The 288,358-nt window shown below is 36.7% G+C and overlaps 15 protein-coding genes and 1 long non-coding RNA gene across 22 annotated transcripts in view; 5 read left to right on the top strand and 11 right to left on the bottom strand.

Annotated features, from left to right (window-relative positions):
• Positions 1-7,176, bottom strand: part of nemp1 (nuclear envelope integral membrane protein 1) — an 8,992-nt gene extending 1,816 nt beyond the window's left edge. The window contains exons 1-8 of the mRNA XM_028011055.1: positions 7,026-7,176; positions 5,813-5,934; positions 5,410-5,626; positions 4,334-4,406; positions 4,152-4,245; positions 3,946-4,060; positions 3,087-3,312; positions 1,098-1,274 (exon numbers count right to left, since the gene is read on the bottom strand). Of these exons, the coding sequence (XP_027866856.1) occupies positions 1,098-1,274; positions 3,087-3,312; positions 3,946-4,060; positions 4,152-4,245; positions 4,334-4,406; positions 5,410-5,626; positions 5,813-5,934; positions 7,026-7,134 (1,133 nt within the window). The 5' untranslated portion in view covers positions 7,135-7,176. The remainder of the gene's footprint in view (positions 1-1,097; positions 1,275-3,086; positions 3,313-3,945; positions 4,061-4,151; positions 4,246-4,333; positions 4,407-5,409; positions 5,627-5,812; positions 5,935-7,025) is intronic.
• A 5,143-nt stretch (positions 7,177-12,319) lies between these two features.
• cd63 (CD63 molecule) lies at positions 12,320-21,923 on the top strand. Its single transcript, XM_028011120.1, has 8 exons — positions 12,320-12,479; positions 13,197-13,282; positions 17,068-17,256; positions 18,516-18,590; positions 18,675-18,773; positions 18,952-19,095; positions 20,317-20,400; positions 21,481-21,923. The coding sequence occupies exons 2-8, from the start codon at positions 13,217-13,219 to the stop codon at positions 21,544-21,546; spliced, it is 723 nt and encodes a 240-aa protein (XP_027866921.1). The 5' UTR covers positions 12,320-12,479; positions 13,197-13,216; the 3' UTR covers positions 21,547-21,923.
• A 1-nt stretch (position 21,924) lies between these two features.
• Positions 21,925-28,257, bottom strand: letmd1 (LETM1 domain containing 1). Of its 2 annotated transcripts, XM_028011118.1 has the most exons (9): positions 28,109-28,257; positions 27,668-27,822; positions 26,839-26,954; positions 25,865-25,947; positions 25,550-25,736; positions 24,532-24,633; positions 24,303-24,455; positions 24,131-24,227; positions 21,925-23,374 (listed from the first exon to the last, which is right to left on the bottom strand). In XM_028011118.1, exons 1-9 carry the CDS (start codon positions 28,222-28,224, stop codon positions 23,298-23,300), a joined length of 1,086 nt encoding a protein of 361 aa, XP_027866919.1. In that variant the 5' UTR covers positions 28,225-28,257; the 3' UTR covers positions 21,925-23,297. The 2 variants fall into 2 exon arrangements, with proteins under 2 accessions (XP_027866919.1, XP_027866920.1); XM_028011119.1 differs by lacking the exon at positions 28,109-28,257 and having other exon boundaries at positions 27,672-27,803.
• A 239-nt stretch (positions 28,258-28,496) lies between these two features.
• On the top strand, positions 28,497-33,211 carry gtsf1 (gametocyte specific factor 1). Of its 4 annotated transcripts, none has more exons than XM_028011121.1 (8): positions 28,497-28,519; positions 28,980-29,017; positions 29,809-29,922; positions 30,009-30,115; positions 31,023-31,149; positions 31,237-31,320; positions 32,415-32,472; positions 32,560-33,211. In XM_028011121.1, exons 1-8 carry the CDS (start codon positions 28,512-28,514, stop codon positions 32,639-32,641), a joined length of 618 nt encoding a protein of 205 aa, XP_027866922.1. In that variant the 5' UTR covers positions 28,497-28,511; the 3' UTR covers positions 32,642-33,211. The 4 variants fall into 4 exon arrangements, with proteins under 4 accessions (XP_027866922.1, XP_027866925.1, XP_027866924.1 ...); XM_028011124.1 differs by having other exon boundaries at positions 31,237-31,333; XM_028011123.1 differs by lacking the exons at positions 28,497-28,519; positions 28,980-29,017 and adding an exon at positions 29,124-29,406.
• Positions 33,212-37,798: 4,587 nt separating this feature from the next.
• Positions 37,799-45,513, bottom strand: nr4a1 (nuclear receptor subfamily 4, group A, member 1). 2 transcript variants are annotated; one of them, XR_003594575.1, is made up of 8 exons: positions 45,388-45,513; positions 43,083-43,863; positions 42,288-42,417; positions 41,183-41,346; positions 40,891-41,093; positions 40,600-40,778; positions 38,301-38,771; positions 37,799-38,261 (listed from the first exon to the last, which is right to left on the bottom strand). XR_003594575.1 is itself a non-coding variant. In XM_028010222.1 (7 exons), the coding sequence occupies exons 2-7, from the start codon at positions 43,851-43,853 to the stop codon at positions 38,515-38,517; spliced, it is 1,704 nt and encodes a 567-aa protein (XP_027866023.1). In that variant the 5' UTR covers positions 43,854-43,863; positions 45,388-45,513; the 3' UTR covers positions 37,799-38,514. The 2 variants fall into 2 exon arrangements, 1 of the variants encoding a protein (XP_027866023.1); XM_028010222.1 differs by having other exon boundaries at positions 37,799-38,771.
• Positions 45,514-72,137: 26,624 nt separating this feature from the next.
• On the bottom strand, positions 72,138-87,420 carry tamalin (trafficking regulator and scaffold protein tamalin). Its single transcript, XM_028010223.1, has 8 exons — positions 87,024-87,420; positions 83,269-83,321; positions 82,280-82,334; positions 79,747-79,849; positions 77,359-77,452; positions 74,387-74,453; positions 73,889-73,955; positions 72,138-73,038 (listed from the first exon to the last, which is right to left on the bottom strand). Exons 1-8 carry the CDS (start codon positions 87,219-87,221, stop codon positions 72,545-72,547), a joined length of 1,131 nt encoding a protein of 376 aa, XP_027866024.1. The 5' UTR covers positions 87,222-87,420; the 3' UTR covers positions 72,138-72,544.
• Positions 87,421-88,692: 1,272 nt separating this feature from the next.
• On the bottom strand, positions 88,693-123,374 carry dgkaa (diacylglycerol kinase, alpha a). Its single transcript, XM_028010221.1, has 24 exons — positions 123,163-123,374; positions 108,779-108,882; positions 108,393-108,469; positions 106,386-106,512; positions 106,132-106,206; positions 106,008-106,057; positions 105,247-105,321; positions 102,539-102,655; positions 100,634-100,751; positions 100,404-100,492; positions 100,208-100,327; positions 98,993-99,091; positions 98,727-98,813; positions 97,503-97,576; positions 97,023-97,097; positions 96,352-96,437; positions 96,169-96,258; positions 95,919-96,079; positions 94,236-94,300; positions 93,870-93,960; positions 93,569-93,755; positions 91,689-91,806; positions 91,448-91,508; positions 88,693-90,051 (listed from the first exon to the last, which is right to left on the bottom strand). The coding sequence occupies exons 2-24, from the start codon at positions 108,852-108,854 to the stop codon at positions 89,977-89,979; spliced, it is 2,193 nt and encodes a 730-aa protein (XP_027866022.1). The 5' UTR covers positions 108,855-108,882; positions 123,163-123,374; the 3' UTR covers positions 88,693-89,976.
• Positions 123,375-129,897: 6,523 nt separating this feature from the next.
• Positions 129,898-139,113, bottom strand: rnf41 (ring finger protein 41). Its single transcript, XM_028011459.1, has 7 exons — positions 138,974-139,113; positions 136,946-137,051; positions 135,658-135,767; positions 133,188-133,459; positions 132,962-133,097; positions 131,366-131,469; positions 129,898-131,289 (listed from the first exon to the last, which is right to left on the bottom strand). The coding sequence occupies exons 3-7, from the start codon at positions 135,745-135,747 to the stop codon at positions 130,935-130,937; spliced, it is 957 nt and encodes a 318-aa protein (XP_027867260.1). The 5' UTR covers positions 135,748-135,767; positions 136,946-137,051; positions 138,974-139,113; the 3' UTR covers positions 129,898-130,934.
• A 7,405-nt stretch (positions 139,114-146,518) lies between these two features.
• On the bottom strand, positions 146,519-151,990 carry LOC114140991 (uncharacterized). Its single transcript, XR_003594740.1, has 2 exons — positions 148,170-151,990; positions 146,519-147,910 (listed from the first exon to the last, which is right to left on the bottom strand). It is a non-coding gene; the product is annotated as an uncharacterized LOC114140991 (long non-coding RNA).
• A 617-nt stretch (positions 151,991-152,607) lies between these two features.
• On the bottom strand, positions 152,608-173,288 carry ankrd52a (ankyrin repeat domain 52a). The gene is made up of 28 exons (XM_028011374.1): positions 173,077-173,288; positions 172,329-172,412; positions 172,155-172,233; positions 171,860-171,930; positions 170,515-170,715; positions 170,329-170,416; positions 169,375-169,517; positions 168,419-168,631; positions 167,416-167,494; positions 167,209-167,323; positions 167,033-167,115; positions 166,828-166,945; positions 166,681-166,749; positions 166,437-166,577; positions 166,199-166,261; positions 165,991-166,102; positions 164,943-165,014; positions 164,666-164,867; positions 164,495-164,582; positions 163,719-163,836; positions 162,562-162,781; positions 162,393-162,480; positions 161,704-161,787; positions 161,389-161,534; positions 160,517-160,599; positions 160,258-160,340; positions 159,405-159,496; positions 152,608-158,474 (listed from the first exon to the last, which is right to left on the bottom strand). Exons 1-28 carry the CDS (start codon positions 173,101-173,103, stop codon positions 158,203-158,205), a joined length of 3,234 nt encoding a protein of 1,077 aa, XP_027867175.1. The 5' UTR covers positions 173,104-173,288; the 3' UTR covers positions 152,608-158,202.
• A 2,418-nt stretch (positions 173,289-175,706) lies between these two features.
• On the top strand, positions 175,707-181,003 carry coq10a (coenzyme Q10A). The gene is made up of 5 exons (XM_028011586.1): positions 175,707-175,843; positions 177,284-177,433; positions 178,140-178,332; positions 178,495-178,596; positions 179,624-181,003. The coding sequence occupies exons 1-5, from the start codon at positions 175,707-175,709 to the stop codon at positions 179,789-179,791; spliced, it is 750 nt and encodes a 249-aa protein (XP_027867387.1). The 3' UTR covers positions 179,792-181,003.
• Positions 181,004-185,444: 4,441 nt separating this feature from the next.
• On the bottom strand, positions 185,445-200,296 carry cs (citrate synthase). Its single transcript, XM_028010403.1, has 11 exons — positions 200,121-200,296; positions 197,229-197,279; positions 196,907-197,014; positions 196,295-196,360; positions 195,252-195,383; positions 194,019-194,207; positions 193,628-193,827; positions 190,583-190,712; positions 188,827-188,928; positions 188,476-188,685; positions 185,445-187,431 (listed from the first exon to the last, which is right to left on the bottom strand). The coding sequence occupies exons 1-11, from the start codon at positions 200,169-200,171 to the stop codon at positions 187,261-187,263; spliced, it is 1,410 nt and encodes a 469-aa protein (XP_027866204.1). The 5' UTR covers positions 200,172-200,296; the 3' UTR covers positions 185,445-187,260.
• A 1,754-nt stretch (positions 200,297-202,050) lies between these two features.
• On the bottom strand, positions 202,051-250,986 carry LOC114141046 (inactive dipeptidyl peptidase 10). Its single transcript, XM_028011451.1, has 25 exons — positions 250,800-250,986; positions 237,982-238,096; positions 236,256-236,351; positions 234,709-234,803; positions 230,989-231,060; positions 224,739-224,791; positions 224,089-224,170; positions 222,242-222,362; positions 221,472-221,626; positions 219,152-219,249; positions 218,873-218,996; positions 217,536-217,577; positions 217,334-217,438; positions 215,141-215,232; positions 212,366-212,413; positions 211,142-211,260; positions 209,802-209,849; positions 209,475-209,573; positions 209,179-209,245; positions 208,885-209,079; positions 208,754-208,808; positions 208,567-208,666; positions 208,145-208,203; positions 205,432-205,504; positions 202,051-205,351 (listed from the first exon to the last, which is right to left on the bottom strand). The coding sequence occupies exons 1-25, from the start codon at positions 250,836-250,838 to the stop codon at positions 205,134-205,136; spliced, it is 2,370 nt and encodes a 789-aa protein (XP_027867252.1). The 5' UTR covers positions 250,839-250,986; the 3' UTR covers positions 202,051-205,133.
• Positions 250,987-256,259: 5,273 nt separating this feature from the next.
• racgap1 (Rac GTPase activating protein 1) lies at positions 256,260-268,712 on the top strand. Of its 2 annotated transcripts, none has more exons than XM_028011314.1 (17): positions 256,260-256,421; positions 256,802-256,907; positions 256,984-257,186; positions 257,276-257,415; positions 258,311-258,380; positions 258,481-258,534; positions 258,630-258,707; positions 258,870-258,987; positions 260,010-260,152; positions 260,320-260,484; positions 260,567-260,662; positions 262,105-262,303; positions 262,659-262,764; positions 263,028-263,160; positions 266,323-266,449; positions 267,656-267,755; positions 267,886-268,712. In XM_028011314.1, the coding sequence occupies exons 2-17, from the start codon at positions 256,823-256,825 to the stop codon at positions 267,959-267,961; spliced, it is 1,893 nt and encodes a 630-aa protein (XP_027867115.1). In that variant the 5' UTR covers positions 256,260-256,421; positions 256,802-256,822; the 3' UTR covers positions 267,962-268,712. The 2 variants fall into 2 exon arrangements, with proteins under 2 accessions (XP_027867115.1, XP_027867117.1); XM_028011316.1 differs by having other exon boundaries at positions 256,260-256,431.
• A 1,590-nt stretch (positions 268,713-270,302) lies between these two features.
• On the bottom strand, positions 270,303-279,989 carry LOC114140970 (uncharacterized). Its single transcript, XM_028011318.1, has 5 exons — positions 279,809-279,989; positions 277,816-277,921; positions 277,520-277,626; positions 275,804-275,976; positions 270,303-271,123 (listed from the first exon to the last, which is right to left on the bottom strand). Exons 1-5 carry the CDS (start codon positions 279,963-279,965, stop codon positions 270,845-270,847), a joined length of 822 nt encoding a protein of 273 aa, XP_027867119.1. The 5' UTR covers positions 279,966-279,989; the 3' UTR covers positions 270,303-270,844.
• On the top strand, positions 277,932-286,666 carry bin2a (bridging integrator 2a). The gene is made up of 13 exons (XM_028011317.1): positions 277,932-278,152; positions 281,126-281,233; positions 281,319-281,399; positions 282,096-282,150; positions 282,236-282,330; positions 283,295-283,390; positions 283,481-283,588; positions 283,671-283,756; positions 283,842-283,917; positions 283,996-284,078; positions 285,129-285,720; positions 285,809-285,880; positions 285,977-286,666. The coding sequence occupies exons 2-12, from the start codon at positions 281,150-281,152 to the stop codon at positions 285,851-285,853; spliced, it is 1,401 nt and encodes a 466-aa protein (XP_027867118.1). The 5' UTR covers positions 277,932-278,152; positions 281,126-281,149; the 3' UTR covers positions 285,854-285,880; positions 285,977-286,666.
• The last annotated feature ends 1,692 nt before the right edge of the window (positions 286,667-288,358 follow it).

Below are 288,358 nucleotides of genomic sequence, written 5' to 3'. Positions count from 1 at the left end.
TTAACATGTCTTTGAAATTCCAAGCAAAAATACTGTATTTATTTGCAGAAAATGAAAAATGGTCAAAATAACCAAAAAAAAATGTTGTGCTTTCAGACCCCAAATAATGCAAAGAAAACAAATTCATATTCATTTAGAAACAACAAAACTAATGTTTTAACTCAGGAAGAGTTCAGGAATCACTACTTGATGGAATAACTGCGAAATAATTTTCCTGCTGGGATGAATAAAGTAATTCTATTCTATTCTATAACCAGAAGGTTTTCAATGGGGTTCAGTGCTGTGGTTTATTAATTTTTTCAGAGCTGTATTTTCCTTGACCGTATTTTGAGGTGACATTTCTTCGTGCTTTAGAAATAAGTTGAATTAAATGCATCACCAATTTACAAGAAAACTATTTACAAACTGAGAATATTTTAAAGAAAAAGTGCAACATTTAGGACATGATTTTCTACAATTTTAATATTTACACAGGCGGCCTCCTGCAAATCAGAGATGATGTCAAACAGCCATTTTTCTCACTAATCAGTCAGAACCCAACTTCGGCATTGGGATGTTTTATGATTTGTGGAGCAGGAGGAAAAGAAATGTCTATTATAAAATAACTGTTCTATACTTGCATGTCCACAGTGTTAAAAAAACTGAAAAAATGTAAAGAGGAAAATATGCAGAAGCCAGGAATGAACAAACTTAATCAGAAATCAAGCTGTGAGGTAATCCGGGGCTGACCGAGCTGAGTTATCTAATTATCATTGTTCCTATTTTGACTTTTGATTATGAATAATGAAGCTCTAAAAATACACTGAATCATCTTTTATCTGAACAGTGACCTCACTAGGTAAATAAATCAACTCTGTAAACTCAGGAAGTTCAAAGGATTAGTTCATTGTTCAACCTGTAATGTATCCAAAATGTCCGACCTGTGAGTCAGTGAAAAACAAAGCAGCAGACGCATATTTTCATCTGGGTTTTTTTGTATTCTAATATTTTTTTAATTACTGCTGGCCTCTCGCCGCTTTTATTCTGAAGTAAAATGCAACAACGGTCTTTCTTCAAAAACGTTTTGCACAGATAAGTCTAAAAATCCAAACAGGCACCTTTTTGGGGACTGAAGCCTGGACACGGCCTTCCAGGGACTGAACTCTGGGCTGTTGCAGTATTTACGCAGCTCCTCCAGCGCACGGCGGGTTTCTTCTTCTGCTTCTTTCTGATACTCCTCCTCAGTGAGCAGGCGGCGCGGCTGGGGCTTCCAGTAAATGTAACCTCTGACTTTCCTGCAAACCAAAATGATGTGATGGGAATAAAAAATAAAAACACATCCGCATCACCCGGTTAAAATGCAAAGTAAAGATCCTGAGAAATAATTTCTAAAGTTTGTTCAGTTAACTGAAAAACCAACATATTAGAGGGAGAAAAGCTAAATACTGCAGATTGTACCCCTAAAACTGATACTGTTTTAAACTTCTATATCTTTTGTAATATTTGTAATTGTAAATATTTTATATAATAATACATCATATAAAATATATTTTATATTACATAAAATATTTTCATATTTTATTTTCATAAATAAAATGAAAATAAAATATTCTTATATTTTATTTTATAATTACATCACATATTATGTAGTAAAATATTTTATTACATAAAAGAATATGTGAAAATATTACATTCACATTTATGTAATAAAATATATTTATAGTAATATTTGAATATTACTTAAAATATAAGTTATATATATACACATTACTAATACATTACTAACATTAGGAATACATTACTAATATATCTAAGTAATGTATTACTTAATGTCTTTATTATGTCTATTATGATAGACATAATAAAGACATATTATTATGATCTGTCTCTTTCATGTTATGAGAAAATGCACTAAATCTATTTTCTAAATTAGTTATATGTAAAGGGTCATTTCCCTTATTTTTTGGCATCTATAAGAACATAGGTAGTTAAAATGTTTAATCTTTGATAAATGCGGACCAGATCATCCAAGTTTAGGTATTGAGCCTTTGAATAATAATTTATAATTAGTAACTTTTTAATTTTACATCATAAAAAAGGAATTTTGCATCAAAATAAAAGTCAAATCAAGAATTTTATTTTTAGAATCCACAGACCAAACTGTGAAAATCATTTTATTCTTGTATGAATGTGTTTTACTGTTAGTAAATAGAAGAACACAAATAATTAGGTGGACAAAAACTAAAGTTAGAATCTAACAAATTAAAAATACATGCCATCAAAAACAAAAAACCCCAAAAGAAAATCATATTTTTATCTTTCAAATAATGAAATAAGATGAAGTCTGGAACATATTTCCATACGTTTCCAGCCTTCGAAAAATTATAAATTTCCAAACATTTCAAGGCTGAACAAAGAAAACTGTAATAAATCTCTGAAAACGCTGAATCTGCAGATGAAATTCAGATGACCTGTGAGGGGTTTTCTAACATTTACTCATTTGCATCCTATAGCTAAAGCCACAGATTACAGAAAGGTTATAAACAATCAAACTGATCTTATGGCACAAACTTATGAGTCAGTGGCAGTGAAAGAAAGTCAGGCTTATGTAAATAAAATATGGAAACCGTGACCTTACTAAAAAAACAAGTTACGGTCTAATGAAACCAAGCACAAACTTTTAACTATGATTCTAAAAGGTGGAGGTGGCAGTATTATGCAATGGGGTTCATTTTTTTTATTGGGACTAAAGTTTTGATGAAAAAGTATTTTTTTGACTCAAAACTAAGCCTGTCCCAATAAACAATAAATCAATTAATTGAACGAAAATGAGAAAAGTTTAATTTCCATTTGCGTAACAATCATTAAAGAGATGCTCCCTTAAATATCACTGAAAAGCCGCCATTTTGAGAAACGCTGCAAACATTTGACACCCAGTATGATGTATTTAGTCTTTTGCCTGTTTTCCCTGTCTAAGCTGGACGACTATTATTTTTTATTTAAATACAACTTTGGTTTCAGTTTCCCTACATACAGTTGCTACAGTAGATTCTCATTCCTTGCTGTACTCTTGCGCCCTCTTCTGTCAGCATTTGAGTGTTGCATACCTCCACACCGTCAATGCCAGAATGACTGGGTACTCCAGATTTTTGGAGAGCAAAGACGCCAGGATGATAGCAAAGGCAACTTGCTGGATCTGAATTCCCAGATAAATTAGAAGCAGTCCAAACAGTTGCAGCGTCCATGACAGGATATTGATGCTCTTCTCATCCACCAGGGGGCCGTAGCGGTAACACACAGCAAAACTGATGAATCCCACCACCGTCACGTAACCTGACAGAAAAAACCAAGGAAGAAGAATTTATGCAGTGTTTTTTGCAACCTAAAATATGACTTTTCTGTCTGTTTTCAACTTGAAGCGCTTGATGTGACAAACACACAGCATGGTTATTATTATGATGTGGATGAAATCATTCAAATGTTTTTGCAAAATAACAATATGAAAAGGTTTACTGTCTATTAAAAGAGTGTCCCTCTGATTAATTTGACTTCCTGCTACGATGGGTGTTAAATTACCGTAATAACCCGATACTGGCTTCAAAGCGCAATGTCTCCCCTTTCAGAAACTGCTGGAATTTTTCAGAAAGCGCAAAGTGTGGCGGAATTACAATACTGCAAATTTGGTTGTGTCGTCGCTGACACGTTCCGTCTGGAAGGGTTAAAGCTTTCAGACAAACTATAATATTGTCACACTTCTCAGATCTTTACTTTAATTTAACAGAGAATCACGGAACATTTTCCTTCCACTTCACGATTATGCACTGCTGTGTGTTGGTCTATCCAAGTTTCTGGTTGTAACACAAAAATTAAAAAAGTTCAACGACTAATGAATATTTTTTCAAGGTTCTGTAACTCTTCCCCTTTGTTATTTTCTGCCTGAAGTCTGTGTTTTTGGCGAGTGTATACCTAATGCAGCATGCCAGTGCTCTCGCAGAATTACCCCCAGGTTTCTGCAGACCAGCTGGATGGCATACAGAGAGAAAGACCACCCGCCCACAATAAGCATGTAAAAGGGGCTTTTCTGTGGAAAACAGCAGGGGTACAATTAACCACTGGATCAGCAAGACTTTAATTCTGAAAAAAAAATATTTAAAGGCAATTAAATATCTTACCTTTGGTAAAAAGCGAGACAAAATGAAAAAGAGGATGATCAGAGAGGCGATCATGCCTGTGCTCATTCCAGCAGAGTAGAAGAAGATTTGACTCCTTCAGGAAAGAATCAAAACACAAAGAAAACTGTAATAAATCCTGTTAAAACTTAAAATGTAAGACTGGGTTTTGGACAGATAAATACCTGCTCAGAGATTCTGCAAAAACAAACAGCAGCGCCCCAGAGAGGAAGACCAAAAACAGATAGATGTCAAACTCTGAAAGGAAAGGAAAGTTGGCTGGTAATTATCTTTGAAGCTTGTAGCAACCCTGCTTAGACTTTGACCTTTCCTTTCCAAAGAGACTTTGCACTTAAAATAACATTTATTGTCTTAGTAAATTCCTACTTCAGTCTGTTTCTTATATTAGTGACATTTTACTGGTAAGTTTTTTGTTTCACGTAAACTTACAAAAGCTTGTTCATAGTTACAAAGGTTTTAATATGAAACTTCCTTTATTCTTGTGTTGAATCTGTAATGTGTCGATATTAACGTGAAAAAATGTGTTTTATTTGGAAAAGATTACAAAGGAAGAGCTCTGAATGGCTCACTCCTGCCTGATGAGTTCTCCATATGAAAGTTTTTTTTAAATCTTAAGCAAAGAAGAAAAATCAAACAAGTTTTTGAACTATGAGACTTACGAACCCTACTGTTTTAGCTGATCACAACTGCTTGTCATTTGCTTTGTCTTTGCTTATTTTTGAGTCAAACTCCATTATTTTTTATTTAAGAACGCTGAGGGAACTTTAACAGGGATACAACCAAAACCTACTCAACTCCAGGTAAAGATCATTTGTGTCCATCTTTATTACGGTAGATGTGGAAGGTTTGAAGCTTGCTCCATCTTTCTCTTATTAATTTATTTCCATCAAATTAGTTGAAAATGAGTCAAAAGTATCTTTTGTCATTACACCAACTAGATCCTCTTCCAATCTGAATTGTTTTTATACCCTGAATTAGTGAGCTGTTCACAATTATTTGTTGCCTTTGCTTAGTATTCCTTTTGTATAACTAAGTTTATTTTCTAAAGGAGAAGATAAACATCTGGGCAGTATATTAAAAGTGACATTTCTTCCTGTAATCTTTAGCAAACCGTTTAATTTTCAGGTTAATAATAATAATTTTATAATGTACTCTTCTTTTTAACTCTACCACTTATTGTGAAGGTGCTACATCTGTCACTAACCAGTCAGAACGTGATCTGCACTGGTCTCCTACTTACTGCGGATTGGTTTGACGGTGTAGTGAGCGCCTGCTGTAGGATCCACCTTGAAGCATGTCTTTTTGCAGAACAAGTTGATGTTAATGACAGTTTCATTTTGCTGTTCACGTAGAAAAAATCGAAACCAGCTCCAGACACTGAAGCGTTCCAGCTCCTGCAGCTCTTCTTCACCTTCCACAGTTTCCACCTTAAAGACCTTTGAACTCCACACTTTCACCTGTGAGAAAAAGGCATTTAATTTACTGTTTAACAATCACAATCATGCACAGAGGATTTTCCTACAATACATTTTTAAGCTAACAGAGCAACTTCCAAGTTTCAACATGTTAAAATTTTGATTTTTTAAAATCTTTTATAGAATAATAGGTTTTAAACTTAAGTCAGTGTAATTTGTGGTACTTGCATGAATTCTTGTCCACGTTTGCCTCCAGGTTGGAACAACTGTGTTTTTGTAGCAGAACCGGTTGGGCCCAAATGTAAGGTACTGCTCGCCATCATGAAGATCAACTATCGGACGGATGTCACCTAGATTGAACAAGCAGATACATGTGTGACTGTATCACAAAATAAAAAAACAAACAAACAAACTTGAAAGTCAAAGCAAATAAGACTTTTCTCCTTTTATGTTTTCCAGTAGCCTGTTTGTGTAGAAAGTTTTGTGATGCCGATAATATTAGTAGATATTGTAATGATATCGGTTGCAATATATGACTATTTTTGTCTTTTCTCTCTTTCTCATCGGTGTTTTCGCCACTTTGTGACCTTTAGCAGTTTGGGGCAACGCCATTTTTGTCCAGTATGAACATGTGCTACCATGAGACTGTCCAACTGGCTAAACATGATGTTATTAGGAACAATTTAAGTTAACACTTAGCCAACAATTATTAAACTTTAAACAGTCTTTGACATATAAATATTGCACAAACTGACGATGACATATTAGCTATATACTGTGCAGCCTTAAGTCTTTATTTTAATGTTTACATTATGATATACATATGTATAAATAAAAAATAAATACTAACTTATTTTGCGATAAGAACTCAAACGAAAATGCAAAAAACTAGCATTTACCTGCTTCAAACCTCTAAAAAGTTGCCACAAATATGCAAATACCTAAAAATGTGTTTTCAGCCAACTCTGTAAAACACTTTCTCAGCTTTTCTCAGTACAAATACTGACTATGATTCACTGAGGCAATATATTATGACCTATCTATCATTCATTACGTTTTCTACAAGCAAAACAACTCGGATTAGTGAGGGCCTCAATGAAAACAACCTGGGCGTGTTCTGGGATGTCAAGCTAACGCCTACAAAAATGACAGGGTGCAAATTTCCAAACGGAACAATGGATGGTAGCCACAAGCTTCCACGAAGGAACAAGACACGAAGGAAATTATTAATTGCATTAACTTCTATTGCTGTCTGATGAAGCTAAACAATCGTTAAAACTACTGCTAGTCTTTCAAAAACCCATAAATGTTACACTGACTCGCTCAAAGTCCAAATGTAAATGAGACAAACAGTAGCTAATGTGTATTAGCCGTAGCTTGTAAAATATATTTTAAATACCAGCAAAGGTCATTCTACCTGCTTTATAACACAGCTTCTTACCTGTGTATTGGTGTGACGTTTGAGGTAGACACATAAAAAGCACTGTAAAAACCATTAACTTCAAACTTGCCGAGATGTAACCATTTATAGTTTTCATGCATCCCGCCATTATGATTTTGCTAACTCCCGCCTCCTCTAACGTCTCTTCCTGCTTCCTCCGCCTAGCAACCGTTCGATGAGTTACAGGCGGGACAGCCAATCAGAAAACAAGTCAAGATGACGTCATCGTCAGGGTTTGACGTTTTAGTTTCGGATATTGTTAATTTGCCATTTTCCTTTCTTTGCGAGATTATTGGGAGAATATGTACTACTGAAACAGATATTTAGACATTTATTGTCAAGTTTAAACTGTGGAATTGTCTCAAATTCCGTTGTAAGCAACATCAAATTAAGGTGAATGAGTCAAACGTTTTTTCTCTCTTTGAATGACAAACTTAGTTTTTGTTTGTTTATTTGTTTAATGACAATACCTTGTTAAGCCATAATACATAAGAGGCCAGAACTATATCTCCTTACTGGAGAATTCATTCTAAGTCATGTGAGTGGTTGATTGACTGGTTGATTCATTGATTTTATTTCAAACACAAATAAAAAATGGCCAACAAAAACAAAACAAAGTGTCCAAAAAAGAAAAGGTTTTTGAATGTTACCTGGAAGTAATTCGTTTCTTGCTTTGTACTTAAGAGCTGTCACAGATACAGTAATAGAAGACATAAATACTGAAGCAGCTGAGCCTTGTAATTAAGCATGTTGCATGTTTTACACAATACAGGATTATTTTTTTTACCCATTTTTACCTAACGCCACCCATTTTGTAAAATGATACACCTCAATAAATAAGAAAAGCTCTTTTTTCTCATTAATTCAACATCAAACACATATTATTTAGATTTATATTTATGTTTGTTTCACTCAATTGAAACCCAAAATGTAATTTCTAAATAAAAAAAATAACTACTCAAAACCAACAAAAATAGAATTCTTAACTCAGAAATCATATGTGTTTTGCCCTATTTAATGGGGAAGTCCAACACAGTCATTGTCACACCCTCTAAAAGGAGGAAAATGACATTGCTTAAGAAGTTGACTGTTTATGTGGTAGAAAAAGTTGCACAAGCAAATCCACCAATGCAGATGAGCTGAAGGCCATTTTCAAAGTAACCTTCCTCTCTCCTCCTCGGTGCCACAGGCTGATCTCCTCCAGCAAACCATGCAAAAGAAACCACGACCAAATACTGAACATTTTTAAAGATTTTCTGTGAAGCTGAATTTTGGGGTTTCAGTAACAAGATGCCATTACCGTTACAATTAAGAGAGATAAATGTATGAAATCTATTGTGTAATATATCTATGTAAAAATATGTTTCACATTTTTAATCAAATTACTGAAATAGATTCAGAATTCAGAAAAAAAATATTCGGAAACTTGCAAACAAACATCAAAGACTGGCAACTAAACCTTTAGAGCAGGTCAAAAATCTCAATATTACAATTGATTCAGTGTTCACAAAGTATGAGAAATGTTACAAATGTCTGATTGATTGATACGTTAAAAACAAATGTTACTTTAGACATATTAGGCATGTTTAAAGTTTGATGTGACAGAGGTGTCACAACCATTTATTACCTAATGTAAATCTGTTACATTAGGTACGTTTAACTATGAATAAATTAAGCATAAACCAGGACTTGTTATTGGATTAAATTAGTGACCTTGGTGATGAAAAAGCCCTGTCTTTTTAAAATGAGCTGGTTCTGTCAGAGATGAGGAGAAGATGTCATAAAAACCCATATTCACATGACTACAAAGACAGGCTGCGAATACGTCAATTTGGGTTATCAAACTGATGATTAAGCTAAATGAGGAATTGCCAAAGAATCATATGTTGCATCTGAGTCACAGCAGTTGGCATGACACATGACATGACACATTCTTGTGTCTACTCCATGTGTCTACATGACACATTTGAGTTTGTTTTTTTTCTTGCATTTTTTTTAAGTAATGCAATATAAAGGAGATATGTCAGAAGCCTGGGTTGTACCATTAACCTTTAACTGAGATAAAATACAAAGAATATGAGTGTTATTTTTGATTAATTTCAACGATAATATCAAACACAGAACATAAATCCACTCAAAATTTAAAATACACCAAACCAAAACCCCAAACTTTACATTATTATCCCAAGATTTATTGCTTCAGTTCACTTTGGTCAAGTAAACAGATTGTACTACAGGAATCAATAATCTGCAGTTAAAGTCCTACTGTGTGAAAAGTCACATTTACGTCCCAATATCCAGGAATAAGTCTTCTAAACTACACTATGCAGACTTTGTTATTAACTTTATGACATTTATTTATACTATGCCAAAAGTCTGCCTTCTCATTAGAGAAAATTTGGTTTGATATTTTTGTAAAGACGTAAATGTTAAAAATGATTTATTTCTCTTGATAATTAAGAACCTTTTTTAGTCTGTTAAACTACTTTACAATTCAGGTTATTTATGTAACCCACAATCCACAATAGAAATTACTTCATGACATTTAACAAAACAAACAAGTTCAGTTTATTTACAGTTTTAGAAAAATATTTAATGAAAATTCATACCAATAATTAATCCTTCATCTATCTATCTATCTATCTATCTATCTATCTATCTATCTATCTATCTATCTATCTATCTATCTATCTATCTATCTATCTATCTATCTATCTATCTATCTATCTATCTATCTATCTATCTATCTATCTCTTAGCTTCCTCTAGTGGACAGATGGAGAAACAACAATGACGTTTCACTTGGCAGCACAAAACCTGCTGAAATAATCTAAAAACTTATTATTTTTAGTAATACAGTTTTCTGTTTGGCTTTTTAAGTCAGATTTTTTGCAATATAAATTTTTACAGTAATTGCGTTAGGCAACGTTTACCATTTCCCCCCCCTGTGTTTTAAAATATAACTTTTCCAGACTTGCTGTGTCACTGGGCATACACAGAATACCCAATCTGCTGCATTGCCTGCATCCGAGTTAACAGCAATTAATGTTTCAGTCAGAAATGAGGAAATCCTGCAAAAACCTTCATCACCATCAGCCTACGCCTGATGATGTTTTTACATTAAAACATTTAACAACAATCGATTACTTTAGAAACTTTGAAAGCAGTATGGTAATTTTGGAGCGTCTTGATTAAACTAGCGATTTGCTTAGATAGTAGAGGAACCACATGAATCTGCAGTTAAGTTGTGGTATCATTGCTGTAGTGGTGCAACAGTTCTGAAGCTGTTTTTCCGCTTAATGCAAGAATGATTAGCTGAACCTTCTTTCCACATACATAAACAAGCCCAGAAAAGCTCAGCAGCTGCATCTGTATCTTCTCTGTGCGCTTTAGAGACACGCAGCAATGTCAGAATCAACACCCACCAATGGTATTGCTTGAAGGATTGTTTGATGGAGTGTTGTCCTCCTGAACTCCACCCAACATCTGAGCTCCAGAGACTGCAAACAGAGTCGACTCTCACACTAACTCTTTGTTCATTGCAGCTTTATACTGCTTATTGCAGTAGAAGACAGATACTTCTGAGTTAAAGTGAAATTTATCATCATCTAAGTATGCCACTGCTATTACCTTTTATCTACTGCAAACACTTTATGATCATAAATTAAAATATCTATGTTTTTCATTGTAGGCTATTCATAATCCAGCATGAGCTGCTCAGGCATGTCATTGACTCAACTGTTTGTTTTTTAAATACTTTATTGCAAAGTAAACATGTATTTGGTGACAGCTGGTGATAAGCTCCCATAACAGCTGAAGCGTAAAGTAGTTCAGACAGCAAACAGCTTTCCACAGTTATTTTAAAGAAAGTAAACGTTTAAAAAGAAGTGTGCACACCATCCAAATAATTTTCTGGCATTCATTTTAAAATTTGACTTTTGTCACGTTTATCAAATGTATTTCGCAAAGCCTTAGATGCATCTTCAAGTTGCAGTTTATTGATGCAAGACTGGGCGGCCAATGACATCGGGTTTATTTCACAAGGAGGATGAGTAATTCAACTGACTTTTCTGTACTTAGTAGGTCAAAGAGGAAATGTTTAAAGAGTTTTATGATTTTACTATTGTTGCACGTAGAATGCCACATGATCAGAGTATTCTTAAATGTGTAGAAGATAGAGGAATGAGTATTAAATATAATTTTAAGTGTGTTAATATTTGAAACATTCACAATATTAATGAGCAGTACTCATGAGACGTGGGAGACTAGTAGCATATTGCATAAGATTGATTTCAGTTAACTACACTGTGCTTAGATGCTATTAACAGACTTTTATTGCAATGAACAATTTCTATAATGAATATAAAGTGACTTAAAGGCAGGGATTTTTTAAGAGGGGTTACCTGAATATCTACAGTGTGGTAGAATACTACTTCTATTGTTTTTTATTTTTATTTAGATGAAACAAAACTCAAAGCAACACTGAAAGAAATAACTAAACATTTAAACTGCGTACACATTTGCATTATTTACATAGAAATGTTTAGTAACTAATGTTAAAAAAGGATCTGTAAGAATAATTTTTTCACAGGAAACCCGCTAGAAAACATAATATCTTTTAGACTGTATTTTCGTAGTAATTTGAGGAACTGCAGAAAATGAAGAAAATATCCATTTAAACAATTTCAACACATATTTCTAAGAAGCATTACTTTTATTAAAAAGGGTAATTATGTGGATATGCTTAAACACTTTACATTTTGCAATAGCTGTTTCACAATTATTGCAAAATGTAACAGGGAATGCGAACCAACTCAGTCATTATCAGAATAAATAATAGCAGTCCTCAGTGTAAACACAAGAAAAGTAACATTAAACTCTTAAATATAAGCAATAATAAGATATTATCACATCACAATGAAATAGCAAAGTCAAAATTATATGTTACTAACTCGTATGAGATTAAAAAATATAATTATGAGACATAATTATACTATTTTATTATTGTAAATTAGATTAATCAGTAATAAGGCAAACTGTTAATATTTACATAACTACGTAGAAATCATGAAATACGATAATACTTTAGAAATGCTAACTTTTCCCACCTGTTCTACCATAACACATAAACACGACCCTCTAAAAATACATCGTTCTAACTTATACTTTCAATTTTTAAAAACGTATCGTATTTTTTTCTCAAAACAAACTATAACTTTACCAAATTTCTTTCTCCACCCATTAACCTTCACGTTACACCCTGGTTCCAATGTAGAGTAGTGTAATTAACGGACAGTCCCTGAAGGCAGCATAAGTAGGGGAGGTTGCTGTGTGTGGAGACTGAGTAGAAAGCAGAGGACGGAGAAAGGAGTGTGATCTCATAAACCTGGTCCAAAGCTTCGACACACTGCCGATTTTTGACCCTAAAAGGACTCAAATCAATTTTCTCTCAACGGTAAGTAAAAATATATCACGAAATATTAAATTATACCTTTGCTTCGGCATCTTCCTTTTGGGTGTTTCTGTTTTTTTTTTTTTTTTTGAAGTGACCGTTTAACCGTTTCAAAGTGTGCAGTAATAAACGGGTTTTGTGGCCTTTTTTGATTGAAACTAACATAAAAGGGGTAACTACGCGTTTTTATGTAAGTTTAATTAATTCACACTAAACCTGAGTGATTTAATGGTTGTTTATTTAATCGATTGCTGTAATTTGGTCAGATGATGACAAAGCTGGTTTTGTTGTCGGTGGTAATTAACGGGTCGTTACGGAGGTACGCGGTTACAAGTGACTTTAAAAAGCAAACTTTGAAACATTTTAATTTAATAAAGGAAAATTTATCACTTTGTTTTGAGTTTTTGTCACATTTTCTTTACATTGCGCATTTTTCTGCTCCCGCTGTTCACGGTTTTTTACGGCTGCTTTGTACTTTCTGAGATACCCAATATAAAAAGAAAAGTTTAAATAAGTCAGAGGAACATTTTGGAAACTCTTTCCTCTGCTTTTTGAGACGTTGTGATGTGTCAGTAGCTCAACCCAGGGGCGTTTTACTTTTTGGTACTCGCTTCCTCCTAAAAATGAGTCAGATCTTCCACTTTTTTAATTACATCTTATGTAATCCTTAATATATCTCTTAATTTATCTCTGATTTGGCTTCCTTTCTGTTAAAATCAGGATCCTGCTCATCATCTGCCATGGCTGTGGAAGGTGGAATGAAATGTGTCAAATATGTACTTTTCTGCTTCAACTTCATTTCGTTGGTAAGTTACAACCAAATTCCCCTTCTCCTGATACGTTTATTGTTAAAAAGTTAGCAGACTGGGTGTGGAAATCGACTAAGAACTTCACTAACAGGCTTCAAAGCATGAAAATACCACAATTTCACGTTATCAAAGATTTAAACCTAACTTAAAACCTTTACCTGTGGAGCCAGAAGTTAAACAGGACAAAGAGTTTTGTGTCTCTTCTTGAACAGGCCTGTGACTTAAAATTGAACCAAACCTTTGTTAAGTCAGCTGATGAACACTCACATTGATCACACATCAACTTCCTCTTCTTCCGGCATCCATATGCAGGACTTGTTTACTTTTGACATCTATGAAATCCTGGATGAGATTAAACTTTTCCGGCTTATTGCCTGTTTGCAGTCTGGGAGTTTTAGAGGTGGCGATTGTGGAATGTGAATCTTTTGACCAGATTATCAGAGTCATGTGATTCTTTCAAATCAGTATGTATTCAGTTTTTATTTATTTGTGCTATACTTAGCGATGTATTGTGCAAACCCTGTACTGGGTTGCAACTTCACTTCAACTTGCACATGAGGAAGCCAAAATGACTAAGCAATATATGGTTTCAACGTTAGCTTTCTTTTCGACTTTAAGAGTTAGAAGTTTCATGCAGGTGTTACAGCGTGTAAATAAACACTCTGGCTATGCCTGATTTTTCATCTTACTACATCATAGAAAATGTGCTGGATGTTACTCAGTAACTAATGCATTTTGTGTCTGTTTTTGTGCAGAGAGGATTAAATTTAGGTTTGACTAACCATTCTTCTTCAGGATCAGTGCTTTTATTTTACCACTTTGTGTCAGATTTATATATTTAGGTTTTAGCAACTCAGAAAATAGCAAATATAGTTGAATTAAGCTCTGTTTTATTACATAATATATTCCAGGATTTATTTGACATTATTGGCTCAATTCACCTGCTGTCTTCACTCCTTTTTTGTTCCCCAGTGTCAGCTACCAGCTACCCAATTGACCCGGGCTCAAATATTTACATTGTCAACAAGAAAAGGTTTTCATTTCAAGCCAGTGCTTAGCACGGGTTACAGGGAAACCAATGGATGGTGTGCATTAGTTGGAGATGTTCACAAGCTGAAGAGTTTATGTAAGACTCAATGCATGAAACTATTGGTGCAATGATTGAAAGGAGTTTATTAAACAACAATTTTCTATGATTGTGAAGAAAAAAAAAAAATTTTGGCAGCAAAAATCTCTTACTGCTTTATAGATTAAACATCAAGGTGAGAAATTGCTGGACTTGTTTAACGAGCAGACCACAGTAATTGTCAAAAGCGGCATTATTTACAAATATATGATATTCAAAATCCAACCAATCACGTTTGAACACGCTCCAGCTGTTAAAAGTATACATTTGCAGAAGTAAAAATGAAAATCAGAAGTTATTAGTTGATGATAATTTGGATATTCTTCCCTTTGCATAGACAGAAAAACAATAGAAACGCAAAACGTTTGTAACCTTTATGACTTTCACCATAAAAGTCAAAGATGAGAAATAGTTACCATTGATAGTTTGGCATATTTTTTATTCTCGTTGGCTATATTCAAGTAGTAGTCTGCTGTTGGTGTGTTTATCAGCGGGTTATGATTGATGTTAAACTTCAGTAAAGTTGTAAACAGTACAGTGATAGTTATGTCTGGGAGTAAGAAGGTAAAATAAAAAGTAAATACTTAGAAATACAAACACAAGAATACTGATTCTTGTGTTAGGCTATATTAGCCCTTTTGAATGCAAGAAATGTTTTCTTAGAAGATATGTAGAATAATTAGAAATATCTTTTTACACATTCCCCATGCTTCATTCTGCGAGTTTTCTTCATCCTGTCCTCAAACTTTCAATCCAAACATTCTCACTGATGTTCTGTGATAAAGGAGTCAATTTTAAAATTTGCATCAGTTTTCCGGATAATGTATTATAAATATTTACAGTAATGTTGAAAGGTAGAAAACTAATAATACATTTAAGTCTTTATGGATTATTCAAAGTTTGTTTTTCTAACATTTTTATAAAATATTCTAACATAGAATTAAAGCAGCTTTGCTGTTTTTTGGGCTGTTTTTTTCTGTTTTAATGTCATCACAGCCATGTATCAGTTTGCAAAAGCAGAATATTTTTAACTAAACTGAGATAACAGAACATTTCCAAGTCTCTATTTCTAGAGAAGCCATTTTCTTTAAAAAAAAAAAAAAAAGTTTTAGCCATGCTTCTCTAATAAACACATTCACAGTTCACTGAATGTACTTCCCTGTTTGCTTAAGAGCTGCTTGGTGTGAGCTGATCATAGCCAAATAGATTACACACACACACACACACCCGCGCACGCCCACACACACACTGTTTGTTAAAGGTCCGGACTGCTACCATCACCCCACCCAGAAGATTGACAAAGTATCATCTGATAATTTTCCACATTCAGGAACTGAAGTATGTTGTAACTTCCCATCAGTTTAGTTGTTTAGGTGCAACAGTAAGTCATCTAGATTGAGAGAATTCAGTTTGTTCTTTGTTCACATTTAGCAGGTCTTACTTCTGTAGTTTTGGCATTTTTGTACACGACTATTTGGGGTTCTAAAAAAATCCACTTCTTCTGACCCTGGGTCAGTTCATATCTGCTTAGAAAACACATGACTCAAGGTTATTTTGTCACAATTTTCTTAAACATTTTGGTTTGATCAGGAGTGAGAATCTGTCATATTTCATAGTAGTTGAACAGCCACAATGAGTGGCAGTGTAAAAGCTTTAAATAATAAAATTCAATTTCTAATCCCTGAGGTGGGATATTTAGGAAACACTAACACACCATTTGTAAAACCTAAATTATTAAAATTAGTTGACATAGTGAAAGAACAGACAGCTGAACAATAATTGACTGTAATATTATACATCGTATCCAACAATAATTACTTGTTGTTTTTGGTAATTTGAACAGTTTTCTGTTTGGACACCGTCTAAGTTCAATATTCAAATTATTTCACAGTTTGACTGATGCACAAAAGTTTTTTTTCTGAATTTGTATATTAATTTGCTCCTTAGTCTTAACCAATTTTTGAATGTTTTCTTGTAACTGTTTTGGTAATTTTCTTATTGATCGTCCGCTGTAATTAAAGTTAAAAAGATACTGTAGTTATGGGTTAACTATTAAATACCAGTTTATTTGTTTAATGTCTGGGATGTACAAGTAATACATGTATATTCCATACATTTATTGCTTGTGGAAAGGAGAGGACATTTTGGTAGGTTTATACTTCCAAAGTTTTGACATTATGTTCATACTGTATTTTTGTACATATTCAAAAATTAAACAAACAATTAATCTGAAATACACACAGATTTAAGCTTTTTTTGATTTTATTTCTTTTTACTTCTATGGCACATCAAATTATTTAACTAAAGCAAATTAAACTAAAATGCAAAGTTTCATAACATGAGTACAAAACGATTTGTTTACGGGTATGAAATGGAAATAGGTTTGTCCAAAATAACTGTGTATAAAACAGATGTGCAAAGTAATCAAACCTCACATAATCTCTTTAGAACGAAGAATAACTTTAATTCTTTTTAGAGCTAAAATCAAAATATTTCTAGATGGGTACATTAAAGATTAGACCTGAGTTTTATCACAGTTAAAAACTCATTAATCACTATATTTTGCTTTGTATATTTAAACAACAAGCAGATAGTTTAATTTTCAACAAGATATAGCTGGCATGAAAACTAAACTAATCTCCTGTTGTTCTTACAGTTTTGTGGACTTGCACTGATTGTCGTGGGAGTCGTCGTGCAGGTTTCTATGCACAAAACCTTTCGGATCATGGACGTCAACGCCTCTGCAGGCCCCATTATCCTCATCGTGGTGGGTCTTTTGACTTTCTTCGTCGCATTCTTCGGCTGCTGCGGAGCCTGGAAAGAGAACCACTGCATGGTCGCCACGGTAATCCGCTGATCCACAGCATCCTTTACAGTCATAAGTAAAGCTATAGCAGAGCAGAGTATACACAGATTTCTTTAAAATCAATTAAACATGGGTATAATAGTAACACAAACTGCATCAACAGCTAATGTATTAGTTTTGTCTATTTTCCCCATTTTTTTTTATTTCTTTAAAACTGTATTATAATTATTTTCCACCATTATTTATTTTTTAGTTTTGTTTTTGTTCTTGTTGATCTATCAGTGTTTTTAAAGCATAACTTCCTATGGGTTTAATCCTGTAATAACCAGGAAGACTGTTTGTAATGCATCTTGTGATTGGAAATGTCAGCTGAGTTGCTGACATTTCCAATCACTTCCACTTTGTTACTGTAACACTATCAGTTCCCTGTAGAATATTTATCTAATAGTGTCTTAATGTTTATTATAGTTCAAAATGAATGCTTGTCTGCCATCACAAATATATGTGATGAAGAGCTTCAACTTTTCTGTAAAGAGTTTTCAAAATTTTTAGGAATGTGTTTATTTTTCCAGAATGAAAATAGGGAGTGTTTATTTATGAACTAGCCTAGAGGTAATTAATTATGAATAGCTTTTCGCGTATTGAGAGTGAATATAGTTGTTATTTTCTTATTAAGAAAATCAGCTAAGGCAACTCCTAATCTCTACACTACTGTAGAGAGTGTAGAGATTTGGTGCTTTATTTATATATGTGCCACATATGTAAATAAAACACATAATTCTCACTCAGTTGATGATTAGTCCTGTATAGAAAACATTAATTCTCCTCGCTTTACACAGCAAAACTTCAATAATCGTGATAGAGCTGAACTTTGTCTCAGTTTCATCAACAAATCCTTTCTTATGGCCTGTTCTTTGTTGTATTCTTGGCAAATCCCAGCAATTTAATTTGCAATTCTCCTCAGAATTTTTCTTTAGAAAAAGTCCTTATTGAAAATGGATGTTTAATTATTCCTTAGACCAAATCAATTTCTCCTTCTCCATCAACTGTTAATGTGTAAAATAAAAATAAATGAATACATATCAATGCTTTGCCAGCAAAACTTTGGGGTGATAAATTCACTTTGAATCTATCATCCAATCAGAGGGCAGAACACTTCTGACATCACTGACAGACTCAGAAAGTCTGTGGACTATGTGCCTCAGTATCCGCTAAGCCTATCACTTTGTGGCTGAGTTAATAATTTTTACCAATAATTTTTACATTTACCTCCCTCCCTTTTCTTAATTTTTCTGCAGTTTTCCTTCTTTCTCTCGTTGGTCGTCATTGCTGAGATTGTTGCAGTAGTGCTTGGATACATATACAGAGACAAGGTATGTGTACACTTCACTCTTTGTTATGTTGTGCAACTCCCTACAGGAGGGGTGTTTTAATTTTCTTTCGCGTCTTCCGTGTAGGTCAAAACCATGATAGATAAAAATCTCTCTGATATGATCACGAACTACAAGGTGGGCTCTGCAGAACTCAGAGAAACTTTGGATAAATTACAGGAGACTGTAAGTTCAGCGTCGACTGTCCTCGTCACTGTTTACATTGCTCAGCAACACCTTTGCATAACAGATCTGCATCCTGTTTGTCCTTCAGCATGTGACATTATTACTCTTTGCGCCGTCTGTTGGCCCAGGTCACAGCTGGCTCTTCTGTTATCAAGGTTTTGTGTTGGCTCATTTGCAGTGGAAGTGCTGTGGCGCGCAGAACACCAGCGATTGGAAGGATTACGGCAGCGATGGAAAATCGGTGCCAGACTCATGTTGCTTAGAGGTCAAACCAGGCTGTGGAAACGGAACCATGACAGATACCGCCAAAGTGCACCAGCAGGTAAAATATATTTATTTTGTTTTAGCTGTTGGAGTTTCAGGAACAGTAGGTAACAGGATGTCACCAGTCATCATGACCGGATAAGGTCCTGGTAGCTCGAGATATTAAGTTTGCCGAAACTAAACACAGACTACATTCCATGTAGATGGAATGTAAATATTAGGGAGAAGCATAATTCCACTTAGATAAAATTGTTTCTGTGAGACAAATAAATGTAGACTTAAGACTTAGTCATGATGCTTGGATTTAGAGAGGAGTTTATTAGGCCTGATGGCTAGCTGTGCCTTTAAAGTTTATTAAAACAACCGACTTTTATGTATACATAGTTCTCGTGTGACATCACACTTCTGGGAACTTTGCTGCTTACAGCCATCTTGGTAGGTCTCGAAACTGTCATTACAGTTGCTGTGGAGTTGCTATAACAACAATAAACAGACGTAGAACTTTCTCTTGCTTCCTTCCTATCTAACCTATAAACAATATTAGTAATTCTTTCCCCTATACTCTCTTTTTGTTGATCTTGAAGCTATGGTTCATCTATGCTCTGTGCTGCACTTGCCTACCAACATGGCGGATCAGTGGCAAAGATCTGTTCCGGCTCAGACTTGTGGGAACTATGTATTATCAATGCGATAGATCAATATAAACTAGCAAGTAATTATAAAGTGTAAAGGAAACTATGCAGTTTTCTTTTACTTTATTTTTTTATTCTTTTCCTCATTAGTAGAAACAAGACACAATCAACATTCGTTAGCCACAATACAATCAACCCAATAAAGAAAATTGGAAGAGCAAAAGATCAGTTGTCTCCATTTTGTGCTTTACTCCTTATTAACATGTAAATTATTTTCTAGTGAAAAATAATCGGCTGTGTGGGGTAAATAATTGTCTTTGCCTAATTCTCTGGAGGCGACATGCGCTGTACGGTGGGTGCTGACGCAGCATTACATCTGCTGTTAATGCCTCTGTAAATCAAAAGCAAGGTGATACAAACCGGATTACGAAAGCCAACACAATGTTAATCCTTCCCCAGTTGTGCAAGGAAATATGCTGCTCCAAGCGTTCCCTATAAATGACTGTGAGTAAGTTAGAAAGCAGTCCACCATGGATAAACTATGTTAGGAACTTTTGCAATTTGATCAGGAGCCAAAGATTTCAGTCCCTCTTACAGATCACATGCTAGGAAGTTAATGTCTGCTCACTTTTTGTTTTGTATTTTAGGGTTGCAGTGAAGTCATGTCGATCTTTCTAAAGAGAGACGCTCAGTGGGTGATAATTGCAGCTATCGTTGTTGCTGTCCTCCAGGTACGTACTGGCTGTAATTCAAAGCACATCATCAGACGATTCACCTGTCGATATTTCTTTGACCAATATCATTTTTTTATTCTTAAGATCTTGATGTAAAAGAGAGAAACATGCTCCTAATTGAGGCAGCAATTAAGAAACAAACAGAAAAATAAAGAAATTACAAGATTATCCCCCAAGATGATCCATTTGGGATGCATGATAACATACATCCCAAATCTTTATCTAAATTTTATTAAAGACAGAACACGATATAAAATTTTTGGTCAATATCCAAAAATTGACCAATTGTTTGAGCAGAAACAAATATATTGTTTGTGTCCTCCTACATAGAACAGGATGGGAGTTCTTCCTAGTGATGCATGATATTGTCTGCATGGTATCGGTATCGGCCGATGTTAGCTTCAAGATTTAATATCGGCCATTCTGTCAAAATAACTCACCGATATAAAAGCCGTTGTTTCATAGGACAAACCAGTGGCACTGGAACCTGCAGCACAGCACTTCAAGTTTGCACTTTTTGAGTGTCTCCATTGTCTAAGAGAGACTAGATGTCATGAATAAATCTGTCATTAAACATATTGCAAGTTGAAAGTGTTACATCATTTCCAGTCTCCTTTTTGCATTTAGATAAATTGACAAAGATAATTCAGTATTTTAATTCCTCAGTAGAGAAATCAATATAGTTTTAGTAAGTAGGTATAGGAAAGAAATATTGGTATTTGTATCGGTTATCGGTTATTGGCCAAATGAGTTTTGGTATATTGGCTTATTGGATATTGACCAAAAATCCAATATCGTGCATCACTAGTTCTTAGTTTTGATGAGTTTGATAATTTGAAGGGGAAAAAAAGACGTGTGTGACCTGCCAATCAGCTTTTATACTTATTCTACATCTTTTAAGAAAACAAAAGGGCTAATTTAGTCTAATCAGCATTCTTGTGTTTTTATTTGCAAGTATACTTTTATTTTACCCTCTTTCTCCCAGACATAACGACATATGTTTAAAATGTTATATTTTAAATGTAGCATCATGTGGGGTTTCATGTTGATATTAATTCTTTCATTTCTTTCTTTCAGCTTCTGGGCATCGTGTTTGCTTGCTTGTTGATGAGAGCCATCCGCGGCGGCTATGAAGTCATGTGATTGGCATGAGGTTTTTAAATGCTGGGTGGTCAGGACCTACTTATTAGGAGCTTCATTTCAAAACATTTAATATTCAAGTTGAAGTTCCCATTTTATTTACAGGATTTTAAGTTTCTCCTTTATAGCAAAATCTGAGTTTTTAGTTTCACGTTGGATCATTAATCCTGCTTTTATACTGTAAATACATAGAGAAAGATAAACATTCAGAGGAAAGCTGATGATTGTCTTGGGGTTAAGAGAAAGCCTGGAGGTTTGTAAAGCGTACGGTTGAACCTTTGGAGAGTATTTTTGAGTTACGTTTTTATGTTATGGTTTAATTTGTAATAAAGTCTCCTGAAATTACATGGGTTTTCAATAAAAACAATTAAGAAATAAAAGCAGCATCAAGATATTTATTGCAAAAACAAAAAATGTCATGCAATATTGGCACAAAAAAAAACACTCAAAACTTGAGTAAATAGTATATAATTACAAAAAGATTCATGTTTCAGATGCTGAGTGCCAAAACTTACAAAAGGTACAGAAGGAATAATGATGGACTTTACAACTCCAGTTATGTTGTACTCCTTTGTACTTTCAGTAGGTATTTGAAAAGATTGGATGAAACTTTATGCTAAAATACATGAATTTAAATCTCCACATGAACAAAATGATGGGTTCAAAAAGTAAAAAGTAAAGCATAAAATGAGGTAACAGCAAGAGAAAATACAGCATGTCTGATGACATATCCATAAATTCTGAATAAAGTTCTCCTTACATTTATTACTTCTGATTTACATCTGAATTTTTCATTAATTTTTTTTTCTCAAGTAGAATTATCTTTGTTTCCCCAACTTGCATTTTGTCCGAATGTAGGTGCAAACTCAGACAAAAGCAGAAGCTCAGCATGTGTTAAAGCAGTAATAACCTGAAAAACAGAAACAATAAACATTTTACCACAAGTTTTTATACAAGCATTTGAAAAAGTATTCACACCCCTTGAACCTTTTTGTACTCAATGATATACCAGCACAAAGCCATGCGTAATTATGAAGTTGGAGTAAAATGATACCAAGTTCAAAATACAAAGTTCTTTTAACAATCTGAAAAGTGAACATGGCATACATGTTTTTAGCCTTTTTACTGTGATTCCCCTAAATAAAATCCAGTTCAAGCCAGAGCCCTAACCCTAACATGCAAAATATGAACACACCAAGGACAGGATGAAACATAATGGCAGCAACATGCTGTGGGGGTCGCTTTACTCAGCTGGGTCAGAATTAGACTGGGGTCTGGACTCGCCTTCCAGTCGGATAATGACCCAACAAAATCACCTAGTTAAAGTCCCAATTCTGTTCGATCTTGAAAGATTTTAGTTTTAAGAAATAAAAACAGTCTGTCCCATTTTGTGTTGGTCTTTCACATGAAATTGTGGTTTTAAAGTGAAGAAACGTAGAAAAATGAAAGAGTGTGAATACTTTTGCATGGCACAGCAGATAAGCGCTTCATAGGAAATTAAACTTCTCCACCAAGGATCAGAACTGCAAATAGAAACACCCGTTGTCTCTGATAAAGACACTGACGTCATGTTTCCATATTAAATTGTCACAGAGCAAATTAGCATCACTGTCCAGGGTGGGTTTTTCTTTTGAACCCAATCTCGCCAGGAAATGTTCTACATTTCTTTTTTTTCCTTTGCAGTAAGAAGATGTTGACACTCTTGTGTGCATTGCAACACAAAAGTAACTATAATCACAGAAGCAGGCTTCCTGTCAGTGACGGCTCGCAGCGCTGGGGTAGTTTGCAGACATGAGCACCATGCAGTGCAACAGAAGTGACAGCTCTGACTCTGCAAATTTTAAAAAAAGACAAAGATACAAATGTATAATGTTAGGCTAAAGACACATTCCTTTAAATTTAAAATGAGGAAATAATCTTGAAAAAGAAAATGATATGAAATGAGTCTATGAAAGACTTTGTTGTCTATCAGTGATAGAAAATTAATTTAGGACTTGTGTTTTTATTGAGTTTCTGTTAAAGGAGCATCACAGCAGTGGTGTCTACTTCTACTGACTGCAGAAGGTATAAAATTTATGTGGCTAAAGATAAAAGTACACATTATTTTACATTGGTCAACCCATTTAATCAGATATGATCTACTTACATGATCTTGTGTACAATAATCTACAAATATATAATCCAATAGAAAATGAGAAACTTACTTACTGAAAGTATTTTTTTATTTTTCTACCAAATATTAATTTCTGAACTCTTCCTGAGTTAAAACATTAGTAAACAAGTTCATATTAGTTAAAACAAATATGAACTTGTTTTATTTGTATTATTTGAGGTCAGAAAGCAAAGCATTTCTTTGGTTATTTTGACTATTTCTAATTTTCTGTAAATAAATACTAAACTTTTGCTTGGAATTTCAGAGACACGTTGTCAGTAATTCGTAGAGTAAAAGACCAATGTTCATTTTCCTCAAACATAAACCTATAAAGAGTAAAATCTGAGAAAATTATCATTTTAAATGGTTTCTTAATTTTTTTCCAGAGCTGTCTATTCAGTGAAGTACAAAACACAGCTTCTTAAATCCAAGTACCTTTTAAAGCAGATGACACCTGAAGCCACTGGGACAACCACTCACGAGACTGACTGGTACCAAGACTGTCAGTGTTCATCCCTCTCACATAACAAGCCTGCAACAAGAAAGTCTTACATCAGCCTGAGAAACCGCTTCAGCTTGGGGAAATAAAACCCGCATAGTGACACACCTGTTTGAGTTCCCACTCACTGAGCTGGTGAGGGCCCATTTGGCTCAGGGCTCGATCCAGCTGGAACAGCTCCACGGCGTGGCTGTTCAGACGTCGACCAATCAGGAAGCCCGGGAGACGGGCCGTCAGGAAGAGGAGGGGGCTGATGTGTCTCTGCTCGGCCATAAACACAGATGAGCTCAAACAGATGCAGCAGAGAGGAGGTGGATGAGAAGAAGGTTTTACTCACTATCTGATTGTTGCTCATTGTGTTCATGGCCAGAGGAGCTTTGGAGAACAGACTTCTGACAGCCAGGATTTCAGAGACATTCGGGTTTCCGCCGCGTTGCACCTGGATGCAAACAGAAAGTAATCCTGTTAAAGCTGAACAGATGCAATCTCTTCCAGAAATCACAGGCCACTTTAACAAGTTTGATCTCATTTTTAAGCAAGATGGGCCCAACGCAGACATTAGCATGTCTAAACACGGCTGTGGCTCAGATTAAGGAGTTACAGCGAAATAAAACAGAAACGAAATGCCATTTTCTCAAATAATAACAATCTTTTCTTGAAATCATTAAATATTCTGTATATTCAAACCAACCACATTTATTGCCACCCATGAGATGTGAAATTTATTTTTAGATTATTTTAGTAATACTCAACTAATTTAGCAAATGGTTAATGTACTGCAGTGTAATGACTCAAAAAACAACATACTCAGAGAAGTAAGCAAGCCAAATATATATACAAATTTTGGATTTACGATAAAAAAAATTATTATGTTGCACCCAGAGCTCAATGTAAAAGTTTTAGCATAATCCTGTTCAAATTCTTTTGATTAAAACCCCCCCTAAAACATTAAATCTCCTATTAAGCATATTTTGTTATCCTTCTATTGATTGGTGAATAATAATAATTATAATAAAAAGTTAACCCTAAAGTTTCTTGATGTTAAGTCAAGCAGACAGGCCTGAGGTTTTCACATGTTGATATTATTTATTAAATATTATTTTAGTTGCAGATGTATCCTTTACTACAAATGATCAAGCATTCACTAAAGGAATTAAATTAGACAATAAAATGTTTATTTTCTTATTTAAAAAGGAACAGAATAGTTTGTTTTAATTCATTTTCATCACATAAAAAAGGCTTCAATGTAAAACCAGCAGAAAGTGTCAATTTGATAAAATTTGATTAATCGTCAGCATAATCAGTAACTAAAATAATCATTAGCTGCAGCCCTAATTTCTGATACATTTCCTTACCTTAGTGCAGAGGTTCTTCAGAAGACCTTGCAGGTGACTGTTTTTGACCTGCTGGCTCACATCCTCCAGCTCTTTGAGAACCGGTTGGTGGTGCCGAGTCCTGTGGGAATGATACACTTTCCGAAACTCCAGCTGCTGCCGGGGAGTCCAGAAGTGAGGAATCAGCAGCTGACGAGGGAAAAAGTACCTGAAAGCCACACGGAGACATTGGTGTTAGCGACTGCAGTGGTATAATCGGGCACAAACATTAATCTTTTTAAAATGTTCTGCTGAATATAAAATAAATTTTAAAAAACATGCAAACGTGAAACTCACATTAGGAAGAAAATCAGGTAGTTTGCAAAAGGAGGAATGGTAATAATCACAAGTGGGATGGCCTTTATTAGGTCTCTGCGAAACTGACAAGCATAGATTACATTACTATGCAACAACATCACAGAGAAATCAATAAAATGAGAAAAACTCAAGCTCAGCAAAAACACAAAATCACAAGTATTTTTTTTTCTAGTTTCTAGTGCAAATATCTTAGCACACTTGGAGTAAGACAAAACTAACTTGCAAGTAACTTTTCAGCTTGTTTTAAGTCAAACATTTCTTAATATTTATGGAAAAGTAAAGATTATTTCACATATAACATGGGAAAATGTCTTTTTATTAGTGAAATAATCCTCCAAGGGAACTCGTACTTTTCATCAATGTTAAGGAATCTTGATTAAACGTTACCTGTAAGTTAGTACATTTGAAATAAGACAAAGCTAAGATATCTGCACTAGAAACTTGATTAAAAATACTTGGTGAGGGTATTTGCAGTGAGATCTTAAATGTTAGCTACTACGTGTAGCTTTTGTAAAACAGCATAAATGAGTAATCTGTAAGAAGATTAAGTTCTAAGATTATATGATGGGAATCTCTCAGAGATCCCATGTTTGGTCGTGATAGGACATCCAGTTGTCTTTCTGTAATTCTTGTTAAAGGACATAGTCTTGTTATTGTACAATGACATAAAAATACATTGTTCATCTGTTTTCTATACTTTCTTGTTTATGAAAGCGCCAGTTTTAGCATTCTAGGTTTAGCCACCAAACATAAATACACATGTCAGCTACATTTAAAAAATGTATTTTTAACATTCATTCTATGGACCTAGATCGACTGAAATCAGATTTACAATGTGTAGATGCAGTATTGATCAAAGGCATCTTCTCAGCGCACCATAGACAATGAAAGGCAGCTGCCACCAGGGGGAGACATTGTTACTCAGAAAATGTTCACTTCTTTAAGACACTGACCTGTCTGAGTTTTTCCATCTCCCTGTAGTGTAAATCGTGGAACTTCACTCCTTCCGCCAGCATTTTGGTTTTTATCCTCTTCACATCTCTGGCATCCTGGAACAGCATCCTGAATCCTTGAACAAGATTCAAGGAAACATTCATAAAGACAGAGGAATTCAAGGAGAGCAAGAGGAAACCGTCACTGTGTATTATTTGTAATAATACACACTGTAGTTAGTCTGTAAGCCGGTTTTTCTTTATTATATGCACAGATTTTGGCTTTACTCTTGTTTAGGTGTCAGATTTCCAGTGTAACTAGATAACACAAATAGCCAAACACTATTTCTAGATCACTATTTCTTTTAAAAGCAGAGTCAGGAAAGGCAGCTGTGGTGAGGAATGAACCCATCTCAGTCTTGTTCAGGGTGCTGAGGGCATCAGCTAGAATCCGTAATACAATATTATAAACGTTTTTCACATGAAAACTGGGAAATCTTTCAGAAATTCTCCATTGGATTTAGGTCTGGACTTTAACTGAGCCATTTTAACACATAAATTGATTTCATCTACCCCAGTGGTTTTCAATTGTGGTTTACTCTTCCTTCTATTTTAAATGCATCTTTGCACCAACATACCTGATTCAAATGACTGATTTCCTTTCACTTCAAGTCAAGTTTATTTGCATAGCACATTTTAGCAACAAGGCATCATAGAAACATCCCAGTCACCCATTGTGAAACCAGTGAAAAACATTACATTTTGCTGAGTGCCATCATTAAGTATGTTGGTCAATGCTCCAGTAATACATACATCAGTAGTGTTGCAGGTGAGTGAATTTTGCTCTTACCTACTTTAAAGGTGTGATAAAGCAGGAAAAATCGAGGAAATCGTCTTTTAAGAAAGTCTTCATATTTGGCATTTGCCCACTGGATTCTGGAGGAAACATATCGTCCAATACCTCGTCTGACTTTAGAAGAAGTAAAATGTCTGCACAAAACTAACCTGTGGCGTAAAAAAACATATAACGTTACATAAAATACACAAAGGTCCTATCACAATGAGTTAGAAGTACAAGAACACTGCATAATATGTCACGGAACATGTATAAGTGACACCTTTTGTAAACATCTCCGATAAACATTTTTCAAATAATGAGCAGGTTATCGACTGTCTGCATTGAGATTTAAATGTACTTAACGTTTGATTATTTAGCAGGTGTGTAGCTAGCTTATCAAACCATGATAAAACAAGGTGAAAAAAGGCAAAGGTTCACCCTGGAAAGACAGACATGGACTGGCAGGATACGTCTTGAAGATGAAGGCCATGTGTTATCCTGTTTGTGCTCAGACCACTTAGTCGGGTCAAAGACAACCGGCTGCACAGACTCGAGCAGGAAAGCGCCATGTTTGACAGGAAGAGCAGTTACCGTGACGACGCTAATATACGGGAAGGCTGAGAGTTGATCATTTACCGTAATACACAGAAAACGAAACGCACATTATTTTACGTTTTTGCTGAATATGGGGCTTTATTAACCCTATATGTTTAGTTGTTAGATCATATGTATGACTACTTAAAATAAAAATAATAAATTATTTTCTTAGAATGTTCACCGGGACAGTGGCGGTTATAGACCAGGGTTGAATGGTGTGGCCAGTGTTAGGCGCACAGAACTAAAGAATGAATCAGAAATGACATGGTAATATTTGATCGTTTATTATATGAGGTGAGCCAGATAGTCACTTGCATCTTCAGTTTTCAGACTCCTGATTTAGCAGACGAAAACTGGGATTCCATTGAATTATGACTGAAGCTACAATACCTTAATTTTTAATTCATTGTTGAAATAAAAGTATGAAGGTTAAACAATTTAATTGGCCCCATTAGTTATTGTTTCTGTGCCTGGCTTTCTAACTTTATGGCCAGACAGAGATAAAGGGGTGTGGCAATAACAAATGAGATAATTGGTTGTTTAATAACTGATGGAGTCATCCAGGACATGTTTCTGCTGAATATCGTCTCTGCTCCATAGAAAATGAGCTAGCATGTTAGCATGTCATGATAGTCTTAAGATTGTCATACAGCAACAGTCTTCAGTCAGAGGACCCTCCAGATTCGTTGGAGGACTAATTGCTACCAAGGATTCTTTCTGCCCACAGCATCACCCTCTACAACGAATCTTTGAAGATTAGATTGCGTGAGTTACAACATTTAAATTTCCCAAATGCTAGCCCGTTTTAACGTCCCTTTGACGCTGAGACGTTTAAAACGTACCGTTGACGTTTAAACGGTCCAAAGTTCCGACTTCCGAGCTAAATGGAACGCGGCATTATTTTTCGAAATATTGCAAACTAACCGGTCTTTAAACATAATTGGTTGTTTAAAGTTGTACCGGCGTTTGTATATGTTTCAGAAATTAAAAACATTGGGAGTTAGTGAGTGAATTTTAACTTAAATTCACATTTGTTGCTCGCGCAGGCTGATAGTCACGTGAGTAACCAACACTATAAAGCCGGAGGAGGTCACTCTGCCCGTTAATCTTCGTTTGAGAGAAAGGCGAAGACTATCTTCTTCAGCGGTCTAAAGGTTCCTTTTGTGTGGTAAAGTTAAACATTTTTACTTATTTTTGCTTAATATTACTTGATATAAACTACATAAATGCGATTTAACTTCGTTTATTTGTAAAATAAGAATAATGAATAAGCTAGGTCAGTCACTGGCGAAGCTAGCTTAATGTTAGCAAATTTGGGTACGAGCTAACTTTTTCTTTCTATTTTTTTTGGTCTTGTGTTGCTAAATCTGCGTACGTATTAGAAATGAATTTGTGACTGGTTGAGCTAGAGTGAAAGGAATTAAGTGAAACTTTTGGTATACGTCGCCTTGTGTATCTCCGTAAAAAGAAATGTTTTAGGAAATTGCGTCTGTTTTTATTTGAAATCTACGTTGGCTTTTTACATTTCATGCTAATAGCATTTTATTTAATCACAGGTTGGCCCGTCCAAAGTAAATTTGTTTTCCACATGGCCTTCATAAAATTTGGAACCAGTACTAGTCCATGCAAGGTGGCCTCTGAAGAGGGGGTAAAAGAGGTTGAAAATTATGGTAAAGCTTAGGATTTGTAACTATTTGTAACCTGCAAAATCTGCCAGTTTTCCATCTGAATCCATTTTCCATTCACTCCACTTTAGATAGCAGGGGAAACTGTGATCCAGACAAACTTCTACAGTGTCCTTTTGACAAAAACCACCAAATCCGCTCCTGCCGCTTCCCATATCACCTGATTAAGTGCAGGAAGGTGAGTTGGTAAAGGGCTGGGAAATATCTGCGCTCATGGAAACGCTTTAGTAGTGTTTGGTGGGTTTAAAATTGTTTTCTACCAGAAATAAAATATTATATTTTAGATTTACCAGATTAATGGATTTGAATTGAATTCAGTGAATTTATACCCACTATACCAGACTACATTTGTTCCTCCTTGGTATATTGGCACCCTAGAGGATTATATCATAGAAGTTGCTCCTTAATACTATTTATGACCTTTTTTTTTAAAAGAAAATTTTAATTTGATTAGTTTGTCATGTCATAGACTATATTATTGGGCACTCTGTGAATACAATTGCAGGAAAAGTGCAAAACATTGCTTTTTGTAGTTTTGGAGCTGACTTTCTTCTGTCATTCCTTCTTAGCATCAAGGTATACAACATACAAATATCATACTATTGGATTACATGGTGTTAATAATTTAACTTCCCCTTTTGGGATCAATAAAGTACTTTTGAATTTGATTAAAAACCTAACTAGCAACTGTTTGCCATACATTCAGATCCAGATCAGTCAATGATGGAGTTGAGCATGTAGGTTTTAGCCTGCAGCAGAATATGGCTGCAATTTTTAAAAATTACTAGCAGTTGGCTTAACTCCGCACTTGGAGTAATAATTTTAAGATGTAACGATGATAATGGAAGTACTGGTGATTTTCCTGAGGTTTGGAGTACTGATAAAAGGTGAACCAGAATAATAATTGTAAAGGTTACTTGCAGTGAACATGTGATCACCTGCTTGTATTACTAATTCAGCAAACTTAAAGATCCTCCCCACTTCTGGTGTCTTAAAGAAATTCTTTCTTGGATTGTAGAAGTGGGTAAGTTAAATGACTGTCCTGCTGCAATTGATTGGTAAATTAAATAAATCTCTCGCCAAAGAATCACCCAAAACTGGCCAGCGAACTGAAAACCTGTCCATTTAATGCTCGCCACCTGGTTCCCAAGCATGAGCTTGCTCGCCACACAGAGACCTGCGAGGACAGAATATCTGTGGACACTGAAGATGGTGAGATTATTTTATTTTCTATCCACCTAACAGAGCTGTTGCGGTTTGTTTTCTTTTAAATGGTGTAATGTACATGTGTCTTTACAGTTGGAAGCAGAAATGGACATGTTGGCTGGGATGTTCCAGTCAACACTTGGGTCAATCCAAACATGACTGAGGACTGGGATAAGGGTATGGTTAAAATGTAAAGGTTTAGAAGAGATCACATTAAATGTGTCTGGAGGAAATGTATTCAGATCAGTGTTTATCACACTTTTTCAGACTGAGGACTACTTACCCCATTTAATAACTCACGAGCCACCTAACTTGAAATGACATCTTAATATCAAACCTAGAATTAAAATATTACTCTCATCTCTCTTATTGTTGTCTTTATCCATCCTAATGAGAAAGATGATTCTGTTTTGGGGCTGCCCAGTGGTGCAGTTGGTAACAATGTTGCCTTGAAAGACGGTCTTTCTGCAAGGAGTTTGCATGTACTCCCTGTTCATGCGTGGGTTCTCCCCTGGTACTCCGGCTTCCTCCCACAGTCCAAAAACGTGATTGTTGGGTTAATTTATTTCTCTAAATCCTTCTTAGGTGTGGGTGTGCATGATTGTTTGTCCCGTTTGTCTTTGTTACCCTGCGATGAACTGGCAGTCTGTTCAGGGTGTACCTTGCCTGTTGACCTCTGGAGATGGGCACCAGTACCTCTCATCACCCCATTTATGGTTAAGTGTGCATCATAATGGATGGATGAGTGCTGTTTTAAATGTGACTGGTCACAACAAAACCATGAACTATTGCTCAGGCTATTTTGAGTTATTTACGGATTCTGAAAGGGTGGATTCTAAGCTTTCCAATAATGTCAAAGACGTTAGTTGCAAATAACTTAACAGTTCTCGCTAAAACACTCGTTCACATTATAAAGCAGTTCAAAAGACTCTAATCACTCGTGGATGTTATCAATACACTCAGCAGTTATAACTTGGCTTCCTCTGATCATTTAAGGAATCCTTCAATTTTCTTTCCACTGGCATCTTCAGCTTTTCTCTTGAGTAAATTATTCTTATTTTTTATGCAAATCTTTGGGAAGTTAATTGTATTCAACACATTTTAAGCTCAAAGTACCTTGCATACCACTATTGGGCGTCTGTGGTCTGCAGACCACAGTTTGAGAAAGGTTTGGTTAGATGAAACTTCTCCCATATTGTCATGTATTTTATAATTCTCTGGATAAATAATTACACTCATATATAATGGTAGCAAATTGTCTTGTTTTGCAGAGGCAGATAACGTTCAAACTCCATTTGTGTGGGGTGTAAGCTCCAAGTTGAACCAAATGTAAGTGGTGGTCTTGACCTCAATATTTTCTGTGCATATATTCCTTCACATTGACTTGTTTTTTTATTTTTCTTATTCTTTCTACAGACTGGCCACCAGACCCAGTAACAACCTTAGTCCAAACTTCAGAGCTCCCAGTACCCTGCCATGGCCCAATTACGAGCTCTAAGGTCTTCCGAAGCTGTTCCTATGGATGGGTGTTCTTTGCATGTTTTGATCAGTTTGAATGTGGATAAACTATTTGAAACTTCACATGGCTTGTAGTTGCATGAATCTTATTTAGTCACTAAGTGCAGAGGATATTTTACAACAAATATAACCTGTAGTTGAGCAATCTTTTTTTTATTATTTATTTTGCAAGTTTTATTGTTTTTAAGGTTGTGACATTGCTGTGTTAGATTTTTTTTTAGTAAAAGTTTCCTTTGTTGAAGAATTGTGTGGTTTAGTTATCTTTAAATGTGCTAACTTTTTTTGTAAGCACTAAAAACGTTGCACTGCATGTAAACTCTTTTCATAGAAGTTCCCATAATCCAGACATAATCTTGTCTGGAACACAGTAGTTAAGGATTGTTACTTGAATATGGTAATTTAAGCAGCAGTTTAACCCCATCCCCCAATTATGGGTTAAGATGTGGCTAGTTTGAGATGTAGGCTTTGAGGTTTACTTTAAGATTGCAGTATAGGCTCAGTAGTTATTTTTTCCCTCACTGATAATTGAATAAATTTCTGAGCATTTGAAGTTCGTGCTAAAGTGTCTTTATTGACGCAAACATACATGTCATGTCTATTTAAAAGTTCAACATAATCTTGGTGCTATTAACGCAATCTTTCCTGTAGGAAACACTTTTCTCCATTAAATAAAAGGTGATGCACTCAATTGTTGACTTCCTACAACTTCCAAAGTGAAGTTTGATTACTTTCTTAGTGTTAAATAGTTTTGGATGGAAGTGACTACAGTAAGCAGGATCTGACACTTGAGTCTGCTTCAGTTGCTTAAACTAAAAATTAAGGTAACAATAGGTAGAAACCAGTTTTCATTTTTAATATAAATTCTAGCCTTCCTTCAGCATATTGTTGGCGAAGGATGGTACTGTTGTAACATCTAGGGGGGAAAAAATAAATTTAAGACCATTAAATCACCCTGAAACAGCAAACTTTAGAAGTGCCAGAGAGACTGAGACTTCTGTAGTTTGAAAACTGAATTTTTCTTTGTTTTTTAAGTTTAAAAGCATGACCTTTCCCAATATATAATGGGTACATTGTGTAGCTTTTCATGAGGAATAATATTGGTTTAAATTGGTCAAAAACAAAGTTTGTCACACAAACTGAACTTCTGTATTAATATGTTCAGAGTAACATTTGATTTGAATGATAAAAAAAATGGGTAAAATAAACAGGAATATGGAAGCTGATCTACAGAATTTAAAAATATTGCAGGAATATCAAAATATTTCACTTCAGAAAATCCAAATTTGGAAACCAAAAACTGGCCACTAGATGGCCCATGTAGTGAATAAACATGTAGCTGTAAAGCCCTCAGTGAGGACAGCTGACTATAAATGACCTCAGGATAACAAGTGTGTGGGCTGCCAGCCAGCTCCTCCCAGTCATATTTAAGTGGCATTATTGATTTCATTTTATGGCTGTTTTAGTTGTACTTATAAATAGAAGTGTTGAGAACGCTGCTGCCTAAGAGATCAGTACACATAACTCATTTTGGTTTTTTTAGTGTTCAGAGTTTATTGTACTGTATTTCCTGTCTCAATCCTGATGCAAAGTGTTCTCTGACGTCACTGAGGAGTAATGAAGCATTGTTGATTTAAAAAGCCATCTCCCTTTGGTTGGAAATCTAAAGTCATATCCATATTCATTCTCCAAACAATCTGAACTCTAAAAGCCTTTTTTATCCTGTCCCAGATTAACAGCCTGCTAAAAGACAGATGTAACCAAAAATCCCAACTTAACACTTGCAGTCATAGGAGTGAGTTAAAGGGAGAAGTATGATGTAAAGTCGACTTTTTTGACCTTATTGTGTTATGATGTTGTCGCTTATTATACCAACAATGCTCCTCAAACCGTTGTAAACTGCATAATGGAGTAGCATTATGATAACGTGCTGAAGGGGGAATGTCAAAAAGAGCAGGAGCTTCTTAAAGAGACAGAGACCAATTTCAAGGCTTTGAATTTCTCTCGTTATGTTTAACATATGCAGCAGCATTTATATAACAACTGAAGGTAACAGTTATTTGTGTTATAAAATGGCACTGTGTTGGGAAAATACATTATACCGCCCCTTTAAATGCTTTACATTATAACTCAAAATTAAAGTAAAAACATCAGTCACCAATTTGACAACTGAATACAAAATAAAATAGAGTGCCACTATCAAAATCATCAATAAACATCATATATGTTGATCAATGTTCCAGTGATTATGTGTTGAAAGCAACTCTAAACAAGTGGGATTTTTAGCCTTGATTTAAAGGAATTCAGTGTTTCAGCTGTTTTGCAGTTTTCTTGAAGTTTGTTCCAGATTATCCATCTTAACTTTACTGTCACAACAAGGCGACAGTTGTAACAAATATGGAGAAAAAAACCCATTTTTGTTAGCTCTAAGACATGTTTCTAGACTGTGGAACGAAGCAGGAGTACCTGGAGAGAACATAGGTATGCATTAGGAGACTCCATGCAGAGAGTGATCCGAACCCAGAACCTTCTTTTTGCAAGGCAACAGCACTGCTAATGGCACCACTGTGCACAACAGACTCTGGCACACATTTGAATCAGGTCAGAGTGTGTGCTTACACATTCGGAATTGGGGTCATTTTTGACATGGTGATTTGACTGAGCCACCGGCCTCACTGGATCAAATGACGCGGTCCACCCTGTTCAAATCACATTGCTGGATCGACTTGGCTGTGAAACCTGCCTCTTGGCCTTTATAAGAGCCTTTCAGGCATGTTTTTGAAATGCATATCTTTCCAACGACCTATCTTTGTGAATTGACACTCGCTCAGTTCTTTTCATCTGAGAGTCCAGCGCAATGTGCGAGGAACAGTAATGTTCTTGGACACTTGCTGCCCTGTGAGTCTGCCCAAAGCTTGTGATCTTCTATTATTGTCTGCGTTCCTAACGAGGCACGTTCACGTTGCTCTTGCTTTACAGAGTTACAGCAGAGGCATGGTGCTGCTGGCCCTATCACGAGGGAGCTGCTGTCCGCGCTATCTTTATCAGTGTACCATCACACGGGGAGGCTGTGTAATCACGGTGATGCTTACTATCCAGTTTCTCTTGTTGCATAAGCTCTGCATGGTTGCAAGGTTATGAAAGCATCCAAGTTTTATATTACGTTACTGCACCTGACTGGATTTGGGAGACTTTAGCCTGGAAAAACCTTGAGATTAGTGCATGACAGAACATCAGTTTATGATACAGTAGCTGCGTTTCCATTACAAATGTGTGTGAGACTTTGTTGATATTCCGCTAATGTAAAAAATAAAAAAAATAAATACAAAATTGCAATTGCGGTATTTCCATTCAATAAGAAATACGGTTAAAAGTCACGTGAATAAGTTTGTTCTTGCAATAAATCATTCAAAACATCCTCCTCCTACCACTTCCTGTTGTCTTTTTCGTCAGTTGTAACATCCAGTTGTTCGTCACATCACTTGTGTGATGCGAAAAGTGTTTCCATTGAAATACACTTAGTTAGAGCCCAAAACCCACCTCACGAGTGCAAAAACGCATCTTTCCTTTTTCCAAAGTTGTCGTGTTTCCATTAAGCAAACTTAACTTTGCGAAATTTTAAGGTAATTGGAAATGCAGCTGTTGTCACTGTAGATCGGAATGGGTATCAGGACTGGTTTCAGACCTCTGGCCTAACTGGCTTCCCCCCTTTTGAAGTGAATTTCTCTAGTAGAATTTCAACTGGACCAATCAGCAAACAGAAGAAAGAGTTGTGTATGATGATTTTCTGCACCCTTTTAAAATTTTACTCTGCCTATAGCTTCACTTCCTCCGCTGCCATTGCAGGAAGTGAAGCTGCTGCGGAGGAAGTGAGCTAAGCCATTCAGACTGTGGTGGTCATGCTTCCAAATATTGAATTAACATTAACAGCCATCTTGTTTGGCTCAGTAATGGGGGATGTTTGTTGTGCACGTACTTTCCGGTCAGCTTTATAGAGTTGAATTGTCACATTACATACGTCACGGCCAAAAGTTTGCAATTTGGTCAAATTTAAACCTTAACAGGATTCACGTCTCCAGGAAGCAATTGTTTTTCAGTAGCCGAGGATCCGGACCGTCTGTGAAGCGAAGCATACAACAGAACAGCTGGACTGTAACTGTATTTCCACTGATCATAAAATTGAGCAAATAAACCACAAAAATAAATATGCTTAATGGAAATACACCAGATCTTAAAAAACTGTTTATTTTTTTGTGTAGGATGCAGTGGTTTTTCAAAATTTGTTTTTACTTCGCAAAACGATAATAGAGAACAAATTTTCACACCACACGATCCCGCACTTTATTTAAAGTGGGGTGCATAAGATGACACTGTCATAAACGTTACAACTGTCATGAACATTGAGCCTTCATGAATGCTTATGACTGTTATGAAGTGTCATTTGGTAAATGACTCTTTTACAGCAAAGCTCCATTAAAATCTTCATTAAAAGTCCACTTTGCAAAAAAAGTGTCTTTATTTACTGACTAACACTAATGGTAAATAACACCCCTTCTAATAGAGTTACCAATAATGTGAGGGATATTTGTGTGAATACCTATTAAAGGATTCCTCAGTTAGGCATGAAAAAACAACACCCAGGTATGTTATCAATGATGGAATAACATTATAAAAAGCTAAAAAAACCCAGCTGATTTTGCATAATGCCTCTCCCCCTCTTTAAGCTGTACTCCATGTCCTCTGTTTTATTTTCCTTCTTTGCTCCAATCTGACTAGCTTGGCTCATTACTGCTAATCACTGATGATCCAATTCTTCCCGTTTAAAAGAGCCGTCGTTTCCTTTAAGGACCTGCTACAACAACCACTGAGAGGTGTGCATTTTGTGGTGCTACACGTTTTCTTATAAAATAATTGCGTAACGTAATGATGAAGCAGTCTGGGTTATTTGAGACAAGACATTGAGGTCCATTGCTTTCTAAAAGGAGACCAGTACATACTGTAACTGGGTGGGGGTGCATTGAGGTCGTCCTCAAGGAGCTAAAAGGAGTCTGTACTTGACCAGGTCGACAATCTGCTTTGTCAGCTGCAAAAACTCACATCTTCAAACCTCATGATATGTAGTGAAGATGACAATTTAATGTAAGATGTGATATTTTGCATTTATTTAAATTTTAGCAATGAAGTTTCACAGTTACAGGTAAAAAAACACAACAAAATCTCTGTACACTGGGACATTATTTCTATGTCAAAACAGCTGCATGTTTAATACAGATTCAAAAACACAAAGAAAACCAGTGTGTCAGACTGTATTTAAAAAAATACACAGTATATTAGCTGCTCAATGCTGATTCATGATACATGAATGATACCACTGAATAGCTTTGTAAATTTAAGCTACAAAAAATATCACCAAAACATTGTGGTGGCATTAAATATAAAGTGTAATGGGGTTTTAAGAGGCTTCTTTTTCAAATGTTGAGAATTATAAAGTCTGTCTGGATCAGAAGCTGGTTTTGTAAAATAATTTTAATGTTTAAACAGAAGTTTAGTAACTTATTTCCAAGCTTCAGACCTTCTGCTGCATAGAGAATGTTTATAGATGACTGGGCATGTTTGCCATTGTTGTCTCATTCAGAAGAGACTCCATTCATGGATGCAAACAATCACCGTTTGGTCTGAATGGACCTTTATAATTCCACCTTCAATCTAAAACCATGATACCCATATTGTTCTTGATCCAGATCCTACGTATACAAGCACTAAGAAGTAGCACCAAACTGTAACACCTCTTCGTTTCTTGCCATTTCACCTGAAGAGTGTGAACAAGTTGAAGATGTCTTTTTCCCCCAAAACATTTTAAAACAATAGCGTGTCCATAAAGATCTTTTCCACAATCGGAGGTTGGGGAACAAGATCTGACAGTTTCAGGTAAAATATACGTTGGCGGCCTTGGGTGCTCAAAGTCCTGAGGTCAGGCAGCTTCCCAAGAAGTCGGGACAAATAATTGGACGGCAAGGACTCGGAGCCACAGCTAGACATGTGGGTTTTAAGACAGCTGATGAGCTGGTTCTGAAAATCCTCCACACGTTTGGGCTCCTTTAGACCAAAACGATCTGCAATTAGAAACAGATAAACATGCTGAGATTCGTCTTTCACACTTTTACAAACACAACATAACAGCACAATTTCTAGTGACTTTTGAGAGTATCTAAAACCCTTGAACTTTTTCACATTTTGTCATGCTACAGCCACTAGCTTCAGTATATTTAAATAGGAGCTTAGGTGGATGTGTTTTTGTTCTGATTCAGTATTATAGAGAACCACATTTTGTTGCAATTACAACCTGTTAGGAATGTTTCTACAGGCTTTACACACTGAAAATCAGGCTCAGTCAGATTGGATAAAGAGTGTCTGTGCATCAGTTTTAATGTCTTACTTCAGGTTCTCAATCAGATTTAGAGAACCTATAGCCATAATCCACTGGGTCTTGGATTTAGGGTGATTTCACACCTAATAGTCCGGTAGACTTGGTTCGATTGGGGCAAAAATGGCAACATTTGTGACCTTTTCACCTGGTGTATTTGCTTTCACACTGCACTGTCAAAGGAACCAAACTGAAAAAACTAATCACTCCCTCACTTTTGGTAGCAATGTACCAAGAACTACTGAAGGAAACAATGCAAAGACCTCTGAAGAAAACACTGAACACAACTTTCTTCTTCACAAAAATGTAAACAAAAGGGGAGTAGCACCAGATTTTAGCGGTTGTTGGATTTCTCTTGTCTCTGGAAAAAGACCTTGAGCCACTTCTCCCTCTAGTTGCCAGACTATCGTGCTTAGGTTGTCCTACAGTTTGTTTCCTGCGTTTGGAGCAGTTTCCAGTCTGCTTGGCATGCACATATGCATCCGAACCTCGTCAGAGTTCACTTCAACCAAACCAAGAGCTAACTTTGTTGGTGGACTAGAATTCACATTTTGGTCCTCACTGGAGATTGATTGTGCGTTCCCCAAACGAACCAAGCCTTGATGGCATGAATGTCGCTGTAGCTCTGGCTGTATCTTTAGGGCTATTGTCCTGTTTGAAGGTAAACATTCACCTTTTAAGTCTTTTGCAGCCTCTAACAGTTGTTTTTCCAGAGTTGTCATATATTAATCTTCATCTATTCATAATGTCTAGATTTCATTGTCAATGCTGAAGAAAACCACCACCACATTTCACCGTGGGATGGACTGACGTGGTCATGATGAAGTGCTACGCAAATTTTCCACCCCACACAGTATTCAGTTAACTTGTAAGACCAGAACAACTTCTTCCACATGTTTAATATGACGCTCTAAACAAGACTTGTTATGGCTTATTTTCAAAAATCACCGAAGATTTGCAGTTGTGCCATACTCTACAGTGTTTCAGAGATACTGTTTTATAACCAAACTCTGCTTTAAACATCTCCACACCTTCCTCCCTGACTTGTCTGCTGTGTTTCTTGGTATAGGTGAAAATATTTGTCCTCTTATGTCCTCCAACAAACTCCAAAACTGTATTTACAAGGTGAGATTGGTAAATGATGAATTGATGGATGTAAAAATGTAGAAAATATTGCATAATGTTTCTTCCGCTTCACAACAACATAAAATCCCACACAAATTAGTGACTGTAACCTGATAAAGCGCACAAAAAGTTAAGTGAGTGTGTGAACTTTTGCAGGACACTGTGTTGCACAGCTCATTGAGTCTACATGTTACCCTTCACTCCGATAGGCTGACATATGACATTTTGTCATAAAGGAGCTTGTGTTACTCTTCCCTACACACCTGTTCTTCCAGTCTTATGTTGCATGAATACAATAAAACCTAATGGAGATTTGCTGTGTGTATTCTTGCCTCGGCTGTCAAGGCTCAGTGGTATTTAAACTGAAATGGAGATCTGGATGTTAATCTTACCAGTGATTATGACCAAGGCTGTGAGGCAGGCGAAGGACTCCTCATCTAACTTCATGCAGTGAAGACTTTGAGAAAACTCCAGGATGGAATCGATCCATTCCCCGAAGCTTCGAACACACTGGGTTTTGTGAAGTACGGTGCCGTCGCAGAAGATGAGTTCACCCGTTTCAGGGTTTGACCTTCAAAAAAATAAAAAACACCAACGTTTAGCTTGAAGTCTTTCTTTTAATGTCTTAAAGTAAATTTAATGTCTAAATGTTCCAAACACAAAGGATTGAAAGTTGTAGCTACCGATGAGCAAGACGCAGAATGAAGAGTTCAATGAAAGCACATTCCAGCAGAAGTTCCTGATCCTCAAGACAGAAATTGGAGAAACCAGGGATGTCCTTCACCCATTTCCTGATGGCCTCGAAAGACGCTGTGAGGAGGTCGTAAAAGTGCTTGACATTACTGACGTCTTCCTTCTGGTTCATGCTGAATTTCTGCTCAACATACTAAAAGAGAAATACAAAAAAACAGATGTTAGGTCACAGGCTTTAGTCAAACTGCAACTCAAAAGTGTGGAAAGACTGTATTTATTCACCTTAGAGTAATCTAGAGCACTGATGCTGGGGTTTGACTCCGTTTGGGCTCGAACTAGGGAAGCAATCATGTTTATTGGGGATACTGGGACAGGCGTGTCCTGAACCACTTTAGGTTTTGAAGGTAGACGACCTCTGCGGCCTTTCAGGCTGTCTGTTCTCACAACTGTAAGGAAGAAAAAACATTCAAGTTCAATTTGTTTCTACAGTACAAAGCTGACAACATGCAAAATAAAGTTTTTGTTATGCTTTAGGATAATTATTTGTAATTATGGCACTTGCGGACGCATTAAAGATTAACATGCTTTTACCTAAAGGTTGAAGAACACTTCTTAAAATGTTGCAAAGCTTTTTTATGTAACATGTAGTGACAGTATTGTAAAAAGTGGCAAAATATCCCTGAAATCTAATTTGAGGAATTAAAATAACCAACATATCTTTAAATATTTGAAAGCATGTTGCAAATGCACTAAACAAATCTTTTTATTACATAAAGTTTTTGCTTTAATGCAGCAGAGGGATTTATTTCAACAGAGAATGAGTCAGAATGAAATCAGACTGCAACAGGGGTACCCCTTATAACCAATTAATTTGGATATAATAATGAGCCACTGCAGATTGGTAAGTAAAATACTATTAACACTGCAAAAGCACAAAATCTTACCAAGTCTTTTGGTCTAATTTCTAGTGTAAATATGGCAGTAGTAGTACAACAATAAAAAGTTATAGTACGAGGAAGTTTTTGGCAAGAAATAAGAGTTTGTTTTAAGTCAGGAATCAGGAATATTTCACCTATAACAAGAAATTAAGTACCAGTGGAACTAGTACTTTCTTATCAATATTAAGGTATTCTTTGTATTTGTAAGTTAGTTTTGTCAGTGCAGTTGCAGGTTTAACTTGGTGATTATTAGAATAATTAATTTGAGCCCCCAGAGTGAGCAACGATGTTTTTAAACAACAGGGAGAAACTCATGGTAAGAGTTAAGAGAACTCAGACACTTTCACGGTAATACAAAGAGAAAATCTTTATATGCAACATCTGGCAGCAGTTTCCTCTTCAGAGAAATAGTAAATAATTGATCTGCAGTCAGGTCCGGGTTGACTCACCTTCCTTCACCATCCCCACAGTGAGGCACTTCTGGAAGCGGCAGAACTGGCACCGATTGCGCCTCCTCTTGTCCACAGGACAGTCTTTGTTGGCATTGCAAACGTATCTGGAGTTTTTCTGCACTGTTCGCTGCAAAACAAAGCACAGAAGGGTTATTATAGTTAACTAAAACCAACAAAATAACAAAAACTAAAATAAATAAAAATGGTAATTAATGAGGACAAACTACAACTAAATGAACTACAAAACTGACTAGAACATACAGAAGACATAAATTTGATATCCTTCATTTTTGTGTTTATTAATCTATTTGTTAGCCCTTTGAGCTGTTGTGAAATAGTTTTTTATTCCCTACAGAAGCAGTTTAAGTCAGCTGTTGGCAAATTATGGTACTCCATAATCCACTGGGAGGGATTTATGCTAGTCTGCAAAATGGCAACTAAAAAGTCTGTTGGTTGTTCAACACCAGTTGAATAAATTTAATTTGAAAATGGTGTCTTGTGTTGAATAATCATTACCCAATTGATGCACACATAATCACATCATTTTGAATCCTGCAGCTAAAAATTAACCAAAGTATGAAAAACATGGAACTACTACTATAATGAATAAAAACTCTAAGTAGTATAAAGCTTGCAAAGCCTGAGTTAAACCAACACAACACAACAACAAAATACAATAAACTATAATGAAAAACCCAGAACTATTATAACCCTAGTGTGAACTTCACAGCGGCACAGAAATGTTTTTTTCTTTATAAGAACAGTTTCTACATGTATTTATCAGCTGTTTACCTTGAAAAAGCCTTTACATCCTTCACAGGTGCGAACGCCGTAGTGCTGACAGGAAGCATGGTCTCCACACACAGCGCAGTCGCCCTCATTTCCACGTTTCAGTTTGGGCGATAAAGTGGCGTCCAGCTGTTCGTTGCCATGGAGGCCGAACCCCGACTCCCTCACCGCAGTCGGGAAGGTCAGTCCGGATTGAAGAGGGTGAGCCAAAGTAAAAAGTTCCTGCTCTTGCAAAAGCGACGTCCCAAAATGAGGCACATCCTCCACGGGCCCGGAGCCAAATGGAAATAAAGTGGATGCGTTTGGTCCTGAGATGTCCTTGGCCATCCAACATTCAGGACTGGCCGAATATGTCCCAAAAACTGAATCCCAGTTGGACGCAGGCTGGCTCTGAAATCCGGGCGTCGAAGGGGACGAAGCTGCGGCAGGGCTGCCGTAATAATCCGATCCACTAGGAGACATGGCCTCCCCTGGATAGTTCAGCATAAGTGGCCCTGGGTAGCAGCCGTAGATTTGTAGATCCTCCATGTTGTACTGTCCCTCCTGGTGCGAGGGAGACGTGACTGCTGGGGCTGTAGTGAACTGGCAGGAGTAGGCTTCGTAGTCCTCAGCGGGCGCAAGCAGCACATGAGCGGCACTCGGCAGGGAAGAGGCGGAAAGGTGCTGCGGGCTGCTCATGTCCAGCCAAGAGGTGATGTCTGCGCCCTGAGACTCCAAGCTGCTCATGCTGTTCTCATAGAGCTGCGATCCGTGCTGGGGATGTATGCAAGTCATGGCTGAAAAACTGTAAAATATTTTTAAAACTGTTAATGAAGTTAAAAATATTCACACCCCTTAAACTTAGGGTTGGGTAATAAATCAATAACAATATATATCAGATAGACGCGTGATCAATATCAATAGATAAGACCTCTGATAGAATATTCACTGAATTACAGAACCACAAAGCATTCTGGGGAATGTAGGCAGAGGAAAGACCTCTCACAGTCAGCTAAGCTAGGTAGGTGGAATCAACTAACTCACTCGCTCTTTGGTTACCTAGCAACAACATGTTGAGTAACTTGCGCAGCAGCAGTTTAAGGTTTGGCAGCAGCATTTCAGATATTTAAAACAAAAAGACATTAATCAATAATAATGATCTAAGATCACATTTACAAGAGAATCTTCTTTTGATAAAGCAAACAAACAAAAATTAAAAACATCAAAATAAGTATTTAAGAAAGTTGACTGTATTAAATAAGCTACACTGTAAGAACACAAAATCTTACTAAGTATTTAAGTACAAGTAAGATATTTGTACCAGTTTCTAGTGCAAATATCTTACAAGTAATTTTTTATCAAGATTTAAGAGCTTTTTTTAAGTAAATAATTTCTTAATATTGATGATAAAGTGTTAGTTCCACTGGCAGATTATTTTACTGATAAAAGAAAAATATCTTGTTATAAGTGAAATAATCTGTCATTGTCATTTTTCCAATCAAAGACAGGTAATAGTTGATTGGAAATTCAACCCTCTCTGGTACGACTAAGAAATTAAAGTTTCCAGATGCTCTTCATACAATTTGGTTGTGCATTTTTGCAAAAAATAAAGCAATATAATTATAGTCTCTAACTCTTTAAAGCTGGCAGAGGAATAAAACAACAGACTTCCCAGTGTAGTAGAAGTAAACAGCTGGTACTATGAAGTACTGACTATAATCAATTGATTAAAACATTTTGAAAACCAGGCACATTTTATTTAATCTTTAAAATTATGCATTATCCCAACAAAAAGTAGTAGCAATGTGAGAAAATGTTCATAAATACTGAAATAATATATTTTTCCAATTTGTGCTAAAAATGTGTTTTTTCCAATTTTTCAGAGTTTATGCACACGAACCAAAGTTAACACAGTAATCAAAGGGAAACCTTACGCCAAATATAACTTTAAACTCATTCAATAACCTTCCTTCTTAAACTAAACACATTGTCTGCTTTGTGACCCTCTGAGTTTGTTGGCATAAATCATAAAGTTTAGAGCTGCTCACATTATCATTTATTCCTTCGTAGTAAATTTAGAAACCGCTGCGAAGTTGCAGAGAGATTCCGTTTAAAGACTGAGCCAACACATAAACACGCCAACACAAACATTATTCTATGGATATTTAACGCAAATGAAACGATATATATCTCAATAAAACTATAAAACAAGCTGCTTTCCGTCCTGAGTTGACAGAACCCACCGAAACAAAAGAGAAAGAAAAGCTTATTCCTTACGTATGAATGTTTTTATTATTATTATTATTATAAATTTGAAGCCGTTTCTTACCTGTCTGGTCAGAACGAGGGTTCAAAACCGTCTACAAGCGACCATGTATCATCTCCAGCGTCTCCCAGCTGAGCGGCAGTCCCTGCGCACCGCTCCGCGCCGCGCTCTTATACTTTACTTCAATGTCTCCATGACGCCACTGAGAGGTTTCCACGCGAGTGTGCGCGGTGGGCGGGGAGGTTTCCAACCCGCAGCCAATCACGAGAGTCCGCCCAACAGACTGGCTGTCTGATGACGCACTACGGGATTCCGTTGACGCGCATGCAGCGAAGAACCGCAGCATTGTCCTCCGGAGTGAGACCCAGACACAGATAAAGCCCATTAAATCCGAATTAAAGCGTTTCCCGCAGCAGGTAGATCCTGGCAGCCGCAACACACCCAGATAAACTTTACTTTTTCTTTCATTTTTTTAACGTTATGGTACTCCTGGATAGGAAACAAAAGAGAGAGAAATGATTGCGTCATTTAGAAACAGGAAGTATCCGGTATTTTTAGGCCGTTCTTAGAGGGTTTTCAGGAAGAAATACTTTGAAAAAAGGATGCGCATGTGCTCAAATTGAAAATATTTCCTATTTCTCTGTGGTTATAAATGTATCACTGCTTTTACTTTTTTTTTTTCTTTTGTTGCTGCGATGGAATAGTTCCCCAAATGAGATTACACACCGCAAAAACATGAAAGTTTTACCAAATAAGTAAAATTTATAGTGTACAAATATCTCAGTACACTACAAATAAGTCAAAACTAACTTAGTAACTTTTCAGCAATTTACTTAATAGCTTGTTTTAAGTAAACAATTCCTCAGTATTGATGAAATACTGAGATTTCTGGCAGATTATTCCACTTATAACATGGGAAAGATGTCTTGCTATAAGAGAAATAATTGCTAATTTACGAGTATCTATTCAGTAAGATATAATAGCTTGTTTTGAGTAATTAATTTCTTAATATTGATGAAAAAGTCCTAGCTCCGCTGTCAGATTATTTCCTTTATAATAAGGCATTTTTCCTGTTTTATAAATAAAATAATCTGTTGGTGGAACTTGTACTTTCTCATAAATTTTAAGGAATTATTGGCTTAAAACAACCTAGTATAACTTGCTGAATAAAGTTAGTTTTGTCTTAATTCAAGTATAGTACAATATTTGCTCTAGAAACTAGAATAAAATTGTATGTTTTTGCAGTCCATGTTCTAGTTGTAAAATGTTTCCACTTTTGGCAAAAATATACTTGTTAAATAAGCAAATTTTTACTCATTATTGATGAAGAAAAGTAAATTGTTTTATGACTTGTCTGCTAGTTTGTAGTCGGGTTTGTTTGGTTTTGCTGAGATTTGGATTATGATGCTTGTTTACACCAACCAGGTGAAAATGTGCATTTTTTTTACTATAATCTGGTACCGTGCATCTTTCCTTTTTAAAGGTTAATGAAACGGTGTTCATTGTGTTTGTGTAAATAAATAAAAAGCATAAACAGAACTCAATAATATTCACTGAAAAATGCACCAAAGTTAAAAGTTAGAATTAAAAAATAAAATCAGCTGGTAGTCCCACGAAGTGCTGAGCTTGTTTCTGTAATTTAAGATGCAATTCATCTTATTATTTATTACTCACATGTGTATTTTTAGCTTTGCAAATAGCAATAGACTTGAGTTTCAGACAGGGTACAATGCCATGTGCCCAGGTTGCCACATGGCATGGCAACAGCTGGGGTTGTAACATTTCAATTAAATGCACCGAATTACACTTTATTCTATATTAAATATATTAAATAAGACAAATTCTGACATGTGGTTTGGTCTTCAAATCAAACGGTGCCCATTTTCTGCTTGAATTGTTGTTAACAATTAATTAAACTTATATTACGTTTGGAGTTAAAAGCTGAGGAGCAACTTTGAAATCTGAATCCATTCTGAACAGGTGATTAAATGATGAGGTGTGTCAGGACAAGTTAGAAAAGTACAAAATTACTAATTATTTTAACAGATAATTGTAAATAAACTGCAAGAAATACCAAATAGATTGTTCCAAATACATGTGTTGATGGTGACGAGTAGTTTCTTTAAATGTAGTTATTTTGATTCTGATAAAGCATTAACTGAAAACAAATATAACTTTTTTTATATTTGTAAAAATTTGAAAACCATGTGTAATTTTCCACAATTTTGCACTGCTTTGCATTATCCTGTCAGATAAAACCACAATAGAATATATGTTTACGGTTGAAAAAGTTATGCAAAACATGGTACAAACACATGGACACAAATATTTAATTCATAAAATATGACCCCAAAAAAGGACACTATGATAATAAAATTATTTTTCTGTCAGTTTAATTTAAAATTCACCAAAAGTGAATCCACCATCAGTTTCCAAAACAAATTTTTAATGTAGATTTTTTTTTCTTTTTTTGCCACTTTGAACTGGAAACTGATCCTCAAACACTTGATCTGTTTTTATTTCTGTTTTTATTCTCCTAAGAGCACAATAAATTATTTTACTTGTCTTGTAATCTGGATTATCAGACTGTTCCTGTTGTTTATGACAGTTTATTAGATCCTTTCTTCAATTTCAACCATTATTTTCAAATTGACTCCAGTAATTTGAATTTCTGCCAGTCTTTTCTGAGAAGTTTTAGACTTACGTAATGGCCCAATCATTAATCTCATTATGTTTTGCCACAAATACAGTGCCATCTCTCTGTGCACCACCTTTTTCTGTTCTAAAACTTCAACTAAGCTTCTGTAAAGGCTTTAAGTTTGATTAAAATATTTCCAAACTATGAGAACAGCAGTGAGGGGATCCACAAAGAAGATTTCCTTTGTAATGTATATCGTATGAGATGAAAATAGTTTTAAAAGCAGCATTTATCAAATCTTGTAAACTCCTCTAGATGAAAAATAGAGCAACAGCTGATGTCAAATCCTTGGTACTTTGCATGCAGATGTAAATGAAGCAGAAAAGATGCTATCTGCTGCTCTTTGCATGTTTTTCTTTTTCCAGAATTCCACTTCCTATTTATACTTATGATTATCATATATTAATTTAGATGTTTGCAATGCCTGGAGAACATTCTAATTCCATTTGTAGCCTTTATTTGGTCATTTTTAGAAAACACAAACTTGTGTTTTTCCAGAGCAGAGCTGAGGCTTTAATAGTCCACCACAGGCTTGAATAGCACATGTACAGTGTTGACAGATTTCTTGTGATGTTTAGTTTTAACCCACTTATATGTTTCGAGTTATAAAACAGATTTTAATATCAGACAAACATAGCCTAAGTTAATAAAAACAAATAATTTTCAGCTATGGAGAATTTATTAAGGGAAAGAAAGTTATCTAAACCAACTTGACCGTTTTTTGTCGCTAACTGGTGAACAGGAAGATCTGAGGTCAAACTCTTTACAGAATTTTTTAAATTCTGCAAAATGAGTTTTATGGAACAAGCTTTGAATTTCACTTTCAGAGGAGCCTCATACAACTCAAATGTGTTTAAGCTAAAGGTGACAAACTGATGGCTTGGTATTCTCCCTCAAGCTTTTCTGCTAGACAACTGAGTTAATGTTTTCATTTTCTGGTGAAGCAACTCAGACTATCACTGTACCTCCACCATGCTTGACTGGTACAATATTCAGGTATTTAGGCCTCTTCTTTACGTTTTGGTCACCAATTGTTTTGGTTTTACAGCTCTCCCATGGAGGCCATTTCTGTCCTCCTTATTGCTCAATCATAACCTTTGACCTTGTCAGAGGAAAGCGAGACCTGCAGTGGTTTTTCTGGGTTCTTCCAAGGCATCATTGATGAATCTGAATTGAAAAGGCTTTCAAGAAAATACCTTATTTGTGCCAACTGGATCTTAAATGTTGTTGTAACTCATATTATCCAATCATCTTCAAACATCATGGACAGTGATGCTGACGGCAGGAAGGATTTCCAGTAGCAGTCAGTAATGCAATGAATCTGAAGAGAGCTTCTGACTGAAGACTGTCTGAAAGTTACAAAAAATAGTGAAAATCCTTCAAACAAAATTATAAATGAAGGTCTACGAAAAGAAAAATAAGAACTAGCTTAACATGCTAATGCCACAATCCTAGAAGATTGTAAGCTTTTCTAGATTGATGGATCAAACTTCTTTCTTTCTCACCTCTTTTTGAATTTTATTTGGGTTGAAGGATGAGGTGTTGTGTTTTGAGATCTTTAAGCCTACTTCATGTCATCAGTAAGGTTTGTACTTTATTTTCATTTGATTTTACTTGATTCTACAGGTTTGGTTTGGGCATCCTTAAAAAGTCTTTGTTTAATTTATCTAAAATTAAAACCTTAAAATGTCTTAAATTCAATTAAAAATAAGTTGGCTTTTAATATGTTATTCCCAGTTGGTAAATTTGATCTTATTATTATATTTACCGAATGTCTGTGGTTGAGGCTACTGCTAATTAGCTGCTAATATATGCTTTGCTAGCTAGCATTGTTTGCATCTATCATAAGCAAATGCAAATTTTGTACAAAGTTTGTACATTTCTGTGGAGATATAGGTCTTAAATTCCATTTAAAATTGAAATTTGTTTTTAAATGAACAAAATAAAATTTCTGTTATTTTGGTTCTTGAAATTGTTTCTTCAGACGTGTGAAAAACATCTAGAGTATTTGATTTTTAGAAATTGAAAAGCTAGTAACCATATTGAAATCAAGTTCTAACTTATTAATAAAACATTAGGAATGATTTTTATTTTAATCAGTGAGAATAGATCTGTAGAGATCACTTCTAAATGTGAACAAGTCTTAGCTTTGTGTATTTGATGTGATGAATGTGATTTGTTAGTCATTTTTTAAGCTATACTTTTCCTCATAGGGCCTGTTTTTTAAAAAATATTTCTTTAAAAAACGACATTGTGATGAACTAATTGTAGGAAACAAAGGAAAAACAGAAAATATCTTTTTCTCAGCACAAATTAAAATCCTTAAAGTAAATTGCGTCTCTCATTCAGTCCTGTTTGAATGTAATCAGGGTAAAAATTGCTACCAGCATAATTTTCTTACACAGGAAAATGTAATTTATTGTACAAAGTATTTGTGTTCTTATAACCAAGTTTTAACAAGAGGTAAAACCAAATTCATCCAGAGACTTTTACTGAAAAGGAAACTTTGGTACACCCAAATCAGCTTTTATTATTTCTTAAACTTGGCTACGTATATTCTTGAAAATAAATTCATTCAATCGAGTCTAAAAGAAACTAAAAACTAGATGTCTTTCTTTTCACACAGCAAACTTGCAAAATTAAAGTAGTTGTAAGTAGTAAGTTTATGCCACAAACACTAAAAAAGTGCAAATTTTGAGAATAATCTCAGAAATTTTCTAGAAAAACACTTGGAAATTTCAGAATTTTAAATGTTGAAAAATTTCTCTAGAAAATTTTTCTAGAACAGTAGAAATTTACTCCTGTTTTTCTTCCTACAACGGCCATAATACACTGTCGTAAAAACCGCTTTCACGTTTTGGATCTACAATAAACTTCGGGCTACTTTATTTGCCTGATTTTATGTTCGGGTTTTTTCTTTGAGTCCACAATTTTGGCCCATGTGGTAAAACGTTTGTACCCCCTTGGCGAATGTAAACCTAAGCCCTGCATATAATTAAGTCATTAACGTCACCATCTTACAACAAACCAAGCAACAGCAGCCTCTTTTCTTGCCCACTCTATCAGGAGCTAAAGTTACATCTGATGCATCTTACATTCTGGACTTAAAATATCTACATCTCCGAGTGGAGAGGAAACCTGGAAGGTCATAACAAGTCAATCATATTCAGATGTAACTTTGCTCCCGTCGGCTTCTCCTTTGCAAGAGGTTATGTGTATTCTTAAACGGGATCTGCAACATGTGCACTGCTTGCTAGCAACCGCGTTTGTTGTGGGAATCTCTAAGTATGTTTAACATGTTTCCAGTCTGAGTACATACTGGGTTAACCGGAAGCATGCAAAAACAGATGAGAATAATTCAGGAACAGATGGAAAATGGCACAAGAGTCCACAACAACCTCAAATTTAAATATGTTTTGTTGATGCTGAACATGGTAAACCAATAAATAAAAATCTGAAAATTCGGGCAGTTATTTGCCTCCAGTTCGCCTAAAAAAAATAAAAAATCCAACAAAATTGATTACTGTAGGAACAGTCTTCAGTCAGAAGCCTCTTCATATATGTTGTAGCACTGACTGCTATCAGAGATTCTTCCTGCCCAAAGCATCACCAAAATTTTTTAAAATATCACAAAACAAACAAAGAAAAAGAAGCAGAAAGTGTTTTAAAGAGTATTATTAACAGTGTGTGCGTGTGAATAAATTAAAATTAATTTAACTGAATTGAAGTTTTGCAGTGTTGTGTATTTGGTGTGATGAGGTATTCTGACTTTTTGTTTGTATTTCTCTCTCGAAAGAGTTTTTCCATTAGCACGAAAATTGAGCTATATTTAAACTGTTGTACCAAAAGCAGAAGATAATTAGAATAAAACTCGGGACATCCTCAGTGCATATTTATCTGCTGTAGTGAGAGACGTGGTGTGAAATAGCAGAAATGCTGTTTTGTGCCACGTACATATTTGGAGATCCTACAGTCTGAAGCCATGACGAAAACATAAAGCTGTGACTTCCCTTTTTTATCAACCAGAGTTTGAGTTTTTTTTAAATCTCACTCCCACATTCCTCCTCAAGGCTAAAGTCGCCACTGTCCTTATCGAGTTCCACTTTCCAGTTTCAAATGTGAAATGATCAGACTTCCACATCTCATCCACGTATCATGTTTTACAAACATATCTCATGAATTATGACCTTCTTCTTTCCACACCTCTAATTCTGTTGCGGTTCTGTTTGTACTGGAGTTTATTTTATAAAGTGTTACGTAATAATTGAGTCGCAATATTTTTTTAAGAATCTGTAAGACAATCGATCATAAGATGCTTCAGTTCAACAGCAGACGTCATCTGTGGTCACTTTAAATGTCTTTAGTTTGCCTACATTTGCAGCAGACGGCGTTTGTTTCATAAAAATACTGTTATGGCGCCATCTGGTGGCAGCTGCTTGCTTAAGAAATCATTCCAGAGCAGGAGCAAAAAGAACAACATCGACAGAAAATGATGGAGGTTAAACTGTTTTATATTACAACCCGTCTCAGATTCATTCTCAAGATTTAAATTGTGCAAAAATATATTTTTTTCCTAAAGAGAAACAGGTCTGTTTGACTGGAGGAAAGAGTGGTTGAGTTGTGAGTTTGTTATTGAAAAAACCCCCCAAAAAACATTGGTCTGTTCATTTACGGTGTATGTGGGCCATAAAAATAAAGTAAAATAAAATTATGAGAATAAAATTGTATAAGAATAAAACTGAAATAATAATAATAGAGAATAATATTTTTCTGGTAATATTATGACTATATATTATCGTAATATTGTGACTTTCCTTGAAATATTGACTTTTTCCCTCATATTACTATGTATTTATTGTATTATTTTAACTTTATTCTCATATTATTTTACTTTATTCTTGTGCGACTTTATTCTCATAATGTTATGATTTTATTCTTGTAAAACTATGTCATTATTCTCGCATTATTTTTGACTTTATTCTCGTATGAATTTATTCTTAAAACGTTGACTTTTTTCTCGAATTATTTCGACTTTATTCTTGTAATATTTTCAGACCTTTTCAGGTTTTGAGATGAGTCTAATTCTTTCTTTCTTTCTTTCTTTCTTTCTTTCTTTCTTTCTTTCTTTCTTTCTGTATTTCTGTATTTCTCATATTTCTTTCTTTCTGTATTTCTGTATTTCTCATATTTTTTCTCCATGAATGTCAACTGGGAACAGCAAGTTTTTATATCTATTTTTAGAAACAAAATTAATAATATTTATATTTCAAAATAAAATTAAACTAAAATACAGAGGAATACACATACTGTATTGCAAAGCCCCGATAGTTCAGCTGAGTTACCACTAGAGGGCAGCATCCTAACATTTGTTATGCAGATTACACTGTGAATTTTTAACAGACACAATAAATACATTTTATTTGGTCTGGACTCATGTAAATGCATATGTCTTCATACTTGTGTTTGTTTTTTTTTCATTTTATTTATTTTATATTTAGGTCATATTTAAATTACTTGTAATTTCACAATTGTGTCATAAATGTGATGCCACTTATATTTATAAATATGGATATTTAAGTGTTTGAATGAGAGTAGCTTCTCAGTAACATAAACAAGCTTACTCTGATTCTGCTTCTCCTTTCTACTAAAGGTAATGTTTCTCAGAAATATCCTGACAGATTGGTGTGAAAGTTTAGCAAATTTGCCTTCAGAAGTAAAAAAAAAACAACAGATTCTGCTCTTTATTCGGATGTTTTTTTTTTTGCTTTCTACGGGTAGGATGATGCAAAGATTTAATATGCTAAAGGGCTCAAGAATGACTGAATCCACTGAATTATAGAATTTAATTGGTCTTCAGAATGTAAAAAATAACAGTTAAATATTGTAGATTATTGGTTTCTAATTGATGTCTGGACGAAATTAGAAATATTTGTGTGGAGAAGAGGAAGACGACCACAACACAAATGTCAGACGGTTAGAAACTCACATCAGTAAAATCTTCCTGTGGATCTTTGTCGCCGCAGAGGGGGACAAACTGGACTCTGTTGTCCGTTTGTAGGTCACAGGAATGCCCACCGCCCCTTTAAACGTCCCCACTCACATTCCTCCCTCATCAGCTGCCCACAGAGCAGCAGAACCGGGTCTAATCTCTGAGGCACGTCTGTCTGGTCTAGAAAGAACGAGCCGACAAATTTAAATACACAAAATAATTTAGCTTTTTTTTTTTTTTTTACGTCGATGGTTCTGACTCACAGCAGATTGAGTCAGAACCAAACATGGAGAAAAGCAGCATTCATCCTCTGTGCACCACAAATCTGAATCTTTTTGTGTTTTTCTTTTGTCAAATAATAAAACTTTATTTTAAAAAAGAATAACTTCCAAATACTCTAACCTACTGAAAATAGAAGCACACAGCATATTTCCAGTGTCCTATTTTATCAGAAAAGAATCACTTTTTGATATTGTGGACACATTGATATAGTGTAAATGGGCTGTGGTCATTATGTGATCCAGAAATGCTACGTTTCTTGCTATACGGTTCACCACAATCTGCTTAAAGCGGAGGATATATTCAGCTCTGGTAAAAACTAAGAGCCCACAGCACTGAACCCCATTGAAAACCTCCTGGTTATTCCTCCAAATATTGATTTCTGAACTCTTCCTGAGCTAAAACATGAGTATTGTTGTTTCTAAATGAATATCAACTTGTTTTCTTTGCATTATTTGAGGTCTGAAAGTTCTGCATCTTTTTTGTTATTTTGACCGTTTCTCATTTTCTGCAAATGAAAACAAAATTTTTGCTTGGAATTTCAGAGACGTGCTGGTAGTTTATAGGATAAAAGAACAATGTTCATTTTACTCAAACATATAGGCTACCTATAAAAGGTGAAATCAGAAAAACTGATCATTTTAAGTGATCTCTTAATATTTTCCAGAGCTGTATGCTGAACAAAAGTGGCACCAGAATGGAGCCTTGAGGAACGCCAGGCCTGATCTTTGTTTACTTAGATTCCTAATTTTAAAATTAAACAAATTGGACCCATTCTGCCTCGTAAAACCTGTAGCAAAAGAAAGTAAAAAACCCAGTTTGACAATATGAGTGTGTGGATTTAACTGAGTGTTTTCATGTGGGTCTTGTTGGTAAGTTAACATCTGAACTCTCTAGGAAAAACAGTGGGAGGTTGAGGGCAGTAAAAGGAAATCACTGGTTAATACCTTTTCCATTTGTTAAGGAGATACATTGTGTTCTTTTTTAAAACTCTTATTTACAGCTTACATTAATTTAGCTAAATTAAATTTGTGATTTAGTTAAAACGTGTCTAGAAATGACCACTGTTTGAATGAATACTTTGTCACATTGTTGGGGAGAACAACAATGAGGTCAGAGCCTTGGGCAGGAAGCGCCTCGAGTTCACACCTCGTTTTGTCTCTTCGTGGTTTGCAGGGCGGTGAGGTCTGGTGTTACCATCTTTTGGCAGAGGCGTGAACGAGGGTGGGGAATGTTTTCACAGGAAAACAGTCAGGAGGGCCTGAAAGGGGACGTATTATGCAAATTCTCATTTTGCACATTTTTGTATTTGCATTTGGGTTTCTACTGCTTCTACAAACAACCCAGCACTGCAAAAACACAAAATTTCAACCAGAAATTTTGGTCTAGTTTCTAATTATATTGGCAGATAATTTCACTTGTATTTAGACATTTTCCAAATGTTATAAGTGAAATAATTTGACAATGGCACTAATACTTTTTCCATCAATATTAAGGAGTTTTTGACTTACAACAAGCTCCTATATCCTGCTTAAAAGCTAATTGTAAGTTAGTTTTGTCCTATTTAATATCTGAACATATATTAGCACAAGAAACTAGACAAAAGTACTTTGTAAGATTTTGTGTTTTTGCGGTGAAAGACTTTAAAAGGTTTTGACAATAGGTTCATGTTTTTGGTGTCTGGAAAACGATCCTTTTCAAAAACCTCCGGAATGTAACGTCACAAATCAGCCGGCAGTGTGTCGTTACCTAGTACTACCCCAGTGAAGCTCAGTCCATTATCTAGCAACTCAAGCTGAGCTCCAGCACATTTGGTCAGCTGGTATGCTCTGTACAATGGCTGCTGGAAAAGAGAAATATTTTGTTGTTGATTTACCGCCAAGAAACTGCATGCTGCATTCTTGTTGGTTGTGCAGGGGGCTCTACTAATACTTTTCAAAAATGTATGGTTGTCTAATTGTGCATTTTCATGTGCGAGTGTAAATGTTGAGTTGGGGGGCGTATCCAGTGGCAACTCATTAAGATTTAAAGTGTCAAGTTGCCCTAAAACAACTCATTCTGAAAGGAGCTCAGAACAGATTAAAATCTCATTATCTAAGATTGATTTTGAGCTAAAATGTAGTAAATATGTTTATTTTTACAGTTCATAGACCTATCCTAACCTGTTTAAGGAAGCATGACAGGTCATCTTTAAATGCCCAGTCCAGATTGAGGAGCAGCGTTTGACCCCCGCTCAGGAACGCCCCCACACCCAGCAGCTCCTCACAGACCTTCACTGCTGCTGTTTTTGTTTCGGCTCCTCTGCAGGGCTGGGACTCCCGCCACCACTGACTCACTAACACTGGCTCTTGGCTGACTTTGCCTTCTCCTAATTTCTTTTCCCTTTCCAATGAATTTCCTCATGTTTTTCCAAGTTCAGTTGCTGGATGTAGTGGCGGTGTTATTGTCTCAAAGTTTCCTGGATCTGTTCAAGGCCTGGACCTGCTTGTTTTACAGTGAATAGAGAGGCTCTGTAAGGAGTGTGCTGTGCCTGGTGTGCAGGTGAAATCCCCAAGTAATACAAGACCTCGTTTCTTAGTATTGGGCCGAGACTGAAACGACTGCAGTGGAAGGAGGGGGAGAAATGTCAGCACCACTGCCATCCAGGGTAACTTTTCCCCATCGTGTACATTTGATCTATTTTCAAATTCCAGTGAATTCCCCCGGCTTCATCAGCACAGAAAGTAAGAACAATCTAAAAATGAACAGCAATGAATGGCTCCTACAGAGTGTGAAACAAATACCTACCCCCTCCCCTTTTATGTCACAAGATAATCTGTTAATCTTCCTTGAACAAGTTAGAATATCTAAAACATATTCATCACATTTTTTTGCACAAAATCTTAGATAATGAGATTTTAATCTGTTCTCCTTCCAGAATGAGCTGTTTTAGGGAATCCTGTCACTTTAAATCCAAATAAGCTGCTGGATCTTGCTTGGGTTGCTAGGTAACGGACTGGCTTTTGCTTGGGTTGCTAGGTAACGGCGCAGTACCTCCTGATATGTGACGTTACATTCCAGAGGGTTTTGAAACGGCTCATTTTCCGGAGACTAATAAAAGCGTTAATTTATTAATCTGACAGGGGGAAAAAACTATTTCACTTATAAGACGGAAAAAGACTTCCCCTGGCAGATTATTTAACTTATAACTAATATTTTTTCATCAATATTAAGGAATTATTTACTTAGAAAAAGCTCTTATATCTTGCTGAAAGTAAATTTAGTCTTATTTAAAGTGCACTAAGAAATTTGCACTAGAAACTACTAGACCAACAATACTTGGTAAGATTTTGTCTTTTGCAGTGAAGCTGCAGGTTTAACTTAGTAATTATTAGCAGAATAATTAACTTGAGATTCCATGTTGTTCGATGTTTTTGTGTTTTTGCAATGTTCTGCTCTCTAGCAGAAAATCTTGCAGGAAAATGTGTGACCTTCATTCATGGCCTGAAGCTCGGTAGACCCCTGCGGTTGTGCAACAAGGTAAAGATGGGAAGAACTTCTAACTGGCTCAAAAACAAAATAAAATGGGTTTTATTTCAGGTGGGATGCAGTTGTACGCCGCTAAACATACCGTTCATGTTTCAAAACTTTATTTAAATGTGACAAAAGTGTACCAAAGTGTATTCCTTTTAGATGGAAGGACTTAATACATCTGTTTCTCAAATTTGTAACTCTAAAAGCAACAAAGGAAGAACACGAGGACGTTGACATCAAAACCGCAGTGACGAAGAAAGCAAACTTCCTCTTTCACCAGGACAAAAAAAACCAAACCGTGTTAATCTGTTGTAATTCTGAGCGTCACGATAATCTTACAACAAGTAGAGTATCTCCTTTCACAGTCGTCATCCGGTTCTCACATCCCCCTCATCATAAAACGTATGTGTCATCACCACAGATGAGTTATTTCTACCGTCTTGGATCGAGCAGAAAGAAGTCTGAGGTGAAGCATCAGAGAAATAGAAAGAGTGTAAAAGGAAAGCCCCTTTGTGTACAGTATCAACCCACATGCTGTGTAAAAATGAAATATTGCAGAGCTCCAAGTTTGCTTAGGGTAAACCTCTGATGATTTTAACACTCATCTGGAGAGCGTTGCATCTCCTTGTTTACAGTACCATCAAATGATAAGTCTCTTCCCCCCAAAAACAGGGATTGTTGCCGTTCTGGGCTCGAGAACACAATACAGTCTCTCTGGGCTCCCTATTTTCCAGATTAGTTCTTGGAAAATAAAAAGTGAGTCAACATCCTTTCTCCTGTCACACAAACACTTCCAGCTTCCAGAGTTTCTGCTCCGCTCCAACGTCTGGGCTCCTGAACATCGACACTCGGCAGAATCGGAGCTGTGGCTCTTCAATCTGCAAAGATCGGACGTCCAGAACCGACACTTCCTTTATTCGCTCACAGGAAGACATTAAAGCGTCTCAGTCAAAATATGGAAGTCTGTAGGTATGAAATGTACAAACTTATAGTTGTTGGATAAAACAGGTGATGATTTGGGGAAATAAGTCAAATGAAAACGTTTATTTCCGTTTGTGAGATGTGACCTGGCATTTGTTTAAAGATAAAACCGCCATGACACTTCCTGCTATTGTATTTCAGGATTTCTCCGTCCTTGTTTGCACGCACACACTGTTGCTTTATGTAACACACACTTGATGCGTGAAAAAAAATGAAAGCCTGCTTTAGCAATTACGTTGTGGTCTGCAGTGCCTTGCAGCAACATTCATGCTCCTTAAATGCTCCACAATTAATCACACTACAATAGAAAAATTCAACTGATTTTTAAAATAATTTTATGTTATATAAAAAGTCAATGTTGTGCGTCAATGAACTAAGTTTCTTGTATTATTTCTCATCTAAAAACTGATATTTTTGCCTATTCCTCATAAAATACATCAACAAATATCACTAAAGATTAATTTTAAAGTTTTGCTAGAAATTCTCTATTAGATTCAGATCTGGACTTTGACTGGGCCATTTCGACACATGAATTTGCTTCACTCATTGTATCTCTAGTTGTATGTAAATTGGAAGGTGAATAGCAGGACAGCACTTATAAAACATACTACGCCCACTGGCAGATTATTTTACTTAAAACAGGAAAAATGTCTTGCTGTAAGTGAAAAAAATCAAAAAATAATTTAAAAAAAAACAATATTCAAGAATTATTGACTTAAACAGGCTCCTATACATTGCAGAAAAGCTACTTTTGAGTTAGCTTTGTCTTATTTTAAGTGTATTACAGATATTCATACTAGAAACTAGACAAAGATATTTGGTAAGACTTTGTGTTTTAGCAGTGTAATAACACAATGCACTTTCACCACTGCAAAAACACAAAATCTTACCAAGTATTTGTTTAAATTTGAGTGCTAATATGTTGAAATACATTTGAACTACAGCAAAGCTAACTTACTAGTAACTTTTCAGCAAAATATAGGAGCTTATTTTAAGCCAATTATACCTTGATATTGATTAAAAAGTTCTAGTTCCACTGGCAGATTATTTCACTTATAACAAAACATTTTCTCATGTTGTAAGTAAATAATCTGGCAGTGAAACCATTACTTTTTAATCACTATTAATGTAATATTTACTGAAAACAAGCTTCATCTTGCTGAAAAGTTATTTATAAGTAAATTGGTAAGTGTACTAAGATATTTGCCCTGGAAGCTAGACCTAAAGTAAGATTTAGTTTCTGTAGTGTAATCTTCCCTTAAACTTGATTTAAGATGCTTTTCTGTGGTTTGAGTTAGTGACAAACCAAACATAAGACTCAATTAATATTTGGAAAAACACATTTTATCATCATTATGGGAACTGACTGGTTGTAGTAACTATATTAGAGTTACTTCCCTCACAGCAGAGTGAATGCCTGCTGTTACTGACCTTTCAGTCATTTATGTCTGTCTTTGTGTGGGTGGAAGCAATAAAACATTAACAGGTGGTTCCTTATCTGCCTTTTTGTTGTCAAACACCATAAAACCATCATGGAAACGAGGAACCGGCTTAACGGCTGAATATTCGATCATCCTGAACCATCTGGACGAGTCAAAGAATCAATTTGTTCCATGTTTTGATGCTCTGCTGTGATGAAACTCCTCACCGGTTTCTAATACGTGTGAAACTTCAGGCTAATGATCCATGTGAAGATCTGCTTCGAGAGGCGTTGGCTTCATGCAGCTGCTGTTTCCTGTGCTGGCTGTGACGCTGAATGGTCATGACTGTTTGATACTTTAGACGCACGAAGACGTAGAGTTTCACACCTGTCATCCATTTGAGCAGGAAATAAGATTATGGAGTAAAATATCAGTTTGTGAGCAAAGATGGAGGCTTTGGAAATCACCAATGACGCAGTCACTGAACCTTAATTATAACCTGTTTCCCCATTTGTCATCATCTTATTTCTTTAAACCTTCTCCTTCACATTAACACACTTCTACCTCTGTGCTTTATTCTTTTGGCAATATACTATATATATTTTTACCCTTTGGAAAATGAATAATTTGTGAAGAAAACACTGCAAAAACAAAGAATGTATTGTATTTTTTTGTCTAGTTTTTAGTGAAAATGTCTTGTAAGACAAAACTAACTTACAAGCATCTTTGCAGAAAGATATAAGAGCTTGGGTTGAATTAATACTTCCTTAATAATGATGGAAAATTATTAGCTCCACTTTTTGATTATTTCACTTATAACATGGGAAAAATATCTTGTTATAAGTGAAATAATCAAAAAGTGCAATTAGGACTTTTTACTCAATATTAAGGAATTATTGACTTAAAAGAAACTTTTATTTCTTGCTAAAAACTAGCTTAATTCTAAGCTAGTTTGGTGTTATTTCAGCTGTACTAAGATATTTGCAATAGAAACTATTAAAAAATCCTCTGTAAGATTTTGGGTTTTCTTTGCTTTGTTCTTTAACGTTGCGGAAAGCAGCTGAAATCTACTGTTTTCAAGCAACAAATTACATTATTGGAAACTTTTAACTTCCAATAAAATTTTCTCAATTTTTTCTGAGTTGCTGAAATTGGACTTTTATGTCTAGACTTTTATTTTTAGAGATTAGACACAATAACTTGGTAATATTTTATGTATTTGCAGCATATCCAGTGACTATAATGGATTGTAAATTATGTGGTGCTAATTAATATAAAGTTGTGTATTATCAACATACGTGTTTATCGAGCAATCCAAAATCTGTACAGGATTCATGTAGAGTTAATGTGGCCCAAGAAAGAAGCCTTGATGAACCACACATTATATTCACCAAATAACAGAAAGTACGACTGCAGCTTAATTTATTACATTTAAATTAAATATTTTAATGATTAACAAACATGGTCCCGAAGAGTCTCATAGGTTAGGCCTCCGCTAAGTCTAAATATTTTTCCAACTGATTAAATTCAATTCTAAACTCAGTGCGATTTATTTTGCCACCGGCCCAGAGCTAATTCAGAATTTGCAGCAGGTCGTTGATGCGAGTGCAGTCTTAGTTAAATAATCTTTTAGTCCAAAGTAAAATAAGAAAAAAATGTTTTGTGCAGAAACGCAAAAGTGAGAATTATAATGATTCATGTGGTGTGCAAACAGTGAATCATCCTGATTCAGTCAGAGCGCAGATAAACTTCACATCTGAGGAGGGGGAGTTTAATTAAAAAAACAAAAAACAAACGCAGCTCATAAAGTCACATTTCAGCCTCTTACATTACTTTGTCAATTATCTGTGTATTTTCTGAGCAGCGCTATGAAACAAGAGTGGTAAAAAAGATGGGAACCTTGAAAAATTGCATGTTATCAGGAAATTAAACCCCACTGAGAACCAGAAACAGAAACCAACAAATTTGTTCAACCTAGAGCACATGTGTCAAACTCAAGGCCCGGGGGCCAAATCTGGCCCACTGTAGCTTTTTATGTGGCCCTCTAGACTCTAAATTACATCAATAAGCCTCCAGTTTTTCACAATTTCACAAAATTCACATAAAATCAGCAAATCTCCATATTTTATTCTGATTTTACTGCAAATATTTCTCAAAATTGGTCAAAAAAATTGGGTTTAAGTGACTGTTGCCTCAGCCTGACTTGATGTCCAGCTATAGATCGATACAGCGATTAATAAAAAGTCACATTTAGCATCATGCATTATGCAAATATTGCAAAAAAATCCTTACAAATATTTTTAAATCACGCCACAAAATCTGTAATTTTGAAAGCAAAAAACACAAAACAATCACAAAATCCTGGTAGTGATGATTTAATTTTAAGAAACACTTACTGAATGCTGAAAAACAACTATTTTTTTAACAGTTTAATGGGTTTTATCAACACATTATTTTGTTTTCTATTGTTTTACACTTGTGCATATGTATTAATTAGATTTATTTTGTAACCAGGTTGCTGTGTAATGCAGACTTCTGCCCAGCTCCGTCTTGAAAATGAGATCTAGATCTCAACGGGGTTTACCTGGTTAAATAAAGGAAATAAATAAAAATTCTGACACATTTGGAACATTCAGATTTTTGATTTGACCCAAAATGAAAATGAGTTTGACATCAATGGCTTTGAGTTTGAGACAATAATGGGTCATTATGGGTCAGACAGAGTGACAAAATAAAGGTATAAAAAGGAAAAGTGAAGCCTGGATACTGACTCTTTACATAAATGCAACATTTTTGAGATTGAAACAGAAGCAATTTTGTGACACAATGAACATTTGGGCTCGATTATCCAAGTTGTGCTCGGTCCATCGCAGCTCTGACTGGTGTTATGATCTGTTATGACTCCAAATAAACGGTGCGACTGTGTCTCATATTCAGTTGATTTCTGGTCAGCCTGTGAGTTTTCATCTTCATCATGACCGAGAATTGTGCTTTAATTGTTTCTCTGACATGTAAAGATCGATTTTATTAATATTTTGGATCAATCCGCCCACGTCTAGTACTGATCTTCCTTCTGTCCAGGACTTTTACAGGCCACAAGTCAGGAAAAATCTCTGCAGACTCCACACATCCTGGATCCTTTCTTTCTAAACATTTTTCTTCAGGCAGGAGCTGCAGAGAGCCATGTGCAATATATATACAGTATATATATGCAGTACAGACCAAATGTTTGGACACACAGTTGTGTCCAAACATTTAGTCTGTACTGTATATATACTGTATATATATATATATATATATCCATCCATCCATCCATCCATTTTCTGTTCACCCTTGTCCCTAATGGGGTCGGGAGGGTTGCTGGTGCCTATCTCCAGCTACGTTCCGGGCGAGAGGCGGGGTTCACCCTGGACAGGTCGCCAGTCTGTCGCAGGGCAACACAAAGACATACAGGACAAACAACCATTCACACACACACCTAGGGAGAATTTAGAGAAACCAATTGACCTGACAATCATGTTTTTGGACTATGGGAGGAAGCCGGAGTACCCGGAGAGAACCCACGCATGCACAGGGAGAACATGCAAACTCCATGCAGAAAGACCCCGGCCGGGAATCGAACCCAGGACCTTCTTGCTGCAAGGCAACAGTGCTACCAACTGCGCCCTATATATATATATATATATATATATATATATATATATATATATATAATAAAAAATTTAAAAAATCATCCGCCACAAAGGCAGTTTCTACCCCCAGGCTGAACACTTAACAACCAGAGCACACAGAAACTCTGCTGGGAAACAATAACATGCACATAACCTGTTAACTTTGGAAAACACAACATTTTACAAAGTATTTTTGGTCAAGTTTCTGAAGTAAATATCTTACTACACTTGAAATGAGACAAAACTAACTTACAAGTGACTTTTCAGGAAGATACAGGAGCTTGTTGTAAGCCAATAATTTCTTATAATTGATCTAATTCAGATTATTTCATTTATAACAAGACATTTTTTCCACATTATAAGTGTAATAATCTGCCAGTGGATCTACTTTTACATCAATATTAAGAAACTCCTGACTTAAAACATCTTGCTGAAAAGTTAATTGTGTTATTTAAAGTGGTGCAAAAATATTTGCAGAGAAATTTGACAAAAATACTTTTTTGCGTTTTTACAGTGTAGCCGGACAGACAGAAAAAACAGATACCAAAGTCAAAATCCTTCAGATTTTAATATTGTCTTCCCTCTTGAACAAAAATATTGTTGCAGATTTCTTCTCATGCAGAGAAGGAAGCTGAGGTTGGACCTGTTTTTAGTCATTTGTAATAATGTTTGGACGCATCGCATTAACAAATCAATAACTTAAGATAATTATAGCAGAGATATTAACTTTAGTCAGATTCCACCTTCAGAAATGATTCATGCTTAATTCAAGAACTCTTCAGATATTTTTCACCAATAAAATCGGACAGATCACATAACAGTCCTCTCTTTTGCAAATGAGTTCATGTTAAAACTCAGTTAATCTGCTTCATCAGGACAGTGTGGGTGTGTGTGTGTTGTTTGATCAGATTTCACTGACAGCTGCATGAGCAAACAACTGCCCAACTGCCATCAGACTTACATTTCACACGTTGCTTTACATTTACCAGCAGAACAAATGTCACTGTGCAGGGCTTGTTCTCTTCAAAACTACAGACTAAGCAGCAAAAAAAAAACTTATTTCAGAAGGTAAAAAAGGAAGGTAACTTTATTATACTGTCATTAACATGACACAACACCTGCTGTGAACATGAAGAAGTCTTCATGAATGTTTATGATGTTGTCATGAAATGTGATTTGGTAAATAATGACACTTTTAATTAAAATTTGCAATATAAGTTGCATCAAAAGTGCAATAAATGTGCCAACTTATGGTAAATAATTACATTTTTTGCAAAGATCCATTAAAACCTACATTAAAAGTCAATTAAAAGAGTCAACTTAGCATTAAAAGTGTCATTATTTACAAAATGACACTTCATGACAAGCGTAATAACCATTCATGAAGACTCCTTCATGTTTATAACAGGTGTTATATCATGTTTATGACATACTGTCAGTCTTATGCACACTCCTTCAAATAAATGTTACCAAAAACAATAAATAAATACCTGGGAGTGTTTCTGCACAGAAAAACATGTGTGTATTTAGAAACCAGCTGGGAAAATTGATGTTTTACATAATACGATGTTCCTATTAGATTCAATATCCTTATTTAAATAGGTTCTGTATTAACATGACCTGAAAGGTCGCTCAGTGATGAAGAAGCCATCATTCGGAAAAGTACCAAACAAAAGCTGATTAAAGTTTGCTGATGGAGATAAATGTCATATGATGCGACAAAACTAAAACTCTTTGGCCATAATGATCATCAGTACATTTAGTTTCTAGTGCAAATGTCGTAGTAAACCTGAAATAAAACAAAACTACATTATATGAAACTTTTCAGCAAGAAATATGAGCTTGTTTTAAGTCAAGAATTCCTTAATATAGATTTTTTTAAGTGCTAGTTCTCGTCGCAGATTATTTCAATTATTATATGGAAAAATGTCTTTCTATACATGAAATAATCTGCCTGTATAAATCAGAAACATGAAGAAACAGATAAAACTGTGACTGGAATAGAAGCATGGAGGTAGTAGCGGCTGAAAGCTGAGCTTAAATGCTGACAATTTATTGCTGGAGGAACAGGTGAGTCCAATTAATCAAATGTGAAACAACTGAAGGGAATTAATAAATGAAAGGCTGTGGGGTCAAATTAACAAACTATGTAAACACCACGGGGAATATAAGAACATAGAAAATACTAACAATCAACCTACATTAAAAAAACAAAGTGAAAACAAAACTCACTCTCCATGAAATCAATACTGGAAGATTTTCAACTTCATCTCCAAACTACAAAAATGGTGGAAATCTGGACAAAAATTGACCAACAGTCCAAAAAATAAATAAAGTACAGTCAGTAAAGTATTTTATTTAAAATTGAAAATAAAAATCAAACCTGATTTTGCAGTGGATTAAGCAGACTAAACATTTCTTCAACTCTGCTGAATAGTTTTACAGATTTCTGTCCAGATTGGAGGTCAAATATTCAGTCAAGATGAATGTCCATCTTCAAGGACATTTTAATCAAAAATTCATTAAATACTGATGGGCTGAATGCATATACTTGAACCTGGATGCTTGATTTAGAGGAAATAAAAAAAAGTCACATTTGCGCACTTTATTTATTCTATTATATAATAATATTTGTTTGGAGCAGAATAAATAGCATTCAGAAAGAGTCTAAACTTAGCATGAACTTCAGAGCCATCGTGAACACAACCGTGTGAGAATCTATACGGCTGTCTTTTTTTAAGACTCGTCATCCGTTGGATTGTTTTATCTTTATGGTGGATTTCCTGCACATTTCTCAACCACATCCTGGGTCTTGACAGCCCACACAAACTCTTATCCATGTGTGAGACACAGCAGCGCCTCACTACACCCACCCATGCTTTGCGGCAGCGCAGCTTTACACTTTTTTTTTTTTTGTGACATTTTGTGCCCATTTTTTTTTTGCTTGACAACATCATATGTAGCGTTGACTGGATGTCTGTTCTTCGCACGCAAGCAGCTGGCTGTGTATGTCTTGAACCGAGCATCATACTGCTTTCTTATTTCAAAGCTGCAAGAACGAACTAAACCATGCATTGATCCAGAGACGCAGTCGCGGTGTGTGACGCAGAAACTGCATGAAGAAGGACCGTTACACCACAAAGGCTCAGTTCTGCCTAATAGGCGGACTTACTTCCACTTTTTAGAGCTTGGTTCTCATCGCTGGTAACCAGTAAGAGGACCGGGTCAGTATACATGTCTCGTTTTCTAACTGGACTGCAAAACCACAAAATCTTACCCAGTATTTTTGGTCTAGTTTCTAGATCAAATCTCTTAGTATACTTGAAATAAGACAAAACTAACTTACAAATAATGTTTCGGCAAGAAATAGGAGTTTGTTTTAAGTCAACAATTCCATAAATTGAAAAAGTGCTTATAAGTGAAATAATCAGTTGTTGAACAAGATGTTTATTCCATAAATTAAAATGTCTTGTTCCACTGGCACTTTTTCATCAGTATTATTGAATTATTGATTTAAAACAGGCTACTATATCTTGCTAAAAAGTTACAAGCTAGTTTTGCCTTATTTCATGAATCCAAAAATACTTTTGTGTTTTTGTAGCACAAAGCTTTGGATGTTTTCTTTAATCGTTAAAATCCAGCGGATAGACGGTTTGCAGATTAGTTGAGTTTCTGGGAGAAAAGTTTCACGAGGAAAAAGTTTACACAATCTTGTTCCTGATCTGTTTCTGTTGATCATCAGCCTACTCATTGAGGAACAAAAATGTCTAAAATTAGTGTGAGGTTGCATGCGAGCAGACACACCACAACACTAAGGAAGTTGCAGATGCATGGGTTTATCAGCAAAGTCAAGCAATCATCAGCTGGAGGAGGCTTCTTCTCTGATAATCTCAAGCCTTGGGCTGTGTTCACACAGCAGGCAAGTAATACCCAAAACAACTTGTTTTACCCATATGTGATCTATATCTGGATTGTTTCACCGAAGCCTAAAAGGCGCCAATAACAATCGTTTCACCTCTAAATAAATTAGATTTGAGCCTCTTCCATATTGACGCCCTCCTAAATAAAACTTTTGGCAAAAAAAAATTGTCTCAGGCCATTATTCATTATTTTAGGAAGGTGAGAAATGTGGTACTAATTCAAGTGTGTATCTGATTGTTCTCTGTAGTGTAAACAGTCTAAACAACTTTTTGGCAACATATGAGCTTGTTTTAAGTCAATAATTTCTTAATATTGATGAAAAAGCACCAGTACAGTCAGCAGAATATTTAACTTAGATTAAGGCATTTTATTTTCCCCACGTTATAAGGGAAATAATCTACCAGATGAACTTGTATTTTTCATCAAGATTAAGAAATTATTAACTTAAAACAAGCTCATATTTCTTGCTGAAAAGTTACCTATGAATTAGTTTTGTCTTATTTCAATACTAAGATATTTAATTAGACCAAAAATATTTGGTTTAGTTGTTTTTGCTGTGTTGATGTGAGACATGCGTCATAATTCTGAATCAGGCTGAAAATTATAATTATGAAAAAAATGAAAGAAATCGGTGTGAAGCGCATACCATAATAATCCCACCACTTCTGGCTCAGATATCCAGACATGAACATGCTAACATGCTAACAGACTCCGTCACGAATAACTGGAAAGATAAAGATCTCTGTGTTTTCACTTTGGTTTATGCCCATAAGTGTAAAGATTTGCCAGATATCAACATTCAATTGATAAAATTTAAACGAGACAACTGCATTAAGCAACATCAACCAGAAAATGGCTGACATATTATGAGGTTTTTATTTTTAGGAAGGCACAAATCAATTGGTAAACAGCTGGTCAACCTATTTAAGGTTTGTTAAAAATCCCAACAAACAGTGTGCTTTGAAAATCAGATTAGCATTTTGTAATTTTATTTAATCAGATTTAAAGCTACTACAGTAACGCTCAGAATTATTCATACCCCTATCAAATAGTTAATGTACATTTTCAACCAGGAAGTTCTTTCTGACAGGAGACAAAAATGTCTTAAAAGTTACCAAAATAACATGAACTAAATGTACATTTTTGTAAGAGACTGCACCTTGAAACATTTTTATTCCTGCATAAAAATTATTTTTGGCATTACAGCAACCTAACTCTAATTGTTGACCAATGATTTTGATATTTCCACCGGCATTTCTGGTGCAATCTCTGAGTTTGGAAGATCTGCTTTCCATTTCTCTAATCTTTAGCTTCCTATCAGATCGGTTGGAAGTATGGCTGGGCAATTCCTGAATGTTTATGCTGCTTCCTGTCAGAGGGGGCATGTTGATAAAATTGAAAGATTACTTCACACCCAACACTGCCAGGTTTCTGACTCATTTCAAGGTGAAGTGTACATCTGTAAACATTTCTTTACTTGTTTATCATCAATTTTTGCTACTATGATTTGAAACATTCTAATTGAGTTTATAAAAATCTGTTTGTATGTTTTAGTCCTTTAAAACAAGCTTCTACATCATGATTAAAGTTACTTGTAAGTTAGTTTTGTCTTTTTTTCCCCCAAGTGTACTAAGAAATTTGCACAAAAAAACTAGACCAAAAATACTTACGATTTTGTGTTTTTGCAGTATGGAGATTGTTGTTCATGAGGAGTGTGAGATGTCTTGTTAAAGGGGAGTTTTTCCTCTCTGCTGTTGCTATGTGCATGATCAGAATGAGGAATTGCTGTAAAGTCAACAGCCAGGACAAGTGAGCGCTACAATGTGCTACTTTGCCTTTTTTTGCAAAAAACAAATGAACAAAAACATCAACAACCAGAGTCTGCTTTGTGGAAATAAGAATATTTTGGAGCAATCATCTCTTGTTAGATGCTGAAGATAACTTTCCAAAGCAGTATCTGCAGGTTTTGTTTCAAAATTTGCACAGACAAAATCAAATGGAGGCTATAAGAACTCTGGTCATTTATGTACACAGACTGCGTACTTGAAAGTACACTAACACAGAGGAGTCAACCAAATCCTGCAAAGAATCACGAAAACACTGAAAAACTCACTTCAGTGTCATCTGAGTTGTTTTAGAAAGTTGGCGTTTGCCGCAGTAACCACACACCCTGCTGATCTCCTGCTGGGCAAACAGCTTAACAGCAGCTGCTTGTTGGGCCTTTTAACACATTGCTTTAGTTTTATGATCATCTCTGCTAATCATCCCCTCGTTATGGACTCAGCATATTCATTCTAAACTAATGTTTTAGGCACCAGCAAGCATGCATAAACACTTCTTCATATCAGTGACCAACTCCTCGCCTCTTCTTTACAAGTCTACACTCCAGAAACACAAAGTATTACTAAGTGTTTTTAGTCTAGTTTCTAGTGCAAATATCTTAGTAGATTTGAAACAAGACGAACCTAACCTACAAGTAGCTTTTCAGCAAGATATAGGAGCTTGTTCTATTAATACTTATTAATAAAAAAGTATTTGTTCTACTGGTATATTTTTTCCACTTATGACAAAACATTTTTCCCACAATAATCTGCAAGTGGAACTAGTAGATTTTTTAAATCAATATTAAGGAATCATTGACTTAAAACAAGCTCATATATCTTGCCAAAAAGTTTCTTTTTCTTATTTCAAATTCACTAAAATATTTGCTCTAAAATCTAGACACAAATACTTGGTAAGATTTTGTATTTTTGCAGCACACTTCAAAACTAAAACAAACACATATGGATCTCTGACCAGCTATGAACAAGATACATAAATAAAACTCAGCACATTCCCAGCTGAAAGAGAAAGTCTAACCAAGTATTTTTGGTCTAGCAACCAGTGCAAGTATTTTAGTACACTTGAAAAAACACAAAACTACAAATAACTCTTCAGAAAGATATAGGAGCTTGTTTTAAGTCAATAATTCATTAATATTTGTGAAAAAACTACTAGTTCAACAGGCCGATTATTTCACTTAGAACAAGATATTTTTCCTACACTACAAGTCAAATGATCTGCCACTGGAAATAATACTTTTCATCAAATGTCTTATTCCAAGTGTACAAGTGTACTAAGGTACTTGTTCTAGACCAAAAATACTTAGTAAGAATTTGCATTTTTGCAGTGCAGCACACGGCTGCATACCATCGCTCACCATCATCGTCATCCGCTGATGCATCTGTGAATGAGCAGCCGAGGACAAAGGGGATCAGGGCCGCGAAGCCAACGCAGAGAGTGACCACCGTGACCTCACGGGTCAGCTGGGAGCCAGGGAGTGAAAAGACTCCCTGCAACCCCCAACCCAGCAAACACGCATGCATGCCCGCAACCCCAGAGCCAGCAAGCTCCTGGACAACTGAGTCCGCCGTGGGAATACGGCAGAGAGGAAGAAGAGGAATCGGCATTTGCCCCACAGGAGCTGAAAGAAAGCGGCTGTGTTGGGAATTTTGGGTCATGCTTTTCTCCGCACATTCCTCGCTGGTTTCCCCAACAATAAACCGTGTCAGAGGCGATACAACAGCCTGCATTCTGGATACCTTACACCATTAAATGCCTTAAAGCTTCACGGCCACACATTGGCCTCCAAATGTACGAGGGGACGGCCTTCTGAAGTGGTGGAAAAGTTGTGAAGGCTTGCTATATTTAAGAATCACATGGAAGAGGATGCACATTCAGCTGGAGGTCATTCGGCTGCTGCAAGCATGAGACGCTTCTTACAAAATAAAGAGCATGTAATCTGGAAATGCCACATTTTATTTTTAGGAACCAAAACAGGCTTTGAGTCATTATAAATCGCTGCACAATTTAAAGTTGTCAAAGGTTTGTCAACACTGCAAAAGCACAACAACTTACCAAGTATTTTTGGTTTAATTTCTAGTGTAAATATTTTAGACAAAATTAACTTACAAGAACCTGTCAGGAATAAATAGGGGCTTGTTTTATGTCAGTAATTCCTTAATATTGGTGGAAAAATTACTATTTTCACTGAGATTATTTCACTTATAACATGGGGAAAATGTCTTGCTATTAGTGGAATAATCTGCCAGTGGAACTAGCACTTTTTCCATCAATACTAAGGAATTATTTAAGCTTTTCAAGAAGATTTAGAGGCTTGTTTTAAGTAAATAATTCATTAATATTGATTTTTTTTCTTCCACTAGAATTTTATTTCACTTATGACAGTTTTTTCTATGTTACAAATTCAAATTCAAAAATGCTTTATTAATCCCAACGTGAAATTAAATAAAAATGACAAGTGAAATAATCTGCTAGAACATTTTAAAATCAATATTATAGAATTACTCACTTAAAAGAACCTCCTGTTCCCTTTTGAAAAGTTACTTGTAAGTTAGTTTTGTCTTATTTTAAGTGCACTAAGATATTTGCACTAGACAGTAGGCCAAATATACTTGCTAAGATTTTGTGGTTTTGAAGTGAAAATAAAAAAAATGTCCATGCAGTAAAAAAAAATGAAACATCCTTCATTCTGCATGACAAAACCATGTAAAAATAAATAAATAACTTAGAAGTCGAGACAGACCGAAGCAAAAGTTATGTACACCTGTGAAATAAAAGTCCACCGGTCTTCCCAGCAACGCAGCCACTTAGCTTTGGCTTCACTCTTTGGAGGCTGTTTGCTGTTTTCTTTGGCACTTCAGTATGAAAGTCATTGTTGTTTTTAGTCTTTATTTCTGTCCGTTGCTCACAGTTTGCTCTCTTCTTCCTCCAGCGGCCGATTCAAACCTGGAATGAACTTGAGGAGACGCCTGCGGAAGCTCTTCTGTTTGGGTTTTCTCTGCAGCGAGCTGAATCCTCCCTGTTTCTCCGCCGAGCCCACGGACGACGGGGATGACGAAGATCCCCTCAAGTAGCTGCGCGTGCTGGCGCTGCGGGTCAGGTGGGTCTTGGTCACGGTGAGGAGTTCGCTGGTCGGTCGGACGCGCTGCTGCCTCTGGGAAGGTTGCTGCTCGTTGATTTTGTCGGAGCTGTTCGAGTCCACGTAGCCGTCCGAGTGGTACAGGCAGGTCTGGTAGAGCGGGTCGTCCTCGGTGGCCGTGCTGAGGAGGCTGGCACTGCTGCTGGTGCTGCCGGTGGAGTGGAGGGCTCTCTGGGCCGCGGGGCTGGGCGCACCGAGGCTGCCGTAGATTCCTGCAGACTCCAGGGACTCGTACAGAGAAGCGTCGCTCATTACGATACCTGCAGGAGACGAGAGAAACGTCAGCACAGCAGGCAACAACATCTGGATTTAAATATAGCATATAAAAGGAATTTATTGACAAAAAGGTTAAATTACGCAAATCGCTGACTTATTTTACTGCTGACGGAAACAGATATAAAAGTCAGCTCGGAAAATCCAGTTAACATTTCCAGTTTTATTGGAAATTAAAAGCTTATGCAATTTGTTGCCTGAAAACAGTAAATCTAGCAACTTTCCTCAATGCCAAAGAACGAACAAACAAAGCAAAAAAAAACAAACAATATCTTAAAGTAATTTTGGTCTAGTTTCTAGAGAAATATCATAGTACACTTGAAATAAGACAAAACTAACTTAAAAGTAACTTTCTAGCAAGAAATAGGTACTTGATTTAAACATTTGTATATTTAAATGATTTAAAATAATTTATTAATATTGATGAGAAAGAACAGTATAGACAAGACTTTTCCCCATGTTATAAGGGAAACAATTTATAATATTGATCTAAACAAAATTACCATTTCCACCAGCAGATTAGAACAATAAATTTTTCCATGATATAAGTGAAATAATCTGCCTGTGGAACAAGTACTTTTTCTAAATATTAGTGAATTATTGACTTTAAACAAGCTCCTATCTCTTTGCTGAAAAGTTACTTGAAAGTTAGTTTTGTTTTATTTCCAGTGTGCTGAGATACGTGTAGCAGAAACTGGACCAAAAATGCTTTTTTTTTTTGGTCTAATTGTGAGTTTTTGCAGTGTTTCAGATCTAAATATGAACATTTATTCATCTGTTTATGAGAAAAATGAAAGCTGACATCAGTAAAGCCAGTGAATTGTAATGATTACTTACCATGGACAAGCCTCTGCTCCTGCACCATCAACGAACGATATTCATCCCACTTCTCATGAAGCGTTTGCTGCAGAGAAAAGCGAAAGATTTGTTACTTTACAAACAAAGCAAGTAGCTACTTCACACATTGAAAAAAATAAAATAAAATATCAGCAACCAAAATAGGTTGATGTTTAAATTGCTGGCTTGGCATCTATAATAGCGGCTGTATTGCATTGGATTAGAGCAGAACAGCTGCTGTAATCTTTAGGGAAAGCTTGTTCACTTGAGCCACTTCACAAGCTGCTTGAGTTGAGCCTGCAGCAATCCCTGCGTCTGCTGCTCAGACCGCTTCGTGCAACAGGCCGACCTGCTGTGGAGACAGGTGTGGAGCGAGGGGGAAGGCGTCCCAATGTGTAGCATTTAACATAACCTAAATGTGTGTGTGTGGGTGTGAAAGGCTACTGGACACATAATCGGCCTGACTCACAAACAAAACGCTTAAGGGAAACTACTCACCTTTAAATATTGCAGCCGGGCCTCGAGCTCAGCTTTTCGGATTGAGTCACTGTAAACCGTCTCCAGCCTTAAAGTGAAATGCCGAAAGACCACAGTGTTATTAAGCTCAACAGGAAGCACTTATAAAACCTACAAGGGCAGAAAAAAGTTATTAAAGAAACTCTATGAGAGGCTTTATTCACAAGTCTACAACAGTACTGGTGTTTACAAGCAGCGTGGAAGGATAAACATGAACCATTTCCACTTTGACGGTATAAACGCTCTTTAATCAAGAGCAGTGGAACAAAGTAAAAAACCCGTTTACACACTAACACTTTAAATAAGTGAAGCTGAGGGTGTAAGTTGATGACGTCCGACTATGAAACCCTTAAAGCTCACAGCCTGTCCGCACTAATTGTCCCTTCGACTTTAACAAGCCTCAACGAGGGGTTAAGAGCAGAGCGTGGTTCAAATTAAACACCCAAAAAACAAGAAAGAGAGCAACATCTAAGGGACTCAACACACAACATAGAAACTATTCGAACAAGTTAGGAAATTTCATCAGAAAATGCTGAGTCATTGGTTGCTACAGTGATTTTTGTCCCTTCTGAAAAAAAAAACCCCAACAGAAATTCAATCTCAAACAAACAGGGGCTGTGCGAAAACGATACATTGTATCAAAATGTTGTTTAACAGTGAGTGGCAGAAGCCTCTGGTGGCCCCATGTGTGAGTTTTTATAAGTCTACAGTGTTTTATGGAAGCGATACGACGAGTTAAAGAGACCCTTAAAAAGAGGTTTGAGAAAAAAATTCATTTGAAATATAATGGAAGTGAATGGGAGTTTTGGTGTGTCAAATCTACACTTTGGGTGGATTTGACAGAAAACCCCATGTCCTACAACATTAGGAGACACACTGGGTGAAAGTAGACAAAAATGCCTACGTTTTGATGTGTTACGAACTGCGTAAGAGATAAAAACTAAACCCATCACAGCATTTTAAATAGACAGTTTTTCAGATCAAAACCTAGAGTGCTTGACATCATCACTCTCTTAAAAAGACAACCAAACAAAACATTTTATGAAACTTAAACTCCTATTATGTACAAAACAAACGGTATCAAAACAAAATTTTGATACCAAAGCTCAACTTTCCATGAGAAGTTTAAACTTTGAACCGTTTTTCTACTGTAAAATATGACTGGGGTCAGGAACTCCAAACGGCTGAATTTTGACCCTAATTTGGCTCAAATTCCCATCATGTTTAGCATTTTTCTGCGACTTTCGTAATGAGTGTTCAGTAGATCGTAACCAAAAGTCACGAAAGGTTTTTAAATACTGTCGGTGGGGAATCAAGCTTATAAAAGTGATGGAAACAGAAGGATAATATCTAAAAGTGTTGCCACTTTTAAAAAACAGGTACAAAAGTGCTGCATTGGCATTTTTAATCATTTGGTATAAGAGAAATAAATATGAATATCCCACTTTGAAAAACCTCTTTTGCATCACAAATTTTCTGTGTGAACAAAATACTTGAACTTAACTCAGTTGTATTTTAATTTGATGAGTTACACTTTAAATAAAACCTGTCACAGTTTTGAGAAACGTCCATCATGTCAGATTCAATGCCACTAGACTTTGTAAGTCAGATTTTTGTTTTCATAAATCTGGTTTAATTTACTTGGAGCTAAAAAAAAAAAAAAAACTGAGGGGAACAAAAACAGGAATTTCATGTCAGTTAGTGAAGATGAATGAAAACATTCATGTTTTACTTTTGTGAGCAGTAGGAAATGAAACTTCAGGACCAGAAAACGTCAACTATTTGTGTTTTTTTTTTCCCCCTCTCCACTGACTCAGCTCTTAGCTCTTCTGGCAAAGAACCTCATCGGGCTGAACTGCAGAAACTGCACGTTCCGTTTGGTGACGTAACTGAGGAGCGGCTCAGCGGGTTTCCAGCATTGACACAGCTGAGAACATCCTGAGGACATGGAGGACGGATATCAGATAACAGTCGTCTGCCCTCATGTAACTCGGTATGAAACTCAGAACCGTCTGCACAGGAAGTTACAGAAGATACTCGTCCAATCATCACCAGCAGGAGTTTAGTACACAATATTCTCAACTTCTGTTTGAGTTTCTCCACTGGTCTGATGGTATACAGCTAAAAATTTGCTTTACAAACTTTAACTTAAAAGCTTAAACGGTGGTTTAAGCTTCAAAGCAGCCTTTAACCGTTCACCTGAGTGTAGGGCTGAAACGATTCATCAGATTAATCGTGGTTAATTGATTATTGAACTGTCAACTAATAATGTAATCAATTAACTGCTAACTGGAAAATGCAGACTCACAAAAGACCATTTGATGAAAGTTTAAGCTGAGGTTTAAAGTATAAAAACAGTCTTAAACTGTTCACCTGAGTGTAGGGCTGAAACGATTTATCAGATTAATCGTGATTAATTAATTATTGGAATAATTGTCAATTAATTTTTGTAATTAACTGGAAAATACAGACTCAAAAAACAACATTTTCAGATTAGAAACCAGACCAAACCTGTACAAAAAATATATACATTTTGCATTCAAGATAATAATAATAAAAAAACTTCTCTATAAATATGTATTCCAGCCAGAACTCCTCAAGTGGCTTCACTTGGTTCAAATTGTTTAAAAAATATCTCCTATTAAGCATATTTTGCTGCGCAATTATTTAAAAAATAGTCAGCAGATCAGCCCTGCACTGTATCGGTGTTAAGTCGAGCAGAAATGGCTGAACTTCTTTTTTTTTTAACAAATGGTCAAGCGTACACTAAATTAATGCTGTTATTGCATTTTAGACAATAGAATATTTATGTTCCTTTTTAAAAATGGCTTATTTGTTTAATTGCATCTGCTCATGTATTTCTAGTAATTTATATTACAGAATGAGTAATTTTTTTATTCGATTAATCGCTAGAACAATCGATTTGTAAAAATAATCTTTAGCTGCAGCCGTACCTCAGTGTGTTGCCGCATGACCTGATGAGCTGAACGATGTCCTTGTGCAGAAATCCCTCCACGGTGGTCTCGTTCACACTTGCGATGGTGTCCCCTGCACACACACACACAACATATTAGGGCTGAAACGATTCCTCGAATGATTCGAGTATCTTGATTATTAAAATTCCTCGAGGAAAATGTATCTGCCTCGAAGCTTCGTTAAATTATGTTTTATTATGTAGTGCCGCGTTCCGGCCGGATCGTTATTTGTGGTGGGCAGCGCTCTTACTTCCGCCTGTAAGTTGTTGCGAAGTGCTGGCAGCATGGCGTTGAATTGTGCGCCGTTTTATCAGGGATTGTTGAACTTTGTGGTGCGATTGTTGGACTATGACAGCTTTTGTGGCGCCGTCACGGTTTTGGAGCAAACGGTAGGAATATGTGAGAGAAAGAGAGAGAGATCCGATTCCTCGGATAATCGTAAAAATATTCTATAGAGTACTTGATTACTAAAATATTCTTTAACAGCCCTACAACATATGTGTCAGCCATGAGGTCACAATGCTCCCAGTCAATATGGATTTAATTTCTTGAAGATGCAGCCAACCAAGGGAGGAAACCTCTGCACATGTGAAGCGCACATGTGCAGCCGTGGCGTTTCAGGTTGTGACTGCACTCCAAGTCTCCTTATATCGGAAAGAACCCAAATATTTCATGTGTGTGGTGTTAAGCAGCTGAAGCTGTTTCATCTTCTTTGTGAGTGGCATGGAGTAATTAGATGTGGTTTGGACTCGACGGGCTTTGTGTTCAGACAGGACAGCCTGCGAGAAGTGGAACTGACACATCCAGTTTGGATTTAGAAGAGATAAACACCTTCTCTCTTTCCTCGCTGACCGGCGGAGACGTAGCGCTCGGCGAGTCGTGACTGAGCCGTGACGACTTTCAAAAGCAGAGACGATTTACTGAAGCTCTCTGGTGTCAGCTCACATTTATTTATTTCCTCTCCTTCCCTGAACCTCTTCTGCTTCAAACTCAACTATCACTCTGGTTTTTTACTCACTGCTTCAGTCTGTTTTGGGGGAAATTATGCGACAAACCAAAAGAAAATAGTCTTTTGGTTAACTGCTAAGTTGAAGAAAAATAATACTTTTTTCCCCTTTCTTTTTTCTGAAAAGTGTGGCATGCATTTGTCTTCAGCCTCCCCTGAGTCGATACTTTGTAGAACATTTAATGGCAGGAGGTCCTTTAGTGTTATTATCTTATTATCTATAATCTTTTGTACATTTACAAACTCAATACTTTTGCTGAATGATAAATTGTTTCAGAAGTTATTGCGATAAACGATAATATTGTTTTGACACCATTTTTAAGTAATATATTGGTAATAATGCCACTTTTTTAAGTTCTAAAGAAGCCTATTTGAAACTTTAAAACAATATTTGCCTGGCGTTATAAAAGCTGTGCCATGCTGTCTCAGTCATACAGTTACCTAAAAGAAGAAGCAATAAATAGTTTTTTTAATCATAATTTTTGCTATCCTAATAGCAAAAGTCCACATCGCTCACCTCTACTCAAAACTAAAAGCATCTCAACTTTATAAGACTTGAACATTTCTGTTAAGAAGTGTTTTTGCTTGATATATTTTTGCAAAGATGACTGGGCAGAAATCTCACGCTATAGATTTAAGAAGTAAAACCGTCATGATAACAAATTTTGCTGGACGATAAATCATCCCAGATGAACAATAATATTGTTGTTTTGAAACCATTTTTGAGTAATATAATGGTAAAAAAATGCAAGTTCACCCTCTCAAAGATGAATAAACGTTCATTTCTAGCAAATATTTAACTCTGGAACTGGAAGACATTTCAAATGTCCAGGATAAATAAACAAAGCAACCAAAAGAATAAATAAAATGGATTATGAAGTGTCTGTAAAAACCTAATGCACGTGAATGAAGCCTTTAGTTTCGGTAGAAAGAGAAAAACAAACATGCAAATAGAAATTATTGGGCTCGCTTTAATTGAGATTAAATTACACACAGGTGGAATTTATTTAACTTCTGGCAGCAATTTGAGGCTCCTTTGAGTTTTTTTTGTGAAAAGGTTTAAGGGGTGCTAACACATTTAAAGGCCCTGCATTCGTCCGCTGAAATAGTTGTTTGTTAGCAGGAAAAATGTCAAATTAAGCAGCCACATTTTGACTTCCCATAACAACCAAGCAGCAGGTTGGTTTGTGCTGATGTAATGTGTACAATGTCAGCTGATAGAAACACAAAGGAAACTCTTGTCATGCTCTCTTCCCTTTTGTTTATTTCAAGCATTTTCTCAGGTTATTTCAGGTCTCATCCAAAAAAAGTAAACCATGGAGATAAAATCAGAAATAATAATAAAAAAAAGGTTCACTCACCAACTTTAAGTCCTGCTAGGTGGGCCGGGCTGCCGTCGTGCACCCTGCACACGAACGTGCACATCTCCACTGAGTTTTGTTCTTGGTGGTGAAGGCCGTAAGTCTGGGAAAGAGACAGCAGAGAACATGAAGATGAAACAAGTCTTCCTCTTCTTAGATGGCTTTCAAAACAGACGTATGTCTGATGTTCTGAAATATTGTGGTAACAGTGCAACATCAGAGACAGAAACCCACTGAACCGCATGCAGAGGAAGTCGTGACGGACAATAGCGGAAAGACCATTTTATCACAGAGGACGCACAAGTGTGACGCACGCAAGCAAATAAGAGCCGCTTCCTCTCGCCTCCCAAAACAAACCGCAAGAAGAACTTAACGAACGTCCAAAATGTATCTTTGTCCTTTTCACTAACCCTGAAAATAAAGGATGCAATCATTTTGTTAATTTGTTTGCCTTCAAATATGAAAAGACTATTTTTTCCACAACTGATTTAATCCCATAGAATAGAAAAAACAACCAGAGAAAATACAATTCAACCATATAGAAAAAAAGATAAAATTATGTCTGTGCATTAACTACAGGGATGAATGGACTCATCATGGCTTGAATGTAAGAGTAATATTTAATGATGCATTTGAAAAAGGGCTGCAACTAACAATTATTTTTGTAATGGGTTATTTTGACAAATAAAATTTAAAAAGTTGTGCAATATCAAAAGTACATTTAAAGATGCAAATCTTAATGGAAAAAAAATTTAACTTGTGAAGTCAATTGTTGTTTATAAGAATCATTCAAGTTGTTGGCTGAAATAAAAACATTTCAAATGCATTTTTTAAAACCCTAAATTAAAATGATGTTCATGCCCATAATGGCTATAAATAAACATTTCAGCAGCCTTTCTGTAAAGGCTTTCTGTAGTTCCACAGTTTGGCTTAACATGCCAACATGTTTCCTCATTTTCGCTGTTTTAATTTATCTAAACTATTTGCGTACTTCCATGCCAGCGTTAACGTTTATATTTTGTCGTCCTGGAAACTCTGACTTGTTACTTCCACATGCATTTCAATGAACGAACTTGTTTCGGTGACCATAGTGCCTCTGCACAAAGGTCAGAGAGGACAAAAATACACTTCCCCATACCAGACACCTTTTAGACAGTTAACGTGCTGCTGCTAAAGAAGCCATTATCAGTTAAAAAAGGACAATAAAACTAGACAAACGTTGAAAATGTTTGTATCTGCCTTGCACAGGTCCTGCTCCAGTTAAAGCATGCATCCAGGTTGCATGAGAGTGCCAGTGGAAATTTGAAATGATTCTGATCTGGCTTGCATTTACAGCTACTGGCTTCCTTCTCAGCAACCAGCAGGGTAAACATGTTGGCATGCAAATATCACTGAAAGGCAAATTTCACATTTGCATGCTGCATTCCCAGCTCAGTGTCCACAGTACCGACTCGGAGGGAGGAAAAGCACCAGGAAACGTGAGACTCCACATTCATGGCGGTCTCTGCTGGCCATCAAACTGCTCCTCATGGCCTCACTTCCTTCTGGCCGCAGCCGGGCAGGAAGGGCGGGAACGCCTAACGAAAGCGTAAATAGAACACCGTGTCTTTTCCTAGAAGAAGCCCTTCACTCCCCAAGACTTTATACGAGCAGCAGCACATTATAATACCCATGTTGTGCTCACACTTTTTGATCATTTCTGTAAACTATTCAAAGAATGAGTATGAAAAACAGAGTGAGGCGTGGCGCTGCAAGGGGACTGGAGATTTGTGAGTAAAGTTCCTGCTGGCATGGTGGGAGAGAGTAGAGCAGGTTTTACATCGACAGCGTGTGAGTAAACCTAAGCGCTTAAAATAAAGATGCTGCAGGGGACAAAAAGGCTTCAGTCATGGGATGAACATGAACAAGTTATTCGACTGATGCATGACCTTTTTACTCCCGCAGGCGCAAAGAAACAACTCAATTTAGAGACGCAGGAAATCATTAGGAATCCACTTTTCTCAGATACCTGATATCTGAGGTTCAGTATCAGTCGATACCGGTCCGATACAGAAAAACTCCTCTGAAATACAAATTTATATAATAACTCTGCATCAGTATAGCACACTTTAATGCATCGATAGCTTCAAAACCAGTAAAATATGTAAAAACAACACAATTTGTTCTGTCAGTGCAATTATGAGAAGAACAGCCAATGTAATACAATAGGTTGACTAACGTGGTCAAATGTGAAAATAAAATACAACAAACCTTCTTTCAATGGTTCAGAAAGTGCAATTAGGAAATATAAATATAACGTAAAAGAAATAATAAAGCATGACGTCACTCAGAGCAAAAAGCAGAGAATTAGACCGGATAGATCTGCGCTTATGGATCTGGCACATAGATTTTTTCCAATAGTGAGACGGATACAGATATTAATATCGGTTCGGTGAATCTGTAGAAATTATTTGATTGTTTCTGACACTTTAAATCATGAGAATCAAACGGCATTTTCCAAAACCAAGAAACCTTCATTAATCATGTGATTTACCTGAATCTCAAAACCAAAGGCCTCCTCTTCATTTTTCTCCAAGTCCACCACTTTCCTAAAGAGAGAGAAAGAAAGACAGACAGAAAGAAAGAAAGGAAAAAAAAAAAAGATTTAAAACCAGGACAGTCAAAATTATTTATCTATTCATGAACCAAAAGAAAGTCAGTTATTATTTGCAAGCTGTTCTGATATAGCAACCTTTATTGACTGAAGGAAGGCACCTCTATCATAAACCAACAAAGCAGCAGACAGATGTAAAATGTAAAACTCTGACACCCATAAATAAGAACCAATACAATCTTCTGCATTCAGAAATCACTTAATCAGTAGATAGTCCGTCTATGAGTTATTTGACCTTGATGTTAATTAATACTACCAACAACCAGTTGAGTAACTTATGTAGCAGAAGTTTAACTGCTTAAAAATAGAAAACAAAAGCAAGAAGTGACAACTGGATTAAATAAGGTCACGTAACCAGTTTCAGATATTTAAAACAAAGAACTGATCAATAATTATCGATTGACTGATACAAAACACTAATATCATGATATGTTTTTCACAAAAATAATTACAGTCTTCTCATTTTTATTTACATAATGCCTTATTTTCTGTTGGTGAATCACAAAAAGTACCAAAATAACACAGTGATGTTTGTCGTTGCAATGGGACAAACGGTGGAAAAGTTCAAGAGTCTTTCAGGCCAAGTGGATTTATTAGTACAGTGTCTGAAAAGCATGAGAGGACATGTTGCTGCTGCACAGGACGTCCTCTGTGTCCGGCTGCATGTGGACGTCACAGAGACACAGGACAATGAAATGCCACCAGCAGCAGACATAAAAATTCATGAAGATGCTTTACAGATCTCACGAAAACCTAAATCTACAAAAGCTCTCTGTTTGGACTCTGCGATGACGCAGTCATGGCGTCAGAGTGAGAGAAGAAGAAGAAAGCTGTGACTGATGTTGACGAAGGAACTGAGGAGATTGTACCTTTGTGGTTCTGGGGGCAGCGTTAGGGGTTTCCACTTCTGCGAGCCTCCACCCTGTGAGGAGAAAACGAAAGCGAGAGATGAAACATCTTAGACACCTGCGTGAGGTTACTGCCAGATTACTCACAAGGGATTCCCCACCCCAAAGTGTCCAACATGTGAAGGATGTATTGTACACATCACTGCTTCAACCGGTCTGTCAGGTCTATCAATAGCAAGCGCGTGGCAAGTTGTGTGTTTGTGTCTTTAAACCACTGATCCACTATGCTTGAAAACAATAAGACTGAAACTAGACATGCATGTCTGGGATGCTTTTTGTTTACTTTCAACTGGAAATTGAAGTTGAACTATCAGGTGTGAAACTAACAGGTTTCACACCTGAAAGTTCGGGAGACTCAGTTTGATTATGGACCAAAACTGCGCAAAATTAGACCTAAAGCTAAGTTTAGCCTGAATTTCACAGTAGGTCAGCTGCCCCCGAAGCACACAAACTGTTGATTTATTTATTTTTTCATTATTTAGAGCCATTCACACAAACTCCAGGCTGTAAACAGAAACACACAAGGCACTGTGGTAAACACTGGGCTACAATAAGCGCATTGAGAGATAAACCAAAGTCAGCAGCAGGTCAGGCTCCAGTTCTATCTGACTGTGTAAAAATGACATGCAAGCATCCAGATACTTTGGCTGAAAATCACCTAAATCATTTTCAAATGTTGCTCCCATGAAAGCCTGCTTTGTGCCAGAGGCTCTCTGCCCAGTAAAATGTTGCTTTCTTTATGTCCCAGAATTGTCCAGCACTTGTCTCAATGAGTGCATTTATTCCCAAGTACCCACACGGAGCAGCCGGGGCGGACCTGACAAGGTCTCCGTCCCTGAGCGCGCACAATGCAGTGTTGTTGGCCCCACTGCAGGCTGCGAGTGGGTGGGGTTCCTAATAACTGCGCCTCACTGTATGACACATTGTGGAGACAGGATTCTCTAGAGCTGTTTTCGGGAGACTCGGTTTGATTATGGACCAAAACTGCAACATTTGTTACATTTTCGATTTCACGCTGCATTGTGACCAAAGATCCAAGCAAACTGAAAAACCTGTTCCCCTCCGCGCCTGTGGTGGCGCTGCACCAAGAACTACTGAAGGAAACGACACAAAATCCTCCAAAACATCAGCTACAAGCAACTGATGTTTTCCAACAGAACAAAACTCTTCAGTGTAAATGATGTAAATAAGTCATAACTATCAGTTTAATTTATGAAGTTTGAGTTGGAATAAATGAGTGTACCTATTAATATCACATCTCTTGTTTGTGGAAAAACACTTTAGTCTTTCCTGGTTTATAATGACCACTTTGTTCTAGATATCCACCTAGAATATCTTTAGTATGTACTGAACTTTAGTATTTACTTTAGTATTAAACAGTGCTGAAGCATCAATCGTACTTTCACAGAAAACGAGCTGCCACAGGAGCAGCCATGATCTGGAGGTGGAGACAATAAGTGCAACTTCTATCTTTCCAAAATGTAAACAAAAATGAAACTTTAGCACTTCAATTTGCCTTGTTGCTGAAAATGTGTTAAGCGGTTGTAGAATTTGTCTTTTGTTTGGGTAAAAGTCCACGAGCCATTTCTCTCGCTAGCGCTAGACTAGCACGCCTGTTTTGGTTGTATTTACCCACAAAGCCCTGCACCATAGTCCGCTTCATGATTTTGGAGCTTTCTTTGGTCCGATTGGCGTTCACGGGTGTGTTCATACCCCGCCAGAGTTCACGTCAACCCAGCCGAGACCCAGATTATTAGGCTGACAAAAGTTCGATTTTTTGCGCAATCACGCTTCCCCAAGCAAATCAGACTTTCTAGGCAAACAAACTATAGAGATCGATTAAAGCAGGAAGTGAACTGTAGCACAAGGCATTCTGGGTAAATACAACCAAAACAAATGCGAGAGGCTAACGCTAGCAGGAGAAATGGGTCATGGTCTTTTACTAATGTCAAAAGAGAAACTGCTAACATTTGACATTACTCCATTTTTGTTTAGATTCTTTGAAGAAGGAAGTAGCAAATTTCTTCTTCTGAAGTTTTCATGTCGTTTCCTTGAAGGTGCAGCACCCCCGCAGGTGGGGAGGGAACAATTAGTTTGGATTGTTTAACACAGTGAAAATGTAACAAATGTTGCAATTTTGATTCCCGATCAAACCGAGTCTACTGGACTATCGGTTGTGAAACACCCGAAATGTCTGTCTTTAGCCCAAAGTTAATGTTGAACAACTGGAGAAAACCCAGAGCAGGAAAATGCTGAGTGACCAGAATTAGACAGAAAAGTGATCTCATTCTTGGACAGAGTAGAAGAAGAAATGTCAGTCACTTAAAAATCAATGACTTAATCTTCAAGTAGAGGCAAAATGAAGAGATCAGGCCGTTTTCGGGGAGACGAGCTCAGCAATTTTTTTAAAACCACAACAAGTACAAAAATCATCTAAAGATAAGATCTGAAAGAGATTTTAGATTTCTCATATTTTATGCTTATGACTGTGATCTACTCCAAGATCTAGATCAAGTACAAGAAACTGTCCTACATCAGACCCTGAACCACAGCAGACAGGGCAGCTCACTTTGATGCATCATGGGTAAAACCTGTCCTAAATATCTGATCGTTTATTGTAAATTACACTGTGGCTGAAAAACATTGCTTTCCTGAGTAAAACATATTGTTATTGATTGGCTTTCCATTAGAGCTGCATAATTTGTGTAATGCTGAAATTACAAAGTATTGCTTGGATACAATATTTTGGTATTTGAATACATTTCAGTTCAATGTATTAAAACTTTGTGTTTAAATTACATATTTACCCAGCTGAATGTTTATCGTCAACAATAATTAGATGTTTTCTTGTTACCGTAAAGACCTGGTCAGCAAAATAAGGGCAAACTACTTAAAATTATTAGCAAATGCCATTAAGATGTGGATTAATGTTAATTTCTAAAATGGAGCAACAAACAATTTGTTGTAAAGTCAATTAATTTCTTTATGGTATGTCGATGATATTAGTCTCTGGTTTCCATTTCATCCCAGCTTACGCCTGTTTCACATTCAGAAACAAACCATTCAGTCTTTAGTAATGTACTTTATCAGTTTTGTTATTGGTGGTTTAATATTTTAATGACTTATGTAAGAAAAATAGGAAAAGACTGATCAATTTTTAAATTTAATTTAACTGTTCTGATAAGCATCTATTGATTGCCGAATAAATTTCATAGCCAAAATCCATATTATATATATATATTTGTATTATTGTAAATGTGATTGAGTTTTATACTGTTATGACACTAAACTATAAACTACAGCAGGTAACAAACAAAAAACTGGTTTTATGAACTGATGCAATGTTGGTATGAGACATGACAGAACAGGAGAACAATAAAGAAAAACTGGGAGAAAAAACTCAACTATAAGAAAGGACAAAAGTGAAAAATAGTGACTGAATGTGGTTGGAAGCTCTTGGGCCCCCATTACGATTCCGATAAGGGCCCCATGTGGGGATGAACCGCCCCTGTTTTGTCCCAAATGTGGGCTAATGGACTGAACATGCTGCTTTTAGTGATGACTGAGGATAATGTTAACTATTTATGAGTTAATTTTTTTAAAAGTGTAAATAGAAACAAAAATAAGAAAGAAAACAAGATTTTTAAAATTAGTTTTACGTCTGCAAATGATAAATTTGACGGTGTGAAAATAATCAAACAATTTTTGAGCCCTACCTTCTTGAAGTTTCTGGGCAGCGTGCCCCCAGAATAAGCCAGAGTCTTGTAGTTATAAACCTCCGAGGAGTTGGCCGGCAGGTCCACCGTCCTGCAGCTGTCCGACTTTGACGACGGGAAATAAATGTCGTTGTCCTGGGATGCGGGTCCTCCGTCCACCCCGCTGGAGTTCACCTTCTTCAGCCTCCTGAACGTCATCGCTGCTGGGACGTAAAAGTGAAGACAGTCCGGTACGAGACGACGGAGAGAGATGCCGAAAGTTTGAGCCTCAACGTGAAGCTCACCAGAACTTCACTGCGGCTCCTGGGAGTGAAGTGTCGCCGCTCAACAGGCGGTGGAGGCGGGGACTCATTAGCTCCGAGCGACGTAAATGAGTGCCAACAGCCATGACTGTGGTGCTTTCAAGAGCGCCTCGGGCGTTTGCCCTTCACATTTCACACTGAAGGGAATCAGACTAGGAGACGGTGTTGGGTAGTAACTAGCTACATTTACTCAATTACATTTACTTGAATTGAAAAAGAAATACTTTTAGGAGTATTTTTACTGCGCTGTACTTTTTTGTCTTAGTTGAGGAATTTTATTATGAAGTATTGCTGCTCTTATTTGAGTGTATATTGAATGAAAAACAAACATGTTTTAACCAAAAATTCACTACACACAGACACCTGAAGTTTTTGTTAAAGTTTCATGAAAGAAAATGATTTGGAATTTTTTGTTTGTTTGCCTGATTTTGTTATTTTTTGTTATTGACATGAATTATTGCCATTTTAGTTTTTAAAACACCAAAATGACCATTTAACTTTAGATTTTGGTCTGTCTGATGATACAATTTTACAATATTAAATTACTGACTATTTGATCAGTTATTACCAAATACTTTTTACTATTAAATAACTTCTTGGATGGCTACTTTTTTCTTTAACCTGAGTAAAAATATGTTGAATAATACTTTTGGGGTACTCTGCCAACCTTTGCTAGGAGGCAATGACTGTCACAGTGTAATGTAGACAGATAAAATGTGAAAAGATCACATTTTACCTCCTCTACTATTGCAGTTTGAAAAGATTCACTGCTCCCTCCTCCTCAAAGCCAGGAGGAGGGTCTTAGCGCTGTCAGTCAACCTCATGTATACACTGTTAAACGGTGGGAAAACAACTTACAGTTCCAGGAAAACTGTTTATCTGTTGTCTTAGAATTCATGACAGTTTCTGTAATCAGGAAGAAGTAATAGAGAGTAGAGAGGTGAAGGTGGGGAGCGATGAGTAGCGCTCACACAAGAATGATTGACAGCGCTAAGACCCTTCTCCTGGCTCTGATTGGTTGTTTCTAGTTAGCACTGGGAGAAGATGGAGTTCAATTGTTTTCATAGATGATCTGTCTCATGCTAAACTGTCACAACAGTGTGACAGTTTCACCAAATATTAAAAAAATTAATCTCATTTTTGTTGCTGAGCATCTTCTAACATTAAAACATTTTCTAGCCCAACAAAAATATTTAATATTTGCAGCTCTTAATGAGTTAAAATGAAATATTAAATTACACACAAGTGTAATCTGAGTATCTACATGTTACGTTTCACTGCATTTTATTCAAGGACAAATGTGAATGGAGGTGAATACAGATGCACATTTTTCACATTTTTATTTGCAAAAACACGTGAAAGCCATGTATTTTTAATATACATTTTAATTCAACAATCCTTTCTTTACACTTTACAATGATTGTTCTTGCATGTGTTGGTCAAAAGCATAAAAACCAAATAACTAATTAACTGAAGTTTGTGATTTTAACCAACAGTGGAAAAGTTCAAGGGATATAAATGATTTTTCAAGGCACCAATTCTGTATCGATCTTTGTGTTTTACTGGGAATCGAATCACAAAAGAAATCAATGCACACAACAAATCAGCAGCTTATTAGCACATGCATATATATATTTTATATTAAACATGGAGTTAATAAAAGTTTTGGAAGATAAATTCTGCCCCCTTGAGGTAAAATTAATCAATTACATGATGTTCTGTTAAATGTGTTTTAAATGAGCACAACACAAACTGAATCCTAGACAATTTATTAAAATTTTTACATGAAGTTATTACTTTTACATTCTCTGGCTATACTGAAATGATACAGCTGATAAAGCATTGAAATACATATACTGTAATAAATAGCCCCAATCAATTGTCTAACTCATAACACATTCAGAGAATATGTATTGATAATATGATCACTAAGGAGTAGCTCTCTGATTTAATCAAACCCAGAAAAACTAAGTTTGGTCCACATAAGGGTAAAAAAAAAACTTGGAAAACACAGAGGGGAACAGCAGCCCGCTTGTTTTCCGTTCCCTTAAACAGTTTTCAAGTATATTTTTGAAAATAATAATAAAAAAAAAAAGCTAAAATATCAGCCTAAATTTGAAATAAAGGTGCTTCTTTCTCCACCTTTGTTTCTAAACATACATTTAGCTTTCAGAGCAATATTTACAGCCACAACAAAACAAGAATACTACATGGTCAGTCCTCCAAGTGCAAACATACAGAAAACCTCAGTCTTCTGTCTAATCAGAACCAAAGAGAAATGATTATAAAGGCACATAAAGCCAAATAGTTCTCCTATTTAAGATCACAGCCACTTTAATCTTACCTAAAGTTTCTAAAGAGCAGCACTCCCACCTGCTGTCAAGCTTCGAAACAGCAGGATCAGAGAGTTTTACTAACACTGAGATAATTTGGTCAAAATCCTTTTGGCCACAATGCAAACATAGTTTAACATTCGGTCTGTTTTCATATGATGCCATGCTTGAAATGTGTGTTACAGACACAAGATGTCTGGAAAAAAACATCCTATTTTCTTTGTTACAATGCAAATATTAAACTACCTCATACACTGATTCTATATCAAAAAGTGTCAGTCCTGAATACACAGTAAACATGCGTTAAGACGGTCAGTTTTATTTGAAGAAGCCTGATGGTTTAGATGGAGGAGCCACCAACATACACGCTTGATTCTTGTGTGTGATATGAATCTGAAAAACAAGAGGAGCGCAAAATGTCCGGCGGTTAAAAACGTTACCAAATCAAACATTGTACTGAAGCTAATGCGACGGTTAAAAATGTTTCTAATACAGGGTTTCTGCAAAATCCAGTAAAGCATGTTTAATTTTAGATTATGTTAGTCAGACAACAAAATCTAACTTTACGACTTCTACACAATTTCAAGGGAGAAGAGCAAGTTGTAAATATGCATTTTTAGATTTTATTTCCATAAAAAAACAACAGTTGGTCATTTTTATGTTTTTCATGTTTTTTACTATAGCTGGCTTTATATTAGTAAAAGCGTCATAATAAGAAAAGTACAGAACATTAAACAAATAAATGCCAAAGTATTCTTCAATATTTAAAGTAAAAAGTAAATGAAAGACATAATGAAGCTACAGATTTGCACATTTAAAACCTAAATAATGGTATTTTTTAGCAAAAATATGGGTTTTTATTAAATAAAATTGAGACAATGAAACTTTTTACTTTTTAATACTTTCTAAAAACTTGCAGAAATCTTTTCATTGCATCCCTAGGAACTGCGCCGGAGTATTACAATCATTACTCTTTAAAGAAAAAGAACTATATAGTCACAGAAGAGTAAATTTCCATCAACAAATGTTGTAATGTCATAACTTGTAAGAAAAAGTAGAATTATTTTCAGTTATTAAAGGCAGTTAATAGAAAATTTAAAATACATTTTTAGGATTTTTTTTTTTTAATTAATCAGAATTTTTTTTTTAATGTTTTCTGAGATTGTAAAGTCAGACATTTGCAAAAATGTTCAACAAAAAATGTTCTTTAAGGTTTAAGTATTTAAACTTTAAAGCACATTTTGTAAATGTACCATTTTAATCATTTGTGGTACAAATAATTTGTGACAGAAATACTAATATTTGACTTTATAACCTCTGTAAACTTTTGAATTCTTTTCATGGAAATATATGACTTTACAACGGCAGAGAAAGTTCTAGTTTTAACATAAATTTATTCCTTTGCTAAAGAAACTTTTTTTCTTGCAGATGTCGGACTTTTTATATCCACGTTTCTTTTTAATTTTTCTAAATTTCTGAGGTTTTTTCGTCGATATTTGGCTCCCAGCTGCCACATGTTTTCTTTTATCTACAACGGCTCAAATGCTACGTTGTACTCAAACTGTCATTTCTCAAAAATAAAAAAAATACAGTGGAAGAAAAAAGGAATGAAAAAAACATTAAAAGTTTAACATCAAAGTAATTAAAGTTAATACATTCTGTTGGTATTCTGGACATTTTTAAGGAGTGAAATTGAGATGACAAAATGTAAGAATTTAAATACTTTTTAAAGACCTTGCAGAAATCCTGCTGTACTCCAGCTTTATTGATATTTCCAGGTTTTATTTACCGTGCAGGGGGATTGCATCCATGGCTCTCCATCTATTTGCATCGGCAACGGTTTCTTTGTCCTGAGTATGAAACACAAACAAAATGTCAAGTTGCATGGAGTTTTTTGATTAAGAAACTAAAATATGTTATTGTAAATGTGAATTTGTACACCAAACATTTGCTTTTAGCTGTAATTAACACAAGCAGAAGTGGTTATCTCATTTGGCGAATGAAAACTTGTCTTAGAGACTCATTCCTACCTGATGGTGATCTGGGAAGTTTTAGCGAGCCTCACAGCGCTTTTAAGACCCGTGTATATCTGTCCCATTTCCATGGCTCCTTCCAGGCCAACCACCTCCAGCCTGCGGTCACTGAGGTCTGAAAAACACCAGCAGGGAACACAAACAGCTCAGTTTGATCAGAAAGACTCAAGGTATGGACTCCAGTTTGGTGTGGTATCTAACACCAACATGGTGGCAGAAGATCCCAGGAAGGTGGTTTGTGTCCCAGTTATATCCACAGGGATGGTGGAACTCAGGTCCAATCTTCTATCAGAACTAGCATTAGTTTCTTCTTCAATTTGGGCTACAGTAACTCTCCTGTTGGATCAAACGAAATACCGAAAACCTGCCTTAACTCCGCGTTAGCATCAGTGAGCCTTGGTTTCTCTCTGTCACCAGTTCACCACTGTTCCTTCTTTAGACAGTTTAACATACACTGTAAAATATTTGAGCCACATTTAGTTGTGTCTAGGGCTGCGCAGTTGGTAGCACTGTTGCCTTGCAGCAAGAAGGTCCTGGGTTTGATTCCCGGCCCGGGGTCTTTCTGCATGGAGTTTGCATGTTCTCCCTGTGTATGCGTGGGTTCTCCCCGGGTACTCCGGCTTCCTGCCACAGTCCAAACACATGACTGTCAGGTTAATTGGTCTCTAAATTCTCCCTAGGCGTGAGTGTGTGTGTATGGTTGTTTGTCTCTGTGTTGACCTGCGACAGACTGGCGACCTGTCCAGGGTGACCCCGTCTCTCGCCTGGAACGTTAGCTGGAGATCGGCACCAGCACCTCCCGACCCCACTAGGGACGAGGGTGTAAGAAAATGGATGGATAGTTGTGTCTACTATCTTCTACTCTTTAAGTCAAATAAATTTAGTGAGGTTTAGATTTTGAACCTAAATGTGAGTTTGTGAAAGATAAACTTACAGCGGTAAGTTGAGTTAACTTTTTATTAATTTTGTCAATTATTGAAAAACCGTGTGGCTCTGTCGCCTTCCCTTCTCTCTGCTGTCTATCCTTTGTTAACGCTCCAGCGCAGCACACCTCATTTGCATAAATTGCAAAATGGCCAATTAAGCTATAAAACATACAAACTTAAAATAAAACACTTATTCGCAATAAAACATTATGAAATTAGCTACATGCAATATAATAATGCTACCTAAACCTCAACAAATGCACTTACTAAATTACTAATTAAACAAATAAGTTTTAACAGTAACTGAATATTTTATACATTAACTTGGCCTCCACAAATATATTTTGTATAACCTATAGACCTATCCTAACCTATCTAATCACCTTTAAATCATAGAATAGCACAAACTGCCAGTGTTACACCTGCTCACAAAGGGTTTCTAGTAAATTACAACAAAAATAAAATATCCTGAACCCTCACTGTGCTACTCAGTGAGGGATTCTCCATTAAAATGCTTCTCGTGACTGAAAATAATCTGACAGGCTGGGCAGAGGCAGGATATGTATGATTCACAAGCTGCAATTATGAGATGTGGGTTGAAGCTCCACACTGTTGACTGTGAGGAATAATATGTATACCCATTCTAGCCACAGAAAATGAACACAATGTCCAACAGAAAAGAGCATCCCAGTAAATTATGTGTTTATCCATTTGATTATTTTATTTTCACATGCAGCCAATCGAATGCAGGTCTGATTCCGTCACTGTGCGGTTTGTTGCTGTGGACATGAGCTTTTTAACTGATAACAGCTGCAACAGGAAATCTGGATTTGGAATCGCTTAAAAACAATTAGCTAATGGGTTCTGCAGAGCAAAGAGGAACTTCGATATTGCGCAAGTCACATGATGTGCTGAGGTTTTACTTTCATCACTCAGCGGAGGAGAAAATACCTTGGGAAGTCACTTTCAGGATGTCCGGATTGACAATCACTTCCGACTCTTCCTGACTTGCTTGTCCCTTAATATCTGCTTTTTTGGTCTCGCCCCACAGGTTGGAGCCACCGTGCATGCTGGGAATGTTCAGGACAGCAATCCCCTCCAAAGATAGATTACTGAGATCCAGAGGAGTGCCACAGCACTGAGAGAAAGAGAGATAAAACAATTAGCGTGCAGTCTGCGACCTTGTTTGTTGCTTATTTCAAAATTTAAATGCACATCTGCAGGTGTGTTGCTTCGGGTGAGACGCGCTCACCTCTATCGTTAAACTTTCGCTGAGTTTCTTGCAGGAAGCAGAGATGGTTTCTGAAGTGGCGAATTCGAAATACCACAGCTTGTTCTTCATTCTGCAGATTTGAAAAATGTGTCTTTTAGGTTTAACTGTTGCTTCACGTTCAGACAGCGTTTTGTCTTTCAGGAAGAGAAGCCGTGCGGTGACGCAGACACACATCTGTTGGCACCACCTGTGTTGCTCAGAACTGAAGACAACTGTTTCCCAACATTGCCTTGTTTTAATCTTTTAGCAATTTTCTTGTGAATGTGAGTGGGATACTGCTTTTTCTTACCCTGTGCTGGATAAATAAGGGAATAAAATGAGCACAGTCCAATAAAGCACACCTACCTGCTGTTAAATTTCTGAGGATGCTTCTCCCTCATTGTATGAAATCTGTGTGCAATGGAGGCATCCTGCCAATGCAACAGAAAACAGCAATGAGCAATGCAGAATATCTATTTAAAAATGAGACATAATAATCAGCATTTACATGTAAACACGTGAGATTATGGCAAAGGGACTATCTATCTCTAGTCCCATTGGCAGGTTGATGTGTATTCACACTACGGCACATAAAAAACTTTTTATAAAGGAGAAAAGGGGGTAATAAGACAGTTGTTTTCAAGTCTTTGATGGTTCAATAATTTTGACTTTAAGTTCATAAATAAGTTGAATAGATTAGCACAGCAGCACTACAAAATAAGAGTTGTATATAGTTAAGCTGCACTAATTTTTCTAGTCAAAAAATTAGCCTGTGCCACTTTTATTGTTTTTCAACTATCATACATTTTTTTGTTGATTGTTTGAAGTTTGGTTCAGTAATTTTGACTTTAAGTTGGCAGAACTAAAAAATAAGAGTTGTGTACAGTTAAGCTACGCTAAGCTTAGGAGGCTAATATATATTAACATTTACATTTCAATATGTGAGATTATAGCCAGGTGACTAATTTTTATCTATATTCCCATGAGCAGGATTATTTTTTTATTATGTTTAATAATAAAGAAAAGCAGTCTCAGACTAATGCACAAAAAACTCTTCAGAAAGGAAAAAAATGGGGTAATTAAACAGTTATTTAGAATTTGTAGCCTATAATGGTTCAATAATTTTGACTTTAAGCTGGACAGAGTTAGCATAATGGCACTAAAAAATAAGAGCTGTAAACAGTTTAGCTAAACTAAGCTAAACAGGCTAATCGTTTCACTACAAAAATTAGCCTCTGCCCTTTTGTTGTTTTTCAACTGCCATTAATATATATATTTTTTGATTGTTTCAAGTTTGGTTAAGTAATTTTGACTTTAAAGTTGACAAGTAAGTTGAACAGAGTTAGCATAACAAAATAATAGTTGCGTACAGTAAAGCTACGCTAAGCTAAACAGGCTAATTGTGTCACTAGAAAAATTAGCCTCTGCCCTTTTGTTGCTCTTCAACTGCCATTAATAATTTTTTGTTTATTTTTTCAAATAAGTTTGACTTTAAGATGATACATAAGTTGAATACAGCAAGCAAAACGACACTAAAAAAATAATAGTTGTATACACTTAAGCTATGTTAAGCTAAACAGGCTAATTGTTTGACTAGCAAAATTAGCCTTTGCCTTTTTGTTGTTCCATAACTGCCACTAATATATAATTTTGATTTTTTCAAGTTTATTTAGATTTCAAAAATGGGACATTTTATATTAATTAATATTTAAATGTAAATACAGGAGACTAATTTCCATCTCTTTTCCCATTGGCAGGTTAAGATGATAAGTTGAACATAGTTAGCATAATGACACTAAAAAAAGAGTTTTATACAGTAAACTACGCTAAGCTAAACAGGCTAACTGATTAGCTAGAAGAATTATCCTGAATCCTAAGACACAAACAAATCTACTGCATAGTTTTTGCATGCTAAACAGATTCATGTGTTTTGTTTTGTAAATGAATAATTTGGGGTAAATAAATAATTTTGTTACTCAAAAATTCAGTGCTCAATGCTATTTTAGCATCCCATCCTAGCACCTAAAAAAATCTAGACAATTTACTCACAACTCCAATTGAGAAGTAATTGTTGATGATTTCATATGGCACTGGATCCCCCTTCTCCTGAACCTCGTCCGGTATAACTTGCACACTCCAGCGGTCCATCTGAACCAGGGAGCTGTTCTCAATGTCTCTAAGAATACGACCCAGATCTTCGCCGTCGTACCCTACCAAAACAGAGGAAGAGGTAGACACCGATCGCTACATAACGAGAACAAACGTTACATCTTTTTGTGAAGTACAAACTCGTTCTCACCTCCACCCCAACGTAGACATCGCGCAAGGTCATTTCCTGTGCCCAGAGGAAGCACTGCAACAGGAGGCCGCATCAGCAGATTGGCTTTGTCTGGTTGCAAGAATTTAACAAGAAAAGCTGAATATAGAAAGTGCATGAAGACAGTCTTTATGAGTGTTTCTTTTTTTGCAAAGATTGACTCACCTATCGCATCTAAAATCCATCCGACTGTGCCGTCTCCACCACAAACCAGGATTCTGTAATCCTGCAGGTTTCTGAAGAAACTCAATCTGAAATCCAGATGATAATGTGAATTATCAGAGTCCAGCAGAGAAGCAAAGAATTGTACTAAAGTAGGAGGAGCAATACTTCAACATATTTAGTCAAGTAAAAGTAAAAAGTGGAGAAATTACTCAAGTAAGAGTAAAAAAGTATTTGGCAAAAAGGGTATGGAAATACTGATTAACTAATTAAAATTACATCATCAGATGGATCAAAAGTGAAGTTATGTGGAAATGACCAAAATGACAATAATTCACAAAAATAACTAAATCCAGCCAAGGAGAAATTTCTCCAAATAATTTTCTGTTAATACAAAACTTATGAAACCTTAACAAGAACTGCAGGTGTGTCTTTATTATTTGTTAAAACACGTTTTTCATTCAATGAAGTTACTCAAATTGGGTAAAGTATCCAGACATTTTATGTAAGAGTAGCAAACACCTCATAATAAAATTACTCAAGTAAAACGTACAGCATACTAAAACATTTTTCCAAAAGGTTGCTAAAGTAAAAGTTGCTATTTACTACCGAACTCTGTGAACGACAACATCAGGGCCTGACGGCAGACACCACTGCAGGCTGGAGTAACTCACCCCGCTCCAGGGCCGCCACTGGAAAGGTTGTAAACCTGCCTCGGATTCAGTAAATACTGAAATTTACTCAGGACTCTGAAATATATGGAAACAAGTTCAACAACGTGCTCATTCGGAAATCTACTTCATTAAACACAAACTCTCTCCAAGTGTTTGTGAAATAAGACAAAACTAATTCGCAAGTAAATTTTCATCAAGATATAAGAGCTTGTTTTAAGTCAATAATTCATTAATATTGATTAAAAACGACTAGATTCACCAGCAGATTATTTCACACATTTTATAAGTGAAATAATCTGCCAGTGAAACTCGTACTCGTTCATTAATATTAAGGAATTGTTGACTTAAAACAAGCTCCTACATCTTGCTAAAAACTTACTTGAAAGTTAGTCTTATTTCAAGTTCACTGTGATATTTGCATTAGAAACTAGATCAAATAATATTTTGTGCTTTTGCAGTGCATACATTTGTGGTGCTCACCTCTCTCCCTGCTTGCCACCACTTTTAGGATTCACAAACACCAGAAGAGGATGAGTGTTTGGCACAGGGCTGATCTGTGTGATAAACATTTGATAAAGTTACTACAATGTGATAAACATTTGATAAAGTTACTACACTGACTGTTATTTGCCTAGCAACAGTGCTAGAACTTGTACTTATCAATCAATCAAGTTTATTTGTGTAGCACATTCCAGCAACAATGGAGTTCAAAGTGTTTCTCACCAGAAACAAAATAAAATAAAGTAATTGAAAAAACTAAATTCACACAACAATTGAGAAGCGAGTTACATTTTGTTGAGTGTGGTCATCAAAATCATCAATACACATCAAATATATTGATAAATGTTGCATTTATTATGGTTTCAAAGCAACTCTAAACAGGAACTCCCATTTTGTCACATGATTTATCAATAGGAAGTCGAGCACAAATGTAAATAATATTTTTTTTACAAAATCAGAGTCTGAACTGCACTGGTGATGTGGCACCTTTAGTCTGATACTGCAAAATAAAATCCACTGCTACCAATTGGTAGAGGCGAACAGAGTATCCCAAAATATTACTCAGGTAGAACTATTTCAAGATATTTTTACTCAAGTAAAAGTAAAATGTAGCCATCCCAGGAATTACTCAAAAGTAAAAATTTATTTGGTAAAAAAAAAAAAATCTACTCAAGTACTGCGTAGCTGATCAAATTATGAATTATTTGATATTTTAAAAATACAAAATATGACGAACCAAAATATAGTTAAGTGGAAATTTTGGAAGTTTAAGGACCAACATGAGAATAATTCAGAAAAATAACTAAATTAGGCAAAATAATTTTTTTCCAAATCAGTTTTTTTTTTCAATAAAAAAACTTATCAAACTTTAACCAAAACTGCAGGTGTGTGTCTGTGACTGGTGAATTTTTGGTTAAAACATTCTTGTTTTTCATTCAGTTGGTAGAAAATCCAGAAATTTTACTCAAGTAAAAGTAGAAATACTTCAAAATATAATCACTCGGCTACTAGTAAAAAGTACATCGTAGTAAAAATACTACATTTTTTAAAAACGTTACTTAAGTAAATGAATACCCAACTCTGCAAACTGTCTACACCCGCACATAATTTAATTTCAGTGTAAATGCAGGTAAACCTCTAAATATCCCATTCCCCACAGTGAATTCATGCAGCAGAGGATTTTCATCATTTCAGAAAAATCACCTGCAGCACTTGTCCGTCAGGAGTAATGTTGAAGTCGCCGTCATCCGTCGACGCTGAGCAGCCATTTTTCACATTGTTTGGTCTCTCCTTTAGTGAGAAAATGTGTAAATAAACAAAATAAACTTTTATAACACTTCAGTTATCAACATCCACAGTATTAAAAAGCAACACAGGCTGTATTTACTGACGTAATGTTCTGCGTTGGAGTGGTAGGTGCATTTTGCATTGTACATGTGCTGAAGATGTGCCTGAGGAGAGCTGTGTACCTTTATAACAGGATATATGGCCCATGGAGGCAGGATGTGGTCTCTGAGCGTCCCACAGGTACACTCTGTTGGCTCCAGGGCTGCACATTCATCGTGACGCTGGGAAAAACAAACAGGCGTTACGCCAAACCTCACTATGGTCGTGACTGACACAATGCAGCTTCAGCTTTTGAATTATTTCTCTCTGCATTTGTGGAGTCGCTGGACGTTCATGCTGTGAAAACACAGAAATCCAAAATCTCACTCTTCAGATATGCTTTACTAAAATATAAACACAAAATAAACTGGTTTTATTGCATATGTCTTTCCCAAACTGGTGAGTCTTAATCATTCTTCTTTTGTACGTGTGAGTCAGGTAATCTGTATGTATGTTAAAAGAGTTTCTCTTTTTATCCGATTAGTCATTTCCTCTGTGATTTAGTTTCAAATGGTAAAAATTAATTTTTAAACAGGGATCTGTTATGCAAAATTAACATTATGCATGTTTTTGTACTTCCATTTGAGTCTCTGCTACTTCTAAAAATGGCTTTAAAAAAAAACACCCAGATGTTTTTTGGTAACAAATTAATGTTTGTCGGAGCCTGGAAAATGAGCCGTTTCATAAACGTCCTGAATGTAAGGTCACAAATCAGCAGGGACAGCCCCTCACCTAGCAACCATAGCCCAGCCCGTTGCCTAGCAACCCAAGCTGAGTTCCAGGATGTTTGGTGAGCTGGTTTTACCGCTGTATGCACTGTACAATGGCTGCTGGAAAAGACAAACATTTTGTTGTTGACTTTTGCTGCATTCATGTTGGTTGTGCAGGAGGCTCTACTATTGCTTTTCAATAATGTAAAGTTGCATATTTCACTCGTGCGAGTGTAAAAGTTGAGTTGGGAGGCGCGGCTAGTAGCAGACTATTAGGATTTAAAGTGACAGGAGGCCCTAAAACAGTTCATTTCCCAAAATCTTAAGAAAACCTTTGTGCAAAAAATGTAATGAACATGTTTTGTTTTGTTATCCTAACCTGTTCAAGGAAACATAATAGGTCACCTTTAATCAGTGTTAGTCTTTACACAGCGTTGTTGTACCAGGAAGCCCTCCTCCATGTAATATGAGTTTTATTTGTTAACTGAAACACTTGAATAACTGCAAATTTTGCAAGTGGAGGAAGAATAATTTAGATTTCCAACATTGTAAAAATTGAGCCCCAAAGGGAGAAATATGAGTCCTTACCATCGTGTGGCACCAAACGCAGTGTTTCCCTGTTAAACCTTGGAGGCTCTTGATCTTCTTTTGGCATCGGTCACATTTTCTAGAGTCACAGTTCCCACTCACCCAGTCATGCACTGGAACCTGTAAAGCGGGAAGCAGACAGATCCAGTTTGGACTTTGTTTTACTGTGTAGATTTATGTGGAGAACCCGGCGTACCCCTGTTTCTTTCTTTGACTTCACGTACGTCCTGGCGCACGGAGCTGGGTTCTTGTTAGCGCAACGCCCGTGAACTGTGTATTTGCAGCCTGAAAAATGTGACACAAAATCCAACCTCCAGTCAGCATGTGTCATATTAAAAAGAATAGTAATATTCTCAAATCTGACATGATGATTTCTGATAAGTGCCACTGGATTGTCGCCCCCCTGTGGAGAGGTGCGGTACTCACAGGTGCAGCAGAGCCCCTGTTTCCTCAAACCCAGCAGCATGCTTTGACACACGTTGCAGTAAACGGGCTTGTTGAAGTTTTTCATCCTCCAAAGGTGCTGCCCGTCTTTTTGGGTCATCTGATCAGAGATGGAAGAACATCAGAGGTTATGAAAGCAAAAACAATTAAAGATAGCAAGTTATTTATTATGATCCCAATTTAGGATCAAAACAATTCTTTCAGTTTAATCTGGATTAGGGCGGAGCAATAAAAATAAAATCTCAGATTTTTTTCATACCATATCGGATTTTTATTCTTGTTGTGTTTTTCAATCATCCATGAGATCTTCAGTGAGGATTTATGAGAACAGAATCATAATATTGGCAGAAAAAAGATAAGATTTTAACAGAAAAACATCTTCAATTTACGAGAAAAAATGTAGTTTTTTTTAATTTACAAAAAGCTTCAATCGTTATCAGGATCTAACGTGAGCAGCTCAGTTTGTGTAGATCTTTCTTTAAAATGGTGATAATTTTAATGTCCTGCTACTATAATAATATAACAAACTTTACAAAATGCTCTCAATGACCATCATTTTAATTTTGGGCAATTTTTGGCTCAGAAGTTATCATAAAATTACTTTATTCTCCTAATATTACAACTTTATTTTTGTAATATTATGACTTCATTTTAGATTTTTTAATAAATTAAAAATCTTGACTTGGTCCAAATATTCTGTTGTAACCAAAAATGTGATTAATCGATAAAATTGATTTATCCCCCAACCCTAATCTGAAACTTTAGATTACAATTGGAATTCGAATTAGATTACAATTGGAATTGGATCCGTTTTTCAAGCCTTAATATGTAATTTTTCTGTAATTTGTTGCTGCATAAATAAAATAAATGAATTGTCTTTCATAAATCTAGTTATTTTTCACGTTATTAACTTATTTTGCTTTATTAAAACTATTCCCCCAATACAATACTGCACATCATTCAGATTAAATACTAACTGGAATCTTTTTGTTTGCAAAATTACACAACTGGATCCAATATTTCCAAAAAGCAACCAGTGCTTTTTTACTTCCTATTTTATTCACCAATTATTGAATATGCAACAAATATAAAAAGCAAAAAAAAGGGTATCGAGCTACAAAATAATTAACCGGACAAGAAAATGAATAACAGCAATAAAAAATAAACAAACAAACAAACAAGGAGGTATACATAAAAATTGATAGATTCCAAACAAAAACCAAACGCAGAACATAATCAATTGGTGTCACAACAAAAACAATGAAATAGTTTAACATATGTGGATTATGGTTCTTTGCTTTTGTGCAGATTATCTGCTGAAGTGCTTCTTTTTTTTTATGACATAATGCATCCGTCAATCATCCACAGCAGGAGCCCGACACTGGACAGCTCACAGCGACTGTGAGGGGGCTGAATTTAAGCACCCCAGGCTTCAAATGTCCACAGCTAGAAATAGCCAGTGGGGAAGTCCCTCACATTGTCTTAGAGACCAAACCGATGGGCAGAGTCGAGCTTGTGGTTTTACAATGATGCAGCGAGCAAACACGCAGAAATCGGATCCGTTGCTGGGCGAAGAGAAGCATTCAAACGTTCTCATCTTCCTGACTTTGTTAATGTTTCCTATAGTTAAATGCAGCTGTAAACGTTTGTAATAATGGAGCAGAGTAAGTGGAAAAACACCGCGGCGTTATGATGGGGCAGAGGGGGATGACATTACCACACCCTGCAACTCTGAGTCGGCACAAAGGCCCTTAGAGAGAGACAGGGAGGAAGAGGAAGAGGAGGAAGGACAGACGAGCCGCACTGCAAGGCCACGGCTCCAGAAAAACAAAAATCAAACATGTCTGAGCTGAAAACCACACAAACACAAGACGCAATTAAAACCACCTTCAGACCCAGCAAGACGAGGAGGGGAACGTTGTTCATGCCTCCTTCCACCCACTCGTCCAGAGACACCGTGCCGCTGCTGTCGGCGTCTATCGCCGTCATCATGTCCTTCAGCACCTGATGAGACGAGAGTCAGTCGCTACTCTGCTGTGAGAAACGCTTTATTACAACGGTTACAGGCTTCGTCTGTATGTTTTCTCACACTTAGAGGATTCATCTGACACATTTTAATATTTTAACCAAAAATAAATACAAATTGCAGTTTTCAGGTGATGATTTTATTTGTTAAAGTGACAACAAATACCCAAACAAACCTGATCTCTCATTAAATTATGAATTAAATGTGATGAATTAAATTCCTTTGGTGTAAATGGTGCAAAAATATAAAATCTTACCAAATATTTTGGTCTAGTTTCTAATGCAAAACCAACTTACAAATAACTTTCCATTCCTTAATATGGATGGAAACGTACTAGTTCCATTGGCAGATTATTTCACTTATAAAATAGAAAAAATGCTTTGCTACAAATTAAATAAAATGCCAATGGGACTAATAATTTTTCATCAATATTAAGGAATTATTGACTTAAAACAAACTTCTTCATCTTACTAGTTATTTGTAAGTTAGTTTCGTCTTATTTCAAGTGTCCTAAAATATTTGCGCTAAAACCTCAACTAAAGTTACTTGGTAAGATTTGGTGTTTTTACAGTGCATTAAGTGAAAAAAACACCCAATATCTTCAAATCATCAATATCTATCAAATCATAATTTAAATGTGATTAACTAAATTCCTTTAGTCTACACTGCAAAAATACAAACTCTTGCCAAGTAATTTCAGTCTACATGTAAGTGCAAATATATTAGTATATTTAAAATAAGACAAAACATTCTTACAAGTAACTTTTCAGAAATATATAAGAGCTTGTTTTAAATCAATTATTTCTTAATATTGATTTTAAAAAAATGTAGTTCTACTGACAGATTATTTCACTTACAAGACATTTTCCCCCAAGTTATAACTGAAATAATCTTCCAGTATAACTAGTATTTTTTCATCAATGTTAAGAAATTATTGTATTAAAACAAGCTGCTGAAAAGTTACTTTTAAGTTATATTTTTCTTATTTCAAGTGAGATATTAGCAGACATTTTACTTTTACTCTTACTTGGTAAGATTTTGTATTTTTGCAGTGTAATCTCACTAATTGCCGCCAGATTCAATTAGAACCTGACTGACAACATGAAGCAGGCCAAAAGATGTAAGGATTAATTTATACCCATCACTTTGGAAACGTTTCAAAACCATTTCTTAGCCTTTGAGATTCCAATGAGCCGCACAAAACAAAGTCTGTATCTAAATGGCTCAAGATGAAGGTTTTGGTTTGACCTAGTCAAAGTTCGGAGCTAAATGCGACCGAGATGCTGTAACCTCAAAGGGGTCAAAAAGTTTCCAATATGGCTGAATTAAAACAACTCGACAAAACGTCTCACAGTGACACAAAAAACTCAGTTATCACAAAAACACCCAAAGTTATTCACACCCTGGTAGATTTAGGTTGGAGGTAAAATTTATATGTAAAGGAACTTATGGAGCGGCCCAGTTAAAGTCCTGACTCGAATCTTATAGAACAGTGGTGTCCAAAGTGTGGTCCGGGGACCATTTGTGGTCCTTGGACTGATTTTTTTGAGGCCCCCAACTATTTTATTTGTAATCACAGTAAAATTGTTGTCAACATAGTTTTCTTACCATGGAAAATGTTAAGCACAACACAAAGTATTTGTCTTTTTATAACCAAGCTTTAACAAAAGACAGAACCACGTTTATTCAGAGACTTTTAACTGATAAGTCGACCTTGATGCACTCAAATCAGCTTTTATTTTTTATTAAATTTAGGTAAAAATAGCAAGTGTTTTGAAAGAAAGTGACCCAAATCCTGTTCTTATTGTTGAAAATAAATTTGTTTAAAACAAACTAAAAACGAGATGCCTTTAATTTAGTATAGCAAAGGTGCAAAAGAAGTAAATACAAATTAGTTTGCTTTATTCATTTGATTTTAGGGAAATTATTTCAACAATTTTGGTCCTTCTAACAAGACGTTTGGGCATTCCTGTTATAGATAATCAATAAAGGAAATTAAAGATTCTCAAATGTGAATCCTAAAAAAAATGAGTGGAAACGAGAACAAAACTGATCAGCAACAGGAGGACGAGTTCGACTGTTGCAATGCCAATAATGACATGATATTTCTAAGAAAATGAAAATAAGAGATGCAATTATTTTTCTAAATTGACGCTTCTTTTGCCTTGTGTTATTTTTGAGTTTAAATTCCTATCAGAAACAAACATCCTGGTTGAATAAAACAAATTTTAAATCTAAATCTGCCAGGAGAATAAATAATTCTGGGCTTGACAGCAGGTAAGTTTAAGGGGTAATTATTTTTTCACATGAGGTCAGGTTGGTTCAGATAGATTAGTTACTTCAATAAAACTCATTTTTGTATCAATTCAGGTTAGCATTTAAGTTAAAGAACCAGAATCTGAATGGGGGAGGATCATTTTCCACATTTCTCTCCTAAAATGACTTTTTAAGTAGGGCATTTTATATTTTTTATAAATTAGGTAATGTATCAACCGTTCTGAATTAGTTTATTGCTGAACGTGCGTGACTGGGGCGTTTTCATGTTAAACCAGGGGATTCTGGGACTCACCGGTTCGAGTTCGGACACGTCCCAATCGAGATATTCTGCTGCATGCATCATTTGAGCAATAATTCGATCTACTTCCTGTAAAAAAAAAAGAGAGAGGGAAAGGTCGTTCAGAACTGTTAGGATTACATTATATTTCTTAGAGCTGAAATGATTAATCGTGACTAATCAATTACTGAAATAATCAACAACTAATGTAATAATCAATTAATCTTTAATCAGAAACTCAAAAAAAATCTACTTTGCTAAAAGAACAACACAATTAGAGAAGTTATAAAGTCAAAACTGTAATATATATATATATATATATATATATATATATATATATTCTACCCAGAACTCCTTTAGTTGCCTAGTTTTGCTATCCAGTTATTAATTTATTAGCCAAAGATAATCAACAGATTATCTGTGTTGATGTTACACCAAGAGAAATGGCGTATACAAGTATACTAAGATATTTGCACTAGAAATTAGACTAAAAATACTTGGTTAGATTTTGTGTTTTTGCAGTTTAATGCTACGTTATTGCATTTTAGACAACAAAATGCTTTTTTTTCTTATTTGAAAAAAGGAATTGAACTATTTGTTTATGTGCATCTATTATTGTATCTGATGTTGCGCAAAAAAAGGAACAAATGTTTAAATGAAAAATCAGCAGAATGGGCCCGTTTTAAAACCGATTAATTGATTAATCATCAGAATAATGGATCACTAAAATAATCCTAATGGTTTTATGACTGTAAATAATTTATGCAGCAACTTACAGAGCTGTCAAGGACTCCGTTGCCATCTCTGTCATAAAGCCTGAAAGCAACTGAAGAGAGAAAGGAAATAAAAGTGGAAGTACCAGCCGGCCGGTTCTGATTAGAGCAGAAGCTAGTAACTTACACTCCAGTTTGTCCCTGGGTTGGCCGTCTTCCAGCAGAGAAAAGTAACACGACACATCCTTGAGGAACACCTCCTCTACAGGGGAGATGGGAGGAAGGAGAGAGGGGCTATAAATGCTCTGGTTACCATATCTGCACAAACAGTCCAGTGATGAATGACTCTGTGCCAAATAGGCCATAACGTAAATTGATAAGAGCCTGCTGTAAAGTGCAGGCAATGAGCTGCTTGAATGCACAGTGTAAAAATAATCTCACTGGTGTCGTCTTCCTGGGTGGGTTCAGAGTTTTGGAAGGAGCGGAAAAGCCGCTGGCAGAGATCCGGAGGGAAGTCCACTTCTAAGTAGGTCTTTAGAAACTGCCGAAAGCCTTCCTCGTTGATGCACTGGGGCGAAGGAAGCGAGAGAGAGGTGCGTTTTGAGTTTTAGTGGTTCACAGACGTGCAAAGTAAAAACGCTCAGCTGTCTTCATGTGTTTGGGCTGATAACTTCCCCTTTTTTCAAACTCGACTCTTGTGAAAAATAAAGGAGGAAGATTGTCACAAATTACTGCAATTTCTTGCTAATGTATCAGAATAAGAGCCCAGAAATGCGGTTTGCGGTTTACGTTAAGAGGCTTTCAGAAGCCTCAGGCGCTACAATGCACACAAAAGTATTTGCATCCTTCAACTCTTCCACATTTTCCACAAGTATTTTGTTGGGATCCAACAAGCGGCAGCGCATAATTGTTGAGTAGAACCAAAAAAATATATTATTTTTAAAAAAACAAAAATCTGAAAAGTGTGGCATGCATATGTGCTCGCTCTTTTGGGGGGTTTTTCCACCATGGTTAAAGTTTTCAACTCTAGACTTTTACTGAATCATTATGACAAGTGAATATACTTAAAGTATTCCCACAGCATCATGCTACCAGCACCGCATTTCACTGTGTGGATGGTATGTTCAGGGCTAAAATGTTCTGTCCTTGCTTGCCATAATGCATTGCTTTTTCTTAGCATGTCCCATAAAAATAAACTGAACATAAAATCTGGAAATGGTCGGGGTATGTGAATACTTCTGCAAATAAAAATGTCTCATAATAACTTAAGAGGCTGCAATGTTTTTATGTTACGATGACATGAAAAAAATAAAAAATAAAAGTAGCTGCTGATTCCAGATTTGAGTCCATCTGCTTGAAATGACAGATGGGCTGGAATCACATGAGTTGATGCTGCAGGGCAAACGAGCCGAATTCCCCTGATGATGGTGAACCACAAATCCATTTCACGTTAATATTTTTTCCCTTTTCCCAGCTGGTGCCCTGCAGGGATGCCCCAGTAATACTTAAAGCTCCATCAAGGCACAAAAAGCAAAGGAAAGAGAAGAAAAAAGAAAGGAGCACTCTCTCCATGTCTAATAAATCTTTTCATTATTCTGTTTTCCTTACAGATGGAGTGGGTACCTTTTATTTAAAAAGTGTTTTTTAAATATTTGCTAAGATTGTCACTATGTTGTAACTGTATGAGACAGATAGCTACTACTGCTGTCTGAAGAAATACAACGCTACCAGTCAAGAATAATCAATCGGAGACAGGAGGAGGGTCTTAGCGCTGTCAATCAACCTTGTGAACACACTACTAAATGTGCTAATTGCAGAGAAACAACCTATCATTTCAGGAAAACCGTTTATCTGCCGTCATCATGAATGCTAATGCTATGTAGCCTTAGCATTCATGTGAGCCTTTGTTATAGCCTCTGTGGAGGGGTGGCAAAGGTGCACACAAGCATGATTGACAGCGCTAAGACAATGTTACCTACTTCATCTTTAACACATACAGTACTTACTGATTACTGTTATTGTAAAACCCACATTTTAATTAATTTCCTTATAAAGCTGAATGTAATTCCACAGGAGTGACTCCTTTTGCAGATTAATTGGCAGTAAAAACCATTAATGTACGTTATTTATAGAATTTTTTTGTCGCTTGTGCTTGCACAGCATGAGAAAAACCGTGCTCAGTGTTTAACGGGGCCTTGCTGCGTGGGCAAATCTAAGGAGGCAATTTACATTTTGCAGCGCCGCTCGGCTGCAACAGCTTAACGACATGATCGATAGGTTGGAATCCTAATTAAGCAGCTCGGGATTATTAATAACTGACAAGATACATGAATCATAGCGCCGTTTCACACCAAACAGCTGCGATCATTTTGTTCCTCTTGCAGCATCAGCATGAGTGAGTCCAGTGCGAGCGCGGCGGGACGCGCCGTCCCCTCGCTGCCTCCTCACCTCTCCATGTCGGTGCTGGGCCAGCCGGCCGTCTTTATCAAATTCCCTCAGCACGTCTTTCACCTTCAAGCTGCAGTCTGCAAGCAGGAACACAGAGGTCACACCAGGGCTGCAGCTAGCTGCACATGTGCACTTCTGTAATTACTCGTGCAAGCGCCATCCCTCTGCGGCCGTTTATTTAAATAATACATCAAGAAGCGTTCAAAGTAGAATGCAAGTGTATATTTTAGTTGCATTTTTTTTTTAAAAAGTGTTAAACTACTGCTGCCTCTAGATATGAGCAACCATGAGCGAGGGTAAATGAGTGTGTGTGGGTGGAAGTGTGTGCGGGGAGGGGATGTTGAGCGCTGCAGAAGACGCCTGCATGCCTGTCTGTCTGTACTCACATTCAATATACTGCTGAAGCTGGATAAAGTCGACAGGGTTCAGTTCCTTCACCTCTGGGTTTGTGGGGGTGGACATGATGCCTGCTTCTGCACTAACTGCCTGCCTGTGTACACACAGGCGAGAGAAACAGTGAGATGTAGACGGAGAGAAAAGAGAAGGTGGGTGAACGGCAGACTGCTTCTTTGTAAAACATAAAAGCATGGCTGCAAGCAAGAGATAGCATCTTCCTCATCTCGCAATGCAGAAACATCCAGAGCCTGACACAGAACTCGCATCCAAACTTTGCAGGGATTAACAGAGGTTTACGCAAACAGAAATATGTTTTATGATGCGTAATTATTGCATTGTTAATACGGTAGAATTGTAAAAACAAAAACATTTCCACGTTTTGTCAGATAGCAACTGCAAAATTAGTGCAGCTTTTCTGACAAGTAGAAATAAAACAGAGGAGAATAAATGGTTCTGAAAAGCTTTTACAAATAAAAATTAGGAAAATAGCTGAATCGATTAGTCAGGTTAATCATGATGAATTGATTATTGAAATTATCATCAACTAATCTAAATGATCTAATAGTAACTAGAGTACAGACTCAAAAGTGCAATTATTGGGAGAACAACAGTAAGTAAGCAAGCCAAAAATATTTTACCAATAAAAATCTGGACAAAAAGGTCATAGAATTGAAACAATTAATCAGATGAATTGATTATTGAAATGATGGTCAATCAATCTAGCAACCGATTAATTGTTAACCCAAAATGCAATTATTGAAAGAACAACAAATTTAGAGCAGCAATTAAGTCAAAACTGTACAAATACAAACATTTTGCATTAAAGTTACAAAAACATTTAAAATGTTCTACCAGCAGGCCTCAAGTGGCAATTTTAGCTCCACCATTTAAAATTCTGTAAAAACTAAAAAATATCTCCTCTTAAGCTCCTTTTGCTAGTAATCTGTTAATCCAAAAAATAGTTAACAGATTATCACTACACTGCATCGATGTAAAGTCAAGCCTGAACTTTTCAAATATTGACGTTAAAATATTTTTGTAGTTGCATCCTTTGCTACAGATCACCAAAGGAACGCTGTCACTGAATTTTAGATAACAAAATGTTTATTTTCTTTCTTTAAAATGGAATTAATTATTAATTAGCATTTTATTTTTATAAAATAATCAATTTTTTACACAATTAATTGATTAACTTTCAGAATAATTGATATGTAAAACAATTGTGAGCTGCAGCCCTACATTAATATTCAGCCTCCTTTACTCTGATACCCCTAAATAAAATCTAATTAAACCAACTACTTTAAAAAGTCTTCCTGTAAGTAAAGAGTAATATTTCCAGCTGTTGTGTGAAGGTCTCTGATGTTTGTTAGAATATTAGGGAACAAACAACATCAAGACAGAGAATAAAATAAAAAAAACAATCCCAAACTTTGAAAATTTTCCAGAGAAATATTAAATACATAATCAAATGGAGAAAACCTGGCAGACTTTCAAAAGATTTAAGCTTATAGATGTGGTAGAATGTCCCAGTCAAAGTCCAAATGTAAATCCAATCAGAGGCGAGACTTCAGAGGTTATGTTCAAAGATGCCAAAATGATTGACATTGAACATTTCTGCTAAAAAAGTTTCAGTATCTAGAGGCGCAAAGCACTAAAAATTATCCACAGCTGTAAAAGTTTCACAAAGTCAATAAATCATTAATAAAAGTAATTTTTCAGCAAGAAATATGAGCTTGTTTTAAGTCAATAATTCATTAATATTGATCAAAAGTTCTAGTTCCACTGGGAGATTATTTCACTAATAACAAAACATTTATTCCATGTTATAAGTTAAATAATCTTCCTTACTATTTACTAATATTAAGGAATTATTGACTTAAAACAAGCTCATATTTTCTTAATGAAAAATCACTTTTAAGTTTATTTTCTTATTTCTGTATTTTCACACAAAATCAATCTAAAAATACATGGTAAGATTTTGTGTTTTTGCAGTGTGCCGTCTTTATTTTTCCACATATTTTGGAGCCTCGCAAAAGAAAACTCAGCATAATTTGCATGCTGATGCCTGTAAAGTGTCTCTGCTAGACCCCACGCCATGAAAACACGCAGCTAGCCATCTGAAACTGGGTCAGGCAGAAACGATTTCAGCCGAACGATACCCAGGATACTTTCTCTCTGGGGATTGTCTGCACCCAAAATGTGTTTCATGCGTTCTCTGGCCTAAATCAGCTTTCAGAGAACATCAAAAGCCAGACACTTAGCAAGTGTCAAGCAGTGGTGTGGTCTGCAAGAATTAGGTGATAAACAATGACATATTAGTCTCAGGCTACAAAACCCAGCCTGGGTAGTGGAGGGGCCTCCCCTTGTGTTTGAAAAGGAGGAAACTTAAATGTCACACAAAGCTGAGGGTGAACATTTGAATATGACACAGCGAAGGAGCAAAAGACTGCAGCATGACTTGACCTCAGGTTGTTTTCGAGGGCCTGGATGGAAGCTTTCACCAGCTTTAGGGGCCTAATGGAAGGAAACTTCATAAAGGCAATAAAACATTCACCTCATTAATGATTAAGGGGAGAGGAAACGAATTAATGGACAGGTAACAACATCCTGTTTCATGCTGTTGTCATAGAAGAAACATAAAAACAGATTACAGAACTGATGGAATACATAATGGGGTTAAAACACAATTATGTTACTGAAAGAATGTGATCTTTCCATCAGGTCTGTCATTAGAGGTAGCATGCTTCTCTAATCGACTGATGCCTTCCTCAGCTCGTAGGAAATGAAGGAGGTAATAGTCTAAAACGTGCTTTAGGAGGAAATTGAACATTTTAAGTGAAACAGACACAACTTTGAGTTGAAGTGAAATAAAACACACCGTCAAACAGACTCGTTTCCTTCCTGCGCTGCGCGCCTTTCATTTGTTCGTGGGTCATTTCTAACCACAAAGGTAGATGTTGTTGCTGTGAAGCTGAATTATGGTTGACTGTCAGCTTAAATGAGCAATTGCTGTTATGCAGATGACGTAGTACCGACGTCACGCAATGCAGCTGATGGGGCAGGAAGCAAATGCAGCCCGAGACACTAAATACTCATAAAAATTTGATGCTGACATAGTAAAAAAAAAGTGTTTTCTTATCAGTTAACCTATCCCAAGCATGGGCGGGCGCGGGCGGATCTTACCCTCCCTGGACTGGAAGCTGTTTGTTGTTTTTACCTTAAAGTGGACAACTCCTGTTATTCCTATACCGATTTGATACAGTAGGGCAGAGGTGTCAAACTCCAGTCCTGCAGGGTCGGTGTCCTGCAACGTTTAGATGTGCCTCTGCTGCACCACCTGAATAGAATAATTAGGTCATTAGCAAGGCTCTGGAGAACTGATCTACACAAGGAGGAGGTAATTAAGCCATTTCATTCCAGCGGTTTGTACCTGTGGCACATCTAAAAACTGCAGGACACCGGCCCTTGAGGACTGGAGTTTGACACCTGTGCAGTAGGGGCTTCCGCGCTTCCCATATCTGTGCCTTCTGTCACTTTTTTCAGTAGTTAAAACCGTTTAATCAGTTGTTAACACGTCGTAACCTTTTTTCCGAGCCGTCTTTAAACGCAACATGAGCGCTAAGACGCTATCGCTGTACACCTGTGCAGGTAGAGAAGGAGACCTGCTGCTGCTGTGCAGAGCTAGCCAGGTTTGCGTTAGAATCATGGCAGCAAACCAGCAAAACGTAACACACTTTTTACAGTTTCCCCCCCAAACTACCAGCCTGAGTTGAGTAATGTTGTTGGATGCAGGTAATGTTAGCTGAAAGATGACTAGCTAATACCAAGGCTAGCTAATAATCAATACTTGGGATTTGTCAATCCCAGCCTACAAGCTTTCGTTCACACTTTAGTCCCACTTTTGTCAATACAGACCATAAGCTTGTTAACAGTTAGCCTGTAGGCTACTGGTGTTGTTGTCTATGTTCAAAAGTGGGTAGTACTCTTTTGGGGGGAAAAGGTACTTATAAGAGTAGTTTTACTGAATTGTACCTTTTTCTTTTACTTGAGTAATATTATTATTGCTACATAGATCCATTCAGATTCTTTGTTGTAGAGTCGACGTGTATTCAACATCCAAATAAATAGATGTTGTAAAATATTCTTGTCAAACAAGATGGCGGCCCAGGACGTGCTGACGTCACTGTGAACTATGGAAACCCAAGTAGTGGATTTATTTTTTTTAAATCCTGACTTTCCAAAAATTAAAATAAAATCTTCAAAAACACAAAATCTCTCCAAGTTAGTCTAGTTTGAAATGAAACAAAACTAACTTACAAGTAGATGAGCTTGTTTTAAGTAAATAATTCATAATCGAAAAGTAAATAATGGCAGATTATTTCACTTATGACAAGACATTTTCCCATGCTATAAGTGGAATAATCTGCCATTGAAACTAGTGCTTCTTTTTTTAAAAATCAATTTCAAGTTGCTATTGACTTCAGTTTTAACGTATAAGTTAGTTAAAGTATACTAAGATATTTAAACTAGAAACTAGACCAAAATACTTAGTTAGATTTTGTGTTTTTGCACTGAAAAATTCAACTGATCAGTAAAATTGATTTATCACCCAGCCCTACATCCCAGGTATTGATAATGCTTGCATTAAACTAAATACTGATAAAGATTAAAGACCAGTCATAAACTCTACAGCTGACCTAAAAACACTTAAATCTATGTTAAGTTTACTCAGCCTGTTTATCTGAAGGCGATCAGTAAAGTCACAGAAAACAACGAGACTGTTAATAAATTAAACATGGCAAACCCTTTTTACCAACAGTCCCTCCCAAAATGAAAACAAACCTTTTGTATTCATTGTTTAATCTTTCCACACATCAACCCAGTCTACATCACAGATGCAAACTGAAAGCAAAGTGCACAATGTTTTTCAGTCCAGGCTGATGAAAAGTCCACCCTGAAGCTTTCGTTCAGACTTTTGTCCCCAGGTTTTATCACACATTCAGCAGCAGCTGGTGCACGAATCAGTGGCGGCTGCTCGACAATCAGACTTCTCAGAGGACAAAGAATGCACTGAGAAAGACCCTGAAATAATGTGGGATACCATGCACTCCATGCATGTGATCCGGATCCATCTTACTCTGAGAGGTTCACACTGTCCTCTCTTAATTCCCCCAAAAGGTCAGCGGCGTTGCCTAGCATCTCTGCTCATGCGGTGGGCCGGGTCGGGTGTTGACAGCGACACGTGAAGGAATCGTGAAAATCAGATCAGAGACTCTGACTGCTTACAGACTCCGCCGTCGAAAACTGACTCATAGATTAACTAAAAATAGGAGCCTCTTATTTTAGAAACGTCTGAATGATCTTCCTGTCCTGTGTTCGTCAAGAGCAGCACTTTAATCTGCAGCTGAAACCAGATATTTACATAATCGGTATAAATACAGACACAAAACTTTCTATTTTTGTACATTTCTAACAATAAATAAACAGAACTTTTCCATTTTTAGCTCGGTTCTGCTTGGCAAAAGTATTTCTATTTGCTAAAAGCAAGAATATTCCCATTTAAACTGAACAATGGTCAAATATTTTGGATTTAAATTTCACAAAAGTTTGCTGAAATTTTGGCCGATTTTCTATCTGGCTGATATTTTTAGGCTCCAACTATTATTTTAGTAATCCATTATTCTATTGATTATTTGGGTAAAAATAAATGATGTTTATTTATCCACTTAAGCTTATCTTATACAATATTAGAAATACATAAAAAATGCAAATAATTACTTTTATTCCTTTTTTAAATAAGAAAATACAGATTTTACTCTAGAATTCAATAACATAACATTCCTTTGATTATTTGTAGCAAAGGATGAACCTGCAGCAAAACAAATACTTCTAACATCAACATGTGACATCAGTCTAGTGTTGAATATTTTTTCAATTAATAAATGAATAGAAAGAACACCTTACAGGAGTTTTGTTTTGTTTTTTTTTACAGAAGTTGAATCAAGAGAAACTAAATCTGTCACTTGATGAGTTCTGGGTGGAACATATTTACCAAAAAATAAGTTTTTTCATATTAAATGCAAGATTTATATACTTTTTTCTCTTAATTACTGTTCATTCAGCAAATGGCCCTTTTTTTAGACTATCTACTCCAGTTAATGATTAATCAATTACTTGTAATAGTTGATGATTATTTGATTCATCACGATTAATTTGATTAATCTGATTAATCGTTTCAGCCTTAGTTGCTTCATCATTTCCATTGTGCTCTGTAGCTTTTTCTTTCCTCCTCCAGATGTAACGCTGGTTATTTTGGATACATTTTTAAATCAGATCAAGAAAAAATCCTGAAATACTAAAGATTTTTTGTCCCTGATTTAATTTCCAAGCTCTGATTTTGTTTGTTTGATATTTCAGCCCAGATACTTTAGCTCCTGCCAGCATTTTCAGAAACGTATTTGCTGTTATTGCAGGGCTGATAAACACACAACGCATCAAAACACATCCATCCCTGGTGTTTATGGCAGCACATATTTGTTTAAACACATGAACAAAACACCTTCCGGCATCTGGAAATTGTTCCTCCAAGATGAAACAGACTTTTGGAAATCTCTTCATGATCTGCTGCCTGTTTATATTTTCCATGATGTCACACCTGTGTGCTGATACTAACAAACATCTACAGGTGTGTAACTAACAGCTGTTTTATAATTAATTATTCTTTTGATTATTAATCGATTGATTAAAAAAATGAGCGCACTCTGCATATTTTATTATTAATAATCAAATAATCAAGCTACTTTTTAAAATATGAAAATAAACATTATTGGGTAAAATTCAACAATATATAATTCTTTTTGTAAATACTTGATCATTTGTAGATACCTTATTTTTGCACTAACTGATTTTTAATTGAATAACAAAAGAGATTTTTAACTTACACTAAAAAAACAAAAATCTTACCAAGTAATCTTCTCTAGTTTCTAGTCCAAATACCTCAGTACACTTGAACTAAGACAAAACTAACTTTTACCAACATATAAAAGTTTGTTTTGAGTAAATTATTCCTTAATATATATATATTTTTAAAGTACTAATTGCACTAGCAGATCATTTTACTTCGAATAAGACATTTTTTACATGTTATAAGTGTAATAATCTGCTTTTTTATCAATATTCAAGAATGATTGACTTAAAACAAGCTCTCATATCTTGCTTAAAAATCTGAGTTATTTTTGTCTTATTTAAAGTGTAATAAGATGTTTTCACTGGAAACTAAACAAAAATACCTGATAATATTTCGTGTTTTTGCAGAGTAACCAGGTGAATCTAAAACTGTGATACTTCTGAATTACAAAGATTTTTCTTTAATCCTTAAAGCAAAATCTATAAAAATGTGTATATTCTTTTATAGTTTTGGTTTAATTAATGCTCTGGGTACGTTGTCATTTCAACAAATGGCCTTTTTTGATTCTGCATACTCTTAATCGATTACTAAATTCCCCCAATAAGGGGATTTGTGAACTTCTGAATGAGTTTTAAAGACATGTCATTCAGGAAATATAAATAATCCTGTCTGAAACAGGGAGAGGTTTCAGCTCTTATCAGATGGGAAGAGAAAAAAGGTTGCATCTTTTTATAGCGTCTGCAAATATCTTGTTTCAGCTGCATTTTGTCTCCTTACCAACCGAGCACCATCATCATTTTTGTCGACTTCAACATGATCTCGATCCTATCTGAGTAATCTAATTCCTCTCTTCCTGATTAGATAATGATTTGCATGCTGGGGGGGCATCAGGACCAGCCAGAGCATGGAGAACAGGAAGAACCGACCCATGTATGAGGAGAAATGAATAGCGTAATATATTCAGAGCTGCTTGTCTGAAAACAACTGAATGCGTAAACGGAGGTGAGCTAAGTATTTCAACAGCTTGAGAAAGACTAAATACGGACTGTTTGCTCTTGGTAACGTCACGCTGTTGGACTGATAGTCAAATGTCAGGTGCTTTATGAGGGAACTGTTTATGTTTCTTTATAGAAACATTTATGTGGAAACGTTTCTCTTGCGTAGATGTTAGGGATCTAGATGCTGGCAAAGAGTGAACCCATTCATTGTCACGCAGCTTGCGATGTGATTTGTGTTTAAACAAATTGTTGCTCCACGTAAACGGTGCAAATCACAACAGCAGGTCACGTGTTCTCACCAGGGTTTCCTTAAATAGCAGATATTACGGTGTGAAAACCTGAACCCTGAGCTGGGAAACCCTGAGGCACAGTGCTTATTAAAGGGAAAAAAGAAACGGCTCCCTTCTCTTGGGGACGACCTTTTTTCCAGTAGGGGTTGAATGTTTGCGCAATCTCTCACAACGCCCACGACTTTTGTGAAGGAAATCTGCTGTTTTGCAGATCTTGCAGAGTGTAAGCCACCAACTTTGTCATCATCCTGTGGTTGGAAAACACTGTTTTGGGTTTTCTGAACAAAAAAAAAGAAAGAAAAGAAAAAAAAAACGCAGTCAAATACAAATAGTGTTGGGCTTTTGTTTTTGTCCTGAAACTGTAACAGTTCTCTCCAGTGAAGTGAGCGCAGATTGCATCAGATTGATAAAGGGGAAGGACCGACATGCATGGTTGCTATGGAAAGAGTTTCCCTCCATCAGCTGCTCTCCGTCAAAGCACAGCCATGGGTGACTAACAGGTAGGAGGTTCTGCGGGGCGGAGGGGAGGCAGCCAGGGGTTAGCTCTGAGTCTTCCCCCTGCAACTACGCAACCTGCCCCGACACAGGCAGGCCTTCAAAAATAGACGCTAAACTGCATTCAACACGCAGATCCTACTGTGACTCACTGCCTGCACCAACGCGGGAAAACTCCTTTACTATAAAAGGTCCGTTAGCTCAGAGGGTCACTTTGCAGAGCAGGAAGACACACGGCTCTGGAAAAATTAAAAGCCCACTGCACTGAATCCCATTAAAAACCTCCTGGTTATTTTTGATCGCTGAACTCTTCCTGAGTTAAAACATTAGTATTGTTGTTTCTAAATGAATATCAACTTGTTTTCTTCCCAGTATTTGAGGTCTGAAAGCGCTGCATCTAAATTTTGGCTTAGAAATTTGGAGACATGTTGTCAGTGGTTCATTGAATAAAAGAACAATGTTCATTTTACTCAAACCTATAAAAAGTAAAATCAGAGAAAATGATCATTTTAAGTGGTCTCTTATTTTTTCCAGAGTGCTTTCAAAAGCTGTCGGGGTGATTAATCAGTTTGTGGTTTTTAACAAATCAGTTAAGCATTTTGCAATAAATCGATTAATCGACAAGCTCAATAATTTCCATTTGCTTGATTTAGCTTGATTTCTCTCTTTCTACCAAAAACCTACGGTGGCCGACAGGTGCAAATGCGCAGCAAAAGAGAAAACATGCAAACAAAAAAAAAACACGCGCACAAATTAAATGCGGCAAGCAAAAAGCGAACAAAATGCAGCAAACAAAAAAGAAAACACCCCCGAATGAAATGCAGCAAACAAAAAGAGAGACGCAAACAAAAAAAGAAGACACCCCCGAATGAAATGCAGCAAACAAAAAAGAAAACACCCCCGAATGAAATGCAGCAAACAAAAAGTGTTGAAAACGGAAGTGCTCCAGACCACTAGGGGGAGTCAAAGAAAATCGAGACCGAGCCCAGAACGGTATGACTGACACAAAGTCTATCACGCTACCCATAAATTATTCTGTTATTCTATAATATTATAAAAGACGGCGTATCTTTTTATAATATAAGTACGTATAGTATTTATACGTACTAAATATAGTTATATAGTACGTATAACTATATTTCTGAAAAGAAATATAGTTATACGTACCTTTACTTTCTTTCAAATTTCTTTCTCTGAATCTTGCATCTGGTCCCATAGAAATGAATACTATTTTCTTTGACTCCCCCTAGTGGTCTGGAGCACTTCCGTTTTCAACACTTTTTGTTTGCTGCATTTCATTCGGGGGTGTTTTCTTTTTTGTTTGCGTCTCACTTTTTGTTTGCTGCATTTCATTCGGGGGTGTCTTCTTTTTTGTTTGCGTCTCACTTTTTGTTTGCTGCATTTCATTCGGGGGTGTCTTCTTTTTTGTTTGCGTCTCTCTTTTTGTTTGCTGCATTTTATTCGCTTTTTGCTTGCCGCATTTAATTTATGCGCGTGTTTTTTGTTTGTTTGCATGTTTTCTCTTTTGCTGCGCATTTGCACCTGTCGGCCACCGTAAAAACCAGATGACCAAAACTCCTCAGTCTGGTGCTTTGGTCTCAGTAGAACTTCATAATTCATTGTATTCCTTGTTTTTGTTGTGTTTTATGTATTTACTTTGAATATTTAACATGTCTTCCAGTTCCTGTGTTAAATGCTCATTATAATTTAAAGCTGGTTGATCTTTGATTATGTTCTCTTGCATTATTAGGCCATTAATATCATATTAACTGAAAATGGACTCAAAACAACAATATTATTTTTTATCGCAATTACTTTCACTTAAAAGAAGTTGCATCATATTATGCATTTTTGTTGTACAATGAGAATCTCACACACACTTAAAATGATCAGTTTCTCTGATTGTACTTTTTATAGGTTTATGTTTGAGTAAAATTGACATTGTTCTTTTATTCTATAAACTACCGACAAGATGCTTGTGAAATTCCAAGCAAAAAATTAAAAGGAGAAATGGTCAGAATAACGAAAAAGATGCAGTGCTTTCAGACCTCAAATAATGCAAGAAAACAAGTTCATATTCATTTAGAAACAACAATACCAATGTTTTAACTCAGGAAGAGTTCAGGAATCAATATGGAGGAATAACCAGGAGGTTTTCATCGTAGCTCAGTGCGGTGGGCTCTTCATTTTTACCAGAGCTGCATATATAAATGTCTGTTTTGTAATAATTCAAATACTTACAGGAAAGTATTTCAATACTGCGTAGTCAGAGCTAAGCATAATCTATTAAAACAAGGCTTCCCCTTGTCTGTTTCTGCTTGGTGTTATCTGAGGAATTCAATGTTAAGCAAATTACAACTTCAACCCAGGAGAAACACCAGTTATAGTGGAACGTCACATAAAAAGACTCTAAATCAGACCAAAACAGAAAAAAAGAAAAGAGAGAAGCGACATTCACGGCAGTATGAATCACAGATTCTTGGAAAATGTAGGCGAGGCTTCGCCCACTCCCCCAGATTCAAAGTGAGGACTGCCCATCACTCTGAGTTCAGACTTGAATGTGACTTATATAATAGGTTTTTTTGTGGAGGCAGCCTTGTAGAACGGCAAGCCGCTCTCAGACAGAGAGAGAAAAAAAGTCAAACCTGACCCGACTTGAGAGGTAACATGCTGTCATACAACCACAGACGCTTTTTTTTTGTTTGTTTTTTTTGAGGTGGTCTTAACTGGTTCGCCTACGAATTCACTACCAGAAACTGAAACATTGAATGTTTTTTTTAATTAATCAGAAATTGAATCATGTGCTTTCCTCTAATGCATCGGTAAAAAACAAAAACAAAAGAGAACAAAAGTTTCACAAGAACAGTTTTTAAAGAGTGACATTAAGGAACAGTATATTAAATAATAATAAAGCAAAACCTTTTCACTCATGGTACTCTGTGAACAGGGCCGAAGTTAGGAGAATATGAGGCCCTGGGCTGGAGTCAGTTTGGGGCCCAACCCCTTAAATTCCCTTTACTCGTCCAATTTAAGGTAATTTCAGGGTTTCTCCAGGAGGATTAGAAGACTTGCAGGGCTGCAGGCTGATAAAGCATTGTTAATTTATTTATTATACACCAGTAACAGTGATAGCAAACAGAGTCTCTTTGGTGAAATGATTGGAAGAACAATGGAAACACGGAACGGTCAGTATGTGACGCATAGAGACTGAGATCAGGTGATTGTTTTTACCGATTCACTCGCTAACAACTTCAGCAAATAAAGTTACAAGTAAAAACATTTATATTTACCTGCTTTTTGCCTCATGTTTATGTATTATTAATAATGTCTTCCAATAATACATGATTACATATTTTAACATTTTCTGCCCTGATATTGATAATTATGCAAGTTTCTACACCAGCGGGTAGAAACATTTACACTTCTGATACAGATCCGATAGTAAAACTTTGAGTTCTGGCCGATACCGATATTGACCCGATGCGATATCAGCACGATTTATACACACATTTATTAGTTATTTTATAGTGTGAAATGCGAGAAACGGATTGATCAAGTGGTATAACTGAAACAGAGACAACAAGCAAAATCCTGGGGCGGACTAATTGCTGGAATGGGAGTGATTCATGTGACGTCACAGTTCCAGGAACTCTGTAGCTGACCGCCATTTTGGTAGGTATCTGTAACTATCCGTCATGACATCTGCTATGTAGTTGCTATGACAACGGTAAACAAGCCACATTTTCTGTCTCATACAGGTCGATCCCGAAAAAAGAGATTTTGTTGATATTCTCTTGCACATTGGTCAAGAGTGTCAGTATATTTTCTTCTTGTTGCCCTTGCCTTTCAAGATGGCGGTTCAGTGTTGCGGACCATTTTTGGTTCCGACTATGTATTGGAGGCGATCCGATACTTATTTTTTGGATGATATGGGACCAATTTCCAATATCACCCTTACTAGAGGGCTCCATGTTTTGCATAAAAAGATCCTTAATGGAAAACAAAATAAAACAGACCAAAAGTCTTTCCTGAAATTTCTTCTTCCACGCAAATAAACGACCCCAAAAGTTTTCACAGCTAATCTGGGCCTGTTTGTGCAGCTAACCCTGTCACGACATTTTTCTGGAGGATAAATTGTCCCAAATATTATTGAAATAAACGATAACATTGTTGTTTTGCGACCATTTTCAAATAATATGTGGATAATGGCATAATTATGCAAGTTCAACTTCTCAACGATCAAAAAGCTTTTATTTTGTGAAGAATACTAAACACTGTAACTGGGAGATATTTTAAATATTCAAAATAAAACAACAACAGAAAATAAATATCACATACGACCAAAACCTTAAGTAAAATTAGATTTTGACGTTTCCGCAAGCAAAATCTTAAACACCACAATGGAAAATAGTGAGCTAATTTTAATTCATCATGTGTTTAATGGATTTATTGTGCAGTCACTGAAATTTTAACTTCTCTTGAGTTCTGTTATAACTTCACAATTGTATGTCTAGGCACTCAACAATATTAAATCACCTATTTGCAATACATGAATTAATGTAGAAAAATAAGTCATTCAATCTTTAAGGCTCCCCCCCCAAAAAATGATTTGTAGCCCTGGGCTACCGCCACAATAAACCCTTTACAAAATCTGAACGCCAAATTAATTATTAATCAACACATAATTCCAGCTGTATGGTGACATAATAAAGGAAGTGAGCGATGAATATACAATATATTTATAGAGAAGTGAAATAATCCATGCACATAGCAACCATCGATGTCATTTCTCAGATCGAACCAGTTTCACATCTCTAAACATTTACAGGGGAGCAGGCCACAAATTTAGGTTTTTCAGGCAATTCGCCTCAAATGTTGCCATACACAACATCACGGCTGAAGTAAAGAAAAGCTGCCAAACTCCCTGTCTTTAAAACTTCAGGATGTCAGCAACAAAACCTTTTCCAGTCAGTGCAAAGACTGAAAGTTACACTCACCATTTACTGTCATAAGACACTGAAAAGGGAGCTCTGAGTAAACAATGAGCTCTCAGAGGTGGCAGTAACTACCAACGCCCGCTTCCCACCAACCATGAAGGATTTTGCTGTCACATCTCTGACAAATGCCCACCAGCAGCACCTCCACCTCCCCCTGGGTTGTTTAATGTGTGTTTTGGTTGAGGTTGCAGTGCTGCAGCTTGTACAGCAACATAACCTGCAACACACATAACCAGGCATGAGGGTAACTCTGATAAGATCCTATCACATGGGGAAAATGACCTGTTTGCTTAATGGGCTGTCAGACTGTAAATCATGCAGACAGTTTTCAGAAAAGCACCTACAGTTGAGTCCCAGAGAAATCAGACATCTTGGTGCACCAAATGTAATTCAAGGAGACGTGACAGCCTGCAAAGGGAACTGAAATGATGTCCTTAGATGAGGCAGAGCGCAGTGCATTCATATACAGTCTGTCTGCTCTGATGCTTCTGCTCAAGTATTCCGCTGTCACAATATGATCCTGTGCAGAACTCGCTGGATTTATAACGCAAACCCCGGTTGTTGTTGTTTTTATTCGGCTGGAATAATCCCGCTGTGTGCTGCTGGAGCTGATCTGCCGCTAAAACGCGCAGCGAAACTTCAATCATTGCGAGTCCGGACATGTACAGTCGGTAGCGGGTCGTTTACCTTTCTGTCGACGCTCCGTTGTTTTTGAGCTCGTCGTGGTGCAGCCCTACAGCCGGGTACAAATCCTGGGATTTTTTTTATTTATCTTAATTTTTTTATTATTATTATTTATTTTCTGCTTTCTTTCCGGCGAGGAGCAGAGCAGCCAGCCAACTTCAAATGGAGGCGGTGAACGCGGAGAAGTAGTGCAGGGCAGAGAGTGAGTGAGAATATCCCTCCATAAGCACCGCCTCGGCTGCTCCCTGCGTGCACACCCCTCCTCCTGAACCAACACACACACACACACACACACACACACACACGCACACACACACACACACACACACACACACACACACACACACACACACACACACACAGGCGCTGTGGAGCCGTCAAGTAATGCTCATTAAAATAATCATTACCATTAGAATCACTTAAAGGAGATCAATGCAGGAAACACTTAATGCTTTTAGTGTGGGAAAACAACAACATATGTGTATTATGTGTATTATGTGTATTATATATATATATATATATATATATATATATATATATATATATATATAAAGAACAGAGGAAAGCCGTTGTGGTAGATGTAGCAATACCAAGCGACTGCAACATCAGGAAAAAGGAGCACGAGAAACTAGAGAAATACCAGGGCCTCAGGGAGGAACTAGAGAGGGCCTGGAAGGTGAAGACCACAGTGGTGCCTGTGGTCATCGGGGCCCTCGGGGCAGTCACCCCCAAACTGGACCAATGGCTACAACAGATCCCAGGAACAACATCAGACATCTCAGTCCAGAAATGTGCAGTCCTTGGCACAGCCAAGATACTGCGCAGAACCCTCAAGCTCCCAGGCCTCTGGTAGAGGACCCGAGTTCAGAGGATAAGAACTCTGAGCTCGTGAGAAGGGAATTATGTCTACAAGGTGAGAAGGGAATTTTATATATACATACATACTATATACTGTATATATAGTACAGACCAAAAGTTTGGACACACCTTTCTAATTCAATGGGTTTTCTTTATTTTCATGACTATTTATAAGGCAATAAATCCCACTTATTAACCTGACAGGGCACACCTATGAAGTGAAAACCATTTCAGGTGACGACCTCTTGAAGCTCATCAAGAAAATGCAGAGTGTGTGCAAAGCAGTAATCACAGCAAAAGGTTGCTACTTTGAAGAAACTAGAATATAAGGGGTATTTTCAGTTGTTTTACACTTTTTTGTTTAGTGCATATTTCCACATGTGTTATTCATAGTTTTGATGCCTTCAGTGTGAATCTAAAATGTCAATAGTCATGAAAATAAAGGAAACTCATTGAATTAAAAGGTGTGTCCAAACTTTTGGCCTGTACTGTATATATATATATATATATATATATATATATATATATATATATATATATATATATACACTGTATATAGGCCTATATATGTGTTTTCAGTAACAAATTAGACAATAAGTCCTCAAAAGTTTCCAACCTGCAACTTTTAGATGCATCCGTTCTTTGTGCAGACACCCATCTAAAGTTATTTAAAGTCCAGCCAAATTTATTTGTGTAGCACATTTCAGCAACAAGGCAGCTCAAAGTGCTTTGCCTCATAAAAACGTCACACAGTCATGAATTATGAAGCAAGCAGGAAACATTGCATTTTGTCGAATGCCGTCATTAAAATCATCAAGCAAATATGCATAAAACATATTGATCAATGTTAGACTTACTACTAATCAAAAGCAACTGTAAACAGGTGGGGTTTTAGTCTGGATTTTGAATGTTTTGCAATTTTATAGAAGTTTTTTGTAGATTATAAAAGCTGAATGCTGCTTCTCCATGTTTGGTTCTGGTTCTGGAGATGCAGACCAAGACCAGAACCAGAAGACCTGAGGGGTCTGGAAGGTTGCTATGACAACAGCAGATCTCTAAGCCTTTCGGCGATTCATAAACTAACAACAGTATTTTATGGTCTATTCTCTGAGCCACAGGAAACCAGAATAAGAACTTTAGAACTGGGTGATGTGCTCTAGCTTCCTGGTTTTAGTCAGAACGCCAGCAGCAGCGTTCTGAATCTAATTGATTTTTTAGGCAGACCTGTGAAGACACTGCTGCGGTGATTAATGCAAATAAAGACAAATGCATGGATGAGTTTCTCTGGATCTTGCTGAGACATTAGTCCTCTAATCCCGTAAATGTTCTTCAGGTGATAGAAGGCCGTTACTTTGTAACTGTCTTAATGTGACTCTGAAAGTTCAGGTCAGAGTTCATCACCACACCCACATTTTGAGCCTGGTCGCTGGTTTTACTTGTAATAAATGAAGCTGTGTGCTGACTAGTTCGTTCCACTATAGATGTAAAAGTTATAACTTCAGTTTTGTTTCTCTTTAGTTCTTGGATGGGTTCTGAGACACCTGGTGACATCGTAACGTAGAGCTGTGTATCATCTGTGGTAGCTAATCTTATTTTCTCTTGTTATAATCTGATAGTGAAAATAGATACTGAATAAGAGGAGTCCTAGGATTGAACCTTGGGGTACACCACATTTGTTATCTTTGGACCTTAAAAGGATCAAGAATCAACACACAGCTTCAGTTATTACAGCTGGAAGCTGGAGATCTGGGTGTGGTGATGAACTCTGACCTGAACATTCAGAACCACATAAAGTCAGTTACGAAGTCAGTCTTCTATCACCTGAACTGAACAGCTTAGCACTACAATACATTAAACATCTGCTGCTGTTGTATCAATCTTCCAGACCCCTCAAGTCTTCTGGTTCTGGCCTGCTCTGTATCTCCAGAACCAGAACCAAATGAGAAGAGGCAGCATTCAGCTTCTACGCACCACAAATCAAGGAAACTGCAAAACATTTAAAACACTAATTTTCTTTAAATCAAGGATAAAACCCACCAGTGTAGAGCTGCCTTTGATTCGTAATAACTGTAACATTGATTAACATATTTGATGTGTATTTGCTTGATGATTTTGATTATGGCATTTCACAAAAAGCAACGTTTATTGCTTGTTTCATATTTGGTTTCTGCGTTATGTTTTTATGATGTAAAGCATTTTGAACTGCCCTGTTGCTGAAATGTGCTATACAAATAAACTCGAGTTGACGTAAAAGCTGCAGGATGGCAGCTGCATTAAACTGCTTGCAAGAGACCTTTTTGTTTCTGTACAATAAAGATTCACCGAGAGGCTTCATGCCTGTTCCCTGAAGCAAAAGCACAACAAAACTCAGCTGCAATTTGTTCAGAACTGTATAAATCGACCCACCAGCTTTTGAGATTCTGTTCTGTGGAGTGAAAAATCAAAACTTGAACTTCTGAGGCATGTTGAGCCACGATATGTCTGGAGGAGAAAAAATAAGACATTCACCGCAGTGAGGCACGGCAGCTCTTCAGCGCTCTGAGGCAGCTCGGCTCCCACTGGCACAGAAAACCTGCAGCGAGCGAGACGGATTTGATCGGGAAAGCCTCTGACGCCGCCGAAGCTGTGGACCTACAAACATGGTAATGATTCCAAGCAATTCTCAAAGTCCACCAAGGCGTGGTTCAAACAAAGTTCAGAAAGATACAAGACCGGCCGTTATGGTAATCTGACTTAAACTCTTGTTGAAAATCTCAGTGAAGCACAAAAACCCAAAGATATTAGTGAACTACCAGAGGTGGGTAGAGTACCAAACAACTGCACTCAGATAATAGCACTACTTCAACATATTTTTACTTCAGTAAAAGCAAAAAGGGTCAAACTCAACTTGAGTATTTGATCAGAACATTTGATTTAATATTTAAAAATTCTGCCATCAGACAGACAAATGTACAGTTATGTCCAAATTCTGGTATTTTAAGGACTAAAATGAAAAAAAAAAAGCGAATACAAATAAATAGCCTGATTACAAAATACCGGATTCAGCATTATGAAACGAATTCTTATAGTCATGAAGGCAAACACGCTGCATGTTAGAACAGGGTGAAGTATGCCAGAGCCAAAAGGCCCAGCAGGTTGGAAATGACATGAGAAAAACAAGAAGTAAGACGAGAAGGCTCTTACTTTCGCTGGAACTGTAGGTGTGTGTCTGTATCTTGTTTTTTCTTCGTTCAGTAAAGTATTCAGAAATTTTACTTAAGTAAGAGAGTATAAAAATATTCCTCAAGTAAAAGTAAAAAGTACAACGCAGTGAACCAAAATTGAAAGTAAATTTTTGTCCACTGGTTAAATGTAAGTAGTTGCTACATAACTCTGAACTGGAGGCCTTTTTCCACAAGAACAAGGTTGGGATTCTCCAGAAACGCTGCCAGAACCAGACAGCGTTTGGAGAGCAGAACCGCAAAGGGAGTTCTCATGTGCAGTGGCTGTTTCTGATATGGGTGATGTGGGCAGCGGCCCAGGGTGGCATCTCCTGCAGGGCGGCACAAGCAATTTTGTTAGCTGCTGAGAGCGACATGTTTGGTTTTCAGCAAAAAACAAAACAAAACAAAAAGAACAACTTCCGTTTTTAAGATTTTCATTCTTCTAAAACTAAACTGCAACATGGGAAAGTAAAACTATGATTACTTCACGTGGGTTGGATTAAACAGCCATTAACTGGAAGCATTAATGGCTGTTTCATAGATTGGAAATAAATTTAGGCCTGTTTGTTGCAAATATTTTAGAAAAATTCTGACATTTTCAGAAGTTTAAAATGTTCAACTTTCAAAACTCTGAAATTTTCACATTTCTTTTTTTAAATGTCTGAGATTAATCTAAAAATTTCTAAATTTTTACTAGCATGTTTGCAACTTTTCAAACTTTAAAATTTCAAAGATTTTTCTAGAAGATTTCTGAGATTGATCTCAAAATTTGACATTGTCTTTTTCTTTTTTTTTTTTTTTTTTGAAAAGGTTCAACTTTTTAAACTAAAATTTTTTTTAAAAGTTTTTTCTAGAAAATTTCACTTTTTTCCTTGGAGAAAGCACAGATATTTCCTTGTTTTTCTAGAAAATGTCTGAGTATTTTGGCTGAAATTCACTCCCCCCCCATCTATAATTGCTCTGATATGCCATTGAATTTAAATGTCATGATTGGTTGAAAAAGTAGGCAGAGGGGGCCTCTGAATGTTGTTTGCCCAGGGCACCGAACCTGCTTGGACCGCCCCTGCTCATAATAAGCTTCAGATGACACACAAAGGGAATAATTTTTAAATCACTGTCAAAGTAATATTTTGCAATTGATTTGGAAAACCACTGGAATATATTGAGAAATGTAAATTGTTTCTTGCTTGTTTTATTGCAAACAGCTGGAATAGTTCGCATATTTTTCAGTATTTAAGGCATTTTCTCTTGCAACACGAGAGCTGAACGCCATGCTAGCAAATGCTGTTGGCGGAGAATAATAACTGAGCCACTGTATTTGGTGAAGCACATGATTTCTCATTCCAGTGATCACAATGGTGAGGGATTAGGCTCCACAATGAGGACGAGGCTGGCGGGAGAGGATAACAGACACAGAATCATGTGGGAGAGACGACGAAGAGGAGGATGAGTGAGGTCAGGCCTCTCTGTCTGGGTTCAGCGGGGAAACTTTCCTCTTCGGCTTTATAATCCAAACCAGCAGCACTTAACTTCCCACTGCCTCTGCTCCTTAACGCCCTCATAGTCTACTGACTCAAATCTTTGTTTTCGTCTGACTTCCTCTTCGGGATTTAACAGCTCTCTGAGGACACGCCGTGGTGGAAGTCGGTACTGCGTCGTGTTTTCAGGCCACAGAATCATTTTATAACAGAGTTGGGAAATAATTAGTTACATTTACTTGAGTACATTTTTAAAAACAATACTTTCAGGAGTATTTTACTATGCTGTACTTTTCCATTTTTACTTGAGTAATGTTATCATTTAGTATTACTATTCTTATTTGAGTAAAATTTCTGGATTTTCTACCCACAAAATAAAAAACAAACATGATTTAACCAAAAAATTTACCAAAAACACTTGCAATTTTTGGTAAAGTTTCATAAGTTTTATATTAAAAGAAACTGATTTGGGGGAAAAAAAATGTCTGATTTTGTTATTTTATGTTACTTATATGAATTATTGTGATTTTGATCTTTAAAATGCCAAAATGTCCACATATTGTTATATTTTGGTCTGTCTGACAACATAATTTTTAAATATTAAATGATACTTGAGTACTTGGTACTTGAGTAGTATTTTTACTAAATACTTTTCTCTCTTGAGTAATGTTTTTGGACTGCTACTTTTTACTTTTACTTGAGTAAACATATTTTTAAGTGATGCTACTTTGAGTAACAATTACATCTGCAACCAAGTTAACTATTTTACCTCCTGTTTTAAAAATGTTGGATAAATTAAATATATATACAGTACAGACCAAAAGTTTGTACAAGTCTTCAAGAAACTCCTGCTCTTTTTAAAACAGGAAGTCATCACAAAATGGCTCCTCTATTAACCCTTTTAAAGTTTTTACCAGCGTTGCAAAAAGTAGCACATATAATGAGCTCAGCAGGTGTTTGCTAATTGCTGCTGGCTAGTCTGAAGGAGCTGAGTGGGGGAATCACGGTCCCATCAAATGTTTTGAACAGCTGAATGGTTGCTATGGAGACCACAGGATTTCTCAAACATGCATGAATGAATAAAAACAACAACCCAGGTATGTTTTTGGTCAAGAAACATTACAATGTGATTTAAAGCTAAAAAAAAGTTGACTTTATGAGATACAGGTCCTTTAAGATTGTGATTTAAATAATAAAAACATGGTTTAAGGTTTTATTACTCGTCTGTACAACACCGTACATTACAGAGAAAATAAAAAAACATGAACAAGGAAGAAAGCGAAGGGCACAGTCTGCCTGTAAGAGCTTTTACATCATCTTCATCTGAAGTTTTGTTCCTCTCACTACAGCAGTGACTGATAGTAAAGCATTATTGTGACTCCACAAATATCTATACAATCTCCAAGACTGTGTTTTGCTGTAGTGCGTCACTAAAACTGTAAAAACCTCGATTTTCACAATTCTTTCTGAAAATAAATCACCTAAAAAAACAACAAAAAAAAGAAGTGAACTATTTTAATTTCCCAAATTATAGCACTGAGTGATGTTTCAAATGTTGAGCTGCAAATTAAACACCTGAACTGGACCCGACACACACAGCATATGTACAACAGAGAAAACAAACATAACTTGTTTTTTCCTTTAAACGTCCAGCAACAAACTTCAAATTCACCAAAAGGCAGTTACCCATACATTAAATGGTAACATCTTCAATCATGTTTGCAAAAGAAGAAACAAAAAAAGGCAACAATAAATAAAACAAATGGCACAGAAGGTCTGAACAATCTAAAGCGGAACGCAAGACGTTTTGTGAAATATTCACAGGAAACGGAATAAAGCAAAATCACAACCTAAATACAGTGGTGAGTATTACTGTTAGAATTCAATATAGCATTTGTATTTACAAGCATTTGTACAAGCGAGGGCATTAAATGGGGGTTTAAGCTTATTACTATATTAGTAGCAGAACAATCAGATCATATAATGCACTAGATATAAACCTTGTAAACATCACCTTTCATCTTAGACATCAGATTATGTTTATATTTGCCAGGTTTATAAAGTATTTGTCCTTACTTTAAGGCATAAGTATCAAACTTAGGAGTGAGCCTAAGATTTAGTTTTAAATAAGCCAGATTTTCTTTTGTAGGTTTCACTTTAAAGAGGATTAAAAAACCCCGAACCTCTCTACCACTCTGATGAGTGAAAGCAAAACTTCCCCGTGTCTCTAGGTGGGTTATAAGATCTCCTCCACTCCGTGCGCAAAGATCATGACCAGGCCGGGCTCCAGGATCATATCCTCGCCCATGTGCTGGTTCTCGCAGGCCATCACCACCACCGCCTGCTTGCCGGGAATGCGCTTGGCCACGTAGTTCTCGTAGTAGCGCCTGTTCATCTGCCGCGTCTCCAGCGTGGCCAGACCCTGCGGCCAGTTCCGCTCGTGGGCGTTCTCGATCAGGTCGTTGACGATGGACAGCGGGCAGCCGCTGTCGATGAGCGAGCGCTTGATGACGGCCTGGAGAACGGCGTCCGGCGTGGAGATCATGCCGCCCCAGCGGGTGACTCTGGCCGGCTGCATGGAGTTCACCCACCTGGAAACGAGACGGAGTCGAGCTCAGAAACGGCTAACGATCACCGACTGGGAAGAAAAACGGGAGTTTTACTCACTCCAGGATCTCGTTGTACTCTATGCTCTCTTCGAGGTTTTGGAGGTTTGGGTTTGCGCTGCGGATTGCTCTCATGTACGCTTTTAGCAGCTGAATGTCTCGTTTCTGGACAGGAAAAAAAAGAAAACCGCAACTCAATTACAGACTGAAAAATCTAAACTCAACAGACTTCAACAAAAAAACAAAGAAAAATCACAAGATTTAATTTCTAACATGTTTTTTTTTCCAACTACATTTTGTTCCAATCAAATCCACTTAAAAACATGATTAAAACTCTACAGTTTAACCTAACAAAAATCTCCAAATTTTCACAAACTGAAGGAAAAAAATATTTTACAAAAATCTAAATTTCACTCAGACAAAAACAGTATTAGAGTCAGGTTAAGACAAAAAGATAACTATGAGAATAAAGCCATTGTAATACAAGGAAAAAATGTCAATACAGCAAGAAAAAAAGACACAATAATGAGAGACAAAGAGTCAATAAAAGAATAAAGTTAGAACATGAGAATAAAACAGTGATATGAGGATAAAGTAATAAAAATACAAGAAAAAAGTCATAAGATGGCAAGAAAAAAGACGCAATAATGAAAGAAAAAGGTCGTAATACAAGAATGATCCCATAATGTGATAAAAACAAATCATAATAATATGAGAATAAAGTCCTATTACAGTTAAGTCAAAATCTGAGCAAATAGTCATAATAATACCTGGATAATGTTGTAATATAGGGAGAATAAAGTGTTAACAATACAAAAATATTATAATATTTTTGTATAATAATACAAGAATAAACTCATAATATTACTGAATAAAGTCACAATATTAGGAGAATAAATTAGTAGTTTTATGATAATTAAAACTCAAAAAAATAAAAAATTAAAGTGAGAAATGCTGAGCATCTTGTTCAGTTTTACAAGCAGAACAAACTTCATCTTTTAACACATCAGAAGCAAATTATTATCAACTGCAGGACTTTGAAATAATTATGCAAACTACTGCATGTACAGCTCTGGAAAATATTAAGAGTCAACTTAAAATGATCATTTTCTCTGATTTTACTCTTTATAAATATATGTTTGAGTAAAATGAACATTGTTCTTTTATTCTGTGAACTACTAACAACATGTCCCTGAAATTCCAAGCAAAGATTTTTGTATTTATTAGCAGAAAATGAGAAATGGTCAAAATAATGAAAAAGATGCAAAGAAAACAAGTTGATATTAATCTAGAAACAACAAAAATCAGGAAGAGTTCAGAAATCAATATTTGATGGAATAACCATGAGGTTCAGTGGCTCTTCATTTTTTCAGAGCTGTTTAAAAGAAGAAATCGTAGATCAGATCCCGATAAATATCAAAGCTTTGCTCTTTTTGTTTTCTAGTAATTTTCTGACTTTCTTCAGGTAATAATATGCCTTTTCGTCTTTCTTCAATACTCTCAGTCAGATATATTTACTCTAGAGGTAGGGTCAGTGGAAAGTGATGGGGAAGAGCAATAGATAAAAAATTGAATATTAAGGCAGAGTCTAATCTAATGCCTTTAGATTAGACTCTGTGTGTAAAGGTTTTCTAAATTGTCAGTAAAAGTCTCTCACTTGTTCCCCCAGCTGGTGTTTATGCTCAGCCACAGTTTTCTCCAGCTCAGAAATCTTGGTTTGCTGCTGCTGCACGACGCTCCGTAAATGTTTGATGCAGTTATGGTTGGGCACCTCATCCTTGGGCATTTCAAGCCTTCAATAACAGCAGATTATTCAACAGTCAACAAACTAACAGCAGAACATTTTTATTCATTTATTTTTTTGCCCAGTTGAAGCCACCTACCCACATCCCTCCTCGCAGTTGACCGGCCTTTTCGGGTTGTGCTCGCAGTCCTTGAGGTGCGACTGCAGCTGGTCCAGCCGCAGCGTCGCCGTGCAGCCGAAGCTGGCGTTGTCACAGTTGATCTGGAGTTTGGACAGCATGTTGCGCATGATGCGGGGCACGGGCCGCAGGTGGGCGAGCGTCACTACTGTGCGGTCCACGGGACAAATCTGTTGCTGGGCAAACCACTGGGTTATGCAGGCGTTGCAGAAGGCATGTTCACAGTGTGGAGCCTGAACGGAGAAACAGAGAGCAGAAAAAATATGTTTTATTAGATTAAGAAATACAGCTGAAACTAAATATATTTATTTATTATGCTTAGTTAGGATTACCAATATTTTTCCGCATTTGCTAAATACTTGAATAATTCTTATTTTTTAGATCATTTCTTCATGTTCTTTACTATTTTGGTTTTCAGTCAAATGTCTTCAGTGCCTGAAATTAAGTGTCAGAGATGGTGAAGTATCCAAAAATTGTACTCAAGTAAGAATATCACTTCTTCTCCGTATTTTTAATCAAAAGTAAAAAGTGAAAAAATTATTTGGTGAAAAACATTTACTCAAGTACTGAGTAACTGATCAAAACATCAGTTAGTAATTATTTAAAAAACCTCAGGTAAACCAAAATATACATTTTTTTTGTATTTTAAAGGCCAAAATAGCAATAATTCATATAATGATATAATTACAAACACAAAATCAAGCAAAAAAAACAAAACATAAATTTCCAAACCTTATGAAGCTTTAACAAAAACTGCAGGTGTGTGTCTGTGTGAATTTTTGGGTTTGTTTTCCATTCAGTGAAGTCACTCACAGTGGGTCGAGTATTCAGAAATTTTACTCAAGTAAGAGTAGCGATAAAATTACTCAAGTAAAAATAAGAAATGCAAAGTAAAAGTTTGTTTTTTCTTCAAAAGGTTACTCAAGTAAATATAAGTAGTTACTGCCCACCAGCTCTGGTGATTGTACCTTAAATAATCAATTCCTGTAAATATAGTTTTTATAGTGCAGAATATTCCTGTGTTAAATTAACATCCATCTGTCAAAATAATAGCTGTTTTCTTCTCTGTGAGAAATATCTCTTTACAGCAAACCAACCTTTGTGTCTGTGACGTAATCAAAACGTAAATTTAACTATCTTTATTGATATTTTTATTGTAATCATTGTAGATATATTTGCTTATTGATTAAGATACTTAATATTAGTTTTTCTTCATGGGATAAAGGTTTATTTGAGGAAAATGTGTTTTTGTATGTTTGTGGGAGGTTTTCGGTCATCAGCAGATTTTCCAGAAGCTTCCAGTTTCAGAACTAAACGAAATACAGCTGGAAAAGAATTAAGAGACAACTTAAAATGATCAGTTTCTCTGATTTTACTCTTTACAGGAATATGTTTGAGTAAAATGAACATTGTTCTTTTATTCTATGAACTACTGACAACATGTCTCTGAATTTCCAAGCAAAGATTTTTGTATTTATTAGCAGAAAATGAGAAATGGTCAAAATAATGAAAAAGATACAGTGCTTTCAGACCTCAAATAATGCAAAGAAAACAAGTTGATATTAATTTAGAAATAACAATACGAATATTTTAACTCAGGAAGACTTAGCTACTGTAATTCTAATGTCTAAAATGAAGGACTGTATAGATTAGATGCAAAATACAATCTCACACAAGGGCATAAATGGTTGTATTTTCCTGGAAATTTTTTTTTTTTTTTTAGAAAAAAGCGTAGATTTAACTTTATATCATCTGAATGAGAGCCTACTGAAAAAAGAAGCAGCACAAATACAGGTTCCCATTGCTTAAAGGAGCTGCTCTATTTGTAACATTTCTACTAGTTGATGCTACAAAATATCTTTGTGCTGCAGCTGAGCTGATGTTTCTCTTTCTGCAGCAGCAAAAAGAAACATGAAGCTGATTAAGCAAAACAATGTGCTACTGAAAATGTTCAGATGCAATAAAAACAAAAAGTTTCTAATAACTGGTTAATTTATTACAAAAACAACTATTCTGGAAAAAAGATGCAACAGTTGCACATTGAAGTGGTTTTTATATTTCTGTATAAATGTTTGAGCAAATTTAAGCACCTTGACGCCAAGGATCAACCTTACAAGTAATTTATTTCAGATATTTTACCTGAAATCTTTTGATTTTCCCAGGATGTCACAAATACGCAGTTTATTTTAGGTCAACATGCGTCTCTATTTACTTCATTTATTTATTGCAAATTAACAGAAAATTAAAGCAATGACATCATCATCTGGGCTTCCCAAAGCATTAATCTCAATATGGATAAAAACACGATTTTAAAGCAGTGAAAGAGCAAAAAGAAATAATTCTGGTTTTCCTAACTCACCTAAAACAAAAAGAAGTTTTATCTTTTACGCTGAATATTTTGAGATGGTTAATCTCTGAAATAACGACGTACCTGCACTGGTTCCTCTAGTACTCCACTGCATATGGGACACAACAGGTCTTCATCCACCTCACCCTGGAACCTCGTAACGTCGTACCCCATGGTACACAACCCACAACCTCCTAAAAAACAACAACACAAACAGAAAAAATGTGTTTTAGGCAACTTTAATAACATCAGTATCATTTATCTCTATTAAATCTGTAGAATCAGACTTTAAATCCCCTGCTGATGAGCATATAATGTTATGTCAAATGAAACAAGTTACCAACCAATTAATCTTATTTGACTTAACAGCAGATTTTAGACTTCATCTCATTTCCAGTGTTTTTTTACCATCACTTGTGCCAAATAACCTTCAGGTGATTAAAGCTGCAAGTCATGATAATCACATCATTATGAGCAAAGATGCTAATTAGTGCTAAAATTATTAATCAAATTAATCAATTAACTACATTAAACGTAATTAATTCATTATTGAAATAATCGCCAACTAATGTAGAAACTGATTAATTATTAATTGGAGTATATAAACTCAAAAAAGGCTGTTTGATGAAAGAATAACAGTCAGAGCCATAATTAAGTCAAAAACTTTGAAAAGGATTCTTATATATATATATATATATATATATATATGCATTACGTTTTAGACTTTAAACGTGTCCAGAACACCTAGTTCAAATTCTGTAAAGAAAAATTTAAATGTCTTATTAAGCACCTTTTGTTGTCTACTAATCCAAAAACAAAAATCATGAAGACAACTTTTTTTTTTAGCTGCAGTTGAAACCTTTGCTACAAATGATCAAATGTTCATTAAAGGAATGTTATTGCATTTTAGACAATAAAAGTTTTCTTATTCAGGAAAAAGTAACTGAGTTATTTACATATTTTAATGTTTCCCAAATACTGTGTAAAAAAGATTCAAGTGGATAAATGAAAAATATGCAAAATGTGTCATTTCTTTTAATCCGATTAATGGTCAAAATAATCAACAGAATAATCAATTACAACTTCAAATTAATCTTTACATACTGTATGTAAAATGTAAAGTAATCTTTACATACAATATTATAATATCTATTGTCTTGTAGCCAATAATATATTTATTATTGGCTTTTATTTAGGATAAATTTGAAAAAGACTAAAATTTATAATGTATTTTATTGGAACCGATATTATCCAAAAATGTTTAGGTGGTTATTCATATATTTATCAACATCTATAAACATGACTTGATTCATTTTCACCTGCGTGAACTGAATTTGGAACTAGTTCTATTTAAAGATGAACTGGTACCAACCTCACACACAAAAGGCCTCAAATGTTTCCATTCAGCTCTTGATCTTTTGCCGATGCCTCACATCTGGCAAAAGCGATTTATCTTCTGAAAATCACACATACGATGCCTGTAAATACAAAAAACTTTTTTTTAATTTAGTTTTTGTGTCAAATGTTTCTCATTTCTAGCATCAGACAAAATAATAATAATACTGTGACTTGTAGACATATTTTGGACGTATACATTTTAAAAGAAGAATTTCCTTTATTTAAGGAAAGGCAGTAATCAAAAAAAACAATTAGTGGCAAAGAGTACCATTCTGTCTTACAGTAGTTATGATATTAATATGAATTACCTCATTGGTTGCAGGCCTGTCACAATACCAATTCTTTCTGAACCATATATTGTCCCAGAAATTGTTGTGATAAACGATAATATTGTTGTTTTGAGACTATTTTCAAGTAATATAAAAGGTAATGGCGTAATAATGCAAGAACACATTCTCAAAGATCAATAAACTATAGATTCTAATTAACATGCAACTCTGGTAGACATTTTAAATATTGAAAATAAATAAACAAAACAAATAAAACAAACAAACAAAGAAGCCTCTGTAAGAAAAAAAAATGTCCTTCAAAAAAATGGCTAGTTGAGACCAAAATACCAGACTGAAAACTTTTGTCATCCAGTTTTGCGTACAAAGAGAGGAAAAATGGAATGCAGATGGAAATTAGTGATCTTGTTTTAATTTACCATGCAATTACCTGATTGATTATTAATTATTCAGACAGGAGTAGTTGGTCATATGCCAATTTACAATATTATTTGTCAGCAGACGATGGTCAGACATTTATTTTGCTTGTTCTATGCAGTTGTTTTTGCATTAAAAGTCTCCATCTTTCCCAGCTTCATGTTCAGCGTTGAATAATGAAACTCAACTGAGCTGCAGAGCTCTGGGTGTCATTTGGGGGTTTCCTTTAATTCCCTCTTTGGTGTAATTTTGGTATGCCAGACACTACTGGAAAGAGTGATAAATGTTTTCTCCATTTGGCAGAGGTTTTCGCTGAAGAGCAAACTGGTTTGTAACAGCTTAATATAACTTTGTTGGTTGTACACATGATTTGTTGCTTCTTGAGAGCATTCGTCTGTTTCATGTTGTCAAACTGGTTCTATTGAAGATTTTTCCTTATTGCAAAGATTATGCAGGGGTGTGGCTTGTGAAAATTTAATTATCACAAATAATTACGATTAACTAAAGGGGCGATTAAACTTTAAAAATCTGGCAAACCTAGTCTGGATAGATTTCTTCACTCACATAAATAAAACTTCTGTTTTAAAATGTACACTTGTTGTCTTTGTCTAAAACTGAAATATCTTGACCAGGAAGGAAAGAGAGAAAAATAAATTATGTATTTTGGCAAAATGTATATGTAGTCTTTTAAACTGTTTAAGCATTTTAACCTGTAACACATAAAAAAGCTACTTTTAAAGGTAAACTATTGAACAGCGTAAGTCAGAACTTTGCACAATAAAAAAGAAAACCCGTGCAATGGAAACGTTGTCATTTTCACACAACACTCTTGAACCAGCGGTAAATTATCTGCATTTCCTCAGGGACACACATCCCCAACATCTGTCTGTGCTGTCCCAGTTTGCTGCGGACTGACCCAGTTTAAAAAGAAGCCGTTTAAAGATATTTTCCCACCTTCTTCCTCAGCATGCCTTGCACAAGTTCAGCTAAGGCTCGAGGCTCGTGTTAACTACGTGGCTAGTTATTTGCTTTTAACACTAAATCCGATATAACACAGGATTATAATGCCTTAAACTCGCGACTGGGTGGGAAAAAAAACCTTTAAAAATGCTTGAGGTGAGGCACCAGCAAAGCTTGGTTGTCACGATGTGAATTTGAACGTCTGCTAACTAGCTAGCCTTACTAGCAAATACGATATTAGCTTTAGAGCTAAGCAACCTGAGCTCAGTTTGGAGAGAATACAGCTGTTTACAGTCAATGATGTTAAAGGTAATCTATAAAACGATCGATATACTTACTCTGACATGAAGTAAATCTAATTCTTATCAGGAGTTTTGACTGTTTCGGACGTCGTGCCGCCACTAGCTCCTTGCTAGCCACGTCCTGCTACATCATACACTTTAGAGTTCACGCAGACAGACGGAAACGTGATGACGTAGATTAGGTACCTCGTTTCTGTTAAAATGATAGATAGATAGATAGATAGATAGATAGATAGATAGATAGATAGATAGATAGATAGATAGATAGATAGATAGATTATCATATACACACACACACACACACATATATATATATATATATATATATATATATATATATATATATATATATATATATATATATATATATAAACGGAAAAAGAAGAAAACTTCACACAGGCTGCCGGTAAACATCATAAAATCATCTGTTAGACTTCAGACATTCAGCAGAACCTTCCTGGTTCCTATATATATATATATATATATATATATATATATATATATATATATATATATATATAAACGGAAAAAGAAGAAAACTTCACACAGGCTGCCGGTAAACATCATAAAATCATCTGTTAGACTTCAGACATTCAGCAGAACCTTCCTGGTTCCTATATATATATATATATATATATATATACAGTACAGACCAAAAGTTTGGACACACAGTTGTGTCCAAACTTTTGGTCTGTACTGTATATATATATATATATACAGTACAGACCAAAAGTTTGGACACACAGTTGTGTCCAAACTTTTGGTCTGTACTGTATATCCATACATGTACAGAGGAAGAGGTACATATACAGTATATATAGATAGCTTGATTGATATCCATATGTGGATATCTATATATATATAGATATCTACATATAGATTTATATACATTTATAGAGAGACAGACAGATTTACATATAGATATAGACAGATATATCTATATATATAATTAAATTTAGATATAGATATATATAAATCTTGCACAGAAAGATAAATAATTTTCCAAATTTTTTCCAATTTGTATAGGTTTAGACATCTAAACGGCTCTTTTTGTTCCATGTTGTTTACATTTTCTTTTTCCAAATCTCCCTTTAATTAATAAATGTGGTTGTCTTATTGTCTGTTTAGGATTAGAAATAAAAATCTTACAATGAATGAACATGAGTACTGATGTTGAACGTGGGGGAAGCCGGAGCACCCGGAGTGAACCCACAGCTACACAGGGAGACGTTTCCCACCGTGCAGTCCTGGCTTTTTCATATTAAATTGTCCAATTAACAACAACAGTAGCTTTTTTTCCAATTAGCGCCAACCAGCCAACCCACACATGGCCCCACCCCCCTTTCAAATCTAATATTCTGGAGACATAAATTGATGTCTACGCTGGACGGATGTTACTTCTGCCTTTGAACTGGCGCAGACATGAGGGAGTTAGAGCCTTTTTGATTCGCCTCCACAGAGAAATCTTTTTCATGGGGCTCTCTTCTGGTTCAGAGACGTTGTTCTGCTCAGCTGATTCTCCAGCTGCTTGAGTCTCTGATTCCTCAGGTGTAGTTTGGATCCCATCTTTGTTAAATGTAACATTCATCTGTGGAGGCGATGTTTTCTGTTTTTCTACAAGGCCACTCTCCCCTTCTGTGGAAACTACAGGAACCCTACCTGTTACATCTTCTGAGACTTTGCAAGATTTTGTCTCTATTTGCTCAGAAGCTGTTTGTGGGATCTCTAGTGTTTCTAAATCAGATTTTGGTGTCTCAGTGCTGTGGATCAAGTTTTGATCCGTCTCTATTTTATTTACAACGGTTTCTAGTTTAGCTTTCTTTGCCGTCTTTCTCTTTTTCTTACATTTTGATTTAGTCAATGGTCTTTTATCATCTGGCTGATCCCCATTCTGTTGTATTTCTGTCACCATTTTGTCTTCAGCCGCCTGCTGTAATTCACCCATCACTGTTTCATTTCTATGAATCCCAGGTATGATGGAGGCTGTCTCATCACCGAATATTTCGGAAAAGAAGTTTTTAGGTATTGAAACTTCATCTTCTTCAGTGTCTTCCACTGAAACTTTAATATTGTTGAGGGTCTCCGGCTCACAGGCAGCTTTCATTGCTGCCTTTCTTTTGTTCTTGCACTTAGATTTCTTTGATGGTTTCTTGTCATCTTGCTGGTCCCCACTTAGTTGGGTTTCAGAGACAGTTTCTTTTTCATCGATCTGCTCTGCTTTAGCGATCTCAGTTTCAATCATATGAATGTATGTTTTAATGGAGGCTATATGATCCACAACTGTTCCTAGTATAGAAACTTCCTGTTCACCGTTTTCATTATTGGGGATCTCCAGCTCACAGGCAGCTTTCATTGCTGACTCTGTCCTGTTCTTACCTGTAGATCTCTGGAATATCTTGGTCAGCTGATCCTGATGCCCATTCAGTGGTGTTTCAGAGGGCTGGTTTTGTAGCACTAAAGAGATCTCAGTTTGTGTCGAAATACTTTGACTGACTGGTTTTAATTCATAACTGGTTTCCTGTAGATCTATCTCAGTTTGTGTCGAAATACTTTGACTGACTGGTTTTACTGGATAACTGGATTCCTGTAGATCCATCTCAGTTTGTGTCGAAATACTTTGACTGACTGGTTTTAATGGATAACTGGTTTCCTGTAGATCCATCTCAGTTTGTGTCGAAATACTTTGACTGACTGGTTTTACTGGATAACTGGATTCCTGTAGATCCATCTCAGTTTGTGTTGAAGCAGATTGATAATTTGCTGTTTTCTGCTTTGGGATTTCTTGCCAATCTGTCTGAGTCTGAACAGAAACCATTGACCTCTTGCTCTGTCTGCTCTCTGAGAGTCCTTTCCTCGCCAGCTCTTGCTGCTGTCTAAGTTTAGCACTTAGTTTCTTATTCGTATCAAACATCTCATCAAGCTGTTTCATTAAGTATTTCTCCATTTTGTTGTCCGACGGTTTCAAGTTACCTCTGGTTTCCAGCACATCCATCTCAGTTTGCGTAGAAATTGTTCGACTGACTGGTTTTAATGGATATCTGGTTTCCTGTCCATCCATCTCTGTTTGTACCGAAGCAGATTGATAATTTAATGTTTTCTTCTTTGGGATTTCTTGATAATCTCTCTGAATTTGAGCAGAAACCACTGAATCCTTGCTTTGTCTGCTCTCTGACAGTTTCCTCACCAGCTCTTGCTGTTGTCTAAGTTTAGCACTTAGTTTTTTATTCGTATCGAACATCTCATCAAGCTGTGTCATTAGGTATTTCTGCATTTCTTTATATTTCAATTCAGTCTCCTTAAATTTGGCAAGACACGAACAGTTTGCTGGACTTGTCTTGTCAGAAGAGTGGGGCAAATTTTGAATTTCATTTAAACAGCCTCTTTGGACATTTTCTGCTGTCTGATCATCAGGAACCTCAGTTAAATTGTCTGCCTGGATGTTGTCCTTGGGCTTAACCGTAGATGGACTTTTCTTGTCTTTTTGATCCAGTGTCTCCATCGCTTTGGCAATCGATTCATTTTCAGTTATAAGTGAAACGTCCTGCGGTTCGGTATTTTCAGCAGAAACCTTAAGCTCTTGCTGCTCCAACCAGACTGCAAATGGCACCTTCTTCTTCTTTCGCTTGAGCGGATTGGGTGGCTGTAATTCCCTTTCAACAATGTTGTCGGATGCAACGTCTTCGATTCTTGGTTGGTTGGACTCCATTGTATTCTTTGTTTGTTTCAGGGTCTAAGTTAAAATTAGTTCTCTAGAAACTCTGTAAAGATTTCACGTTAAGTTTGATGTAAATCTCCAAATGAAATGTGCACCAAACAAAGTTGAAAGTCTTACTGTGAACTGCTAAATAAATTCTAGAGAGAAACGTGTCAACAACGGCTGCTAAACGGCTGTGATGAAAGTAGATGATGTGAGGCGCTTATATAATCGCTGGTGATGTCAGAATTCTGCCTTTGGAGCTATATTGTGATGTCACATTGTGATGTCACAATATAACAAGGGGAACAGAGGTCTCAGACCAGGGTATCCAGTCTCCCCATATCAATCAATCAATCAATCAAATTTTCTTTGTATAGCACATTTCAGCAGCAAGACATTTCAAAGTGCTTTACATCATTACAAACACAGAATCACAATGCAATATAGAATCAATAATCAAAACAAAGCATTAAGTCAAGTTCCATCCATAAATTTGTAATTGATTACATTTCAAATACAATTCTAAACAGGTGGGTTTTTAGTTGAGATTTAAAAGAAGTCAGTGTTTCAGCTGTTTTACAGTTTTCTGGAAGTTTGTTTCAAATTTTTGGTGCATAGATGCTGAAAGCTGCTTCTCCTCGTTTGGTTCTGGTTCTGGGGATGCAGAGCAGGCCAGAACCAGAAGACCTGAGAGGTCTGGAAGGTTGATACAACAACAGCAGATCTTTAATGTATTGTGGTGCTGAGCCGTTCAGTGATTTATAAACTAACAACAGTATTTTAAAGTCTATTCTTTGAGCTACAGGGAGCCAGTGGAGGGACTTTAGAACTGGTGTTATGTGCTCTATCTTCCTGGTTTTAGTCAGAACGCGAGCAGCAGCATTCTGGATCAGCTGCAGCTGTTTGATTGATTTGTTGGACAGACCTGTGAAGACGCTGTTGCAATAATCAATACGACTGAAGATGAACGCATGGATGAGTTTCTCTAGATCTGGCTGAGACATTATCTATTCATTCTGGCCATGCAAATTCTTTCAGTTCAAATCAGAAAAAATATTCTAATGAGTAAAGTTGAAAAAGGTGAAACTGAAGCCCTTGACTTCACATCTTTAAACAATTCATTCAAAATTAAATATTTAAAAAATCTTCTAAAAAACCCAAACTCTATATGGAATGCTATTCCCATTTACAACTTTGACGAAATTGGAGGATTACCCTTTCTTCTTAGATGCAATTACAGTATACCCAGAAAACCCCTAAAACCATCTACGTTTCATAAACAAATGCTCTTCAGCTGGTCACTTTTGTACAAACACAATTTCCCCCCCATAAATACTATATCTGGAATAATGAAGACATTAAATACAAAAAATAAGACAATCCTTTATAGAAAATGGTTTGATAGGGGAATATTACTTTTCCAGTTTCCTGTCACCCCTAACAAATATGCTGTGGTGTCATTAAAGCTTTTATCATCTTTACCTCCAGATCCAATTCACTCAACGCCAAATTTTGATCCAAACTCCATTTATGTTGATTATTATTGCCCATTTTTTTAAGTAAGAAAACAACCAACAAAATGTTAAGAAATATTCTACTATGAGATGTTGTTTTTTCCCCAGCTTGTATATTTTATTGGTCCAGCATTTTTGAAAATATAAATTGGAAGTGGACTTGGTTACTCCTAATAAAAATACTTAATAAACAATAAAGGAAGAGAAATTTCTTATAAAATTATTTACAATGTTTATCCTGTTAAAGCATTTTTGATAAAAAGATATAAATGGGATTTGGCAAAAAATATTATTAAACATATATTTTAACAAAATATGTCAATGATTAGAAGAAATATTTATATATTATTCTAGAAGTTTTAGTTCAATACGCAAAGCCTAAAAGCTGTATAATTTCATTTCTATTCAATTTATTTTGATTCACCACTGAGGAAAAGTCTGAAAAGTCCAATAGATCTTAGACTTAATAGATTTTTTTCCTACTTAGTTTAGATAAGTTATATTAAATTAATAAATATATTTTAAAAATGAACCCATATTCTGTGTCTCTGGTATAAATAAGGTTGATCTAATGAAATAGATTAACTCCTGGTCTTTTTGAATGTATAAGTGACAATTTAATAGGAAAGAAAAAAATAATTTAAATCAGATTTATAATTAAAACGGTTTAAATAATGGGGAACTATACAATTACCATGAAATAGATGTCATTTACACTGTACTACAACAAATAAATCATTTAAAATTTACAATATTGGCATTTTTGGAGATGTGGAAATCTCTCTAATCTCTCTAGAAAGGACGCTCTCATGAAACATTTTAAATTTCAAACGATATATTTGTTGGGTTGTCGTCTAGTTTGTAAACACAAGGAAGGTTAGGGTTATTATAGTTTAATCAAAAAATGTTAAAAATTACAACTAAATGTGAAATCCTCTGAGATAAATTGCACATCAGAAGGCGCAGCATCTTTTAACAAGCGGCACAAATTTTCTCGCGCTATTGCGAGACAGAAGGCAAACAGGAAGGAGAGGATCTGCAGCGAAGATGTAGAGAAAAAAGAAAGTACTCCATGTAGAGAATGAGGGAACGATTCAACAGGAGGAGGAACGCTGAAAACAATAATAAAGTTAATTTACTCCATATTAAATTCTTGCTTTTTCTGTTCAGTTTATTTCAGTCATCCCTTATGTAAGAATTTGTATCTCACTACAAGAATATTGCCATAATATTAGCACAAAAAGATGCAATTTTACCATAACGCCTTAAAATTAAGTAATTTTAATGAGGAAAAAGCTTCTGATGTGACCAGATCAATTCGTTTGATTCTTTCAAAAATACACTCTACTGATAAAGAGTTAATTTGACACTAATGTGTTAAAAGTATTTTCTTATTTATAAAACTTCACAAGATGCTCAACATTCCCCATCATAAGTTTTAGTTATTTTTCACGTTCAGTTTTCATAAAAGTATTACAGAGTTCTAATACCGGGACTGCTTTCTCGCAATAAAACAAAAAATAATTGTCTGGCTATAATATTCCATCTTAACGTTGAAATAAATAAATAGAAGATGTGATACATTTGTCAAACAAGATAGCAGGTGACAAAAAAAATCCAGGTTTTTCAAAAATTTAAACTTCAAATCTTGTAAAACAGTGTGTCAAACAAAAGGCCCGTGGGCCAAATCTGGCCCTCCGCAGCTTTTATGGGGTCCTCTATACTGCAAATTACATCAAGAGGTTCCTCCAGTTGTTCACAAATAAGCAAAATTCACACAAAATCAATATTTTTCTGATTTTACTGCAAATGTTTCTCAAAATTAATACAAAAACATTGGGTTTAAGTCAGTGCTGCCTCACCTTTACTTGATGCCAAGTTATAGGGTGTGATTGATACAGCAAGTAGTAAAATGTCACTTTTCTTATCATACATTAGCGCAAGTATTGTAAAAGTTCCTTGCAAACATTTCTAAACCAGCACCATAAAATCTGTGATTTTTAAAGTAAAAATTACAAAAAACATTCACAAAATCCTGGAGAGACTGATCAGTGTGGAAAGATGTTAAATATAATTTAATTTTAAGAAACACTTATTGAATGCAGAAACAAGCAGCTGTTTATTAATATTTTAAGAGTTTAATGGGTTTTATCAATATATTCTGGCGTAACCGGCCCTTTAAGAGCATTCAGATTTTTGATATGTCCCAAAATGAAAACGAATTCGACACCCCTGCTGTAAAATATATTTTAAATTGCCTAGTTCTAGTTTAATGAGCTGACATTTTTTTTGACAAAAAAGCAAAAATAAATATTTTTTTAACATTATTGAACCTTAAAGAATAAAAAAAAAAAAGCGAGAGACATGAAATATTTAGCAATAGCACTTTATTGAACACAAACAACCCTAAGCCACAATACTGAATGACAAGACCAATTGGCTGCAGCAAACATTTTATAAAATAGATTCAGGTTTAATGTCACTAAACTGTTTGTTTTTTTTTTTCTTTTAACGTCAGAAAGACAGATGCAGGTTTTTCCAAAACAGTGAATGATCTTTTACATATTTAACATTTCTGTAACAAATTATCATTCACGTGTTCACACAAAGGAATAACAAGGCAAAGTGCTTTCAGGATTGCATTGTTGAAGAAACAAAAACAGAAACATGAATGGCTTGAGGTTTCAGGTGAGACGGCGGGTTTGTGGAGTGGGGCTGGTACAGTTTTTGTTTTCGTGTTGGCGTGTGTAGGTGGCGGCAGCAGGGAGAGGGGAGGGCCGTAATATTTGGTGGGGAGAAAACCTCAAACCTTTCACCTTGTCCTGTACCCCTTGTAAGTCAAACCCGGTGTAAAATGTGAGGGCAGTGTGGAGAGACGGACGCCTAAGCAGCCAGAATCTGGACAGTTGGATTCAAAGGCAAACAGCTTGAGGGACACAGACTGACTTTCCTCCCCTCCAACCCTCAAAAACAGAATCCACCTACCCATCTTCATCGTGACAACCTGTGATATCGGTACAGCTGCATGAGCCTAAATGAAGCTGTAAACGTTGAATTATCTCATATTATAGGGCTGGACAGAAAAGCATACACAGAAAAATGAAATAAACTAAAAAGAAAAGGTAATCATTTACTTTACTAAAGATGGTTCCTCTGACCATTCACCACTGAATGTTAAAGGGGAGAGACTATCATAATCTGCATCACAACTTTGTCTGGCTTCACATTCCAGTGGTATTTTGTCGTATAAATGCTTCTCATAAATATATTTTTTTTAAACGTCAAGTAGACATGTACAGCACATCCAAGCACACTTTATGTATAAGTATACAATTGCTCATGATAAATCTGTATTCCCGTACAGTGGACTGACCCATTAAAAGCCAGAACAGGTGGAGAGACGAACAATACTCAATGCTGCAAAACAAGGAGGTAGGAGTAATGCTACGAAGAAACAAAAACAAAACAGCGAGCAATGCTAGAATGTTGAAATATCTGTGATACGCCAGGATTACTGAACCACGATAGTTAGCGCCAACAGCTGCCACCCCAGTCAGTGTTTGAGCTGGTAGATTTTTAATCTTATTTTCTAAATAAAATTTTGTAATCTGACGACACAGGTGCATCTCAATTTAAAAAGAGAAACTCACTCTATACTGAAATCAGACAAAACTTCAAGAATCTATTCCGTTCTTTCTGACGATGATGGCTTACAGCTAATGAAGATTCAGTTAATTTGGAAACATTCATAAAACGTCACTTCTAACAAAGATGGCCGTTTGTGTTGTATGAAATCAGATTCATGGAAAGTTGAGTGGAAGGAAAAAACGTCCAGCAAGGATCGCCTTATAGCTAATGGAAATTCAGTTAATTTAGAAACAGCCATAAACTGTCATTACTAACAAAATGACCGCTTGAGCTGTATAAAATCAGATTTGTGGAAAATTGAGTGGAAGGGAAAAAAGTCTTAAGTCAGCTAATGAAGATTCAGTTAATCAGGAAACAGCCAAAACTTCTTTACTAACAAAGATGAATGTTTGTACTGTATGCAAGCCAATTCATGGAAAGTTGAGTGGAAGGAAAACTGTTTGGAAAAGGATTGTGAAGCAAAGTTGGTTTAAATGTTTTGAGTAGATTCCTTAATTGCGAACAGATCATGTCAAAGGAGCTCTGATCATATCGCTTCTGAAAAACGACTTTTGGGATTTTCAGTAGCAGTAAGTCAGCAGGAATAAAAGCTTTAAATATGTTCAAACAATTTAACTTCATGGCGGTTTTCTGCTGAATCGAGATGCATCTGTACGTGTTGACTGGATTAGCAGCTGCTGCGGCTTTTAACTGAAGTAAATCGTCGACGGCTGTTTTTGGCCCGCCAAAATAAAAGTTCAATCATGTTTCCAACCGCTTGTTTCTAGTTCGGTTGTTCATCTGAAAGTGGCTGATGTGAGCAGAGTAAATTCATTGGTCCTGTTGTCATCACAGGTCTGGAGACCGCGCTGCTGGTGATGGCATCAACTCCTTCACACACAGTAGAATAGTATATTTGCAGACTTGTAAATGAGGTAATCAGCGTTATGCTAAATAGGGAACCCTGTCATTGACACACTTTATTCACCAGAAAAGCAAAATGAAATAATAATAATAAAAAAAAAAAGACAGGACCGTGGAAGAAAAAATAAATCAAATTTGGAATGTCAGGTGGACAAGCCAACGTTTTCCCTCCTCCTATGCTTGTGAAGGTGCATCGTGGTAATAATTTGATTGTAATTCATCACATGCCCTGATTCAGAGTCCTTCCACGTACAAGGGCTCCGTTTTTATTTCCCAGATAAACCATGGTTTACTTTTCAATTCTTATTATTTTTCTTTAAATTTGTAATAAATTAAGGCTGCCTCAGCAGCAGATCAACACCTGCCTAAAGTCCAGTTGATGGAGTATTGTTAAAAGCTCATGAGTTGCAGTAAGGTGGTAAAATCTTCAGTGAAGCAGACTAAACCAAAGAGAGAAAGGAGAAAAAAAAAAACATGAAAGGGACTACAAATACAACTAAAGTATCACAAAACATGCAATATACATCCTACAGCTAAAAGCACATTCATGGGGGCTCCTAATGGGCAAATTCTCTGATATGGCTCTGCTTTAGAGTAATCAAGATCAATAGGAGACTCGCAGAAGGAGCAAGTCAATAAGGTGCTCCATCAGAATATAACCGTCTTACTTCACCTGCGTACAATACTTGGTTTCATTCATTTCAACAGAAAACACCGCAAAGTGTTTCCAAAATCCACTTTCCACCTTTCTGTGTAAACGCGATCTCCCCTCTGCTCCCCGGTAACGCATCTTCTGCTGGTGAAAACAAACTGAACTTTCAGGGGGGAATGTTTCTCTAAAAACCTCCGAGTTACAAACGCACGGGTGGAAATCTCCTGTGGGTTTGACTGTACAAGCTTTCGGCTACACACTGAAAAGGGAGGGGGAGTGAAAAAAAAACAACCTTAATGCTTAACATTGAGAACAACATAAGGCCTTTCAGATTTCCTTTTAGTTTTTTTCCCCTCATATCACCGACTACGAAGGAGGAATCGAGGATGCATATAAACACACGAACACATGCAAAGGAACGTGTCTAGTCCAAATTACAATCCCATCAAAGTCCATCCATTAAAACAAAAAAAAATCTATTCCAACTTTTCAACTTGTGCACGGTCCTGTGTTTGAGCAGGCAGCTTTTAAACTTTCATTTTAAATCACAGTTTTAAGAACAGAATCTCACATCTCACGTTTAAACGCCACCTCTGAATACAAACAAGAGGACCGCTGAAATCCTTCATTTGCTACAGATCAGTGACTTTTGGTGTCTTTTTTTTTGTTTTTTTTTATCAAAAGAAAGGAGAAGGGATCATGAGGTTTTTTTTTTACTCAACCGAGGAAGCGATGATAAACAAAAGGTTATTGCACTTATACCTATTTCAAACAAGGTCAGCTTGACAGAAGATTTTCATGCCTTAATGTCGTAGTAAGACAACAAATGTTACGTCACTTCTAGATTATGATCACACTGTTATTAACACTGCACACAGCTACAAACTGCAATCCTATTTCTAGTTCAGTCTACCCTAAAATAACACAATACTATCTCCACAATCAATTTGCAACACAGTCACAACAAACAGTTCACCCTAAAGTTTGATGACAACTTGGTTTGCACTGTGAAGAAGTTACTAGATGAATAACCCAGAAGGCTGAGAGGAATAATCAGAAGCAGCTCTGGAATTTCAGACAGCGGTCTCTCTACAGTTACTGTGTTTCTAATAATCAAGCCTCACGATTTCTGTGGGGGGGGTTTTATTTTTATTTTATTTTCTCCCTCACATCTTGGCCTAAATTTGGTCGATTTTGCTTCTTATGGTTCGGAGAGCCCTCCGAGCTCCGAGGTGCCTTCTTTGGATTTGTGCTTTCAGTCTAGCGATCGTTTGTTCACCGTTTGATGTGCCTAAAGGAAATCGCACCAGTAGTGTGCAATGTCTTCTGCGACCCTAAAAGTCACGGGAAATGTGTGGAGAAATCCAAGCGAATCTAAAGGCAGTTATTTAAGCTTTTACTTTTAATTTGAAACATAATTTAAAGGGCAAATATCATATTAAAGAGCCATTCTTGAGATCCATTATTTTCTTTAAAATCACAATGACAGCAAAAAAAACAAAACATTTGTAGCCACTCTAAACATTTAGCGATGACAGCGTCAGCTATAATTTTTTTTCTATGTGTCTGAGCCAAATGGATGAGTGTGTTTGCAGCTAAAGCCTGATTGAATATCCATCCATCATCGCTTTGTTTATCGTAGCAGAGTCGCAGGAGGACTGGTGCCGATCGGATTTAACGTCAGTATTTTAGGTTCCCTTCTATCTAGGAGAAGTACAATTATTGTAGTGATTTGTTAGGGCCAAAATTGCAATTGTGGGGAAAATAAACTGATAAAGTTTGAGCGGCGGGACAGATTGGAGTAATGTTTCTACAGCTACATTACTGTGATGCAGTTAAGCCCTCACAAGAACAAAACAAAAACACTGACCTATTATGTGTACAAAAGTGAGACATAACCACATCAGAGTAAAAATGACAGAACTGAATGCTACCAGCTGTTTAGTTTTCCCAATTCACCATTTTGCTGAATTGGACTCTATAGGGTGCTAGTTCTCCAAGTTACCACTCCTAGAAAACATTTCTTCCAACTTTCTCCATCTCAAGTCTTTAGCATCTCTATTTTTGTCTTGGATGGACGTAATATTACAATCAACGCCAGAGTTTTGCATCCAAGTTGTGACGTCATAAATTTAGGCGGACTTGTGCTTCCTGTTATTAGAACAAATTATTAGCACAAGCTACAAGCCTGAACATCAATCGAAATAGCGGTAGAAATTTATGATATATGCCCTTTAAATGATGATGCTCAGAGGGAGTTGGGTTCTGCCACCACGTATGTTCAGTGTGTTTTTTTCTTCCCCATTGTAAGGCTTCTGGAAAATACAAATGGAAGACCGTACCTTTCGGTAGTTACAAGTAAAAGGCACCGTGCCACCTCTGTGCTTGGTATTACACAGGTCATATTGGTGGGGTAGAGGGAATGAATAACCAGCTGGGAAGGTGTTCTACAGTGAAGTTATATTGTTTTGACTTAGAGGTAAAGTTTTATAGCTACCTTAACATCCCAGCTGATATTTAACTGGACCTTTTTACTCTGACTTGCACCAAATAACAGATTCATCTGTTAATTGTAATGAAGGGAGATGTATTGGAACAAGGTAAATATGCGCTTCAGTTTAAAAAAAAAAAAAAAAGGGCTAGTGCAGGGGTGGGCAATCCTGGTCCTCGAGGGCCGGTGTCCTGCAAATCTTAGATGTCTCCCTGGTCCAACACACTTGAATCCAATAACTGAATCACCTCCTAAGTGCAGTCAGGTTCTCCAGAGTCCTGCTAGTGACCTCATTATTTGACTCAGGTGTGCTGAAGTAGAGATGCATCTAAAAGTTGCAGGAGACCGGCCCTCGAGGCCTGGAGTTGCCCACCCCTGGGCTAGTGCATGTTTAGATATGACGAACATCTGATGTAAAGTCACAAGCACACAAAACTACTTCTTTTACTTGCGAATAATCTACATGACTGACATTAGGGGAAAGGAACAAATACACCACACAATCAATGTCAGCATCGTCACACAAAAGATCACTGTTGAGGTAAAACTGCAGGTCCAATAAAAAGTACAAGGTGCAGTTGGCTGCCCCTTCGCAAGGTAGGAAACATGAGACATCCGCCAACGCTGATCAAACGCTTCCGCGCAGATCGTCTGGTTTAGGCTGGTTTAAGCAGAATTACACAACCCACAAGACGGATGTACAAGGATTTTTTTTTTTAAACTCTTTGTTAGCATAGCTGTACAAGCATCCTTCCTGTCTTAGTATTTTTTTTTTTTTTTTGAGGTACACAACGTCAATTCCCAGTGTCACTTGGCTCTGGATAACAGAGAAGCCATAGTTTGATTGTGTTTACAAGTGAATTCTGAAGTCATTCATTCATTCACAGTGGAAAATATGGCGAAATCCCAAACTCTCAGAGCTAGCTTGGTACCATGGCAACCTTGAGCTATGTGCTACCTCAATTTATCTGTGTGCTTCTCGACCCCCCGGGGTGGCATCTGCGGGACCTAAAAGTAGCCAAATTTTTTTTTTTAAAGCAATCAAAGCAAGAAGCATAACTACAGGAGATGTAGCGTCTCGGGTGCTGCCAGGTTTTATTTTCTGTTATAGCTTTTAAGGCAAAAGGCTCAACAGTGGATCAGAGTTGAATTGAAATTTGCCATTTACTTCAAGTAAAAACCAAGACATCCATTGAGGCAAATCAATTCTATATTTTATATAGTATGCTTTTTTTTTTTTTTTTTTGGACATCAAAAATGATTTTTTTTTTCTCCTTTGTAACACACAATATAAACCACCTTGTTAAACACACAAACAATGGATTGCTTTGTCAATACTAAAGGGACTACCTATATACTTGAGAAAAAAATGTCCAATTATAAAATACACCAAAACTCAACAGAATACTTGTATTTTAAGTAGTAATTTCTCATGCACATGTTTATATAGCTTTCTTTTGAGTAATATAACTGGCTTAGAGACATGCAGCTCCGAACACAAAACTGTAAGAATCCTGTCTACGTCTGAATATGTTACTGACCGAGTAAATATGATTCATGTCTAAAGGCAAATCAAGGTTTCTATGGCACTAAATGGGTGTAGCTTAGGTGCATTTTGTCAAATATAGGCTATTTATGAGAATGTGTCATCATATCTACTGTAGACCTTTTTGTTTTTTTGTCCGTCTTGTTTCACTGTACTGTAAGGCAATCTCAATGGAATGGATGACCGTTAATGTTAAATTCATCTACAATTTTATCCTTTATGGTTTTAGGCTTCATTCTACACAACTATAAACGCCTAAAAGGCGGGAGAGAGGGGCGGGGGGGAACCTAAACAAAACAAAAAAAACATATCCAGACCTTCAAAGCAGGAAGACTACTACACATACATTAGAATAAGTAGAGAGTTATATTTCTACATGCTACCTGTATATTCATATCTACGCAAGACAAATGAAGAGCAACAGTTTAAAGTCGGGAGAAAGAAAACTGTCGTGCTCTGAACTGACCCTACATTCATTTCAGTCAGTAAATTCATGGCTCAGATTTGATGGTCAGACTGTAAACTGCTTGAACATATGCATAAATCCATTGCTGCTTAACAGAGAGGCTTTCCTCTCTCCTCCCTCTCAACACATTTTGGCAAACAGGCCTTATTTGTGATAAAATATGACATCTAACCCGCATTTGAATCTTCCATTGGCATTGATGCTGTGATTTACTGAATTGGCCTAAAATGGATGGCAGTGCAATATTTGTGCTGCACACTTTTACACACACACGCTATTGCTACAATTGGACCGTTCATTGCTTTCTTTCCATCTCTGACTCCAAATATATTGTATAATATGCTCCATTTGTTTAATAGTAGCTACGTCACAACTGCGACCTAGCTCCATGCACAATCACTGGTATCACTGGTACACAAAAAGTAAAATAAAAAGCATGTATAAGAATACTGTAATACAAAAAAGAAAAAAAATTACATCAAGCGTCATTGCACAAGTCAATGACTGACTCCATTTACGACACAGATAAGGACATCACGAGAAATGAAATAAAAATCCCTGCCCAAAACTAGGCTGGCCTGACAGCACCTACAGATGGCAGAGAGGATATGGAGAGTGTTTAGTGAAACCTGCCCGCCTGCCTGAGGTGTTGGTTTAATCTCTCAACTGACTTTACACGACTTAGGCCAAAGTCTGCATTGTTAACAGTAGGCTGGGTGATGGGAAGAGATAACACAAGTCAGCAGGGAGCAGACTCTGTCCCCAAGTGCTTAAAAGCACCACTTTTGTATTCAATATATATATTCTTATATGTTTTATTTTTTTTTTAAATAATGCATTGATGGAGTACAATTTAGTTGCAGCCTTTGCTTCTTTTTTTTTTCCTCTTCACCGTTTCTCATTTACATTTCCTGTATTCAGCAGCAACACATGCATGTAAACATAAGTACATACATTACATCTGCTCTACTTTGCACACTTAGAACCTGAATGTACTAAAGTGCGTGCTTGACTACGTAATTAAGTGCTGTAGGATTACAGATTTTAAAAAAATTTAATTTTGGAACATCCCATCTTGGGGAGAAAAATGATATATATATTTTTTAAAAAACAGAAAAAACTTTAGATATAAGAGATCTGATTGAATTAAGAAACTCGACCTGCTGCGTTAGCAGGAATCCTGAGAAGAATAGCGAAAGTATGTATCTATCTGCAGTACTACTGGGGCGTTTTCCACTAAAGTGGTTCCAAAAAAAAAAAAAGACAAAAAAGCTGGAGCCAGAAACAGGTTGGTTTAATCTAGTGTGCGTCTGACCTTTTATCACTTTTATTTCTAATTTCCCAGGATGATATCAGTGCTTTTAACTCCAAAAACTAAACAATTTTTTCCCCATTTGTGCAAAAAGATGCTCTATTGTCACCAGATTAATCTATTAACTCTTAATACCACGAGCAGCGATGCGATTAACTCTTAAACACAGCGATTGGAGCATTTATTAACAGTATCTGAAGATAGAAAATAAGTTGGTGTTCAAAAACTAAGCTGGGGATCTCAATATAAATAATGGAAACATGAGAGAGAGTGAGTTTATCTTTTAATATGAAAGTCAAGTGTTTTTTTCTTTCCATTTTTGTTTTAAATTAGTAAAATCATTGGTCGTTTATCTCTCTTTTCCCCACTTCCAGCTTCTGATCAAAGTGTTTTTTTCATCCCAGTTGGAGCAAAGAATGAACCAGTTAATCGCTACCAGAGCTGGAAACAGAAACAACTGGCGCCAAGGAAGCACCAACAACAGATTAGCACTGGAACCAATTTGATGAAAAAGCCCCAACTAACATCACCGCCTTTCCAAAAGGAGAACAAAAGGCTGGGCTTCACAGATTTGTTCAGTTTCAGTCAGTTATAGATGCCGAATACAGTAGTAATCTACAACTCTTAACTCAATGAGATTGCTGCTCTGAAAAGAATATTTGTCAGTTTGAGAAACAAAAATCAAGCTTAATACACCGCTGTGAAAGCATTTTTTCCTTTGTAAAGTGTATTCAACAACAAAGTCTAGTCTAGGTCCTCTTCTCTTATCCAGTCAAACTAACGTGTGCAATTGTGCCACTTCAACACCAGAGGATATGAAGTCATCACACCAAGGAAACTCATCTGACTCAGTGTAAGCTAACCACCGTCAGATGGCTCAACACAACTAAATAGCATAGATAAAACATCTAGGAGTCACCAACAGCTCTAGTGGTCTGATACAATCATCTTTAGTATGCTTAATACCAGAAAATGGGATGAGGAGACGACTAAATTAACACAAATAAAAGCACATATTTGGATTTCTGCTATTCCTGAAATCTAAACAGGGATTGGCCTAAGCAGAGATACTTCTTCTTCTTCTCTTCTTAGCCCTATTTGTTTCTTGCAGGGATACGACCTCCCTGCTCCACTAACAATGCCGGAGCGTAAAGATAAGCCAAGCATTTATTTATTTATCTACTTAAAACTCCCATTAGATCCGATGGTGCAACTGTAGTTAAATGCCGCTGCCATCAAACGGGCGGCAACATAATCAGTGTCAGGGCTCGTTACGTTCTGCCACCAAGCAATCCAACTGAAATGAAGCGTCGTAGAAGGCATGGGTCAAAAGGCATTTCTTGAGATGCCACAAAGGCAATCCAGTGCATTTAAGTTGACACTGACAGTAAAATGCCTGGCACGCACAGAGCCATTCGTTTAGTCTTCAGGTAAATTTAAAAAAATGAAAAAGAAATCAAAACACATTCTAGGGAAACAAAAGCCCTTGTGACAGTGATTGTCTATTTATTAACGCTCAACAAAAAGGCAAAAAAGAAAATATTGCTTGGAAACCGCCCAATAATTATAATAGTTCAAAAGAAAAAGAGACAATATTTGTTTAAACAGATCAGTTCACCACTAAGAAGCTGCGATGTAGATTCTTAAGACAACTTCACAAGCTCCACAAAATACTCCGTTAGCGAGAGCTTAAACATCAACGGCCAGCTCAAAATTTAAAGACACACGCACCAAAAAAAACAAAAGGAAAATAATATTAGTGCCTAAAAACAAGACTGATTGCTCTCTTTCAGTAATCAGGCCATTCAAATTGTGAAATATTCTCTGGAAAACACTGTTAAAGAGATGGGAAATAAATTGAAATGGCTTGTTCATTTATGTGCTCAGATATAAGATGCTTCGATGAGGTGTTGTTGGCAGATATTACTAGTAAAGCCTTCATCTAGAAATAAACAAGGCCTCAGTCAGTCACTATCCTACAGCAGTTCTCTAAGTCCTACGAAAACAAACAAAAAAAAACAAAAGAAGAAGAGAACGTTAGGCCTACGGACCCTGGGTGAAGATGAAGCAGCTGCTAAACGAGTTGACGAGGTATATCGAGATCTATTGTCTTTCTCTATACAGTACAGTTCATCTCAAATAAATAATTTATAGCCATAGTAGTGTTGATCAACTTTGGTCATAACTTATATGCTTAGAAACATTCTAGCTTAACAAACACTTATTTAGCATCTTTAAAAACAAAAACAAAAAGTGGGGTCGGCACGCGGTACGTAGGGATGTTTCAGCCCGACCCCAGAATGGCTCTCCTTTGGAAGGAGACATGCTAATGAATTCAGCAGCATTTACCAAATCATCTTAAAATGCCAAACAATTCTAGGCCATACGTTTAGAGTAAGCTAAGGATTTAACAACTTTATGACCCTTTTTCCCCAAATTTCAGATTGTACTGTAGTACAAAAAGCATTGCACTCTTACGCAAGAACTTTGACTTTCCCTTGTGTGGTTCCTTCATAAAAATCTAGGCTAGTAGACAATTTAATAATAAAAAAAAAGGCTCAAAAACTCTTTGATCATTCTTTTGGGAAGGCTGTACGACCCTCTACAAGGTCACCTTTCTGGTTAAACATGATATGACTTCTCTACTGAATGATATGGAGAAAAAGGACAGTTGGTGAAGATACCGCCATGCTCTGAGAAGTTGGCTGTATAATGACGTCAGCAGGGCTTTAAAGGGTAAAATAATTTAGAGATGGCCAGATTGCTAGTTCGTAGTAAATGTCTCGTCGTGGTGACCTTGTAGAGTGATCTGCTTCTTTGCATTAAGCACTACCAGGAGACGGAGGAATGGGATCTAATTGCATAATAGGTTTGACTGCACCTCAAGAGAAGACCAAACGCTCACGCACGCACAGACGCACGAACACGTACATACAGAGAAAACAGACATGTGGGTGGGTGCTCTTCTGGTCCTCTTGACCATGTTTAAGGTAGTCGCCCCCTGGTGGTGGTGATGTTGACAGCAGCTGGCTGAGTTCACTCAGACAGACACCCGTCCAGGCCCACCGGTGCACCGTGGCGGTCTTTGACGAAGCCGTTGTGGAGGCCGTTGCTGGGCAGAGAGGAGCAGGCGGCGGTGATGCCGCAGTGCTTCAGCAAGTTGAGACCCGCAGAGGAGGAGACGGTGGGCGAGGAGGAGGAGCAGGAGGAAGGGTCCCGCTGAGGGAAAGGCTTCATGGTAGATAGGATCAGAGCCAGGCAGTCAGCCACGTCCTTGTTGGGCGCACAGGCCAGAGCCGGGGTGTGGCCTGATTGGCAGAAAAATCAGCGTGAGAAAATCCCAATAACTGCATTTCCATTATAAATATGTGCAAAAACGTTGTCAATATTCCGCTAATGTAAAAAAAATAAATAAAATACTACATTTTCTATTAAATAAACGCAAATTCGTTTATGTCATAAGCTGTTAAAAAACAATGCCTTGCTGAAACAATCATTTGGATTAATCGATTAGTGAAATAATTGTCCACTAATTTAGTAACTGCTTAATTGTTAGTTACTATACAGCATGAAAAGAAGGCAAATTGTTGAAAGAACATATTTAGAGCAGTAACTTAGTCTAAACTGCACAACAAATAGATTTTGCATCCAAGAACAAAAAAACTAACAAAAATTTTTTTTTGTTGAAACTCCTCAAATTGCAGTTTTAGCTCCATCTGATTCAAATTCTGTAAAAAAAAAAAAAAATCTCCTATTAAGCATCTTTTGCAATTAATCTGTTATTCAAAAAAAAAAGAATCAACTGATTATTCTTGCACTGTAATGATATTAAGTTAGAAGAAAGCGTTGAGCTTTTCACATGTTGATATTTTAAGTATTTTTTTAGTTGCAGATGCATCCTTCACAATAACTGATAAATAAAGTGATACCTAAAAGGAATAAATGTTTCTTTTCTTATTTGAAACAGAACTGAATTATTTGTTAGTATTTGTTAAAGTTCTCCTAATGCTGTATGATGTACATTTTAAGTGGCTAAATGAAAATTATTTAGAATATGCCAATTTCTTTATGCGATTAATTGATGACTAAAATAATAATTAGTTGCAGCCCTAAACTTGCCCTATATCAGATAGGCTACAATATTCTTCCTACATCATCTTAATGTTCCCTGATAAATATATAAAAAACAGGAAAAGGAAGGAATGAACCAGCACCATAGAAGATGTGAAGTTTCTCACCTTCCTCATCCACAGCCAGCACCGTAGCTCCTCTACTCAGCAGTGCCTGCACCACCGTAGCCAGGCCGTTACGAGCTGCAAGATGGAGGGGCCTGCACAAGACCAGAAACAAAAACAATGGCAGCTCAGACTGAAAGCTTCACTGCAAAGGGACAGCTAATAAAAGAGCTGAGATGGTTTTAAATAAGAGTTTTTGGCAATACTTCTACAACATTTAAGTCAATATGCTCTTAATGACAAATTATTAAGAGCATATTGACTTAGATGGACAAACTTCCAGTTTTAAATGGTAAAATTTACAGACCGGAGCAGGAATCAGGCATACAAACACATTTATTGGTGAGTAAAATGTTCTTAGCTGCATAATTTTAATTAAAATTAATTTGAATAATCAAGACATTTTTGGGTAGATGAGAAATGTCAACCATAAAGAAGAATTGCCATTTTTCCTTCTGCACAGTTACAATTGAGTCTAAATCAGATTCAGGCTGATCATTTTAACTGCAATCATTGCTACAAACTATAAACTGTAGCTGCTATTCAAGCCACATCACAATTTAGTGTGATCTTGTCTGATAAAGGTCAGTTATTTTGAAGTAGTTGGTGTAACAATAAAATTTAACACAAGTCTCTTCAATACTTCTCATTTGTCACTTTTACAGAAACTGCTTAGTAGCATTTCACCTTGATCAGAGCTTCCAAATCTGTATTTTATTTTGAATATCTTAGAATGGACTTCACACACAAAAAAATATGCAAATAAGCAGAGTTATTTTGAGTCATGTAACACAGAAAAATCTACAAATATGAACATGGTGTGCTGTATTTTATGTAATAGTTCATAAGTTCTTACATTTGCAGTGCACTGTTGGTGGCATTTATCAGAGTGGGATTGTGGATCTCTCCCAGAATCAGCAGAGCGCACATCTCATGGGCCTGAAGGAAAAACAACAAAGTGTAAAAAAAATGATCACTGAAAACTGTGTGGAACCATCATCTGTTTCCAGAACAATTCACCTTAAAAGCAATATTTGCTCGAGTTGTTTTATAATTAGCAGGATGCTAGTGCTGCTAATAAATGTGTTAACTATTGTGTAGGTAAGAGTGTGTACCTTGCTGCAGGCCAGGTGCAGGGCAGTGTTCCTGTTCTCATCCAGCAGTGTCAGGTCGGCCTTCGCTCGGTGGAGGAGGATGGCTGAGCAACAACAAAACACACATTGGCACCCAAACAGCAGCTATACAGGTGGGTTAAATTTATTATGTTTGTTTGCAGCAGGATTATGCAACATTTAATTGGTTGGAAAATTATTTTTATGATGCTGTATCATAGTAGACACACATCTAACATACAGTGTGACCCTAAAGAAAGGAGGCATTAAGGTTTAATTTCCACTTTCCAGATTTTTAAGTCAACAATAGCATTATTTCATGTTAAAAATAAACAGCTAAATCTTAAGAATGTTGAGGCAAAACTAATCAGACTATAAAAGTCCAACAACATCAAAACTTGTGGTCAGCATCTTAGTTATTTTTTAATTGATGAATGCATTCTCAGCTTGGACCGGTTTTCTCTGTTTTTTCTGCCTCAAGACTCTTCAGAAGTCTAAATTAATACTATATGTATCTGGCTTCAATCATATTGAACTGTGTGAAAAGTCTTTGATAACTCTTAATGCATACAGTTAATAAAAACAAGTGACTTTCAAGTTAGTCTGTTTTTATATTTGATCTAAAAAGGTGAATTAGAAACAGATTGTTTTAGGAACACTGACAATCTGGATTCTGAATATTCAAGCATTTTTAAATTTGTAAAATATAGGGTGTTTTTCTTACTTATTTTTGGTGTAGATGACACAACTGGGTTTCTATTTTACTTTGCACAATGGACAAAATTTGAATTTTTAAAAATAAAAACAAACAAAAAAGCTATTTTTGGGAAAATAATAGACTCTACATTAGAACAGAGACCAGGGTTCAGACTCACCCACAGTGCCGCTGAGTCCCCTGTCAGCAGCAACCATCAGAGCAGAGCGTCCACTCGTATCCACGGCATTGATCTCTGCGCCGTGGCGAAGCACCAGCTGAAGTCCTGCCACATCCTCAGCGAACGCAGCTGCATGCAGCGGGGTCCTACAGGAACACGCAGAAACAAAACGATCAATTATGAAGATCCTGAGTAAAGTAATACGTAGCATCTCAGGATCAAAGATGTTTTATGTATGTGGTGATGGTAAGATGTTCCTGATCCAAGCTGGTGGAAATGTGTAAATCTTTCCAAATCAGTCTTGAGTCCACCAACCTTCCTTTGGCGTCTCGGGTGTTAATCATGTGGACCCTGGCAGATTCCAGCAGCCTCTCTGCAGCGCCGCTGTGGCCATTCATCCTACAAACAACAAGTCATTTATTTACTTATCACGGTAAATTAAATAGACACAGAATTGTAAATATAACTGAAGCAAAAAAACAAACTTCACATTCTACAACCCGCATCATTTTGCACATAGCTCTTTTTTTCTTTGGTGTCTGTCAGGTTTTTGTTTGTAAAAACAGAAATGAAGCACGTAAAAAGAAACAAAATGAACTGTAACAAGTGTAGCATTATGTGTGACTATTGATCAACATGAGTCAATGAATCTTTGTAATAAAAATACAAACTAGAAATCAAGTGGCATCTTTCCTAAATGTTTTATTCTTGTTCATTCTAAATTATTCCGCCACATATTTGTTGACATTTTTCCCCCTTTTTTTCAGTGTTTGAAATAAGTTTATCTTTAAATTGACTGTAAAGGTTATTTTATCCATTTTGTAAAAATCTACTACTATCATAGTTGTTCTTTTGCATTGTTAATTTTTTTGTACAAGTATATCCCAAAGGTATTCATCTATTGATCACATTTTAATTGTTTTGCAGTCTAGAAACAGTTTTGAAATTTGGTCCAGTGTAGAAGTTTGGCACCCAACATAAGAATATGCAACATTAATACTCACAGAGCACAGTGCAGGGGAGTGAACGAGTCTCCCTCTTCATGAATAAATGTTTTAAATTCAAGTAAAACCTCCAAACAGTCTTCATGCCCTGAGAACAGAAACACATCGGCACAGATTTAATAACGGCACCATCAGTATTTAGACTCTCCACTCATGAAGCCGAGCAAACCTTTGTAAGCAGCCCAGTGTATCGGCGTGTATTGTTTGTTGTCCAGCAGTTTGTCCTGTGGGTCAGTTGCCATGGTGACCTGTACCAGACTGGCCAGTATCTCTGTGTGGCCTCTGGAGGCAGCATAGTGCAGCGGTGTCCTACCCTGGGCGTCCCGACATAACGGAGAAGCTTTGCACTCCAGCAGAGCTGCTACACAGTCATCATGTCCCAACACTGCCTATGTAAATACAAACAAATAAAAAAAACTGCATTGAATTGTGGGGGTTTTTTTGCATTTATGCTGGGCGAAAGAGACTGTACTGGCTGCTGGATCTGTTCTCTTGAGTAGGTGAAAAACTGTAGTTTTTATTTTAACTTGAGCGCAATTTAAAATAGAACTGGGCGTCAAACAATCAGATTATTTTTCCTTTTCATTCACACTGATTAGCAGAAGTAGGCAGTAACTAGTTACATTTACTTGAGTAACGAAAGGAGTACTTTTTACGTTTGAGTAATTTTATGATGAAGTATCTCCACTCTTACCTGAGTAAAATTTCTGGATTTTCTACCCACTGAATGAAAAAACAAACATGTTTTAAAAAAAGATTCTCCCAGACACAGACACACACCTGCAGTTTTTGTTAAAGTTTCATAAGTTTTTTTTAATTGAAAGAAACTGATTTTTTTTTGTGTGTGTGCCTGATTTAGCTTTTTTTTTGTTACTTATACGAACTATTGTCATTTTGGTCCTAAACATTTTTTTAAAATTCCCCATAACTTTATATTTTGGTCTACCTCATGATGTATTTTTTAAATATTAAATAATTGATTATTTGATCAGTTACTCAGTACTTTTCACCAAATACTTTTTACTCTTATTTGAGTCATTTCTTAGACAGTTATTTTTTACTTTTTCTTGAGTAAAATATATTGAATTGTGCTACTCTTACTTGAGTACAATTTTTCTGTACTCTACCGATATCTGCTGATTAGACAGAACATTATGACCACCAGAACATTTTTGTTAGTCACCATTTTACTGCCAAAGAGTCCTGACAACTAACCCTGCTGCAACAAACCAAAGTCAACCTTCACTGTACAAATTAATCCTTATTGTCAATCAAGTGGTTTTTCTGTTTATACTGTGGTTCAATAATTGGGTGTTTAAAATTTACCCCTCTGTGCAAAGCCGTGTGTCCTCTCTTGTCCTTAGCGTCCGGTAGAGCACTTTTCTCCAGCAGGAAGTGGACACAGTCAGTGTGCCCTCCCAGAACAGAGAGCATTAAAGGGGTTCTGATGGAGACAAAATGAACAATAAAGCTAAAATTAAATAAAGCATCTTTTAAAGCTTTCTATTCAACATAAAGACACACACTTTGGGTGAGAAATAAATTATTTGTATTTTCCCAATTAAAATGGACAAAAATACAAATGTGTCTATCACATAAAGTGCAGATGATGAACGTTTGCCCTGTTAAAAGAAAAAAACAAACAAACATACAAATTGGGATTCCCCCAGTGAATATAATAAAGAACGACACAAATGGCCTAGTCAAAGCCGAGATATTCAACCAAAGAATTAGCCATTCGGGTGTCCCAATTTATTTTTTTCATCTAAAGGAATTTCATTTGTGATGTCGTTTTGTTTAACAAATAGAAATGTAATTCCTTGCTTCTTAATTTTCCAGCTTTTACTTTTACAGATAAACTAAAGATTAGACAGAAATTTTGTGACATCACCTTTTTTACATGATTGTATTGCATTGATGTAATTTCATCTAATTTTTAATCACTCAATTAATATGAACAATTCAATTAACAACTAAAAGAAGCAGAAAGAAGTAGAAACTTGTTTCACAAAGAGAAAAATTAGTTTAGAGTATTACAGACATGTTTCAAATACACAAAGAAACGGTTTGTAGATTCTACATTTGAAAGGAAAACAACTCACTGGCCAAATTTGTCCGTGACATTGATGAGATCTCCCTCCTCCCCATAGTCAATCATCATGCGCAGGCAGTCCGAGTGACCATTTGCAGCTGGTTTACAGAAAAGACAAATTAAAAATTTAAAACAAACCAGCCACATTGCTAGAGAAGGCTTTCCGCTTTGGCTACAATACCTGCAACATGAATCGGAGTCCACATGAGATGGTTGTCGTTGAGCAAACAGGAGGCCCCCTGAGCTAAAAGCACCTCCACGCAGCGAGCGTAGCCTTTCTGCGCCGCCAGGTAGAGCACAGAGCGGCCGGCAGCATCCTGCATGTCCACATAGGCTGCCGTCTCTGTGAGCACACGCAGGGCCTGCCAGTGGCCCCGATCAGCCTGCAGGAGGAGCAGAATTAGTCTCCACTTTGCATTTAGTCAAGATTAACAAGCAGAGGTTTGTGTGACGCTCACAGCGAGATGAAGAGGACTGACTGGAATGCTGCTCTCTATGTCTCCAAGTGCATTAAAGGACATCTCCAAGAGCTGGAAAAGTAAGAAAATGCAAGTTTACTACAGAAGAAATCAGGCATGTAAATGAATTAGAGTGAGTTAAAGCTTTAAGCAATTAGTAATTTCATTGCAAAAATACAGACTCTCACTATATATTTTTGCAAATATCACAGCACACTTTAAATACGACCAAAACTTACAAATAACTTTTCAGCAAGATGTACAAGCTTCTTCAATATGGAAGAAAAAGTACTGGTTTCATTGGCAGATCTTATCACTTTTATATCTGCACTTTTCAACGAGTAAAATTTAGATTTTGAGACCTTTTCAATGTTACCGCTTTGAGTCGCAGGCAGAATGCAATAAAAATGTCTGACCACGGCTCAAACTTTAGCCTGACAGAACAGTGAGCGAAAAAATAAATATACATATATGGGATTAAATAGTCATGTCATGACTAAATTTAAGGAATATTTACAAACAAAATTAGATTATTCAGCCTTAAATTATAATTTAATGCCTTAAATTTGTATTAGATTAAATTTATATGAATTTGAAAATTAATTTTTTTAATTTAAACTTAACTAAAAAAACGTTTTTTATTAAAAAAATATTTCTTATAGCTATGTATAAATTTAACACATTTTAGATGAATTTAATACTTTTTAGGATGTGCAGACATTCTGTTATAGCAAGATGTTTTTCCAAAGTTTAAGAAAAAGAATTTAAAAAATCTACCGGTGGAAGTAGCAATTTTTTATCAATATTCAAAAAATCTTAGCTTAAAACAAGCTCTTATATTTTTCTGAAAAGTTGCTTGCAAGTTAGTTTTGTCTTATTTCAAGTGTACCAAGTGTTTTTTGCACTGGAATGTTTACAAAAATACTTGGTAAGATTTTATGTCTTTGCAGTGTTAAGGTGAACAAGATTAAGAAAAAAACACACTTGGGTGACAATCCTAGCAGTGAGGATGGATAATAAAAACATTGGTGCTCGTCAGAAAACTCACCAGCTCCAGGTTCTGCTTGTTGCCATGGTAAGCTGCATAGTGAACAGCACTGTAACCTTTAGAGTTGACCATAGATGGATCAGCACCATTGTCTAGAAGATGCTCCAAGCAACTGTTGCAAAAGGCACCAAAGAGCAAAACTCAATGAGTTGCTGATTATATATAATTATCCAATTATTAAATTTATTCGAAGATAAGAAAAACTCACAAGTAGGACTCTTTCGTCTCATCCTCAGTATTTTGATGGTTCCCAGAAAATTGGCGATCAGTTCTGACAAATCAATAATAAACAGATCTGTGAATATTTGCTCCTGGACAGAAGCAGTCCAGGGGCTGCAAATGGCCCCCGGGTCACACTTTGAACACCCTTTATCTAGCTTAATGCAGCGTATTAATGTTTTTTTATTTGTTTTGTTTTGAATTTAAAATCTAAACACGCTTCTCACCTGCTGAAGGCTTGGGATGCAGCAGAGTAGTGCAGGGGAGTGCAGCCAGTCTGGTCTTGCTCGTTTACCTCGGCGCCAGCATTCACCAGAGCCACGGTGCACTGGTACCTCCCATTAGCAGCCGCATAGTGCAACGGTGTCCTACAGGGCACATGCCAGGTGAAATTAGACAATCACATCGAATTATACCGTAATTTCTGAATTTAACTGATAAAATGTTCAGACAACAACATGTAGAACTCACCTTCCCATTATGTCTCTCTTGTTCAAGTCAGTACCGCTACTTAAGAGCAAGTTCAGACATTCAACATTTCTGTAAAAAGATATGTTTATTAAAGAAAAATGCATGTCTTTGGTAAATAAAAAAGGGCATAAAAGTTGTGCTATTTACCCTCCAGAGGCAGCAGCGTGTAGACAGGTCCTCCCAAAGTTGTCAGGGGTGTTAATGTCAAACCCAGCCGATAGCACATGCTCTTTACTCATAGATGAAACTATACTATACAGCTGACCTGAAGGGACATTAACAAAATTACTCACATAGACATAAAGAATTAAACAAGTGTGTGAATCAGAGTGGATTTATTTAGAAAACAAACCTGAGGAGAGTAACTTGCGACAACAGTCTGAAAACCCGTACAGCACAGCTAAGTGCAAGGGGAACATTCCATGGATCCCACGTCTGAGAAACAAAGCTGCATTAGATGCTGAACACCAAATAAATCAATAAAAGTCTGTTTTCTAAAAGTTAAAGCTGTGAGATTTTCGCCTCTACCTGGCTGTGTCTGCTCCGTTGGTCATCAGAGTGCTGATCAGCAGTTCATGGCCGTACTTAGCAGCAACGTGGAGGGGGGTATTGCCATATTTATCCACACAGTCAATTTCCCCACCTGATAGAAACGCAAAGAAGAGGGAAAGAGAATTAAATACACATTCAGAGCAGAGAACAAAATGAAAAGGAAAAAAAAAAAGTACTAATTACCGTTTTGGATGAGGATCTGAGAGCGTGTGAAGCGTCCGTGAATGGCTGCCATGTGCAGGGGGCTCTTCCCTTCTTTGCTCTGATGAAAGTAAGAAAAAAATTATTTTCACAAAAATGTTCACACAAAGCTAGTATAGTTTCAAAATACATCTACTGCAGGGCTGCCCAAGTTTTGGATCCATCCCTTCTGTAATAACACTCCTGAATCAAATGAAAGGCTTGTCATCAGTCCCCTGCAGTGGCAAATGTACGATGGTGTATAGGCCTGTTGCAATAAACAAATCAATTAATCGCATGATGAATGAAAGTTATCGACCTCATTTTAATTTATCGGCTTTATCGTTTCTTCCTGCCCTTTTCTCTTTCTATTGATGACACTGGATGAAAAAAGGCTCAAATTCGGTGACCTCCACTGACCCTGCCCTTCTTCATTTCCTTAGCGTAAGGGAGGAGTGAACGATTGCATCAGGTAGTCGGATATACCCATCTACTCTATCTAAATCTACCAATTATTGAAGGGCAATATAGTATACAGACTTTGTAATCTGTACTCTTTTGGTTGAATGTAGTTTTTATTTCCACTTTGATTTTATGTTGTGTTTGGTTTTAATTCAAATGCATTTTCTGTTAACAGAGACTGAGAGTCCAATTTATTTTTGGTTGTTTTGTTTATTTTGTTTACCAGTTCCAGTGTTACGTGTTCTTTTGAAAATAAAGTGTATTTATTTTTAGCAGGATGTGCTTGCATTGTTATGTCATTACCATTACATCAGTTCAAAAACATTATCATTTATCGCAATAATTTTTGAGACAATTAATCGCTCTGCAAAATTTGTTATTGTGGCAGGCCTAATGGTGCATTATAAATAAAATACTTCAAAATGAGAGCTTGTGATGCAGTAATGAGAGCGTCACAAGCTCTCATTACGCTCCGAGTTTGGCTCCAAGTTGTTTTGTGGCGTTAATCTGCATCACAACACGGTGAACACTGCTCTTTTCTTACCTGCTGGTTGACATCAGCCCCATTGTTGACCAGCAACTCCAAACACAGGGCACCATTGGTGGAGACGGCAGCCAGGTGCAGAGGGGTGAAGCCACACTTGTTGGGCTGGTTAACATTAGCGCCGTGGTTCACCAGCTCAGTCGCCACAGCTTCCTGTCCCATGTAGCAAGCCACGTGAAGCGCAGTGTTTCCGAAGCCATTGGGCTCATCGATCTGACAATGAAACACAACCGAAACATCACACTTTATTAAAAAAATTCTATAAAAACATTTAAAAAGAGGTAAACTGACTCATTAAAGCCATAAACACTGGCAGGGCTGCAACTTACGATTATTTTAATTAGTAAATAATCAATTATTCTGACAACTATTTGATTAATCTACTGATTATTCTGACAATTTGTTGGATTTTAAAAACTGGCAGTCTCAAGATTTTTCATTCAGTTTTTCATCAAATAATTTCAATATAATGTCCTACAGAACAACAAATAATTAAATCCTGTTTTAAATAAGAAAGTAAACAATTTATTGCCTTAAATGCAATAACAGCATACATTTCTTGATCATTAAAAGGATGCTAAAAAATACTTCTAACATCAACATGTGAAAAACTTAATTAACCGATTAATAATTTCAAAGCAAAAGTTGATTAATATGATTTTTTAACTAAATTAAGCTACCACTAAGTCACTTAAAGAGTTTTGGTTTGAACATATTCACAGACAAAGTAGGATTTTTTTTTCTTAAATGAAAAATGTTTATATCCTTTGTACAGTTTTGGTTTCATTATTGTTCTGAGTATGTTGCTCTTTCAACAAATTGCTAGATTTTTGAATCTGTATACTCCAGTTAGCGATTAATTGATTATTAAATTAGTTGACGATGATCGAATCAACATGATTAATCGTTTTAAACCTAGACAGCAGTGATGCAAACATAAAAACATGACCTCTCACCTCTGCTCCCATCCTCAGAAGGTACTTTACAATTTCGATGTGACCACTCGCAGCAGCAGCATGGAGAGGTGTATAACCCAGCTTATCCTTGCAGCCTTTGTCAGCACCACGGGATACCAGCATCTTCACAACCTCTAAATGTCCTGCAAAATCACAAAAAACATTTCAATGTAAGATTTGATCTACAGTTTAGTGTCCAGAGTTAGAAATGTCTGGAGAAAATGTTTGGTTAACATATGTAGTGTTGTGTCTTACATTCTCACATTGAACACACTTACTAACGTTACTGTGCTTTATTTGGACAAATTTTACTTCTACAGTTTTAATTCCTGCCTAAAAATTTTTTTTTTTTAAACAGCTGATTTGTAGTACTGGCAAGTAATTAGGTCTGCATTAATGCGAACAAACAAATAATTAATTTTTTTTTATATACAAGAAAACCTTTTAGTGCCTAAAATGCAAAAACTGAGCATTCTTTAAGTCTTTGCTTGATCATTTGTAGCAAATAATGAATCAGAAGCTAAATATACTGTACTTCTAACATGAACATGTGAAAAGCTCAGCGCTTTCTGCTTCATTTAAAACACAGCGTTGGGATAATTTGTTGATTATGTTTTGGATCAATCCATTAATAACTAGATAGAAAAAGGTGCTTAGTTGCAGATGTTCTTTTTACCTTTCAGTTTTTTTTTTTTTTATAGAATTTGAACCAGGTGAACCTAAAACTGCAAAGAACATATTTACAGAAAAAGTATTTTTTTAAATCTTAAATACAAAATGTGTTTAATTATTGTACATTTTTGGCTTAATTGCTTCTCTGAATATGTTGTTCCTTCTGTTGAGTCTGTATATTTAACAATTACTTGATTACTAAATTAGTTGATGATTATTTAAAAATAATTGATTAGTCACAATTAATCGTTTCAGCCAAACATGAAATAGAAACTTGTTTACCCAAATAAGCAGCACAATGAACAGGTTGCCTCTCCTTCTTATCAATGGCACTCAGGTTGGCTCCTTTGTTCAGCAGCAGCTTCACCATCTGTTCAACAATTAAAACAAAACGAAACAAAAAAAACAAGCAGAAATTAACTTTATAGTCATCTCTACACGTTAAATGGTTAATCCTTGCAGCCTCACCTCTTGGAAACCACTCTGAGCCGCATGGTGCAGGGCAGTCCGACCGGTGCGATCTGCCATGTTCAGGTTGCTCAGCTGGGTCAGCAGAGACTCTGCGCAGCGCGTGGCACGGTTGGCAGCAGCCACATGCAGCGGCGTCTGCCAGAACTTGTCTCGCGTGTTTGCCTCGGCTCCGCGCCTCAGCAGAAGACCCACTGCTCTCTGGAGAGACGGAAGCCACCACCAAAAGTTAAGAGTTTTAATTAAAGCATTAGGGTGTAAATATGTACACTTTGTTTAAAAACCATCAAGTCTTCCATTCTATCACAACAACATTTTAAAGTTGTTTTTTTTATGACAGGCGAGAGGAAGATCCAGAAATTATGTCTGGCTCTACAGTTGCAAAAACTAATGAGTCCTGCCCCTCGCCCACATATTGCTACACGCTGCTGGAAAACTAAATTTTCCCCTTTTGTAAGAAATAAATGTATAACCATTTTAACATATTTTTTGTTGGACAAATGAACAACCGCAATGTAGAAACTCAAGTAGTGTTCCCCATCAATTTTATTGTATGAACAACATTTTAAAAGCTGTAACTGGCAAGCAGTGAGAGACTATTAAAACTACACAATTTCTTTTTAAAAAAAGAAACTCAAGCATTGGTTGAAAGTCTATATCTGAGAGTCTTGTATCTTGTTTTTATACTGTTTCTGTCTGTTGGTTAATTATTTCTAGTGTAAATGTTTTCTTTTGTTGTTATTTTTTCTGTCCTAGTAAATGCACAGTGAAGAGTTTCGCTTTTTCTGCTTACTTGAAACTTAGCTATTGTGCTAATGCCTGCATACTTACACCGCCATTAATTCTGGTAACGTTGATCAATATGCACTGTCCTGATGAAATGAATTAAATTAAGCTGACAGCAGACTGGCTACTTGAGCACATAGCCCAACTAATGAGCGAAGTAATATTAGCCTATGGTGTTGACAATATAAAAACAACAAAAACAAATACATTCTGTGCAACAAACACTTCAAAACCACGGATAAATTTAAAACATTTGTTCTACATTTCCTACTTCTGCTTATAAAATTAAAAAATACATTGTAGGCAATATTATTATAACTGTACAGCAGTACATTAATCAAAATGTTCTTTATTTTAGTGATGAAAATTGTTCCTTTTCTGTTTTAAATAAGCTATAAGATCATGTTACACATTTTTGTTTTAAATTTCTGTCCAATTGTCCTGGATTTAAAACTAGAATTAAAACATTCAACATACATAACTGTGGTTGGACACAAAAGAAATTCAAATATAAAAATAATTAGATAGAAATGACAGACTCCTTAAAATAGACACCTACTTCATTCCTTGAAGCAGCTGCCCTGTGCAACGGGGTCAACCAAACGTTGTCTTTAGCATTTACACTGGCACCTGAAAGATATACATTTCCATTTTCAGTATAGGTCCACAAAAATCTGCAAACAAAATCCTCTTCTATGTATATTTTATTGTTTTAGCTATAAAAACAGACACAAGATTTATTTTGCTGACTGTTCCACTCCCCCTTAGAGATGGGATTCAGTCTTATGGAGCATGCATCATGTTGGACCATAAAAGGTACCGACTTTAATCTGCAATAAATGTAGCGGAGTCACCTGATTCAATGAGGAGGTCCATAATATGGACATCACCCACACAGGCAGCAGCATGAAGTGGTGTGCGGCGCTCATGGTCCTATTAAAACACACACAATACGTGAAGCATTAGGACTCCAATTTCCATTCCATCCAGTATGATCCGCATCAAAACTCAATGTACTTGTCACATACCAGTGCATTGACATCTTCCTTTCTGTGCAATAACAGTTGAACTTCTTCAGTATTACGACTGAAGATGGCCTGGACCAGAGGAGGCTGAAAAACACAAACACCCCGGAGTTACAAATAAAACTACGCAATAACAATAATAATAATAAAAACAATAATTTAAAACCAAAAGAGAACAAAACCTTAACACTAATCCAGATCGATTACTCGAAATATGCCCATCTCTCGTACCGCTCTTTATGGTCTATTTGAGCCGCTCAAATAGTTGGTAAAAATATAAATATTTTTGGGGTAGCAAATGCATAAAAATATTGGCATGAAGGTATATTATGTCTTCAAATGTTTATTACAATTATTTAAATATGGGGCTGATTTTCTCCCGTTTTTTCATTATTTTCTTTCCAGCAGTTAGACCAAGCCCTAGCTGAGGCCTACAGGCCCCAGCCTTCAGTTCTTACGTCAGTTAGCTAAAAGGCTCGAGCTAACTAATGCAGCTACGGATCTGGCTCTGGCCCAGACTACGGTCGAGGCTATGCTTCCGACCACAAAAACGATACCGCACATCAAAAATACATGAAATTCTGTCCTCCTAATTATTAAACCAACAAAAATATGCACGCAATAACGATGAGCAACAGTAGTATTTCAAGCGGTTCGGCGAATACGTAGCATGTTGCGCACTACAGCAGGTTCCTTCCAGCAAATAGACTGCGCCAAAACACAAACACGGAGGGCTTTCCTTTCAGCGTACCTGGTCTGCGATGTTAAGTACTCCCATCTCCCAACTCAGCCAGGACGGAGCTCCTTCATGAGGATTAAACTTCGAGGTAAAGCTGCAGTGCAATTACAATTTCCACCGCTCAGACTACACCCATAACTGAAAGCAAAAAAAGAAAAGCGGTCTTTCTCTCTCGGTCTGTCACTGTTGTTGTCTGTATTCAGCGTCTGGTCTGACGATGGCGCTGGTCCGCTTTCTGCTTTCGGGGGTGAAATGTCTACACCTAGTGGCGGTGAAGGATACAACATTTATAACCACGAGTAAAACAATTATCCTGAAGGTCAAACGAGACCTTAGAGATTTTAGAGAACATAAAAGCCATAAGTAAAAGACTCAGTTTTAAATGATCGCTTTTAATGCCAATGTTTTTGTTAATTTAATGGTAGAAGGGCATTATACAAACTAAAAACTAAATATGTAATAGATAGATAGATAGATAGATAGATAGATAGATAGATAGATAGATAGATAGATAGATAGATAGATAGATAGATAGATAGATAGATAGATAGATAGATAGATAGATTTTGCAGATGATTTAAAAATGCAAGAGTGTCATCAGCTTAATTTAATATAATTTAATTTAATTCATTTCACTAGGACAGTCCACATTGGCTTACCATTACTCATGGCAGTGGAGATATGCAGGAATTAGCACAATAGCTAATTTCCATCCTTTTTCCGATGGCATGTAAGCAGAAAAACCAAAGCACCTTACTATACAATTCACAAGATAGAACAGGTTTTTATTAAAAGACACAAAAACCTACAATTTAAATCACAGTAAAACTTCTGGTTTGTAAAGAAGTTTCAGTTTCATTGTCCAAGAGCTATTTTCTATCTTTTATTTTGTGCCATTTAGAGATAAGTGAAGTTATATGTTGAACAGTTTTTGATTCAAAGTGTTTCTTCTGTCTGAATTTCTTATTTTGTCATAGTCATTTAATTGCATTTTTAAATTGTAGTTGTATACAAATTTGGACATAGCTTTGAATATTTGTCTGCTCCATTATGTTGCTTTTAAATGTTAAATCAATTGTTATAATCAAGCAGTTACTCAGTACTTATATAGTCTTTTTACTAAATACTTTTATGATGTAGATTCTTGTCTTTATTGAGTTCCTGTTCCTCTGCAGCCATGGCTGTCACTTGCAGTTTATTATGTCTGTCTTGAGCTGACTTAGTAAGAAAACAAACTTTAATATGTATTTATTTAATAAGTGTTTAAGATTTTATTCTTACATCTTCTTGTTCACTAACTGTCGTAGAATTGGGTATCAACATTACATTTATAGCAATCTTTTTTTTTAAATTTAGTCTCTTTCCAATTGCATGTAGTTAAAGTATTTTAACATAATATAAAATAGCACAAATTATATGTGAAAATGTGTACGAAAACAAAAAAAGTGATTTATGCAACACAAGCAGGTAAAAACCCATAATAATTAAATAAATAAGACAAGTTTAGCAATCTCCCAAAAAAGCAGGGCAAGTAAATATTTGATTACATGTAAATTTAACTAGCATAGAATAGAAATAACCTGTAAATTACAAAATATGTAGGCATATTTTTGGTTAAAAACAACAGCAGACTATTTACAAAATGTGAACAGTTAGCAGGTATGTAAACTGTCAGCAGAGTCTAACTTCTGCTGGGAGGAATGTTCTATGAAAACGCTCCGGAAACAAAATATGTCCTGATAGTAAAATAAGTGACAGTTTTTATTTTGAGACAAAAAGTGGTCTATACCATATAGAAAAAATAAAATAAATTATTAAGTAAAAAAAGAGAGCTCACATCCATCACAAAGCAGACAATTATTCCAATGTTTCTTTTTTTAAATAGAGATATACAGTATCTAATATGGCTATAAGTTTCAATTGACAGACCTATTACTGTTAAGTTGTTTGATACATCCAAGCAAATAAAATAATGCTTTTGAGAAGAAATTTTTGAATGCTTTAAAATGTATATTCTAAAGCATTCGCATGTCTATATTTAGACTGAATATATTGATTCTGGTTCTGCAAAGAGCTAAACATTGACCTGACTTGGTATAAATGTTCCTGGGTTTTCACCCCCTGTCCAGTAGGTGGCAGCATATTTTCCATGAACCGTTGGCTTACCCCTACCTACTCGCTGAAGTACGGAACAGTTTGTCCCGTCACCGGCGTTTTTATTTAGCAGAAGAAGGTCGTCAGGAGCTCAATGTATTTTAACAACAAAAACATATATATCAAGTCGGAAGCCGATGAAAGGATCTGAATTTAGTGCGGATAGACACAGGGTGATGTGTGTGTAAGTGAAAGTGAAAAAGGACAGCAACGCGGCCTCACGTCGCGTTTTATCGGGGCTGTTATGAAACCTCGTTAGCCATCGTTAGCCGCTGACTACCGTCGCTTGCAGCCGCAGTTCTGTTGGGAGCTTTAAAAAGTGGCCGGAGACGCGGGCAGTTGGTTGTCAGTGTAGTTAACCGCTCTGACGTAAGAGACTGCGGGCCGGAACTTTGATTCTCTCCGTTTCTGTTTGGACCTGAACCTGCCCGGAGCTCGGCTTCTCAGCGCCAGGATCACCGTTGCTCGGACGGAGAGTGGCTGGTTTGATGGCAGCCACAGCCGGTGCCCGGAGGTTACCCATGGGTGTGCGGACGTTCAGTGACTTTCTCCAGATCGCCACTGTGGGCTCCCCTCGCTCCTGCCGTTCGGCTTTACAAAGAGGATGTTTGAGACAAAACATCAGGTAAGAAATCCGAGTGGTTCTGCTGGATTTTTAGTCACGTTTAAATATCTGTTTAATAAAAGTCACTTACTAATGTTTTATACTGCTAAAGTGGTTTCACTAATATAATATTCGGACGTCTTCAGCGATTGTTCTGCCATTTACAAGGGTCAAAATAAATGTTTTTGACTTGTAAAGGTCACTTTCAAACGAAACGATGTCCTAAAGTTAAAATTGTTTCCAGTTTATTGAAACTTTAATCGTGTTGAGATATTAAATCAGTTAACTTTTTGGTATGTATGTGATTGAAACTATTTAGCTGATTTTGATTAACTACCAGGTTGTTGATCTTTGATTTACTCAATTACGATTTATCCTCATTGTGACCTTTAACGTCACAGTGACTAAAAAAATAGGTCAAGTGTATCTAATTGGCCAAATATCTTGTTTGCATATAGAATTTATGCTAATTCAAGTAATTTACTTGGAGTATAAATGATCAAATTTGAATTTTATGATTGCTTTCCATCCATTTTTTTCTAAACCTTTGACCCACTATTAACAATTTGAGCCAGTTTAGATTTATCTGTAGGAACTATAATAAGGTATAAAAAAAAGTCTTAAATATTGTATTTTCTATCATTCCTGCCATTAGTATGCGAAGCAGACAATTTCATTCTATGTATAGGAAATCTTAATATAAAATGATTAAAGAGACATTAGGGGTGTCTTTTTAATAATTTTACACGATTAAAGAGACATCGATGCAGAATATAGATAAATATATTAATTTAGAGATTTCCATAATGCTGCTATGCAACGTATCCCTTGACAGTGGATAAAAAGCTCAAAACTATAAAACCGAGACCTTGCTCTATTTAAATAAGCCTTCCTGTTATCTGATAAGTGTTGCTTTCTCTCATAGGTGTTTGAATAGCTTCTTAAATCTTTGTGCTTCCTCTAATTTCAATTTTAAACACCTCATTGATTGTGCAAATGGAAAACTTTTTTCGGCTAGAACAGTTGATTTCCTGTAGTCTAATAAAAGCGATATAATATATCAGATGAATATATTTGAAGAATTTTACCAGCAGGATCTCTCTTACTATTATTTTTTAATTTGATCATAATTTCTCATAGGATATAAATTAGCCCAGTATTTGACTTAAAATATATTACTGATCCGACTGAGTGTTTCTGTGTGGACAGTTCAGGTGTGAAACACATGAGAGTAACTGTGCTGTACATCAATCAGATTTCAAAGGATGGTGAAGAATCTTCCAGTTTCTCTACATATAAATACCAAACCCAGAAATTGCCAGCATTCTCCCAACCCTGACCTTTTATTCCATTATGGTCAACCTCAATAGCTGGAAACTAGAACACAGGAGAGCTGTTTGGTTGGTTTGTATACCCAGGAAACCGAATGAATCTCACAGAGCCTCTGCTTTCACCTTCTAGACACCTGTCTTCATGTGGCATTTTGATGACGAGAAGTCCCAAGGTGCTTTGCCTTCAAGAGTGGGACACAATGACGACTGTCCCCCAGAGCAGAAACTTCATCAGCCTCACCAACAAAAGGAAGGAGTACTCAGAGCGTCGAATACTTGGGTAATACTTCAGTATGATCTATTATTTATTGCTTAAAGCTGCAGTATTTAAGTTTTATAAATACATATATGCTTTTTTCTATATTTGTTGAAACTTTCACTATGTTGTGTCAGTATAGAATGAGACAGATAAAAATTTAACTCCTCTGCCTTCTCCCAGTGCTAACCAGAAACGGTGACTTGCTCCTCTGCCATTAACGCGTTCACAAGGTTGATTGACAGCATTAAGTCCCTCCTCCTAACTCTGATTGGTTATTTACTAAACAGGCAAATAAATTAGTGCTGTAGAATTTATCTGGAAGAATTATTTTGGGTGAAGCTAAGTGCGCTTAAACGTTTTTCAAACTTCACAAAAATGCCACAACCCTAAGTGTAAAATTAGCTCTGATGTTAGCATGTTAACCAGTTAGTGGAGGTTTGCCAATCATTGAATGCTTCACAATGCAAATGCCCTTAAAAGTAGAGGTGAACTGAGTGACTGTTATTGTTGGTTTGTGCTAACCACAACACTCTTCAGTGTGGAAGTTGTTACTGTGGAAATAGCAGCACAAGGAGTTGAAGGAGATCGATCTTTTAAGATTACCATGGTTTGCTGTCACAACATGACAGTTCATTAAAAAACATTTAATAAAAGCTCGAAGCTGTTTATAAAAGCTTTGAGCTTAAGAAAATATCACTTCTTAACCTTGTTATTCTTTCTTTCGTAGTTATTCCATGCAGGAAATGTATGATGTGGTGGCCAACGTCGACGACTACAAGCACTTTGTGCCTTGGTGTAAAAAGTCCCAGACCATCATGAGGAGGGCAGGTCACTCAAAAGCCCAGCTGGAAGTGGGATTCCCCCCCGTGATGGAGAGATACACGTCCATGATCACTAGTGTCAGACCTCATCTAGTCAAAGTAAGGATTCACTGATGGAGTAGTGTGAAATACTTAATCTAACACGCATTGATGCCAGTGTGGTCTGTCTGCTAAAATGTGATAAGAAGTTAAAATGTTTATGCGACGCTTCATTTAGTTGTACTTTATGGTATTTCTAATGTTGTTTTTGTCTTGCTTTAGGCTGTGTGTACAGATGGAAAACTGTTCAATCACTTGGAGACGATATGGCGCTTTAGTCCTGGCATTCCCGGTTACCCTCGCACCTGCACTGTAGACTTTTCTGTAAGTATTCACTGTAAAAAATGCTTCACTATCTTCTTTTCTAAAGTTGGTCAAAAAGATTTTTTATTATAAATGTGGGAAAATTATTTAGTAGCTGCTTTATCCTATACATATATATCTATATATTCATATACAGTATATATATAGATATAGATATAGATATAGATAGATAGATATCCTATGTAATATGTATATTAGTGCGGATTTCTTTTTTCATACCAGATCCGATTTCTGATTTTAATTCTTTTCTAAAAAGCAAATTACAAATGATAATATTTTCAAAATGTGGCTTTTATCTTTATCATTCCTTTTTGAGTTATACACCGGAGAATTAGGGCCAGGCTATGAAAATCTTTGTTTAATTATAGTCATAATACTAGCTGAATAAAGATGCAATTTTACCAGAAGAACATCTTTAAAATTACAAGAAAAAAGTCTTTTGTCTGGTTCTCGTAAAATTCCTTCTTCATTCCCCTAATATTTCAACTTTATTCTTATAATTCATAAGAAAAATGTAATTTAAACTTTTCTAGAAACTGAATTTTGAGTTTTTATTTTGAGACATAACCATCCAAATGAACAGAAATACTTAAATGTCACTGTGTGTGCAATGAATCCACAAGAATCCCACTTTTTGATTCAAATTAGTGAAATAAGTCAACGTTTTGATGATGTCCTATTTTACAGTGATGCTCCTGTACTGTATAAAAATGAATAGAAATACAAAATAAATAAAATAAAACTTGCAGAAATAGTAGCTCTAACTTGTTGCATGTTATACAGTCTAAGGGAATCCTGTTGGGGGAAATTAGATGACACTGGTTTATCATAGAACAGAATAATTGCAAAAAAGGTTGGATCAAAATGAAATAAGATAGATTTGTATGACAGCTTCAGAAAGGGTTTTGCATCTTTATAGCTTTAGTTTGAAACAAGAGAGGTGCAGCCTTATCTTTTATCACTTGGTGAAACAAAACAAGGCATTACCTCTAGAATGCGGTGTCTAACTCTTCTTCTTCTTTCCCAGATATCCTTTGAGTTCCGGTCCTTGCTCCACTCCCAGCTAGCCACCATGTTCTTCGACGAAGTCGTAAAGCAGAACGTCGCTGCGTTTGAGCGGCGAGCCTGTAAGATGTACGGCCCAGAGACTCGAATCCCACGAGAGCTGATGTTTCACGAAGTGCACCAGACGTGATCATGGCGGCCGCGCGCATCCTTCCTGATCCGGCCTTAAACCACACCGACGTTCAGCCCCGTTGCACTCTGACCTGCATGACCCGCCCTGCGTTCACCTGTATAGACACTGCAGCCGCAATGGACCCACAACTCCTCGTGTCGGAAATCCCACCTCAAGTTTTCTCTCCTTTGGTCTGTCTGCTGTCCGTCTACCTCCTGCTTAGTTTTTGTTGAGCAGAACCCATCATTGCACTAGCTTCATGCGGTTACGGCTGTATTTATGTTAACAGTAAATCATTAAAACACAATGTTACTAGTGTAACATTGACTTTTAATTTAAAACGACACCATTTTTTCTTTTTTCTTTCCTGTGTAACACATCTGTGCTTAAGTTTCATGCGTCCCAATGATCTGAGGAAACTGGACACATCATGAAAACCTCAGCTGATCAGATTATAATCTATGAAAACACAGTCTTTGCCTTTACTTTTACCATCTGTCCCTCCTGCAAATGGAAGTTTCAATATATTCATCAGAAAGTAGTGCTGTGGCTTCAAATTATTATGTTTTTATTTATTTTGCAGTAGATGTTTGTTTTTGTTTTTTTCGGAGGGCGTATTAAAGGTGCCATGTTTTGGGGACATTATCCGTCGTCACTGTAACAGTATTAAAGTGAAATATGCTTCATTAGTAGCCGACTGCTGTCACAATCAAACAGGTTTGGGGAATATTTGCTTTTGCCTAGCTGCTGTGCTGTGAGGATTGTATCAGGACTTTGTCTCTTATTTTATATTATGCCTTATTTAAAAGTACTGCTGTAGAAAACAGCTTAAGATGGTGGGAGACGAACTTTGCACAGAATAACTGAATGAAGTCGCAGAAATGCTGGCGTGTACTGTAAAAGTGCTAATGAGAGAACATTTTTTAAAAAGAAAACTTCAACTATATTTGCCAAATTTTATTTTATAGAATTATATAAAAGTTAAAGGATGGAAAATTAAAATGCCATTTCACGCGATCACGTCTTGTGGTGCTTTTTTTTTTTTTAAATTGAAGTAAAATGATGCTAAAAATGAAAATGTTGCACAGACAGAAAATGTTGTTTCCCTCGTTAGACAATTGCATTTGTCCATCTTCTGGAGGTGATTAGGACCATGATATTTCATTTCATCTTCATTCTTATTTTTGAAACATGCTGGTGAGCTGTAGAATAAAATGCTGCAAAACCATTTATTATCTGTGACTTATTTTTTTTGTGTTCTGATGAATGAAGCTGATTAACAAAAAAGCAGATTTACTAAATTTGCACTGACGTATACAAAAATGTCAGCCTGTTGGAAAGTCTCCATATACTGTAGGGCAAAAACAATCATGATTCATCAATTATTGAAATAATCAACTAATTTGGTAACTGAAAAATCATTGACTGGGGAATATAGACTCAAACAAAAAAAATTATATATACATTTAAGATAAAAAAAATGTTTTAAATATATTTTATCCCAAACTTGTGAAGTAGCAGTTTTAGCTTCGTCCTGGTACAAATTTTGTAAAATAAAAATAACATTACTTAGGCACCTATTATGGTTAATTTATTAATTGGTTAATAAAAAAAATATTTCCATAAATTGATATATAGTTAAGAATAATTAAGTTTTTTGTTAGCGGCATACACTAACACAATTCTATTATTGGATTTTGGGCTGTACTATTTTAAAAAAAATTTATTTAATTGTTTTATTGGCGTTGTTTAATATTAAACACAAAAGGCTTAAGTGGTGAAATGAAAAAAAAACGTGTATTTATCCGATTACTTGATTAATCGTCAGAATAATACATCGAATATTCAAATACGAAAATATTTTCTAGGTGCAGCCCTAATATACTATGATTGCACTCAATAATTGATCATATTTGCATGAAACAGATATTTCACAACTGAGTGTCAGGTCAATCCTTTTTCCTCTTTAGCTCCGGTAAGATGCTTTTTTAAGTCTCAGTTCAAGAGTGGCTCAAGAAAGTTAGCGACACAATTGTGACTCACAGGGTTTCTAACTCAAATATAAGACTTCTTAAGACAATTATTAATTAAATTTAAGATCTATCCACAGAAATCTACGAACTTCGTCAGCCAACTGGCGATAGAATTGCACTTACCCATAATAGACGCAAACAAACTAGCTAGCTAGCTAGCGGTAGCCTCCATAGACGTCTCAAGCTTTTGCCTGACAGAAAAGTCCGGCGGGGAAAAAAATAAAATAAACGAGGTTAAATTGTTCCGTCAAGACTAAATCTCCAACCTGGGAGAGGTCGAGTTAGTTTTAAAATTAATTTAAATGTAGATTAATTAATTTAAGACTTTTATAGACTGCACGGGCACCATGGACTCATGTTCTGGGTATCACAATCAGACATGAAATCACAATAATTTGAAGGCTGCACTGGTTCTTGTGACTTGTAACATCTTTGGACAGATTCCTCAAGCAGCCAAATTATTTAGTAATGATGACCTTTTGTGACCTTCAGGCATCAATGACTGTCTACTTGACGAAAGTCAAGTCAACAGTTTTTCCCATGATCCTGTTGACCAGAACACAATATATTTTTGCATACAAATTCTGGAAAAAATGTATGTTTGCGAGTATTTTTACTACTCTATACTTTTACATTTACTAGACTAATGTTATTACTCTTACCTGAGTAAAATTTCTGGATATTCTACAAACTTAACCAAAAATTTCCCAGTCAGAGACACACACCTGCAGTTTTGTTAACGTTTAATAACTTTTATTTAAAACAAAATTGATTTGGAAATTGTTTTCTTTTGTCTAATTTTGTTACTTTGTAATTATGTTGTTCCTGCAAATTATTTTCATATTTTAAAATACCAACATTTCCACATAACTTTATATTTGAATCTTAAAATGTTTTAATTTTAATTTATTTCCCTTTGTGATTAATAAAATATTTTTCATCCATCCATCCATCCATCCATCCATCTTCTTCCGCTTATCCGAGGTCGGGTCGCGGGGGTAGCAGCTTCAGAAGGGAGGCCCAGACTTCCCTCTCCCCAGCCACGTCTTCCAGCTCCTCCGGGGGAATCCCGAGGCGTTCCCAGGCCAGCCGAGAGACATAGTCCCTCCAGCGTGTCCTGGGTCTTCCCCGGGGCCTCCTCCCGGTGGGACGTGCCCGGAACACCTCACCAGGGAGGCGTCCAGGAGGCATCCTGACCAGATGCCCAAGCCACCTCAACTGGCTCCTCTCGATGTGAAGGAGCAGCGGCTCTACTCTGAGTCCCTCCCGGATGACTGAGCTTCTCACCCTATCTCTAAGGGAGAGCCCAGCCACCCTACGGAGAAAACCCATTTCGGCCGCTTGTATCCGCGATCTCGTTCTTTCGGTCATGACCCAAAGCTCATGACCATAGATGAGGGTGGGAACGTAGATCGACCGGTAAATCGAGAGCTTCGCTTTTTGGCTCAGCTCTCTCTTCACCACGACGGACCGGTACAGCGCCCGCTTGACAGCAGACGCTGCGCCAATCCGCCTGTCGATCTCCCGCTCCCTTCTTCCCCCATTCGTGAACAAGATCCCGAGATACTTAGACTCCTCCACTTGGGGCAGGACACCCCCCCTGAAAATATTTTTCAATTTGAAATATTTAAATGTTTACAAATTAAATGCTTGATGTTTGGATCAGTCTGTACCTGATTAAAGTCTTAGCTACTTTTTACTTTTACGTGAGTAAATTTATGTTGCAAATTTTGGCTTTCCTACCCACCTCTGCTTTAAGAAATATAAAAGAAACAAAGTCTTGTAGTCAATACTAGAATGAATTTACATATTCATACATTATATGAGTTTATTTTTTTTTTATATTTAAATTTTCGGAACAACCCAAAATAGTTCTGGACGGTCATAAAACAGACTAAAATAATGTGATTATTTTTGTTTGAATGCCGGCGTTGAAAACGTTTCATCTGGCTGGAGCCTCCCTCCACCTGCAGAGTAAATATTGAACTGGGTGCCTTTTGATACTGAGGTTCCTTTATAGCAGAGAGACTCAGCTGACCACCCAGAAACCAGAGTGGGGTTAAGGTATGTGGGACAGTTATTAATAACGGCGCATGTGAGAGGTGGGCATTTGTACATTCTGCTTTCCATGATCACAGTGATGGAGATCTGAATTAAGTGTAAACACAGAACCAGTCATAGGGTGGATCATATTTCAAGAGATTCTTGTTTGTGTGGGTGTGGGCATTACAGTTGCAGGATTTTAAAATTTTTTGTTCCTTTAAGATGAGTGCCTCAAACCCAAATTAATTTAATTTATTTGGAAATAAATTACAAGAAGTCACCTCCTTGATGTATGTTGCTTCAAAAAAAAAAAAAACGTTTCGTAAATAAGCCATTTTTGCCCCCGTCCAGCTAAATAAAACTCATTTAGAGCCACAAGTTCACAAGAACATTTTCAAAAAAGACCTACTGTAGGAAGGTTGTTTTAATGTTTCAAAGAACAACCATTTTATTTCTACTTTTAGGTTTTAAAGTAAAGAAAAATAAAGCTTTTGCAAAATGAGAGCATCTACATTTTCTTCCATGAGATGTTAATATTTCTTTAAAACCATTTTTCAAAACTAATGAGAAAATCAGAACAAAAATAAAATATTAGTAGTTTTAATGTCCTTTTGTTGTAAAATGTTAATGCCTTTATTCAAGAAAAACTGCTAAGTGACTTTTGTTATATTTTTATTTAAAAGTATTAGTTAGTTCATCCTTTTTAGCCAGTTAAGAGCCGTTATGGCAGATGGATGAACTGTAAAAAACCCCCCAAAAAAACCTGTAAATAAAATGGGAAAAAAAGTGGAATGCATTTGTATTCATCTTTGTTTAAAAAAATTCAAAAATAAAACCGACTGCTTTCAGAAGTAAACAAAGAATGGGCAAAATGGATTTCAATCATATTTTTGGGAACTAAAGTCAAAAAGTATTTCTGTACAAATAAGTTTTTTCTTCAGTTTGCTACAAGACATGTAGAGAACGCTGCATCATCACCAAAATTAAAGAAACAGGAAGATGATGGTATGAAGAAGGATTTTATATAAAAACCAAGAAAATTACAGACAACCCTCTTCTTGGCACGGTTATAAAAGTGTCTTTAGTCAGAGGCTTCTTCAGATTTGCTGTAATACTGGCTGCTAGATCCTTCCAGTCATCAGAATCTACAAATTTCCCCTAATTAAAAGATTTTTTAAATTTAATTTAAATCAAAAGCATGTTTGACCTAAACTAAGCTGTAGTATTTCTATTTAGCCTAAATTGAGATAAACTTGAATTTATGTTGCTGTTCATAAAATCTGAAGGAGTTTGAGCTAAAAAAGCATTTAGCATAAAATCTTATGCAATGTTATGCTGCTGTTAGTACAGTAAAATATGGCTTACTAAAGCACTATTAACTAGGAGTTTAATTTAAATGCTTATTTTTTTGTAAAAACAAGATCTAAAAACCATGCATCCATTTCTTTCTAAATCAAAATTATATGCTACTTTGTGTTGGTCTACCACATAAAATATTTCAAGAAAATACATTGAATTTTTGTAGTTGTAACGTGTAAAAAAATTTGTTTAAGGGCCACAAATTTTCATGTGAAAATCAAAGAAAGGACACAAAAAAGTTAATAAAAACCTTTATTTTTCATTTTTTGTTAGCTTTTTCAACAATCGCTTTTTTTGCTTATTGTTTTGCCCATTTTGACCCGTTTGGCTCAATCCCCTAAAGCATCGCTCCAACAAAACCACCTGCAATCACTTTGCCCAGTTAAGTACAACCTTAGCAACCCTCTACGATCAAAATAACCGCATCTCAACAACCAGCCAAAACCATGGAAGAACACGAAAAGAAGAAAAAAACAAGACGTCTGATTAATCCTGATGGTACTGAATCAAACGCCTGTGTGAACTACCAACTGAAAGCTTTTAGGGGAAAAAGAAAAATATATGCAGGAACAGAAACTTCACAAACATGGAGTGTTGACAAACCCAGAACTTAAGAGCAAGCTTGAAACTTAAAAAAAAAAAAGAGAAAAAAGAAACCAGCACCAGCTAAGCAAGAAACTGTATTTACAAGATAGCTGCAGTTTTTCTTTTTTTTGTTCATTGTCAGAATGAGACGGTGGCCAGTGGAACCGGACGCCATTATTACATCATTGATAAACTGTGGAACTCATTGTGGTTATAACAAGCAGGTGATCGCATGGAGCTCATACATTCAAGCTATACATATATATACCTATGTACACAAAGTATAAATAAAACCACAAAATGAGAACGTGTAGATTACTTACTCTCTTTACATTTTTAACACAAAAGGTACACAATCAACCCAGATAAAAGGTTCTACGGCTACAAATTTGGGAACCCAATCAAGCAAGTGCTCGTTTATTTGGAGTAGTCGATGTCAAAGCGCTCTCCTGTGTGGATTACTTCTAGTCTTTAACTACTCTATAGTAGTTAAAGACAACTATAAAGCCTCCCTATCATCCCAAGCTTGCTCTTAAGGATTTATTACAGGCAACTACAACACCGTTTTCAGTCAAATTGTTTTTTTTTGTTGTACTGTTTGCGTACATTCATCTTAAGACGCCTTCAGTTAAAACTCATTAAAAGCTGAAATATTAAAAAGGAAAAACAAAGATGTTTCTATGCAGACAGGCATTTTGATCATAGAGGTAACCGAGGTCATTTATTTAAAAGAGGAAAAAAAATACAAGCAGGAGAAAACAGGGGCGATCAAAGATTTAAAGGGGCAGTATCTTTTAACTGATTCTTATACAATTAAACATCTTCAATAGATTACATATCGGGTTACTGCTTAGGACCGTTTTCATTAATTTATTTTAAACTGGAGTGTTCATATGTGGGAGTGAAACACACCAATTACATGTAAAGGGAAAATAAGATTGCATAGAACAAAAACATTGCTATTTGATGTGTGTTTTTTAAAAGACAAAAAGAATTTAAAGTTGAGAAAAGATTAGCAAAATATCCAGAAAGTGCGGTTCACTCCCACAATTCCCTTTGAATGCCACTGCCTATTCAAAGTTCAGACTTGGTGCTCAATGTGAACCATGCAGGCATCGCTCAGGGGGAAATCTTACAAATGCTCGCAGACTTGGACTGGAAAAATAGTTTGAGTCCACTCAAGGTTACATATGTGGATGTCTGAAGTTTGTTGCTCTCAAGTTCCAAACATGCAGACATGATGGGGGAAACTTATCAGTGGTTAACTAAACGCAGTTCAGCACTACCGGTGTGACAATTTAAAAGGACCTTCTTTAGTGAAATACCATTAAAAGCGTACTGTCTCTTTGAATCCCAATAAATCCCTGGGGTTAGAAATGACAAAAGGGGTCAACTGGTGTCTGCCTTCCAATGTTTCCGCCTGGTCTCACGCTTCCTGCCAACCTCCAGCTCCTCTGAGGTGTCGCTTCAGCCCGATTTGGTTCCGACCAGAGACATCAGTCCATCTGTGCTCATGGACTTGGGGCGCTCCAAGGGAAAGCCGAGGGCTCTGCTCCACACCAGCTGGGCGAGGACGCCGAGAGCACGGGACACGCCGAAGAGGACGGTGTAGTAGTTCATCTCCGTCATTTTGTAGTACTGCACACACACAGAAATTAGACTGAGTATAGCAAATATGGCCGCCATAGCTCACTGCAAAAAACACAAAATCTCACCAAATCTCATTTCTATCGTTTACTATCTTAGTAAACTTGAAATAAGACAAAACTAACCTACAGTTAACTTTTTAGCAAGAAATAAGAGTCTTGTTTTTTCATAATTACTTAATTTTGATGAAAAAGTTTTTGTTCCACTGGCAAATAATTTAACTTATAACAAGACATTTTCCCCATGTTATAAGTTATTTTGCCTGCCAATAGAACAAGTAAGGAATTATTTACTTAAAACAAGCCTATATATGTTGCTGAAAAGTTACTTTTAATTTAGTTTGTCTTATTTCAAGTGCACTAGAAACTAGACCAAAAATACTTAATAAAGATTTGTGTTTTTGCAGTGTTAGTCAGTTAATTAGTGATTTTGACTGCAAAATAAACAAATAAATTAGAAAATTAAAAAAATCAAACAATTGGGAAATCATGGAGGGACTGGTCAATGTGACAAGATGATATTATCTATGTAGTACTTATTGTAGAAATGTGAATCTTTCAGTGTGTAGTGATTTGATTCAGAAGTCATTTTACAGTGTAAATATTCTGTTTAAAATATGTGATTGACAAGAAGAGTGCAAAGAAAAAACACTTCAAACAGTTCTATAAGCTTCCATACTATATCAAATTACATCACTTTATATATGACAAAAATAGGTTTGTGCATGAAGTTCTAACCCGAGACATTTTAAACACCAAAGATAAATAAAGAAAACAACAAAGTTGTCCTTCAAAAGGAAAAAAAAAAGGATAGTTTTTTTTAAAAAAAGGATTAAAAAAAGGATAAAACATCAAACTGAAAACTTTACCATCCAGTTTTTGGAAGAAAGAGAAAAACAATAAATCATGCCAATAGAAATTATTAAGCTTGTTTTCATTTATCATGCGATTAAATGATTTATTGATCATTGTGACAGGCATAGGTGTAACATGGCTAACTGTGAGGAAGTGAGAGGCGCTGTGGACAGAATCTTACCTGCAGAAGGACTCCGCTGTGAGCGTCCACGTTGGGCCAGGGGTTCTTGGCTTTCCCCTGCTCCAGCAGCACATTGGGTACAATTTTGTAAAGCTGGGCAACCATCTTAAACATGGGGTCATTTGGCAGATGCTTCAGGGCAAACTCGCGCTGGCAGGTGTAACGCGGGTCAGTCTTTCTTAGGACAGCATGGCCGTAGCCTGGAACCACCTAGAAAAAAAATAAAAAATGCGACACGCCTCGTTACACAACCGATGAGATCACAATCTCCATGCAGGGCTTTTGACTTTAACTGGATGTCGATGCAAACAAAGTCATGGCTGAGTGGGAATGTTTGGGTTTGATTTTTACCCTTCCAGACTTGAGTGTGTTCCAGATATAATCCCTCATCCTCTCATCAGACACTTCTCCTCCGAGCTCCTTCTGCAGGGCCGTCAGCCACACCAGCACTTCCTGCAACAGAAAAAAAACCAAACAAGTTATTTACGTTTCCATCCATTTCATGAATATCATTACGTTATTAGTATAACACAGTGAGGTGAGCACTACAGTAAAATGCCAGGATTGTTTCTGAAAACCAAAACATTCCTCACTGTAAAATTCAAGCACTTTTTAAGCACTTTCAAGGTCAGTTTTCAAACTTTTCCAGCACTGGACTTAGGAGATGAAAAAAACAAACAAACTACAGAAGCCAGTTTAAATTCACTATTTTATGACATCATTTATTACTGTCATTAATGTCTTGGGATAATATTGCACAGATGAGACAAAGAAACTAAAATAATAAAATTTGATGCCCTACTCACTTGAATGTGCTGAGAAAGTCATAAAAAATCTCAAAATATCTTCTCACTAAGTTTTACTGTATTTAGCAAATAGATAAAATTTTTGTAATTCTAACAAAAAAAACAAAAAACTAATTTGGTTTGATGTAACTTTAGAAAGTGAGAAAAAGATGCCGGTGTCTTTTCATGATCTTTAAATATGTGGTTTCAATTGTAAACAACACTTTCCAAATGTAAACTTTAAATCAAACTCTAGATTTCACTTTATTTCAAAACTTTGTAGTTTGAATATCAAGCACTTTCAAGGACTTTATACACAAATCAAACACTTTCAAAACCTTGAAATTAAATAATTTTAAAGGATTTTAAGCACCTGTACAAACCCTGATAACTGGAGAATCTTCATTAAATTAATGAGGATTATATAAACTTAGCTAATGATTAATGACATGCAAACACTAGAATCTTAATAAAATAAGTATAAAAATTAATAACGCTAAGGTAGGTAGTTTGAACCACGACAAAAGAGTTTACTGTTGGTTAAAATGGAAATAAAAAGCTAAATTTCCTTCAGCATATAGCAAGAGAAGTCCATAGAAATAAATCCTGAAATGTGCAAAGTTAAAACAAATACATAAATTTATACAGTCTTTAAAAAATATTTTTAAAAGCCCTATGGGATTGTTCTCAATATACTTAGTACAAGTAAAACATTATTGCAACCTTTACTCACTTATTAAAGTTAAATCTGAAGGAATAAAGTATTAATTATAGCAGTTTTTCTGAGATTCCATTCCCAGTCTACTTATGCATTAGGTTTATTAGGGCTTACTTATTTCAGTAATAAGAAAAAAGTCTCTTTACACAAAAACAAAAAACATTTTGTACTAATAAAGAATTTGATTCCAAGCTAAACATCTTCAGGGTCCAGGGTTTCCCCCAGTGTATTATAAGCCTGGCGGGCCACCAGGCTTTCCTTGTGCCCCCACCAAGCTAAGCGTTGCTTATTTATTTAAATCTTTTTAAAATGTTTGCATTTTCTAAGATTTTATAGTTGGTGTTCAGGCATTAATCTCCCAAGCTTCCAATAACATAATTATCAAGTGAAATTTTCAAATTTTCTGTTAACTTTAAACATTTTTTTAACTCAAAAACACAACGGGCTGTTGGGTGAATGACTGCCCTAGCGCCCAACCACCAGGCTTAGCAGGTTTTCTGGAGGAAACCTCTCTGTATGTTTATAAATTTGCTAACAGGGTTTGTAAACAGAGCAGGTTGAAAAGGCTACTTTAGTTTGAGATGATAATGAGTCATGTACAAACCTGATTGGCCAGGCCGTGGAGCGGACCGGCCAGACCGTTCATAGCTGCGCTGAAGGACAGATAGGGATCAGAGAGGGCGCTCCCTACTAGGTGGCTGGTGTGGGCGCTGACGTTGCCTCCTTCATGGTCACTGGTGGAAAAAAGAGAAACGACATCATCAGGAGGAAACTACACCTCAAACATGTGGCGCCGGGGGCGTGCCGTGTGGTGGCATAGGACGGCCCATGTTTGGAGGCCTTGAGTCCTCGAAGTGGCCATCGCGGGTTCAACTCCCGGACCCGACGATATTTGCCGCATGTGTTTCTCCCTCTCCTGTCAGCCTACTTTCATATAAGGGACACTAGAGCCCACAAAAAAAAAACGTGACGCCCCGACCGGCCGCCCACCAGCTGCCATCAAACCTGGTGCTAGGACTGTCCTCAGAGCCGCATACAGCAAACCGACCACGGACAGATAGAGAAGTTTGTGGGTTTTTTTTTTGGACTACGAACTCTTGAATTTCAGAAACAGTAGATTTTCAAACCTGAAAAGATTACATCTTTTACTCAGACATAATATTTTTCCTGAACTGTATTCAAAATCAATACACTGATTAAAGCACCGACTGATGTATTTCTTCAGTTGTAAACCGGACACCAAAACAGAGAAAACATAAACTTCTTCCAAATAATTTGTAATTTGTATAAACCGCATAACGCTAACTTTAGTTTTTTAATCTTTTTTGTTGTATCAACCATCCAGACCCCTCAGGTCTTCTGGATCTGCTCTGCATCCCCAGAACCAGAACCAAACATGGAGTAGCAGCATTCAGCTTCTATACACCGCAAATCTGGAATAAATTTCCAGAAAACTGCCGAAACACTGAGTTCCTTTAAATCAAGGTTAAAACCCCACCTGATTAGAGTTAATTTTGAAACATAAATTAAACATTTTGATGAGATGGCAGTTGACAAATTGTAATAATACCTCAATTGATGACTGTGTTGTATGATTTTGTATTTTTATAATCTTGAACTGTCTTGTTGTTAAAATATGCTAGATAAATAAACTTGATTGATTTATTGATTCCCAGTGAAGCTAATTTTACAAAACAGTCACTATATGATAATGCAAATTTCAATACTTGAGAAGATAAGTAGACCTGTGTATTATGACGAATAAAACAACTCTAATAGCCAGAGAAAGATTGCAAAAATATAATAGTAAGAAGTGGAAAGAAATAAGTAGAAAAATACACAAACTAGAAGAACATTTTTCAACAATGATAGGTGTGTCTATTGTAAGAGTGGATTATGAAGTTAGTCATTAAAAATAAATTTAAATTTTCTTAGTGTCACATAGTTTACCCAACTTTGCCACCATAAACTAAATTCTTAGGTCTTGTAATTGAGAAAATCTGTTACTTTTTCCATTTTATACATGTTATATCCATCCAGTCATCTAAGGTTGGTTTGTCCTGTGAAAACCATTGTCTTATAATAATCTTTTTACTTGTTGTTAATACAATAATCATTAGATATTTGTTTCTTTTTGAATCCTCTCGCCAAATTACCTGAACTTGCTCTCGAAAGGAATGTTCTGCTTGAAAATATCTTGTAGGCTTAATTTATCTCTTTCCAGTAATATTTTATCATTAGGCAGTCGCAAAAAAAAATAAGTTTTTTCCCCGTGTGGGTTTTATTTTACAAATCCAACTGAATTTGAAGCTTTTTGGGGGGAAAACGCTGCAGGTTGAGTAAATGACCTGAAATGAAAGTACTGAGCTTCTTTGCAAAGATAAGATCATGAGGGAAGTTGATGTTTCCTGAAGCTGCTATTCAACTACTGGAGCCTTTTTAAATAACTAATATAGTTACCTCGGCTGGCGTTTCCACATCAGGAAATAAGGCCAAATTAGACAAAGCGGGTATAAATCTATTCTAGAACACAGAACTGAAGAGGAGGAAGTTTGTTTTTAGACTAAACCCAGAACTAAAAGTTGAGTTTTGTCTTTGAATGTTGTTAAACTGAAAGAGCCGTTTATTTGTTACAGGTGTTCATATTTTCCACAGCCTCAGGTGACTGCATGAGGGTGTGGTCACATATCAGGTACCTGACCCAAAGGTAGTTCGGTGAGTGTGTTATTTTGGCAACGCGCTACTTGCTTTGAATGACTCACTAGAGATTAATCGCAGTACAGAAACCAACTCAGCCGGCCGCGTAAATTCATACTTTAACTCTATTGACAGGAGTAATTTGTATTTTTGCTTTCAATCGACATTCTAACTATTTTCTGACCAGAGGGACAATTCAACCCAATTTATCCATAAATGACCAATGGCCCTCATCGAAGCCATTGTTAGGAATTACAAACAGAAACGTTGTGGTTTATAGCATATATGTTCCAAAATCTAAAATGCTCAACATTGTCCAGGATTGTGGATCATCCTGGTGAATGTTGATCCACTGTAAACTAACAAACTGTTCTGAAATGAATGAACTTCAGTTGTACGAGCCAGTTTCTTTTTAAAAGATTTACTAGATACATAGTCTGTATGTCATTGTTTTTAAAATAATTACACATCTATGTTTTCAAATTTTTTATGATACTGTTGTGTAGTCAAAGTGTGCATCTGTAAGTAACTGCTGTAATTGTGCTACTGACACTCACTAAGATACTCTTGTAAATGATTTTTTTTTTTTTATCTCTAAAAGTTTTTATCTTGGTTATATAAAGGTTGAAGAAGATCTAGAAAGACATTAAATATTTCTAGAGACTACTGAAAATTATTAAAACATAAGATGCATAAAAAAGCTAGTAGCTTTAGAAGAAGAGAAGATAACTAAGGTTAGCCTACCCCAGCTCCTCAGTCCTGATGTTCTGCTTATTAATTTTTGTCACAAAGAAAAATTTGGAGTCAAATACCAGTAGTTAAAAAGACCTAATCACAGCAACCAACTTCAATATGCCACATTCAGAACTTACACCATAAAAGCTACCATTGTTAGTTTGAAATCTAACAAAAAAAACAGGTTTATGATGCATGAAGACATTTGATTTCCCACCTGTGGATGGTGAGGTAGAGCCTCATTAGCTCGGTGAACTGGGCATCACTGTAGCCCAGCATGTTGGTGAAATTATGGGACCAGTCCAGGTTGGAGTCGATGGCGCCGATGCTGCTGCCTTCACGGTAAAGGTTGCGGTAGATCTTAGCAGCAATGCAGGGCAGCTTGGCAATCAAGTCCATGGAGTCTTCATAGACGAACTAAGAAAAGCAACGGAAACGGTTGAGTTTCACTTTCCATTTAACCAAATAAAGTGTAAATGATTGGACAGAAACTTTGTGAAAAATTCTTCAAGATTAGTGGCACTTCACCAAAAGTGTTTGCTATATTGCACTCAGTCCCAGAGCCACTGTTTATCAGGACAGGAAGTGTTGAGCAGATTTACACTCACCTCCCAGTACTTGGACTTGTGCACTCCCTCAGAGTACGCCCGGGCAAAGCTGCTCTCACTGTTCAGAGCCGTGATGGCAGCACTGAACTGAGACATGGGGTGCAGGTTTGTGGGGAAGTTATCCAACATGGTGACAACGTGAGAAGGGAGTGCTGCTCTCTTTGCCCACTCTTTGGACACCCAGTTTACCTACAGGGGCAAAAAAAAAAAAGGAAAACAGCATAACTCAAACAGCTGAAAGCCAACACTACAATCAGATAACAGTACCGTCTTATCAACTGTATTGATATTGTTCAAAGAGGTTAGTTGAAGCAATAAAATCTTAGTGACTCAGGGTTCAATTTTTGAACAGTAGGTCAAAGTGCAATGACAGAAGGGCCATCTCTGGAACAGTTTTTGAAGTACATCATTTTATAAAAATACTAGCGGTGCGCTGATTGTAATTTTCTGGCCAATTGCTGATCTTTAAAATGCCTGACCTGCCAATGTTTTTGTCTGAAATGTTGCCATCAAGAAAGTCGCTGACTTGGTGACAGGATGGTGACTCGTTAACTAGAAACATGACGAGGTATGCCGGTCTGTCAGTCAAACCTCTCATGAGGGAGCAGAAAAGGACAGTGGCTGATTTTCAGACCTTTGTTGAAGTAGATAAGATGGGTGGATAAGATCGGCTTCACATGTAAGCATCGACTAATCACTGATCTCCCAAAATAAAGGAAATCGGGGTCGCACCCCTAGTGAATCAACTGCTGACAAATCTATCACAACTAGATCCGATCAAAAGCATTTCCAACTTTCGTAATGATTATCTCGATCCCCATTCTAGACTCCAAAAATCAATCGAAAGCTATTCGCAATTAGTCAGTTGCCTTACAAAAAGGAAGTGCATTCAAATGCTTTGTGCCTGCTTACAGTGGTCTATACTGAAGAAGTTACTGCAACCATTAAATATGAGTCATACTTTATTTGTGTATTTAAAAAAGCCTTTCTGTTTATATTTGGTTCCTGTTTTTTATGGTTGGATGCACTCATTATGTGTTGCTTCTTATTTGAATTCCAGGCATTAACAGTGAGGTGCTGTGTTATTATAGATGAACCAAATATATGTCTTTGTATAAACAGCTTTGTTATTCTTGCTTGATCTTAAGGCGTCACTTGTACCTCTAGGAAATTGGACGCTGACTAGTTAGCATGCCAGAGTCTTTTTGTTCAAATCAACAGCATCTTTCTCACCTGCTCCTCTGTTGGGATTTGTCCAGTTACCAGCAGCCAAAAGAGGCCTTCAGGCAGTGGCTCCTCACCTCCTGGAGCTTTAGGCAGCAACTTTTGGCACTCTGGAATGCTGTAGCCTCTGAAACGGATGCCCTGCGCACCAACACGCATAGGCACAGAAGACACAAATGAACTCATGTGGAAAAAAATAAAAACAAATATTCAACAAGAAATTTTCTTAAACAAAAATTTTGAGATTAGGCTCGTCACAAGATGATAGATTGTGCTAAAAACATTTCAAGTAATATATTGGAAATAGTATAAGACAAGTTCGCCCTCTCACAGGCATTTTAAATGTCCAAAATAAAACACAAAACCAATAAATAAAAAAGGAAATGAAAAACACACGCAAACCATAAATAAAATAGTTTATGAAGTGTCTGTAAACAAAATTGACCTTCAAAAAAGTGTTAATCGGAATGCAAATCATTGAGTTAATTTTAATTTATGTGAGTAATTGATTAATTGTAACAGGCTTGGTTGAGATGTTAAGTTTTAAATGTAACACACAGCAGATGCACTTGTCAATAAATTGTTTCTAAATTAATCTTGTGTAATACTGAAATTTTCTTAAAAACTACATTCTTAGTTTCCATTAACTGTTCTCCATACTACTGAAAGGGAAATAAATAGCTGAATTATATTTCTACATGTATAATAGGTCTGTACAAGTGTCACTTTGTATTTAATTACTGCAATAAACCAGATTCATGGACAACATTCACACTTATTGAGATGATTCTATAGGGCTTCCAAATATCAAATTCAGCATAGTTCTTCTTTTAACTTAACTTTTAACAAAATAAAAAAACAATGTTTTTTTCTGTTTGGGCAGTTCACCCAGTATGGCCTGACAAACAGCATTTCTAGGACCAATTGATCAGCTAAAGACATTTTAACATGTCAAACTGTCAAAACAAAAGGTTTTTGTTCAATAACAGGTTTTCACCTCTATGACACTCATTTTCTGAAATGTTCTGTACTATAAAAAAAACCCAACTTACCTCATCTGGATCCAACACAGATGTTTCATATACCAGACCTTTCATCCCTCTCATCCCACCATAGACCTGTTAAATAATCATAACGCAAAATGATGTTACAACAGGGTTTGGAAAACTTAAGCTAAACATAAAAAAATCACCAGCATTAAAAGAAAAATAAAAACAGGTAAACTTGCTATAAAGAAATAAAACTAAACCACAAGACAATAAATTCCTCTGCAATCCACCTGGAAACCGTCATCAAGCATTATAGCAGTGCTGTAAATTTCTGAGTCTATACATGTTTGTTTGATATCTGCAGAGATTTGGAGTCACTCAGCAGAAACCTGTGTTGGCAGGAATCAGTTCATACTGTGACCTCAGAGGCAGATGACCGCCCAGTGATACCTGACACAGTAAACCAGCCAGGACAGGACTAAATGGATTATGTGCTGCAGCCAGGGCATTATTAATGTCTGTCCTGGTCAAAAGCTGAGACAGACCTTCCTAAATTAATATACCGACTCAGATCTCCACCCCTCTCCTACTTTTAAAAACAAAAAGTTCTTAACATTTCCTTTATTATCTACATCCATATTTATTTAATACAACATGTAAAGGGTTGTTACTCACCATGTCAACAGTAATCTGACCTATGTTTGTTTTGCCATACTGTTGTTTAAAGTTCTTAATCCTGGTCTGTTCTTTTGGGATGAGGTCTGCCAACACATCCTTCAGATTCTGGAGAGGAAAAAAAAGCAAAATTCATTTAACAAAAGCCTTTATTTACTCTTATTTTAAACTAAAACACAAAAGTAACAAAGGTTAAGACTGTTCTCAACACTTTAGAGCTACAAAGGCTGGTAGTATCATGCCATTACTTGTTTTTAAAGTGTTTTACGTATTATAATAAAAACAAATGAGGAGTGATGACAGTTAAAATATTTATACTTACTGTTGTTGATACAGTAGCATTCCTAGCCGCCACAAATAAGTATGTGGCATTCTGTGAATGAGACAAGCAGTAGAAAGACTGAATATAAATTTCAACTTTCCATCATCTGAAACCAAACATCTCCAAAGTAATAAAAACTTATGGAAAAGCTTACTCTTTTTTTTTTTTTTGGCTTAAATTAAAAATAAAAAGCTAATTACAGCTCATCATAACTACAAATGTATTCCCAGAGTTTAGTTGAATGTTTCACACAACATAAATGAGATTAATAATCTAACTTGTGGTTAGATGGTTGCTAAAAAAGCACGTAGTCAAATCAAATAGCTACTATGTACTTTATCGATCCTGGTTTCTATTTTTAACTCGGCCATACTAATGTAGCAGGCAGGTAAAACTTTCCAACATTCAGTTTGTCAAATTAGATCATTATAAACAGCAGGAAACGACCAAAATCAGATAATGATTCCTGAACATTTCATCTCTGATAATCAGACTCATACTAAATAAATAAATCTACTTCTAGAAGACAGATAGTGCATTTCTAAAGTTACTTTCATTCCCTACAAGCTGTTTTTAATCCAGACTTGAATAATAAAATACACTACATTTTGTGCCTCTTTTGTAAATTGTAGTTTTTCCCCAATTTTATGCTGTTTTTCAAACTTTCAACTCAGTATGAGATGTTATGACCGAATGTTGTTTGCCTCCTTTAATCTTTTGTTAACCTTCATATATTTTTCTGTTTATCAACTTTCTTCTCTACCGCTGCGTTTTAAGGGTCATTTATGGATAAATTGGGTTGATATAAATTATAACTCGTATTGTTTTTTTTATTAATCATTTATTATCAAATGTGTGCATCTTGTACACTATTTATTAATCAATGATTTTGGTGCTGAAACAATGACTTTTGTTATTAAGAGGCAAATATCAGATTACTTTATGTAAAATAATATAAATAGCAATATTATTGTAAAAATAAAAACGTATACAATAATGAAAGGATATATTTAAAAACTACAACAAAACACTGCAAGCATAAGCTATCCAAGGGTTTACTAGACTCTCAAATGTAACAATAGATGAGGAAAAACTATGGCAAAGTGCTCTGCTTCCCCCACAAGAACCCAACTGAGCAGGGTCAAGCCAAGGGTCCCCAAAACAAAAGGGAGGTTTTTGCATCACTACACACTCTTTACACAGCTGAGAGAAAAAAAATGCAATATCTCTACTAGGTGTTATGTATATGGAGCCATAGTTTCACTCAGAGAAGTGGAGAAATTACATTTCACAGAAAGGTTAAGAGTCAGCATCCAAAAGGTAGTGTTTATAAAAATAAAAGAAACACTCAACTGTCAGCAACTAGCATTTTCTATGGTTTACCAACAAAACAATCTGGCTTAGAATTGAAACCCTGTCAATGATATTTGGATGCTGGTTAATTAGTGATGCACCAATCAATTGGAATGAGATCAAAATAGGACAACTTTCCCCTGATTAGCATGTTAGATACTGAAAAATACTATTTTTTTTCATTCAGTGTACTTTTTTGAGTTTAATAATACATGTCAGAGACATAATTTGATACAAAGATAACCTTGTAAACTTTTGACTCAAAATTACATCTACATATCTACAGCAATTTTTAAAAATGTATTAAATCTTTGAAATTTGTTATTTGCCTTCTAAAACACTTCCTTCTCCCCTCTACCCAAAATGCACTTCTAATAAAGAGAGTCACAAGTGTTTTTTGTCATTCTAGACTAAAAGTGTTTCACATAAGGTTTTTTTTTGGTCATAGCTTGAAGTCATAAGATGTTATGTAACTACAGAAAAAAGGTCAACTCATATTTTTTATCAGCTGAGATAACAGGTGATAAGTGAAGAAGTTAAATGTGTCAGAGGTCAGTTTCATCTGTAAGGACACCAGACCCAGCAAGGTGGGAATATAACTACTTAGTCACCAGCTGTATTCTTAAAGGAGAATGTAACTCCTTTAAGTTATTTTCTTAAAGGAGAGCCATCTGTAAAGATACTGTAAATATTTCAGTAGAAAGACACACATAGAAATACGGGTAAAGTCTGCATTGGAATGTCATTAGGGTGGGACAGAGCGGTTGTAGTAACTGAAAGGTTTAAACTAGGAGTACTTGATCACAAACTGGCAGCAGTACCGCTGGCTTTCCAGAACTTCATCTGTTAAAATAATAAGATACTCGATTAACTATTAAACATGTCTCCATTCTCAAATTACAGATAAGTCAGATAAGAGTGTATTCCTACCACGTTTACTTTGAATGAGTATGAGCACACAAGGAAAAACACATGTATCTGCAGCACTGCTTATTAGATTCCTGTACGGTATGCTACAGACCTTATCCTGGTACGACATTAGACACAGCTGAAGTATTAATCTTAATGTGAAGGTCAACGGGGAAGAGAGATAATCACAAAATTAAAAATCAGTCTAAAGGCAAATACATGGTAATGTAAACAATTAAAACATCTAATAGGAATAAACTGACTCTTAGAGTGCTTAGAGGTATGACGGTCTGAGGAAACATGCCCAGGGTGAGACTTTAGCAGGCCAGCTTTACAAGAAAACCTCCCTCAAGCTAATATTTGCTAACAAGACGCGAGTTCCTATTACACAACCAAATTATGGAAAAGCAGGAAGGGAAAACTACTGTTAAAATATTTGACAATGTTTGCGCAACAACCCCATAAAAGTTCCTCAAAGTGTAGTACACACTGTGCCTGATAGTGCTGTGCTAGCTATCGCCAGCTAGCCAGCTATTAGCATTGTTAGCAGCCTAACCGAAAGCTAGCTCGAAGATAACGTCAGCCGTTTGGACAAAAATACCACACGCCGTGTGTTTCTTATCGTCTTACCTTTGAATTGAGAAGTTTAGGCGCTAGCCTGCTGATAGTCAGGAAGGACATTGTGTCTATATCAAAGTGTTATTTCTACTTCTTTTTTTTTCTTTCTAACAAATGGAGCCACTGCCAGTGCACCGCGGACCAGGTTGAAGGTGCCCCTCCAGAAACTAGAAGGTTGAAGAAGGGTTCAGGCCTGTTACTCCCCGCTGTATTGATTGGATGATACGCTGGATTGGTAGAATGACGTAGTTGGGCGTGATTGGTCAAAGTAGAGATAAGCTAAATGTGATTGGATTGGGTCATCCTTGCGTTGTGACGACAGGTTTAAACCATGGTCTGTCCATTTTTCCACTTACATAGTCTCTGGACAGAGACGGCAAAGACCTTTGGCTAACTTATCTTAGATCTCTACGAACAGGTTTTGAATTAAATTTTTGAATTGTTTAATTTATTTCAGACATTCCACCAAGACAAAAACACAAACAAAACAAAGGTAGTACTTACATATTCAGAATATAATATTCCTGAGTCTAAATGAAGTTCCCATTTACATACCATGCATACACAATTCACCCAAATACACAATTTATTTGGTGACTAAGGCTGAAATTAGTTGAACCTATATAATCATCCCCCTTTTCCAACTTTTCACCATGCAGATGCAACAAATGAGTTTATGACTGGATGTAAATATGTAGTACAATATCTACAATTTGAAAATGTGTTTTGTATATTTATATATGTATATATATATTTAAGTTTTTATTTCGGTTCATTGTATAATTATTACACTGATAATAAAACTCACAAATCCACTTCTTTTAATCTTGAATAGGACTTAAAACCAATAAGAAAAAGACTTTTAATACAGAAATGTTGGCTTACTCAGTAGAAGGTTGGAGACCCTTTTGTATAAATTACACCAACTATGCGTGACATTAAGACAATCAGCCTATGGGCTTTGCTGAGGTATTAAGGAAGCACTGTTGGCTTCAATAATGATCTTCAGATCTTCAGCTTGTCTGCATTATTGGCTTTGGTGTTTCTAATCTTCCTCTTGAGCATGAAGGGCTCTAAAATTTCTGACATTGTCTCTGGTTCATTAGTGGTATCCCATGCCCTGGATACATCTAAGCACTCACTTCAGCTATAATCAATAACTTGTAAATCTCCCACAAACTCTTGAATGAACTTTGTTTTTCAATTTTCTGAAGTTTGTGATTGTCCCTGTTGTTTGTTCACCTATTAGCACACTTTTTCCTTTCACCTAACCTTCCATTAATTGGACAAGCTTCTTTAGCAGAGACCTTTTGTGAGTGAGTGTTTACTGTAGTCTTTCCAATGGTTGTTTAACCCAAAACATAACATTTCTAAGCTAAAATATCAACAACATATTTCAGATACCTGAAGGACAGAGTGCTTAACATTATCAGAGACCCTTGCTGGAAATGATACAGCAAAATAAAACATAGGTTGTTAAAATGCTAAACATCTGCTATTTTTATCCAGTTGTGTTTTCTATTATCTTTTTAAAATCTTTTTACAGTGTTATAGATCCATTATAAAGGGTGTCTAGTTTTTGAAAACTACTTGAGACAAAATATTTTTTATAATTGAGGTGAATTGAACAGAAAATGACTGTTATCTGTTCATAAAGAGAAGAGTTAATTGCATGATATTGTTTTTCTCAATATTCATCCCATCAAATGGTTCAATGAGACTACAAGCATGGAGAACGATAAAGGAATATTTTTACCGATTTGAGACCAAAATGTCCAGGTTTATTTTTGAGTGAAAATGGAGTTGCTGATGTTCAGGATTCATCTGAGTTCTTTTCAATTCGACAACATGCACTCCTGGTAGTTGGATCCCTTTCGAACGTTTTGACATAAAGCCTGAACACTTTTTCCAAAGAAATAATTTAATCCTGCATTACACAATAAATGTTCAAAATGCCACAATGTATTAAAACAGAAATAATACTTTTAGATACAGTGCACAGACACATATACGTTCCTGTAACTTATACTCACTTTTGAACTGGATCATGGTATAAATAGTCTGTTGCATTTCAGTTGCATACTCATTGTTATTCACACAATGCAAACAAAACCAGAGGACAAAATCTGTAAAATATATTTGGCACATTTAGAATGGTCTTCATCCTTAATGTAACACTGCATAATCCGGCAACACTGTAAAAAATCAAAAAGAAAATGCGTATCTCAGTAAATTAGAATATATTTGAAAAGTTGATTTATTTCAGTTATTCAAATAAAAAAGTGAAACTCATACTTTGTATAGATTCATTATACACAGTGATTTATTTCAACATTTCATCACTGTTTATTTAGATAATTGTGGTTTACAGCTAATGCAAACCTCAAAACTATAACATGAGACCAGTAAAAAAATGGATTTCAAAACATGAATTTCTGTAAAAATCATGTCATTGTTTATATAATCATATGTAACACAGATAACTTGACAGATGTCCAGTAGATTTTTATTAACTTCCTCCTCAAGGAGTGAAGTCACCAAAGGCCAATGCTAAACAAGGTGGCTGTTCACAGTGTTGCATCCAAGCATATTATTGGAAAATTGAGTGGAAGGAAAAACTGTTGTAGAAAAAGAATGACTGGTGTGAGTCATGGCAACTATTGGTGTTAGTCCACAATGTTTAATGAAGTCCAGAGTCTGCAGTAAATCTGTGAGAGTTTCACTTTTAGAATTGAATCACTGAAATATTCTGACATTCTTTACTTTTTGATGACAATCTAATCCATAGGGATGCAACCATCACTCTGACTGTAATCTGAGATCATGCAGGTTATGAACAGACCAGTTATGTCCTTCCTGACTATCAGCAGGCTAGCACCTAAGTACCAATTACGCTTTTTCTAAAGTTTTGGATTTACATTCATTTATCTAGTTACCATCCCAAATATTTAGTTTTGTGTTATGATGTTTCTTTTATGCAGTCAGTTTCTACCTTCAACAGCACTCACTCAGCAGGTTTGGCACACTCTAAGCCAACTCTTCAAGAGTTATTGACTGGCAACTTTTAGATGCATATGAGTTCCAGTACTGAGACTCACTACTGGGCCTCTGCAGAACTTGATTTCACAGCCAGGAGGTAATTTAAAAGGGACTTATTCTGCTTCCTTTCAAAGTAAGATAGCTCATTTGTGCAAAAAATGTAAAGAACATTTTTTGCACAAAATTATTCTGCGATAGTGAGATTTCACCTGCTCAGTTCTGCCCATTTTGAGCTCCTTGCAAAATGTGCCGTTTTATGGCTCTGTCACTTTTATGCAAATTAACTGCTGCTGGCCACGCCCCAAATAATTAGACTTGGCCTTTATACAAGTGAAAATGGCAACAAACAAATATGCAATCTTTAACAATAAAACTCTTGTCTTTTCCAGCAGCCATTGCACAGAGTATACAGGAGTAAAACCAGCTGACCAAAGGTTTTCATTGTCTAATAACGAAGTGGGTGGAGATCACCTTTCGTTGCTAAGTAACAGGTCAATGCCCATCAACTGTGACGTCATAATCATAAGCTTTTTGAAACACCTTAGCTGTGTCCGAATTCGAATTCAAGGTCTGTATCCTTCGAAGGATCGGTCTACGTAGACCGGGTCCTTCCATGGCCGTAAAATAAACTCAGACCGGAAGAGAAAAGCTGTACAGGTCTAGCCGTCACCAACAGTCCCCGCCCCCACCTCAGCGTAACTCATGTTGCCTAGCAACCGCGACAATGTGAAGCAGAGAGTGGTGAAGAAAAAAACTGAAGTTTGTATTTTAGTCAAGTATTACTCCTTATTTCTGTATTATTCTTCACCTTTTATAGTAAAGGCTGTTCCATAGTAAAAAAAAGAAATCTGTTAGCTTGATTGGGGAAAGCTAGCGGGAGTTTTTATAACAATGTGCCGGGAGTCAGGCGTTCTCCTCCGGTATACAGAACCTGAAGCTCCCGGCCAGCTGGCAGCTGGCGTGGGGAGCTGGCTGTTAACGCAGCGGGAGCAGACATGTAAGAAAATGTCAGAGCAGGTTATGTTTTGGTGAACTGAGCAGATATTTGAGACTTACACACTTACATTGTCGCCTAAAAACGTTTTACAAAATCACGTTGTGTCATTTAAAGTGTAATTTAACAAAATAATTTGCAGCGCTTCACCGCCATTAACGTTCTGCCTGGACGCCCGGTTGGGACCCGCAATGAATTATGGGATATGGTGGGCCATGAAGGATACACCGGATCCATCCTTCAAATCTGGGGAGAAGAAGGCCGCATTTGGAGGCCGCATGTGAAGGAGTCTTCGAATTCGGACAGGCCTTGTCGCCACGCTATGACGTAATCGGCCTACAACTCCGTCCTTCGAAGGATGCAGACCCTGAATTCGGACACAGCTCTTGTTTTTCAAATACCATAAAATGTTAGCTTATTGCAGGATTACGTTTGGATGTTTTTTTTTAGCTGTTTTAGAAGCAGTAGAGACCCAGATAAAGATCCAAAATGTGAATTTTGCATCAAAGGTCCCCTTTAACCATTTGATTGAGGATTGACGAAGCAAGAGTGCATCTAAAAGTTGAAGCACAGCAGATCTCAAAACCTGAACTACATAGAGACCCCATCTCTAAATTTTGAAAACAAAAACAAAAATCTTTGAAAAAAAAAGGCTCAAAATACAATAATCAGCATCATGCAGCCGTTATGACATGCATGCTTTATAATCTTTGTAAACGTTTTGAGTCCGTGGCAGTCTCATCCACATCGTCTCAGGTGAATTTTGTAAACTCTCTTCCTCAAAACATACAACAAAATGGCTGAACTAATTGTGCGCAACATCATGTCGTACAGTACAACAATTTTTCCAGAAGTTACAGGAGGTGATCTGATGCTTTTGGTCCCCACTGCTCTGCTCTAATTCCTGGTGACCTGACCCAATGAAATGCATAACCGGTGCATCCAGTCCTCATCATGAGTCCTTCCGGAGGAAGAGACGAAGGCCTCTGGGCTCAGTCATCTTCCTCTTCTTCTTCCTCTGGGGAATCCAGGAGGGCGCTGTGTTTCAGGCAGTTTTGGAGGTAGTTCACCAGAGTCCGCTGGAAATGTCTGACACTGCGGGGCTCTCTCAGGATGTGGCTCTCATCTGGGTACAGCTGCAGGGAGTAGTTGGCCTCCACCTTCACCAGGCGGCTTAGTAGCTCAGCACTGTGCTGAAAGTGGACCCTCGCTTCGTTTAGAAACACAGAAAACATTAATCAGATGTGAGATTATTCCAAAAGTTGATCATATAAACCAGTGGAAACTCACCATCTGCAGTTCCGTGCACAATGAGGAAGTTCTCCTCTTTTAGTTTGTTGACTTCTTCAAGGACAGACGCAGTCTGGGAAAACACATCATCATTACAGTGAAGTTTTATTTAGTTTAAAGGTGAAGTGCCGTATTTTCAACACTGTAGGGTGCACTGGATTATAAGGCACACTGTTACTGAGTGGTCTACTTTCGATTTCTTTTCATATATAAAGCGGCCCAGACTATAAGGCGCTTTAAGCAAAACAAAACAGTCATATAAGTCAGCCAGTCAGTCAAAGCACAGAACGTATTACTCCGCGACGCTCCTGACTAAGGTAGCTGTAATGTAACATACAGCTTTACAGCGTTACCGTATGTTACAGAGCACCGTGTACCACACAAAATCGCTGAGAGATCAGTAAACACAGCCAGATTTTGTCCATATTAATCACTAGAGGGCGCTGTTTTACTCCAGAACAATAAGATGCACCGGATTATAGAGCACACTGTCGTTTTTTGATTATAATTAAAGGCTTTTAAGTGCCCCTTATAGTCCAGGAAATACGGTATGTAACTTAAAAATTAGTAGTTGGTTTTTTTACATATTTGTTGAAACTGTCACTGCTATGTTGTGAATGTATATTATGAGACAGATAATCTGTAAAAAATATTGAGCTCCTCTGCCTGCTCCCAGTGCTAATTACAAATAACCAATCAGAGCCAGTAGGAGGGTCTAAGTGCTGTCAATCACCGTCTGTGTGGCGTTGCTCATCCCTCTTTTCTCTCCTGTTGTGCCTGGCCACCAATGAAAGCAGACAAACGGTTTTCCTCTAATGCCGAGTGGTTTCTCCACCATCACCACATTGAGCAGAGAGTACAATCGGTTGATTGACAGCGCTAAGACCCTCCTCCTGACTCTGATTGATTGTTTTTGGTCAGGAGTGATGTAACAATAGTAGCTGAGCGAGGAGATGGAGAAGATCGATCTTTTAGCAGAATATCTGTCTTATAACATAATGCCATGTTTTTAACAATTATTAAAAAACATGTTGTTTTTTATGTAAATGTTACACACCAGATTTGTAGATCACAGATTTCAAAAACATTCTTGGTTTTCAGTAATCCCAGTCCGACTGATGTGATGGACAGGAACACCTGAGAAATGTCTCTGATGGTGAGATATTATAGGTGCATCTGAGGATTGTTGTTGTGTTTTCTGTTTAAACACGTATTGGTGGCCTGGCAGAGTCAATACAACATTTACAAGAAGTCTAAAATCTATTATTTCTTTGAAAAATATTTAATCAAATGCACCCAGTAGATGTTTTGCTCCCTTCACATGTGAGTGGTTTGTAATATTGCAGCAAGGTGGTTCTTTCATCCCGATTTGGGACGTCTACACTGTTTTGTGTGCACTTCTCTTGATGTAGTACATTCATTCAATCCAATATGTTGTCAGACTGAAAGAAAATACTGCGAACATCTGAGTTTTATAGACCGCAATTCAACCGTTCTGCAAGCTGAGGCCCCAAAGGAAGCAGTGGAATTGAATCAACTCCCTAAACAATCTAACTTTCAAGAAAACAAGATGCATTGCAGGTTGGTTTGTTGTATTAGATTGTTTTAGGTTTGTTTGATTAATTTAAAATTGAGTATCTACTGAATTATTTAATTTCCTTTAATTATAAAACTGAGGTGCTTTGCAAGAGTATCCAGAACTCTTCATCTCTCTCATTTTGTCATGTTGCCACCACAAACTATGTCGTAGTTTATTGGGATTTGATGAGACTGACGAACACAAAGTCACAAATAAGATTCCGGAAAGTGTGCGTAGGAAATCAGCTTCCAGCTAAAACTGTGCAGAACCATCTTTTGTTGCAATCTCAGCTCAAGTTTGTAGATTGCAGTCCGCAAATCTACAGACTGAAGCTTTTGGAAATCCTTTTGCAAAATGCATAACGCCTTCAAAGCAAATCAAGGAAGCTATGCCACAAATTCCCACTTAGATGTAAAGTACAAGATTTTGTTTGCAACATTTTAAGATATAAATATAGATCGGTTTCTTTCAAGATCACAATTTTCCAGTCATCTCTGACCAATTTTTAATGTCCCAAGAACAACATCCCCACATCATATCTCCTAAAAGATGCAATGTGGAGACATAATTCTTGACATAATTCAAGTTCAGACTTTCGTAATGCTCACAATTCAATTAGGCTAAAATGACTGAAATAAATGAATAAAATTATTTTAATAATGTGAACGGTGTGTTCAACTTCAAGTTCAGAATATTTTTCAATATAAAATATTTTCTATTCTGTCAAAAAGGAGTTTGGTAACATTAGCATTAGCCACTTAGCTGCTTGTCTGATAAATTATCATTCAAGTTTTTGTGGGCCTTTCTTTTCCCTAAAGTCAACTTAAGTTTATTTTTATAGTACGTTTCAGCAACAAGGAAGTTAAAAGTGCTAAAAATCACAGAGTAAATAATTTATGGAACAAGCAGTAAACATTACTGCCATCATCAAAATCATCAAGTAAATACACATCAGATTTGTGGTGCATACAAATTGAAACAGAATGCTGGTTCTGGACAGAGTTGACTTCTGAAGGTGATTGATTGCACAAAATATATCACTTAATTAAATAGACTGAAATGACAACATAATACATGTTGAAAGGGGTGTAAATACTTCTGCAAGCCAGTGGAGAACGAGTTTTATAACCTTACCGTATAAGCATGCTCCTCCTTTGCTGGAAACCCAAGATACCTTTCAGAAAAAGCTGCACCTAAGAAACAAAAAACATTTGATTTGATTTTTGTTATACGTTTATTTCATTGTTGAGGAAAAAATCTTAGTGTTTGTGTCAAGCCTGTCGCAATTAATCAATTATTTGCATCATAAATTAAAATAAATTGGATAATTTTGCTTGCAGAGAATTCAAAATCTATTCTGTTTTTAGTTTCTGTTGTGTTTGGTTTTTATTCCCTGTTTATTTATTGATATTTTATTTTTATTTTTTATGCTTTTATCAATATGTTAATAAAAAATGGACTGAAATCAGCAATATTATAATTTATTGTACAAATTTCTGGGAGAATTTTCAGAAAAGTGTGTTACTGTGCCAGGCTTCGTTTGTGTCTGAACTCACTGTAAAGCCTGAAATCCGTTATTGGTGCTACAGCTGCAGCGCATTGAAAGAGGTTGTCGGTTGCAGCTAACATTTTGAGCGCTAAATAACCTCCAAGTGCCTGAAATTAGAAACAACAAAACAGAGTTAAAAAGTGCTACAGGTTTACAAAATCTGACATTTCATAACTAACAAAAACTTTTATAACCTTTCCAAATAGGGCTATCCTCCGATTGTCAACGTAAGGAAGCTGCATTAACAACCTGTGGAAGAATGAAATTGGTTAGTTTAGTAGTTTTAAAGGAATTTAACACTTTAGTGCAGTAAATTTTCACTGACTCTACAACTCCAAGATAGTCTTTGACTCTCAGCGAGCCGAGTTTCCGGGGGTCGACGGCGACGGTCTTCTGCCCACGGCCGACGCCGCTGCGGCCGTCCACCCAGGCCAAAGCCACGCCGTGCGTGCTGCAGAGGACCTGAGGCCAGCCGAGGGAAAACTCCTCCGTCACAGTCTGGCTGCCGGGCGTGCCGTCGCTGAACGTTACAAGAAACACCTTTGTATCGCTAAAAATATGTCATAAATCATAAAAGGAAGACAACTTTTCACCTGCATGTTCAGCAGGCGACACTTACACAATAATGAGGAGCGGGAGCAGGTTGGCCTCGTACCCCTGAGGCAGAGTCAGCTTCAGGTGCAGATCTGCAGGAGGGAAATTTAGTCACAACAAGAATAATTTGGCTAAATAAGATCATAATGTGTCGAAGTTACAAAATGCTTCCACATTCGGCAAAAATATGGCTGTTAAATAAGCAGATTTAAACTCATGTAGGAAAATATTGTTTTTCTGAATTGTCTGTTGGTTTGCAGAAAAAAAAGAAAACGTTCATTATAAATAGTATAAAAGTTATAAAATGGCAGAACTTTGCACCATGGTTGTCTGCTTGGACTGTCCTGAACAGACTCTCAGGGAGCCTCTTGTCCTCCAGAGCTGCAGACAGCAGGTTGTTATCCTCCAAGATGACATAACCTAGACAGGACACGCAACCAAAACATACCAACTTGTCTTAGTTTCACTAAAAACACAAAGACAGACACTACACATTACACTAATGCATTATATTATTATATCAATGGTTCTGGCTGCAGTTGGGAGTGACAGGCAGGTGGCGGTATTCACAAATAAATCCAGGATTCGGGTCTGTTTTCGAACAGCGCCCTCTGCTGGCTGATGTGTGGAACTGCATTTGACACTCACTGGAGGGGTCCTTCAGACTGTGAATCGTCACTTTAGGGATTCCTGGGCCTGAAACAAAATTAAAGAAAATGATGTAAAACTGAGGAGTGTGAAGTTATCCCATTTATCACAATTAAGTATTTATTTGAATTAACCAGCTCAGTTTCACATTCTTCTGGACTGGAGTATTTTTTTCAATATTTCAGGACAATATTTATGTTGAAATTTCACCCTAAGTGTACAGCATTTTTATTCTTTATTCTGTTTTTATATACATTTCTATATTCTATCATTCTGAGTCTATTTGCTTTTATTGCTTGTCACTTTGCTGCTACAATAAATAAATATTTATATTCTCTTTAGGCTGCTTTGACAGCAGGCCGTGGCTTCCTGGATTTGTTGAAATTGTGTTATGTTAGAGCCACAAACTTTATTTTACCGGCATTTGTTTTTATAATAACTCAAAGTCGTAGATAATTATGAAGAGGACAGAGATACATTCAAAATCTGATCCAAATCTTAAGAGTGTGGTGTGCTTTTTTAGTGCTGTATTTTGTTTGTGGTATGTCTCCACCTACTTTTTGAATCGTGAAACAATTTTTTGAATGTTGTTCAAAAAGCTGTCAGAATACATGTTAAACAGGCTCTCAATAGGATTTAGATTTGGACTTTGACTGGACCATTCCACATTGGCTCTTAGTAAAATAATAAAGAACCAACTAATGTTTTTATTAATTTATTTTTTTATAGAAATTCCTTTAACATCAAAGTATAAAATACATTATGTGGCACATTACACTAATGAAAGAAATTTTTTTTTTAAATATAGATATTTTTGGTGGAATAATTGCAGTCAATTTCCACAAAAACATGTCTCTAAAAGAATTAGTAATATATATTTTTTAAACTTTTTTTGTCAGTAGGTTTGGGAAGTGTTTTTTTCAGTATCAGCTCTATAGGGCAGAATTGTGCTCAAACTTTAATTTTTGACTTTGATTTCAAGAGCTCACAGCGTACAGACATTTAGTACATGCAAAAAAACTTTACAGGAAAGAAAATAAATATTTTTATATCCTTTTCCACAAATATCAATGTCCCATAGAAGAAACTCCATTCACTAAAAACATTAATAAAGTGATCTTTAAGCACAAAAACAAATTTTCTCAACTATTTATCAAAAATTCATTCAATATTTGCAGCTCTAAACAATTTTTATTTAGCTGGACTGAGGGTAAAATTTATATTTGGTCTTTTTTCAGATTTTTAATCATAAAAACATTAGCTTTTTATTTCAAAATTATCCTCTTTTTTGTGTTAATGTGTCACATAAAACCCCAATGTACTGTTTGTGTGTGATTTACCCAGGCAGTAGAGGACGAAGTGGGTTCGATTTGGGCTGAAAACGGCTCTGAAGAATCCACATCCGTCAATGAGGCCACAGGAGATGCAATGACGCTGAAACGCTCCATTCAAATCCACACTTAAAGCAAAATAAATAAAACAGGTTAAAGGCAGCATTTAGAGGGAAAGTTACAGAGTTTTTATTTGCTCCAAGAAATGGTTGGATTGTTTTCATAATACAAAATAAAACTGTCTTGTCACATATTGTGTCAAAATGAGTCAATATGAAACGAATGACAAAATCATGTTAGTTTAACCAACTAACATGATGATTCATAATGTGAGTTTGGTTTTAAAGTTCAAATCTGATGTGATGTGAAAAAGTATTTGCCTCCTTACAGATTTTTCTCAATTTATTTTTTATTTTTTAATACATTTATCCAAACCGAGTGTTAAAAAGTAATCACCCACTAAACCTTCTCTGTAGAGTAGATTTGGCCCATTCTTCTTTGAAGAATAATTTAAATTCAGCAATGTTGGATGGGTTTTGAGCATTAATTACTTGTTTAAGGGCAAGCCGCAATGTCTCAATCAGATTGGAGTCTGAACTTTGACTAGGCCACACTAAAACATAATCTTTTTTGTTGTAGCTTTCAGCTGTTCAAAGTTGGACTCACTTGTATGCTTTCAAATTATTCCTATCCTGCATAACAAATTTATGCTTCAAGTTATCAGGGTGTTTCGGACAGATTTATTGACAATAATATGAAATTATAATTTGAATACGACTTTCTTTTTATTTTGTATCTTTCTCTGATGATATGAAACATTTAAATATGACAAAAAAGTTAAAACTAAACCAGAGGAAAACTTGAAATGGGGGTAAATACTTTTTTGCAGCACTATAGGGACTAATTCTCAAAGAAATTTACAAAAATGTTAGAGTTTACACAGAATACATACTTATTGTAGAAACTGAAAAATTGAAAACAAAACATTGCATGATTGCTGTTATTCTTCTGATTGCTTATATGTCAAATATGTCGACTTCATGACATATTTGATTAACACTGTATCATTTTTATAGAAAGGAAGAAGAAATTCAGTTTTCGAAACATATCAACCTGGTTGTCTGTCATGTTCAAATGAAGCAAAACTGAATTATGCATAATGAAAATACAACTTGTCTCTCTCTCTGTTTGATTTATAATTAAAGAAATTGTGACTCTTCAGAAGGACTTTACCTGTAAAGGTGTCTGCTCTCTCTCGATTCTTCTGTGCTCAGAAAGTAGCTGAAAATGAGATCCAGATTTAAAAATCAAGCAAAAATCACATATTTTCACATAATTATAAAACTCTTTTAGAATGGAGCAAATGCTAAAACTTAATTTCTCTAAGATGCATTTATCAACATTTTGTTTTAGGAATGATTCAATCTTAGGTTGAAATCTGTAAAATTAAGCATAGCCTTTTTAAAATAACTTTTCATAAAGTTAATGTTAATAGAAAAGCATGGCTCTAGTCTAAAGTAATTTGTGATTTGTAATTTTATAGACTTTTTATTTATTACAACCAGATCGGTCAGTCTGGTTGAAATAAATAAAAACAGATAAAACAGAAATGAATCTGATTGAATTAAAACGGACAAATTAAACATCGGTCCATACAACATATAATTTAAAGTCTGTTTAAACAACCAAGCTAAACCATGAATAAAAACATTTTGTTTTTATTTTGTTAATCCCAACAGATTTAGTTTTAATTTTTATCACTACAAACTCAGACACTGCTTTATCCTCTATCAATCAACTGTTAATCCCAATAAAATATATTGCCGGTTGTATCTATGGAAGGGGCATGAATACTTTTGCAAGACTAAACGTTTAAAAAAAGCTGCAAAACTTTTTACTTGCGTCACGGCTAAAACTTTTCACCAAGGTTTTAATGTCAAACTTTCAGGTGTTCCAACTTCCTCCTTCGATCTGCATATAAATTATTCATGATCACAATCTATCGGCCCTCATTTGCATACTTCAGCGGTCTAATAAAGCCAGCTCTACACCACAGCGTTTTCTCCAAGAAGCAACAGAGTGGAGTCGACTTCCCGCGTCTGCGTGAGTGTAAGAAGAGTAATGAGATGTTTAGAGGCAACAAGCAGCGACAGCATGAGAGCCGAGCTGCTGACGAGAGACGGCTACTTTAACAGCGGGCTTTTCCAAGCCCGGTCCGTCTGGGATTTATGCCCCCAGCAGGATAAAGGCAGGTTTAAGCAATAATCTGCTCGCCTCGTGTAATCCCCAAGTAATCCTTTGTCCTCTTTCCTGTCAGTGGTTTTAGTACTTCAGTCTAAATCAAAGAGAGTTCCTTTAGTTTGTCAGCTCAGATCAATACTACATGCTCAGATTAGAGAGGCAATAAGTTAGTCAATTTAAAATGATCTCTTGATTGAAATTAGTTTAATTTGATTAACTAATAACGTCTGCTTAGCTTTAGACCGTTTTTGGTGTTGTAGTTTGGCCGCCATCCAGCAGAGGGCGCCACTGGTCGTCCGACAGTCGAGCGAGATATAGTATTCAAGATGGCGGCGCTATACCAGATTGGGAAAGTAAAACAGTCCAAACATAGTCTCTTGCTTACAACAGTGAAATAATCTGGCTATTGTAGATAGAAAACAAAAAAGGAGGAGTAAATTGCTGCCAAAAATGTCAGAAATGTAAAAAAAAGTCAAGAAAATTCTGAAATTAATCTTAGAGATTTTCCAGTACAAAACAAAAAACATTTTTGAGTTTGAAAAGTCATAAGTTTCAACTTTTTGAAATTTTTGACTTTCAAAACTCAGAAATTTACATTTTGTTACTAGAAAATTTCTTAGATTGATCTAAAAAATTATTTTGGTTGAAATTTACTACTTTTTGTTTTCTTCTAGCCAATCTGTTGGAAAAAAGGTGGAAATTTTCCAAAAGTTGAAAATGTGTGAATTTTCAAACTCCGAAATATTCTTGTTTCTGAAATTGATCTAAAAAATTCTGTGTTTTTTTATTTAATTTTTTTCTTTTACCCCTCCAGGGGGTCTTTTGTGGGCTCTAGTGTCCCTTATATGACAGTGGGCTGACAGGAAACGGGGAAGGAGAGAGGGGGAAGACATGCGGCAAATGTCGTCGGGTCCGGGAGTCAAACCCGCGACGGCCGCGTCGAGGACTCAAGGCCTCCAAATATGGGTCGCGCTAACCACTATGCCACCACGGCACGCCCTTGTTTTTTCTTTTCTACCTACAAAGATCCTAATACACCGTCGTAGGTGTGAGATGAAAAATGCACTTCATGCGGTTCTGTTCTGAAATCTAAACTCTGGACAAGCTCATTAAGTTATCAACTTAATAGCGTTCATTCAGCCAAGCCGCATGGGGGAACAGCTTCAACTTTTAAACCAACAATTACTAATTTGCTATGAAGGCGATGATTTGATGACAGAAAAGCAGAGGGCATAACGCAGAAAAAAAATCTGTTAACAATATAATGAAAACACGAGGAGGAAAAAAACAAAACAGTCCTCATTGATGTGTAATTTTAAGGCTCTATAAGTTTAATAATGTCATAAAACCACAATTTTATGTTTATTCAGTCAGTATTTAACACAAAATATGTTCTAAAATGATCTAATTCTTTTTCTAAATTTGTATGAAATGTAGCCCTTCACGTTATGAAAAGAGAGTTGGCCCTCTTGATACAAGCAAAACACTTTGGTTTTTAACAATATGGCCGCTTATTAATTAATTGTTAGTTGAGCCATAAGATCAATCAACGTTAGATTACCTTATAAATCGATAACTTGCATCCCTAGTTCAGATTATTTAGTCATTTCTAACTACTTATATCAATTTAGAAGTCCAACTCAGTCAGTTTCTACTAGTTGAAGGATTCAGATTAAAATCTCTATTTAAAGCAAGATATAATCATTTCTGAGACTGCAACGTTTGTGTTCACAGAAAGGTTTCCCACTCAGTGTGGCTCCCACATACATCTTTCCAGCCTTCTCGTCTAAGGCGCAGAGCAAGGTGACATCCCAGCTCCCCGATGTCAAGAAGCGAGGCGGGACGGAGGGGATGGCAGGCTGCATTACACAGACACACAGAGATGAAGAGCAAAGCAGGAGTATTCACATACACAGAATAAAAATAGGAACAGCTGTAAAGCAAGGTTCTGTCAGAGCATGGCAGGAGGAACAGCATGGGTCGAAAATGTGAGATTCAATCAAACGACCGGTGACTGTAGAGAGGATCCTGTTGGATATTTTTATTATGAAGGCAGAAATCACAATGGATGTGGGCCTCTGCAGAAATGGGAGAAACTTGTTGGCAAAAAATAACTTATAAGTATATGCTGTATATACAGCTCTGGGAAAAATTAAGAGACCACTTAAAATATGCAGTTTCTCTGATTTTACTTTTTATAGGTTTATGTTTGAGTAAAATGAACTTTGTTCTTTTATTCTATGAACTTCTGACAACATGTCTCTAAAATTCCAAGCAAAAATGTATTATTTATTTGCAGAAAATGAAAAATGGTCAAAATAAAAAGATTCAGTGCTTTCAGACCTCAAATAATCCAAATAAAACAAGTTCATATTCATTTAGAAACAACAATACTAATGTTTTAGCTCAGGAAGAGTTCAGAAATCAATACTTGGTGGAAAAACCAGGAGGTTTTCAATGGGGTTCAGAGCAGTGGGCTCTTAAATTTTTCCAGAGCTGCATATAAAAAGAACATTAAAGGGGAACTGAAATTCACATCTTGAACATTTTTTACTTCCATTTAGGTCTCTATTGCTTCTAAAAAAAAAAACCAGCCAAAGCACTTAAAATTGACCCAGCCATTTTTTGGACATAAATTAATGTTTTTAGTATCAGGAAAATAAGCTGCTTCAAAAACCTTCAAAATATAACATCACAAATCATCAGCAACTCCAGCCAAAGCCCTGCTGGTTACTAGCAACCAGCATGTTTGGTCAGCCACTGTATGTGCTGTACAATGGCTGCTGGTAAAGACAAACGGTTTATTGTTGATTTATCCATTTGCTGCATTCTTGTTGCTTGTGCATGAGGCTCTACTAATGCTTTTTGAAGATGTTCGGTTTTATAATTGCGCATGTGTTAGCAGGCATTTTCATGCATGCTAATGAGTTGGGGGCGTGGCCAGCAGCAGCTTACTTTGATTTAAAGTGATAAGAGGCCATGAAACAGTTCATTCTGGAAGGAGTCCAAAACTGAGCAGAATAAAATCTGATTGCCTAAGGATGATTTTGTGCAAAAATGTGATGAACATGTTTTTATATGGACCATAGACCTGTTCCAATCTGTTCAAGGAAGCGTAATAGGTCTCAGTATGCAAAACTTAAAAACTTTATAGGTTTAAGAGCTAAATAAATAACAAATAACTTAATAAATTATGAATGTAACAACATATTTAACTGAATAACTTAAAGAAATTAAATTATTTTTGTCTAATCATAATTTTTAGCTCTAGTATCTGACTTTTTACACCTAATCTCCAATGCTTTCTTGCAGTAAACATGAAGCTGTTTTGGTTACAGGTTTTCAAACCACGCCTGCTTATATTTACACTCTCTTATGATTAATGAGAGCATAACGTAACAAAAGCATTTAACTTTATTTTCCAGAATGCACAATAAGCCAGTTTCAGAAGCAGAATACCTAATCAGGAAAGCAGCCAAGTTTAAATGTGTGGGGAAGAATGTATTTCCATACAGCTTATAGCTTTCCTGCATTATATTTTTTTAGTTAAAAATTATGGAAAAATGAACACCCAAAGCAATTTCATCAAATAAATAAATTGGATGGATATTTAAGACGTTTTAAAGCCCCCAAACTAAGATTAGCACATATAAGGCTTTTAGAAACCTTGGAGAAATTCTATAAAGTACAAAAACAAGGAAAATTGTATTTTCTTTACGTTTTAGGAATCAGATAATTTTTTTTTGTAAATTAAATAAGGGAAAAAAATCATGCACATTCCATTTTATATGCTTACACACTTTTTCATTACATCTACAAACATAAAAACTAAAAACAAAGTAAACACTTCAGGACTGAATACATTGTATTCTGGAGCATAAAATAAGGCTTTACTGGTGTGAATTTTAAAAATCTGTACTTTTGTGAAAGTTTAATAATGAAGGATGGAAAATGACTGACCTGAACTGTCAGACCAGCAATGTGGTGAAACTCTCCACGAGCGCCTTGCTTTGCTGGAAGTATCGTATAAAACACTGAGCCGTCTGACGTAAACAAAGGCAAGTCCTGTTGATAGAAGGTGAAAGGTTAAAGGAAACCCAGAAGTAATTAATTAGTAAAAAAACAAAGAAGGGAGATTTTCTGAATCACTAGAAGTACACACCTGTCGCTGGTTCTGCATCATGTCCATGGCCATTTTATGTTTCTATGGATTTCAGATGAAATAGAAACATTTTTGCCACTTATTTCTAACCATTTCCCCCCCCAAAATTTAAGTTGCTAGTTAGAATAATCTTGTCAATAAATCAAACTCAGTTTAAATACAGTTTGTAATGCATAGAACAACATGCCATAGTCAGTTCTACGGTGTTTTGCTACATTTTGGTCAATCAATAAAAACAGCATTCTTCATGCAAATGCCTCCGATGACATCACATAAGGCATGTTTTTAACAAAAATCCTTCTTTAAAGGTAATTTACTCTTATAACATCTAAAAACACCAAAGTATTTCAAGATGAATGCAATACTATCACTCCATTTGACAATAGGACCACAGCAGAGATTGGATGTGGAATCAATTTTCAAGTCTTGCTGCAGAATCTTGGTCAAAAAGAACTAAACAGAGCCAGTAGGAAGGTCTTAGCGCTGTCAATCATACTCGTGTACACCCTGCTGAAAGTGCTAATGGCGAAGAAACAAATGACCATTCCAGAAAAACTGTGGCTATGCTAATTAGCTTTAGCATTTGTGGCATGCTATGTTGTAGTGAACCAGCTCAGTAACTGACAGCGCAAAAACCCTCCTCCTGGCTCTGATTGGTTGTTTCTGACTGAGTGGCTGTATTTCTGTAGGTAGCACTGGGATAAGGAAGATTATTTGTCTTGTATTAATCTGTCATGATGGTCATTTGAGAAACTTTTGTGGTTTACCACAAGAAATCTCGATAAAACCCACAAAACTGCATTCTGTGTTGATTGTGGTACCTCTTGTGATGTCATTGACCCAAAACCACACACAGCATTATTCATAGTTCTTTCTTTTGTACACTCCTCAAAAGCTTTGTATTTTATAAACTCCTGCAGTAAAAATAAATTTTTTATTACCCAGCCGTGTTTTTATTGTTAGAGTAACTTTTGTTGGTGAAAAAAAAACAACAAAAAACACCAGTGGATGATATCTCTAAAGTAACTTTAAAAGAAAGTTCAATAAAATTCCTTTTAAATATACATCACTGTTATAGATGATTATACCCAGCTTTAGATGATAAAACTGCACGAATTTCTTCAATACGAAAGCGGTGAAGTTCAGCAAATCACTGAAAATTCTTCTCATGCAGCAAGCGACTTCAAATATTAATCCAGGCAGAACAAATCTGAGGGATTCAGGAAATCAATCTCAACTCCCCAAACTGTGTAAATGAAGCAAAATTCTATTAAATCGCTATATTGCAGCAGAAAATCCTTCAGACTACTAATACAGAGAAAGCGACGGCTGCTCACCTCTGAGCATGCCCCCGTGGTGGCCTCGCACACGCAGAGCACTGATTGGTTCTGGGCACGGTTCAGCCAGCGAACCGCGAGCCGGGTGCTGCTGATCCAGCTCACCATGGAGATGTAGTTTTCCCTGAAGAGGTGATGCAGAAAATGATACGTGGAGGAAGAAAAAAAAATGATAAAGAGAAGAAGCAGTGACTGGGAGCAGTTTCTGGACAGCGTAATCATCCCTGACAGGTGCTGTCTGAATTCGTAGAGCTTTATTTTAAATTCGCAGAGATGTACCTGGACCTCAGGGAGTCAGGAGGCAGCATCTCCAGAGTGTGAGTTGGACCGTAAAGGTTCACTACAAACAGACTGACTGATGGGATACTGGAACCGGCCTGCAAGCACATGTAGAAAAATACAAATAAAAACCCCCCAAATGGATAACATATGAGTCTATAACTGTTTATTGATAATTACCAGAGGTGTGACCAAGTTACTGTGTTGCAAGTCTCAAGTAAGTCTCAAGTCTTTGTCCTCAAGTCCGAGTCAAGTCTCAAGTAAAGACAGGCAAAAGTCGAGTCAATTCTCAAGTCAGGAACCTTTAATTTCAAGTCATTTCGAGTCGTTTTTATTTTATTTTATTTTTATAATTTGCAATTATACAAAAAATTCAAATAATAGACCATTTGTTCGTTTTAAAATATGTATTTATCTCAAATGATAGAACATGTGTAGCTGAACACAAAGTATAAAAAACATCTTTAAATTGGACCACTTTATTGCCCAGTTCTGTTAAACTTGATATTCAATAAAAAAAGACGAAAATGCTGACATTTCCACAGCACAATACAAAGAACCAGAACAGCAGTTTTTTCCTCTTTTCTCTGACCTGTCAAAACAATATATTGTCAATATAATTTCCCAACGTAGATGTCTTCAAATACACCAACCATCCTTAGATGATACTAGACCCGGCTCATCATCATGATGGGACAGAGAGACTCTGTTCCCTGTGTTCAGGTCCAGAATCTGCTTTCTGTTCCGGAGCCCCGCTCACTATCCACCGGCTTCCTGAGCTAACACGGTGCACATTATTTGTGGAGGCATTTGAAGGACCGGATTTATGGTAAATAATCACCAATTTAACCCGGAGTACACATGCTAACACGAAGTTAGCTAAAGTCAGCTATCTTACAGCAAAAGAAAAGCGCCACCTACCGATCTTTGTGAAGCTTCAAATGCCGGACAAAGTTGGACGTCGTGGCATCTCCATCCGATATTCTCTTCTTGCATGTTTTACAAGTTGCAGTTCGTTTTTTAGTCGAAAGTTCATAACCTACGTAGCCAAAAGAAATTACTCGCAGAAGCATATTCGAGCAGTTATTTCGTATTTCGTTCCCTGAGCTCTGTAGCTTTGCCGCGTTTTTTTAAACGTCCAAATCCTGTTAATTTGATTGGTTGTGCTGCAGCTACGTACACAAACATACATAAGGAGAGAGGAAAACCATAGTGACGGTCTGCGCATATTGATACGGAATGAGTGACATTAATTAATGACGCCACTTTATAAATAATGTGTTTTAAATTTTAAGACTGAGTAAAAAATATCAAGTCTTTTCAAGTAAACAGCTTCAAGTCGAGTCAAGTCCCAAGTCAATGGCATGAAAGTCAAAGTCAAGTCCGAGTCTTTGAGCATTTTTTCAAGTCAAGTCTCAAGTCGTGATTTTAACGACTCGAGTCTGACTCGAGTCCAAGTCATGTGACTCGAGTCCCCACCTCTGATAATTACAGATTCGTTTTTTTGTTTTAAATAAGCGAAATACTGCCAAACTAGCGGGCCCGACCCTCTGTTTTATCCACAGTTTTCAATCCATGCCACAGTTTTTTTAATTTTTAAGCTCAGTAGCAAAACCTTAAACTACTGCCTGCAGTTACTCAACAGGTCGTTGCTAGGTAACCAAGGAGTGAGTGAGTTGCTAGGTAACCAGAGAGTGAGAGATTAGTTGATTCCACCAATCTAGCTTAGAAAGTTCTGGATCAGAGTTCAGTGAATATTTTCTATATTGAATATTGTGTCAGATCTATGGATATTGATCACGTGTCTACTGCAATATATGTCGTCATTGATTTATTGTCTGGCCCTACGTGAGCCAAAAATAAAAAAAGTCCTTGTGGGCCAAGAAAATAATTTGAAACATGTTTAAATCAAACAAATAAAGTAGTAAAAAATGTTTTATTTTTTTTTATTCTGCAGAAAAATCATAGATTGAACACTTGAAAGGATTATTTTCACGTATTCAGTATTATAAAAAAAAATTTCTTTTAGCTTTGTATTTGTAAATATTTTTTAAATCAATAGATAATTTTCCTTTCGGTGCACATTTTTGCAAACCTTAGTAGGTTTCTACATAAAATCATAATACAAGATGCTGAAATTTGTGGCTTTTGACATGACAAAATCTGAAAAAACTCAGGAGGAAGGAGTACTTTACGTCAGCTGGCTAAAGAGCAGCGTTATGCTAATGCTGACGTTAGCATTGTGCTAAAAGCAGTGTTACAGCCTCAACGTATCCCCAAGGAGCTGCTGGCGTGACTCATTTCAACACAGTATATTTACCTTTGGGTACGGAAAAATCATATTGGAAGGGTAGAGGCCTCCCAGGAAGTGAGGTATTTCCATCACAGGTGTCACAGAGTTGTTGATGCGGAGATATGCAAGCCGGGCACCGTCCATAGACCACCAGTGGGCAGCATATGTCAGAAGCACCTCCTCTGTATTTGGAGGAACACAAGTTTTGCAAAGAGTTAAGTAAAGTGGTTTTACTTGTAATTGTGATCAGTCTGATTCTTTAAATGGTCATACCTTTATACGTTTTGTATTTTTCACTATATTTCAAATAAGTAACATTAACATACATAGAGGATATTTAACACAATGACAAACATCACGATGCGATAATAAAAATAAAGAATAACCACAGACTTGGTGTTAAGGTCTTGCAATCTACAAAGTAGAATAAATAAAGTAAATATCTATATGTAAATACATATATACATAAATAGGTAAAGTAAAAGAATGCACTTTTTAACAAAAAGAAAATGAATACGTTTTTTAACTAGGGTTTTTTTTCCTCTCCATTTCATTTTGTGAACATAGTATTAAGGATATGATTATAATTAGATTTACAATATTTAATCTTTAGAAAACTTTGAATTGTTAAAGATGAGCAATATTATCAAATTTAATAAATTAGTGTTCTGTCTAATTTTTTTTTCTGTAAGACGTTTTTGCAAATCCGAACAAAATATTACAGTACGCTAACACTCCACAAATAGCCTCACGGTGGCTAAAAGAGCAGTTGTTGCTGACATTTGGAGACGTCGTACCTTCGTAGGTCCAGTCGGAGAGTCCGTTCAGCACCTTCTGGTCCTCGTCGGTGGACGTGAGACGCAGCGAGTCTCTCAGCACGCTGGCCTTGTAGTAGATGTCTCCGTCAAACACAAAGGCCTGGCAAATTGGGCACAAACAAAAGCTACATTCATTAAAAAATTTTTTAAAAAATTCAGTGAAATCCGATATTTTTTCTGCCTGATTGTCCATACTGCTAATTAAATCTGACCGTGAAAGGTTTACGGCTCCAAAGCGATCCGCATGCGCAGAAGAAGAACGTTGACGTCACACAGCAGAGCACTGTTTACGGAAGTAATAATGAACGGAGCCGTTTATGGATCGACTTTAGAGTTTATTCAGCAATGGGAGTATCGTCGTTAGATCACAGCAAAAACAAATGGAGCTAATAAAAAGAAGTAACAGCTAATAGTAATGGCGTTTTGAGAGCAATTTCTGTAGGGGAGTATGTTTAGGTGTGTAGTCAAAGCCAAGAGTGGTGGGATTGCGCTTCACTCGCTGCCTCCGTTGACCGTAAAATTGCGCAAACTGAAAATATGGAAATAAATTTGCCTGATGGAATGACGCCAATTTCGAAAAAACTCACTTTTTTTTTAAATAAAAACGTTTTAGCGTTGGGATGAGCCTTTTTCAGTATCACAGGAGTCACATGATCAACACCCGGATGTTACTACTACTGAAGAAAAGGACGAAGAAGACGAAGTGTTAGGAGGATGATGGTTCGTTTTTTGTTTTTTTTAAGACATTGCGCATCCGGCTCCAACAGAGTTCTCACAGCATCTCACAGTTCATATAAAGTTATGTTTCATTCGAAAGTATTGAATCTCTTCTGTAAAATCGCGGACTACAACTTCACCAAAATGCTGCACACGTAGCTTGTAGTTCCAATGCCTGAATAAATGATGAGACTATCATCAAGGCTGAATTATGAATATATCTCATGTTACTATTTACATCAAAGCTGCCATGAGTTTTAATGTTATATTGCGCGAACAAGATTATTTTCATGTGATTTTAATTTAAATTCTTATTAACAACGCAATTACAAAATTGTGTTTTTTCAACATGATCAGACTATAGAGAAAGATTTGCGCATATCTTTAATGGAAACGCAGCTTTTGACAGATTCACAAGTGTATAATCAGAAGTTTCATAAGTTTTCATCCATTGATTATGTCTGATTCATATATTTATATGGCTTGTTCTGGTGTAGAATTATAATGCACGTCTCACATCAATAACGTAAAAATTGAATAAAATCTGATATGACCGTTCAGACTGCTGATGCGTTGAAAACAATCGGATACGATTTAGTTCCACATGTGAGTGTGGCACAGATTGGATTTTTTGAAGGAATTGGCCCGTTCAGACTGCGGTGAAAAAGTAAAATATGGGTCACATTTGGGGGAAAAAAGCAGAATTGGGTCGCATTTGCCTGCTGTGTGAACGTAGCCAATTTATTGTCAAAGACTGCAAGGTTGCAGACTTCGCAGCTGGCTGCCTGATTGGACTGGTGAATGCCTACCAAGTATGAATGAGTCATTGGCCAGCACAAACAGAGCTCAGAGCCAATACATCTTTACTTGGCAGCTAATGCAGTCCAGATGAACACTGACGTCGCTGCAAAAAGCTATTTACAACAGAGGTACATGAATGACTGCAGCTCCAGTTCCTCTCTCTAAATATCACTGATGTTATGATGAAAATGTGTCAAATAGAGGACGATATGATAGTTAGGTGGGGCAAGCTCCTAATCACATTGCTGGTTATAGTTAGTGGAGACAGCAGCACATTTATCTGGTGAATAAGTAAGCGTCTTGCTTACCAGCTGATTACCCTGGGGTCCCCAAGAAGCGTACTGCAACTCTGTCGTCTCCCTGTCGGGAGGGCTGAGCTCCAGCAGATCCCTGGAACACACATAAAGAAAAGCTGACATAACCCACTGTCTTTCGGGACAGCTGTCCTGCTTGAAGCCCTCTAAACTCCGTCCATGCCCTGCCCTTGAGAAAGTAGCAGTACTGACAGGACAAAAGAGCGAGATGCAGAGAGGGAAAATGAAACTGAGTGTGGGGTTGGCTCATGCAGGACTGGGAGCAATTCTCTTCTTTCATATTTACATTCTTCTCAGGCTGGCAAACATCTTCCAAGGCAAACTCAGGCACTGACTTTTCTTAAAATCCTTAACGTCGCTCTGAAGTTTCCGGCATCACCCAAAGCCACATCATAAAAGTTCTTCCACTCATACTGCTTAAAAAAAATCTCAGGCAGCGACATCAAAGGTACAATACTGCGCAAACCGTACGATATGTTTGTTGATGGAACCTGGAAAGCACACTAACAGACAAATGCATGACTCGATGAGACGCACTTTGAGGGGGACATTTTTTTTTTCAAATCAAACTACAGATCTGCTTGCTTTGTTAATGCTCATGCCCCGTGCATCCCATGCATTTTGGCAATCACAGTTCCACCTACCCATTAGCCACACCGTAGATAGCATAGGAGGCTGTGAAGGACTGAGAAAACACCTGAAAGAGGTAGAGGATATCATGCACAGAGGTGTGTCGCACATAGGTGAAAACACTCACATTTTAGATCACATGCTCCTGCACACCAACATGAAGGGTTTGGCATTCTTACAATCTTCTAAATTTATTCTAAAGCAAGCTAGTTCTAACCTGCTAACTAAAAAGTTAGTTGTGCTAACCCTAAATCACTAAACATAAGTTCCACTAATGCTGAAGCACTACACCAACATAGTAATTAGTGGAAGCTAATGCTAAAGTGCTAATCAAATATATAAGACCTGCTAAAGCTAAAGAGCTACACATACATAGTAATGAGTGGAAGCTAATGCTAAAGTGCTAATTTCCACCTTGTTTACACCCTCCATGTGTCAATGACTCAACATGTTAGATATTTTTCTTTAGGCTATAGCTTATTTGTTTGTTTTTTGTATCCTTGTCACTTTCTCAAAGTTTCTTTTTAAAAAAATGAGAATGTGAGGAAAGGAAATAAAACTATTACGTAAACAGACTTCAAAATAAGAGCACAAATATAAACAGCAAAATGCATGAGGAATTCTGAAGAGTCGATAATCAAAATTTCAACACAGATGTTGAACTTTATTCAACTGAAGGTTTACTAAACTAAAAATTTGTGATGTAGAATTTAAGTGGAAAAATTAATTTAGGTGAAGCTAAGTGCACTTAAACATTTTGAAACTTAAAAACACTACAGAGCTAAGTGAAAAATTAGCTCTGCTGTTAACACAGTAGCCAATTAGCAAAGGTTTTCCCAACATTGAATGGTTCACATTGCAAATGCCCTCAAAAGTAGAGATGCACTGAGTGACTGATATTGCTTATTTTCACAAATCACAACACTCTTCAGTGTGAAAGTTGTTACTGTGGAAAGAAGACTCAAAGTTAGCGATTTTCTGTCAGTGGGTGAAACTAGCTATTCTGAATTTGTTCATTCAGGCTGGAATCAACACAGATAGACTCTGATTTCATACTTTTCTATTCTGAATTGCTTCATACCTGAATTTTTGAAGTGTGAAGCAGAAAACATCAATTATGAGTAACCTTGTCTGGGATGTTTTGTGAAGTTGGTGAACAATAGATAACAGGAAGGCTTTCATTTTGCAGGACTTAACCTTGGCTTGAAATGTTGGCAGCATTTAAAAAATCAAATTAGATCTGATAAGCTCCATCTACCAATAAGATGATTTGTTCCGGCACACTGATCGCTGCTTTATCAGGAAAAAAACGGTGCAGAACACATAATTTAGAGAACTCCTTATAAGAACTGAATCAGGTGTTTTAACCCGGATTTGCCTGTTAGTGAGACAATCGCTTCTTTACGCCTAACTCACCATGAACACGCTCAAAGAAGTTACATTCACATTTCATCATTACTCTGATTGCAAGTGAATAGAAGAAATTTGCACCCTTGGGACTGAAAGATAAAAAATTAAAGACATGACATGACAAGAGAATAAAAAATAAAAGGGCATTCTGATTAAAGAGCATCATTATGGCCAATGTTCCTCTCGTTGAATTGCATCGTGGCTGGCAGCTCTGACACAAGCATCAGTGGCTGCGAATGATTAAATTAACACGCTGAAAGGGATGACTATGAAACTGAATCAATGAATTTGTGCACTTGAATCTGTTATTTTTTCTCTGCTGATCTAAAGATCATCAAATCAACTGGAGGTGATGCATTGATTTCCACTATTTTCCTCTGTTTTTCAGTCAAAGGGGTTGAGGCGGCGGCGTTGCTCGCTGGCCTCTGGGACATGCGGCACTTTGGAAAACCAGCCCCAACAGAAATTAAATGTCACATCCTCTATGCAGCGCACTTAGCAGTGAAATTGGATTTTCTACAACATTGTTAGAAAATGCATGGCCTTGGCGGCTAAGGCACAGAGGTATAAAAGAAAGAAGAAATCCATTCGGAGGCAGCCTCTAAATGAGACTGAAGTTTGATTGCGGGGTAAAAGTTGTAGGATGGAGGGCAGGAGTTACTATAGGGAGGAAGGAAGCTTTCTTGCAAGATGAAAAACGGCATCATCTGGTCAAACTTGAAGAAAAAAAAGAGAGGAAAAGTGAGACAGGAAATTAAAGGGCACACAGAAGTGCCATCAGCATTGTGTTCAATCAGCTGTTTATCATTTGTTTAGAAACCTTGAGATTCTGATTCCAATTTACCAGCAGGAGGCCTCTGGCAGTCACTGCGTTATTGTGGCTGCATGTGTGATAAACAGAAAGGGAGAAAGGGAGCATCTGTCTTGGAGAGGCAAAGAGAATCCTAATGTGAATGCCAGGAACAAATCATAAATCCTCCACTTCGCCGTGTCTGTCAGCCCCCCGCTTTACTACTCGCATCCAGGGTGCTGCCAAAACATAGGAGAGGGGGACTACACACAGATTAAGCACTCTGAAGACGTCGCAGGGCAATGTGACGAAGGATACGAGGCGAGATCACAATAGGCTTTGAATAAGCACAGATATCTGGAGCTATTGTACAATTCACAATACGGAGATAATAGCTTCCTTTCTACTCTACATTGTTCTTGCATCACAAGCATTTTCCTATAGCAATGCAGCCTTTAATACAACAGCAGCACCCATCACTGTTTGCTGCAGAGAGCAGACACAACTCCCATCGTGTTTTATTTCTGCACAATCCTGGCAGGCTGCAGTTCAGTGCATTAAATCCTTAAAAAATATCATCCACTAAAAAATGTCTCCCCATCATTTAGAAACACCTGCAGGGCTTTGCAGAAGTATTCACACTGCTGGGTCTTTTCTACATTTTGTCAAGTTACAACCAAAAACTTTAATGTGTTGGATTTTAAGTAATCGACAAACAGAAAGTGGTGCATTATTATTATAAGTTTAAATCCCCAGAGTGGGTTTTGCATTTCTATTTAGCCCTCTGAGTCAATGTCATGTTTTGTTGAAATATTAGCAATGTCTTCATCAGCTTTATGCGACTTCAGCCTGAATTGTTACCACAAGACAAAATTCAGTGTTACTAACAGATGGATGGATGGATGAATAGGTTGAGAATCCAGAAATGTTACTCAAGTAAGAGCAGAAATACTTCATAATAAAATTACTCAAGTAAAAGTAAAAAGAACAACATGATAAAAATACTCATAAAAGACTTTATGAAAATACAGAAAACTAAGCACTCCTGGAAAACGGCTGTAAAACCCTGGGACCGGGGTTTGACATTTAAAAGGACAAAAATATAAAACATGGAAGGATTTAGATCAAACTAGTGAAATTTCAGACATCACTCTAACTGAGAGTCTTTGTCAAGGTTTGTAAATTGATTATTTATGAATGTTATTCATACAATTTGTCTGAGATCGAGCTACTTTGTTAAGAAAAGTTGCCAGAAAATGTTGTTTCTACATAAGCAGAGACATACCTCAGGAGACCAGCTGGTGCTTCCACAAAATATTCACTCAGGTTAGCTAAATGCAAACAACACATTCAGATTTTATTATGTATAAAAAAAAGTTTCCACCCCATTCCCACACTGCAAAACACAGAATCTTACCAAGTATTTTTGGTCTAGTATCTTAGACTTGAAATGAGACAAAACAAACTTCCAAGTAACTTCTCAGCAAGATATAGGAGCTTGTTTAAAGTAAATTATTTTTGGATATAGATTTTTTTTAAATACTAGTTCGTCTTACTGTTTTTTCACTTGTAAAAAGACATTTTTCCTATTTTGGATGGAAGAAACTCCCAGTGGAACTAGTACTTTTTGCTTTATTGACTTAAAACAAGCTGTTTATATTGTTAAAAAGTTATTTTAAAGTTAGTTTTGTCCTGTAGAAAAAGAATAGACCATCATTCTTGGTAAGATCCTGAGTTTTTGCAGTGCAACTGTGTGCTAAGATTGTATTTTCTGGCCTACTACTAAAAAACCTACCATGCAAAAACAAAAAGATCTCACCAAGTATTTTTGGTCTAGTTTCTAGTGCAAATATCTTGGTAAACCTGAAATAAGACAAAACTAATTTGCAAGTAACTCTTCAGCAAGATGATTCAATAATTCCTTAATATTGATGAGAAAGTGCTCGTTATATAGCAAGACATTTTAACTTATAATATGGAAAAAATGTCTTCTTCCACTGGCAGACTATTTCACTTCTAACTATTTTTTTATGTCAATAAGATTAAGAAACTATTTACTTAAAACAAGCTCCTATTTCTTGCTGAAAATGTATCTGTAAGTTATTTTTTTCTCATTTTAAGATATTTGCAGTAGACACTGGACTGTTTTTACAGTGCAATAAAATAAACCAAAGTTTGTGGTTGTAAATGTGACAAAATATAAAACTCATGGTATGAGGCTTCTGCAGCGTCCCTCTCCTGTTTCCATATTCTCTACTCCCACACAACTCAACGCTGAAAACAAAGTGGCCTAAATCAAACAGGCTTCGATGAGAGACATTTCCCTGCAGGTAATCTGCTTGGTCTTGTTGCTTTGTGTCAAAATCCCTAAGTAGCTTCTACACATTCTCTTTTATTTTAACAAAATCTATTTATTTTCAACCCAGCAGGCGCCACCCCTGCAAACCCTTCTGAGCCTTTAAGAAATCCAGTGAAGCCTTTTAACTTCACACTCTTCCTCGCACCTCTTCTCCTTCTTGCATCTCTGGCCGTCTTTGATAAACATCCCAATTGATTGTAAATGGGCAGCGTGTCTAAGGGCAAGTGGACCGTATCCCATTTATCGTGCTCCCGCCGCCGCCCTGAATGCACTGCTTTCTGTTTTTCCTCTTGCATTCTCCGCCGCTCCTCTTCCGAACGGCAGAAACGGTGCTTGGCATAAAATGCTTCAGTCAGCATAAATCCCCCCCCAGAGATATAAAAAAAAAGAAAAGAAAAGTGAGCGAGAGTGAGGAAAATGAAGGAGGAGAGATGGGGAGACAGCTGGAGACAGACAGAGGAATGGAGGATTCACAAACACAAAATGCAAATCCCCCATTTTCTGAGCAAACAGAATGCTTCCAGGTTATGTGCACCCAAGCTCATAATATTGTGTGCTTATATCCTTGAGTTTGCAGAAGAAGAAGAAGAAAAAAAAATCGTGCTGATATCAAAGGAAATATGGTAATGACTTGTTATAAATCAGCCAAGTAGAGTCCCAAATATCTGAGCCCGTTTCCTTTTGTAGATTTGTGAAAAACAGATTGAATGTACGCATAAACGTTCAATAATTCAGTTAGTATGGAAGCTCTGTGTTTTGTGATGAATGCAGTAACACAGCAACAGGCTCATTCGTTCCCCACACACAGGGAAAATCTGATACGCAGTGATTAGTCGGGGGAAGGAAAAAAAAGGAAACCCAGAGAGATACAGGAGACTGTGAGGCAGAACAAATGAGGGCAGGAGGAATCTTCTTGCAGGTTTTTAATAAAAATGTGGGGGAAATTGCACCGAGGACTGTCATTTCCCTCTAATTTGGATCTCCACCACCTCTGATTACTTGCACATAACACAGCTTGTCTTCCCTTTGAGCAAACAACTTGCAACTATGTGGGAATTTGCGAGGTGAGGAGTTACAAGTGGTGGTAAACTGAAGTAAAGATCTAGTTTTTCTTCGCCTTATCTAAAACCACCTGCGATTGTGAGGCTCTGCATGTTCTTATTAAAATTCCCCACTGAACAGGCAGGGTTATTTCATTACCGCAGCTCCAACTTTACCTCTTCTTTGATCCCCCTCTTTCACTTCTTTGCACCTCTTCTGCTAAACACTTCACAGCGATCTCTCCTTCCTCTCTACCCACTGCAAGGAGCCAGTTTAAATATTCAACTCCTCATATGTTATCCCAGTCATTTGGAGGGTGGGTGTTACAGACTGCTGCAGCTGCAGAAACAGAGCTCACACACACACACACCCACACACACACACACAGACACACACACACACACACACACACACACAACCTCTCCTCAACCTTGTCCTTCATGCTCTTGCAGCTTCTCTGTGTTGTTTGATAGAAATTACACGTCACCTTTGTTCAACAGCCACAAGTGGCCTGTCAAGACGTGTGGAGCTTTGTTAGCGAGGAATCACTTGTCTTTAATATTTGTGGAAGATTTATGGCTGTGGATGTATTCTGAATGCAAAGCACTCAATAATGAAGCATAGAGTCTATCAGAGGCCACTTTGCTGGCGATATCAAACTTACCGGTCGAATGTTATACGCCAAGAGGACAAACCTCTTGTCTGCAGACACCTGGAATTTAGATGAGGTCAGGTCCTGCAGAAAAAGGCAGAATTAGAAGAAATTCAGAAACTTTTTGCCCCATTTTATCATGTAAGAATAGTAAAACAAGATTTAAAAAATAAGTAAAACAGTACAATGAAAATGACTTTTTTCTATACTTTCACCCATCTGTGTGCAATTTTGAAGTCAGATTCTGTTAAAACATTATACGGCGTTAATTTAGCAGTAGTTTTTATATAGTTTATAATGCCCTTCCAGACTGAACGTTTCGGCAACGACAATTTGCAGTACCGTATCTCCACTATACTTTGTGCTATCTGAAAAGTTCCAATGGTTTCTGAAAGGGGAGACGTTGTGCTTTCCAGCCGATATTGGATTATTACGGTAATTTCACTCCCAACATTCCTTTATTTAATCAGGTAAACCCCGTTGAGATCTAGATCTCATTTTCAAGAGGGGAATCGAACCCCGGTCTCCCACGTGACAGGTGGGGATACTCACCACTGTACTAACGAGGAGATAATAGATAAAACATAGCAGGGAGTCAAATTAATCTGAGGGACACTCTTTTAATAGACGGGAAATTGCAAAACTAACTGCTAAATATTGAATGTTACAGTTGTTATGGATAAATGGGAAAATATATAATTACTTACAGGACATATAAAAAACTTTGTACAATTAAAATAGGTGAAAATATCCAGGTTCAGCTAAAAGTGAGCTAAAAGGATTAAACGATGTTGAAGCTACTGGCTTCATCTTTACAACAAAGATGTCATAATGGTTTATGCAAATGCCATTTTATGAACCTTTAAACCATCATTATTTTTGAACTGGATGGTTATTTGCACAGAAACCATTAAAGAAGCTGAGGTAGGATGCACCAACAATGATCTTTGTATGAAACACGTACTGAGAACGAAACATATAAAGCAACACAGCAACTGTTTTTACAAAACAAAAAGATTTTTTATCAGTTTAAACGGAAAATGGCATCAATAGCTCATCTTTTGGATGACTCTATCGAGCAGCATCATGCTGATTTATGCCTATAAGTACCAATTAGGTTTTTACTGGGCAAAACAGAAGTCTTATGTTTTGTCTAGAACCAGAAGTAACTCTTTCTTTGCTCTGAAGCATCTCGAATGGACCGTCACACAGTCGTAATGTCGATTGTAATCAAAGAAATTGTAATCTTAATCTTCTTAGTTGAAAGGGGATACAATGTGCTTTGGACCATGCAAACTGTTCTAAGCAGCAAATTAAAAAAGCCAGGCTCTGTGATGGTATGAGTATCAGTGCTATACCGCTGTTACTGCAGCATTATTGCAGAAAAGGACACTTTACTAAATTGGGAAGCATGCAGTCTTGAAGAAAGTGTAATTTCCAGGAACGTCCGTTTACTATTTACCAAGATATTACAAAACTAAATTATTAAACACAAAGGTATGACTGCATATTTGAAAAAAAGGTAAGTGTACTGGATGGTGCCGGTCCCCGTAGAATGACTGAGATGAGAATTTTAGAACAGGAAGTAATAACAAAAACTGCTTTGACGCCTTGAGATGTGCTTGCAGAAAAATGTGGAGAAAAAAACCCCACAGCAAAGCAACAACATTTTAGAATCGGATCAAATGAAAACATAAAGTCCTAAAAGCTTTACTGCCTCAACATTTCTGAAATGTGCTGAACTAGTAAGGGGAAACACTTGCAATGACATAAAACAGCCAAATCTCAGAAGAATTATTAATAGTGTAAGTACTACTCAGATTTATTAATATCATCTTTATTTATTTTCATTTAGGAACACTTAGTTATAATAACCACATTCAGTTATTTATATCCTCTTAATTTATTTTTATTGACTTGTATTATCTTAATTTAGAAAGATAGACACTGACCTATGAGATAAAGTGTCATAAAAAAGATTCATGGGTGCTTCTTCTAATTTGCAATTAGTGGAGCACCTCAGTGCCTCCTTGCAAACCACCTTTGAATATTAAACAACATCCGCCTTCTTTAAAATGAATGTGAATATCTGGCATAAAACTACATCTTCTGAATTTGTGTCTGGTTTTTGGGTTACAACACACCAATCCTGGACAATGATTAATGACTTAAATTGAGATTTTACATCTTTCCAGGATGAGAACTTAGGATTCAAATATATGCACAATATTTGGGTAAATGTCCTCTTTGAAAGTCTTATCGCTTTTGTTATAAATCTGGCTGAATATTTGATCAAACTCCTTGGCAAAATTGATACATGATGTTAATTCAATTTTGGCACAGACCAATAGTTTCGAAGCAAAGTCCACAAATTTATGCAAGAGCTGATGTCAGTGACCTTTCAGAAGCCTAATGATTGTTTATCCATTTAAAAACATTTTTATGTTTCTGTTAGTTTCGTTCTGTTAGTTTCAACCCTCTGGTAGTTTGAGGTTTAGTTAAAATATTTTCTTCATCCTCATTTCTATGGAGGACTGAAAATAATATAGCTAAAAAATAAAAGAAGTAATGTATATATTTTATGTTTCCTTTTTCTTAAACTTGCATTATTGTTTCTATATTTTCTTGTCTCCTCTTTTTCCATTACCGCATCATCTAATTTACATCCTATAATATTGTTTTATGCAAAATCCCTTTTTTTTCACGTTTTTATACTTCCATTTGGATTTCTACTGCTTAATAAACCAACCCAGCTTGTTTTTCTAGCAACTCAATATATTTTGGTGTCTTGAAAATGAACCGTTTCAAAAACCCTTGGAATGTAACGCCACAAATCTCAGCAGACACTGCCCTCACCTAGCAACCCAGTCCGTTACCTAGCAACCCAAACTGAATTCCAGAAGAATTATTAATAGTGTAAGTACTACTCAGATTTATTAATATCATCTTTATTTATTTTCATCATTCGGTCAGCTGGACAAGTGTTTTGTTGTTGACATGCCATCCATAAACTACTTTCTACATTCTTGCTGGTTGAGCATGAGGCTCTACTTCTGCTTTTCCGTTATGTACGGTTGTATAATTACGCATCTGTAGTGTAAACGTTGAGCGGCAGCTTGTTTGCAGCAGCTTGCTTGGATTTGAAGTGACAAGAAACCCCAAAACAGATTGTTTTAAAATAGGCAGAACTGAGATGTCTAAAATCTCATTATCTAAATGATTTTGTGCAAATAATGTAGTGAATAAGCTTTGTATATCTCATAAGTAGCATTATAGGTCACCTAAAAAATTCACTCAGCAACATATTTATCTGTGTGTTTTGACATTTATGAAAGAAAAATATTTTGTTTGTTTGTTTTACATAGAAGCAGAGATGAAAAACCAACATATCAACACAGGGAAGACACTTATCATACTGACAACACAACCCTGTTTTGAGCATGGCTGCGATGACCCACATAAGTCAGTTAGTGTCGAGCAGAGGCGGTGTTCAAAACGATGCCCTCGCACGGAAAGATCTCTTTGAAGACACAAGCAGAGGGCTCACAGAGGAGCCAGATTGGGGGGAAATATGCGCCGATACCGTCAACGTGCCAAGCCTTTTTTTGTCTAAAATGCGCCATGTGGTGCTGCAGTTCCCCGTAGCATCTGTCTCCCAGTTTTCATTTCTATCGACCTATTTGTTCATTCTTTGTGTTAATGTGAGACAGTCAATTCTGCAAGCTGTCCTACCAGAGAGCTGTTGTCCAGCAGTGTTGTGGTTAGGTTGTTGCTGAGGGTGAATGTCAGGATATGTCCCTCTCTGGTGCGCAGCGCCACTTCGTTCTCTGTTAGGGGAAAAGCATACTGAGTTTGTTTGTTTGTTTATTTTGTTAATATGTATGGAAAAAAACACAGCGTGAAGCATGATGTCAAAACTTTTTCTCTTTCTTTGTTTTGTTTACATATTCAAGTGAGTGGGTGGAAGCAGAAACTTGGGGAAAAAATCCCACTTCTTAACCACCTGCATAATCTTACATGAGTTTTGTTTTAACCATATTATAAATGTGAAATTTGTCAAAATTGGTTTATTAACTCTTTAAATGAATTTTTTTTAAAAATCATTTTCTCCTGACATTTATTGTTGCTATGTAACTTCCGTTCTGCCGCCCTTGGCAGTTGGTGGTTACCGTAGCAACCAGTAACTGACAGCTCTCCCCGTTTTTTCTTTCGCCGTTGTCTGTAACTGCCGAATGCATTACAATCTGCTCTGTGTTTTATTTACAAGTATTATACTTCGGCATATATCTTTTCATTACGTACAGGGTTTCTTCGTGTATAATTTTGCTGTGTTTTTAACTGTTAGCGTGATTAATGTTAAGAATTTTATCTGCTGTGTTTAATTTTACAACTGTCAACTGCAGTCACAGTTCACTGGGAACCATTACTGTACTCTGTAATTTGTTTTAGGTTTTTTGTATTGGATTTTGTTTAATGTATATAGGCAGAAGCTGCTGGACTGATATTTAATTTTGACCACAGTGGATGAACAATTATTTTTTCTTTAAATTTCACTAAAAAAACAAAGCTAGCATTAACAACAATAATTGATTGATAATATTATATATTATATCCAGGAGTAATCATATGTTTTTATGATCATTTTAACAGTTTTATGTTTGGACATTGGTTATCCCGCTGCTTGTCTCCACTTACTTACAAAAGTTTTTTCTAGTATTTCTGAATTTGCATGTTTTAAACTTATAAAATTTGCTTAGTCTTAAACAAATGTTCAATGTCATGTCAATGTTCATGCTTATGTTTAGCTTAAAGAATTAGATCTTCAACAATTTAGGTTTCACAAATCTAGTTAAATTCTGTTTTCTAAATATCCAACCTCACGGATTATACTTCTTTCTCTTTTTTGTGGTATTGTTAATATTTGTAGGGTAGTTTCGTAACTATTGCCCCAGATTTCTGCACAATAACTTGTGTAGGGTAAGATTGGTGAACAGTAGAGCAAATGTAATGCTTTTTGTTGTACACCAGCTTGTCTTTATTTAATAGGGATTCACTTTTAGTTTATCCTCAATAATGACACCTAGAAATTGGTGTCATTGACAGTGATTCACAGTTCCCAAAATAACATTATTTTTGTTGTGTTTTATTTAAGTTTGTTCATTTTATCCTTTCACTGTTGTTCCACGTCATCTCCAGCACAAACAATGTTAGTATCATTGGCAAATAGTATACTTTTCATCATCTCAGGTACAACAGGTCATTAAGACACGGATCCTCACCGTTCAACCACACCGCACAGGGATCGTGAACTTTAAACTCTTCACTCTCCAGATCCTCCATGGTCACATGGGAGCGGAGTAACAAGTGAGACTCGTCTTTAAAAGCAAACAGACAGAGCAAACTATGAGAAGCCTTTGTTCACATGAAAGCAGGGCTTGGCCCACTTTTTAGCATCATGCTGGATTTATCTCTTCAGAATAACATAGTTAGGCTAACTATTTCAGGGTTGAAAAACCAATCAATTCAATCTAAAGGATTTTTTTTTTTTTACCACAATCAGTTATAATAATTTCCAAAACGTACACTTCGATTAAAATCAACAAGAGATAGCAAACAGGAATTAAATTTATTATTGATTACACTGATGTGTAATCAGTGATTGTTTTTGCTTAATGATTGATTAAGCAAAAACAACAAACACATTCACAAACAAATAAACATAAAGATTTATCACTACCTTTACTCCACTGAACAAATCAAAAGGAAGATTAATAGTCAGGAAATGAGCATTCAAAACATATTCAGATTTCTTCTGTTTTAGTTTCTTCGTCGCACTTAAATTTTTCAGAACATCAAAATAATTTGAAATCCAATAAATGATGATTTTATTTGTAAAGGAGGAGTATTTCTGAATGTCTATTTAGGAGACCACAAACATGCAAAATTAACATTTCAGGGGCATTTTTAATTCAAATCCTATTGGCACATATTTACTTCCATATATTTACTTCTATAACAATGGTAATTAGGCTTAGAGAGTACTTTTGTACTTTTTCTAAAGTTTCCAACGCAGGGTAGATTAGATCGTATTATTCCCTCAGTAAATAAATTTCTAATTTCAGGTATAGCGGCCTGATATTAAAATGTGTTTTAAATATATAGAAACGTAAAACAGAGAAGAAATCTGTTGGGATCATGTTTTCAAATTTGTTTGTAGCTTTCACGTAAGCAGAGGGTACAAATAACATCAAGCAAAGTCACACACTCTTCAATGTTTTGGAAACCGTCTGCAGGAATAAAAAGTTGTTTTGACTTGATCTAAAATTCAGCAGATGCCACTTCGAAGCGCCATCGAAGGAAAAAAAACCCCAGTGAAAGTAGGTCTGCATTCAAATTGAGAGAGTTCAGCGTCTTGGAGAAGATTTCAGAGCTGACAAGATCGATGCCCCTCTCACGTTTGTCCTTCAGAAGTGAGGACTCAGAAACTAAATTAGCAAAACGAAATGGAAGCCAGGGGACACATCCAGCTCTATAGCATACTAATTAACACCTTATATCTTGTTTGTTTAATGGCGGTGCTAAAACCAAAGTCTTAAAGGAAAAAGTCCCAGTTTATTGGGTCTTATAATCTCTCGGAGACTATTTGACCAAGAGCGGTAACGTCTTAGAGTTTCCCCTGGTTGCCTGGCAACTGCTATGAGACAACAACAAAAAAAAGAGTCAAAGAGATTTTTAACCTCTCAAAAAGACTCAACTGTTTTATTTATGATGTGGTTCTTGTACAGATTAAACAAACATGCTTCAGAAGGAGGCGCCCAAAGGTGGATTTTTTTTTTCTTCACTTCACAGAGCCTGATTAGTTCTTCCTTCCTTTTCTGCTCTTTGTGTTTAGTTAAAGGCTTCTGGCTGCAGACATGAGAGTTAAATTGGTCTTTTTTATGTAACTTTCAAAGCTATGGATCCAAATTGTGCTTTCCACTTTGATTCCTCCGCCTCTTTTCTTACCGGGCGTGAGGATGACGACGGAGAGGATGACCAGGGACATGACGGCCAGGATCACCACCATGGCGATCCCGATGCCCTTCCAGTTCCTCGGCGGACCGTCTGAACTCCCCAGGTCCTGATGCGGGAGAGAAAACAAATGCGGTGATGAATGTGAGCCGAGCTAAAAGAGAGGACATTAGTGCCGCTTCATTTCCACCGTCAGACAAATCGGTTTGCTGAGCCACGGGGGACCGAGACCAATCTGCAGCATTACTTAGACTCCAACAAATCGCACAAGTTTTCAGCTGGAGAACTGAGTGAAACTGTTGCTTTTAGGAGAGCAGTTTTTAATTGGGGACGAAATTAAAGCTGACATATAGTTCTTCCTTTACTTTGCTTCATTTCACATGAAATTGTCGACCTTTTACTTTGGAGGAAGGTTAATGGTGAAATATGTTCCCTGAAACTGAAACACTCTTCAAACTATATATATCCATCTCCAAATTAATTTTTTTAACTACAAAAACTAAAATTTATAGAACTGTTTATATTGTAATTGCACATTTTATGCAGTAGATGTTTTTATACACATAAAAAGTTATTCTAAATTCAGTGCCACGGACTCATTTCAAGAGATTTTTCTTTTATATAGGATATATAGAGACATTCAACGATTGTTTTATGATATTAGATTGTTTTATTATAGATGGAAACTTAGCTTAAGCTAAGTTTAAGCTAAACTTAAACTTTAAACAAAGTTTAACACGTTTAAGTTTAACAAATTTAAACAATGTGAAAAAATAATGTTTTTTGTCACATTATTAATGTGAAAAAAACATGAATAAAAATGTTTTTTCACATTGTCTCTATTGTAAATAAATGAATGAACTAAACTAAACATTGTTAAGATTGATTAACTGTAAAAGACAGAAACAACAACAAAAAACAGAGGCTTGAACAGGTGTAAGAATAACATTATATTTGCAATGGATTTGTAGCTTTGATTAGCCACAATGCATATTTTTTACAGGCAAACATATATTTAATTGTCGCCATAAAGAGTCATACAGAGCAATAAGCATTATGAAGAAATAATTCATAATTTTCCAAATGTTTTATCAGTAAAATCTAAAAAGTTTGGAGTGCATTTCTATTCAATCACGTTTCTCTGCAACATCTGCAAGACCAGGCTGCTGGAAAACGAATCAGCCTCAGTTTTGTGTCTTTTTTTAATTTCTAACAGGGTTTTTTTCCAGGGTTTTCCTGTATTTAGCTTCATCCATCTTCCCATTAGCACTGAGCTGCTTTCCTGTTCCTAATAAAGAAAAACATCCCCAAACAAAGATGCAGCAAATTCAGCGTGTAAATCACTGCGAATTGGTGTGATTAGTTGTGTTTTGTCTGTAGGCAAACAATTAAAAATGCTAGTAAAACAGACTGAAAATACTTGTGACACTGGATTTATATTTGCTAAAAAATGAATAAAGCTGAAACGATTAATCAGATTAATCATTATTAATTGATTATTTGAATGATCATTAACTAATTTAGCAGTTGATTAATCATTAACTTCAATGAACAAACTCAGAAAAGGTCATTTGCTGAAAGAGCAACACACTCAAAGTGGCAATTAAGCCAAAACTGTACAAAAAATATAAACAATGCCCCTGAAACATAAACAAGATATAAAAAACTACGGATTTTTCTGGAAATATTTTCTACCCAGAATTTCTCAAGTGGCATTCTTAGCTTCACCCATTTCAAATTATGTAAAAATAAAATAAAAAATCTTATACACATATTGATGTTAGAAGTATTTTTTTTTCTGTAGATGCATACTTTGCTACAAATGATCAAGCATTCACTAAAGGAATGCAGTGTTGTTGCATTTTAGGCAATAAAATGTTTATTTTCTGGTTTATTTGCATCTTTTAATCCATATCTAATATGAATTCTAATGTTAAACAAAAAATTATTTAAGTGGTTAAATGAAAAATCTGCAGAATGTACCAATATTTTTAACCGATTAATCATTTAATTTTCAGAATAATCAATTACTAACACAACCATTAGTTACAGTCTTAAAAATTAACCATGTCATTTTTATTTCACTTCCAAAATATGAACAACTTTGTGTTGTTATCACATAAAAGCCCAATAAAATATATTGATCTTTGTGACCGTGACTTGAAAAAAGACGGGGGGGAGGGAAACACAGCAGATATTTTTTACAAATCAAAAGCTGTGACTTTGTCACTTGTGAAAAATCAATGTTTTAAAATTTATTTTGAACCTCATGAACCATTCAGTCTCCAGGGCAAGAGCTGGCATGCTTGTGCTTGTGCCTCAGCTCTCTGCAGAGACACATTTCCATTTTGTTATTTTGCTCCCCTGAATCAAAAACACATCAAACAGCTTAAATTATTATCTTTTCCAGGCCACGCTGCACACATGCGGAGCTCCTTTTTCCCCAGTATCCAAAAACAATGGTGAATTATTTTGGTTTTTGGGAGAAAAAATAGTTTGTAGCGCTGATTTGCTCAGTTAAGCTCTAGATTTTTGTTAAGTCTGCTCTGTACAGCAGCCAGCACATCCTGTTCTCTGTCAGTATGCTATTTAGCCTCCCATTCACACCTGCTCTCAATTTGTGATTACAACAGTTTATTGTCAAGCTCAGTTTTCGACATTCAGGAATCTTGTTTTTGGGGTTACTTTGCTCGGTGCCAGATTATCTCGACTGTGTTTAGTCAGCCTGTCTGCTCCGTTTCTACTTTACTGGGTTGTTAACAAAAGTTACTGCAGGAGCCAATAGAGTTCGTGCATCATTTTAATCTACAAACTCATACACTGCAACAATCTAATAATACCAAGTATTTTTCTCTAGTTTCTAGTGCAAACATTGTTTGTAAGAAGCAATAAGTTTTTCCTTAACCTTCTTTTTAGTGCTAGTGCACGTGTCAAACTCCAGGCTCGGGGGTCAAATCTGCTATTTTTTTAAATTTGCTCTGTTGCATCAAACTTAATAAGCCAGTTTTTTTTTTACCGAACAGCCAAGATTGACTAACATCTCTTTCCTCACCACACCTCTCAACATAACATCAACAATTCTTAATATTGACAACAAAGTGCTAATTCTACTGGCAGATACTTTTGAATAAGTGAGATAATCAATGGAAATAGTATCAACATGAAGCAATTATTGACTTAAAGCAAGCTCCTACATCTTGCTGAAAAGTTAGTTTTGTCTTACTTCAACTGTACTAAGATATTTGCACTAGAAACTAAACCAAAATACGGGGTAAAATTTTGTGTTTTCAAAGTAGGAAGAATGATCTGCTACTCTACTCTTACTGAAGGTACAACTTTGTCCCAAATTTGAATAATGTACTTGGCATGAATTGGTTTTACACCATCCATCCATCATCTGCACCGGCTTGTCCTTGCAGGGTTGCTGGTGCTTATCTGCAGTGGGCAACACAGAAACACACACAGGATTAACAACCATGAATGTTCACACTCAGACCAAAGACTTCAGAGAGACCAACAAGCTGCAACATTCATGGGACTGAGTGAAGAAGCCACAAATGCATTCAGAGATCATGGTAGCTCCATGTAGAAAGATCTCAGGACCGTCTTACACCAAAACAACTCATTTTAATTTAACCCTGCAAGTCCTAAACGTAGCGGTGATGATCCAGCCGAATTTGCAGTACCGTAATTCTGCCACACTTTGCGCTATCTGAAAAATTCCAACAGTTTCTGAAAGGGGAGACGTTGCGCTTTCCAGCCAATATCGGGTTATAACGGCAATTTCACTCCCGCCGTAGCAGGAAGTGAAATTAATCTGAGGAACACTCTTTAAATAGACTGTAAATTTCAAAAATACCTGCTACATATTGAAAGTTCCAGTTGTTACGGATAAATGGGCAAATATATTTATTCACACAACATTTAAAGAACTGTGTACAATTAAATTAGGCAAAAGTATCCAGGCGGATTTAATTTAAATTTAGGACATAAAGGGTTAAATGGGGGGTAGGTATTTTACAAGCAACATAGTGCCATGTTATAGCACACTCAAAGAACTTTAGCTGCATTTCCATTAAATATAAAATGGTGCAAACTGAATTTTTAAAAATAAATTTGCTTAATGCAATTTCAAAACAACTCTCGTTAAAAAAAAAACCTTTTTGTGCTTGTATGAGGTAATTTTTCAGCTGTATCTAAAGTGGTCTCACTGGAAAATCTTTGTTCGCATCACACAAGTCACGTAATCAACACAATGATGTTCCTGCTGGTGAAAAAGACAACAGGAAGTATTTGGAGGATGATGGTTTGTTTTTGTGTTTTTCAGACAATGTGCAGAATTCTTTAAACAGAACACGTTTCACAACCGTTTCCTTAAAATGAGTCGTACTTTGTCTCCCAGAAGCAAGTTTGGTTCATCAAAATGTAATCAACAAGTCTAAATGAGGTTGTTAACAAGGCAATAAATGTAAAAGAGCATATTAGAGAGGAAGATTTGACAAAACCACAGCCAGCTTAACCTCACATCTCTGTATACCATCCGAATGCAACAAAGGGGAGCTGATAGAGAGAGCCTGCATCAGCATCATTTACAATTTACCACAAGTGTGTGTCTTCGCCACACTGTACTGCGCTCCTTCACAATGAGGGGCTGACACTGCTGCATCACACGCCTGCAGGAGAGCTAGCGAGCAGCAGCAGCAGCAGCAGCAGCAGCAGAGCAGCCATAAAACTCAGCCTTCATTATTGCTGCTTTGTCCTTTGACTTAACTGGGAAACCTGGCACACCTCCGCTTTGGAGCGGAAGAAAAAATGTGCTTCAGTGGACAGCAAGTTGCTGCTTTTCCTCGCTCCCTGGGAGGACACCAACTGTCTGTTTTTTTTTTTTTTAGTAGACCCAATCTGTCTAAAATTCACATTTAACAGCTTAACACTTCCCCCCCCATTCAACCACATGTCTTCATATGACCATCTGACTGGAGGTTTTCTTTACTGACTGTAGAGTCATAATGTCTAAGCTTTTTCACCTTAAAACAAACATTTTTATTTTGTTTTTGCTCTTTTGCTGGAATTGTAAACTGGAAGGGAAATGATATGTAAAGATTTTAAGTTTTTTTCAACAAAAATCTGAAAAGTGTTGCTTACATTTTTCTATTTTATACTTTCTAGAACCGGCTTTCAGAACAGTTACATTTGTAGTGTTTAAAGGTGCAGCAACGTTTATGAAATATATATTAAGAGACCTCTGAAAATGATCAGTTTCTCTGATTTTACTTTTTATAGGTATATGTTTGAGCAAAATTAACTTTGTTCTTTTATTCTATGAACTACTGACAACATGTCTCTGAAATTTCAAGCAAAAATTTTGTATTTATTTGCAGAAAATGAGAAAGATGCAGTGCTTCCAGACCTCAGAAATGCAAAGATTCATATTCATATTCATTTAGAAACAACAATACTAATGTTTTAACTGAGGAAGAGCTCAGAAACCAATATTTGGTGGAAAAACCTGGAGCTTTTCTATGGGGTTCAATGCTGTGGGCTCTTTTTTTCTAGAGCTGTATATATTTACCTTTTTTCCATATTTGTTAAAACTGTCAACATGATTATTTGTACAATATGAGACAGATAATCTGTGAAAAGATTGATTTCCTCTTCTCGAGCTACTATTGCCGTCTGTAAAAAAGCTCCTGAAAAAAAACAACCCATCAGACCCAGGAGGCGGGTCTTAGCGCTGCCAATCAATCTCGTGAACATGCTGCTAAATGTGCTAATAGTGGAGAAACAACTTAGCATTACAGCAAAAACGCTTATTCACCACCATCAGTTCTAGCTGCGAGAGCAAGAGAGGAATGAGCAGTGCCACACGGAGGAATGATTGACAGCGCTAAGACCCGCCTCCTGGCTCTTATTGGTTGTTTCTAGTTAGCACAAGAAGAAGGCAGAGGAGCAAATTTTTTCTTTTTATTTGTCTCATTACATACTGTCACAACATTTCAATAAATATGTAATAAAAATATATTTCTAAAATAAAAATTACGTACTGCAGCTTTAAGGATATTGGAGACATTTTTATTTAAAACTATTTTAAGTCTCAGCTGGACTGGATGAAGAGCATCTGTGAATGTCAAGTCTTGCAATAGAAACAGTTTTTTTCTGGATTCTGTCTTGTATTAATCTTCCAATCAGCCATAACAAACTGTCCTGTCCTAGCTGAAGAAAAACATCCCAGAGAATGATGCTGCCATCGCCATGTTTCTCTGCGAACACTGTGTTTTCATGGTGACCTTCAGGGATCATTTTCCACTTTGCATTGAGACCAAAACATCAAATTTTAGATTCATCTGACCTGAGAAACTAAACTTCTACTTGGTTTCTCTGGTCAGATGAAATGTGGAAAAACAGCAAATTAAACTTCTGTTTTTTTTTGTTTGTTTTTGTTTAGTCATTTTTTCAGTAAGGAAAAATTTGTAGAGATTAGCTTTGGTCTCATTTGACCAGGACACAACTGAAATGATTAGTCAGATTTATCATTATTGAAATAATTGTCAAATAATTTAGTAATCGATTAATTGTTAACTGCAAAAAAAAAAAGCAATTTGCAGAAAGAACACAATCAGAGTAGTAAATAAGCAAACACTGTACAAAAATATATAAATTTTCCATTTAAGGTAAAAAGAAAACCCTTAGTCTGTAAATATGTTCATCTGCTTCAAATAATGTTTAAAAAAATCGTCTTAAACACATTTTGCTATGTAACAATTAATAAGTTAATAAAATAAAAAAATTAGCAGATCAGCCATACACAGTATTGATGTTAAGTCGAGCAGAAAGAATTGAGCTTTTCACTTCCTGATGTTACACAAACTGTGAAAAATGAGAAAACGGCATATTCTTAATTTCTTTAGTAAAGTCAAAAATATCTACAAGATCTGGAGGTACAGGAGCATTTCACTTTAAACCCAAAACTCTTCTTTATCTGCTTTTCCAGCAAATCTGTGCGCATTTTTCACACCTAATCTTTATTAATCAATGTCAATAAAACTTCTGAGGTTGGGAGATAAGCGAGTCCATTTCATGCTTAAGGTGAGCAAAAGACTCACAAGGTCTGGCGGCTCAGAACTCCTGCCAAGACTTCATCTTTTAAAGATGTACTGCAGCATGAAAACAAGTCCGAATTAAAGCCGCTACAAGCAGCACCAGCAGGGACAAAGCATAAGTGATGTTTGAACTCTTGGTGCCGTCCAAGTCGGGGAGATTGATGTCCAAAGAGGCTCAGCACACACACACACACACACACACACACACACACACACCCTCAGGGAAGATCCATTATCCTGCTGTCTGATACAGAAATCCAGCTTTGGTGCGTTTATAACGCACCTTTAGAGCTTACAATTCTGAGGCAGAGACATTTAATTAAACCTAATTAACATAACATGGAGGTTAACCACTGCAAACATGCACAGCGAGACTTATGCGTCGTTGTATCTGAGCACAACACTAATAAGTTATAAAATAAAGCCGCAGTGAGCAGAGACACTTTAAACTGAATTACTCGCTTGACTGACTTCAATATTATTTCCATGTCCTCCCTCAAATTATTTCAGGAGGGGATACCCGTCTCCTCTTGTTCCCCTGGAGCCAAGACATTACTTCCAATTAAGGTCAAATCACTGAAAAGACGGCGGAGGAGAATCCCGCATCTAGGCGAGTAAGGAGTTTTGTCATTCTTGCAAATGGGGTGCAGATGCAGGGAGCTGAATTCCCCGGAGGTGCCGCCTGCCACAGTGCCGCCTGGCTGCTGGTCACGCTGCATTTCAGGAATCTAATGCAGCACCGTTTGCCAGCGCAGGTGAACAGATGACAGAGCTGATCGGTGTGACAGAGTCGGTTTATCACAGTCAGCAGCCTGACCGACACGGAGAAATATCCGAGAGCCGGTTTTCTGCAGAGGGGTGGGATCTTTTGTATTTCAAGGAGGATAAAGGAGTTTAGATGAAGGTGTTGGACAAACAGCAAACAACTGTTAATGAATAAATTACCAGAAGGCGTCCCCCTCTGGGAGGACGTCTTTTCTTTTTTTGGCAAAGCAAGCAGAACTGAACTGGAGGCGAGAGAGGGCTCTTTCATTCGCCGGCAGCGCTGTGGGATTTTCACTCAACCAAATGAGGGAATCGATAAGGTGCACAGTTGTACAAGGTCCGCAGGGTAACAATTAAGAGAGGGAATGCAGCCATGAAGGAGACTTTTAGACAGAAGCTCTCCGTCCTAAACACCACGATTATTGAAAAGTATGGCCCATCCTCGAGGATTTACAACACCGTGTCAACTTCAGATCAGACTGGAGTAACCCATTACACTCCTCACAAATACTTTGTTTTTTCTCTTAAGGTGTCCAAAAGGAATTTGCAGACAAACGAAAACAAGTCACACCAAACATGATCTGCAGAGCGCGCACCACAACTAGGTTGTGCAGGATTCAGGCAGTATTTAAAATTCATAAATTAGACTCAGGAGACCTCCTTAACTCCATCTTCTGAGTCTTTGAGGCATCCAATAATAAATCACAAGAAGAGAAATGAGTGAACCGATGCACGCCGTTGCTGGATTTGCATACTTGAAAACCTCCTGAACGCTGGCTGTTGACGTAGATCACAGATGTAGACATTAATGAATAAACTGCTAACGTTAAAGTGGGTATTTTATTGCCAGGCACATACAGACCTCAATATATAAGCAATAGGCTGATTTTAATGATTCATTATAATTACTCACAGGGGAAAGATGCAGATTAACAAGGAACCCATATGCATTATCTTGTCAATATTTCTCATTGCCTCAGTAAAAATAAAGGTCATCATTAGAGCAGACTGTAATTTCAGATGAAGAGAAACCAAACGGCTGTAATGATTAGATACAACGGATTGGCATTGATTTCCATCTGAACCAAAGCATTGCATTGGATTGTCTCTACTGCAAAAAAGAGAAAAAAATGGTAAAGACACCACGTGAGACCATAACTAGAGATTACTTTCTCTGTTTTAAGCCCTGGAGGTTATGACGAGACAATGCAGCAAAAGCCTTCGTGAAATGAAAGCCCAGCTGCTTTAGTCTATCGCTGCAAGGCTCCCCTATCTTCTTTTCATGCTCCCCATCACACACAAGAAAATTACATCACCAAAGGATCCTGTACACTTAGTTTCCGCCTTGGGGAACAGGCAGCATCAGGAAAACGCGAGGTGGGGGAGCTATACGGGTGACATGATGTAGAGTCAAAGTAAATATGATGAAGAGAACTCTTTTTTTCCCGGCGCGCCGAATCTCCTCTGAGGGGATTTACCCGTAAATAACGTGTTAGGATTCAGTGTAATTTAAAAAATGGAGCATGAGCTGAGTCTGAGCCTCAACACAAACATTTCTGGTATTAAACTGGGCTTTTTGGTCGGATTTTATGCAAAAACAAATGTATGTGTGCTGCATTAAAAATTGACATTTAACATAACACACACTATCCTAAAAAGGTAATTCCAGGGATGAACCAATTAGGTGTTTTGTTTTTGGGGTTTTTTTGTTGCCATTTTTCTGATTTCTGAGCTGCAAAATTCAAATTTTAATCAAACCTATTATTTTCAAAGGGTCATAGCACATTAAAGAAAAAATGTTCGCCTTTGATAGTAGTTTAATTTCAAAATGTATTTGGGTGATGCTAAAAAAAATCAAAACTGAAAATTATGGGTATAAAGTCCTAATATTACAAGAATGAAGTGATAATATTACAACTTTCTTGTAATTTTACAACTTCATTCCTGTAATATTAGGACTTTATTCTCATGTTACATAACTTCTATTTTCGTACAAGTTTATTCTCTGAATGTTATAATTTTATTCTCATAATATTATGACAATATTCTTCTTAAACTACAACTTTATTCTCATATTTTTCTTACTTTATTCTCATACGAGTTTATTCTTGCAGTTTTATGACTTATTACTTATTGTTTTCTTTTATCGTTATAGTCCTAATACTCCATTGTACAAAAAAAAACTAAGGAATCACAAAATTATACTCATTTATGCACGAACACTTATGTCAAATGAAGTGCATCAAAATATACTCTGATGCTTTCATAGATAGAAAATTATGCAAGTTCTTAGTTTTGGTGACTTTAATAAATAGAAATCAAATTTCCAGTATTGATCTGCCAATTCCTTGATCACAAACAATGAAAGAAAAAACTTTCAATTCAGTTCAATCTCAGCTGATTCATTGGTGCATCTTTAAATAATTAACTCAAGCTAAGGCTCAAAGACAGAGGATGTATGCAAACAGTTACTTCCCGTTTATAACTAAATGCATCAATAATGTTTCTGCCATGTAAAGGAGCAACAATCTCACCAGATTTGCTGCCTAAAGTACATTGATTTGTGACTGACGTGAGCTGACATTTGCAGGTAAAAAGGTCGTCTATAAACCCTGCAGTCTTCTGTGGTCGTTTCCGACAGAAAGAAAAAAGCCTCCGGATTATGAAATAAATGATTTCTGGCAAGTTTCATTTGGGTTTCATCATGTCAGTGAAAGCACTAAAGACCTGAGTGCCACTTAATGTCAAGGAGTTTTCCTCAGTAATACACCACTAGGTATTCAGAATGAAAAAAACAATCCTCTGAAGTAACCGAAGCTGCAGCTGAGTAAATATACAGAGATCCTGAAACTCTTCTAAAAAGAATCACAGTTTTATCATGAATTAAATGATTTAGCATGGTTTTTATATTGTACTCAACATTCAACATTAAAGAAAGAAATTTAAATAAGTGTCATAACTGGAATAAACTGTAAAAATTAATTCTAAATATTACTCATTAAAATAATCCACATTTAAATCAAGCATATTTTTGTTATTGATGTTATTTTCAATACTGTTGTTACTTCTAGCATAAGTCTTGGCTAATCATTTTGACTTGAATATAACTGTTATTCTCTTTCTTTGTGCAAATGGCAAGAATAATATGTTAATATATGTCAATGAAATAAAAGTTATGGCTCTCGTCTGGGGTTGGACTTTCAGCAAGAACTCATAAAGCTACAGCGCTATTGCTAAAATCACAGTTGTTGTTAGCTGAGAGACTTTATCTTGAGAAAATTGTTGCTAATGGACCACAAATATTAGCTTTAGAAGTCGGAAAACAAGTTTCAAAAGAATTTAAAAGTTTAAATCCACTTTTAATTTGTTTAGATAAAGCACTAATGCTAAGGTCAAACATGCTAGCAATTATCCAGTTCAAAAGAACTTTGAATAATTGTATGAAGATTTTAAAAATAAAAATCATTATAAGGAACCAAGAAACAAATGTAGGCTATTTTTTAATCAACTTGTCAAAACAAAATTTCCCTAATTTTATATTCTATTAAATTAAGACAGACTAAGTTCAAAAATTTAGCTTTTCACATTAGATTTTTGCTCTAGGGGCCCCCTGGTGTTGTGGGGGCCTCACAGCAGCTGCTTATTTCGCATTGCCTTGCCCTGGTCCTGCTGTTGATGTAAGTCATGATCGACCCAGCGACCATCGGCACCAACCCTGTAGACCAGTTATGTCAAACTCATTTTCATTTTCTATCTGAATGTTCTTAAAGGGCCGGTTGTGCCAGAATATATTGATAAAACCCATTAAACTGTTAAAATATTAATAAATACCTATTTGTTTCCACATTCAATAAGTGTTTCTTAAAATTAAATAATCACAAATCAGTCTCTCCAGGATTTTGTGATTGGATTTTTTGGGTTTTTTGTAATATACTGTATAATGTACATCACCCATTAGCAATATTTGCGCTAATGGGTGATGTAATATGTGACTTTTTATTAATCGCTTTATTGGTCACAGACTATATAACTTGACATCAAGTAAGGCTGGGGCAGAAGTCACTTTAAACCAACATTTTTGGCCAATTTTGGGGAAAAATGTCAGTAAAATCTGAAAAATTGGGGATCAGTTGATTTTGTGTGAATTTTGATGTAATTTGGAGTGTAGAGGGCCACATGAAAAGCTACAGCGAGCCAGATTTTGCCCCCGGCCCCCGAGATGGAAACTGCTACTCCAATTGTATTGATTCTGTTCTGTTTGTTTTATAACTGTATCTGAAACATCTTCTGTAGCTCTGCAGATTAAAACCTGCAAAAATGCTGAGGGGGGAAAAAAAACATAGTAATAATAAATGCATCTCACATTATGAGCAGAGAATAAAGCTTGAAAACAAAATATACAGAAGAGGATTATTTAATCCTCATTTAGGCAGCATAATAATTAGATTATACCTCACACTGGCTAGTTTGTATCATTTTTTCAGTTTGAACTGCTTAAATTTACTGCAATTTACAAATGCCCTGCTTCATAATCTCCATTCATTGACCATGCACCTTTGCAGCAAAGGGCTAATCAATCATAGTGTGCAGGCTGCCCCCCCTCCTCTTTTGTCAATGTGCGCGTCCATGCTGGAGGGGACTGACTGCTGGGACTAATTATCATCCAGGAAAATTGAGCTTTCTTAACGGTGCAGGGAAACACTCTGTGAGGCTGCATGGGACAATAAAGAAGAAGAAGAAGAAGACTGGACGTCAGAATCACACCACAGAGCTCAGGGGCAAGCCTGTCCGGAAGATGGACAGCAACGGGAAAAGTGTCAAGAAGCGAAATCACCAATTTTCTTCGACACACGGAAAACCCCCCTTGGAGAAAACACACACACACACACCCCTCAAACCTCTGCACAAGGAAGGGAACCGCAAAGTGGTGAATTGAAGCCCACCTACCAGATCCGTGGTCATGTTTTGTTGAGTTGTGGCAATCATGGTGTAATCCGCAACAAGCTCCGCGCTGCCGTGTGTAGCCTCACAAGCCGCCGAGCAGCTGCACTGTTGTTTGGCGGAGCTTTTTCTGCATGCTCCGCTTCTTGCAAGTTTGTCCTCAGCGGGTTGGTGGTCCTGCCTATCTCTCTCTCTCTCTCTCTCTCTCTCTCTCTCTCTGTCTCTTTTTCCTTCTGGCTGCTGATTTGGTCGGAAATTAATCGTGACGAGGTGTTGAGTGTAAATAGACATACAAACCGCTTGAGTTGCTTGAGTAGGAATGATGAACAATCAGTTTTGATTAAAAAACACATAATGTTAAAATCCAATACCCAATTTAACTGTCCTAATGCTGTTTCATTGGAATCGTATTGCCATAATACAACCAAACCGTATCACCGGGTAACTCTACACCAAACCGAGCACTGAACAGATGCTTTGGACAAATCAGTGCGTGAATAACAACTTTCTTTAGGTGGACAGAAAAAAGTAAGTTATTATCTTTAGCTCTAAGGAGGAACAATCTAGAGTCAACACACTGATTTATTTTTTGTAGCCAGAAACTAAAAATCAGATCTGAACATTCAGAGCCACATAAAGACAGTTACAAAGTCAGGCTTCTATCACCTGAAGAACATTTCCAGGATTAAACAAAAACAACCTAACAAGATTTAGAGAGAAATCCATGCATTTTAGTTGCATTGATTACTACAACAGTGTCTTTACAACGGTGTCTAACAAATCAATCCTCCAGCTGCAGCTGACCCAGAACGCTGCTGCTGGCGTTCTGACTAAAACCAAGAAGATTAGAGCACATCACCCAATTCTAAAGTCCCTGTAGCTCAGAGAATAGACTTTAAAATATTAAAATACTGTTGTTTATAAATCACTGAACAGTTTTGCACCACAAGACCTGCAGTTGTCATAGGAACCTTCCAGACCCCTCAGGTCTTCTGGTTCTGCTCTGCATCCCAAGAACCAGAACCAAACATGAATTCAGCTTCTATGCACCACAAATCTGGAACAAAGTTCCAGAAAACTGCAAAAGAGCCGAAACACTGAAATTATTTAAATCTAAACTAACACCCCACCTGTTTAGAGCTGCTTTAAAACCATGATAAATGGAACATTAACCAACATATTTGATGTGTATTCATGATGTTAACGTTGACAAAATGTAATGTCTGTTACTGGTTTTTACAGCTGTTGACTATACGATGTGTTATGATGTTTATGTTGTACTTCATATAGCTGTTCATCTCAGTTTCCTGCCAAAAGTGGCGTTTTGTATGTATTTTAGTAAAGGCCAGTCTTGTGAAGATCAATACTTGTGTTCTTCTCTGATTTCAAAATATCCAGACTTTATGTCCTAATAAGTTTGTATTTGTGCCACACTCTCCCGTTTCAAATCGTGGACTGAACAGTGTCATGTGAAATGCTATGCTAGATATTATTTCTATGGAATATTTAAATATTAAATAGAATGATAAGATTGTAAAATAGTACTATCTAAATAAAAATAACAGAATTAAGATTAAGGTAAAATTTAAAATATACAATAAAAAAGTGTGCAAATTCTAAAATTTAGGCCTATAATCTGTTTTCAACTGCTGTTTCCTCACTAATGCACTTGGATTTAATTTAGAGTATCACAGTAAAAGGAGATGGACTTTAGGTTTGGTCTATCATATACAGTCCTGATTCCATACATTGAAGTTTGTAGATGTGGAAAAGGTAAAATAGGTTTAATCACAAGGCTCATTATTATTATTTATCCTTTTTTTATTGCTGTCTGAGTGCTAAGGTGGGGCCCATTCAGAAATGGAACAGACTTCCTGTAAGAAAACATCTCAGGACTTCCATTTTCTTTTTCTACAAAGTTTAAAAACGTATCAATGATAACCCATTTTATCAGCATTTATGAACAGATATTAGTTAATTGCAGTCTAATTTTCAAATGTGTGCATTTTGTACTGAGTTTGTTGTGTGTTTATAATGCATCGTGTTGGTAACTTAGGTTGCCTCATCTTGGTTGCATCTTATTTTGTATTTCAAACACTGTACTCTGATGTAAGCTGACCTAGATAGAAGTATAATGATGTTTAACATACTCATGAAAATTACTCTTTCATCATTAATTTCTGTGTAAATCTGCATGATTGAAGCTTGCTGACATTAAAGACTGAATATCTGACTGCACCAATGGAGATGATTGGATTCTTTAATTTATCCCGACAGGATATGTTGAAAAACTGAATTAGGACGAGGAACTGTGTGAGATGAGTTTTGTCCTGTGCGTGTTAACTGAGTGAGGGAGTACTGTGGCTTAACTCTGCATCTCTGTATGTTGCATCTGTATTTTAGAAGCAGTTTTAGCCTCAGGGGCAACATATGGAAATTAGCCAGGGGCAATATCTGGTGCGGGGCATATTCTCTCTTGTGAGAATAATGTTCCTGCACATGTTCTTGAATAAATGAAGACAAACTCAAACCTGAACACAGTGCTGTACAATACAGTGACTTTGAAGCTTGAATCCCACATAAAATCCTTTCCTTGTGTCTTTTCCTATCATTTACTCTGTACTCTATGTTAGCTGTGACAGTGACTTGAATCTGATGGACACACTAAAGAGAAGGAAAGTACTGAATCTATCAGGGTTATCAAGGTAACTTGACAAAGACTCAATTAATGTACAGCCTTTTATTGTAACTCTTACTTTTGCAATTTCATGAAACTGGCCTCAGTCTTTCACCTTCCTGTGCGGTAAGTTTATATAACCAACTGTTGTTATATTGTATTCATATAAATTTAAAAGAAAATTCAGATTCCAAAGACAGATTAAATGCTTCATAGTGGAACAACCACCCATCCATCCATTTTCTGTATACCCTTATCCCTAGTGGGGTAGGCAGGGGTGCTGGTGCCTATCTCCAGCCAACATTCTGGGCAAGAGGCAGGGTCACCCTGGACAGGTCGCCAGTCTGTCGCAGGTCAACACAGAGACAGACAACCATGCACACACACACTCACACCTAGGGAGAATTTAGAGAGACCAATTAACCTGACAGTCATATTTTTGGACTGTGGGAGGAAGCCGGAGTACCCGGAGAGAACCCACGCATGCACAGGGAGAACATGCAAACTCCATGCAGAAAGACCCCGGGCTGGGAATCGTACCCAGGACCTTCTTGCTGCAAGGCAACAGTGCTACCAACTGCGCCACTGTGCAACCACTTTCTAATTTTTTTTGGAATAAACATAAAATAATGTAGAATGAAAAACAATTAAGATGCAATGTATAGAAATCTTGATGATTAAAATCTTATACAACTTAGACAAAAAGGTATACATTTTGATAAAAAAAAAAAAAAAATCAATCTAAAATGCTTTCCTGGAAATAGATGGTGCCATTATGATGACAGTAGTCAGTTAGCTAGTAGTCCAATTGTGTCAAACACATTTTAGAAATATTAATAGCTCATACAGTTGCAAGTAATCACATAAGAAACCCCAAAAGATAAAAAAAAAGTAAAGTAAAACATCTGACCTGAAACTGCCAAGCGGGCCCCACACAAACCCCTGTGGGATCCCGTGGCTAATTGCAGGAGATTTGGAGAATGGGTTATTAGACAGTAAGATACCAGGATCTTTCTAAGTGGTAAGATGTAAAATACAAAAAAAACGAACAAAAATGTACTGGAAGTTAATTAAGAACACTGAAACTTGTGAAAAAATTTACCCAAACCACATATAATGGTACTTTTCATAGATATTCCATTTGTTCAACATTTGCATTTTAACTTGGCATTTTCAGTAGTCTGACTTGTAACAGTCCTTCAATTCAGCAGAAGGGTTATACTTGTTTTGCTATATATGCTATAGGCCTATTAATTTGATTTTCACTAAAACAACAACAGAGAATATTCTGTTTTTACTGTAACCCAGGCTTTCCCTCTTTAACCCTGCAGCAGCTGGAAGACACCCGATGGACTCTGCGTTGTGTTTGTGTGAGGGTGGGATGTGTTCCGTGCAGGAGAGGAATCAGACAGGCGGCTCGTCGTTGTGGGGAGACTTTGGCGCGTTTATTTTGTTCACCTTACAGGCAGTAAACACACTGTCAGCATTCAATCGTTTTTTTTCTTTTTACAAAATAATCAAACATCACCAGAACAAAATGTAATTTATACTTAACAGGCAAACTGAACAAACAGAGATGGATCGGTATATTAATATACTGTATATGTTACACCGAGCTAGCAGAGCTGCTGCTTACCTTACAGGCAGTAAACACACTGTAAAGAATACGGCAGTTCGCGCGCAGAAATCCCCTGCGCTACGGTGTCCCCGGCAGGACAAACATGTCGGAATTGTGGTAGTGCCAGCAATTACAGAAAACAACAGCACCCTCTTTTGGAACATTTATGCACTGCTTTACATTACAAAGCACATTCTCGCTAAAACCAGCAAGATAGAGCACATAACACCAGTTTTAAAGTCCCTCCACTGGCACCCTGTAGCTCAAAGAATAGACTTTAAAATACTGATGTTAGTTTATAGATCACTGAACGGCTCAGCGCCACAATACCTTAAAGATCTGCTGTTGTTGTATCAACCTTCCAGACCTCTCAGGTCTTCCGGTTCTGGTCTGCTCTGCATCCCCAGAACCAGAACGAAACGAGGAGAAGCAGCTTTCAGCTTCTATGCACCACAAATTTGGAACAAACTTCCAGAAAACTGTAAAACAGCTGAAACACTGACTCCCTTTAAATCTCGACTAAAAACCCACCTGATCAGGATTGTATTTGAAACATAATCAATAACAAATTTAATGATGGAACTTGACTTAATGTCGTGTTTTGATTGTTGATTCTATGTTGCATTGTGTTTCTGTGTTTGATATGATGTAAAGCACTTTGAAATGCCTTGCTGCTGAAATGTGTTATACAAATAAAATTTGATTTGATTATCTGGTGTACTTTATTTTTTACCCCTGACTTGGAACTCAAATACTGCCGTGGTAAATTTACAGCGTCACATTATTTTATTTTTATATATTTAGAATTTTAGAGAAAGAGGAATTGTAGTTGTTATGCGACTTATATCTTAAAATAAAATAAAAATAGCTCTGCTTCCGCAAGTTCCAATATGCCAATGACCGTTAGGCTTTAAAATAACTGACCGGAAGTGTCGTATTTTCATTTTCACTTTCACACTTTATTTCTTTATCATGCGCATTTATTAAGTGTGCAGTCAGTCCATTAAATTTTCATATTAAGCTATCATTTGTACAGATATTTGTTTTTGTTGTTTTACGCTTTGGTTTTGTGAGATAAGTGGAGAAGGGACAGTTACGTTGATTTTATTTTGAAAAGAAGTATACGGAAGTCGTAACTGCAGATCACTTTGACACCCACGCAGAGCCCATTCATTGGCTAGCGGCGAAGTTTGAAAAGAAACCCGCTCATAGTAGGTGCGGCTGAACAAGGATGTGGACAAAGACGGTGACCGCTGCGAAGAGAAAATGAGAACAAACTGCTAAATTAAACAACTCTCCGGAAGCGTTTACTGTACAGATTTTCTCCAAACAGGTAGCTAACTGTAAGTGTACCCAGTGGGTGCAAATAGGAAAGACAGACAAAGTTAGCTTAGCTGCTGTTTTGTTTTGTTAACCTACATTAATCGGTGAACGAGTAACGTTATTGTGAAACCTTGCTAGCTAAAGCTAGAAAGATAAACGGTAACTTGCGTCATTGAGAAGCATTGGGGGGTTGAAAAGCGCTATATAAGAGTGTTGTTTAATTTAATAAGTTAACTTGCCTCACTGTAAAATGTATTTAGAGTAACTATTTCTTTGAAAGGCGCAGCTTACTTCAAAACGAGTCGGAAGTTTCTAGATCAACACAAATTGAACAGTCTGTTAAATTAAAGGATCATTAAGTTGTGTGTGTGTGTAATTCTTGTCCTATAGGTATTTGAATTGTTGGACACCATGGAGACTACAATCCTGAACCTCCAGAGCCTATATGACAATCTGAGGACTCATGTTGACCTTATGAATGAGAATATTGAGCCCAGTAAGTGGTTCGTGTCAGATTATATGATTTAATCTGGCATGTAAATTGTAATAACAATTTGGACTCTCACTCAAAGGTTTCATTCAGATGCTGCAGAACTTTGAGGACTGCCGCCGCAGATGGGCAAGGTCTCTGGATGAACTGGGATCTTGCCAGGATATGCTGAGAAAAGCAGAGATGGAGAGAGGAGCCTTGGATGTGAAGCTGAAACACGCCCGCAACCAAGTGGACGTGGAGATCCGGCGCAGACAAAAGGCAGAGGCCGACTGCGAAACGCTGGTATGGTTTCTTAAATGCAAATTTTTTGTTTTAGGGTTTACCTTCAAGCAGCTCTTAATTTTTTCTCCACTTGCGTTTTGAATGTTCAGGACCGTCAGATTCAGTTGATCCGGGACCTTTTAATGAGTGAGGGATCCACCAACAGCATCCAGCTGAGTGCTGAACAACGCTCTGCTCTGGCCTTCCTCAATACAAACTGCCAAACAAACAACCAGACTACCAATCGGAGGTATAAGGATGTTATATACTGTCACTTTCTAACCTGGAGTTTTAGTACCAGTTTGGTTTTGGTTTTCTTTTTTATATATGAAAATCATTCAACTGGATGGCCAATGATGATTCTATTTAAGCATGTCATAATAAGCAATAAATCAATTAAGTTCAATAATTTAAATTTGCATGGTTTATTATTTTTCTCTTTTCTCTCTTTCTTTCTACCAAAAACTGGATGATAGAAGAAGATGCTTTGGTCTCAAGTAGTCCTTTTTTTTTTTTTTTTTCTTCGAAGGGCGATTTTGCTTAGAGAGACTTTAAAGTTCATTTTATTTGTTATTTCTGTTGTTTTATATATTTAAGATATTTAAAATGTCTTCCAGTTCTGCTGTTAAATGTTTGTTAGAATTTAAAGTTTATTGCTCGTACGTTTCTATTTTTAATAATTGTGCAGTATTTTTATATAATCTTATCCAATATTTAATATTACTATTATTGTTGTTCTTAATCTTATTTTTTATGTTTCCTTAAACACTTTGAATGTTTTTGTTTATACATCTACATTTTATGCTACACCTGAAATTTCCTTCTGTGGGGCAACAAAGACTATTTCTGTTCAATTCAGTCATATTGCTAGAGTCAAAAACACAGATTGCTAATTGACCCTTGCAGTTGGTGTCAATTGGTATCAATTGGACATTAAGTCTTAATGTCCAACATCAGGATGGTAAGTTTGGAGACTTTTTGATTTGTATGACATTTTCAATGATAAATGTATATTTGTTAATAGAAATTTTAGGTGCAAAACAAGTATTTTCCTGGGATTCTGAGGAATCCCAGGTTATTGCATGAGACATGTATGTTATGGTATTTTATTTACCAAACACGTTTTTCTTGTTTTTTTTCTACAGATTGTTGACAATAGATGAGTCTGCCTCCATCTCGTCAGATATAAGCTATGACAAAACCGACGACTCCCTTGTAAGTACTCTGATTTTTCTCAGCATCATCTCCAATCCAGAGAACATTTTCTTCATAATGGCCTGTTTTGGATGAGTATGTGACTTAATATGTCTTACAGGATTGGGATTCGTCCAACATCAGGACGGTACGACTCAAGAAGCGAGAAAAAAGGGTACGCTGTGCATTCGTTCACTATTAGGAAGAGAGTAATGAATGAAAATGTGTGGTTAAAAATGACAGGTGTCATACTTTGTGCCCTGATTTCAGCGCTCCTCAAGAAATCTCATTGATGGTCCTCCAAGTGCTACTAAAAGATCACGATCGACAGGCAGAACTTCAGAAAGGGTAAACGTTGACATTTTCTGCAGGATGTCACCATTGGGTTACAATCATTTACATCTCAGTGTTTTATTCTTTTACTTAGCATGCAGAGGGGTCTTACAGCCAAATCTTTGCCTGATTTAGTTTTGTATTTAGTTTTACCGAATGTGTGCATTGATGCGACAGGGAAGTGAGACGCTTGTGACAAAGACGACAGTGACTGTGCCTGCGAATGGAGGACCTGTTGAGGCCATTTCTACCATAGAGACGGTTCCTTACTGGACTCGCAGCAGGAGAAAGACTGGTAGGATATACTGCGTTTACGTAGAGTTAACCTCCGTTCATGATGTCTTTATTAATTATTAAAGTAAGCAGCTGAAGATTAGATGAATTTATCCTAGTTGGTTTTCCCATTTTGATGTGCTAAACCCATTAGAGCAGTGGTGTCCAACGTGGGGCCCGGAGGCCTTTTGTGGCCCTTGGATGCAGTTTGGAGACTTTTTGATTTGTATTAAATTTTCGATGATAAATATACAGTACATCTGTTAATAGAAAGGTTTAGGTACAAAATAAGTATTTTTCTTTTATTAGCCAAGGTTTTTTTATGTCATAATCTCCAGTGACCTTTTACTCAAACATAAACCTAAAGGCAGTGCAGTTAACGGTTTTCAAAGACAGTTCTCATTTTTGTTAAACTAAAATTGATATCTTGACCAACAATTTAGGAAACTGTACAACTTTGAGACCCTTTTTTTTTTTTTTTTTTTGACCTTTTTAATGAAGAACATGTTAATTTGTTTTTGTGCAGGTAAATAAAAGAACTCAGAATAAAATTATCTTGCATTTTTAACTGAAAAAAAATAAAATAAATTGTGGCCATTGAGTGCTTTAAACTTATGACATTAACAAAAATAAATATATAAAAAAAAAACTTCAAACATTTACTTTAAATCTAAAGGTTTTTTTGCCAAATGTTACAGAAACGCTTGTCAATTTAGGGGGGATGTGACATAATTAGAATAATTTTAAACAAACACTGGAGATTACACTTAAAAGATTTACTGAAATTTATCTAATTTTGCACTTCTTGTATTTGGAAAATGTTTTCTGGTGTGATTTATTTGTTTTAGGAAAACATATTGGTCATAGGATTTCTTGATTGTAGTATCAAGAACATATTATACTCCCTCTGATATGTGAAATTAACAGTCAGAAGTTGAAATATAAGCACCAAATTTCTACCACAGTTCAAAGAAAATAATTTTTTATTGTGTTTTCTGGATCATTTCTCTGATATGTGGATGTTTATTAAATCTCTCCTGTCAGCTGCCATGGAGTGGGACTCTGAAGCTGTCAAGTGTGAGAATGTTTTTAAGGCCCCTGAACATCCTGAGGGAGAGAATAAAGCTGAGCCCAGCACTCCACAAAGCAAAGGAGGCGTCCGTCTGCACGAGTTTGTCTCCAAAACTGTAAGTTTATCATTGTTGTTCAAAACTAGAGCAGTGACAATATGATATTTTATGGATTTTAAGCTTGGTTTTGATTATTTGTATCTTAAATATTAGGATTAATTCCTCAGTCTATAGATTCTGGCATTTCTGAGATGTGTATTTCAGTTAACGGCTGCCTCTTGCAGGTAATCAAACCCGAATCCTGTGTGCCGTGTGGAAAAAGGATCAAGTTTGGCAAGATTTCACTGAAGTGTCGTGACTGTAGGGTGGTCTCGCACCCCGAGTGTCGCGAACGATGCCCGCTGCCGTGCATCCCCAACCTGGGAGGCACACCCGTCAAAATTGGAGAGGCATGTGATGACGTCTTTATCAGCGTTTCACCTGATGCTCAGCCTCAGTTTAACCAGGTTTCCTGTTTGTTTTCCTCCTCAGGGCGTCCTTTCAGACTACGTTCCTGACACGGCGCCCATGATTCCTCCCCTCGTGGTTCACTGTGTGAGTGAGATTGAACAAAGGGGTTTGCACGAGGTGAGTGGCGCAGCACTCTGATTTAATGCCAAATTATAAAGAACATTAAAAACCTCACATTTCTGCAGTTAATGCCTTTCTAAGACGAGAGATTTAACTCTAGTTTTGACATTCTGCTTTTGTGGGAATAACTTTAAATCATACTTGGTTGTGTTTGGTAAATGCATTAAAATAATATTACAAGATGAATAACTTGCTAACATTGACTATTTTGTCACATTACAGTTTCAAATTGAAATAAATTGAGCTTTATTTTGAAAGAAAGTACATTGAGCTAAATGTTTGCAGCCGTAATCACAGCTAAAGATAGTTTTACAAAGTATTGACTCGGTGAAGCATCTAGAGCTGGCAAAAACAAAAGTTTTGAATAATTTATTACGAAACAGAAAATGTCAGTAACAGTGATGAATACAAACTTTAAAATTTAAGAAGTCAGACAATAGAGATTGTGATTATTGATCAATTTAAAGTTCTGCAAACTATCAGTTTGTGGCAATTTTTTTGAAAGTAAATCTCACCAGTTAAAGTTTTATTTCTACTGTTCTTTCTGTTTGAAAGTAGACTTCTGAAATGAAAATATATTGTGATAATTCTAAAAACTATTCAAGACAGGGATAAATATTGTGATGACCTTTTTGTGCATGTTGCCCTGCTCTACTCTGAACACAGATTCATGGAAAACTTTTCAGATTTTTTTTAATTGTAAATCTGTTTTCCTTCTTTTTGTTGGTCGGCAACCTGAGGCTCTAGAGCCACAAGTGGCTCTTTTAATCTTTCACAGTGGCTCTTAATGCCGTTGCCTAAAAAATACAAATGGAACTGACCAATGTTTTTAAGTGCAGCTGTAATAACAATAATAATTTGTCATGGAATAATTGCATTGAATTTTCACAACAAAAGATGTTTCAGATAAAATTTTTTAGTCTTTTGGTTTGAAACGTTTTTTTTCTAGGTTATTTCCTGAAATAACATCACACAAAAGAAAATGTATTTATCCCCTTTTTGTATTTATTTCTTACTAAATTTGGTGGTTTTTGTAAAAGATGCCATATTTGTGGCTCTAAGAGTTTTGTTTTGCCGGACGGAGGGCAAAAATGGCTTTTTGGACTGCCCAGGTTGCAGACTCTTGGTTTATCACTTAAAATCCCAATACAATATGAACCTTTTAATGTTTTTTCTGAACCAAGAACGTTCAGGTTTTTTGTTCTAATGTCACAAAAATGTGGAAAACTTCCAACAAGTCTGAGTAGTTTTGCAGAGCACTTTGTACTGCCGTCACATATCATCTTTGTACAGTAAAATCTTATTTCAGACATATACTTTGGATTTTGCCATTGCTAATCTTTGTATTATTTTCTTCTTCTTTTTTTTAGTACTTTATAATATAAATGCATCTTTAGGGAAGCCCTAACAGTGTATATTTGATGACTTCCCCCTTTCAGGCTGGCCTTTATCGTCTGTCCGGCGCTGATCGCACAGTGAAGGATCTAAAGGAGAAGTTCCTCCGCAGCAAAACCGTTCCTGTGCTCAGCAAGGTGGACGACATCCACGCGATCACCGGCCTCCTCAAGGACTTCCTGAGGAACCTGAAAGAGCCTCTGCTCACTTTCCGCCTCAACCGGGCCTTCATGGACGCAGCTGGTACGTTAATTTTATGTGACTGGTCTGATGGCAAAATGTCGCTATACATATATAAAAATTATTTGCAGCTGTTCTTGAGACAACAGTTGCAGCAAACCAACATCAGAGTTCAGAAATATACTTAACACAGCCGTTAAATGTAGGTTTATAAGAAGTCCTGATTGCTTTTTGTTTTATGTGTTCAATTTAAGCGACGTGAAAGAAACCTCTTGAGAAAATATTGATCTTTTTCCCAGGGTTCCACTCTGAGTGCTTGTTTGTTGCTGAAGTTTTTTTTTTTTTTTCCCAAGTTGCAATGGAAATTGCACACTTTGCCTTGTTTCACTTGAGAAAGTTGCTCATTGTCGTCCCACAGAGGTTTCAGACGAGGACAACAGCGTAGCTCTGATGTACCAAACCATCAGTGACCTGCCGCAGGCCAACAGAGACACGCTGGCTTTCATGATTCTTCATCTCAAAAGGTCAGGAGTGAAAAATACTCCTTCTAATACGTGGAATTTAACATTTAGAGAAGGTTTTATTCTTTTAGGAAGCCTTTGCATAGTTTAAAAATGGATATTGATTAAAAAGTTTATGAAAACTTAAACTAAATATTTGATTTTCAACTCTTACTTTTTTTTAGTTTGCCACAGACTAGCTAAACATTTGATGAATCTGCGACTGCTGAAGGGAATAAAATTTTATGAGTATCAGAGACCTTAATTGGTCCAATGAAATCTTGCAGAGTTGCTGACAGTTTGGACACGAAGATGGACATCGGCAACCTGGCCCGGGTTTTCGGTCCAACCATCGTTGGTCATGCTGTTCCCAACCCAGAACCAATGACCATCCTGCAGGATACCAAACGCCAACCAATGGTAGGTCCAAGCAGTCCATCTTACTTTAAATTTTTTTACCTACACAAAGATGCAAAGCAAGGTTTCCCCCAGAAAACTTGCTAAGCCCGGTGATTGGGCGCTAGGGCAGTCATTCATCCAGCGGCCCGTTGTGCTTTTGAGTTAAATGTTTCATGTTGACATGAAATTTTAAAATATCATTTGATAATTATGTGTTATTGGAAAATTAATACTTTATAGTTGGAAGATTAATACCAACTATAAAGTCTTAAATCCAAACATTAAAAAAAAAACTTCAAAAAAAATTACAATGCTTGCCTGGTGGCCGGCCAGGCTTATAACACACTGGGGTAAACCCTGTGGATAGATACATATTAAACCTTTACACAGTGTGTCTGCATATCGTTAAAAAGTTTTTGATTCATGTATCTAAAATTAAGGTCTTAAAGTGTCTTAAATACATTAGAGAAAACGGTGGCTAGCCTTAATCATAGGTCTTAAATTTTGTTTTAGCAAGACTATTTAATCTCATCTTCTGTCTAGGGTTTGTTTTTCTGGAGGTCTTTTCTATCAGGCAAATGTTTTAGTTATGTGCAGACATTCTCACTCACTGCACTCTGTGACTGAAGGCGGTTAAGCCTAGCAGTAACAAGATGCTAATACTTGTTCGCTAGCTAGAAAGCCATAATATGCCATGTGAGAATTTACAAAGCTGAATCCAAGAAGCAATTTCACAGTTTTGGCCCCCTGCATTTCTTTTGTACATCTGTCGTGACGTAGGTCTTAAATTTTATCCATGAGAGTCTTAAAGTCTTAAATTAGAGTTGGTAAAACCTACATAAACCCTGTTACATTAAAATGTCTTTATTGGAAATGTTGGAAAACAACAAGTGGTGCTTATATTTAAGACATTGCCTGTACAGGCTTTCAAGTTAAAAAAATTAATAAATAATGTCCACACTTTATTCTTGTAAAAGAAAATTAAAACTTTCAATAACAAATGAAAAAAAAACATAGTTTAACTTTGAATATAAAAGACTTGGAGATGGGATAGCTTTATTGAATTTAGCAGGAATATTTTTCGACTGCAATATATTCCATTTCTCATAAGCGACCATAAAATATGTGCATCTCTTCAAGCTTTGGGCATTTGTTGTATAGTTCAAGAACTGTCTGAATTGTCAAAATTACCTTTTACTGTTTTCTCCACCTTTTGAGAGCATCAATAATATATTTGAAAATGTGAGGTATTTTTGTGTGCGTTTTGCTTTTTCACATACTTTGTTGCACACTATACAAACATGTACTTGAAATAAACAGCGCATGTAAAATCTAATGTTGAAAAATTAACTTTTTACCAAAAGGTGGATGAACTAAACTTGTAAAAGCATAAAAATATTGAAATGGAGAAGCTGCAGGAACCGTGTGATGGACTGTTCTTACCCAGACGCTGGCAGCTGTAGATATGCCAGAAACAATGAGATGAGTAATTTAAATTAGCAACAAAAGCATTAATCTTGTCAGCTGTAGATCTCCTGTTTTAAACCTCCTATTACTCGTTGTCATATTTACAATTACGACTGAGACAGTTTTACCCAAGCGCACACATCTGCGTGATAAAGTTGTCTCATTGAAATTCCTCTTGCTGCAGACATCAATAAACTATGCAAGTTGCCCGAGGGAAGCAAGCGTTTATTTTTTATTTTTTTAGCAGCTATACCCCAGTGGATTTTATGATTTTTTTCACTGTGAAGGCATTCCCTCGTCTTTATTTCACCAGTTAAATTTTATTATTAAGTAACAAACAAGCTAAAGTGCTTTACACCAACATCTAGCCTGATGCGGCAGATTATTTTAAATTTAGATGCAAAAGCTTCTGTAGATATGTGGATTTAGTCCTGTCATGATAACATAAGAATTTATCTCTGGACGATAAATTCTTAGTAATTATTGCGATAAATGATAATATTGTTTTTGAGACCACTGGTAATGGCGTAATAATGCAAAGTTAATTTTGTAAAGAACATAACACTGAATCTGGACATTTTAAATATCCAAGACAAAACACAGCAATCAAAAACAATAAATGAAATGGAAATCAAAATAAAAGGTCTCTAAACAAAATTCTCCCTCAAAAAATCTTAATCATTGGAATGGAAATTATCGAGCTCATTTATATAATACATTGTTTAATACTTTGCTTAGTGACAGGCTTACTCGTACCTTCTGTTTTTGTAGAATTTTCTACCAAACCTTTTTCCTTCCACTCAACTTTCCATTATTACACTTGCCCGTAACAGTCAATGAAAAGCCACCTGCAAACCTTATTGATCTCAACAATTGCATGGACAATTGCATAATTTAATGTGATTAAATTATTGAACTAATTATACAATTAGTTCAATATTTTAACTAAGTATATAATTCAATTACTTTAAAACAGTAATTTGATGTTTTTATTTAATAAAAAAAACAAAAACTTAACCTTGTTTATAAAAATTCAGACATAATTTTTTTTCTTAACTATATATGTTGCTGAACTTTTATTTATATACAGTATATTCTAATTTAAGAAGCTGCTATATTTCTCCTCACCATTCAACTTGTGAGTGAATGTTTAGCCATAAAAATAAGAGATATGACTCAAAAACAGCCTGGATAATACTTTTTTCCCACTGGCATCAATAATGTATGTTTGCTCAGGGATAGAAAACCTTTTTTGCAGCAAGACCTGAATGTGTTATGTTTTTACCTCAGTGAAAGTACCCCAGCCTTCTTTTCAGCCATTTGAATTATTTTAATCTCAAGGAGAAAAAAAAAGAGCAAATGAAAGTACAAGAGTAAAACCAGATAATTAAAAGTTTGGAATGATCATTTCCAATAAAAAAGATGAAAGATCCATTGGTGTTCTGTATTTATTTTTGATCTCCAAAGCAGTCAGACCGTATTTATTGTCGACGAGAATCCCTCTGTGGAGTGAACTTCCCCCCTCCTCACAATAATCGCCTCCCACCCAAACCGTAAGCCGTGTAATTTTACTCTCCAAGAAGCCATTACAGTCCCACTGAGGCCTTTGTTATTAATTCCCTCTGTCTTGCTAACGGCGAGCTAAATCAGTGCAGCGCTGGTGCAATAAAACGAGGCGATCTGCTAAAATAACTAATTATTCCATTTTCTGTTCAGGTGGTGGAGCGCCTGCTGTCTCTGCCGGTGGATTACTGGAGTCAGTATGTGATGGCTGAAAATGTGCAGCCCAATCTGAATCATTTGATCATCGAGAACGCAAACTGCTACGCCACCCCAGAGAGAAGTATGGCTCTGATTTTCTGTTACTGCAGGACTACTGCCTTAGATGAGTTCTGTTTTTTTTTTCATTTCTAATGTTTCAGACCATTAAACACATTTTATTTAGGTAGATAAAATCTGGGTAAAAACAAATTGCACTTATAAAATTTTATATATTAAGGGGGAAAGGCTGTCTAAAGCAACATGGATCCTACAAGGCGGTTGTACCATCATCAGAAGTTTGCAACTATTAGCAGTTAATCTTCTACATTGTTGAGGAGAGATTTTAATACTCATGTTTCAGTTTTGCCGTCATAAAAGCCTGTTTTTGTTTTTTTTAAACTATTCTATGTACTTGGAAAAATTTTCTTTGATTAATTGTTTGATTAAAATTAGTTCCAGTCGGCTAACTTAATAACGTCCATTTAAACCAGAGGTGCCCAAAGTCGGTCCTCAAGGGCTGACAGCCTGCATGGTTTAGTTCTCTCCCTGGTGGTACCAACAACCTTTTCAGCATGTCAATGTTCTTCTTGGGTCTTCTTACGAGCCATCATTTGATCCAGGTGCGTTAAACCAGGGAGAAAACTAAAACATGCAGGATGCCGACCCTCGAGGACCCACTTTGGGAACCACTGGTTTAAACCTTCTTTTAGTGTTGTAGTTTGGCCGCCATTCAGCAGAGGGTGCTGCTTGTCATCTTTAAGTGGATCCAGTTGATACAGGAATAAAGATGGTGGGGTCATACCAGAATGGGAAAGAGAAACAGACCAAATAGAGTTCGGTGTGGGAACAAAATCCACTTTATGCAGTGAATTGATTTGCTCTGCCAGTGATTTTTGACAGGCTGAAAACTCCTGGAAACGTTCCCTGGCATATTTATTTATTTTTTTTAAATTTGTGTTTAGGGGTCTTAGAATGGCTTTGTAGCATTTTTCAGACTGATCAGTGTCAAATACATGACTTTGTAAGTTTGACAGGAATCAGTGTGGACTGTGGCTTGTGTGACTAATCAGCTTTTCGTTAAATGTGGTTCATTTATTATGTAATAAAAGGAGGAATTAAGTGAAAAGCGCTACTGGCTTAAAAGCTGCATTTTTAATGTACACTGCTCATTTTTGTCTTAATAATTTAAGAATCTTTTAAAAAAGAATGTACGATTTACCACATATTAGTTTCTGGGCGTCTCATGGAGTCCTATAGTAGCCTAATCCTATTTCACCCGTCTTTGCAGTGAGCATACTTGGACCGCTAACCACACCAGAACACCAACTAAACAAAACGCCGTCCTCCAGCTCCCTGTCTCAGCGAATGAAGTCCACTCTGACACCCAGGTAAATAAACTGAAACTTTTTCACATCTACCATGAAACGTTGTTTTCAATTCATGAATTAAATCTGGGTCATTATTTCCCACGACTCTCAACTAATGACGGTTTTCAACATGTGAACTGTTTGTTTTCAGATTTGGGAGCAAGAGTAAATCGGCCGTTGGATTTACTCATCAAGGGAAGTTCTTCTCTTCTCCACTTCTCAAATAATCCAGCATATCTCAGACTAATCTCCGTCTATACTGAACTATATATAAAAAGACGAGCGTCGATGTAATTTGTTTATAAAACATTATTTTAACCAAATGGTAGGCATCGCTTTTTGTCGCTTATACTAAATTCAGATCATTAGAAAAATGGGGAATTTTTCTGAGACATTTCTTTACAGATAAACTGTTTTATGCAGCTTTTATTGTTTTAAAAGTTCTTCAGTTCAGAAGCTGAAGAACTGTAAGGCATTTCATTTTTGCGTGTAATTAGATGTGCTTATTTTGATATGTGAGCTTATAGTTTAACATTCCTGTTTCATTTCCTTTGTTTTCTTTTTGTGGTGAATTTCTTCACTGCTCAGTGGTTTGTAATCTAAATGTGTAGGAGCGTTTAATCCATGTTATTCTTAGCTTCAGATTATCGTTACAAGGCAGAGCTTTTTCATAGACAAGATTTTGTTGGTAAATTAATAATTGGACCAGTAATGTTTGTGTTTTTTTTGCTCCTTTTTTATTTTCTCCATCTTGAGGAAAAACAAAAATACATCAAAGTTGCACTGCCAATGATCATAGCAGGTTTACCTGCCTGATTATTTCGCTCCTCTTTGTAAAATTTACACTCCGCTATCTGTGTAAAGCAATAATTTTATAAGCCAGTTTAGCAACTGTGGCATTATTTGGTCAGATACTAACACATTTTGTACAAAAGTGTTATTGTTGTACTTTATAAAATACATTTCTAATGCCTACAATTGTCTCCTGTCTTCTCTGATGCAACTTCTATATTTACAGGACTTGTATGGGTGCTTGAAATCCTTGAAAATGCTTGAATTTTAATTAGGTGTTTTCAAGGTTTGGAAAGTGCTGATTTCTGTATAAATTCTAAAAGTGCTTGATATTCTAACTGCACAGTTTTGTAATAAAGAGTGGATTAAAATCCTAATTTGGTATATAAAGTTATATATACAGTTGAAACGAGGTATTTTCATACACCTAATAAAAGTTGTTTTTTCTCAGTCTGAAGTTAAATCAGGCTAAGCTTTTCTTACTTTTGGTTAGCTAGAATTACAAAATTATTTCTAGTTACTAATTTCCAGAAAACGTAGTGAGAACCTTTTCTTTTTTAACATTTTCTTTGTGTGTTGAGTTTAAGCATTTTATTTGAGGTGGAAGATTCTTAACACAATTTGTGTTAGTGCAATGAATATTCATTATTCTTGATTTCTGAATGACTTGATCTGTGTAATGCAGTCGTCCCCAACCCCCGTGCTGCGGACCGGTGCTGGTCCATGGACCAATTGGTGCCGGGCCGCACAAGACATAATTATTTCCGTTTAATGTATATCTGAGTCTGAAGGATCTTTGATTTTGAAAATACTTTAACCGTATTATCTCGGTTACATCTTGCGTGCCAACATTGAGCCCAGACAATGATGAATATGCCCGACTTTAGATCGGAGCGGTCCCGATCTGGACCCGACCAGTCATCGTGACACACCTCACAGTACAGGAGGATCGGTTACAATTACCGCAAGCGACAATCGGGCAGGGAGGGGGCTGCAATGAAATTGCGGTGGTGGTAAAATGGTTGGGGACCATTGGTGTAATGGAAATAATGGTTGTGTTTTACATGTCAAGTTATTTAGTTGGAAGTTTTGTTAAATTTGTCTTTTGTCAGGTGCATAGACCTTTCAAAACCTACCTCGTCCCTGCTATTAAATCTAAAATACGATAAGACATGAATAACAGTAATATTGTGTAATTGTGAATTGAAGCCATTTTTTTCTTTTTACTTAACTTGTATTGTTTTTAACTCCTGTGTGGTGCAGAAAAAAAGTGCTTGAATTTTACTGTGAGAAGTGTACAAACCCTTTATTTTAGTATTTAAGTCTGAAAGTCTGATCTGTTTATAAATTCAGCTTTAAATGTAAATCTCATTAAGTAAATCAAACTTAAACATTCTTGAAGAAAAACCCTTTTTTCTCTCGACACAAAATGGACACATTAACCATTTTCACTTTAATTATATGATTATTCACTATATCCACAGCTTGAATATGTAATTTTAGTATCTATATTTTTGGAAGGTTTTTATGAGAAAATGATTAATCAGTTTAGGTTTTTAAAGTGTCTGAGGTCACATGCTGATCTGATGTGAAAGATTCCTTAAAGGTCTTTTGGAAAACAAGGTTATAGTGATGAACTGTTCATGTATCAACATTTTTTTTATTTTTATTAAATTGTGTTTCTTCAGAGTTTTACAAAACATTATTTGGTTAATTTCTGGCTCACCTTTGTATTTTTTTCATGCTAGATGAAAATCATGTTGGGAAAACACTAACTCTTGTTTCCACCCATTTATTTTATTTAACGTTTACATCTGTTCAGTTCTAGAAGTCTCTTTAAATTCATACACAAGCAGATCAGTGCAAGTATTTGCTAAACAAATGCAAACCACAAGATGACTTATTAATTTCTTGTTCTGTTTCATCCGAACATAAAAAAAGAAACTTATTCAAAGCTGTTTGGTTTTGGATTTTTATTGCTTTCTGAAGCCAGATTGTTCAGCTGTTAACTGGTTTGTGGTTTTTCTGATTGTTTCCCCTCTTCAGATTAATTAGCTCATTAAATATTTCCCCAAACTGGCTTCTGTTTTGTCCCCAGTGGGGTTTCTGAAGATACAGACAGGAATGATAACTGCTGTTAATGATGCCTCTTCAGTGTCACATTAATAATACCCCTCTTGATCCCTGGAAACCACTTTTCAGGCCGATCTACAACAAAATTCATGACTTAAGGCTGCATAGATGACGGAATATCTTTAAGACACTGATTTATTAGAGTAAAATTTGCACTGTTGATGTGTACAGCGAATGTAACGGTATCAAAACTTCGGCCAAGGCCAGAGAGGAGGAGTGTTTTTAACGTAGTCCTGGAAGGCTGCCTGGGATCCCCATTTCTTCATCGCCTGTTTCTCCAGGATGGGGATGCCACTGACGTAACGCAGTAAAAACCACACGAACAGCGGAGACACCACACTCAGGTACTGAGGCCCCTGCATGACGGATGAGGCCGAGAGCCAAAGACCCGACCACTGCAGGATCTCCCCAAAGTAGTTGGGGTGTCTGCTGTAGCCCCACAGTCCACTCTGGATGAATTTCCCCTGTGGATACAGAGCAGAGACTCTGTTTTTATCTGTTTTCTTAGATCTAAGAAAAGGCATTTAGGGTAAGGGTGTCCAGAGTGTGGCCCAGGGGCAACTTTCACTGATTTTCTGCAATTCAGGAATGGCATAAATTTACCCCGTTAATCACAGGTTGATGGAGGTGAAGACTTTTTATTTGTTATCAGGGTAAAATTATTACCAACAGAATTTTCTTACAATTGAAAATGTTAAACATGTCTATATTGATTACACAAAACATGTTCATTACCTTTTTGGCACAAAATCATTCTTGGATAGTCTTTTAATCTGGTCCGTTCTGCCTAGTTTGAGCTCCTTTCAGAATGAGCTGCTGTCACTTTAAATCCAAATAACCTACTGCTAGCCACGACCCCGAACTCAACGTTTACACTCGTGCGTGAAAATGGCTGCAATTATACAACCATACATCTTTGAAAAGCATTAGTACGACTACAATAAAACATTTGTCTTTTCTAGCAGCCATTGTACAGAGCATACAGCAGTAAAAACAGCTGACTGAACATGCTCCTCCATGGGCTGCCACCTTATCGTGGTGGAGGGGTTTGAGTGCCCCAATGATCCTAGGAGCTATGCTGTCTGGGGCTTCATGCCCCTGGTAGGGTCACCCAAGGCAGACAGGTCCTAGGTGAGGGACCAGACAAAGTGCAGCCCGAAGACCCCAATGATGAAGGAAAACCTTGGACTTGGTGTTCCCTCGCCCGGACGCGGGTCACCGGGGCCCCACCCTGGAGCCAGGCCTGGAGGGGGGGCACGATGGCGAGCGTCTGGTGGCCGGGCTTTTACCCATGGAGCCCGGCCGGGCTCAGCCCGAAGAGGAAACATGGGCCCCCCCTCCCATGGGCCCACCACCCGTGGGAGGGGCCAAAGGGGTCGGGTGCACTGTGTGATGGGTGGCGGCCAAAGGAGGGGACCCTGGCGGTCCGATCCTCGGTTGCAGAAACTGGCTCTTGGGACGTGGAATGTCACCTCTCTGGTGGGGAAGGAGCCGGAGCTAGTGCGTGAGGTCGAGAGGTTCCGGCTAGAAATAGTCGGTCTCACCTCGACGCATGGCTCTGGTTCTGGAACCAGTCTCCTTGAGAGGGGCTGGACATACTTCCACTCTGGAGTTGCCCAGGGAGAGAGACGTCGGGCAGGAGTGGGCATACTTGTTGCTCCCCATCTCGGCGCCTGTACGTTGGGGTTTACCCCGGTGAACGAGAGGGTAGCATCCCTCCGCCTACGGGTGGGGGGACGGGTTCTGACTGTCGTTTGTGCTTACGGGCCGAACGACAGTTCAGATTACCCACCCTTTTTGGAGTCCTTAGAGGGGGTACTGGAGAGTGCTCCTCCTGGGGACTCCTTTGTTCTGCTGGGGGACTTCAACGCTCACGTGGGCAACGACAGTGAGACCTGGAGGGGCGTGGTTGGGAGGAACGGCCCACCCGACCTGAACTCGAGCGGTGTTCTGTTGCTGGACTTCTGTGCTCGCCATGGATTGTCCATAACGAACACCATGTTCAAGCATAAGGGTGTCCATATGTGCACTTGGCACCAGGACACCCTAGGCCGCAGTTCGATGATCGACTTTGTCATCGTTTCATCGGATCTGCGGCCGTATGTCTTGGACACTCGGGTGAAGAGAGGTGCGGAGCTGTCCACTGACCACTACCTGGTGGTGAGTTGGCTCCGGTGGCGGGGGCGAAAGCCGGTCAGACCTGGCAGGCCCAAACGTGTTGTGAGGGTCTGCTGGGAACGTCTGGCGGAATCCCCTGTGAGACGGAGCTTTAACTCCCATCTCCGGCAAAACTTCGAACACGTCCCGGGGGAGGTGGGGGACATGGAGTCTGAGTGGACCGTGTTCCGTGCCTCCATTGTCGAGGCGGCCGATTGGAGCTGTGGCCGCAAGGTTGTCGGTGCCTGTCGCGGCGGCAACCCTCGAACCCGTTGGTGGACACCTTCGGTGAGGGATGCCGTCAGGCTGAAGAAGGAGTCCTATCGAGCCTTTTTGGCCTGTGGGACTCCGGAAGCAGCTGATGGGTACCGGCGGGCGAAGCGGCATGCGGCTCGGGCGGTTGCTGAGGCAAAAACTCGGGCGTGGGAGGAGTTTGGAGAGGCCATGGAGAAAGACTTCCGCACGGCTTCGAGGCGATTCTGGTCCACCATCCGGCGTCTCAGGGGGGGGAAGCGGTGCAGCACCAACACTGTTTATAGTGGGGATGGTGTGCTGCTGACCTCTACTCGGGACGTTGTGGGCCGGTGGGCAGAGTACTTCGAAGACCTCCTCAATCCCACCAACATGCCTTCCACTGAGGAAGCGGAGCCTGGGGACTCTGGGTCGGGCTCTCCAATCTCTGGGGGCGAGGTCGCCGAGGTGGTTAAAAAGCTCCTCGGTGGCAAGGCCCCGGGGGTGGATGAGATCCGCCCGGAGTTCCTTAAGGCTCTGGATGTTGTAGGGTTGTGTTGGTTGACGCGACTCTGCAATATCGCATGGACATCGGGGGCAGTTCCCCTGGATTGGCAGACTGGGGTGGTGGTCCCCCTGTTCAAAAAGGGGGACCGGAGGGTGTGCTCCAATTATAGAGGGGTCACACTCTTAAGCCTCCCTGGCAAGGTCTATTCAGGGGTCCTGGAGAGGAGGGTCCGTCGGATAGTCGAACCTCGGATTCAGGAAGAGCAGTGTGGTTTTCGTTCTGGTCGTGGAACACTGGACCAGCTCTACACCCTCAGCAGGGTCCTGGAGGGTGCATGGGAGTTCGCCCAACCAGTCTACATGTGTTTTGTGGACTTGGAGAAGGCGTTCGACCGTGTCCCTCGGGGAGCCCTGTGGGGGGTTCTCCGGGAGTATGGGGTACCGGGCCCTTTGATACGGGCTGTCAGGTCCCTGTATGACCGGTGTCAGAGTCTGGTCCGCATTGCCGGCAGTAAGTCGGGCTCGTTTCCAGTGAGAGTTGGACTCCGCCAGGGCTGCCCTTTGTCACCGATTCTGTTCATCACTTTCGTGGACAGAATTTCTAGGCGCAGCCAAGGTGTTGAGGGGATCCGATTTGGTGGCCTTAGGATCTCATCTCTGCTTTTCGCAGACGATGTGGTCCTTTTGGCTTCATCAGATCGTGATCTGCAGCTCTCGCTGGATCGGTTCGCAGCCGAGTGTGAAGCGGCCGGGATGGGGATCAGTGCCTCCAAATCCGAGGCCATGGTCTTGAGCCGGAAAAGGGTAGAGTGCCTTCTCCGGGTCAGGGGGGGTGTCCTGCCCCAAGTGGAGGAGTTTAAGTATCTCGGGATCTTGTTCACGAATGGGGGAAGAAGGGAGCGGGAGATCGACAGGCGGATTGGCGCAGCGTCTGCTGTCAAGCGGGCGCTGTACCGGTCCGTCGTGGTGAAGAGAGAGCTGAGCCAAAAAGCGAAGCTCTCGATTTACCGGTCGATCTACGTTCCCACCCTCATCTATGGTCATGAGCTTTGGGTCATGACCGAAAGAATGAGATCGCGGATACAAGCGGCCGAAATGGGTTTTCTCCGTAGGGTGGCTGGGCTCTCCCTTAGAGATAGGGTGAGAAGCTCAGTCATCCGGGAGGGACTCAGAGTAGAGCCGCTGCTCCTTCACATCGAGAGGAGCCAGTTGAGGTGGCTTGGGCATCCGGTCAGGATGCCTCCTGGACGCCTCCCTGGTGAGGTGTTCCGGGCACGTCCCACCGGGAGGAGGCCCCGGGGAAGACCCAGGACACGCTGGAGGGACTATGTCTCTCGGCTGGCCTGGGAACGCCTCGGGATTCCCCCGGAGGAGCTGGAAGAAGTGGCTGGGGAGAGGGAAGTCTGGGCCTCCCTTCTGAAGCTGCTACCCCCGCGACCCGACCTCGGATAAGCGGAAGAAGATGGATGGATGGATGGATGGATGAACATGCTGGAGTTCAGTCTGGGTTGCTAGGTAACGCACTGGAACTCTGCTTGGGTTGCTAGGTAACGGGCAACTGAAGTACTTTACATTGTGACTTTACATTCGGGAGGTTTTTGAACTGGCTCATTATCTAGACACCAAAACAATTATTATTAGATAATAAAAATATTATTTAATAATAAAAATTATTAATATTATTGCCTAAAATAGTTTTTTTACAAGCAGTCGAAACCCAAATGGAAGTACAAAAAAACTGCAAAATGTGAATTTTGCATATGTCCAAAGACCCGACCACTTGTGTTGTGTTAGTCTTGTGTTTAAATACAACACAAAGGATTTGTCTTTTTATAATCAAGCTTTTGTAATAAGAACTATCAAGAATTTTACTGAAAATCTGACTTTTCTGCACCCAAATCAAATTTTATTTAATTTATTAAACTTGGCTAAATATTAGCAAGTGCTTTGGAATAAAGTGACCCAATTGTGTTTTTATAATTAAAAATAAATTGGTTCAATTGAGTCTAAAAGACTTTGAAAAACTGTAAACATAAAAAAATCCTTTTTAAGTTTTTTATTTACAATAAATAACATCCCTATCCTACAAAAAAAACAAAAGTTGGACACTGTTATTTACTTGATTTTAGTTATTTCTTCTTTATTTTCTTGGCTGGCAAATATTTTGACTCAATAATTTTGGCTCATGTAACAAAACCTTAGGACACCAGTGATCTAGGGCCTTCAGAATAACAAGCCTGCTTACTTACAGCATTATCTGGGTCGCGCTTGAAAAGCCACTTTTGCTGATCCGCAATAGCTTCGGCAGCGAAGCCAATACCCCAAACGGTCCAACCGATGTAGTCCCTGGACCCCAGAGGCACATTTCGCTTCTCGGTGTTCAGCATGAGGGTGGGAAGGAGGGTCATAAATACCCACACAGCTTGGAGGAACGGAAACAGATGAATCAGTTTCATTCAGCCTCGCTTTTATCCTTCCATGACAAAAAAATGCATCTAAAGCAGAGTAAATACCGGCCCCTGTCTTGAATAAATGCATATAGGGAGCAAGAAAGTAGACATTGATTAATACGGGGAGGCTGATCTGGTTCAGAAAGGGAGGAGGTAAAGAGCACTTTTCATATTCTGTCACAGTAAAACCACAAACGTCAATAAATTTCACTGGGATTTTCTGACGTAGATCAATGTAGGAAGTTGTGAAGTGGGAGAAAAAAAATGGTTTTATGAGTTTTTCCTAATAATCTGAAAACGGTGGTGTCTTCTTGCATTCAGAACCACATTTTGCTGCATAGATCTATGGCTTTAATATCCAGGGCCGGCACAAGCATTTTTAGGACCTTGAGCAGATTTTCATGGCCTCCCCTCCACCCCGTACCAACAGGTCAGAAAAAAAAAAACCATATCCAGGGTTTTCCCCAGTGTGTTATAAGCCAGAAGAGCTTGTCCCATAAAGCTGAGGCAACCAAAACAGTTTCTGTGGCCCTTATTAGAAACTCAACACACACAAAATAAAAGAGCTACTAAAGCCACATAAATTAAATCTCCTGTTTGTCCCTCTGTCTCCAGCAGAGATGCACAGTGCAACGGATTTAGCTCATCATGCAGGGCTGGTCCAAGGTTGTTTGAAGCCTTGAGCAGAATTTAACTTGGGGGCCCTTTTTGCTGCTAAGAACATCAGCAACACAAACAGCATTTCATCAAAGATTTAGTAAATTCTGTGAGAAAGGCGTAATTTAATTAGCCAACCTAAAAAGCAATCAGTGATAATTGTTGTTTACTGAGATATATTTGTGAACAAAGAGAGGTCAAACTCAAAGATAAACTCAGCATCAGATTATTGCTATGGCAACAAAACCATAGCAACAATGGTTTTGTCAAACAATCTAACTATGAAGATTGTTCTTTGAACTTTTACAAAGTAAACTTGCCAGCTCCTTAAAATCTTACATTTAAATGTTAAACAATTTTAAATATTTTAATTTATGTTTGCTGAAACAAATGAAATTTAGCTGCATTGATAATCTCAATAAACCAATGCTATATTTACGTATCTGTGGTTTGTGTTCAAATGTTAGCATTTATGGGGACCCTGAAGCCCTGGGGGGCCTTCTGGAGCTGCTGACTTAATTTGGATTAAACAGAAGTGCAAATGATTGATATTCATTTTAATTATAATTTTTTTTGATTTGTTGTTTTTAAGACTCCATAGTTGTGGCGATGTCTTCCCATAACACATTTCCTGTCGATTTAGCATCTTTTAATACAAAAACATGGTGGACCGCCTCGGCGCCCCGGCCACCAGGCGAGTTTTCTACTGTAAACCCTGATATCTATATGTTCCATGTCACAAATATGCACTACTTTATCTTGAGCATGGCAAAACATCTTTGTAAAATACAGAACGGTTTTTGGTTTTAATGTGACAGAAAGTGGCGGTAAAACGACTGTAGCTTCCTCTCCAGATACCTTGAACAGTCCAGTAAACAAAGAAAGTCCCAGGGCTGTCTCTGACATTGTTGAACCTGCGGTCATGACCGTCCTTCAAGATTCGCAGGAAAAGGAATGTGCCCAGCCTGCAGTGAGAACACGGTTAACATCCGTTTCCATTAACTAAGGCATCATTCATTAACTCCAGTGCCCTGACTTTAAAGTCAGACGTTCATTAGTTCCTCATCTGACCTCTCCAAGAACCCGTCCATGCTTCATGTTAACACTGAACTGCTTTGGTTTGCGGCGTTTTGGATCGGTGCTGACTTTCTTACCTGAACCCCCATGCTGTCACCAGCCCGGTCTGCACCTTCTGTCGCGTGTGACTCGCTCCTCCCCAGATCCGACTCAGGTGTGCCAGTAGTATAAATGTGCCAGAGCCTTCAACAGGACAGACAGACAGACACACAGTGCTGAATTACAGAAATTATGGTGTGTAGCTCCACTTGTTGCAGGGCAAGGCGTGTCTAATAAATCTTTTACCCAGGGCGCTGTAGGCAATTGGTTCCAAAGTTCAAAGTGGAGCGGAGAACAAGAAAAGGACGAGTGAGAAGAATCGTCAAGGTGATTCGTCAGTGGGAATATATATATACTTTTTACAGCTATCAACAGGTAAGCTGCAGCTTTTGGAAATGTTGAAAAATATAAGTTGAGAATATAAGTCTAAATTACTTTGAAAATCTGTAACTTCCTGATTGGACTTTTCTTGAACTATTTCCTCGTCAGTTTGGACAGAAGTCCATTTTATCTTCAAATCAAGTCATTGCTTTCGTTCTCAGACATCTAGTAATTTTGTTCAATGAACGAAGGATTTGCAAGGTGCGTAATGTTGGATTTGTTCAAATTTGTAATCGAATAAAAGAATCGGTTAAAGAAAGCGGGAAAAAATAAAATAAATTACAGCAACTTAAAAATCATACACTAGTTAATATTGCTGTAGCATTTTTAACTGGGTCTAAACTGCTGCAAAAGGGCTATTGGTTGCCATAGCGATACACAGAATTATTTTTTTCTGAGGGATAAGAATTGGAAAAAATGAAAAAATTAAATGCTCAACTTTCTCCACTGGCACCTACAAAGCTTCCTCCTCTCTTTTTTTTATATCAGGCAACAGATCCCGTATATAGAGATACGTCAGACCCAATTTTCTTGGGGCCCAAGTGAGGCCAGTTAAATTTGAAAATGGCATCATAAGGGTTCAGGACATTTAAGAAATGTTCCACATACGTGTCCAAACTTGGAAGTTGTAGCTTTGAGAAAACTGTGTATCCTAACTCTGCCAAAAATCTCCAAAATTATTCTCAATCAATAACCTTGTGACCTATTTTCTTTCTGATTTTGGCAAGTCAAATATCATTTATACCATTCTTCTTGATCAAATGGACAATTCTTTATTAGCGTTGGAAAAAATCTAAGCCTTCTTATAGCTGTTGACCAGGTTTTACCATTTTTCTGCTGGTATTTTGATGATTTATATTTTGGTGATGACCTCTGAAGGCCTCTTTGCCATCACCCTAATCTGCAGTTCCCTCTCCCAAACATTAATATGTTAGTAGCTACAAAAAACAACAATTTTAAGCTTAAATCTGCTTAGTAAATGAAAAATTAGGGCTTTATCTTTTAAGAAAATAATAAAATAGAATATTATATTAAGGAATTATTAAGTATATTGATTCAGTAGAGTGCTGTATCATATCGATAATATTATTTTATTATTAATTTTATATAAACACATTGTGCATTTTGTGTTTAAACATATACATATATATTAATGTTTAGCTGCCTAATTGATAAATTGCAAATTGACTTTTGAGATTTTTTCCTTCAAACTACTCCTTTTCATTCAAAACTTCTATTTATAACATCATGTGACATGTTCACTTTAAAATGTAAATGTACTAAAAAAACAAATGAAATTAAAATATTAATATGTGGGTTTCCTCGTGCCTAGCAACGCCCCTGGTCCCAAGATTGCTTTGTGCGCCCCTGCTGTTGGAGGCGCTGATTGGCTCTGCTAAAGCTGAAGGAGGAGTTTTACCTCTAGACTCGTTTCACAACAAATCCACTTTAGATAACACCAGAACACAGCTTTTGTAATCATTACATATTAACATCAAAATGACTGCGCATAAAAAAATAATTTATTAAAAAATAAATCACGTAAAACTGAGCTCTTCGAGTCGTTTTCCAGTCTGGATTCATCTAGTCGTAACTTGCTAAAATGAAAACAGGCGCTTCTTGGCTCAAAGAGCTTCACTCTGCGTTTACCTGCCAAATCGTAAAACTTCTCGGTTCTGAAAGCTGCAGCCAGAGCCCAGCCGGCCCACTGGATCCCCAGGTCGGTGAGGGCGCATTTGGCCAGAGTGCTTCCCATGATCATGTCCTGCAGCGCGGCGAGCAGCGCGGCGATCTGAGCGCCTGTCATAAAGCCACGCCTCCAAAAACCAGACAAATACTAAACAGTTTGGGTAAAGTTCACCACCGCGATTCCACAGGAAGCGGGTTCTGCAATGAACTCTGGGTAGTGTAGTTAAAAGAGCGTCTGCTGGTGGAAGTTAAATACACTCGTAGATTAAGTACATACGACGACGTATCAGTACAGTCGATGCTAATATATTTAAACAGTATAACATATTCGACAAAACTCTGACATTTTCTGAGATTTCTGGGATTAATCTCAAAATTTCTGATTTTTCCGAGTAAATTCCCAACTTTACAGACTCAAAAATGTCCTTGTTTTTTCAAGAATTTTTTTTAAATTTAGATTAATCTTTTTGCCATAAATTTACTTATCCTTTATTTTGACGTCTTGTAACCAGATTAAATAGTTATTATCGATAACTATTAACTGTCAACAACTGTCATTTGTAACATTTATTTACAGTGGCAATAAATAACTACTTAGAGAAGTCGTAAAATAGTTTAATTTTTTATTTCAGTAGGATAGTAAAAAGTCTAATTCGCTAACAAATTCCCAGACTTTTAGGAAAAGAAACTGAGCCACAGCATTACGGATCCATCTGATGTGAGGTTGTTGTTTTTTTTAACAGATTCTGATCTGATGTGAGGTTGTTGTTTTTTTTAACAGATTCTGATCTGATGTGAGGTTGTTGTTTTTTTTAACAGATTCTGATCTGACGTGAGTTTTGTTTTTTTTAACAGATTCAGTCTTTGTTTTGCGGCAGGGCTCTCCAAACACTTTTGTCTCGACGGCCGAAATGATCACATTTAAAGCACTGTCAGGTCATAAAATCTTGAATTAAAAGTGCAAAATCACTTTTGTGAAATCTTTTCTTTGTTACCTGTTGAGATACACTAAACATGCAATATTTTATTGAAACAATGAAGTCAGATAAGTCAACCCAAAATAAATGAATGATAAGTCTTTTGTCTCAGTTTCATTATTTTATGTTTTTCTTGTGTCAGTTTTGTCAGTCATTTAGATTAGTACACATCTATGCTTCTTGAAAGACACTTTTTTCGTCCTTTTGTTTTACATTTTAAAAAAAGAAAAATGTTCATCTGTGTCTCATTATATTTAAAATATGTATCTCATAAAGTATTTATTGTGTGTTTTTCTCTCAGGAATAAACACGGGCAAGCTCAAACATGGCAGAGAGCACAAGTCCAAAAGGCAACTCAGGTGTTTTTGCTAAAAAAATGCAAAGACAGTTGAGCAGAGGCAAAGAAAAGGTGCAAACTTTAGGATTTATTGCTTCTCAAATACCAAAACAAGGAAAGAAAGGAGAGATTTAGATGTTTCTTTACTTTACTGCAGGTGATGCAAAGGCTTGGAAAGTCGATGGAGACGAGAGATGATCAATTTGAACGCTCCCTCCAAGTGTTCAACGACCAGCAGGTAACAAAACCTTAGGCTCAATTATTTTGAATAATCACAAATATGCTCTAAACCTGTTGCAAAAGTATTCATGTCCCTTAATCTACATTAGGTTTACTTCATAACAACCAATTTTAATGTTTTCTTTGGTTTTTATGTAAAACAACAGGGAGTAGCTCATGCTTGTTAAATTGAAGGAATGAAACACGATTTTTGAAATTTTTTACAAATAAAATATTGAAAATTCAGCCCCCTATACCTTGATATCCCTAAACTAAAGCTAGGAAAAACGTACTCCCGTCAAAAGTCACTGGATAACCTACATCTAGGTAGGTTATTCCACCTAGATGTAGGACTGGACCATTCTAGCTGCAACTAGAATGGCCCAGTCAAAGTCTAGACCTAAATCCAATTGAGAACAAATGGAAAGACTTCAAAACTGGCAAAGAGTGATTTCACAAAATATTGAGTATTTCTGAAAATAAATTCCCACCACCATTTTCAGATTTTTCTTTAAATAAATGTTTCAAAAAGAGATCCAAAACAACCATGCATCCTTTTTCTTGGTTCTTTTTTATGGTTTTTGCAGTAAAATCCTGTCAAAATGCATTAAAGTTTTCCCTTGTGCCCTGAAAACAATCTGCAAAAATCCAAGGAGTTTGAATACTTTTGCAAGGCAACGCATTAAATCATTGCAAACTCCTTTTCTATTTACAGACAGACGGGAACCGGATATACAAGGACTTACGGAACTACATCGATGCAATAAGAGGTATGAAGTGGTGGCTTGCACATGCAGCAGAGATGTAGATTTGTGCCATCTGCTGGTCTCAAATTAGTTATTATATTTTTTGCAGACATGCGTGAAGCGTCAAGACGCCTCTCTCAGTCTCTGTTTGATGTTTATGAAAGCGACTGGGCTGGAGAGGAAGACCTGGGAGCCATTGTGGAGGTTAGTGTCAGAGAGAAAACAGCAACATGCATACAATAGAATAGAAAAAGCGACTCCATCCACGGTTTTAAATATTAATAATACATACAACAGAGCATTTAATTCTAATAAATGAGGTGAGGTAGAAAGATCAGTTGTTGCCACGAGGTTAGAACTCATACTTCTCTCTATGTTAAAGCTGCAAAATGTAACTTTTATAAAAAATATATTTTACATATTTGTTGAAACTGTCATTATGTCATGGCAGTATGGTACGAGACAAATGATCTGCAACCAAATCAAGCTCCTCTGCTTTCTCCCAGTGCTCCCAGTGCTAACTAGAAACAACCAATCAGACCCTGGAGTGGTGTCACAAAATATTGAGTATTTCTGAATATAAATTCTCACCACAATTTTCAGATTTTTCTTTACATAGATGCAAAAAAAAAAATCCAAAACAACTATGCTTCATTTTTCTTCCAATTCACAATTATGAGTCCTTTGTGATGGTTTTTAGCGCTGTCAATCACAATCTTGTGTGGTGCTGCTTTTTTATCTTTTTCTCCCCTCTTGCTGTTACGCTGCAGCTAGCATAGCATGTTGAGAATGCTAGTGCTAGTTAGCATAGCCACCTATGACGGCAGATAAACGGCTTTCCTGTAAGTTGTTTCTCCGCCATAAGAACATTTAGCAGTGAGTACATGCCATTGATTGACAGTGTTAAGACCCGCCTCCTGGCTCTGAGTGGTTGTTTTTGGTCGGAAGCGGTGCATTTCTTCAGATGGCGATAATAGCTCAGGGAAGAAGTGAAGGAGATTGATCTCTTTACAGATTATCCGTCTCAGACCAAACTATCCCAATATGGTGACAGTTTTAACAAATATGTAAAAATATGTATTCTTTATGAAAGTTACATACTGCAGCCTTAGTGAATAATTAATGTAAATTAGTTAACATTAATTATTAATTGGGCCTGTTAATGAAGGGCGAGGACCTCCTGTGGAACGACCACGAGGTGAAGATGTTGGACCAGGCCGTCCGCACCATGGAGTCCTACGTGGGACAGTTCCCAGATATTCGGGTAATGCAGGGAAACAGAACTGAACATGTGGGCAAAACAGAAGCATGAGAACAAATTCACATTTCTATGAATCTACCGTTTAACTTGTAGGAGAAAATTGCCAAGAGGGGAAGAAAACGGGTGGACTACGACTCGTCCCTTCACACCCTGGAGTCTCTGCAGACCGCCAAGAAGAGGGACGATATCAAGATAAGCAAGGTCTTCGAAAGAGTATTAAAAATCTTAGAAGGTTTTTTCTTGTACCTTTATCTGCTTAAATATCCATCCTTTCACTCTGCAGGCAAAGGAAGAGATGCTAGCTGCCAAAAACATCTATGATAGGATCAACAATGAGCTGAAAGAGGAGCTGCCTGTCCTCTATGACAGGTCTGATAGCTTTCTTTGCAATGTTATACTTTCTCTTTCCTCTTTTATGTCTTTTTAGATTAATTGTGTGTTTTTCTCCCTGTAGCCGCATCGGATGTTACGTGGCTGTCTTCTCAGCTGTGTCTAATTTACGAGACATCTTCTATAAGGAAATGAGCACGGTATGTCTCGCTTTGAAGTGAAACACAATTATAACGTGGAGAGATTTTCTTGTTTTGACCACCCGTGTCCTCTTTCAGCTCAATCTTGATCTGCAGAGTGTGATTAAAGAGCTGCAGGCTCAGCATCCTGACAAAACGTTTGCTGTGAGGGGGCTGCAGAGGTATGTTTCGCCCTCTAGGCTTTACATACAGTTGATTAAAAAAAAAAAAACAGAAGGTTTTCACATGTATTCAGTACAGCTGGAGGTTTATTGAGCCATAATGGATCAGAAAAATATGCTTTTTTTCTTGAAACTTTCTTTAAGATGCAATTTTTGCTTTGCAAAAGTTTTAATACCGAATGAATTTCTCACATTTTGTCATTGTATTGAAAAAGTACTAGTTCCACTGGCAGATTATTTAACATTACTTAACATGGGCAAATTGTCTTGTTATGAGTACATTTATCTATCAATTGAACTAGTACTTTTTCATTACTATTAAGGAATTATTTACTTAAAACAAGCTTCTACATCTTGCTGAAAAGATACTTGTGAGTTAGTTTTGTCTTATTTCAAGTGTACTAAGATATTTACAGTAGAAATTAGACTAAAAATACTTAGTAAGATTTAGTCTTTTTGCAGTGCAATGGCTGCTGGAAAAGACAAGTGTTTTGTTGTTGACTTAGCATCCAGAAACCACTTTCTGGTGTGCAGGATGCTCCAATTCTGCTTTTCAAAGATTTACAGTTGTATAATTATGCATCTGTTTTCAGCCATTTTCACAGGTGAGTGTAAACATTGAGTTTGGCCAGCAGCTTATTTGGATTTAAAGTGACAAGATGCCATAAAAATAGCTAAATCTGAACAATCAGAACAGACTAAAATCTCATTATATAATAATGATTTGCAAATAAATAAATAAAATTAAATTAAAAAAATATGAACACATTTTGTCTAGCCCATAACTACCCTAAAATATTCAAGAAAGAACAATAGGTCACCTATAACTCAGAGGAGTATGAGCACACATACAGTTTTCAGATTTTTATTTTTCAGAATTGTTGAAAATGATGCTTTAAGTTACTTTTCCTGGTCGTTCTCATACATTCCCAATTAAACCAATTGATGTTTGTGGCTTTAACCTAATAAAATGTGAAAAGGTTTGGCCATGAAACCTTTGCAAAGCACTGCAGATATAAAAAGTTGTCACATTCCTGTAAATTATTTCAGGTATGGCTCCCTGAAGAGACGGACTCTGCTGTCCCCCAGGGCCTGGAAGGCCAGTTTTTCTGAATTTCACCTGACCTATAATCCCAGAATGAGCCTGCGGTCCAGTCTCAGGTCTCCGGATAAACCCCGCCACAGCACTCTGTCCAGAGAGAGCAGCACACTCGGCTTCTCCTCTCGGTCGTCCACCCTGAACAGAAACCTAACCGAATCCAAAGAGCTGGACACGACTTCCTGCCACTCCGAGAACCAAAGCTCTGTGGCGCAGGAGGAAGCTGGAGCGGGAACATCTGGGAAAGAGAAGTCCGGAGCAGCCAGTGATCAGGGCGAAGAGGGGAAAAGCTCCAAAGAGGTAGAAGATAAAAAAGATGGAGAAAAAGCTCCACCAAGTGAGAGCAGCTCTGAACTGAACAACTCCTGTGAGTCTGAGAGCTTGGAGCTGCAGCTGTCCGCAGCCCAAAGCGAAACGCTGCACATCGAAGAAGAAGAAGAAGAAGCCTCTGCAACCCTTGACTCCCAGAAAGCAAACGGTCTAAAGAATGGCGACGTCAGCGGGTTGAACTCTGACACCAGCGAAATGCGCATTCCTGACAAGGTTAGTCTCCTAATTATCTCTCAGCTGAGTCATGCTGGTTCTATTTCTGGTTTGTTTTTACGCATATTATAACTCGTGTTCTCTTTAGGATGGTGCTGGAGAAAAACAAGACTCAAAAACCACAACGGTTTAAAGGTTTTATACTTAAAAAAAAAAAAAAACAGGTTTGTTTTTTTTGGTTTTTTTCATAAATTCACATTGCACCTTGCTTGCAGGTTACTTTTAGTATTTGACGTTTTTTTCCCTCCCGCCTGAACAGAAGACTGAAAACGGCAGCTGGTCAAGAGGCAAAAATAAAAAGGATGAAGATAGCCGGGCAGACGAGCCCAACTGTTGTTTAATAACTGATGTTTCTTTGCTGTTAGTTTTCTCATTTATCTTTCAATCAAATCAAGTTTGCCCCAGAAAGAGCTTCTCATTTTAATAAAAACAAACCAAACAGAAAGTGTTCATAAATAATCAGTTTATTTAAGGTGGCACATTGTGCTTAGCTTCTGTTATTAGAGGAAACTGAACTAAACTGATAATTTTTATGTTTTTACTAACTGTAAGGCCAAAACCAAAGCGAGATGAGTCAAGATGGTCAGGGATTAATAACATCTTACACATTTAATCATATTTAGAAACATTTTTAACATTTATTACTAAAGAAATCTAATAAGTTAGAGTTTGTAGTGCATCTATCTGTATGTGTTGTGTTTGGCTTAATAAGAGCTGAAATTGCTTTTTAAATTTGTATAATTCATGTAAAGTATTGTGTAAATGTGAACTTTTTCACATTTTGGCCACATTGCAACCCCTAATTTTTATGTTTTTATTGCAGCTTTGCTGTAATAGATCAACACAAATCTGGACACAATTGAGTAGTTAATGACGAGAATCAATACATGGTTTTAATTTTTTTCTACAACTGTGCATGAACAAGAAATAAAGCTAAAATTGCTCAGACTTAATGTTGTCACAGATTCTCTATTCAATGTACAACTGGAGTTTGACAGAATCAATTTGAAAGATGAAAATGCTTCAAACCAGAGGTGGGGACTCGAGTCACATGACTTGGACTCGAGTCAGACTCGAGTCGTTAAAATCACGACTTGAGACTTGACTTGAAAAAATGCTCAAAGACTCGGACTTGACTTTGACTTTCATGCCATTGACTTGGGACTTGACTCGACTTGAAGCTGTTTACTTGAAAAGACTTGATATTTTTTACTCAGTCTTAAAATTTAAAACACATTATTTATAAAGTGGCGTCATTAATTAATTTCACTCATTCCGTATCAATATGCGCAGACCGTCACTATGGTTTTCCTCTCTCCTTATGTATGTATGTGTACGTAGCTGCAGCACAACCAATCAAATTAACAGGATTTGGACGTTTAAAAAAACGCGGCAAAGCTGCAGAGCTCAGGGAACGAAATACGAAATAACCGCTGGAATATGCTTCCGCGAGTAATTTCTTTTGGCTACGTAGGTTATGAACTTTCGACTAAAAAACGAACTGCAACTTGTAAAACATGCAAGAAGAGAATATCGGATGGAGATGCCACGACGTCCAACTTTGTCCGGCATTTGAAGCTTCACAAAGATCGGTAGGTGGCGCTTTTCTTTTGCTGTAAGATAGCTGACTTTAGCTAACTTCGTGTTAGCATGTGTACTCCGGGTTAAATTGGTGATTATTTACCATAAATCCGGTCCGTCAAATGCCTCCACAAATAATGTGCACCGTGTTAGCTCAGGAAGCCGGTGGATAGTGAGCGGGGCTCCGGAACAGAAAGCAGATTCTGGACCTGAACACAGGGAACAGAGTCTCTGTCCCATCATGATGATGAGCCGGGTCTAGTATCATCTAAGGATGGTTGGTGTATTTGAAGACATCTACGTTGGGAAATTATATTGACAATATATTGTTTTGACAGGTCAGAGAAAAGAGGAAAAAACTGCTGTTCTGGTTCTTTGTATTGTGCTGTGGAAATGTCAGCATTTTCGTCTTTTTTTATTGAATATCAAGTTTAACAGAACTGGGCAATAAAGTGGTCCAATTTAAAAATGTTTTTTATACTTTGTGTTCAGCTACACATGTTCTATCATTTGAGATAAATACATATTTTAAAACGAACAAATGGTCTATTATTTGAATTTTTTGTATAATTGCAAATTATAAAAATAAAATAAAATAAAAACGACTCGAAATGACTTGAAATTAAAGGTTCCTGACTTGAGACTTGACTCGACTTTTGCCTGTCTTTACTTGAGACTTGACTCGGACTTGAGGACAAAGACTTGAGACTTACTTGAGACTTGCAACACAGTGACTTGGTCACACCTCTGCTTCAAACTGAAAAGCACGTCAGGCTAAACAAGGCATTTTGAGTCTGAAAATGCAAATTCTGGTTTCTTTTAGGATTTGAAATAATAATTATACATAATAATTATATGTATTTTAATGTGTATAATTAAAATACACATTTTAATTATGTGTATTAAATACACATAAACAAAACAACACACACAGGTGTGTGTTTTGTTGTAAAAAACACAACAAAACACGCAACTGAAACACACTGCTTCCCTGTATGGCGTAATGGAGACATCAAAAATAAATCAGATGATATCAAATTAAGTCTGGATTGTCTTT

The sequence above is a fragment of the Xiphophorus couchianus genome, chromosome 24, assembly GCF_001444195.1.
Source record: "Xiphophorus couchianus chromosome 24, X_couchianus-1.0, whole genome shotgun sequence".
NCBI classification, from domain to species: Eukaryota; Metazoa; Chordata; class Actinopteri; order Cyprinodontiformes; family Poeciliidae; genus Xiphophorus; species Xiphophorus couchianus.
This window is presented reverse-complemented; position numbering and strand designations above follow the sequence as displayed.

What these genes read in the sequence shown, in the direction of transcription:
- cd63 (XM_028011120.1), top strand. Translation starts at nt 13,217, where the DNA reads ATGGCTGTGGAAGGTGGAATGAAATGTGTCAAATATGTACTTTTCTGC. An exon ending in CCGCCAAAGTGCACCAGCAG is followed by an intron (nt 19,096 to 20,316) that starts GTAAAATATATT and finishes TTTGTATTTTAG; the next exon opens with GGTTGCAGTGAAGTCATGTC. An exon ending in TCGTTGTTGCTGTCCTCCAG is followed by an intron (nt 20,401 to 21,480) that starts GTACGTACTGGC and finishes TCTTTCTTTCAG; the next exon opens with CTTCTGGGCATCGTGTTTGC.
- letmd1 (XM_028011118.1), bottom strand. Translation starts at nt 28,224, where the DNA reads ATGGCGCTTTCCTGCTCGAGTCTGTGCAGCCGGTTGTCTTTGACCCGA. An exon ending in GACGTATCCTGCCAGTCCAT is followed by an intron (nt 27,823 to 28,108) that starts GTCTGTCTTTCC and finishes TTTACGCCACAG; the next exon opens with GTTAGTTTTGTGCAGACATT. An exon ending in GTGAGTGGGAACTCAAACAG is followed by an intron (nt 24,228 to 24,302) that starts GTGTGTCACTAT and finishes TTCTTGTTGCAG; the next exon opens with GCTTGTTATGTGAGAGGGAT.
- gtsf1 (XM_028011121.1), top strand. An exon ending in ATCTTTGAAGATTAGATTGC is followed by an intron (nt 29,018 to 29,808) that starts GTGAGTTACAAC and finishes ATTTAATCACAG; the next exon opens with GTTGGCCCGTCCAAAGTAAA. An exon ending in ATCTGTGGACACTGAAGATG is followed by an intron (nt 31,150 to 31,236) that starts GTGAGATTATTT and finishes GTGTCTTTACAG; the next exon opens with TTGGAAGCAGAAATGGACAT.
- nr4a1 (XM_028010222.1), bottom strand. Translation starts at nt 43,853, where the DNA reads ATGACTTGCATACATCCCCAGCACGGATCGCAGCTCTATGAGAACAGC. An exon ending in GATGTAAAGGCTTTTTCAAG is followed by an intron (nt 42,418 to 43,082) that starts GTAAACAGCTGA and finishes TTTGTTTTGCAG; the next exon opens with CGAACAGTGCAGAAAAACTC. An exon ending in AGCCTTGGTCATAATCACTG is followed by an intron (nt 38,772 to 40,599) that starts GTAAGATTAACA and finishes TTCTAATTGCAG; the next exon opens with ATCGTTTTGGTCTAAAGGAG.
- tamalin (XM_028010223.1), bottom strand. Translation starts at nt 87,221, where the DNA reads ATGACGTTCAGGAGGCTGAAGAAGGTGAACTCCAGCGGGGTGGACGGA. An exon ending in CTGCCCCCAGAACCACAAAG is followed by an intron (nt 82,335 to 83,268) that starts GTACAATCTCCT and finishes CTCTCTCTTTAG; the next exon opens with GAAAGTGGTGGACTTGGAGA. An exon ending in CCTAGCAGGACTTAAAGTTG is followed by an intron (nt 77,453 to 79,746) that starts GTGAGTGAACCT and finishes GTGTGTGTGCAG; the next exon opens with GGGACACCATCGCAAGTGTG.
- dgkaa (XM_028010221.1), bottom strand. Translation starts at nt 108,854, where the DNA reads ATGTCCACCCCCACAAACCCAGAGGTGAAGGAACTGAACCCTGTCGAC. An exon ending in GCTTCAGCAGTATATTGAAT is followed by an intron (nt 108,470 to 108,778) that starts GTGAGTACAGAC and finishes TCCTGCTTGCAG; the next exon opens with ACTGCAGCTTGAAGGTGAAA. An exon ending in CCTGAAAGTGACTTCCCAAG is followed by an intron (nt 91,807 to 93,568) that starts GTATTTTCTCCT and finishes GGTGTTTTTCAG; the next exon opens with ACCTCAGTGACCGCAGGCTG.
- rnf41 (XM_028011459.1), bottom strand. Translation starts at nt 135,747, where the DNA reads ATGGGGTACGACGTTACGAGGTTCCAGGGTGAGGTGGATGAAGACCTG. An exon ending in TACTAGAGGAACCAGTGCAG is followed by an intron (nt 133,460 to 135,657) that starts GTACGTCGTTAT and finishes TTCTCCGTTCAG; the next exon opens with GCTCCACACTGTGAACATGC. An exon ending in AACACCAGCTGGGGGAACAA is followed by an intron (nt 131,470 to 132,961) that starts GTGAGAGACTTT and finishes TTTCCTGTCCAG; the next exon opens with AAACGAGACATTCAGCTGCT.
- ankrd52a (XM_028011374.1), bottom strand. Translation starts at nt 173,103, where the DNA reads ATGGGAGTACTTAACATCGCAGACCAG. An exon ending in TCAGATCCTCATCCAAAACG is followed by an intron (nt 167,324 to 167,415) that starts GTAATTAGTACT and finishes CGTTTCTATCAG; the next exon opens with GTGGGGAAATTGACTGTGTG. An exon ending in GACTCCGATTCATGTTGCAG is followed by an intron (nt 164,583 to 164,665) that starts GTATTGTAGCCA and finishes TCTGTAAACCAG; the next exon opens with CTGCAAATGGTCACTCGGAC.
- coq10a (XM_028011586.1), top strand. Translation starts at nt 175,707, where the DNA reads ATGGCAGCCACAGCCGGTGCCCGGAGGTTACCCATGGGTGTGCGGACG. An exon ending in TGTTTGAGACAAAACATCAG is followed by an intron (nt 175,844 to 177,283) that starts GTAAGAAATCCG and finishes TTCACCTTCTAG; the next exon opens with ACACCTGTCTTCATGTGGCA. An exon ending in CCTGCACTGTAGACTTTTCT is followed by an intron (nt 178,597 to 179,623) that starts GTAAGTATTCAC and finishes CTTCTTTCCCAG; the next exon opens with ATATCCTTTGAGTTCCGGTC.
- cs (XM_028010403.1), bottom strand. Translation starts at nt 200,171, where the DNA reads ATGTCCTTCCTGACTATCAGCAGGCTAGCGCCTAAACTTCTCAATTCA. An exon ending in CTAAACTTCTCAATTCAAAG is followed by an intron (nt 197,280 to 200,120) that starts GTAAGACGATAA and finishes TCTCATTCACAG; the next exon opens with AATGCCACATACTTATTTGT. An exon ending in AAATCCCAACAGAGGAGCAG is followed by an intron (nt 194,208 to 195,251) that starts GTGAGAAAGATG and finishes TTGCCCCTGTAG; the next exon opens with GTAAACTGGGTGTCCAAAGA.
- LOC114141046 (XM_028011451.1), bottom strand. Translation starts at nt 250,838, where the DNA reads ATGATTGCCACAACTCAACAAAACATGACCACGGATCTG. An exon ending in CTCCCGCTCCTCATTATTGT is followed by an intron (nt 209,080 to 209,178) that starts GTAAGTGTCGCC and finishes TGTAACGTTCAG; the next exon opens with CGACGGCACGCCCGGCAGCC. An exon ending in AACGGATTTCAGGCTTTACA is followed by an intron (nt 208,204 to 208,566) that starts GTGAGTTCAGAC and finishes TTTGTTTCTTAG; the next exon opens with GTGCAGCTTTTTCTGAAAGG.
- racgap1 (XM_028011314.1), top strand. Translation starts at nt 256,823, where the DNA reads ATGGAGACTACAATCCTGAACCTCCAGAGCCTATATGACAATCTGAGG. An exon ending in ACGAGTTTGTCTCCAAAACT is followed by an intron (nt 260,153 to 260,319) that starts GTAAGTTTATCA and finishes TGCCTCTTGCAG; the next exon opens with GTAATCAAACCCGAATCCTG. An exon ending in AAGTCCACTCTGACACCCAG is followed by an intron (nt 267,756 to 267,885) that starts GTAAATAAACTG and finishes GTTTGTTTTCAG; the next exon opens with ATTTGGGAGCAAGAGTAAAT.
- LOC114140970 (XM_028011318.1), bottom strand. Translation starts at nt 279,965, where the DNA reads ATGACAGGCGCTCAGATCGCCGCGCTGCTCGCCGCGCTGCAGGACATG. An exon ending in GTGACAGCATGGGGGTTCAG is followed by an intron (nt 277,627 to 277,815) that starts GTAAGAAAGTCA and finishes TTCTCACTGCAG; the next exon opens with GCTGGGCACATTCCTTTTCC. An exon ending in TGTTTACTGGACTGTTCAAG is followed by an intron (nt 275,977 to 277,519) that starts GTATCTGGAGAG and finishes CGTTCCTCCAAG; the next exon opens with CTGTGTGGGTATTTATGACC.
- bin2a (XM_028011317.1), top strand. Translation starts at nt 281,150, where the DNA reads ATGGCAGAGAGCACAAGTCCAAAAGGCAACTCAGGTGTTTTTGCTAAA. An exon ending in GACAGTTCCCAGATATTCGG is followed by an intron (nt 283,391 to 283,480) that starts GTAATGCAGGGA and finishes TTTAACTTGTAG; the next exon opens with GAGAAAATTGCCAAGAGGGG. An exon ending in CTGCCTGTCCTCTATGACAG is followed by an intron (nt 283,757 to 283,841) that starts GTCTGATAGCTT and finishes TTCTCCCTGTAG; the next exon opens with CCGCATCGGATGTTACGTGG.